The sequence below is a fragment of the Cavia porcellus genome, unplaced genomic scaffold (assembly GCF_034190915.1).
Source record: "Cavia porcellus strain 051 isolate PalLab524CR breed Dunkin Hartley unplaced genomic scaffold, mCavPor4.1 scaffold_17, whole genome shotgun sequence".
Lineage (NCBI taxonomy): Eukaryota > Metazoa > Chordata > Mammalia > Rodentia > Caviidae > Cavia > Cavia porcellus.
The window spans coordinates 45,559,947-45,828,259 of NW_026947500.1; the positions used below are offsets into that span (position 1 = coordinate 45,559,947).

The following is a 268,313-nucleotide window of genomic DNA, read 5'->3' on the forward strand; positions in this document are numbered from 1 at the left end:
GGCCGGGCCGCGCTATTGGGCTGGAAGGGAAGAGCCCTGCATGGGTTGGCCGAGGCCACAGGTGCCAGACAGGAGGGGAGCTCGGTAACCGGCTGGAGTCCAACGGTGAGGAGGTCCTGAGTTCCCTGAGCTGCCGTGAGCCTCAGCTTTCTCAGGAGGCACAGAATGAGGCTGGAGCTGGAACGGCCACTCACCTACCCCACCAAGGGTGTGGACAGTAGCCCGCTGGCTTGGCCCATTGACCAGTTAGTAAGGGGCATCGATCAGCTTGTGGGCATCCAGCTCTGGAGCCGAGGAGGGCGGGGCAGGAGTTAGGGTACATCACAGAGTCTGAAATGAACCAGGTCAGAGGCCGGGAGGCTGCTCTGTGGGGCTAGGGTGTGGGTTTGGGTTACACTGAGGTCTCCTCAGAGTCCCATTCTTTTTTTCCCCATTCTGAGCCTTCAAGATGATACGATTAGCACTGGAGATTTAGCTCAGGGATGTAAGTACCTACCTGGCAAACTCAAGGTCTTGAGCTTAATCCCTAGGTTTTTTTTTTTTTTTTTTTTTAAAGATAGGACTAGCCGGGCGTGGTGGCTCAGGCCTGTAATCCCAGCACTCGGAAGGCTGAGGCAGGAGGATCTCTGCGAGTTCAAGACCAACCTGGGCTACTTGTAGCTCAAGACCAACCTGAACTGCATAGCCAGACCCCGTCTCAAAAAGAAAAAAAAAAAAGATAGGACTTGGGAGCCAAGTGTGGTGAGGCACACATTTAATCTTTAACAGCCAGGAGGCTGAGGCAGGAGGATCACCTGGAGACCAGCCTGGCTATAAAGTGACTTAAATAAAACGGGGCTGGAGCCCCAAACAGGGAGTCCCTGGAAACCAAGAGCTGCCTTTGAGTAAATGCAGGTAAATCCACTAAAGCAAGTAGTCATCCTGGGTGCCCCTCCCCACCACCACATTGAACACTTGCCTTGGTTCATGGGTTCTGTCCAAAATGCCAGTAGGGACAGGCAAACTGTACTCTCTGCTGCGGGGGCCGCCGCTTTCCAGGGGAGCTTCCAGCAAGGACACAGGCAGTGCTCAGATGTGCATTTATTAAATTATAATGAGGCTGGGCGCTTGGTAGGCTGAGGTAGGAGGATCACTGTGAGCTCAGGACCAGCCTGAACTACACTTCAAGACCTCATCTCAAAAACAAAGCAGAAATAAAGTTACAATAAAGGCAGAGAGAAGAAAGCTACTCCTGCCAGCACCCTGTGGTGAGGGTGGGGTGCCTTTCAATCCTGAGGGTCTACATACCTCAGACACCCCAGCTCTCCTGGGTCACCCTCCCTCATGCCCACAGAGCCATGAGTGTGTATGTCATGTGTCCATGCTTCCCTGGCAGGTGGGGTGAAGCGCTCCAGGCCCTAGCCGGTTCCTCAGCTGCTGTGTCCCCCTGTACCCCAGTCTGGGTCACCATTGAGGCCCAGCTCTAAGCCTGGCACACAGTAGAACTTGGGCTCTGGGTGTCACGATGCCAGAGGACAGGCGAAAGCCAGCAGCAGCCCTGCGACATGGAAAGCGAGGTTGGGGGGCAATGTGGGGGCTCCTGGCCAGGTGGCGGCACCAGTGCTACCTATGGCTCTGGGCCGCTGCATTCATGTGGTCCCGGATATTGATGGCCTGCTTGAGCAGCCCCTCGATGCTGCGGAAGTAGACGCTGCTATCCACCAGGTTCTTCATGGCACTGTAGAGAGGGGTCATCAGTGCCCCGGGCCAGATGGGGTCCCCATATCCACCCACGGGAGCCCCAGCCTGAAGGGGGCACTCAGGCAGGTAGTAGAGGGCAGCGGCTAAGGCATTGGCTGCTTTGGCCTCCCCAGGGGCTCCAGGGGGCTTTCATGTTTGCAGAGGGCCTGGGGCCGGGACGTGACCTACCCTTACCACCGCCTGGGCATCGCAGTGATGTCCCCTGGCACTGCTGCACCTTGGCCCTCCACCCACTCATCTGTCTTGACTTTGAGACAGGGTCCCTCTCAATTTGCCCAAGCTGGCATGGAATCCGTAATCTTCCTGCCTCAGGAACCCACCCCGGGGCCTGGCTCACGGCTCCCTTTTCAGGCAGTCTCCCACTGACAGGGAAGGCAGGCACCACCTCTGGTAACAGTGGGCGAGGCGGGGCAGGTACCTGCAGGCATACTCCACAGTGTAGATGGCACCCTGGCTCTGCTCCTCCCAGCGCTGCATGTCCGCCTGAGGAATCAGCAGGGCTGGCTCAGCCAGGAGTAGAAGGATGGCTCTCAGGGCTCCTCCCAGCTCTCCCTGGTGGTGGTGGTGGTGTGTGTGGGGGGGCAGCTGCACCCCACTCACACGAAGCACTCAGGAAGGGGTCCAGTAAACAAGAGCCCCCACTCTGCCCCTTCACCCCATCTCCTCAGCAGAGGCAGTCCTGGGTAACGGGATCCCGGGGGCACGGCTGGCCTCACCTTGTGCTGGGCCAGCTCCGGCAGGGAGCGGCGCACATGCTCCTGCAGCCGGTACAGTGCCACAGACGGTTCGTTGGCCAGGACGTAGACGCTCTCGGTGAACTTGTCCGTCACTGGGTCCCCGGGTAGCAGGGATGGCATGGGGGACAAGGGGACAGAGCGTCAGACACCTAATCGCCCAAGTGGGGTGCCCAGTAGAGCAGAGAGGGGCCTCTTTTTGAGCTGCCACCAGCAGCTGGGCAGGCAGGAGGGGGAGATGGCTGGACTGAGAGAGAGGGGACACAGTGCAAACTGGGAACGCATGATCCATCTCCTTCCAAAGTCACCAGGAGTAGACACTGCTGCTAAGAGCCTCTCAAACCCCCCTCACCACAGGACACCCCCAAGAGCCCCTCAGAGAACTCCAGGGGACCCCAGTGTTCACAGCTCAGGGCTGACTGCCACTGTGGGGTGACAACTGTGCCCCTCATCACTGCAGGCTGTCCTCCCCCTTGGAGCCCAGCTGCCCTACGGTGCCATCCCTGCCCCACCTCCACCCCTGCTGCCTTACTGCCTGCCCTTCCCAGCCCACCCTGAGCAAATCCTGCTGCTGCCACCGCAGCAGCCCAGGCCTGACATCCCTGTCCCCTGACAGGTCCAGCTCCTCCAGCCCCCCCAGTGCCAGCAGTCCCACTTTGGGCAACTGCAGTGGGACACACCTCCGACTCCCTCCTTGCTTAAAAGCATCAAGGTAGCCAGGTGTGGTGCTACATGCGAATTTTCCCAGCCCTGTGGGAGTTTGAGGCAGGAGGATCACAGGTCAGGCCCAGCCTGGGCAATTTAGCAACTGAGCCAGACTGTTGGCTCAAAAAATGAAAGCTGTCGTGGGGGCACACACCTGTAATCCCAGCACTTAGGAGACTGTGGCAGGAGAATTGCCTTCAGTTTGGGGCCAGCCTAGGCTACACAGTGAGTCCAAGACCAACCTGAACTACATAGTAAGACCATATTGCAAGACAAATAAACCCAAAAACTAAAAAGGCTGAGGTGTAGCTCACTGCAAAGACCCTGGGTTCCATCTGCAGTATCACAAAAAACCAATGAATTACTCTCCCTGGGTTCCTACCAACCAGTAAATAAACTTACCCTTCCTTCCTTGCCAGCCTGTATTCCCAGCAACTCAGGAGGCTGAGGCAGGAGAATCATAAGTTTAACAACAGCCTGGACAATTTAACTATCTACCTCAAAATAAAAAAATGAAAGGGGATGGGGATGTAACTCAGGAGAAAGCTCTTGGCTTGCACATGTTAGACATGTGTGACTGAAGAACTCAACCTTTCAATTTTACTTCAATTTTAATGAATTCAGATTTAAAGATCCATATGTGACTAACAGCTACTCTATTACTGCACAGCTCCCCCAGGGCCTTTGCACCTGTGCTTTCCTCCTCCCAGAAACCCCTTTCACACCGGCTCCTCTTCATGCAATGTCATCTCCTGACTGAAATGCTCCCTGTACCAAGTCACCCAAATGCCCCTCCACTCTGCTCAGGACCTCAGTCCCCCTACACAGCTTCCTTGTGCCCATTCCAATTTATCAATGTCCAAGTTCATAGGAAAAACAAAACCTGGGTTCACAACGGCAGGGTTTCTGAGTTTCCTCAGCTGTAAAAGTGAAACTCTACTGCCAGGCTTGCTAGTGCACACCTGTAATCCCAGCACTTTGGGAGGATGAAGTTGTACTGAGAATTCTGCCCCTGCCTGGGCTTTTGAACAAGACCTTGTCTCAAAGTAAAAAGAGCTGGGGAAGCAGTTCAGTGCAAAGGGGTTCATGTTCACTACCACCACCAAAAAAATAGGAAGTGTTTTTTATGAAGAAATTAAATGTTCTTGTGCTTCTAAATAATTAGAAATATCATGGAGACTAAAAATATTCGTGCTTTTAAAAATATACGGCGAGGGGTGTAGCTCAGTGGGAGAACACCTGCCTAGCGCATATGAGGCTCTGGGTTTCATCCCAAGTACGGCAAAAACGAAAAAAATTAAAAGTAGCTTGTGGAGCTTTGTAACTATGTGACTGAAAATCATTCACTAAGTCAAGTCCAATATACAAATGTGTTTACACGTAAAGAAATAAAAAAGCACGGTGGCGCACGCCTGTGATCTCAGCACTCAGGAGGCTGAGGCAGGAGGACTGCCGCAAGATTAAAGCCAGACTTGCGTCAAAAAGCTAAAAAAGAAAGAACGAGCGAACACAAGGCGATGTCCACCGTCCACACGTTCCTCCAATACTTCCCAAATACCACAGTACTGAAGGCTCACAATGGGTAAAGGTGTGTACACACACTGGAAAACTACTCAGCCATAAAGGACACACTTGAACTCACTTTTACGAAAGTGGATGCACCCTGTATCCGTAATGTTGAGTGAAATAAATCAGACACACGCGCTTAACTATCGCGTAACTTCTCATACGCGAAATCAGAGTATGAATAATTTACAAAACAAAATAAAAGAAAGTCAACAGAAAACAGGGAGCCATCTTTTTGCAAAGAGGAAGGGGAGCGGGGGACGGCGGGCCGGGAGCAGCGCGTAAACAGCCAGGACGCGCGATGCCAGCGCTCCAGGCCCGCACGGTCCCCACGGGCCGCGTCGCACACGCGCGTTCGCAAACGACAGAAACGCTCGCCACAGCCCACCGAAAACACCGTCCTCTCCACCTGACGATGCCACACCGAAGCTCGGAGGCACGAAGGGTTTCAGAGGTACGCGGCGGCCGGCTAGGACGCCATCGTTGTTCCCACACGCTTCCTCCCGGCCCGGTTCGCGCTACCTTTCTTCCCCTTGAGCTGCATCTCGGGTTCCTCCATGGCGACCTCGGCCGGGAAACTGAGGAGAAACCGAAAGTCTCCAGGGTGGGCCCCGTGCCTAAGCCTTCCCTGCAGAAACCCGATCCCGCACGGCTCCAGTTCCGGAGCCAATCGGCCTGTCCGCCCCGTTCCTCCTACCCCCAGGAGAGGGGCTGGAAGTGAGGACGGACCGGAAGCGGGTAAATTGGGCAGGGGCAGCTAAGGAGCTGACAGAGACCCCTGCGGCCCCAAGAAGGAGGCTAGGCAGGGGAGGGGCAGGAACATGTTCCCTCCCTTTTTTCCAAGCGCAGATCAGTTAAAAGAGACTCCATCACTGCCCACTTTGGGCCCTACACCCGCTCTCTAGTTTTCTTTTGATATAAGGAATCGAACTCAAGACCTCGCGCTTGCCAGGCAAGCCCTACGCCGCTGAGCTACATCCCCGGAGACCCTGCGCGCTCTCTTTTGCCCCGCTGCGGCCAGTGAGTCCCTGCACAAGTTTATAAGCCGCTAGGAGCACAAAGGGAACACTTGCGGAGCAAGGAATTCAGGCCTACGTCGTCCCTTTAAAATTCCAGACCCTCTCGCCCTTTCCTCCGCCCTCCGCATGGGGAAAGCTCCGCCCAACCGCCCATAATCGAAGCCGATTGGTTCCCACTGGAACAACCTGGGGGCGGAGCTGCGGTTGAGGGTGCACAGGCGCAGTGGAGACCTCAGAGCGCTCTGAGACTCTCCCTCCCCCATCACTACCCCGGTAGAGAAGTAACGCGCAGGCGCAGTGGTGCTAATTAGATCCCGCGGAAGCCCCGCCCCTCCCCATGCCTTAAAGGGCCAGAAGTAGCTGCTGCTGCTAGAATCCTTTCCTACTTTTAGGGGGCGGGGGTGCGCAGGCGCGTTGGGGAATGCTGGGGTGTGGGTAGCGGTTGCGTATCAAGTTGCTCGCTGTCCCGGCCGAAAAAGCCAGAGTGCTGCGGGTCGAGTTTATAGTCTGATCCCCGCTATATCCATTGGAGGAGAAAAGTTTGTGAATTGGGCCCCCAACTTTTGGGGGACCCAGGCTTGCACCACAGGGTGACAGGGGAGGCTTGTGGGAGGTGAGTGGACCTCTTGGGTTGGTTGGGAAGGCTTGGGTGGGACTGGAACCAGTCGCATCTTTTGTTGCGATCTCACTCGTTTTGGGGGGATCATCCTACCAAATAACCACAGAGAACATTTATTACTCGCTGCCTCCATAGGAACTCCTGCTGTGGGGTTTTGACGCGATTTACTTTAGGCTTCATTTCCTCGTTTTCTTGAGGGACACCGAGGCTGGGAGGTTAAGTCACAGTCCCAAACTCCCAGTCCATGAGAGGATTCAAACTCAGACAGCGGCCCACAAGCTGGGCTTTGAAGTCGTGTTGCAGGTGCCTTGATGGTTGGTGGCAAAAATGGGCCTGGTTTTAATTGGCCAGCGCTGGCCATGAATCCGAGCCTCAGTTTACCCACCCTCGACGTTCAAGGCTGAGGACGGAGCTGGTGCCTGCTTTGTAAGAACTGTGGTAATCTCTTCCTCCATCCCCTGCCGCCTCTGCAGCCCCCATGGAGCCCACCCGGCCAGCAGAGGAGCTCCCAACTCAGCCACCCTCTGCCCCAGAACTCAGGGACCCCGAGGACCCCTGCGGTGAAGCCCAGGACGGCTCAGACACGGTGGTCCTCAATTTCTTACCCTGTACACCGGAGCCTGGGAACGCTAAGGCAGACACTGGCAACTCCTCCTTGCAAGGTAAGATCTGTCTTACCTGAGGAAACCTGTTTTCTAACCCTGACTTATGGCATGTCTTTACCCTCGAGGGACCGTTTTTCATTTGTTTGTTTGTTTGTTTTACAATTGTTTTTGGAGACGGTCTCACTTGGTAGTCCAACCTGATTTCACACTTGGGGCGACCCTCATGCCTCAGCCTCCTGTGATGACAGGTGTGTGCCAACACACTCAGCATGATTTTGTATACTTTTTTTTTTATTGTGGTGTAAGATTGACAATGGAACCACAATTGCAATACAATTTGGTGGTGTTTGGTACATTCACCATGTTGTGTGACTGTCACCTCTATCTAGTTTTAGGACTTTACATCACCTAGTAGGAAACCCTGACAGCCTGTTTGCCCCTGACAAGCACTACCTGCCTCCTGTCCCTGTGGACTTCCGGTTATGAATACTGTGTATCAGTGGAATTGTACAGCCTCAGGCTTTTGTCTCATTTGGTATTATGTTCTTCAGATTCCTATACTCTGTGTATGTCAGTACTTTGTACCTTTTCTTGGCTGAGTAATACTCCATTGAGTGGACGAGACCACATAGCAGATATGTCCAGTATGGAAAAAACTGGTCACTGTGGGAGGCTGGGGACCTGGGGAAAAGGGGTCATTAGTGACAGTCCCTCCCTGTTCTGGGGCAGCAAGGTGTGTCCTCATCCCATTCCTTCTACATCCTGGTAGCCAGGGGCACCACAGTACTCCCTGCCAGAAACGCTTCAGAGCCAGGTGCACCCCTGTAATTTTGGCTGAGAGGGAGGCTGAGGCAGGAGGATCACAAGTTTGAGGCCAGTGTGACCAGCTTAGTGAGACTGTCTCATTTTAAATCAAAAACCCGAGCATCTTGCACTCTGGTAATCCATCCCAACTACTCAGGAGGCTGAGACAGGAAGAGCACAGGTTTGAGGCCAACATGGGCAATTTAGTGTGACCCTGTCTCTGAATTTAAAAACTTTGTAATTCCAGCACCTCGAGGGCTGATGCAAAAGGATCCCACTGTCTCAAAAAAAAAAAAAAAAAAAAATGGTGTTTGCCATATGGAGAAAGGAGGGCTTCTCTTTGACTATGGTCCTCACGTGTGCAATCAGTCTCACTGTAGACACTGTCCGTGCCATTCCCTTCTGGAATGTTTTTCCATACCCTCCCCAGTGCCAGTCTCTTCAGCTTGACAAAATCTGAGTTTCCGACCCCTTGGAGCCACTACCCAGATGGCCTTGTCTCAGTTGTCCTTTCTTTCTGCACCTTATTCCTTTGGGACACATGTTTCACCTTGAGGCTTTGTCCTTGTTTTTTATTCTGTGGTGCTAGGTATTGATCCCAGGGCCTTTGCACTGAGCTACATCCTCAACCTTTTTTTTGTTTTGTTTTTGAGACAGTTTCCCCAAGTCACTAAGTTGTCCAGGCTGGGCTCAAATTTTGTCTTCCTGCCTCAGCCTCCCACGGCACTGAGACAGCAGGTGCACAGCTCTAGAGCCTGATTTTAGCTTCCGGTGGCGCCTTGGGTTCCTGGCCTCGGTCAGATCTCCAGGCGTAGGAAGCTAAGATGAGCCTGGGTAGGGGCGGAGGCTCAGAGGGAGGGGAAAAAAAAAAAAAAAAAAGATGAGCCTGGGTGACCCCAGGGTGGCATGAATGACTGATAGAGCTTCCAGGTTCTGTCAGGAAGCCCCCATGACATCTCAAGGGGTAACTGAGGCACACCTACCTTCCGCAGGCAGTTCACTGAAGCACTCCACAACCCTCACCAACCGGCAGCGGGGCAATGAGGTCTCAGCCCTGCCCGCCACACTGGACTGTGAGTAGCTGGGCAGGAGGTGCCAAAGGGAGCAGTTTGGGACTGGGTAAACTGAGGCACAAAGAAGTGATGGGATGGGTTAAGACCCTGTCCCTCTGTCCCCAGCGCTGTCCATCCACCAGCTCGCCGCCCAGGGGGAGCTCAGCCAGTTGAAGGAGCACTTGCGGAAAGGTACGTAAGTGCACCCTATGCACGTGTGTGTGGATGGGACTGATGGGACATGGGTGTGCCACCCTGCAGCCACCACCTGTGCCCCCATCTGACCCCAAGCCCTGCCCCCTCCCTGTTTCGGTGACCCTGGGACAGTGGGCAAGGCTGCAGCCCACCGATGCCTCTGCCTGCCAGGTGACAACCTTGTCAACAAGCCTGATGAGCGTGGCTTCACCCCGCTCATCTGGGCCTCAGCCTTCGGCGAAATCGAGACAGTCCGCTTCCTCCTGGACTGGGTGCGTGCTCTGGGACCCAGGCACGGGGGCGTGGCTCCTACTCATGCCTCATCTGAGACCCTGGGCATCCCAAGGGGTCCTGGTCATCACCACTCACTCTGCCCCCAGGGCGCTGACCCTCACGTCCTTGCCAAGGAGCGGGAGAGTGCCCTGTCTCTGGCCAGCATGGGTGGCTACACGGACATTGTGGGGCTGCTGCTGGAACGTGACGTGGACATCAACATCTATGACTGGGTGAGACAGGTGCCACCTGCCCCAGACCCCTCCTGGCCTCCAGGGCCACCCTCAGACACTGCTGGGCACCTGCTCAGGGTGCTGGGAGAACAGGTCAGACACGGTAGAGCTCCCAGTCAGGCAGCAGTGAAACAGTGAATAGTGCTGTGATGGCTGGCACACTGACAGCCCTGAGAGTGTGCAGGAAGCCAAGGGCTGCCAGCGAGCGTGTCCTGGAGGGTGAAGCATCTATGCTGAGACCCAAGGAGAAAGGTGGGCCCGGTGACAGGCAGGGAAAGGAGCCACATTCAACTGGGAGCCAGAGATCAAGGCACTGTGAGAACAGGAGTGAACATGGTTTCCCCGTCCCCATCCCACAGAATGGAGGTACCCCGCTGCTGTATGCCGTGCGCGGGAACCATGTGAAGTGTGTTGAGGCTTTGCTGGGTGAGTAGGGTCCCCGGATTTCTAGCTCACCCTGGAGGAGCCCCAAGTTCTTGGCCTGGGTCGTGGCTCACTACTTTGCTTGGGGACTGTGGGAAAAACCTGTGGTCAGATATGAGGCTCCCCACCCCAGGGGCACTGCTGAGTCCCCCAGCCCCACCCCAGCATCTGCTCTGCCTTGCAGCCCGCGGCGCAGATCTCACCACAGAGGCTGACTCTGGCTACACCCCAATGGACCTGGCTGTGGCCCTGGGATACCGGAAAGGTAGGTGGCCATGGGCACCATGGGAGGGAGACCAGAGGGGATGCAGATGCAGCACCACTCCCCTCATTGACCTGCTGGCAGTGAGCAATCCACTCCACTGTGTTTGGGCACTGAGAGCTGCAGGTGGCCCAAGTATGGCCCTGGATCCTTGTCCATCTCTGTTGTTACAAAGAGCACCCAATGAAAAGAGGTTTATTTTCATGGTTGTGGAGACTGGAAAGCCCGAGTTGGGAAAGACAGACGGGCCTTAGTAGAAAACACAAAACATAAGGAGCATCTTTGCTTTAAAACAACTGTTTTCATCCCAGTGTGGTGGCTCACACCAGTCATCCCAGCATTCAGGAAGCTGAGGCAGGAGGATTACTGTGAGTTTGAGACCAGTCTGGGCTACATAGTGAGTTTAAGGCCAGTCTGGATTGCATGAAACAAAGCAAAAACAAAAAAGCATTTGTGCAGACTTCCAGGAGGTGAGGTCAGTGGTACAGAAGTAGCTTTGTATGGGAGGAGTGTGGACCCAGGTCTAGAGTGGGTCCCTCCTCTGTCTCCTGGAGGGAGGGTGTGGCTCAGGCTGGACCACAGGCCTCGGTTTCCAGCCCCACTCACAGCCACCCTTCCCCTGCACCAGTGCAACAGGTGATGGAGAACCATATCCTGAAACTCTTCCAGAGCAGCCTGGGGCCTGAGGGTCCAGAGTGAAGACACCTGCAGGACTCACACACTCAGGGAACAGAACAGTCCGCCGGGCACTGGGGGGCCCAGACCTGGCTTCCAAGGCAGCTCCTGGACAGGCGAGGAGGGCAGCCTCCCGAGAGGAACCAATAAAGGCTTTCACTGAACTTGTGTGCTTCCCATGGGCTTGCTGGAAGAGGTGGCCAGTCAGGCCTCACACTGCCTTCCTCCCCAGGACCCGCAGGTGGTAGATGACCACTCGGCCAAATAAGTCTGTGGTGTCCTCAAACGTCACCTTCAGCTGGTCCACTTCAGTGGGGGGCACAGGAAAGGTGTGAACATGGACGGTCAAGGCAAACAGGCTCTGTGTTTTGGCCAGTCCCAGACCTAGGCTCCAGTCCTAGCTGGACACGACCAGTGTGCTGGGTGATCTAGGCACACTGGTCAGCACTGGCACTATTTTCTAGATGGAGGGCTACAGATCAGTTGTTCAAGAACATTTCCCAGGTTCCCAGTAGGGCTCAAATGGCCTAAAGCTTTTAGAGGGCTTTAGCTGGGCATGGTGCACACCTGTCATCCCAGCGCTAGGGAGGCTGAGGCAGGAGGATCGCCAAGAGTTTGAGGCCAGCCTGGGCCACACAGCAAGACTTTGTCTCAAACAAAACCAAAGCTTTTAGCGGCCCCCACGGCCCACCCCGCCCCACAGCCAGGGCAGGATATCTGGAGGGAGTTGTCGTCCTTGGGGTAGAAGACCACAATGTTGCGAAGCGCCTCACCCCGCTGGGAACCTGCAACGGAAAAGGGGTCCACAGTGCACCTCGCGGACCACCTCCCGGGGCCCCAGCTCCCAGGGCCTCCCAGTACCTTCCAGGTGCCCCTGCCGGCTGGAGAAACCGCCCTGGAACTGGATCTGCAGCTGGGAAACACAGACTCGCTGGGGAAACTGGAGCACCACCCACTGGGAGGGGCCCTGGAAGCAGACAGGGACATTGAAGCCCAGGATCACTGGATCGCACCCCATCAGATCACTGGACCTGCTGGGCACACGGTCCTCTCCCGACTGTCCGACGGTGCTCAGGCAGGCTGTGGCTCCCCAGGGTCCTCAAACTCCCGAATCTGACCCCCTCCGCCGTGAGGGGTCCCGGAAGTCGCTCACCTGGTCCGAGTTCCAGCACGTCTCCTCCTCTTGGTCAAATAGATGCTTCTTCCCGAACTGCCGGGTGTTGCGGTTAAGCACCGAACTCACCCTGCAGACACCGGGACCAGGATGGAGGCGCTGAGCTCGGCACCCCCACCTCGGGTCCGCACCCCACGCCGCAGGCCGCACCATCTCACGCCCACCCACCTGCTCACGGTTTCGGGGCAAACCAAAGAGTGGATCATCTCGGTTCCTAAAGTGCGGACCTAACCAGGCCAGGGTTCGAGTCCTGCCGCTACGGCCCAGGCCCGCACGCCCCCACCGGGAACCAAGGATCCGGAGGGTCGCCCCTGACTCTTGCGTGGCCGGATTACGGTCTGGCTGCAAAACTCGGGGTGGCCGGAAGCGCCCAGGGGAGAAGCACACTTTGCATAGCAGGTGCAGAAAGAGAAACGAGGCCCCCGCGCGCGTGCGCCGGCCGGTCCCGACCCGAGCCTCAGTTTCTCTACGGAGAACGCCGGGAGCTGAATACCGGGACCCGGAACCGCATGGGAAAGGCGCGTGCGCAATACGATCGGGCTCCGCCTAGGGGCGGGGCTTGCATGGCCCAGCCCCTTCGCGGCCGTTCCTTAAAGGGCCTGCGTCCTGTGATTTACTTCTTGGGGCTGTGTGAATGGGAGTTGCATGTCGCCAGGCACTGTCCTTTGGAGCTCAAGATTATAAGGCGTTAGATTCGAAGTCCCACAGATTTCTGTTATTACTGGGGGAAACTGATGACTCCTTTTCTTTGCTGCTAACCCAGCTGGAACCCTGCACCTGACTGTCTCACTGAGACCAAAGAAAGAGTTGAGGAAGAGGCCAGGATGTTGGATCATGAGTCCTCATTAACCCCGTGTGTCCTGGCTGGGACCCTGGAAACCTGGCCTTCATATCTGTCTTCTCAGCAAATGCTGGCTAGGACATTAGGGAAGGACTAAGTGAAGTGGGTTTTGAAGGATGAACAGGAGTTTGCTAAACCTTAAAGCCTCAAATACCCAACTAGACACTTATGCCTAGCCCTGTGCTGGTTGATACTAAGATGTGAGAGGCTTCATCTCAGGGCATCCCCAGTCTGGACCAGGGTCATGGGGCAGTTGTGAGGAACAGGGTCTCTGCCTGGGGTGTAAGGGCTTAAGGGTGGAGAATGAGTTCCAGGCGGGGGGTGGTATATGCAAAGGTCATGTTGTGTTGGGGCCTCCAAACCACAGCCACCACTGGTAGGAGCTGGCAGGGGATGCTTGGTCTTGGCTTTAGCTGAATGGCCTTGCACCACCCCCTTGCTCCAAGGACTCAGTGGTGCCACCCCCGGCCCCCGTGTCCCCCAGGGCCTCCACAAGCCCACCCCAGATGGGCTGGCAGGGAAACTGGGTCACCAGCGGAAGAGCTGCCCTGACGGCCCCTGCCTGCCAGGGCTCCATTGCCATCCAGACTGATCCTGGGCACAGGCCTGAATGGCAGGAAACTTCACAGCCAGTGGCCCCAGCTGGAAGCTGGTGCATCGAAACCCCACCCCCAGCCTCTTTCCTGCCTGGGAAGGGGAGGGCAAGTCAGGCTCTTTGCCTCCACCTGGCCCCTGCAGTGCCTGGCCTCCAGCTCACTAATCCTGGCCTGTGGCACCCCTATCGGGTCCCTGAGGATACTGGGACTTGGCTGAATCAACAGCCAGGGAATGCACATCCCAGGGTGCCCCATGTTACCCTGGCACTGGCCAAAGACCATGTGGCCCACTGGGATAAAGCCAGCTGCTTGCCGCCATCTTCCCACCTCCTCGGCCCACTGGCGCCTGGGAATGAAAGGGACCCTGTTTCTCCAGGGAATTAGCAGGGCCTGGCTCCGGAGAGGCAGCCAAGAGTGGCCCATTCATTCATTCATCAGCCAGAGGGAGGGGAGAGATGGCACCCTGCCCCTCCTCTGCCCCCCAGAGGAGCCAAGGAGAGCTCTGGATCAGCTAGGAGCAGCTCCCTGGTTCTCTAGGGAGACTGAGTCACCAAGAAACTAAATCATTTGCCTGAAGTGGGCACTGCAGTGCACACCTCTCATCCCAGCACTAGGCAGGCTGAGGCAGGAGGATCTCTGCAAAGTTTGAGGCCAGCCTGGGCTACAAAGTGAGAGCCTGTGTCAAAAAGGAAAAAAATCATTTTGCTGAGCTCCCCTGGGGAGACCAGCACGCAAACCCCAGTGTGACTGAGTACCCCCCCCCCCGCTTCTGGTCTGAGTTCTGCCTGTTTCAGGGGAGACAATCACAGCACAGAGAGGGTCGGAGATTTCTGGAAGTCACACAGCAAGTCTGGTTGTGCAGGGACAGTTTCCAGTAGGCAGTCCCAACCTCTAAGGATGGGAGCCCACTGTCCGTGAGCCCATCATCCTGGAGCAGCCCAGGGGGAGGGCCTCTGCCTGTGTCTCGATATGACCCCTGGGGAGGGAAGTGGAGTCTGACCTGGGTGGTCTCCCAGGTGTGTCCTGCCAGGCCAGCAGGGACATGCTAGAGTGATGAAGTGAGCTGGGGAGGCAGGGCATGGGGCACTTTGGGATGGTGCCTGGGAGGGCTGTGTGGAGTGTTGGGGTGCTGGTGACACATGGCCTATAGGCATGCCCGTGGGTGTAGACAGCATCAGGTGTGTGTGGGCCAAGTGTGAGGCTATCCAGGTGCACCCAGGCTCACAGCTGCAACTTGAGCATGGCAGGTTGCTGGGCACGGCTGCGTGTACTTGAGGTCATAGTAACATGACTCAACCTGGAGGCTGGTGGCTGGGAGTGTGACACCTCCCATGTGTCACCTTGGGCTTCTTTCTTTCTTTTTGAGGCAGGGTCTCACTATGCAGTGAAGACTGGCTTTGAGCTCATTTTGTAGCCCAGACTGGTCTTGAACTTGCAAACGATCCTCCTGCCTCAGCCTCCCCAGTGCTGGGATGACAGGTATGTGCAACCAACGGCTTTCCTTGGGTGGGTTCTGCAGCACTTTGAGGGACACCATCTGCTCTGGCCCGACTCCCCAGGCTCTCTTTGCCCCTCCTCCACTCCAGCTCCTGGCAGCAGCCCCTGGCCTGGGCCCCAGTACAGGGCACAGAGAAGGCACCAGGGCCAAGGGGTGGCCTGGTCCCAGGGCGGGCCTATAAATAGCTCTTTGAGCCCCGAAGATTCCCAGGCAAGGTTGCCATATTCAAGGTCCTGGCAACGGCCGCCCTGGGCCCCGGGCCAGTCCCTCCCAGACCAGCATTGGCATGGACTTGAGTCCTGGGGGTCAGGGATAGGTGGAGGAGTGGAAGGGGTGGGGTCCTCTGCAGCTCTGCAGCCATGACCTTGGCTCCCACCTGGTCCCCAGCCCAGCTGCGATCCTCAGGCAGGCAGGTGATCCCATCGATCCAGCCTCAGTTTCCCCAACAACCTCTAAAGCAGTCATGGGTGCCGTAGCCGAGCCCACATAAGAGTTTATTTTCTGTTCTCCTAGTGACTGGTGACGCAGAGAGCAGGAACTGGTGCCCTCCTCCGTGGGGAAATGGAGGCACAGGAAGACACAATGATGCACCAGGAGTAGAGAGGGGAGTGTAACACCCCCCCCCCATGGATGCTGAGCTGCGTTCCCATGCATGCGCATCACAGACGCAAGCTTCGCTACAACCCCCTGGTTCCCCGCCCCACTCCAGCACCCACTGGTGACACAGCACTCACTCCCAGACATTCACACCGGCCACAGCCATGACCTGGTGGGCAGTCGGCATGGATCCCCACGGTGATGCTGGCTCTCCTGGGCTCCTCCCCGGGGCCCACTCCATTCCCCTCCGCCTCCTTTCTGGAGTCTCACTGCTGAGCCCGGCTGGCCTGGCCCACAGTCCCTGCCTCAGCTCCCCAGTGCTGGGGTTGGAACTCAGGACCTTGCACTTGATTGACAAGCACTCTGCCCCTGAGCCACGCCCCCCTTTATTTAATTTGGAAACAGGGCCTCCCTGGGTCTCTAAATTGCCCGCCAAGGCTTAAACTTGTGATCCTCTTGCCTCAGCCTCCCATGTAGCTGGGATCACAAGCGCATGCCTCCCTTCTCTGATAACCTGGGAGAAATTGTTTTGCCTTTCCTGCCCTGCTTGTGTGTCTTCCCACCAAACTGAGACCCTCATAGGCTCAAAGAAAAAGGGAGTGATTTCGTTTTTCCTGTTGGTTCCGAGGGGTCGGGTGGGAGGTGGAGCCCAGGCTTTGCAAATGCTGACCATAGTCTCGTCATCTCCACCCATGGCCCCAAGCTTATCATTTTAAACTGTGCAGTTTACGGGGTTCGAGTACATTAACATCACTGTGCAGCCCCCATCTCTGTCCTGTTCAGCACAGTACCTTTATTCCTAAAGGACACCTGGGGCCCATGAGCTGTCCTTCCCCAGGCCCGCCCCAACCCCAGCAGCCACCCATTCTGCTTCCTTTCGCTGGCCTTGAACTCACTGTGTAGCCCAGGCTGGCTTGGAACTCACAGCCATCCTCCTGCCTCAGCCTCCTGTGTACTGGGAAAATAGGCTGCTACACCCAGGCTCATGGGTCAAGGTGGTGCAGGACTTTCATCCCAGCCATTCCGGAGACTGAGCCAGGAGGATCACAGATTTCAGTTCAGCCCAGATGATGTAGCAAGACCCTGTCTCAAAATAAAAACTAAAGAGACGGAGCTGGGGGTGCAGCAACCCTGGGGTTGATTCGCAGTGGCAACAACGACCACCACAAAAAGTGGGTCTCGGTCATTGACACACACGTCCCCCACCAAGCAAAACTAGCCCTGTGCTGACTCCAGTACCCAGCCTGCAAGGCCCTCCACAGATACCTTGAGGAATGAATGAATGAATGGTGAATGAATGGAGTCATCTGGACATCGCCCAACCCCACCCCGCTCTGACCTCACTGTGTGACCGAGGAGCCTTTCTGTCCTTTCGGCCTCAGCTTCCTCTATAACAGAACAGTAGCCGCGGCCACTGCTGCTTCTATGTTGAGCCTGGAGGGTCCGTCGGGCCCAGGTTCAAGTCCCAGCTCTTTCTTCTCCTCTGCGTGACCTTGGGAAGCAACCTTGCCTCTGCGGCCTCAGTTTCCCCATCTCTAAAATGGGGCAGGTTCTCTCGCGGGCCGCGCTCGGGAACGTTTAGCAGGGTCTCGGGCAAAGAGCAGGGGGAAACCTGGGAAGGAGCAGCGCCCTGTGGGAAGCGTGCAGTGGGGTTGGGGCGGGAGACCCTTCCTCACGCAGGGAGCGGCGGAGGGGCGCATGCGCAGAGCGGGCCAAGGCCCCTTTATAAGCGCGAGGCGGCGCCGGGCGAGCTGAGCGCGGGGCGCAGGCAGGATCTGCGCGAAGCAGTGGCCGCGTCGCGTCCTTTGTGCTGTGCCGCCGGGGATGCGCCCGAGCTAGGAGCCAGGTGTGGGGGGCTCCTTGTGGGTAGGGGCCGCACTCGGGGAGGCGATTTCGGGGTCACACGCAGGCTCTGGGTTTGGGGAGGGGGCCCGGGATGAAGACGAAGCCCCGGGATGGGAAGGGGCGTGGGGGAGGGGATCCCTGCTTTGGGGAGGGAGCGCAGATGTGGAGGGGGCGTGAGACTGTCGAGGGGAGACGCGGAGATGCACTGGGGGGAAGACACCTTCACAGCGGGGAGAGGTCGAGGCTGGCGGCGGGTCCCAGGATTAGGGAGGAGGCACGGGGAAGCAGGGCTAGGGGAGGGGCACCCTGAGTTTGGGGAGAAGAGGAGGACATCCAGGGGTGAGTAGGGGGAACTCTGGAGCAGAGAACCCCTTTGTCTTAGCTGAGGCACGCTGGGACTTTAAGTGGGGATTCCCAGTCTGCAGGCGAGGGAAGGTTCCAGGATGAGCTGCAGTGGGGAGGGGGTCCCCCAGATCATCCTAAGCCTGGTGGAAGTGGTGCTGTCCTAATAGTGGTAACCTCGGGGAAGGGGAGCTGGCCGGTCCCAGTCCTTCGGGGCTAGGTCTTGTCACCACATCCTTGCTCATGAGGAGGAGGTTCTGGGGGCCCCATCCCAAGGGGTGCCCCATGTTCCCCTCAGATCTGGAGTTGGGGTGCTTTGCCTTCACCCATGGGGCCATGCTATGCTAGGTGTCCCAGGAAAATGCCAGAGGGAGTCCTGCGAGCTCCCAGTTAGGGGTCCCCAGAACCTGAGAGGGATGCCAGCCCCAAGATGGCCCACCACCCTCCCAGTGCGACCCAGACCCCGGCCTCACCTCCATTCAGTTTGCATGGAGAGATGCATGTGGAGGCCCCGCGGGGCTTGGAGGAACAGGCACTGGAAGTAGGGTGCTGGGACCCCAGGCCCAGCCTGGGTGGGAGGGACCCCACTTCTGTGCTCAGGCTTTGTTCCTTTCAGCAGCGTCAATGGGAAATGGCCAGGCTGAGGAGAGTTGGCAGTGGCCCCAGCAGGGGACATGGGAATGGGATGGCAAGGAGGGCATGGGGAGGGGCAAGGAGGCTGGGTGCGCCTTGGGACCCCAGATCCCACAGCCTCAGAGGCTCCTGGGCTTTCCCAAAGAGAAGGTCTCCAGCCCCAGGAAGTGGGGCTTTGTGTGTCTGCAGGGAGGCCAGAGCAGGTTCCCCAGGCAGCTGGGGTCTCCAGGAATCCAGCGTCACTGTGCTCCATGTCTTTGTTGGAAAACTTGTGCCAGGAGGCCGAATTGCCAGATGGCCAGACGCCATGTGTGTGTGGGGGTGTCACGGAGGCCACGTGGCCCCACACCAGGCTGTGCCAGGTGGCAGCGTGGAAGTGGTGGGTTCCCCACAGGGGCTGGGGCAGGCAGACTTTGGGGGCTCCAGCCTTTGTGTGGAGGACGTGCCATGCTTCACTGATGCCCACGGCACTGCTCTTTGTTAGTGTCCCTGTGAGGCTGTCTCCTGGGTCTGTGTCCGGGTGTGTGGCTGCTGTGTGTGCACGCGTGCGCGTGTGTGTGGCAGCAGTGGTCTCCATGCGGCTGTCAGGTAGTGTGAACCTGCGCGTGGATAGGGGTGTGGGATGTGACCTGCGTGCAAAGTTGGGGAGCCCGCCATGGGCTGGGTCAAGGTCCGCACAGGGGTCTGGCTTCCCTTCTCCTCCAAGGACATCCACATTCATGCCCAGACTCTCACACGCACCTGGCTCCCATCCCAGAAGTGCACATGTGTGTGCGTGGCCTGTGCCAAGGGCTGCTTGGACCTGCACGTTCAGACCTCACACTGGGTCCCAGACATCTGCCTGACACTCACACACGACCCATGTCCACACACCCCAGCACCCTTTGGCACACACCACGCCTGGTCACAGACACATACACCTGCCTGGCGACCCACTCCCATATCAGGGTCTGCATACAGCCTCCCATGGAGCTAGTCCACCCCTCCCCCAACGCCCTACAGGACCCTGCTTGCATATGCATGAGGCTCATGCATCATTCATGAGGGGCCGGCCCCAGACAGCTGTGTAAATGCTCACCTCTGGCTCTGGGGAGGAGGTATTTTAAGAAGGGCGTGGGTGTGTGAGGGTTCAATTGGGAAGTGGGGAGGTGCATGGGGGGGTGGAGGGAGTGTGCACCTGAAGCTGTCACCATGTTAGGCCACCGTGATGTATTTTTAGTGTGCACATGAGGCTTTGTGTACAAAGAGCTGTTTTTAAATTTAGCATGTCTGGAGCTTTACAAGTCTTAGTTCACTGCATCCTCAGGGTACCTTTGTGAGGTGTGTGTTGGATGACCCTCCTTGTGCAGGTGGGTAAACTGAGCCAGCCTGTCTGGGCTCAGTGACCTGTAAGCGGTAGAGCCAGCCTGTCTGGGCTCAGTGACCTGTAAGCGGTAGAAACAAGGCTTGAGACCAGGGTATTCGGATGGCATCCAAGCACTTGAACCTGGGGTGTGTGTGTGTGTGTGTGTGTGTGTGTGTGTGTGTTGACAGAGACAGAGAGACACGGAGACAGAAGACACAGGAACAGAGAAACACAAAGAGACAGAGACAGAGGGAATCTGGCAATTTTCTGACCTTGCCAGGCCAGCACTGCCATCGGCACGCTGAACACCTGTTGGGACTCTGAGGAGGGAACCGTGGCGTCTGTGCTGTGTGTGCCCAGCCTCCACCTCTGCCCAGCTTGCCACCCAAAGCCAAGCACTTTTCTCTCTGAGCTCAGCGGCACCGGGAGCAGACAGGAGGCTGGGCCCGACCAGGCGGCCAGTGCTGGGCCTGGGCTGCCGCCCGGTTCAGCACCACGGACAGGGCCTGCCCCACCTCCCTGAAGGAGGCCCAGCCCCTACCCCCCAATCCTTCCCTCCCAGATTCCAGCCGCAGCCCGGTGTAGGGCTGCTGGGTGCATAGGGGCGTGGTGCAAGGGCGCGTTTGCGGGTGACACCCTACTTTCCCATCCGTGCCTGCCTCCTGAGTCCCGGCAGGCCGTGGGGGTCCAGGGGGGAAGGCTTCAGGGAGGGCGCCACCCTGAGAGCTGCGATGTACCTCCAGCGGGGCAGCGCTGCATCCCCCCAGTCTGCAGCAGCCGAGCCCACAGGGCGCGCTGGGTGCCGGCCACCTCATGCCTTCAGTCCACAGCCCTGAGGAGGCTGGACCCAGGACCGCGGGCAGGGCAAGCAGGGGAAGGGTATGGGAGGCCCTTTCCTCCGCGGGGACTTGGCAGCTCCTCAGATACCCCAGAAACCCAGAATAGAATCTTGGTGACGAGCCAATGCTGGAATTGTAGCTGAGAATCGTGTCAGGCAGCAAACTCAGATGAAAGGGCATCTCGGCGGCCCCTCTGCCGCCTAGACTGGGGACCCCTAGGGCAGGGGGAATGGAGGCTGGATGCTGCCTCTGTGAGCTCCCATCTGGCAGGGGAGGCTGACTCCCAGCATGGGGTTTCAGTCGTGCCCATTAAGCTCAGTGACAATAATGCTAGCAACAGCCGAAACCTGCTTCTTCTAGCACGCGGTTCCAGGCACCTTATGCATGCATAGGCGCAGCTGCCCCCTCCGAGCGTCACACGCTGTCCCCGTCTGAACCACCAAGGAAGGGAGGCCCAGAGAGGTTGAGTTAGTGGCTGGAGGTAGCACAGGAAGAGACAGACAGACACAGACAACCAGACAGCCAGCTAAGTCTGATTCTGATTCGATGCCTGGGTTCTGAAGGCAGGTGGCCCTGGGTTTGAATCCAGCCTTAGTGTTCTCTCACTCTCTCTCCCCACCCTCTCCCTGTCTGTCTGCCTGCCTGTCTGCCCCTCTTTCTGTCTCTATCTCTCTATGTCTGTCTCTGTCTGTCTCTCCCTCTCTGTCAAGCTATCTCTCTGTCAAAAAAAAAAAAAAAGCTATCTCTCTGTCTCTGTCTGTCTGTCTCTCTGAGATCTCGAGTGTCCAGTTGGCGGCTTGGCTCCAGTTTCGGAACTGCAGAGTGGAGAGATTCAGCCCTGAGACTCCGGGAGCCAGGAGGCTGCTGTGACTCATCCTCTCTCCCTCTGCCTGTTTTCCAGCTGCGGGATGGGGGCCACATCTGTCTGGGCCATGAGCCTCCTGATGCTGCTAACGCTGCTGCTGGTGGCTGGGGACCAGGGTGAGTTGACTGGGGGCACTGTGTGCTCTGAAGCCACACTGGGGGATTTTTCATTCCAAGGCTTCCTCCTGCCGGTCCTCCGCCTCAGTGTACAGAATGAAACAACAATAGATGAAAAGGTCTTTGAACAGTCAAACAAGAACAAGATACCGGAGAGGTTATTTTTGGGCATTACCGGCAGAAGCTGGAGGCTCCTGCTTCTCAGCGTTTTGTTGAAATGAACTAAAAAGAGAGAGAAAGGGGAACCGTGCGGAGATTGATTAATGATGCCTGCCATGGGTGGGGCAGTGGAAGTGCAGATCCTTGCACTTCTCAGGAGCTTGAGAAACACCTCTGGGTGACTGTAGACAAATACAGGTACCTCTCTGAGCCTCAGTTTCCTCTGTTCCTCTGTTCCCCCAAGAGAAGACAGACATTGCTACCTCCATAGATGGTTGTGAGCCTTGAATGCTCTGATTCCTATAAATTGACTGTTTGCTTTTGTTGTTTGTTTTTCTGGTACTGGGAATTAAACTTATGACTTTGCACTTGCCAGGCAGGCACTGTGCTGCTGAGCTAAGGCTCCAGCCCTAAAGTGCCTGTTATAAAAATAAGGGGTTCCGCATACACCTCTTCCCATGGTTACTTAACTCCTGAGGACACTCAGGCCCAGAGAAGGAAAGTGAAGTTCCCAGGGCCACACAGCTAATCGTCTATTCCTAGCTGGGTATACTGGTGCAGCCCTTCAATCCCAGCCTCACCTGGGGAGGCTGAGGCGGGAGGGTCACTGTGGCCCCTGTTGGTGCCTGCCTCTGAGTCGGACCTCTCTGCCTTCTCCATCCAGGGACATTGGATGCCACTGTGGCCAGCGCCAAGAAGGAGCTACACCTGCAGAAAGTGGGCTCAGGGGCAGTGCGGGCTGCACTGGCAGAGCTGGTGTCCCTGCCCTGTCTCTTTACCTTGCAGCCTCAGGCTGGGGTGGCCCAGGACAGTGCCCGGGTCAAGTGGACCAAGGTTCGGACTGCGTCGGGCCAGCGACAGGATGTGCCCATCTTGGTGGCCAAGGACAACGTGGTACGGGTGGCTAAGGGCTGGCAAGGACGCGTGTCACTTCCCGCCTACCCCCAACACCGGGCCAACGCCACGCTGCTGCTGGGGCCACTGAGGGCCAGCGACTCCGGGCTGTATCGCTGCCAGGTGGTGAGGGGCATTGAAGACGAGCAGGACCTGTTGCCTCTGGAAGTGACGGGTCAGTGGGGGACGGGGATGGCCATGGCTGGGAGGGGAAAGGGCTGAGCCCTCCACAGAGTGTCCCTTAGAGATCAGTCCCTTTAACCAGGACTGCAGGGTGCACCTCATGGCCTTGCACTCTTGGAGGCTGAGGCAGGAGGAGCGCCACAAGTTCAAGGTCAGCCTGGGCTACATAGTGAATTCAAAGCCAGCCTGAACTGTATAATGAGACCCTGTCTTGAAAAAAAAAAAATAGATTTAAAACTTTAGAAAAGGCTGGGGCTGGGGAATTTAGCTCAGCAGCATAAGCGCCTGCCTTGCAAGCAAGCAGGCAGTCGTGAGTTCGATCCCCGGTACTGATAAAAAGGAAAAAGACAAAAAAAAAAAAAAAGAAAAGAAAAGAAAAGAAAAGAAAGAAAGAAAGAAAAGGCTGGGGATTTAGCTCAGTGGCATAAGCACCTGCCTTGCAAGTGCAAGGTCATGAGTTGGATCCCCGGTACCGATAACAACAACAACAACAACAAAAAAAACAAAACACTTTAGAAAAGGTGGCCTATGTGTCCATCAACAGATGAATGGACAAAGAAAATGTGGCATTTACTCACAATGGAGTACACCTCAGCCTTAAAGAAGGATGCAGTTGAGTCACAGATAGAAAATGGATGCACCTGGCAAGCATGATGCTAAATGAAAAAAACAAACACAGAAAAAAACCAGATTAAATATTGCATGGCTTCTCTTGTAAGAGTAAGTCAGAGTGTAAATAAAGACCAAAGGAAAGGTTAGATAATACAAAACAGAGAGAAATCTTTTGCAAATGGAAATGGGCCCAAGAGATGGAGGAGTGGGTGAAGGGAGGGGAGGAGCTGTGAAGAGTCCCGTGTGTCCTACATGTTTGCCATATCACTAGTACGCGCTACAGACACAGAGTAATCACCATCAGCAGATTTTAAAAGCGCTGGGTGTCACTGAGTGTGAAGACCCTGGGTTCAGTCAGCCCCCCAGTTCTGCTAGAAGGTAAAAGGGGGCCCAGGCTTTAGTTCAGCAGCCTGGCAAGGGTGACGGAGTGAGTTCAATCTCCAGTACCAAAAAAGGAAGAAGAAAAGAAAAAAGAAGGCTTGTTTCTACAGCTCTCCCCTAGTCAGGAAGGGGTCTCCATGGCAACCATCCTGTCCTTAGCACCTTTCCTGGTGGGGGCGCTGCTAAGTCTCGTTGGGGTTTTGTGATCCAGTGTGTGTGTGTGTGTGTGTGTGTGTGCAGGGGTTGGAGACAGGGCCTTCCCATTCCCCTGAGCTGCACCCCCAGGTCCCTGGTCTTGCTTTGAGTTGCTTTCGTGGTTACCTAATTTTACACAAATTAAAGAATATCAGCTGTTGATACACAAATTCCTTTTTGTCTTTTTGAGACAGGGTCTCACTATGCAGTTCAGGCTGGCCTTGGGCTCACTTTATAGTCCAGGCTGGTCTTGAACTTGCAACAATCCACCTGCCTCAGCCCCCAAGTGCTGGAATTACAGGAGTGCGCCCCTACACCTGGCTTTTACAAATTACCTTTTAAAATACATTTATTTAAGCTTTTTAAAAGTGAGACTATTTTTAAAAAGTAAGTCAATTAAAATATATTGTTAGGTAAATAACAGTTCTCCAGTACCTATTTAAACAATGCCTTTAATAAGGTTTTTTTTTTAGGGGGGGGTTCCAGGGATCAATCTCACAACTGCATGCTTGCAAGGCAGGTGCTTATTCCACTGAGCTAAATCCCCAGCCCTTAAGTTCTTTCTGTTAAAATATCTGGGTAATTTTTGTTTTCCTAACTGGTTAAGGAGAGGAAAAAAAATTTTTTTTGAGAAAGCGTCTTGCTATGTAGTTCAGGATGGACTTGAATTCCCATGTAGCCCAGGCTGGCCTCCCACTCTGTGGTCCTCTTGGAATGACAGGTGTGTGCCACCATAAAGGAGGGAAAAAATTTAATGATTAAAGCAAACTCTAGAACAAGGCCTGGCATATACTAGGTGCTCAATACGAAGTGTATTTCTTTTGAGACAGTCTTGCTGTATAATTCACAGTGGCCTAGAACTTACTATTGTAGCCCAGGCTGGCCTCAAATTTGCAGTGATCCTCCTGCCTCAGCCTCTTGAGTACCAGGCTTACAAGCATGCACCACCACTTCCTGGTTTATTCTTAGAGTTGATTGACACATAGGGACTGTATGTATGTGTGGGACACAATGTATATTCTGATATCTGTATACATTTGTAATGATCCGTTCAGGGTAATTAGCCTGTCATGGAACATGTATTATTTTTTGTGGTGACAGCGTTCAAAATCCTCCCTTCTAGCTGGGCATGGTGGTACACATCTATGATCTCAGCACTTAGAAGGCTGAGACTGGAGGACTGTTGTGAGTTCAAACACAGCCTGAGCTACATAACAAGGCCTGATTTGTTTTTTAAAAAAGCATTTCTGCAAACTAATAACCTTGAGAAAGTTGATGAGAAGTGAAGGAAGGGAATCTGCCTCAAGTTTATTGAGCACCTACTGTGTGCCGGCCTGTTGCATAGGTCACAGCCTCTCCTGGGGCCCTGTTGTGACAAGGTGGGGCAAGGTGCATGCTTGATTCCTTTGTCCTGTTTAGCCACTTCCTTCATCTAAATGAGAATTTGAAGCTGAGTGTGGTAGTGCAGGCCTGTAAACCCGGCTACTTGGGAGGCTGAGGCAGGAGAATCCTAAATTGAAGGCCGGCCTGGGCAACTTAGTGAGACTCTGCCTCAGCCTCCAGAGCGCTGGGACAGCAGCACGTCTGTCATGGTCAGGTGGAGAGGTGTGTGCTCGGGAGCCATGTCTGTGTGTCACGGCTCCCCCTGTACCCTGCTGCCCCTGTACAGGTGTTGTGTTCCACTATCGGGCTGCCCGGGACCGCTACGCCCTGACCTTCGCAGAGGCCCAGGAGGCCTGCAGGGTCAGCTCGGCCACCATCGCAGCCCCGAGGCACCTGCAGGCTGCCTTTGAGGACGGCTTTGACAACTGTGATGCTGGCTGGCTGGCTGACCGCACTGTCCGGTGAGAAGGTTCCCGGGATGGAGAGACGAGCAACAGTCTTCGGGAGAGAGATTTTGGGGGGGTTTCAGGAACACCAATCTAAGGAGCTCTGTACCACCAGGTACCCCATCACCCAATCCAGGCCCGGTTGCTATGGAGACCGCAGCAGCCTTCCAGGGGTGCGCAGCTATGGAAGGCGGGACCCCCAGGAGCTTTACGATGTATACTGCTTTGCCAGAGAACTAGGGGGTAAGTCTGGGGCCAGCAGGACCAGGCCACCATCTTCCCCTGTCGCTGTCATACTCCTCATCCCATATGTTCCCAAGTTCCTTTTGGGTTCTTGTTTGCAGACAGGGTCTTGACATGTAGTATAGACTGGCCTAGTATTCACTATGTAGCCCACATTGGCCTTGAATTTACGGAGACCCTCCTGCCTCAGCCTCTGGAATGCTGGGATCATAGGCGAGAGCCGTCACACGGCCCCAAGTTCCTAAGCCTGGTCCCCAGCTGAGCTGCAACCCAGACCTGGGCCTGGCCCTCCCTGAGCTCCTGTGTCCACCCGGTCCCCTGTCCCCCTCTGAGTCTCAATTTGCCCAGGGCTTGTTTTGCTCTACCAGCTAATGCCATGCTGGGCAGCTGCAAGCACAGATGGCCTCTGCCACCCGGGCTGGGCTGTCCGAAAAGGGCCTCAGGCTCTGGGGACATCCCTGATCCCCGCCCACTCCTCCCCCGCAGGCGAGGTGTTCTATGTGGGCCCACCCCGACGCCTGACCCTGGCGGGCGCGCGTGCCCAATGTCGCCGCCAGGGCGCCAAGCTGGCCTCGGTGGGACAGCTGCACCTGGCCTGGCACGAGGGTCTGGACCAGTGCGACCCGGGCTGGCTGGCCGACGGCAGCGTGCGGTACCCGATCCAGACGCCGCGCCGGCGATGCGGGGGCCCTGCTCCGGGCGTGCGTACTGTGTACCGCTTCGCCAACCGCACCGGCTTCCCCGCGCCTGCGGCGCGCTTCGACGCCTACTGCTTCCGAGGTGTGTGCGGCCCCGCCCCGCCCCGCCCCAGGGCGTGTCCATTTCGGATCACGCCCCTGTGCGTCCACTGGGTGGGGTCCCGCTCCGGTTGGGCTCTTTGGCAGAGGCCACACCCCGGGATTTGTACTTTGTGCAGGCCCCGCCCCAGGGCACACCTGAAAACTCCTTCTGGGCGGTCTTACCTGGGCCACGCCCCCTCGTGGAAAAGCCTCGCCCCTGGGCTGCGCCCTCACCAGGCACCGTGCCCTGGGGGTAGACCAGCTCCTGAGGAAGTGTAGCTGGGGCGGGGGGAGTCTCTTTTAACTGCGGGGTCCCTTCCCTGAGGTTCTGAGGCTCAACAGACTAAACCCAGATCGCACCTGGAGCCGCTCCCTTAGCTGCACAACCTCCCCCCACCCCCCACCCCCGCCTTGGTTGGCCTCGCTTACCTGGGCTCGCAGGGCGCTGCAGGGAGGATCTGGGGTGACTTCTGCCTTTCGGGGCGCAGCCTTGGAAGGTGCAGACTGCAATCCCAAGAGCCAAATCCCAAGAGCGAACCGCCCAGTCTGCATGGATGAGAAGGACCTTTGGCGGGGATCGCGGCCGTGGGGTGCCTCCTGGCCCCAGGGACATGGATCTGTGGCTGGGTCCCCACAGACCCGCCAGGTTCCACAAGAGCCAGACCCGGTCAGCACCTTGACCCTTTCCTCAGCCTGACCCCGCCCCTCTGCACTGTCCCTAGCTCATCATCCCACACCACAGCTGGGAGACTCTGAGACCCCCTCCTCCGGGGACGAGGCTGAGATCCTGTCTGCAGAGGGCCCTCCAGGCCAGGAACAACCGGAGGTGGCTGCCCCTGACGCCCAGGAACCCCTGCTGTCCAGCGGGGACGAGGAGCCCCTTGTACTGGCAGAGGAGCAGGCGTCTAAGAAGACCCCTGGTGCCACCCCTAGCCGCCCCACTGAAGAAGCCTGGCTGGCCCCCAACCCCAGCAGCACGGCGCTGGCGACAGGGACAGGAACATCAGCAAACGTGTATGTGGAGGTGGCCTCCGCAGGGCTCCTGCCGCGCAGGAGGGGGCTGAACGGCCGCCACTTCCAGCAACTGGAGCCCTATGCCATAGGGCCAGAGGGGACCAGCACCCTTCCACTGCCCCCAGGCCCTGCTGGGAACCATGTGGAGCCCCCCTCCATCACAGAGCCCTTGGGGAGCGCCAGGAGCGGGGGACCCTGGGCCATTCTGACCAATGAGGTGGACGTCCTCGATGCAGGTGAGTGGGGGTGTGCTCTTGAGGGGTCTGGGCGTGGGGGGACAGGCGTAGCCCCAAGACCCAGCTGGCTTCCCAACCTCAGCCTCAGCCCATGGGCCAGAGAGTTGCTCAGCAGCTGCTGCTACCTACCTGACATCATCACATCAGTGTGTTGGTGCTGTTGCAGGTCCCCCTGGTGGCAGGAGCCCCCCAGAGCCCTGGCTGTGGCCTCCCACGGAGATCCCACCCACCACCTCAATGCCCAGTGGGATGCCTGGCTTGAGGCTGGAAGACACCGAGGCCCCCACTGCATGGCCAGTCACTTCCGACCTGGCCAGGGCCCCCTTGGAGTCCCCTGTCTCGGCCCCCAGTGACACTGAGGATCCCCATGCTGCCCCTTGGGAGCCACTGACTGTGGCCATATCCCCCGACTTCCCCATCGTGGCCATGCTTCGAGCGCCCAAAATGAGTCTCTTGCCACCCTCTCCACCTGTCCCCACTGAAGCTGTGTCCTCTGCCACCCCCTTGCCATCCTCGGAGAGTGGGGTGCACTCCCTGCCCCCCTCCCAGAGCCAAACAGAACAGAGCAGGGAGACCCCTGGGGTGATATTGAACCACCTGGGAACGGGGAGTCCCATGGTCCCCTCACAGGTAGCCATGGACACCCAAGCTGGAACCCATCCTAGTCCCCCAGGAGCAGACTTTGGAGGAATTGGGGTGACCAGCCCCCCTGAGCTCAGCACAGCTGAGTCCCCCAGCCCCAGTCAGTGGGCTTCCATGGACGAGAACATGGCGGAAGACCCTATCCCCACGGAGCACACAGGCATCAGTGGCACCTTGGGATCTGCATCTGGGGTCCCTGCCACAGCAGAAAACCCTGCTTCCAGCCTGCAGGCCACTGTGGTGCCGGGCACCTGGCCCTCACCGTACAGCGAAAGGCAGGATGTCAGCCTCCCGTCAGCACCTTTGGGGAACCCTGGCATCACCCCAAGTTTGGAGCCAAGGGCAGCTGCGGATGAAGGAGCTAGCATGGGTCCCAGGGAGTTCACGGCCATGCTGGTCCCCAGGGAGGCTGGCAGTGTCTGGGTGTCTACATCCCATGTGGCTGGAGAAGCCCAGAGCCCCACCTGGTACCCTCCAGTGACTTCGGACCCAAGCGTGGTGACAGCTGTTGCACCCCTGGACCAGGCGACCCTGGCCACATCTGAATTGTCCTCTTGGAGCTCTCGACCCCACCCACAGCCAGAGGGCCAGATGGTGGCTGAGGAGACATGGGACCCTTTGGCCCCTCCACCTCCTGGAAGCCCCCTGGGGAGGCCATCTCTCCCCCCTTGGACACCCACCACATCTGGGTTGGATGAGGCTGCCCCAGTTTCCTCTGGAGAGCCCAGAGCAGCGTGGGACGCCCCCAGCACCCTGCTGCCCGTCCCCCTGGGCACCCTGGAGCCTGAGCTGGAGGTGCTGGCTGGAAGCCCGGGCCTGGAGGGCTTTTGGGAGGAGGCAGCCAGTGGCGAGGAGCCAGCCCTATTCAGGACGACTGAGAACAACACTACAGAGGACGGTAGGTCCTGGTCCTGTGCTCCAGCCTCCGTGGCCAGGCCTTGTGGACCAGGGAGCAGCTGGGGTACCCCAGGGCAGAGAGGACAGGCCTTTGCACTGAGCTGCATCCCCCAACCCTTTAATTTTTATTTTGAGGCAAGATCTGGATAAATGGCCCAGGCTGGGCTTGGACTTGTGATTCTCCTGCCTCCACCTCCCAATACTAGGAATGATAGGTGTGCACCCAGAGCGTGACTAACCTACTTGTCTTTGGAAGGCAGAGTGTCTTGATGAGAGACAGCAGCTGTGTGCCATGCTGCTCTGGGCTGTATCTGGGACAAAATCCTCTTTTCTTTGATGCCAGGAGGCCGGCAGACCCAGGGCAGGGCCAACTCTGTGCACTGAAAGCTGCTGTTATCCGCTGTCGCCTGTATGGCTGCCTGGGTCCAAGAGCTGCACTAGAATGACCTTGGCAATCCTTAGCGTGTCCTTGTGAGGCAAGTTCTCACCATACACATGGGGAAACTGAGGCACAGTGAGGCAAAGGGTGTGGGCAGTGCTGTGCGACCAGGAGTAGAGGCCGGAGTTTGAGTCCAGGCTGTCTGAAGGCAGGGTCTGGGTCCCAGCTTTGGAGCTAGGCGAAGCCAAGGCTACAGGTGGGGTCGAGTTCAAGGGTGTAAGGTTCCTTCGTGGTGGCCCCGCAGAGCCAGCTGGAAGGCGCATGCGCAGTGGCGCAGGCGCACGAGGGCCAGAAAGGAGCCCCAGGGCTGAGCTCACCAGATTGGGTTGGGGACTTGCGCTGACAACTGGGCTCCAGACCAGTGGCATTGTGGAGGAGGCGGGCAGTGTCGGAGACACCTCTGCCTGAGCTAAAATGCTAATCAAGCCAAAAATAAACGCAGCCTCCATGGGTGACTGAGTCACCGCAAGCCCGTGGGCAGGTGTCGCGGCGCAGGGCATCTGCAGGCTCACGCATGCGCACACACGTGCCCGGGCCTGGCATTGGCCCGGCCCTCGATTGGGCTGCAGGCTCCGGGCTCGCTCTCGATTGGGCTGCTCACCTGCCGGGCACTCGGTGCCACAGGAGCTTCGTGTTTCCCTTTTATTTCCTTTTAATTAATTTTAAGCATGAATGGCTGTATGTGGGTGCCATATGGAACTCTACTGCCCAAGGAGAGAGGGAGAGGAAACACTAACCTTAGTTGTGAGGGACATTGTGCGGGGGCATGGTGGTGCACGCCTGTCATCCCAGCACTCGGGAGGCTGAGGCAGAAAGATCACAGGATTTACCTCAGCTGAGGCACTTTAGTGAGACCCTGACTCAAAATACAGAATAGGGGCTGGGGATTTAGCTCAGTGACATAAGCACCTGCCTTGCAAGCAGACAGTCGTGAGTTCGATCCCTGGTACCGGTAAGAAGGAAAAAAGACAAAAAAAAAAAAAAAAAGAGACCTTACAAAATACAGAATAAAAAAGAATTGGGATGTAGTTCAGTGGTGAGCGCTTGCCTAGCAAGTGTGAAGCCCTGGGTTGCATACTCAGGACTGCAAAAGACAAAAATTAAATACAGAACTATTAAAAACAACAGAAAGAAAAAACAACAGAAGAGAGCAAGAAACCATATGAAGGGGTGCAGATGGGTAGAAGCTTTGGAACAGGGTTGAGGAATCTAAATATGACCAAGACTGGGGAGGAAAGGTCAGAGACCTGTCGGGGGAGGGCTTTCCCACAACCAGTGCAAAGGACCTGCGGCAGGACTATGCTGGGTCAGTTGGAGAAGTGGAAGCCACTGTGGCTGGAGGAGTAAATAAGTGGAAGAAGAGGAGGTGGGGCAGGGAGATACTGGGGAGATCCCATATGGCCCCATAACTGCAGTGCAGACTTTGGCTTTTCTTCTTTGGGTACTAGGGAACCATAGGGGAATCTAGGCAGAGGCGGGAGTGACCTGACACAGGCTCATGTAGGCTCCCCCTGAGGGCTGTGGGAAGAACAGCCTCCTGAGGGGCGAGGCAGAGGCCAGGGCACCCAGGGGAAAGTGACAGCTTACATGGTCTGAATTTCCTTGAGGCCACAAGCCACAACAAAATGGAAGTAAATTCTGTGTGATCAGGGCCAGCCAGAGGCCCTTAAGCCGGTGCCCTGGAGGCCTGGTCCCTGTCCAGGGCTTGTGTCCTGTTTGCTATGCGATAAACCCTTGCCCTTCTCTGCCCCGATGTTTCCTGAATGGACAAAGGGCCCTGCCGAAGTCCACTGATGTGGATAGATCTAGACACGTCTTGGGGTCAGGCCTGTGGAGAGGCACATGATGGTTTTCATTCCATCTTATAGACAATGCAATTAAATTCAGGAAAGCCACCCGCCAAGGGTCCCCTAGTGAAGGCCGAGCTGGACAGAGGAGTCTGAACCAGACCGCGCAGACTCGGCTGCGATGCACTACTACTGCTAAAGTTGCTTCCAAAGGAATTGAGCCAACAGAAAGAAGGGGACGCCTTTATTTTTGGCAATTCTGTTCCTACCCCACCCAAACTTTGTGTCCCCAAATTTTGAGAGCAGTAATGCATAGGTCATGTCCAGAAGGGACCAAGTCACACAGGATTTGAAGGAGGGCATCTGAGGACAGAAGAAACCCACACTGTGGAATTGCAGAGGGTGTGCTCCTGAGAGAGTAGCTTGAGGAGAGGGGGGCTGGGAGGCTGGGGGGCTGAAGGCCTAATGCTGCACCTCCACCTGCAGTCCCCTCCGACCCCTGTGAGAACAACCCATGTCTGCACGGTGGGACCTGTAACACCAACGGTACCATGTACGGCTGCAGCTGCGAGCAGGGCTTTGCTGGGGAGAACTGTGAGATCGGTGAGTGTGCCGGGCTTAGACTTACTCAGTTCCAGCCCCTTAGGGTCTCTGCCCTGTAGCCCCTTCTTCAGGAATCATATCAAAAAAACACCTCCATCTCTGCCAAGTGGGGCTAGAGAAGGTACAGCCGAGGCCCTGAGGGGCTTGCTCTTCCCTGGCAGAGCCAGGACCCAGGTACCACCATGGCCACAACTGTTGCTGCTTGCTTCAGAGCCTAACAGAAGAACTACTACAAATTATGAAATTAAAACAATAAATATAAATGACATAATTTTCTGAGCTGCAAACATCATCTCTTTGACTTCATAATCACACTACTGATTCTAGAATGATCACCCTAAGTACAAGGACATAATGTCTTGAGCTCATTCCTTGCCTCTTCACTCACAATTACTTTTTTTTTTCCTTTTTCTTTTTTATCGGTACCAGGGATCGAACTCACGACTGCCTGCTTGCAAGGCAGGTGCTTATGCCGCTGAGCTAAATCCCCAGCCCCACAATTACTTTTTTTTTCTTTGTGCCAGGGATCAAACTCAGGACCTTGCACTATGCCAGGCAGGCACTTATGCCACTGAGCTAAATCCTCATCCAGAATTACTCTTCAGAAGGCACCATTATTGTTACTGCTTTGCAGAAAGAGAGCCTGAGTCTCAGAGAAGGGATGGACTTGTTCAGTGCGCTATGTACTTGAGTCACTATCTACACAAGGCTTGATGTGGGGTAAAATAGGCTTGGATTATTCTGGAGTCAGGAAAAACTTTCTGCCTGTTCTGCCTGACTCAGCGCCATGACCATGTTGCTTGTTAATGCTAATTTATATTAATTATGCAAGGCTCCACCCCTGGCTACAGGCATTGGGCCATAGGTGAAGGCTCCTGTCTGTCACGGATGACTGTTTCCTCCTAGTTCCCTGTGGGGGCTGGAGCCAAGGGGAGGCTGCCCTTTCACTTGTCCCCTCTATCCCCACCAGACATCGATGACTGCGTCTGCAGCCCCTGTGAGAATGGAGGCACCTGTATTGACGAGGTCAATAGCTTTGTCTGCCTCTGCCTGCCCAGCTACGGAGGTAACCTGTGTGAGAAAGGTGAGTCTCCACCGGGTCCTGGTGCTCTGCTGCTGCTTCCACTGCCATGAGTCCCACAGGAGGTGGAATTGTTTTTTTTTTTTTTTAAAGAAAAACCATATAACACATAATAAATCTTATTTTCCTCCTTTCCATAGGATCTCCTTAGGTTGCCCAGGCTTATTGAAAATTCCTAGGTTCAAGTGATCATCCTGCTTCAGCCTCCAGAATATCTGGAACCAGAGGCACACATCCCTATGCCCAGCACTGGCCATGTACAGATGTACAACTCTGTGGCTCTGAGCCAGTTCACAGTGTTGTGCAGGTGTCCTATCCCTGCAGCCCCTGGTCTGTTTTCTGTGTGTATGGATTTGCCTGTGCTGGATATTTCATGGAATTGGACTCATAATCAGTGTCCCACTGTGTATGGCTTGATTCACTTACCACGTTTCCAAATCTCATCCCGGTTGTGACATGAATCAGGTCTTCATTCTTTTTCTGGTTGTGTAATATTCTCCTGTATGCAGTAGTACATTCCCTGGTGGGTGGGTGGCTTGTGCCCCTCTTGTGGCCAATGTGAGTAATGCTGCTAGGAGCATTTGTGAGCCTATGTCTGGTGCCTCCTTCCTTTTTCCTCCTATTCTTGTTTAATCTCTGTGGCTGTTGGAACTGCCAAGCTGCGTTCCACAGTGGCCGCACTATTTTCTGTTCCCACCACTCAGGCACTACCAATTCACTTTTCCATATCTCACCAACAGTTATTTTCTTCTTCTGGGTTTCATTGTTCTAACATCCGAGCCATCTCTCATTGTGGTTTTGATCTGGATTTCCTAATGATCAATGGTGAGCACAGGAGAGTTTATGAAAAAAAAAAATGAGTGAAAAGTGGTACAAATCGGGCATGGTGACGCAAGCCTCTGATCCCAGCACTTGGGAGGCTGAGGCAGGAGAATCACTACTGAGTTCAAGGCCAGCCTGGGCTATAATAGTGAGACCTTGAATCAGAAAAATAAAATAAAAAACTAGAACATGTGTTCAAAGTAAGGGGGCCGGTTTTGAGGGGGATTCGTGGCAATGTGTCTTTTTTTCCCAAAGGTGTCTTTTTTACAAATAAAAGAACTTTAGGCCAGGTGTGATAGCCCACACCTGTAATCTGAGCCCTTTGGGAGGCTGAAGCAGGAGGATCACAGATTCAAGCCCAGCCCGGGCAATTTGGGGATTTAGCAAGACCCTGCCTCAAAATTAAAAGAGACCTGGGAAGTAGCTCCGTGTGAAGTCCCTGGATTTCATTCCCAGTACAAAAAAAAAAAAAAAAAGAGGGGCCGGGGTTTAGCTCAGCCGCACAAGCGCCAGCTTGGCAAGCTCGAAGTCTGAGTTTGATCCCCGGTACAAAAAAAAAGAATGCACTTGGGAAAGGGGAAGTGAGAGGGCGACGGGGCCAGTTCCTCAGCCCCTAAGTCACAGGGTGACCCACGCCACCCCCCACCCCAGACACAGAAGGCTGCGACCGCGGCTGGCACAAGTTCCAGGGCCACTGCTACCGCTACTTCGCCCACCGGCGGGCGTGGGAGGAGGCGGAGAGGGACTGTCGCCGCCGCGCCGGCCACCTGAGCAGCATCCACTCCCTGGAGGAGCAGCGCTTCCTCAACGGTAGGGGTCCTGGGGCCGGGGGCGCGCCCGTGCCTCCCTCCCCTCCCCCTCCCCTCCCCCACCTCTCCCTCCCCCTCCCCTCCTCTTCCCTCCCCCTCCCCTCCCCTCCTCCCTCCCCTCCCCCCTCCTGTGCCTGAACTTGCGCCCCGCCCCCGTGCCGGCTTCTGGCTGCCGTCCCCTCCCCGCCCCACCCCCGCAGACACAGCCCGCCGTTGCGGGGGCAGGGCCCGTGTCGTGTCTCGAGTCTCTCTACCCTGCAGATGTCGGGGGGGGGGGACGGGGAGTCCAGGCCCAAGGGAGGGGCTGCTGCAGCTCACGCCTCCCCCCCCCCCAGGCTTTGGGCACGAGAACACGTGGATCGGCCTGAACGACAGGATCGTGGAGCGCGACTTCCAGTGGACCGACAACACCGGGCTGGTGAGCAGCGGCCCCGTCCGCCTGCGCCTGGCCGCGAGGGGCCGGGTCCCCTGGCCTCAGTTTACCGTCTTGTTCAAAGCAGACGCAGGGGGCGGCAGAGGGCTCTTGGGGTTCCCTGAAGGCAGGGCTTTACCCGCGACCCCTCCCCCTCCCGCATCCGCCCCCGCCGCTGGGCTCCGGGAATCCGGGTCCTTTAGCTCGGGGGTCCCTTAGCTCGGGGTCGCTTGCTGCTTTCGGCCTCGGTTCCTGCGTGTCCGTGTGCGCGCGTGTGAGGTGCTGAGGCTGGAATCGAGGGCCTTGCGCATGCTGCCAAGTGCTCACCACTGATCCACTCCCCAGGCCCTTTTGTTTTCAGACGGGTCTTACTAAGTTGCCCAGGCAGGCTTCAAACTTGAAATCCTCCAGAAATCCTCCTCTTCAGCCTCCTGGGTGACTAGGATGATAAGGCGCAGCACCTGAACTAGATACAGATTTTTTTTTTTTTTTTGAGAGACAGGAAGATGTCACTTGATTACAACCGACTGCATACACTAAGGAAGTCTCACTATGTTGACCCAGCTTTTTTTCCACTCCTGAGCAAAGCAGCCCTCCTGCGTCAGCCTCCTGAGGGCTGGGCTACAGGCCACTTCATCAAATATGGCCAGGAGCTTTGCTTGCAAATAATGAGGTGAAATGTCACAAAACCTTTTTGTTTGTTGGTCTGAGATAGAGTCTCCATATGTGGTCCAGGCTGACTTTCAACTCACTATGTAGCCGAAGCTGGCCTCAAATTTGGAATGATTCTCCTGCCTCTGCCTCCCAGGTGCCACAGGGGATTGATTACAGGCGTGTGCCACCACATCTAGTTAAACTAACCATGTTTTTGTTCTTTTTTTTTTTTATTAGTACATGGCTGTAAATATATACTACTTTTTGGTTTGTTTTGAGATAGGGTCTTGCTGTGTAGTTCAGGCTGATCTCGAGCTCACTATGCAGTTGAAGCTGGCCTTGTACTCATGGCAATCCTCCTGCCTCAGCCTTCTGAGTGCTGGAATCACAGGTGTGTGCCACCCCAGCTGGCCAATGATGTACTACTTTAAAGAGTACAATTTATTAACGTTTTGTACATTTATAATATTCTGTGACCACCATCTCCATGGAGGTCCAGAACATTTTCATTACCCCAAAAGAAGATCCCCCATACCAAGGACCTTTTAAAAAATCACCCCTCAGGGTGGGTGTGCAGCTCAGTGGCAGAGCACTTGCCTAGTGTACATGAGGTCTTAGGTTCCACTCCCAGAACATAGAAAAATAAAAATGGAAAAGCAGATGTGAGCCAGGCATGGTGGTGTACTCCTGTAATCCCAGCACTCAGGAGGCTGAGGGAGGAGGATTGTTGCAAGTTCGAGACCAGCCTGGGCTACAAAATGAGCTTAAGGGAAGCCTGAACTGCATAGGGAGACCCTGTCTCAAAAAGACAAAAAAAAAAAAAAAAAAAAAAAGAAAGAAAGAAAGAAAAGAAAAGCAGATGTGTAAACAGATACTGTCCCCCAAGGCTCACAGCAGCCCGAGAGATGGGAGCCTGAATATCCTTCAAAGTCTGAACAACAGGTGGTTCATCCCCACAGTGGAATATTACACAGCCACAAAGAGCAGCTACTACATGGATAAATACAGGGACACACTCCTATGACTCTGGCATTTTGCGAGGCTGAGGCAGGAGGACCACAAGTTTAAGACCAGCTGGGCACCTTAGTGAGACCCTGCCTGTTTTCTTGTTGCTGGGACAAAATTCTGGATGCCAACAATAAAGGAAGGGAAGATTTATTTAGCTCACTGTCTGTGGAGTTCAGTCATCATCAGCTGACTTCAAGGCAGGGTGGAATGCAAGTGGGGCAACAGTTCGTGGTGGTGGAAGACAGTGAAAGTAGAAAGAGCAAAAGGGGAAGGAGAGGGAGCCTCTTTCCCCCCCCTTGGGTTGTATGTATGGCACCCACTGCAGGGTGGGTGTAGCACTCATACCCATAAAATCGCAGCACTGGACCATGAATCAATCACAAAGTCTAGAAGCTGCCCCCATGACTGCATGAGGCTTTGAAGGGACATCCAGACCTAAACCATAACACTGCCTCGAAATGAAAGTAAAAAAGACTGAGGATGTAGCTCAGTCGTAGCACACCCCGAGTTTGATTTCCACCACTGACAAGAATCAGTGCAACGTCAGGCACGAAAAGTGTGTCGCATATGGGGCCCTTTACATCAGACATCCGGGGAGGCAGATCTAGAGACACAGCGGAGATTGGTGTTTACCAGGGGCTGGAAGCTGGGCGAGTGGAGTGGAGAGTTCTTTTCCTTCATTGGTACAGAGTTTTGGTTTGTCGTGATAAAACAGTTTTGGAAATAGATAGTGGAGATGGTTATACAACACTGTGAAGATAGTGCCAATAAGCTGTGCCTGAAAGTGGTTTAAAATAGTAACTTTCATGGCATCTACACAATTTTAAAAAATCTCAGGCTGAACACAGTGGTTTATACCTGTCATCCCACTCACTCAGGAGGATGAGGCAGGAGGGTGGCAAGTTTGAGCCTAGGCAAGACTCTGTCTCAGAATTAAATTAGAAGGGCTGGAGTGTAGCTTGGTGAGAGAGCACACCCAGCATGTGCAAGGGCCCAGTACGTACATGTATGCATGCACAGGCACTATTCTTCTCCCCTAACACCAGACCTGGCCCTGCCCACTCCGACCACACCCACGGCTCCATCAGGCAGCCCTGCACCCCAGCCCTGACTTTTCTTGCCTCCTGGCCTTTGGTGTTTTGAGGCAGGGTGTCTCTATGTAGCTCAGGCTAGCCTTCAACTAACTGTGAGCTCGGACTGGCCTTGAACTCGCAGTGATCTTGCTTCAGCCTCCAGATTCTGGCATGACAGGCGGGTGTCACGAAGCCCATTTTCCCTTTCTGTGTGTGAGGTAGGAGGTGAGAAAAGCAGAGCAGAGGACCTGTGGCCTCCTGGAGGGAGGAGGGTTGCCAGGGTCACAGCACCCTCAGCAGAGGCGAGGGCCCCACCTTAGTGCAGGGACACTGAGTCCTAAGGGTCCAGCTGGGGGAGCCCAGGCTGGGCTCAGCGCCCCTTTTCCTGCAGCAATACGAGAACTGGCGCGAGAAGCAGCCGGACAACTTCTTCGCCGGCGGGGAAGACTGCGTGGTGATGGTGGCGCATGAGAGTGGGCATTGGAACGATGTCCCCTGCAACTACAACCTCCCCTACGTGTGTAAGAAAGGCACAGGTACCATGCGCCCCCTCCTGGCTGTCACAGGTACTGCTCCCCCTCGTGGCTCCTTTCAGCCTTGGAGTCCTGCTTCCCTGCTGGCTTGCTGGGCAGGCACCCGCCCCTGAACCTGATCTCGGCCCCTGTCACGGCTTTAAGGATGAAAATAATCGAGCGTCTTTATTTGAACCAACTGTTTCATCTCCTTGGGGGTGTTGCTGATTTTTTTTTCTTTTTGTCTTTTTGAGACAGGGTCTTGCTCTGTAGTTCAGGCTGGCCTTGAGCTCACTTTATAGCTCAGGCTAGTCTTAAACTCACAAGGATCCTCCTGCCTCAGCCTCCCAAGTGCTGGGATGACAGGCATGTGCACCATACCTGGCCCTCTTGTTGATTCTTAGCATCTCTTTACATATGAAGGACCCCACCCATGCACATTCTCCGGTCCACCCCACCCCTGTACTTTGCTTTGTTCTTGCTCCCATTTCCATCGTGTCCTGTGCTTGGCGTGGGAATTAAGAGTGGGCTGTGGGCAGCAGGGTCCTGCCCCTGTGGAGCTCCTGGTAGGTGGAAGAGAAAGACGCAGGTGCTTGGGACCCTGAGAGATGGGAGCTGGGCAGAGCGTGGGCGGGAGCTGCCCACCCAGGGACACCGCCCTCTTTCTGCCTCCCTGTGGCCCCTTTCCTGACCGGAGCTCCCCGTCCTCAGTGCTGTGCGGGCCACCTCCGGCTGTGGACAATGCCTTGCTTGTGGGCGCCCGCAAGGCCAAGTACAATGTGCATACCACCGTGCGCTACCAGTGTGAGGATGGCTTCTCACAGCGGCACGTGGCTACCATTCGGTGCCGGAGCAACGGCAGGTGGGACCGGCCGCAAATCGTCTGCACCAAATGTAAGCGGTTGCACCCCAAGGCCCTTCCCCAGCCTGCAGCTTCCTGGCATCCCACCCGCACCTACCTCAGCCCTGCAGATGTGCCAGTGACCCATACCCACCCCTCCTGTCCTCTTTCTCTTCCCTGCAGCCAGACGGTCCCACCGCATGCGGAGACACCGGCGGCACCACCAGCACCACCACCAGCGCCACCACCACAAACTGCACCAGGAGCATGGGAAACACAGGAGACACACTGTGGAGGACTGGGACAAGGACGAGGGCGACTTCTGCTGAGGGCCCAGGCGACAGAAAGCACAGCCCCTTCCCATGCCTGGGAGACGGAGCCTGGCGATGGAGAGGGCCCAGAAGCCCCCAGCCCCCCACCATGACCCTCACGTACCCCCCTGTAAAAATCTCCCTATCCTCCCTCCCACCCAAGGTCCTCTTGGCTAGTGTCACCGTGTGTCTGAAGAGTCCATTTCCGTCAAGGTGAAACTGGGGTCACCACCTGTCCAGGGCAGCCCTGTGCATCCCTGCAGGTCATTCTCCGTGTCGGGTTGACCTTCTTCTGGCTGGGCTGCCGGGCCTTTGCTGAAATCATACTCTGCTGAGGGCCTGAGGGTGTGTGTGTGGACGTGTGCTGAGGAATTGCTTTTCACACGGGGGATTCAGGCTCAGTACCCAGCTGGCTGTCCTAGGTGTGGCCTTTGCTTAGGGTCACAGCTTTGAGAGTAGAAGGCAGAACAGAAGCACACAGCACGAACTGGACGGCTGCTCTTCCTTTGCCTTGGACTCAGCCCCAGTTTGGTTTTTGGTCTTGGTGGATAGGCACTGAGGAGGCTGAGGTGAGAGGAGCTCCTTGAGTGGGCACTCAGATGCATTGAATTTTAGGAATGTTTTTGAAATGACCGCCCTCCCTGCTCTCAGTCGGGGCAGGAGTGGGGAGCCATGCGTTGGGATGCAAGGACAGTATACTGCTGACCTCGCGGATCTGCGGCAGCACTGGGACTCGGCTGGACCCGAGTGAGGGATCTCTGTCACATGTGCAGAAGAGGACATCTAGCGTCAGCTGAGCCCAACCTCTTACCCTTCCATCTCTCAGGGAGACAAAGAGCCTCCTTTCTGCACCAAGGAGGTGTCAAGTTTTTTAACCTAGGGCCCGTCTGTACCTGCTCCTCAGCCCTCTCCCCCACCCCTGTCTCCAGCCCTTGCCTGGTGGACGAGAAAGGGTTAACCCTCAGAGCAGTGACACCTCCCTGTGGCCATGTGGTAGAGAGATGCATGGTGTTCAAACCACAGTGCACACACTTCCACCAACACCTTTCATGGTGTAACAACTTTTTTAAGTGAGAAAGAACCTTGCCTTCCTCCCTCTAAATCTGCAGCCTGCAAAAATCCACCCCAGGCCAGAAATCAGGATCTACCCAGAAAGAGAGATGCGCAAATGTGTGGGCCCCCTGGCGGCAGAGTGAAGACTGAAATGTGCCAATTGGAGCAGAGTTTGTGGTGCACAGTACCCCCAGCACTCAGGAGGCTGAGGCAAGAGGATGGCTGTGAATTCGAGGTCAGCCTGGGCTACATAGAGAGACCTTGTCTGAAAAAGAGAGAGACATAAAGAAGAAAAGGGGAAAGGAATGGAACAAAAAGGAAAACTTAATGTCTTCCATACACGCAGCAGATTTAGGGGAGGGTGGCTGGACCCGCACCCTTAACAGGCTCCCATCTTCCCTGCCACAGACATCAGCCCGTCCCACTGTCCCACCCCGTGTTACTGTGGAGAAAACCAGCAACCTAGGTTTTGCCGTCTTACTTTCTAACACTTCCTGGTTTTAAAAAGGTAGCACCGAGAATAATGCACCTTTTGCAGCCCATGTCCTAGACCTGTCTCTCTCCAGGCGAGCTGGGGACACTCTTGTGGGGTTGCAGTGGATGCTGGCATGACAGGCCCTCAGCCCCGTCCTGCACCCGCCCTACTCCTGGGGCCAGGGCTCAGAGCTCTGGCTTTGGTCTTTCCCCCCAGGGCGCGCGCGTGTCTCTGTGTGAGTGTGTGTGGTGTGCCCGTGAACAGCTTGGGGGCTGCTGGGTGTGCAGGGAGCTGCAGTGTTTTGTGGGCCCATGATATCTGACACTGTGGACATTAATGTACTTCTTGGACATTTTAATAAAAAATTTTTTAACAGTTCAACCTGCCTGTCATCCCCTCATGGTTCTTTCATTTGTTCTGCAGGGATTTGGGGAGCCTGGTACCATGCTGGGTCCTGGTTGATAGTGGGATTGGGAAAGCGGTTGCTGGGTGGCTTCCTGGAGGACTGGTTGGAATCAGAACCAAAAAGAGAAGAGCAATAATTAGGCCAGCAGGGACCAGGGTAAGGAGCCCACACCTGCGATTCCAGCGCTCAGGAAACTGAGGCAGGAGGGTTGTAAACTGGAGCCCAGCCCACCCTGGATAACTAGTGGTTTATTTCAAACTATAAAATAAAAAAATAAAAAAGGGTAGGGGCTGGGGATTTAGCTCAGTGGCATAAGCGCCTGCCTTGCAAGCAGGAAACTGTGAGTTCGATCCCTAGTACAGATAAAAAAGAAAAAGACAAAAAAGAAGAAAAGGCTAGCGTGGTGGCTCACACCTGTAATACTAGCACTGAAGAGGCTGAGGTGGGAGTATCCTTGCGAGTTTGAGACCAGCCTGGGCTACAAAGTGAACTCAAGGCCAGCCTGAACTGCATATCGAGACCCCGACTCAAAAAAGACAGAAAAAGGGGCTGGGGGTTTAGCTCAGCGGCATAAGCGCCTGCCTGGCAAGCAGGCAGTCGTGAGTTCGATCCCTGGTACCGATAAAAAGGAAAAAGACAAAAAAAAATATTAAAAAAAAAAAAAGAAAGAAAGAAAGAAAGAAAGAAAGAAAGAAAGAAAGAAAGAAAAGACTGAGGATGTAGCTCAGTGTGAAGGCTCTGGGTTCAATCCGTAGAGGAAAAAGAAAGAAGGAAAGGAAGGAGGACAGAAAAGGAGACAGAAGCTGAAAAGGATGAAGAGTGGGGGTGGAGATGAACAGTGTGTCCCATGCATATAATAGGCCCAAAGGAAACTCACTTGTCGGTGTAACTAATATGGATTTTTAAAAATTAAAATAGGGGCTGGGGATTTAGCTCAGCGGCATAAGCACCTGCCTTGCAAGTGTGGGGTCGTGAGTTCAATCCCTCGTACCAAAAAAGACAAAAAAAAAAAAAAAAAATTTAAAAAGTAACCTAGAGATGACAAAGTACAAGGGGCCTGTGTACAGACTGATTCGAGCACATGGTTTTTCTAAGAGGACACGGACATTAGTGGGTACCGGGATCCTGGTCCTTGGGCGTCTTTAGGGTGGGCTTGGGTGCCCGAAGCAGGAGGAAGCATTTTCCTGGACTTCCGGCTTCAGGAACACTACTAGTGGGAATCTGCCTTGCGTAGCAATCTGGTTTGAAGGAAGGAATGGCTCCCCTATAGGAGGAGGTCAGTCAAAAAATCCCAGGGACGGCGTCTCATTGGTTTGCATTGCACGACGCTGCACCAATCAGAACCTCCCAAGGAATAATTCACAAGTACTCATTGGCTGAGCCCAAAGAGGGAGGACCCGGAAGGAAGGAAGGCCGCCATCCCCAGATTTGCGTGTATGCGTGTGCGTGTGCGTGTGCGTGTGTGTGTTTCTCGAAGCACAAAAAAATGTGCAGATTGGGCTGGGGATTTAGCTCAACGGCATAAGTGCCTGCCTTGCAAGCAGACAGTCGTGAGTTCGATCCCCGGTACCGATAAAGAGGAAAAAGACAAAAAAAAAAAAAAAAAAAAGTGCAGATTATCCCAGTTTTACAACCATATCAGGACTGTACCCTTTCCCCCATTCTGGGTTTGTCTTACATTCTAAAAACTTTCAGTGCCTCTCTGCACCACCCCAAACCCCTTCTTCCTATGCTAGGGAAAATTAGAAATCTTTGACTGCTTTCTTAGGACAGGAATCCCCAACATCCTGCCATGGGTATTCTCAAGGTCCAGTCAGGACAGAGCCAAACCAGGCGCAGCAGACCACTCCTCCCAGCACCCAGAGGATGAGGCAGGAGGGTTTTGAATCTGAGGCCAGGAGGATGGAAGGGCAGGCAGGTCCGCAGGGTGGAGCCTGAAGGATGGAAGCAGAGGTTTCCCACTGCGCTCAAAACCACGCCCCGCAGGCCGAAAACATTCTGTTCATCAAACTGCGTTGTTTTCTCATTTATTAAAAGAATCAAAGAATGGCCGGGGATTTAGCTCAGCAGCATAAGGGCCTGCCCTGCAAGCGCGCTGTCGTGAGTTCGATCCCCGGTACCAAAAAAAAAAAAAAAAAAAAAATCAAAGATTTATTGAACTCCTGCTGTATGCAATGCACTCGAGGGAACCGCAGACAACCCTGGACGCTGAGGGAAGCAGGCTCAGAGGGGATTTGTCGCCTGGTCACACAGTGAGCAAAGACAACAGGCCGGATCCAAACCCGTGCCCACCCGATGCCCAAGCTTGCAGGCGCGTTTCCTAGAGACGGGAACAGCAATGAGGAGCGCTCCAGACGGGCCCTCAGAACCGGGGTCTCCCGCCACCGGGCTACAGGAAGGGACTGTCAGCGGAAAGGTCGGCCTGGCGTCTGACCTCATTGCGCAAATCGCCGGCCTTGGGAGGAAGCTGTGGGCGGGGCCGGGAGAGATGGGTGTGGCCTGGGCGGTGGGCGTAGCCCCAGAACCCACACAGTTCATAGGACCGAGCACCCCACAGCCGGAGCCCGACCTGTAAGTGGGAATCTGAGTCTGGGTGGCGCATGCACAGCAGCTGCCCGGTGTATAGTTAGCGTGCATACCGAGCGTGACCGATGGCCCCAGAAGTCTAGCCTTGTCTGGAGCGCCGTCTGAGCCTGGGCCCATCGGGCCTCTGGTGAAAAGTTCCTGAGAACTGGGAGATCGGTTGTCATGGGAACGACGTTGACAGTCGACAGCTTGGTGGAGGAGGGAAAGCCTATGGGGACAGGTGTTGTGTCACCTCAGACACCAGAGTTTGGTTTCCTCGGCAACAAGGGGGTCTCCCAGCAGCCCAGGGGCCAAGCCAAGAGCCCGGGTGCGCCAGGAGAGGGCGGGGGAGGCACCCTGTTTCCATAGTGACAGCCGCGGAACCAAATGTTGGGTTGCCCTGGGGACAGTTTTGAGGAGTGGGGACAGCCCGAGTAGAAGTATATCCTCTGGAGTGAGGGCTGGTGAGATGGGAAACCTGTGGTATCCATGGTTACAGCGGAGGAGGGACTGGGCGTGACTGGTGAGGGGTGTCACTTTCTGTTGGTGACAGTAAGAAGCCAGGCTGCTGGTCTCCATGACAAGAATCTTACGGGTCGCTGGGACCGAAGGAATGATCTCTTTGGTGACAGCCCTGCAAGGAGCCTTGGGGGGACCGGTCTGCTCCCCATCCAGAGAAATCCCGAGGGGGAGCTGGAGCTCAGCTGCCACTGTCGCCAGCCACTTGGGGGCGTGTCGATCTACTGGTGACTTATAAATAAAAGTGCTCTTCCAAGAGACTGAGGTGGGACTGTCCTCACAGGGGCCGGGAATGCGCTAGTTACCCCGGAAACTTTAGGGCATTCTCAGGGCTCGTGGAAGAGCCCGGTCTGCAGGCCGTGGGGTGGGGGACCCGTGGTCAACTGGGAACCCTGAGGTTTCCGTTTTCTCTCCAGATAGTGGGAGGGGATTCGGTGTACAGCTGATCAAAGGGACACGTTTCCAGTCTCCAGGGAAATGCAGAGGGTGTGTGGCCAGTCGCCAGTCTCGGGGGTCCAGCCACCACGCGACCGAGGTAGCAGTCTGTCTCCAGGGGGCCGAACGAAGAGGGGTAGCCCGCCTTCAAGAAGGTGGTGGCCCTTCTGGAGAAACTGGGGAGAGGGAAATCCACTGTCCCGAAGAGATGGGCTGGGTCTGTATCGAGGGGGCGCCAGGCACCCCATGGGCGCCGTTACTTTCCAAAAGCCCAGAGGGCCTGTGGCCGGGCTTCCGGAGCCCTCGGGGTCGTGGACAGCGTCCAGGGCGCCTTGGGGGGCGTGGCCAGTCAAGGCCACCCCTCCTGCAGGTTCCTAGACGCGCAGCGGGGTCCAGGCCCCAGGGTCACGCGAACCCCCTGCCCAGCCGCCGCCGCCGGCCCAGCCCCAGCCCCAGCCGCCGGGCGCGGGGTCGGGCGCGCCGGGCGCGCGGTAGCAATAGACGCCAAAGAGGCGCCGCGACGCGTCTGGGAAGCCGAGGCTGCGCACGCCAGGCCGGAGACCCCCGCAGCGCGCGCGCGGGTTCACGATGGGGTAGCGCGCGCTGCCGTCGGCCAGCCAGCCCGCGGTGCAGCGGTCCAGCAGCTGCAACTTCCAGGCGGCGAACAGCTGGCCCACTTTGGCCACGTCCGCGCCGCGCGCTGCACAGGCGCGTGCCGCCCCCGCGAAGGGCACAGGCCGTAGAGGCTTCAGAAAGAACACGCGTCCTGCAGGAGACGTAGGAACCTCATGAGGCCCGATCCCCACCCCAGGGGCTCAGGACCCCACCCCTGGCAACCTAAGATTCTCGGGATCTGGGAGCGGCCCCTCCCCCCTGCTGCCTGGGACGCCCCGCCCCCCAGTTTTGGCTAGGGCCGTGTTGCGCCCTGGATCCTCAGGTCGTGGCAGTTGGGGAGTCTGGGTGGGGACGTTGGGGGGGGGCAGGACCTACGCACCCGGAAGGTTGGAGGTGAAGCAGAAGGCGTCGTAGCGCTCCCGGGCATTGTGGCGGTAACCATAGTTGCGCACGCCCCCTTGCGCGACGCCGCCTTCAGGCCCTGCGCTCCCGGGTCCGCCCAGGCCGCCGCAGGGCTCCCGTGGCCTGCTCACGGGGTACTGCACCGAGCCGTCGCGCAGCCAGCCCGCGTTGCACCAGTCCAGGCCGTCGCGCCAGGCCGCATGCAACTGCTCAGCTGACGCCAGAATGCCGTCCTGCTCCGCGCACGCGCGCTTTGCCTCCTCGAAAGTCAGTTTGTAGCGGCCTCCACGCGGGTGGTAGGGGAAGACCACGCCTGGCGGGGTTGCATGGGGTCAGTCATGGATTCACTTGACTCTCCCTTAACGTACTTAATCGTGGCTATCCCTCTTCCGCTGCTGAAAGCCTTTGCTTATGTTCTTTACCCTTTCCAACTCTCAAACTCCTATTCACCCTTCAAAACCCAAATCCCAAACCCCCTACTCCTATATGGTCGTGACATTCCATCAGCACTGAGCCCTCCCCGGGTCCACGGAGACTTGGAATGTCCATGTCCAGTGCAGGATTCCCCTGGACTGGGAGCCCTGGATTATTGTATCCCAGAGTGAAGGGCCCTTTGGCCTGACAGCACTGGCTAAGGAAGGACCCCTTGGTTTCCCTAACGCTTTAGTTTTTTTGTTTGGTACCGGGGATCAAACGACCGCGCACTTTCAAAGCAGGCGCTTATGCCACTCAGCTAAATCCTCAGCCCAACGCTTCAGTTTTATGCCTCTGAACTTCAGAGCGGAGCGTGGAGTCAGTGGAAGAGCTCAGCACACTCAGAAGGTGGCAGGGAGCCGGGAAGACAACTGGCCCGACAGCCAGGAGCTGAGCTCTGGGCGCATCATTAGCAGACGCCCCTCAAGCGCAAGGCTGCCCCTCCTTGTGCTCATCGCCACAGGCCGGTAATAGCTATCTCTCGTGGGGTTCTTGGAAAATTAAATGAGCGACTCCAGAGAGCTCTTCACCTTAAGTGGCTGGCACAGAAAACGCCTAATGAAGAAGTGCTCCTGCTATTACCGCCGCTATACCTCCTTTGCTGCCGCCACCCAGAGGCAAACCAGGTGGGAGGGAACCTTTCAGCCGGAGACCACGCCACCAAGCACCAGGCCGACCAATCACAGCAGCCCGACACCTAGCTACAATGATTGGCTCTGAGCTGAGCACGTGACCCAAACTAGCCCAATGCGAGACAACTCTGGGACTAGTCTTTGATCCTAGAAACTTAGGATCAAACTTAGCTAACTCGTGAGGGTGGCATTCTGGTGTTATGATCGGGAAGCTTTTGGGTTCCGGAAGGGGAAACCTGCCTGGGAAAAGCCATCCGGGAAGCAGAGGTGAGGAATGCATTCCGACATAATACGAATGCCTGGATCTTAACCTGCTCGGGGCTTCTCAACGTCTCCTTCCTTACTGCTGACACTGGATGCCTTGTTCTTCCTGTGGGGGCGGTGCTGTGTCTTGGAGAACGTTTAGCAGCACCCAAGGTCCCTCCCCGCTCCATGCCAGCGGACCACCTCCAAGTAGAGCACCTACAGTGTCTCCAGACCGTGCTGCAGTCTATGGGGGACAGCGTTACCCCCCTCATAACCATTGCCCTGCCTCACAAACTCTTTCATTTTTGTTTGCCTTTTATGAGACAGGTTCTCATTATGTAGTCCAGGCTGGCCTCACACTCACAGAAGTCTTCCTGCCTCAGCTTCCTGGGTGCAGGGATTACAGGTGTGTGCCACCATGCCTGGCTAAAATCTCTAAATTCCTTTAAGCCCATTTGATTTGGTTTCTGGTCCTTGTAGTCCCCTTCCCTGAGATGTAAGCCCCATTGTGCCCATGGGCTGGTCACCTTCCAGGTCTAGTTTGACCATGCCGGCGTCATCTTCCAGCTCGTTGGTGACCTCACACTCGTAGCGCCCGTAGTCCTGCAGGGTGACGTTTCGCAGAACCAGAGACGCGTCCCCAGGCCCATCGTTCTGCAGCTCAGCCCGCCCGCGGTAGCTGCCAAATGCCCGGTGCTGGGGCCCCAGCGCCACGAAGACATCGATGAAGGCCAACGGGTCCACCACCTTCGTCCACTTGAGGCGGACGCCGTCGTGTCCGTGGGCGGCCGCTTCGTAGTGGTAGCGACAGGGCAAGACGATGGTGCCACCCCGGTGGCTGACCACCTGCCCGGGGGCCGTCTGCACCACCACGGAGCCCGACTCCCCCTCTGCGGGGGACCAAGGTGGGGGTCAGAGGGGGGCCTGGGGCGGGCGAGGGAGCCAGAGAGGGGATATGGGGAGCTCAGGCGGGGTCCAATGGAGAGAGCCCGGGGACCTTAGCCATCAGCGATACCCTCCCCCCGTGCCCCTCTCCGCAGCTCACTGGCCACCTTGGGCCACCAAAACTCACCGAGCACGTGCACCACCTTCTTGCGGCCGCGCTGCGCCCCCACGGGTGCCGAGAGCAGCAGGAGGCCCCAGGCCGCGGCCCAGAGCACGCGGGCTCCGAGAGCCGCCGGAGCGCGCACCTGCGGGCGCACGGCGCTCAGTCCGCCGGCAGCCGCCCCTCGGTGCAGAGGACCGGCTCCCTGGCCTGTCAGACCCGTGGACGGGATGGGCGTACTTCCCGTGCAAGGCGCCCCCACGGCCAGGTTCCCGAGGTCTCCATCCCGGCCCCTTTCTAGGACTTCGTGCCCTCTCCATTCTGCGCTCTGCGCGCGCCCGGCCCGGCCTCCCCGACACCTGCGCCGTCCCCGTCGACCCGGTCCCCAGCGCGGTAGCTCCGAGCTCCGCCTTCCCCGCGCAACAGCCCGGCTCGGAGGGGGCGGGGAGCGGAGCTGGGGCGAGCGGCAGCAAGGTTATCCGTGCGCCAGGAGACTGCAGCAAACGGGCCGGAGCCGGGGGAACCGGGACAGAGAGCCAGAGAGGGACAGAGACTTAGACAGAGGGCAGCGCAAGGGCGAGGGAGACAAATGGGGGCGGAGGGACAGGGAAGTCCAGAGCCCACCCCACCCCACCCCCAAAACGGAGAGAAAATTAGGAGACCGAGAGGCAGCGCGCCAGAAAAAGAGCTGCAAGAGAGTGCGACAGGGAACAGACAAGGGGCTGAGCAGAGACACAGAAGCCCAGACCAGGCACCAGGCCCCTCCTGCGCTCACCATCCTGCCCGCGCCCGCAGCGGCCCCGCGTCCCGACCGCGCTCCCCGCCGCGCCCGAAGGACTGGGCAGCTGCCTGCGGGCGGCCGCGCAATCCTGGCGTCTGCCTGCAAGGGGAGGAGGGAGCAGGGGGGCGGGGTGTTAAAGGGGACGCAGAGGCTCGCGCTCCGCAGAGCGGCGGCGCGGGGGGGGGGGGCGGGGGGGGGGACTGGGCGCCCGGGCATCCGCAAGGAGGGAAAACCAGACCGCTCCGAACTCCGCGTGCACAGCCGCATCTGTGAGCTTGCTGGCTGACTTTGGGTCGCCGGAGGAAACTCCCTGGGCCCCAGTTTGGCCATTTTTAAATTGAAACAGGAGGGCCCAGGTTGTCTCTCAGCGGCACGGAATCTGCCTGACAAGCGCGAGGGTTGAGTTCCATTCCTGGTATGGAGAAAATAAATAAATAAATAAATAAATAAATAAATAAATAAATACAAGGAGGCTTGGCAGGGCCTGGAGTCTTGTATGTTGCATAACCTGTCCGGGCGAGGAGGACTCAGTGACTTCTTTATGGGACTTGAGTCCAGCAAGCCCCTGGAGGAGTGAGAGCCCCCAATAATCGCTCTGCGGCTTAGGGATCAGAGGAGGATGTGCCTCTCTGACTGTGGGATGGGGACACGTTTGTCTCCCTGGGAGGCAGAGCATTGCTAGCCCCCAACAGGTACCGGTTGGTTAGTGCTGGAAGGTGGCAAGGTGCAGAGAGAAGCCGGGGGCTGGCCCTGACCCCTTCGCCCAGTCCCACAGGTTGCAAACCTGTTCGGTGGCAGGGCATGGGATGTGCAAGGCCCTGGGTTTGATCCCTAGTGCTGAAGAAAGGAAAAAGGACTCTAGAATCACCACAAGGGGAATGGTTAGCACTTCTCTGAATCCCTGGGCTGTCTCCCTAGCTTCAGTTTCCCCTGAAATGGGCTCACATCAGCCACCAGCAGAAGCACTCGGGCTCTGCAGTGTGGCCAGCTGGGGCTTAGTCCCTAGCTAGGCTGAGCCCAGATGTGACCTTTGACCAGGCTCTTCATCCCTTGCAACCTCTGTTTCCCCATCTGGAATATGGGCTGCGACCCAGCCTGTAGTAATGGAGGTTAGTACTGAGCATGGTGCACTGTGCTTATTAATTTTGCCATACTATTAGTTATAGTGTAGTTGATAGGCCGAGTAATGACTCTTTTTTTTCCCCCAAGTACTGATGCTTGAAGCCAGAGCCTTCATATTAGGCTATACACCTCCAGCCCTTTTTCTGTTTCTTTTACCTGTTACCCAGGGTAAGCTGGAACTTGTGATCCTCCTGCCTCAGCCTCCCAGAGCATAGTATATGTGACCGTTTCCCCCCAGCATGGGGGATGGAACCCAGAGCCTCACTCATCCTAGGTATGTACTCCCCACTGAGCACCCCAGTCCTGCCCCCTTTTTGTCTTTTTGACACAGGATCTCACTATGTAATTCAGGCTGGCCTTGAACTTACTCTGTAGCCCAGGCTGGTCTCAAACTCCCAACAATCCTCCTGCCTCAGCCTCCCAAGTGCTGGTATGACAGGCATGCACCACCATACCCAGTTTTGATTTGATTTTGAGGCAGGGTTTTTGCTAGTACTGTGCAGGTTGTCCTCAAACTTGTGATTCTCTTGTCTTGGCCTGGCTGGTAGCTAGGTTATAGGCATGTGTCACCATCACCAGCACAGCAGTGACTTTCTTCTCCTGATTGTGACTCCAGGCAGGTCTCTTGTTTCTCTGAGCCTCAGTTTCCCCCAGCTGGAAGGCGGAGCTGTCCATACCAACCAGAAGCCAACTTCTGCTGCCTGGTACTCAGCCTTCCAATGGCGACCACACACTTTGTGTGGTTCAGGAAGAGTGGTCCTCGCCCTGGCACTCTGAACACTCAGGCAGTGACATTTTAGTCGCCAAAAGAGTTTTTATTAAAAGGCTCTTTGAGGGGGATGATAGGTAAATCCTAGGCCCTGTGGTCCTTGGGTTTGAACAAGACAAACCCCTTCCACGTTGGTATTTTGAGACATGTACTTTTCTTTAGGTGGCCCAGGCTGGCCTCAAACTCACAGAGATCCTCCTGCCTCAGCCTCCTGAGTGCTGGGAGCACAGGCATTTGCATCCATGCTGGACTTCAGTAAGGCTGTCTTTCCAAGATCCCTGGCTGTGGGTGTCCCATTCCACCCACCAGCCTGAAACCACCACAGCCAGAAGACCTCTGGCAAAGTTCATCCTGCTGCTAAAGTGCACCCTGGTTCTGGCACAGTGCCTGTGAACAGTGTCCTGGGCTGGTGAGGCCCTCACTGCTGCTTCTTGGCGCCTGGGGGCGTTGGTGGTGGCTGCAGGAAGAAGGTGGGTCGCAGCAGGCAGCGGTAGGCCAACAGGTGCGGGCCGAGGGCGTAGAACAGGTTGGAGAGGAAGACACAAGCCCAGGAATCTTCGGGCACGCGGTAAGTGAAGGGCGTGCGCAGGTGTGAGGACGCGCCCATGTGTGAGAACTGCGCCTGCACAGGCAGGGAGGCCAGTGTCTGGAAGGCGTAGGGGGACTGGGGTAGGACCCCCTTTCTCATCTTCCTGACTGAGGTGCTCACTGTGCTCTCTCCCTGGGGAGCTCAGGCCCTTCTTCTGACCCAGTTCAGGTCCTCCTCCCAAACTCGGGGACATGCATCCTGGCCCCTGACTCCCATAGGACTCTTCCCATCGGGAACCCAGCTCTGACTGGGTCCTCCACTGCCCTGAGCCTCCCATGGCCCCCATCCCAGCCCCTGCCCTCGGTCAAGGCCTCGGCTCCGATCTGCCCGTCACGCATGGCACTGCCTTTACCTGCTTTGGGGTCCTGCCAAGTCATCATCCTCCCTGTGCCTGTCCTGTGCTCCCCTACTCCCGAATGCCCTTTCTGACCTGGAGAACTCCTTTAGGTACAGCAGAACCCTAAAATTCACAGGGGTTGCTTTCCTAGCACACCTATGAATTATGAAAAAACTGCAGATCCCAATATGGTCAGAAAATGCCTACACAGGCCTATTTTTGTAGTTTAAACCCTAAATAATGCTGAGTCTCCTGTGGTTATGGAATTCAATTGGATAAAGTCCTGTGTTAACAAAACCTTAGGGAGTTGGGGATTTAGCCCAGCGGCATAAGCGCACGCCTTGCAAGCAGGCAGTTGTGAGTTTGATCCCCGGTACTGATAAAAAGGAAAAAGGCAAAAAAACCTTAGAAGGTGCATGGTGTTTTGGTGGCACTGTAGGGACCTCAAGGCTTTAGGAGGAATAAAATGGAGAACACTACAGATAGGTACATGCAGTGCAGTGCCCTGCAAGGATGCAGGATGCAGGGGCATCTGCCGAGATGGGCCACAGGGCAGCAACCAATCAGCAGCCAGGAGAACTGAACAACACTCTCAGATTGGCTGCTTGTAAACTTCCCGCCAAAAACACAATTGCATCGGATATTTGCAGTTTCTGCGAAATTTTGGAAGCTTCTGAAAACAGTTATTAGTGAGGTTCCAGGGAGAAACCTTCGAGTGCCTGAGAACTCTGAGTGGTGACTTTGAGGAGGTGTACTGTGCCTCAGGCCCTTGCTGCATGCAAGGGAACTGTGCACCTTCTGAGATGCCCTGCTGCCCCTGAACCCCTTCCTCTTGAGAGTTGGAGGGGGATTCTGGGGCACCAGGCCTGTGGCTGCCCAGGATGGGCACAATGCGTGCCCACATGGCACCTGTCTCCTTACCTGGCCAATGGCTCCAGCGAACACCAGGGCCCAGTCGGGCAGCCAGGAGCATCCCGGGAACAAGAGGGCATAGGTGGCCAGGCCGTAGAAAGGCAGGCCGTAGAACAGGTACATCAGCATCTGGTGGTTGGGACCATGGCCTGTGAGAGGAGCTGGGGCCCCTGGACCTCGCCCATTCACCCATGACCCTGGCCTGGCCAATCCAAATACTCCAGAGCCATGGCCCCTGCTTGGGCTGGGCCAAGCAGAGCTGGCTTTGGAGCCAGCCTCTGGGGTAATGATGAGGGTTCATTTTCTCTGTGGTGGTGGAGTGGGGTTTATGGAAAGCTTGAGCCGCCTCTGCCACTGCCGAAAGGAGCCAGGCAAAGACGATAGGGTCCGGATGTAACATTATGTTGGGGCACCTGGAGCCACCATACCTGAAGACTGCCTACTTCTGCGGTAAGACAACGCATTCCACACGTGCTGCTGCCTGTGTGACCTGACCTTCTGGCACCTGCTTCCAAAGACCTGGGCGGGACCTCGACTTTATCTGTCCAGCCGTGCTCTTACCTGCACCTTGGGGTAGGCCACAGGGTCCCGCAGGTATGGCTCGTACTGATAGATGTAGACAAAGCAGGAGTCTGTGGGGCAGTCAAGCACGACCTGGGGCGGGCAGATGGAACCCAAACACCTTCCTCAAGCACCCCTCTTCCGGCAAGCTGCCTTGCCCCCGCATCCCAGCCAGGCCATATTTTTTGGTCTGAGTATTCTAGTCTTAGCTGTCTATCTCTGTCTGGGGACCCTAGCTGTGTCCATCCGGCCACCCTCACCTTGTCCATCTGGGGATCCTAGCTGTGTCCATCCTGAGATTCACAGAGAAGGATGAGAGACAGCTACAGGAACAGGGCTTTGTTATGGGAGCCTCGGGTCAGACTGGATGGTGAACTTCCTTGGATGATGGGACGGGACGGTGGTCTTTTTCTATCCCAAAAGGGCAAGCGGGGAGGCTGCGGAGCAGACTCACCAGGCCTCGAAAGAGGGTGAAGGACACAGCCAGGATGAGGTAGACGACGAGCGCCAGGTCGGCCGGGCGCTGCAGGAGCCCCTTTCTCTGCTCCTCCTGCACCTGCTCCCCGGGAGAACCAGACACTGTGTGCACCATCCAGAGCCAGCAGGCCTGGGGAAAGTTCTTCCTCCCATGGATGAGGGGTCTTTGCTCCAACACGGCTCATGTACAGCCAGTGAGGGAGACATGGCACTCACCAGGTTGGCAGGAGAGTAGGATGGTGCCCGGGGCTGGCTGAAGATCCGCAGGCCAGCCCAGCATGGAAGCAGCATGTAGGGGATGACCAGGAGGAAGGCGGGCCTAATCTCGGAGCTGTATTTGCCTGTCATGGTGGAGAGACATCTTGATTCATACATGCCATCTTTGCTCCTGCTCTGTCACTTCTGTGGCTCCCCAGTGCCCACAAATGATGTCCATGCTCTGCGGCCTGGCCTGCCTCAGTTTACCTGCAGTTTACCTAGATCCTATACTCCAGGAGTGTCTTCCTTCCCATGAGCACACTTGTGTGCTTTCCTTGCTGAGCTCTGCCACGCTGTCCCCATGATCAGACTGTCGTCTCTGCCGTACCTCCCAATACTCACTTACATAGCTTCCTTCTGCTCTGCCCATCCTAAAATAGCCTCTTGGTGTCTGCATTCTGGGCGAGACCCTGGGAGGAGCTGGAATCACCCTGGGCGTCCCCCTGCCTCCAAGAGGCCACAGGGAGGCCACTGGCTGAAGACAGAAGGGACCTGTAGGTACTGGGGAGGTGTGTGGGGGTCCAGTGTGGGGGGTCTGGTGCAGGGATGGGGCTCCCCTTGGCTGGTCCTTACCAAGGACGTTTCCCGAGAGAAACACCAGGGTGCTCATGGTGAAGGAGCCCAGCCAGTAGAGCCCAAGGTTCCGGTACTGCTTCCTGGGCCAGGAAAGCAAGGGTGACTACGTGGTACCTGTCCCCCAGTGTCAGAGCCAGCCGAGACAGAGACTCCCCTGGCCCCCCAACTTCGGGCCCCTCTCAATCCTGTTCAGGGAGGCAAGGCCGACGGGGTGACAGCGGCTTCGCAGGGACAGCGTGGGTAGCAGCCACGCGGCCACCACCCTCACGCTTGCCCACAGCTGTCACCTGTGGCAGATGGCGCCTGCCATGGCCAGGTAGAGCAGATAGTGCACGGTGCCGTCCCAGTAGCAGATGAAGATCCCATGTGCGGTGCGCAGGTACGGCTCGGCCTGGGGCAGAGGCGAGGCTCAGACACCCAGGGCCACGGGGACAGCCCGGCTGCCCACCTGCCACCTACCTCCCTGGTGTAGAACTCTGTGAAGCCCTCCACGTAGCCGTCCTCTTCCAGGGCGATGACTAGGTCCACCACCGAGGTGAAGGCCAAGACCGCGAAGACTGCGGGAGAATGGGCGGGGCCTATGGTGGGCGGGGAAAACCGCGGGAGGGGCCTAGCCGCATGTGGGTGGGGCTGAGACCCCAGGGAGTTAAGGATGGAGCATGCGCAGCTCAGGTCGGGCGCGAAGGGGTGAGGCTTGAAATAGGAGATTTAGCAAGAGGTTCCCAGTGCAGTGGCTGTCCCCACCGCCAGTCCCATGGAGGAGGCACGGCTCCGGCTCTGAGGCTAATTGAGGCTCCTCGATCTCATGGAGGGGTGCCCGTCTCCCCAGTGTAACAGGAGCCCTTTGAGGCGCCCAGCAGATGCAGGAGCCGTGCCCCGGCCACAGGTCTGCGGGTGGAGGCCCTTGCCGGGGCAGCCGCCTCTCCACCTCTCCCGGGGCTCACCAGCGTAGAGTGGATCGTAGGTGATCTCGCCGCGGGACAAGCTGTAGATGGACACGAACAGCAGGCCCAGGATCAAGCCGCTCATCAGGGCCACCCACAGGGGGCTGGGGAGGGGGAGCCACATCAGGGAGGCCAGGCCTGCGCTGGGGCCTCCGCCTCTCTCCCTGCTGGAGATACAGACTCCATCTGTTCTCAGCAGTGCAGCTTTCTGGAGAGGTCCCCTTTCTCCATCTGTGCTCCCCCTCCTGCTTTGTTTCTTTTTAAGACGGGGTCTCCTTTTGTTGTCCTGGCTGGCCTCCAACTCGCAGCGATCCTCTTGCCTCAGCCTCCCCAGTGCTGGGATGACAGGCACGTGCCACCACACTGGATTTTCTTTCTCTTTTATTTGGTGGTGCTGAGGAATAAACCCAGGACCTTGCCGGCATTAAGCACATTTTCTACCACTGAGCTACATTCCTGGTCCCCACAAAATTTCTGTTTGGTAAACTACTCATGCTTCATGGCCCATCTACTTTGTTTCTTCTCCAGGAAGTCCTACTTGACTCCCTAGAAAGAACCGTTTCCCCTGGGACTAGGTATGGAGGGGCTCCCCAACACCTCTGCTGTACCTTGCTGCCCCAAGCCCCTGTGCAGCCCAGCTTTGGCCCCAGGCCTGAGGGTCTCCAGGGCTTGGCATTGTACATATCTCTGTTTGAGGCTCCCAGCTCCTCTTAGTGAAAGTCCAAATGGATTGCACCTGTGCCTGTGCACATCTGCTCCATCACCCTGATAAGACAGGTGAGTCTGGCACACAGGTGACAGCATCGGCGGGAGACCAAAGTCCAGAGAGGACAAGGGCCTGTCCATCAATCTTCTCATCTTCTCATAAACCCCTTTGTTTCCCCATCTCCATCCCAGGCCTTTCTGACCACCATCGACAACCACAGCCGTTAGATGGGAGAGTGGCTCCATTCCTGGCCTGCAACCCTAACCCGAAGTCCCGGGGTGAGACAAGGATGACGGCCACCACACAGATGGAAAAATCGAGGCGCCTGGGCAGCCTGGCTCACCCAGGTCCAGGTAACTGGCAGGAAGCAACACCCCGGGCCCAGACCCAGGGCAGACTACCCGGCATGAGGGCCTGGGAGTGACGGGGCTGTGATGGGAGTGACAGTGCCCGAGCGGTTAGGCCTGCATAGGGGAAACCAAGTCTAGGCCTGAGCTGGCCCTGAGCGGAAAGCCAGCCTCGGCCTGGCAGTCAGAGAGGAGACAATACTTTGACCCTGTGCGACTTTGGAACCTACAGAAGCTGGGGTGCATCCCTGGGAGACCCAAAACGTTCGGCAGCCCTGCTATGTGTTGCTCCTAACCTCCCCAAGTGTCTCCGCCCCCGACCCCGCCCGCGCCCCCTCCAGGCGCCAGGCCTCCCCGCACGTACTGCGACAGCGCTGAGATGAGGCTGAGCGCATAGGACAGCGGGAGAGCGCTGAGTGACAGCGCCGCGACCTTGCCGGCCAACAGCGGGAGCTCCATGGCAGCTGTACAGCGTTCAGCTCCCGGGGACAGTGCGGCCCGCCAGGGTGGCCGCGGATCCGCCCCGCGCAAAGGTCGCCCCACGCTTGGGCCCTGTGCCCAGCGCGTTCCTGGGGCACAGAAGAGGCCCCTCCCCGGCCCGGCCCGGCCCGCCCCGCGGCAGGACCTCAGTTTCCCACTCTATCAGAGGCCGGCGGGCGCTCGTACTCAGAGGTTGGGGCTGCACCCCAAGGTACCAGAATATGCACTCCGGGCTTCTTCCAGACTGTGGGTAGGATCAGAGTGCGCTTGTGCCTCCTTCGTGGTGACAAAGTGGCAACCCCAACCCCGACCTCCAAGGGGTTTTTGGGGAGTGCTGGGCTTTGGACCCAGAATTTCTTTTGTCTTTTTCATTTTTATTGGTACCAGGGATCGAACTCACGACTGCCTGCTTTGCAAGGCAGGCGATTATGCCGCTGACCTAAATCCCCAGCCCCAAGGGACCCAGAATTTCATGCGTGGGCCTTTCCATTTGTGCCACGTGCCAGGGTCCAGCGCTGGTGAGGGACTTGGTGTTTAGGCAGCGGTCTGCCCCCCCCACACACACACCGCGGCATGAGAGGGGCTGGACGGGGGCCTTGAGGATGGCAGGTCTGATGGAATCCGCAGGGGACCGGAAAGAGCGGCAGGCCTGGCCACGCGGGGGTTGTAAGATAGCAGTGTGCCCCAGGCAGGTGCTGGGGGCTGCGCAGGAAGCAGGGCCACTGTATTACTCCTCCAGCTTGCATCAAGTCTCTGCTTCCCACCCTTGGTCCCCTCTTCATGCCATTGCTGGCCAGGTCCAGGTCTGAGTTACACCAACAGGGTCTCGGACCCAGCAATGACTCTGTCCAGGCATCCAGGGGTGAAGCTCAGGTTCCCAGGGCCGAGCCCCACCCCCTGTTCCTCCTGGACAGGGCAGGCACTATAGGCAGCCACCCTGCCAGGGGTAAAGTCCAAGCTCTCTGGCAAGCTTCCAGGTGAGAGGTGGCCAGGGCGGAGTGCCTGGGGCCAGGCTGGGGCTCCAGAACTACACCTGTGACCCAGGTCTGCAGCTCTCCCCACACCTCCCACCACAGGGCCCAGGGTCCTGGATTTGACTGCCAGTTTAGCACTCATGGGGAAAATAGCTGCTCTGCTGCTGAGCCCTCACGTCCCTAGGCCTGCTGTGACATGTCCCAGGCCACCTCCACCCTGGCTGGCTCCTCCTGGCAGCTTTCACAGGCTGGGAAACCCAGGCTCCTGCTCTGTCCTCAGATGGGCAGCTTGGCAGAGCTTGTCTACCTGGCTCACAATCAGTGCCTGCTGAGTGACTGTAATTGCAGCTGGGTCCCCGTGAATTGGCGGATCTGGTCCTCACAGTAGTGGGTAGACTCTGGTGCTTGAGACCAAAGAGCTGGTGAGAGTGTACACCCAGTCCCCACCAGCCCTGGACAGCGCAACTGCTTGGAACAACCCCTATGGGGTTGGGCATCGCCCAAGTGACACACCTCAAGGACGTGTGTCTCCTCTACCAGTGGGACCAGGGGTAGGGCAGCCCGGGCCATGGCCCCTTTGTGCCAGACCCCATGAGTGCTGACTACCAGGGAGGTGAGGGATACAGTCTTGCCTATAGCCAGCAGCCCAGTACTCCCACAGTGGGGCCAGGCTGGGCATCCCCATCACACATCCCTCACACCTAGGGGTGCCCCTCTCCAGCCTCACTGTTGGGAGGGCAGCTGACTCTATGCCCTGGAGGCTGCATGGCTCAGCCCCCTTGATTGCTACCCAGGCCTGCTGGGGATGAAGACTCCCTGATGGCAAGGGCAGGCAGTGCCCCACATCCCTGGGGTGCAGGGGGCTGGGCCTGCCCTGCCCTGCCCAGCCCTACCCAGCCCAGCCCAGCCCCCACAAAGGCATTGGTGGCATTGAGGGACACCAGGCTGTAGGGCGGGTGAGCACTGGGGCTTTAATACACAGCACAGCACGGCACTTGAGGCACAGGAGGGCAGCAGACACGTGGGCCGGGAGCTTGGTCCGGGGCTGGCAGTGGGACACAGCAGTGCTCCTGTCAGTAGTATGGCCGCCGTGGGTTGTTCTGTGGGAGCCAAGAGGTTGTGGGGTGAAGGTGCAGGCCCCTTGGGGCCTGGGGTGCTGGCCCACTGCTGCACCCCTCCCCGGGGAACATGGGGACATGGGGCCTGGGTGGGGTGGGGGGCACACACCAGGGGGTTGGGCCGGAAGCGGTAGGCCAGCATCATCCTCTTGCGGAAGGCCTCATACTCGTCGTCCTCCTTGGAGAGCTCGGCTGGCCGGTCGATGCCAAAGCCCGCGCCATCTACTGCAGTGGTGCCTCTGCAGGCAGGAGGAGTGTGGGCAGGGGTCCCTTCTGGGGGAGGCCCCGCCCCACCAGCTCTGGGGTCTATGAATCCAGGAGGCCTGGGGTGTGGAGGGGTGGGGCCGTGCTCACTTGTTCACCGGGTTCTTGATGCCCTGGCCCTCGGTGCCCAGCCCCTCGCCCTCCTTCCAGCCCATCTTCATGAGCATCTGGTAGCCGATGTTCTCCACTGTCAGCTTGAACTCCTTGTACTCTGAATAGTCGGGCTCCCGGCCCTCCTGTGGGGGGGGGGGGCAGAGGAGCCATCACCTGTGCTGGCCCTGCTTCACCGCATGCAGGCCACCTGCCCCTGTGCCTTGCCCCTTCCACCAGACCAGACTCCACCCCAAACCATGGAAGTCTTCACAGTTCTTCCCAGGGCCTCAGGATGCTGAGTTCCCTGGCAGCCAGGTGAAAAGGGGCAAGGTGGCACTGCCATGGTTGTGCCCCGGGAGGAAGACTAGCACTCGAATGTTAGGAAAAGTGCGTCTGCAGACAGCAATTCATTTCTGCTGTTTTTTTTTTTTTTTTTTTCCTTTTTGGTACTGGGGATCGAACTCACAACCTTGCATTTAACAGGCAGGCACTTAAGCCACTGAGCTAAATCCCTAGCCCTGTGCTGTTTCTGAGACAGGGCCTTGCTATGGCTGTCTAGATGGTCTAGTCTGGTCTACTGACCCTCCAGCTCCAGTTTGCAAATGGTTGGGACATCCAGTTGTGGCAGTGCATGCCTACAACCCCAGCACTCTGGGAGGCTGAGACAGGAAGATCACAAGTTGAGGTCCATCCTGTGCAACTTAGCAAGAATCTGTTTCAAAATCAAGTTTAAAATGGGCCAAGGACACAGATCAGTGTAAAGGCCCTGGGTTCCACTCCCAGCATCACACAGAATAAATCACAGAGGCATGGGATGATGGGCGCCCACCTTGGGGATGACTTACACTGAGTGCTAAAGGGGCATGTGGGTCAGTGAGGCCACCACCACCTCCCTGGCTGAGGCCGTGGGATGCAGGCAGTTTCCTGAGAGGACCCACGCTGGCCGGCTCACCTTGAGGGCCTTGAAGGTCTCCATGAACTTCTCTAGCTCGTCGGGGGGCAGGAAGTCTCCGATGAAGTGCTTGCCCCGGCCCATCTTCGTCAGCTGTTCAGCCCACTCTGTGGAGGGAGAGGGCGTGAGCAGAGGGACCTGGGGGAGACTCATACGGAGGCTCCCTTCCCTGCGGCCTACGCACCTCGAGTCTTGTCCATCTCCATGCGCCGCAGCTGGTGCTCCCAAGTGCCCAGCTCACTGTCTACCTCCTCATCGCTGTCGTAGCCGTGCTGGTGCTGCTGCAGCGCTTTCTCCCACAGCAGCTGCATGTCCTGCATGGCGCGCTTGTGCTGCATGATCATGTCGTACATCTGCTGCATCTGTGGGGTGGCTCGAGGCTGGTCAGTGCCCTGCTCTCGGCTCCCTGGGCACCGCGGGCCTGCCTGTGAGGACTGTGGTACGCCCCACTGTTACGTACCTCCTGCTGCTCCTTCAGCTGCTTTTTCTGGGCATCTGATAACTCCGTGACGCCCACCAGGCCCACTGGCTTCCCCTTCTCATAGCCGAGCCCCTTGAGGTCCTGCACTGCAGACGGGAGACGAGGGTAATGGGCACAACACGCCATCTGGGACAGAGCTCACAGCCCTCAAGGGCCCTGGGGCCACCTGGTGCTGTGAGGATTGCCAGCCTTCCGTGGCTGGTGACGCTGTTTCACCTCAGTGCTGTGTCCAGCACCATGCCTGAGAGGCTTGGGCCTCAACATCGCAAGACTAATGGGCAGGGACTCTGCAAGGCCAGAGGTGGGGCTGGAGCACGATCCCATGTTCTTGTGTGTCACACGCCTGTGTACACTGCTGCTTGGAAGGCAGAGTGTGCTGGTCTCCTGGGAGGGAGCAGCTGTGTGCAGAGCACTGACGTGGATGTGGGCTGTGCTGGGGACTGGGCTTCAGCCAGCAAGGCCAAGCCACTGAGGACACCGTGGCACCCCATCTGGTGAGAAGCTAAGCAGGATGTGAGCAGAACCATGGAGGACTAAGCGAGCTGAGTCACCTGGTCTTGGGGGTGGGCTTGGCCCTATTAATCACGGATAGGGGGTATTGTTCTGGGAGCTTGGTGCCTTGGGTTCCCCCAGCTCCACAAATATGTGTACATGTGCAACCCCGGGCACGCACAAACACAAACAGAAGAATCACGTGCTCTCCCTAGCTCTTTCCTGAGAGCCTTGTGTGACACAGGAAGCCTTAGGGTCCTCTCCTCCTCAGGCCACTCCCCTAGCCAGCAAGTGGCTGAGGCCCTCCCCACCATGACAGGGACCAGGGGACACAAGGCTGAGTGCGCCTGGGGTCTGGTGTGCATGCTCTGTGTGTGAGCAGCCCATGAGGAGCTGGGTCCTGGCTGACGATGCTGGCCGGAGCCCTGCAAGTGCAGTGGGAGGATGAGGATGTCACCAGCAGCCTTGGTGAGCTAAAGTAGGAGAGACAGGAATGAGTAAATGAAACAGTACAAAACCGCGACTGAGGAAACCCAGACCAACAGGCGATTCTTTGAGAAGATTCAGCACACTCTGCCTTCTGAGCAGCAGTGTACACTCTTAAGAAAGAAGAGTCTTGATTAAACGGGGAAAATGAGCACACAAGGACTAAAATGGAACCTCACAGCTAACTGCCTAAGAATGCAGACAACCTAACAAGTACGTTGACCTACACCCAATTCTAAGGTTCTCGGTTGTCTCTAGCAACCTTTCCTGGTTTTGGTTTTTATTACTTATGTATTTCATTACTGTACAAATGAAAGCTGGCCTTGAACTCTCAGCAACCTTCCTGCCTCAGCCTCCCCCATGCTGTAGTAACAGGCATGTACCACCATGCCCGGGTCTAATGCTCTTTCTGGCTTCATGCCTAGCTTGTCAACTTAGATAACCTGCTGCAAAGTCCTAGAGACTCGGAAGCCACCAAAACCAACTCAAGAAACTAAGCACCTGCGTGGCTGAACACCTCCCCAAGAAGAAAGTGCAGAGCCAGAAGCCCACCAGACACTTCAGAGAGGCAGCGACACCAATCCTCCAACTTGTTCCAGAATCCTGGGAGGACTGTAGGGCTGCCCTCCTGCATGAGGCCACAAGCAGACAGAGTAGCTCGAGGACCCCAGACCAATGTCCCTTTCCACACAGTGCGGAAAGTCCACATGATCCTAGGAAGCAAGCCTGGCAGCCCCTCCACAGGAACACACGCCCACACCAAGCAAACGCATCCTGGGAGCAAGAGTGGTTTAACCAGGAAGCACAAGACATGATCAATGTGACAGACGCTGAGAGAAGGGAGGAGCAGCAATCATGACCACAGTCACTGTGCAGAAAAGCCGGAGACAAAGCTTCAGACCTTCCCATGAGCAAAGCACTCAACAACCTTGGAAGAGAAGGAATTTCCTCAAGAGCACAAAGGTGCTGCTGGCGGGGGGGGGGGGGGGGGGAGTGTCCACAGCAGTGTGGCATGTGCCTGGCACAGGGACGTAGGGCTCTGTAGCCCAGCTGGTATCACACCCAGTGTGGAGGCCTGACAGCCTTCCTGCTCACATAGGGGTGGCCAGAGACACCTACTTCGGGCACAGGATGTCCCCATGGTTCTGGGAATCCAGCCAGAGCAGTTAGGGGAGAAACAGCAGTAAGATGTATGCAGACTGGGAAAACAGAAGTCAGACTTCCTATGTGCAGATGACACAATCACCTACGGAGAAACACTGGAGCCTGCAGCCTAGGGTGGGGGAAATCTGCTACTCGGGCCTGGGGAGCAGCGCAGGTTCCAGGCTAGCCTGGGCACCTGAGCAACACCTGATTAAAAATAATCAGAAACAGAAAAATTCTGGAAAAAGCACACATACACACACCTGCTACAGTACATGTAGCAAAGCTGCAGGACACTAAATAAACACACAAAAAATCAATTATCTAGAAAGTCTGAAAGAAAATGGAAAAATCAGTGCCACAACAGCAGCAATAAGGACAAAAAAGATGCAAGACTTATATAGGGAAAACTACCAACTAAAAATTAAAGATGAAAGAAACAGATGGGGACTGAGGATTTAGCTCAGCAGCATAAGCACCTGCCTTGCAAGTGTTAGGTCATGAGTTTGATCCCTGGTATAAAAAAAAAAAGAAACAGATGGAACAGTATCTTGTGTCCATAGAGCCTCAAGATGTCAGGGTTGCCCGAGGTGACCCACAGACCCAGGCGTCCCTGCCGAGACTGAGACAGTACCTGCAGATGAAAAGGCCCATTTGAAATTCAACTGGTACATGGGTGTGGCTGGTGGCAGAGTGTTTGCCTAGATGAGCTGGGCCATGAGTTCCATCAAAGCAACAACAATCCACCCATCCATCCATCCAACCCATCCATTCATTCACTCACTCATCCATCAGTCCATTCATATATCCATCTACCCACCCATCCATCAATCCATTCAAATCATCCATCCGTTCTCCCAGCCATCCATCTACCCATCTGTCTAACGCATCCATCCAAACATCTACCCACCCATCCACCCATGCATCCATCCATCCATCCACCCGTCCATCTACCCATCTATCTGTCTACCCATTTCTCCATGCACCCACTCATTCATCTACTCATCCACCCACCTACCGACCCACACATCTATCTATCCATCAATGAGCAAATGGTCCAAAAAAAAGTCAGTCAGAAAACTGGCATCTCTCCTTTCAAGCTTATAACTAGTGTCACTGAACACCACTGGTGTAAGGATAGACAATGACACTGTAACAGGACAGACATCTTAGAAATAAGCCTGTGTCTGTGGCCACTGCTGCTTGGAAGGCAGAGTGTGCTGGTCTCCTGGGAGGGAGCAGCTGTGTGCAGAGCACTGACGTGGATGTGGGCTGTGCTGGGGACTGGGCTTAACTTAAAACATTCGTGGTCTCCAAGGACACTTTTTTTTTGCAGGGGGAGGAGACAGGTCTCGAGATATAGTTGGGGCCTTGAACTCAGAGTTGCTCCTGCCTCAGCCTACCTAATAGCTGGGATGATAGGAGTCTGCGAAACACATGGCTTGGACCTAAGCAACCTGTGCTTAGCATCTAACAGGGGGTCCTAGCGCCAACTCCTGAGGACACACACACACACACGCACACACGCACACTGAACCTGGCTGCAGATGGAGCACACTGCACAGTGCTAGGCTGTGATGGGCAGAGGCCAGGCCCACCTGACAGGGGCGTGGGAGAGGCGTCCACTTCCCTCTGCACCAGCTCAGCGGGAGGCAGCTCCACCTTGTCCTCTTCCGGACCCCACCGGCTCTTCCGCTTCCGTTTGGCAGTGGCTGTGGAGGCTGAGGTGGGCTTGTCAGGCATAGCCGGGGTCGGGGGCACAGTGGGCGTGGGGGCAGCTGAGGCAAGACAGGCGGTGGCTGTAGGCAAGGGCCCCGTAGTCGTTGTCGTCACTGGGGCATTGGGAGGGGACTTGTGCCTCAAGCTGAGGTCGGCTGCCGCAAGGGTGCCAGGGGAGCCCGCTTTGGCTCTCCGGAACTCTTCCAGCTTCTGCCGGTAGTATCGGTACCCTTGGCTGTTGGGTTCATACAGAAAGCTGCAAAAGACAGAGGTGGAACCAGGTCAGCGGCCCTGCGCCCCAGGGCCCCCCAGGCTGTGATCCCCACTGCCACCTCCCTTGGGCCGGGCTCAGAGTGGGGGAGGGGCGATGTGGGGAGCAATGTGATGCACAGTCTCTCTGGTGACCTGCGTGGCAGCCAGGGAACCAATGAATATACAGACTAAAAACTCCATAGTTTTCCAGAAGGGCAAAGAGCATGCAGCTAGAGAATCACCCAGCCTGCAGGGTGCTCCCGCTCTGCCCTGCCCTTCACCTCCTGCTGCCCCAGGAGCTGAGTGCCGCCCTCTGCCGCCTTCCCGGCACCCTCTGCCTAGGACCATGGACCAAACCCTCCAAGCCTGGGAGCCATTGACCTCTACTCAAGCTTGACTGTCAGGGTCACCCAGCACCAAACCGACAGACAGATGGACAGACGGAGCCACTGCCTCAGCCCAGCAAGTCTGCAGTCCAGCCAGGGTGGGCAGCAGGAAGAGCACGAGGCCTATCTGTGGGGGCACACGGTCCACCTGAGTACGGCCTCCGAGCCAGAGCACAGTCACCAGGGGCACTATGAGGACCTTCTGGTCAGTCTGCTTTGGGGTATAGGCTCATCTCAACTTGCACTACCACCCAATTTCACCTAATGGATTTGGGGTTTTTCAAAAAAAAAACTCAATTGACCCGACACGTGCCTTTCCCTTGTGCTGTGGTTTGAACAGACTCTGTCCCTGCCTGTCCCCAGAGGCGCTCAGAGAAGGCAGAGGGGCTGCCTGTGTGCTGAAAGCTGGCCCTGTGCTGGCACTGGCTCTGCACCCTGCCCATCCTCTGGGCTTCCCAGCCTCCCCACCCTGGCTCCTGGCCTCCAGTGTGCTGAGCTGGTGTTCGCCTCTTTCCTCTGTGAAATGCCAAAACCCCAGGCATCCTGGCATTCTGTTATAGCAACCGAAATTGACAGAGCTGTAAAGGTGCTTGCCACCAACCGCACAGCCTCCCCGCCTCTGGCTGTGCCCCTACCTGTGCACCGCAGCACCTGGCAGCTAGACCCTACGGGGTGAGACCTGGGCACCCAGCCCAAAAACACGCAAACAGCACCTTCCACCAGAAGCCGGACACTCAGTTTGCTAATAACTTCTTGTCTGTGTGGGTGGCACCATCTGGGATGGAGACTCTGGGGGTGTGCATAGCTAACAAGGTGACAACTCAGAGAGAGGTACCTCTAGCTTCCTGCTGTTATCACTGCTTCCCTAAATTCCTCCAGGGAGCCTGAGCCCCCATGAGCTCTTGGGAGCACCAGGGGCTGCTGGGATTGGGCACAGGAGATGTAGCAAAGCACATGTGCTCCCTGACCTTTCGGGGGTTCCTGGCTGCCTGGTGCCCATTCTTTTAGCTCTGGCCTAAGGGGTGAGCAGAAGACACCCCCACTGGTCACTGTGCCAGCTTCCACTGAGGCTTCAAGCTAGGCACCCACCATCACCACTCCCAAATACACAGAGGGCTGCACAGCAGGGCTTGGGGCCACCTGAGCCCACAGCGCTCTCAGCTGTGACACAGGGAGAGAGGCTGGGGGATGCCAGGGACCCCGCAGGACTCAGGCTGTGGATGGAACCCACTGCCTGACCTGCTTCCTCTGCCACTGACTTCCGGTCAGTGCCCAGGCTAGAGGATTGGAAATAAACTGAACTGCTTATTTAATTAAATGAGGCCGGTCAGCTAAACAAAGGCAAAATGCAATGCCTCAGTGGCAGTGGGCTTAGAGTATGGGCCGTGGTGGAATATTTGTCACCACTGATACTGAGCTATGAGCAGGGCAGGCTTGGCACACACGAAACCCCAGCACTCCGGGAGGCTGAGGCAGTAGGGTGATAAGTTTGAGTCCAGCCTGGCCAATTAGGGAGTTACTGAAATCTGTCTCAAAATAAAGAATAAAAGGGCTGTCCTATGCTCTGGGTGGTTGACTGGGAATGGCAACACACACCATACATGCCATTGTTGTCACCTGGTTGCTATGTTTTGGGATTTTGTTCCTCTTTAAAATAAAAGGGATTTGGGGAGGAAAAAAAACAACAGGGCTGGGAGTGAAGCGCAGGGCGAAGAGCCGAGTTCAATCCCCCGGGGAACCCCCAGCACTCACTGTTAACACTGGTGGCACGAACTATGCCCAGCACGTCCATGGTCCCTCACAGCACAAACCTGAGACTTGGGACATCTGGGTGAGGGCATGCTAGCTGCCGGGCACTAGACTTGGGAGTGGCCCCCTCAACCCCAAGTCAGAGTATCGGCCCTGGCCTTGTGTCCAGCCCTGGATGCCCTCAGGCCCACCTCCTGGCAGCTGCCCGCCTGATGTTTGACTGCAGCCAGGCTGTGTCTGATTGGCAGCTCTCCCACACTGGCCCAGCCCCTGGGCTCTGCCCCTATGTGCCTCCCCACTTAACCCTGCAGAGCACTCCTGCAGGCGCCCTCTGCTGGCAGTCACAGGCGGGGATGCCGGGGCGCAAGTGGGAAGCCTAGTGCCTTAGTGTCTGCCCCCACCCACTGAGTCTACATCAACCTGACTGACCCACCTTCTGCTGTGCATGTGGGACCCACATCACGAGATGCCACAGGGCCTTGAAGACGTGTCACCCTGCCAGCCTTACTCTGTAGCAGGGATAGTGATAGTCCCCAGGGGCCACAGGCCTTTCCAGAGCAAAGCAGGTGCTGAGCCTTGCAATGGATGAGCAAGGGGAGCTGGGCCTGTTTCCGGGCTGGGGTTGGTGTGGACTACCTCTTACCTGTCCCACATTGGGGCCTGCCCCTTAGGCAGAGTCCCACATTCCCTGCCAGTCCTCTTATGGAATACAGGAGACCCGGGGAGCACAGAGGCAACAGGGCTTAGGAGAGGCACCCCGGAGCCCAGACATACTGGCCAACACACGCAGCATTGCTCCTGAGCTCAGCCCATCCTAGCTGCAACACCATCTGACAAGGAGGCACCCCACAATGGGATGGCAACAGCTGCGAAGGACAGAGCCTTCTGTGGCAGGTCCCTGTGACACTGGGGGCACGGGGTCTGGGTGAGCACACCCTTTACCTGAAGGCCTGGTTCTCTCGGTTGTTCTGGAGGGCGATAGTTTCCACCTCAGGACCCCCATCGGCTATGAACCTGGCCAGCTTTTCTGCGAGGTTCTTGACCTCTTTGTCGTCTGGGGGTGAAACTTTAAGCAGGCTGTCAGTACTGAGCTCAACTCACCACACCCAACAGCCTAAGCCTGCTAAGAGCCCACGGGCAGTGCAGCCACGAGGGTTAGGAGCGATACAAAAAGAAACAGGCAAACGGAATCGGGTTACTGCACTGGGACCAAACCGGAGTCCGCGAAGACGGCGCCCGAGCCCAGCCCCAGTGCCCACCCTGTGTCAGCCTACCACGGGGCCCGCTCTTCAGTGGGCAGAGCGCAGCTCAAGGCCTGCTCCTGCCCTGCCACCCTGCAGCATTTGGCTGAGGTCACTCTCCAGGCTGGAGACTGACCAGCACCCCCGGCTTCCCGAAACTCACCCAGCAGTCTCCCAGTGGCCTCTGTCCCCCGCCCGCCTCCCTGGCAAGCCCAGGGATGTGCTCAGAGCCCTCACGCTGGTTCAAGTGACAGGCCAACCCACCTCCGGCCTGATGTGCAGAACCTGGCCCCCCAAGTGCCCTTGCCACTGCCCTGGCCACAAGGCTTTGTGCAGAGGCCTCCACTGTACCTTTGGGTGCTCCCAGGCCCTCCCGCCCCTCCTCCCACCTACCTTTCTGGGGGGCTGCCTGCGGCTTCTGTGCTGCCTTCTTCATCTCAGCCACCTTCTTTCTGTAGTAGAGGAATTCTCTGCTATTCTTATCGTGCAAAAACCTGTCAAGGAAGAGACCGGGCAGAGGTGAGCTCCAGGACTGGCAGCCCTGTGTGCAGGAGTAGCTTCTCCCATGCAGATACAGGCAGAGCCCTGGTGGCCTCGGGTGGGACCTGAGCACCCAGCCCAGTCACTGGGGCACATACAAACACCCTGACACTGCGCAGCCCCAGCTGGGATACTCACGTGAATGCGGGGTTATCCTTGTAGTCCTCCATAGCTACTTTCTCTAACTCGGGGCCTCCTTCCGCCACAAAGCGGGCCAGTTTCTCTATCACTTTCCGAGTTTCGGCTCCCTCTGGGGGTGAAACTTTAAGGAGGCTGTCAGTACTGGGGCTCCACTCCCACACCCCACAGTCAAGGCACATGCTTGCTACAGACCAATGACAGAGGGTCAGGGAGAAGAGGTGACAGGCCGAGGTCACCAAGTCCAGGTCCAGGCACAGTGTGTCGGCGAGGGGCGCGAGGGCCTTGGGTGGCCTGAGTCCGTCCCCAGGGTGCAGGGGGGTCGTGCGGAACCGTGGCTGGCCTCCGCTGCTTGTCTGGGTTTTGGGGGGTAGTGGTGAGGAGGGGAAATGCTTAACGCTTTGCTTTCTTTGCCAGTTTTCAGTCTAACACATCGCTGCCCTTCCATCCTTCCAAGGTGACACATGCTCCTTTATAATTAGCGTTACGAGTGCTGAGTGAGACCCTCAGGCTGGGGTTCAATCCACTGCCATCAACGTCCTCCCAGGAGCTCCTGGCCGGTGGAGCTTCTTCCGGGTGGCTCCCGAGAGCTCCGAGGTCACCTCACACACTTCCTGCCCATACCCAGAGCCAGTCAGCTCTGTAAGAGGTCCTGGCTTCCGTCAGTGAGAAACTGCTCCAGACCTTGGGGCACTAGGCTGCCGCGGTAACAGGCTTACCCATTATCTGGGGCCCTGGCGGGGATGCAGCTATAAAGATACATTTTCACACACGGATTAGCCTCCTAGCCTGAGCCATGTGGAACCTGCTTTCACATTTCTGGCAGGCCTACCTGAGGCCATCTGCCAGTTCCTCTATAGATCACATCCCTGTCCGGGAACTCGCGGGGAAAAATCTCTTGTCAGTTGGTTAGGATATCTGGCTACTGAACTAGCTGCTCCATCGGTAGTGACTTTTTTTTTTTTTTTGAGACAGGGCTCACCGTGCAGTCCATATGAACTCGTTATATAGCCCAGGCTGGGCCTGACCTCCCAGAAATCCTCCTGCCTTAGCCTCCCAAGTGCTGGGATCTCAGGTACAGGCCACCACACCTGCCTTGTGGCTTTCTGCAGCAAATCTTACTTGCTTTGTTGCTGAGGCTGCTGGGAAGCTCATGGGGAGTGGGGGGGGGCAGGGACATACATGGCCTGAGGGGGGCTCTGTGTGGCCCCAGGGCCGATCTGTGCCTGAGTTTCCTCCACCTAGCTCTCCTCCCATGCGCCCAGTAAGAACCCTGGACTCTCGCTGTTTCTAGCAACAGATGCAGCCACAGCAGCAGGTGACTGTAGCAGGCCTCACTATGCCCTTGTGTCCCTCAGAGCAGCTGCCAGCTCACAGGTGGCTGGGTCTGGCAGGCTTCTGCCAGTCTGCTTCACTGTTGAGGGACAGGATGGAACTGTGCTCCCAGGCCTCCATGTGCCTCATTGGGCATGCACACAGGCTGGGTCACCAGCAGTGCTGCACAGCTGCCCTCTGCAGTCCCCAAGGGCTATTCTTTCCTCAGGAAAAAACCGAGACCTCAGCCTGCACGCTGATTCCGCTGGCCTAGACTGGCAGGACAGACCATGTGTGCCAGGACAGTGGCCCCCATCTGTGTCAGATGAGGAGGGTTGCAAGGACACCCTCTCCAATGCTGCCTGCCCCAAGGTGGGCACATTAGTTCCTGCTGCCCGCCTCCACTCCACTATGCCCAGAGGGCCCCACCCCAGCCAGCTGCTCTGCCCAGTGGCCTGGGAACTGCAAATGGCATGGGGAAGTGGGTGGTGGCCTCCATTACCTTTGATCTCCAGCCACTGCTCATAATCCTCTTCCTCGTCCTCATCAGGGGCCTGGAAGACGCTGGGGCGCTGGGCCACGGGCAGCTGCTTGGCATGTGAGTAGTTCCTCACCTGGCCCGGGGGGCTGCCCAGCCCCAGTCCCGTGCGCTTGCTCAGCAGCAGGGGCCTCTTGGCACTAGTGGCAGGGGCACTAGGAGTGGCGCTGGTCAGGGTGCTGGGGAGCGGATCTGGGGAAAGAAGGAGGAAGGTGCCCTCAGGTCTGCAGCACGGTCTCCTACCTCGCCAGTGCTGTGGGGCCTGCTTCCTGCTGTTAAGATGGGAGGCTGTCTGGGTTTTCAGATGGGGGTCCTAAGGCTCAAAGTTGCCCAGACTGGGCTGTGTGGGGAGCAGACCCTGTGCCAGCCCTTCTGGATTGGCCCACACCCCCAGCTCCACTTGGGGCATCCCCAGACCGGCTGCAGAGATGGAGCTGGCCTGAGACCCTGAGGAAAAGGGCCTCAAACAACTTGTCCCTCTCCTCTGTGACTCATTTCAACCCCGATGGATGAACTCTCAGCTGGTCACTGGGAATCCTGGCAAAGCCCAAAGGCTGGCTGTTTCCCAAGTGAGGAGGTCTCAGACAGGCCAAGTGTACCTCATGGGGGAGGGGGCAGGGTACTCTCACACCAGGCACCTTGCTGTCCTGCAGGACACGTGTGGTGTCCCATTGCCTGTGGTGGAGCTACTGCTGTGCAGGGAGGTGGAGGGGTGCACTAGGGGACCTCTGGGGTGCTGTGCAGAAGGCAGGCCTGGAGAAGGCTCTTCTGACCCAAGCCCCCTGCTCAAGGACCCACGGCTGCAGGGATGGTCATGGGGAGGCAGGGCCAGGGTGTCCCAGAGTTCACTGGCTAGCATCATGAATAAGTGGCCGGTGCACATGCCCTCTGGCTGTAATTCAGGCTGACTCTGCCCCTGGGCCTAAGTGGCTGCAGCTCCCCTGGTGTAAAGTGGGGTGCAAGCTTGAGAGAGGTGTGTGGGTCCACACTACACAGCACAGAATCTCACAGGGTGAGAAAGAAAAGCAAGGAGCCAAACAACATTGCCACTAAGGTTCGAGTGACAGGATGCTAGGTCTGAGGAGCTGTTCACAGATTCCTGTCGGGAGCTGGGTGGGGGCGGAATTCTATTTCCAGGGGGCGGGGGAAGGGGAACACTATGGTGGCCTGAATTCCCAGGCATGCAGGAGGCTCTCAGTAAATGCCACAGCCCTGTGATAATCATCAGGGTTTTCTAGCCCCAGCCACCCCAAAGCCTCTGTCCTCAGTCACAGCCCAGGTACCTGAGGCCAGCCTGGTGCTGTCACTCCATCTGCAGGTGGCCCCTTGTGCCATCAGTGGCTGATGATTCCCCATTGTCCAGTGGCCCCCACTGGACTCTGGCTTCCTGTCTTTGCTTAGTATGACAGCTGCCCAGGCCAGACACGGTTAAGGGCAGGAGGGCACTGGATAAACTCAGGGGGAGCCCAGTGGCTCTGATGTGGAAACTGGCCCTTCCTGCGAGCTGTGTCTGGGGTTCGAGGTGGACTATACTCACCGGGGCGGGTCTGTGCCTTCTGTAACTTCAAAAACTGCTGCAAGAAGCTGCCGTCATTGGCAAACTTGTTGGAGATGCAGGAATTATGTGCGTTCACGACTCTGGAAGCCAGAGGACAGTGTGAGTGAGGAGTGGCTGGCACCTGAGCCCTGCATCCCTACCTTACAATACATTTTACTGTGCACGTACTCAAGTCATACCATGATAAAAACATTTTCTAAAAAAGTAGATGAAAAGCAGAATATAAAACTGACCCTTATTTCAACCCTAACTCTGTTTTCCAATACTGGGGATAGAACCCAGGACCTTTGTGCTGAGTTACAACTCTAGCCTAGCCCTTTTCTTTTTTGGTACTGGGAATCAAACTCAGGACCTTGTGCTTGCCAAGCAGGTGCTGTGCCGCTGAGCTATGTCCCTGGCAAAATAGATTTTTTTCAGTACCGGCAATCGAACTCAGGACCTTGCACTTGCCAGACAGGCACATATACCACTGAACACAACCTGGTCCCCTATTCTTTTTTTGAGGCAGGGTTTTGCTAAGTTGCTCAGGCAGGGATCAAATTTGGGATCTTCCTGCCTCAGCCTCCTAGAGCAACAAGATCACAGTTGTGTGCCACCACACCTGGTTTCTTCAGGTATAAATCCTAAATTTTGATGGTCTGGCTTTCACAGTGGGAAAACCACCTTATTTCCAAAGCTTTCTGTGCTGTACACCTACCCACCCAATGTGCTCACCGTTGCCCATCCTCAGACTGTGGTTCCCAGCCTCTCGGCAGCCTTCAGGCAGGTAACCCTGAAGAGCCTTTCCCAACTCTAGGTGTGCTGGCCAAGCAGTCACTCAACAGTCAGTGCAAATGTTGCCAAGCACCTCAGAGGTGTCAGGCCCTGTCCAATTCCCGCCCTCATGAGGAGCTGTGGCCTCTGGAAAAGGCAGAAGCTCAAACAGAACCGGGTAGATTAACACACCCCTCACTTCACACCCAAGAGGAAGGGGCCTGCCTTTCCAATCAGCGACTGGAAACCTGAAATTCTTAATGTCATTCCTCCACTCAAAATCCTTTAGCATGAGCTGGCTCCATGGCTCCATGGTGAGTGCCCACTTAGAACGTACCAGGCCACCAGGTTCCACCCCCTGGGACAGGCTGGGAGAAAAATCCTGCTCTGCAACAACCCCTATGGCACTTGCAGACTCTCACTTGTTCCTGGTTTGACCTAGGCCTCTTGGTGGCCCTATGGTGGCTGCTGTGTGTGGGGACAATGACTCATGCCACCCTCCAGCCTGAGGTACACTGCTACCCCTTTGCTAGAAGCCACACAGAGTGGAGATGGAGTCTACACTGCCCCATTTGCTTATCCTTGCATCGATGGGGATGGAGTCAGGGCCTCACCAAGCCCCACCACTGAGCCACACTCCAGCCCAGAGTCCAGTTTTTGCTGTGTGCTGCCTGCCTGTCTCCTACCCCACAGCTGGGGGGGCGGGAAATAAGTGCTGATGCAGGAGTAGGCAGGGCGTCCCCCACACCACCACACACCCGTCATTCTGTGCATCCTTGAGCTGAGGCCAGTTAAGGGCACGCAGAACTGGGAGGTACTCACTCGCCAGGGTGTGAGGACTGAGGGCTGGCCACCTGATTCTGCTTGGCTTTCTGCTCCATTTTGGCTTCAATTTCCCGTTTCTTCTGAGCAATGAGCTCTTCCTGGTGAAGGATGTTCATGTTCATCTTTCCAGATTTGGGAGGAGCAACCCCAAACCACCTGTTGGCCTTTCCTGGGGAGGAAAAAGCAGATCACAAATCACTTGGGCTCCACAAATACCCAGGACGAGCTACTGACATCTTTTCAGATTCTCCCACCCAGCTCTCCGCGCAGTCAAAAAATGCTGAGCAGCCACTACCGAGCTTGCCCTGTGGGTGCTGGGCAGGAGACAAGGGGTTCACCCATCCAGAGCTCGCCCCGGGCTTTGGGGACAACAGCCCCAGAAGAAACAAATAACTTCAAATGGTATTAAGAACTCTAGTGGATCAGAGTAATGGAAGAGGCCTTGACAGTTGGAAAACAGCCACCAGAAGGGGACGCTTAAGTTGGAATTGAAGGATAAGGGAGCCAGCATTGTGAAAACCCGAAGGAGGGATCTGGCAAAAGGACAGAGCAGATGCTGAAAGCCCAGGGCAAAAGAGGCCTTTTTGCTGCTTTTGGGGTTGGACAGGGGCACGGGATGGATAAAGCAGGTTGCTCCAGGGCTGTGGTAGGGGAAGAGTGAGCATCTGGATTTTACTTTGCATGTCGGGGAAGTGGCAGGTGAGCAATAAGCTTAGCAGCGAGAGCCAATGGGTCTTTTTATTTTCAAGTTTGCCCCAGTGAGGAGGTGGTTGGAGAGTAGTGGGCAGTGAGGAGACCAAGGAGGTCTGGCCTTCAAACAAAAGATGATGGTGTCTCTGGGCTGGCCACTGAGATGGAGAAGACTCCCAAAAATTTTGTTCCCAGTGGGACTGGGAATAAAATCCAAATTCTGGAAGATGTTTTTCCAAGCCTTGTTAGAACTGTTTATCTTCTTTACTCCTGTGCCACCCTTTAAGGGGGATAACACAGCCCACCCCAGGGTCTTTGCACTTGCTGGCTGCCCCGCCTCCGGGGAGGACTGCTCCACTGGACTTGCTGCTGGGATCACCTCATGTCAACTGTCTTCTGCTCACAGAGGTCTTTCCTGCCTAGTCTTGCCTCACATCAACACAAAGGTCTGTGTAATTAATCTGGTACCTGTGCACTGACACCCTAGTTTCTTGATGGGAGGGCCCTGCGTTGCACCCGCTGCATCCCTGGCGCCTACCACAGTGCCTGGTACACAACACCTACTAACTGGATGAATGCACCCTGTTCTGGGGGGTGGACAAACAGCAAGGCTTGGAGATAAGTGGGTTCAAAAGCCCTGACAATGTGTGTACCAAAAGCCCCAGAATGGCCCTAAAACGCATCCTGTCCAGGAGGCGGGCTCAAGACTGCTGCCCTATCTGGGGTCGTAGCTCAGAGCACCTCTGAAAGTGGCTTTTCGGCAAGTGACAGGGGCCGACCCGCGGGACAGCCTTGACGGAAAACGCGGCGCCTTCAGCGGACCAGGCGGGAGCGACTAGCAAGATGGGTCTGGTGTCTCAGAAGAAAGAGGTGCAAAAGTCGTCTCTATGTCCTGCCTGGAGGCCGAGGCGAGAAATCTGCGGGTCTGAGCAGGACCCACAGGAGACAAAAAACGCGTCATACAGCAAAAAATATCCAGGCAAGCGCCTGAGGGAATGCGGGGGCTGTTACCTGCAACATCCCGGTTGTCCATCTTTAGACGCATCCAATCCCACAATGCTTAAGGCACCACCTGGGGGAACCTGTTATAGTGCGCGTGGCCTCATGGGAGACGTAGTCCGTATCGTGCAGGCACGTTCCGCTGCTGCCAAATACCAGCGGTCTGAACCATAAAAAAAAGCAAGCCTCAGTCTGATAGAGATGTAAAGCCTCAGTTCCGATGATCCGGAGTGTGTTACCCTCTCTCCTACCTTTGTTTATCCACAGCCAACCCTAAATACTGACTACATATCCCAGGATGCCTTTTGCAGCATATCTCGCGAGAGCCCCGAGAGACGCCCGACCCCGCCCCGCACGCCTGCTTCCGCCTCCCTGTGGAAGCTGCTTCTTGTTGTGGAGGCCAAAATGGCGGCTCAAGCGGCGGCAGCGGCCCAAGCTGCTGCGGCCCAGGCAGCGCAGGCCGAGGCGGCCGAGTCGTGGTACCTGGCACTCCTGGGCTTTGCCGAGCACTTCCGCACTTCCAGTCCGCCCAAGATCCGCCTGTGTGTCCACTGCCTGCAGGCCGTATTCCCCTTCAAGCCGCCGCAGCGCATCGAGGCCCGCACGCACCTGCAGCTCGGCTCGGTGCTCTACCACCACACCAAGAACAGCGAGCAGGCTCGGAGCCACCTGGAGAAGGCGGTGAGCGCGGCTGGACCGCGGTGGCGTGGCGCAGGCGCCGTGCGGGATCCCGGGCGGGCGGGCGGGAGTCGGGGCGCGGCGTCCCGAGTGTGGCCGGAGCGGAGTCTTTCTCCCCAGGCCCCGCCGGCCGCGCCCTCCGTGTGTTTCCGTTTCTGGCGGCCGTCAGGGCTGCGGGACCTCCTCTTCCGCGGGGGACTCGGAAAGTCGCTGCTGCTTAGGGTCCGCAGGGTCCCTGGCTGCCCAGTTCTAGGAAGGGCTCCTCTCGTTGGTGGCGCTAGGCACTGGGGACTCGAGCGTCCGCGCGAACGCGTCCGCCCGCGGTGGCTCGGGCCGGGAGGGTCGAGGGCCTGGCGACTGGGGGCGCGGGGCCGCGGCTGCGGTGACTCTGGATGGAGGAGGGCGGGGTGACAGCGACTCTCTGGCAGCGACAGGGCCACAGTGACGGGCCTGGCGTGCCTGTGGCTGACGTCCGCTTCTCCGCAGACTCGGAGGGCGTCGCGGGCCCCGAGCCCCTTACCCCGGAAGTTAGGCAGGGAAGGCCAGGCCGGGGCGGGGTTTGAGGTTGGGCGTTTGCGGACGGTGAGGAGGTGGAATTGGGAATCCGGGTTTCTGGACCAGTTGCCCAGAGGGATTGGGCGGATCCCGCAGTGTCTGCTGTGTCCCTCTCTGGGAGTGATTTTTCCATTCTCTTGACGGGAGCCCCCACTTTCTGCCTAACTCGTAGCGTTTTGAGGCTTCAAAGACTGGGAAATTGATTGTCATTTTGCATTTCAGTAAACTTTTTGGCTGTAGAATTGTTTCTTCTGTCTGTGTGCCAGTGTATGTGCGTGTGCGTGCGTGCGTGCGTGCGTGTGTGTGTGTGTGTGTGTGTGTGTTATACTGCAGATCACAGCACAGCCTTTAGGCTGAGGTACATCCCCAGCCCAGCCCTCGTTTTATTCTTTTGAAACAGGGCCTTGGCTAAGTTCCCCCGACTGAGGTCGAACTTGTGATCCTCCTGCCTTAGCCTCTCAGAGTGTTGGGATGACAGGTGTGCCTGTCACAGGGCCCCTCTGCACCAAACCTTGGCTTTTTTCATCTTATAATGACACTGCTTAAGCATGGCTTACTCCTGTTATCTCAGCACTTGGGAGGCTGAGGCAGGAGGATCCTTGCGATTTTGACACCAACCTGGGCTATAAAGTGAGCCCAAGACCAGCACAAGCTGCATATGGAGACCTTATCGTAAAAAGAAAAAGAAAAACAACAACAAAGACCCAGTGCTGTGCTCCTGTCAGGCCCTACCTTCTTTTGCCTTTTTTTTTTTTTTTTTTTGAGACAGGGTCTTGTTATGTGGTGTAGGCTGGCCTTGAACTGAAGCGGTTGTCTTGCTTCAGCCTCCTGAGTGTTGGGATTACAGGTGTGTGCCATAACACCTAGCTCCAGCTTCAGTTCGATTAAAGAAACTTCTTGAAAAATATCAAGCATATAGTCCAGTGGTGGGCATTTGTCTAGCATGGTTCAATCTCTACTTTCACCAAGGGGAAGAAAAAAGAAAGAAGCGGGATGTGGTGGCACATGGCCATCATCCCAGCCTCAGTAGAGACTGAGGCAGGAGGATCTCTGTAAGTTTGAAGCCAGCCTGGACTACATAGTGAGTTCAAGGTCAGCAAGACCCTGTCTCAAACCAGTGCGAGTTGTGGTGGTGCACACCTGTCATCCCAAACCTCAGGAGGCTAAGGCAAGAGGACCTGCTTCAAGTTTGAGGCCAGCCTGGGCTACAAAGTGAATTAGAGGCCAACCTAAACTACATAGTGAAACCCTGTCTCAAAAAGAAAAAAAAAAAGAAAGAAAGATAAAAAGTTACAAGAGAGCTTTGGTCCTCAAAATCAACTTTCTTGTTTCAGGAGGGAGGTTGTCTGGGCCCTGAGAGATGAGGTGATTTACTGAAGGCCACACAGTGAGTTAGGAACAAATGTGACTCAGTCCCTGGCATTACTGTCACCTCATTCCCTTCCCAGGTTCTGAACTGTCCTGCTGGTGACGTTTCTTCCTTACTGGCACAGCAGATACTAATTCAGTTCCTGCCAGGGGCTGAGCCATGTGTTTCACGAGCCATGTGTGGGAAAAGACCTTGTGTGGCGCTCTCCTGCCCCGTGACTGTGGCGAGAGTCTATGTGTGCGGAAGCAACCTGGTGTGGGCCAGAATAGGCAGGCAGGGTCCCGGGCCCATGAAGGGCGTAGGTCAGTGGTCCAGAGACCCCAAGCTGGCAGGGGCCAGCAGTGTTGCCCAGCTTTCCAGGGCCCCAGTGGGCGTGGGACTCTAGAGACTACACCTCTCTGTACCAGATTCTCGAAAGTGACATCAGTACAGGCCACCCTGTGCTAGCTGAACTGTGCCTGATGCTTCCTGGTCACTGTGTGTCCTGTGCCGCCCACTCAGCCTTGTGTGGAGATGCGGTCAGCCCAGAAGTTGCCCTGTAATTTAACTCCTCATTCTTGTGAAGGACCTTTGCTCAGTGTCACAGCCCCTCTGCCCTGTCATGGCTCAGGCCACCCTGACACACGAAGAAGTTCTATCTCAGTCACATCCCTGTCTGGATTTCACCTAAAGCAATGTTTCTGATGCTGGTTGCAAGTTTAGCTGTTCATAGTTTTCTTTGGTGCAACCAGGCAGATTTTCTTTTCTTCTTTCTTTTGAGATAGGACTTTAGTATGTACCCCAGGATGGCCTTGGACTCCTGGTGGCCCTCCTTCCTCAGCCTCCTGAGTGCAGGGCTGACAGACATGCACCACCATGCTGCACCCCAAATCTGCATTTAAAAACAATTTTTTTTTTGATTCTTTCTTTTGTTTCTTGAACATGAACCTAGGGCCTGGGCCATGCTAAGTGCTTGCTCTAGCGCTGAACTACAGCCCCAGCGCTTCATTTTTTCTCTTTATTCTCAGTGTATTGCCCAAACCAGTGTCAAAATTGTGGACTCAAGTGATCCTCCCGTTTCAGCCTCCACCTGAGTAGCTAGTATTACAGCTGTGTACCACCATAGCCAACTTTTCGTTTTCTAACTGTTCATTTTCTTCAGAATGCAGCTACCAACTTTTGTTCTCTGCCAGAGCCACTCAAAAAAGAGTCACAGCTAGGCACAGTGATGTGTATGTCTCTGTAGTCCCAGCTACTCTGAAAGCTGAAACAGGAGAATTTTTCTTGAACCCAGGAGTTTGAAGCTACCCTGGACAGTGTAGTGAGACCTTTTCTTTAAAAAAAAAAAATCCAAGAGTAGCAGAGCCTGTCTTCAACCCTAGCATCCGACTTCGAGAGGCTGAGGCAGGAGAATGATAAGTTTGAGCCCAGCCTGAGCAACTTTGGGACCCAACAAGACCCTGCCTCAAAATAAAAGACAAAAATTGGGGTGGTGGGGCTGGGGATTTAGCTCAGCGGTATAAGCACCTGCCTTGCTAGCAGGCGGTCGTGAGTTCGATCCCTGGTACCGATAAAAATGAAAAAGACCAAAAAAAAAAAAAAATTGGGGTGGCATTCAACCCAAAGGCCCTAGGGTTGATGTCCACTATAGAGGGGGCATAAGGGCTTCTCTTAGAGTGGGTCTACTGGTTTCTAGCTCTGAAGAGCAAATAGCCAGAGTTTCTTGTTTCTTTTCAAGGTACCAAGAGTAATAACAGCGAAATATTTCTAAAAGATAAATGGCTTTCAAGGTTTTGTGACTGTTTTCTCCTTGATCATTCTCTACTGTTCTTTTTTTTGAGAGGGGGTAGTACCAGGGTTTGAACTCACGACCTCATGCTTGCTAGGTATTGTAAACCCAAATATCAGAGTTCAGTCATCCAAGTATTATAATCCTTTTTCTAGTTTTTCTTACAATCCAAAAGGTTATATTTGTAATCCCAGTGAGACGTCATTGGAATCCTAGCAAGTTAGTTCCAATCTACTTCCACCAATGCAATCCATGGTGAGAGTAAAAACATCAAGACATGTTCCAAGTTAAAGGCAGCCAAGGGATCCTAAGTCCAATCCTTGTGAGGACATGCGAACAAAGGCCCTTATCCTAGACCTCTCCCAGAATTTATTATCTTGTGAAGAAGGGGGATGGCTCAGAGATGAGTGACAATGAGGATGGGGGGATATTACCTGAGTAACTTGAGCTGGCTGGCCAGGTGCAAGATTGGCATCCCTGTAAATTGTAGAGATAAAGATATGCAGACGAATCAATTTACATAATTACGGTAGCAGTGGAATTGTTTTGGGGGCTATTGTTTCGGTTTCTGATATGCAGACTCTTGTGCCTTGGGAAGTCATAGCCTCTTATCTTGAGGCTCTTACCCAGTTGACATTCCTGGAGCTATTTGCTCTAACATCTCAAATGTTCAATCCTGTATTGTGGAGAAGACTATGCAAGGAAACAGGACTGTCTGATGGCTATAGATTTTGCTTATTGGCACCTCAGCTTATCCTTATTTGCAATGCTCAGAGCCAATTGAAGACAGAAGGAAATACCCTAGCCAGCCTTTCACATATCAGTATAAGGAAATGAGTCTCCAAGAAATCAAAGTCACAGTGATTGTTTTGGATTCAGTGGGAGTCAATGGAGTTGTCTCCCACACTAGGCAGGCACAAGTGCTAAGTAAGTAAAATTTGTATTAGGCTTTGAAATTAGCACTACAGTAGTCTCCCCTTTTCTGTGATTTTGCTAAAATTACCTGAAATTAATTTCTTTTTTTTTTGGCTTTTTCGTTTTTACCGGTACCAGGGATTGAACTCACGACTGCCTGCTTTCAAGGCAGGCGCTTATGCCGCTGAGCTAAATCCCCAGCCCCGACCTGAAATTAATTTCAATCTAAAAAAAATATTAAGTGGAAAATTCCAAAAATAAGCCATGGTTAAGTTTTGGGCTCTGCACATTTTGCTCCTTGCAGAGGGGCGTGAATCACCTTCTGTGCAACATATCCACACTGTGTACCCTGCCATTCACAGCATGTACTGCCTGTGCACAGTGACCTCCTTGAGACGAACTACGTGTGGCCACTGTGGTGTTCTGCTCACTGGCTTTGTCTCCTCATGGAGGCATCAGGTCAGCTCCTCACAGCGTGGTGCCAGATAACTGAGATTGGGCTTGTTCTGGAAACCTCTGTTACAGCGCAGTGTTACACCCATCCTGGGTGAGTGCTTAGTTAGTGTGTGTATAGGGAAAAGGACCTCTAGGGGTCCCTGCTGCCCCAGGCTTCAGATGCCAGGGAGGCCTGGCACATGCGCCCCATGGGGAAGAGGAGCCTCAAGTTTTAGTTCATTTGTTCTGTTTTCTTTGTATGTCAGTGTCCGCCCTCAGTGGCCTTGTAAGCGTAAGCTGCTTAGCAGGGACCATGATGTACTTTCCTGCAGATGTCACTGGTTCAGCCTAGGCGGAGTCACCCTTGAGGAATTCCGTCTGTGTCAGCCCTTTCCTCGCTGCCTTATGTCACCGTGTCCCCTACCGGCCTCTGTGGACCTGGCTGGGGAGCTGGCTGCCTCCCCTAAAAGCCTGCGTGTGTTTGTGTTATGTTGTATGTTATTAGCAGTGTTGGTAATCAAATCCAGGGCAATTGAGCTCCATCCCCAGCATGCTGTTAAATTTGAAAACAGAGCCTTGCTGAATTACCCGGGCTGGGCATGAACTTGTGGTCCTCTTGCCTCAGCCTCTTAAAGGGCTTCGGGGCCAAACATGGGGCCTTCTTGTGGAGCTACAGTCTTGGCTCCCCTCTGAAGTTCCAAGATGGGACTTTACTCAAGCTTCACTCAAACTGGCCACCCTCTCTCGGTCTCCCGGCGGGCTGGGGTCCCAAGTGCGCCTCCTGCCTAGCTGTGTGCTTTCCGGTTGCTCATGAGCAACCCTGAGGCCGTCCCTCCTGGGTGCCAGTGCTGGCAGAGGCATGGGTCAGGTGTCAGGATCCTTGGGTGCTCTGAGAGCCTTGGGCGAGCTGTCCATGGTAGGAAAGGGTCACTGTCCTCAGGACTCTCTGTGCCCTTTCTGCAGACCCTGCCAGACCTCATTCCGTGTTGCACTCCCCACCTCTTGCTCCCCTCGCTTCTTTTTCTTCTCCATGTGCTGTTCCCGTTCCTCTTGTCACACAGCACCCTGGCATCTGTCTCATCAAGCAGACACCTCCCTTTAGATGTGTGCATTTGCCATTGTACCCTTAGAACATGTGGGAATGTCAGGGCCTCCCGCCCTAAGTTCCCTCGCTGTGCTAGGGTGGGCCCCAGGCTGGCGTACCCTAGGGGCCTGCCCGGCCCAGAACCCCCAGCCCACCACGAGCACAGGGCCCTGTTTGTCTCTGGGCCTGGACAGTGGACCGTAGATTTTAGATGTTCTCAATCTGAAATCCAGATTGAACTGACTGCCAGTGCCTACACTGATATCCTCTGCATTTGGGGCAAAGCAGCTGGTTGGAGGTTTCGTGTTACTTATATTTCTTGTTTCCTTTTTTTGATTTTGGTTTTGTTTTTCTGAGCCAGAGCTGCACTTAGTAGTGCAGGCTGGCCTCCAGCCCTTGGCGATCCAGCCACCTTGGCCTGGGCTGCTTCTTGAGGATGGTCATGCTTCTTGGCTCAGAGAGCAAGGCCAATCTGCAGCAGGAAGGCCATTGCCTCTGCCCTCTGGTTCTGTGGCTGCCAGTGGTCAAGTGCCTGTCCTGCGAAGGCTGCAGGCTGGCTCTCAGTGTGGGACCCTGTGGAGGCCAGGTCTGCTCTGCATGGAGCCACTAGGCCCCCGAGTGGAGGAGTGCCCGGCCAGCCTGGAGTTGTGAGGTGGCCCTGGCCCTGGCCTGTGTCCTATGGGCACCAGGGATACAGAAGAGGGCCCTTCCACCTTGGTGGCACCCAATGGTCTAAGGTGACCCTCATGTCCCTAAGCTGCTTTTGTGGTCTGTTGTCAGCGTGCACATGACAGCTGTGCTCACTGGCAGGTGAGGAAGGGGCTGGTCTGCTCCAGGTTTTGGTCTCAAGTGTCACAGCTTGGCCTTTGCCTGAGGCTGTGATGAGGCCATACATCTTGCTGGGGGCTGGGCAGCAAGAAAGGGGCCCAGTGTCCCCTTCACAGCTCTGCCTCCAGTGACCTAACTTCCTTTCACAGGGCTACTGCCCTGAAAGCCTGCACTACCTCCCTAAGGGGCTGGGGACAGGCCATTATACACAGGCCTTTGGGGGCTGGTCCAAGGTGAGCTGCAGCAATTTGTGCGCACTCAGGCTGGCCTTCAATTCACAACAATCCTCCTGCTTTAGCTTACCAAGTGCTAGGATAGCAGGTGTGCACCAGCATACCCTCCGTGCTTACACTTTTTGGGTCTCGTTGAGACGGCACACCAAGACCCAAGCACAGGAGTGAAAAGGGACACAGGGGCCTTGTACCCTGTGCCCTGGCCTGCGGGGCCAACCCTCACTTCCTGCTCTCACCTTTTGGTGCTGTAGAGGCAGTTGGTACCACCCCACATCACCAGACCCAGACAGGAGTTCTGTGCTGTGGGTCCCTGGTCCCTGCTCCCCAAAATACAGCCTCTTGTTTTAGTCCCGTGCTTAGTGCCACTGTTCACCACCCTGAAGACCGTTGGGCAGTCGGGGCTCCAGGTCACCCCCTCCAGCCTCCCTATCTGTGTCCATTGGGGCCACAGCTGGGAGGGTCGAGGCCTGGTGCCACAGGCAGGTGCCGAGTGCCTGGAATTGAACTTCCTTCCCTTCTCTTTCAGTGGCTGATATCGCAGCAGGTATCCTTTCGTGGCTGAGAACCCTGCTTTTTGTTTGTTCCATGATGCAGAGGAGGTTGGGAGGTGGAGCCTGAGGCTGCACCATGCCCCAACCTGTGCCAGGTCTTTGGGGTGGAAGTGCGCACCCAGTGCAGCAGTCTCTTCTTCCTGTACCCTTGTGCCCAGCCTGCTGCAAAGAAGGGCTGTGGGGGCAGAGGACATGGGGTCAGGCGTGGACGGCCCTTTGAGCTACACCCCTCAGCTGACCACCTTGCAGTGTGTTCTTCCCTAACCTGATGCCCCCAGATCCCACAGTTTGAAGATGTCAAGTTTGAAGCGGCGAGCCTGCTGTCTGAACTCTACTGTCAGGAGGTAAGCACAGACCAGGGGTCCTGATTACAGGGCTTCTGCTGGTACAGTGGTGCACCTGTCATCCCAGCACTCAGAAGGCTGAGGCAGGAGGATTGCTGCAAATTTCAGGCCATCCTGGGCTACATAGTGAGTTCCAGGCCAGCCCAAACTGCATACCAAGACCCTGTCTCAAAGCCAAGAAGAAATCCTGGGCTTGCAAGGGCTGAAACACCACCTGTCTTTGGCTGGTCGGGGCCTGTGAGCTCAGCTTCTCTCTCTACCAGCCGCCTTCCCGCCCAGCCCTGAGTATTTCTGACCAAAGGGCTCCCTCTTTAGTCCTAAGAAATTCATCACAGAACTCCTTTTGGTTACCAAAGCCATTTTGTGAAATGCATGGGGTCACACGGGTACCTGCCTCTTGCCTCACTGTCACCGTTATTCATTATTTGCTGAATTTCTGCAGGGCTGGGTGTGTTGGATGCGCTGGGCTAGTGCTCTGCCCGTGCAGCTGCAGCTGCCTCTCTCGGTGACACAGTCAATGGTTTTACGCTCTGTTGTCTGGGCACTGGAGATGGAAAGAAAACAATACTTTCTGTTTTCTCTATGGCAGCGCTGGGGGTTGAACCCAGGCCTTGTACGTGTGAAGGCCCTCAGGTTATGGCCTGGCCCTCAGTAGGTTTGACCGTGGTCATCAACCACCCTGCGGGTGCAGAAGCCAAGGGCTTGAGGGGTTCTCATGGGTGTTCCTTGTCGGCAGGGCCGTTGAGCCCTTTTTCTGCACTGGGCTAAGAGCAGCATAGGATGTCTGTGCAAGTTTGCCCACTTCTGCTAGTTCTGCTGGTTCCAATCTCTGCTGCAGCTGAGCATTGTTTTCCCTGCTTTTGAATGGAAATCTGTGGCTGGGCACTGGGGTACATGCGTGTGTCCAGCTACTCAGCAAGAGGCTGAGGGAGGAGGGTCACAAGTTTGAGGGTAGCCTGGGCAAATTAGTGAGACCCTGTCTCAAATGAGGAAGGGCGTGATGGCACACACCTGTAATCCCAGCACTTGGGAGGCTGAGGCAGCTGAAGAAGACAAAATAAGGAAAGAAAAGAAAGAAAAAAGCAGCTCAGAGTATAACTCCGCAATGAAGCATGTGTGCCAGTGGGCTCCTGAGCACGTTCCAGCCTCCCTGCCACAGGAAAGGGCTCTCCAAGTGGCTGAGTGCCCATGGCCTGTGTTCTGCCCCTCGCTCTAGACAGCGGGTGCCAGCGTTCACAGGCCTGTGGGAGTCACAGCTGCAGCCGCTTTCAGTTCAGTGGAAAGAGGAGTTCTCTGCAGAGTGGTGCCCAACCTCTTGGCCCTTGGGCCTGGCAAAGTGCTTTTTTTTTTAATAAACGGGCAACCCCAAAATGCCCATGGTGGGCAAGGAGGCCCTGACTGTGGCACCCACCCCTGCGGGACCATTTCCTTCCAGAACTCCGTGGATACTGCGAAGCCATTGCTGCGGAAGGCCATCCAGATCTCACAGCAGACACCGTATTGGCACTGCCGCCTGCTCTTCCAGCTCGCGGTGAGGCCTGGGGGCAGCAGTGGCCATGTGGAGCGGGTGGGGACATGGGATCCTCCTTCAGCCTGCCAGCCGTCCCCAGCTTCACTCTCAGCCCAGCCTTGCTCTCAGAAGTGCCTCACGCAAGGCTGATGTGGGGGTGCTGGTCTCCTTGGGCACCTTAGGTCCCCCACCGTCCTAGTGATCCTTTGTCCCCTAAGCATTGGACTCAGTACATCCCTTCCAGAAGGCCCCCTGAGTTCCCGGAGAGCTGCAAAGGCTCCGGGGTGCCACCCACAAGACACAGCCAGACCGCATGGAGGTTCTCGGCCCTGAGCTGCAGGTCAGAGATTGGGCTGCGGTGTCTGCATGTCCCTCACTGGGGACGGACACCCTCACATCCCTTCTTTCTTTCTTTCTTTCTTTCTTTTTTTTTTTTTATTTTATCAGTACCGGGGATCGAACTCACAACCGCCTGCTTGCAAGGCAGGTGCTTATGCTGCTGAGCTAAATCCCCAGCTCCAGCTCCCTCACTTCCCTTCTTTAGCACATGTGCCTGGTCCTGGCCCAGCTTTCCTCTGACCACCTCGTGCACTCACAGCCTTGTCACCTGCCAGGGCCAGAAGTGCCCAGGGCAGTCCCTGTCCTGGGGGGGCCTCCAGGCCAGGCCCCACACGCATGCCTGCTGGCAGGGGCAGCAGCGGCCAGGCAGTCACAATCTGTACATCATGTGGTGCTTGGGGACCCTGAGATGGAGACTGAGGGCCTAGGAAGGTGTTCTCCCCCAGCTGCGCAGGCGCACATCTCTGTTCAGGCTTCCGGGTTTGAAATTCTACTATACGCTTAGCGGGAAGCCCTGCAGCACACCAGGGATGCCCCCCTAATTTGAAGGGCACCCCGCAGGTGACCCAGGAAGTACTTAGAGGAGCACTTCCCGGTGCTGTCACCAGGGGCCACGCACATTGGCTGCTGGGCTATGTGCTTGATTAGACGTGCCCAGCCCTGAGCCGGTTCATCTGGGCCTGTGCAAGGCATTTCTGGCGGCCAGTGGGGGACAGGTCCTGTGATTCAGCCTCAAGTGGCGGTAACAGCATCTGCTTCTCCTTTGCAGCAGCTGCACACACTCGAGAAGGACCTGGTGTCGGCCTGCGACCTCCTTGGCGTGGGGGCTGAGTACGCCAGGGTGGTGGGGTCCGAGTACACACGGTAGGTGCGCCTGCTGCAGCTCTTGAAGTGGGCAGGATGGGAGTATCTTCCCCTGCCCCCCCCCCACGGGAATGGCCTTGTCATATGCCAAAGTGCCCATGCTGTTGCCCCAGCCATGTAGGCTAAAGGCACGGTGAGGCCTGCCCTGCTGGCTCAGCTAGCTGAGCAATGCCAGCGTCTCTGCAGCTTGTCTCATGTCATGGAGGCACCTTTGGGGCTCGTCGGCTGCTACCCTCCTTGGTGGCATGTCACTCTGTCCCATGCAGGGCCACTAGGTGGGGAGCAGAAGACAGTGAGCTGGCATTGGTGTCCCAAGTGGGCACAGGCTGGTAGTACCTGGGGCTCAAGGTTAAAGGTGTGGTTGGGCATCTTCAGTGAAGGCCTGTCCCACTCTGTTCCCACTGAGAGCATCCCTCAGCAGAGCAGCATGCCTGGGCTCGGGATGGTCTCTATGGGGACTTCCTGGCCTCCAAAGCTCACCAGACTTTTGCCCTGCTGGGCTGCATTAAGGAAAGAGGAATTGTCCTGGCCCATGTGAAATATCACTGTAGTTTATATGTGTAAGGTATAAAGCTGCCTTTTTGGTGTTTTAAAAAAAAAAAAGCAGACCAGAGGTTGGACACCTCTGTGACTTCTAGGGCTGCTGGCCCCATGCAGCCCCACATGCTGTCCTGGCCCTGGGATGTCCCTTGGGTGGGCAGAGTGGGCCTTTGACCACCCCGTCCTAAGGTGATTGCTGTCACACTGTCAGCCCCATCCCTAGCCTGGCTTGCGACCAGTGCCGCCTGCTCTATGAGGACAGGCTAACAGCAGGGCAATGGGTACGATTACAAAGCCTGAAGGCTGGGCTTCCAGAAATGATCCCAGAGCGTGCATGCCCTCATGCATGTGGGCCGGTGTCCTGGGGCCCTGGCCTGTGACGTCTGTGGTCCCCAGGCTCAGAGCTGCCTCCCCACAGCATGGGGCCCCCTGAGATGAGGGTGTCTGTGGATGTGGCAGTCCGTGACATTGTGTGGCCCTGCTGCCTGGGCCTGCTTGGTGGGGAGCGGGGCTCAGCCTTAGTGGAGGATTGTGGGCCTCACAGTCACGGCTGGGGACCTGCTGTGAAGGGCTCCCCACGCCTCCCCTGTCAGGTCCCTGCCCAGACCACTGGCCCAGTGCCCACTGGGAAGCACAGAGGAAGAGCAGCCTCCTGAGGGCAGTCCAGGGTAGTATCCAGGGCCTTCCTGAGTTTATCCCCTCACCCTGAGGCAGCACTCAGTGTGCTCCCCTCTGCCCTGTGCAGAGGGCCAGGACAGCTGTTGTGTCTAAGCCATGCTGCAGGGGAAGAGCAGGCCGAATAGGGCAAGTGGTAGACCTGTAAAGGTGGTGTCCTCGCCAGGGCCTGTGGATCATCACCTGCCGGCTGTACCCCCTGCCCAGCAGGTCCCAGGTGCTAGGGTAGCCAGGTACCCCAGAGGCTGCCAGCCTGACTCTTGTCCATCTTTCCAGGGCACTGTTCCTGCTCAGCAAGGGCATGGTAAGTGACAGTGGGGAGATGGTGATGGGGATCCCTACCCCTTACACAGCAGGCACCTCCAGAGCATGCTGGGTAGGGGTGGGGCCCTGGCCCTTGGATGTGCTCAGTGGAGCCCCGTGCCCACCCGCCCAGCTGCTGCTTATGGAGCGCAAGCTGCAGGAGGTACACCCACTGCTGACGCTGTGTGGGCAGATCGTGGAGAATTGGCAGGGGAACCCCATCCAGAAGGAGTCCCTGCGTGTCTTCTTCCTGGTGCTCCAGGTCACGCACTATCTGGACGCCGGCCAGGTGCGTGGTGCCTAGTACGGGCAACAGGAGCAGAGGCGGGCCAGGTGCGGGTAGCATGGGGCTGTCCCCCTGCCATTGCAGGCCCGGCTTCCTCGTTCGACCACGCCCACCTCCCCAGCACACCATTGCCCTGCTTCAGAAGCATCTGGGTACGCACTAGACTGGGAGTGGGAGCCAAGATCCCCTCAGGCCCTCTGGCATGGGGGGGTGGGTCAGGGCCTGGGCCCCATCCTGGGGGCGAGTGGGCACTCAGGCAGGCCTGTGTGCAGGTGAAGAGTGTGAAGCCATGCCTAAAGCAGCTACAACAGTGCATCCAGACCATCTCCACGCTGCACGATGATGAGATCCTGCCCAGCAACCCGGCCGACCTTTTCCACTGGCTGCCCAAAGAGCACATGTGCGTGCTCGTCTACCTGGTGAGTCCCTGTGGCCGGGCCTGGGCGCCGAGTGGGCCATGCTGAGCTGACTCACCTGCTCTTTGCCAGGTGACCGTGATGCACTCCATGCAGGCGGGCTACCTGGAAAAGGCACAGAAGTACACGGACAAGGCCCTCATGCAGCTGGAGAAGCTCAAGAGTGAGTGTTCGTGCGCTCCCGGCACTCTCTAGTGGGTGGTGGCTGCTTGGATCCCTGTGAGAGCAGGGCAGGTGGGGGCCAATGGCCGGGACCTTCGACAGTGTATAACCAGTGGGTGGCTGCTTTTGCCAACTCTAACCAGTGTGCTGTGGATGCTCCCAGGGTGAGACTGGCAGCAGAACTCAGCTCTTAGCAAAGCTGGGGACTGTTGTACACCGCTTTATCTCAACACCTAGGAGGCTGAGCCAGGAAGAGCCCTGAGTTTGTGCCCAGCCTGAGCAACCTGCTAGGTCAAGTCTGAGAAAGAGGCCTCTTCCCTGGCTGCAGGGCAGGTTCTTTGGGGCCATGGGTGCTGAGAAAAGACTGCTGTCGTGGGTGGGCCTGCTCCGCATCCCTGGAGGTGTGTGTCTGCTCCCTGTACGCCCTGTGCTCCTGCAGGAGCTGTCAGCAGAGCCTTGGGGAGCTGTACCCCTGCTTTGGCCAGCATGCCTGCATCCTGCATGAGGACAGCTGTGTCCCCAGGCAGCTCTAGCACTTCTGGAGCTCCTGTGTGCACAACGCTCCTGGAACACTTTGGCAGGAAGTTGGCAAAAAATATGCCTTCAAAGAATTCTGTTTCTGATAGGGGCTGGGGATTTAGCTCAGCAGCATAAGCGCCTGCCTTGCAAACAGGCAGTCGTGAGTTCGATCCCTGGTACCGATAAAAAGAATTCTGTTTCTGCATGCCAGGATCTCTGTGTACCCCTGACCAGCCTAGATTCCTGAATTTAAGCAACTGTCCTATGTCAGCTCTCTGAGTCGCTGGGACTGCAGACTTACCCTGGCCACAAGCTGCCTCAGGGCACTGGGATGGTGGGAGCGGAAGTCAGACTCACTGTATGTGCTAAGCGCAGGCCTCTGCAGAGCCGCAGACCACCCCGGCCCTCCTCCCCTGCAAGCTCTGGCTGCCGGTGCCCTCACCTTGGGGCTGGTGGACAACAGCTGGCCATCAGGCTCCACATGTGTGCCTGCTCATGCCCACTCCTGCCCACAGTGCTGGACTGCAGCCCCATCCTGTCGTCCTTCCAAGTGATCCTGCTGGAGCACATCATCATGTGCCGGCTCGTCACAGGCCACAAGGCCACCGCACTGCAGGAGGTAGGCAGTTAGAAGGCCCTTGCTGCTGGCTGGAGGAGGTGGGTTCCAGAGCCTTAGACAAAGGCATCCTGTGGTGTCATCTTACTGTCATCTGGTGGCTCCTGATCCTGCCTGCTGTGACAGTTTGGGTCTGATGCAAAGACCCAGTGTCTGCCTGTCTATCCCAGCTGGTCACCCAGGAAGGACACATGACAGAGAGGGGGTAGCTCTGCCTCTTGGCTGGATGTGTCCCAGGATCTGGTCCTGCTCTGGGTAGCATTGTGAGAGCTCCACCATGGTGAGGCCCTCCAGAGTGGGTCCAGGTTCCCTGTCACCGGGCACTGCTCTCCCCACAGATCTCTCAGGTCTGCCAGCTGTGCCAGCAGTCCCCCCGGCTCTTCTCCAACCATGCCGCACAGCTGCATACCCTGCTGGTGAGCTCACCCTGGCCTTGAGGACCCTGTCACTCACCCCATAGGGCCAGAGCATCCTGGGAGGGCCCTGTCACCCGAGATCTAAGCGTTCCCTATGGGCTGGGGTCCCATGTCTCCTTAGGCCTGGGAGTCAGGAGTGAGTTAGTGCTCAGGTGTCATGGCCACTGGGTGTAGCTGCATGTGGCCCTGATTCGAGATCCCCAGGATGTTCTAATAGCTCCTCCCCACCAGGGCCTGTACTGCGTCTCTGTCAACTGCATGGACAATGCGGAAGCCCAGTTCACCACAGCTCTGCGGGTACGGCTCCGTCACCTCCTCCCAGGCACCGGCTGTGACAAGGATGGTGCTGAGTGAGCCGTGCAGAGCCAGGGTTGGCTGGGGCCAGGGCGTTCTGGCTGGTGTGCGCTCCTAGGGGCAGCTTCGGGGACCCCATGCCGTGCCTGGTGTCCTTGGTGCCTCCTGGCCTGGTGACAGCTAGGGTCACACCAGGTCCCAGGCTGCCTTGAAGCTGTGCCCTACGTATGGGCTAGTGGCTGGGCCCTGGGATGGGGCTGCTGGCCAGCATCGGCTCCATCCAGGTGGGTGGGCAGAGGAGGGTGCCTGGCTCTGGGGAAGCTGCATCTAAGGCTGTTGGCATCTTGCCTGGCACCACAAGGCACAGTGAGACCCAGGCCAGGCCCAGCCCCAGCTCTGCCCACTTCTGGCTGACATGGAGTGGTTGCCCACCTCTGCCCCAGTGCCCTCCCTGGAAGGAGTCTGTGACTGCTTCCCCCCAGGAGTGCTTGGTAGAAACCTTGGAGCTAGGGCTGGGTGCTGTACTCCTGCCACAGAAACCCTGCCTTGGCCCTGGCTGCTCCTGCTATGTGCTGAGGCCAAGGAGGGAGGCTCCCAATGGCCTTGCCCTGGGCCCTGTGGCTTGCCACGTGCGTGCCCAGTCCATAGCTGGGTGCCCTGTCCCCCACACTTTCCTCTGTGGCCCCACCCAGGTCCCCCGCACTTCCATCTAGCCGCACACACCCAGGGAGGCGGGAGTAGCCTTGGGCTGCACCTGGCAGGCATGAGGTTGACCTGGCTGGGAACACCCAGCCGGCCTGACGCCCAACTCCCTTGCAGCTCACCAACCATCAGGAGTTGTGGGCCTTCATCGTGACAAACCTGGCGAGTGTGTATATCCGGGAAGGAAATAGGCACCAAGAGGTAGTAGGTGACATGCTTCACGTTCGGTATCCTTTGTCCTCGGCTGGGCCTGGGCTGGGCTGGGTGCTGGGCGGTCCAGATGAGCTGTGTGCCAGGAGCAGCTGGCAGGGACCGGGGTCCCCCAGGAGCCCTGCACCACCTTGCCAACCGGGTCTGCTAAAGCCTGTGGGCACCCCATCCGGGTCCCCTGTGTCTGCACCCCTTGTAGGCAGGGTGCGGCCCTGACTGGCCTTCTCCCCGCAGCTATACAGCCTACTGGAACGGATCAACCCGGACCACAGCTTCCCTGTCAGGTGAGCTGTGCGGCCCATGCAGGCACCTTGCGTACAGGTCTGTCCTGCCAGTGAGGGTGACGCCCACTCTCCCGCTCTTCCCACAGCTCACACTGCCTGCGTGCCGCCGCCTTCTATGTGCGTGGCCTCTTCTCCTTCTTCCAGGGCCGATACAATGAGGCCAAGTGAGCCTGCAGGGGCATGGGTGGGTGGGTGGCTCCCAGGGAGGGCTCCCTCTCCCCTAGGTAGGGCTGTCCCATCCCTGTCCACAGCCTCGGGCCTCCATGTCTTGTCCCCATAGGCGGTTCCTGCGGGAGACGCTGAAGATGTCCAACGCAGAGGACCTGAACCGGCTCACTGCCTGCTCCCTTGTGCTCTTGGGCCACATCTTCTACGTGCTGGGCAACCACAGGGTGAGAGCCGGGCCGAAAGGCCTGGGCTCCAGGCCAGTGGGGTACCAAATTGGTGTAGTTTAAAAATCAGCTTTTTTAAAGATAATTTTCACCAGGCTTGGTGGTGCTTTCTATTCCCAGCAACACAGGAGGCTGAGGCAAGAGGATCACACATTCGAAGCCAACTAGCAAGACCTTATCACAAAATAGAGAAAGTGTTGGGGTGTGGCTCTGAGTTCGATCCCCAGGGCCACCAAAGGGAGAGTGGAAGGCTGCTTTCCAGGCCACAGTCCTTGCTGGCCCCTCAGAGGGCTTAGACCTGCGCTGCACCAGGAGCTCTTCGTTTCATTTTAATTGCAGTGCGTTGTTTTCCCCTGGGGTATTGTTTTTGCTGTGTTGAAATCTGGGCCATCATGGGCTTGAACTTGTACTCTTCCTGCCTCAGCTTCCAGGAGTTCTGAGCCTCAGGCAGATACCACTGCAGGTGGCACACAGTGTGCATCTTAAGTGCTTGGTAGTTGGTGATGGCCCTGAGGGCAGGATAGTTACCTGCTGTGCCACAGTCCCAGGCTGTGGTTTTCATGCTCAAGCCCCAAGAGGCCTGGCATGTCCCCCACCTGCACTGTGTGGCGAGGCTTCCCAGCTTGGCCCTGATGGTTGTCCCCACCTGGGGGACAGGAGGGTACTTTGCTCCTAGGATGCCCTCCCCGCCCTGGGCTTCTGCATGCGGCCATGTGGGGCCTCCGTGTCACCTGCACAGCTCTGGGGACTGGCTAGATGACCCTGCTCACTGGGGAGGGCTCTGGTCTCATAGTGCCAGAACCCGGCTCCCCCAGGTGGAGCCCCAGAGCTCAGGGGAGACCACTGCTGCCCACCACCTGCCTGCCTGTGGGGTCAGGGGCCTAGGGAGGAACCAGCCCAGTGGATTCTGGCAGAGGGCCAGCCAGCGTGGCCAGCAGGGACTACACTCATCTCACACCCATGAGACAGGTCTATAGACCTTCAGGGCTGCGGTCCCTCCTAGGCCATCAGGGGAGTTGGCCCATGGACCTGGGGGTCCTGTGTTGTCAGAAGCCTCATGGTGGAGCAGCCCTTCTGGCCTGCTGAGTGGCCTAAGCTTTAAGGCTCAAATGAAGCCTGGGACCCTTGGGGTCCCACCATGATGAAGCTGTATGCAGCTTGGCTGGGCAGGTACTGCCCTTGCCCCGTACCCTGGCTTGGTGTTTGAGGGTCTGTGGGTCTGAGTTACTTGGTGGTCCTGGCTGCAGGGAGCTGTGGCCTGGGCCCTCTCCTGGCCGAGCAGCAGTGGCACAACTGGTTGTCACTCACCGCAGCCCTAGCACAGAGCTGGCCCCAGGTCTGTAGCAGTTTGCAGGGTCCTCCAGAAAGCCAGCTTGCAGAGGTGGCCTCTTCCCACACCCTGCCCACTCAACCCATGTCCAAGATACAGTTTCTGACAGGCCCGAGGCTGGATTAGAGCCTGCAGCAGTGGAAAGCAGAGCCTTGCCTCACTGACTGTGCGGGCTGAGGTGGGGCATGTGTAGAACATCCCTTTGCCTTTTCCACTCGGACAGGCAGCACTTCGGGGAGGGCCTTTTGTGTGTGGTTGCTTGGTTAGAGGTTGTCATTTCTGTTTTGTTTTTGTTTGAGACAGGTTCTCCTCTATGGTACAGGCTGATCTTGACCTCACTTTGTAGCCAAGGCTAGCCTTGAGCTCACTTTGTAGCCCAAGCTAGCCAGGACTCACTGTGATCCTCCTGCCTCAGCCTCCCAAGTACAGCCAGGACAGGCATGTGTCTAGAGCAGACCCTCACAGCGGGTTGTGTGGTTGGGGAAGCTTGCTGGGCCACTTACCACCCTTCAGCGCCTGCCTCTCTGGCTTGCAGGAGAGTAACAACATGGTGGTCCCCGCCATGCAGCTGGCCAGCAAGATCCCTGACATGTCGGTGCAGCTCTGGTCGTCGGCCCTGCTCAGAGGTGTGTGCAGGCCACGTCCACCTGGAGCGGGGCTGCTGGCATGGCTAGCTTTATCTTCCTGGGCCTCTAGGACCGGGAAGGGCACAGTTCCAGGGACCTGTCCCATCGCCTGTGGCCCACAGTAGCCTGAAGGCTGAGGCTAGGCCCTGGGTCTCATCCTCAGCCACTTCCCCTTGGGACACAGTTGTCCCAGCTGGAGTGGACTAGCTGGGTGTCCTGGGGGCTGGCCAGTGTGGCAGCAGCCACTTCCAGTGCAGATGGTAAAACAGGCCAGTGGGGACAAGACCCTTCAGGGTGGGCATGGGGGCCGAGGGTTGGTGTGGATCGTGTTGTCCCCGTCCAGCCGTGACTACGTCCCACCCTCAGATCTGAACAAGGCCTGTGGCAATGCCATTGATGCACACGAGGCAGCCCAGATGCATCAGAACTTCTCGCAGCAGCTGCTCCAGGACCACATCGAGGCCTGCAGCCTCCCTGAGCACAACCTCATCACGGTGCGGCCTGGGGCGGGCGGTCCCCTGAACCCTGTCTCGTCTCCTGGTCCCCTGCCACGTGCTCACTGGTGTTCTCCCCGCAGTGGACGGACGGCCCGCCCCCCGTGCAGTTCCAGGCGCAGAATGGCCCCAACACCAGCCTGGCCAGCCTGCTCTGAGCCGCGGCCCAACCCTGCCAGACAGTTCTGCTGTCCCGTCCTCAAAAAGGACCTGGTCCCAGGCCATGGCCAGAGCCACCCTCTGAAGGACTGCAGCTGCCTGGCCATGGCCACATTGCCATCACACCGCTTGGTGGGCCTGGATGGCCTGACCACAGCTTCCAAATCCTTGGACTGGACTGGAGTCACCACCACCGTGTGGGCGCAAGCACTTAGCAAAAAGGTGCATGCCTGCCCATGCGTGGTGAGGATTCAAGGCGTGGGACCCAGGGTTCAGCAGCATAGCACAGCCACCTCAGGAGCAAGGTGGTGCTACCTGCATTCTCTAGGGACAGTGGCCCTGGACAACAGCGCTCAGGTTGGGCTGGTCTGGGACTCATCAGGAGGCACTGCCTGGTGACAGTGGCACTGCGTGGGGTGGCAGCCAGCTGCCCCCCTGTCTGGCTAGAGCCTCTCCAGCCCCCTCACAGTGCAGAGCAGTGGGGCTGGGTGCTGGTTCCCCAGCCAAGGCCCTGGTTCCGTCTTCCTGTGTCTCTGCGCCCCCGCTGCCTGTCCTTTCCGGCCCTGTGTTCTTGCTGTCACACTGTCTGGCATGTGTCCAGCCTATTTATTTCCACCTTTGCTTGTGAGCACTCTATGTAGAGCCGTGGGGACACCAGCCTGGGGCTCAGCTCTGTCTGCACCCCATGCGTGTGCCCTGCCCCGTGCTATGTGAGCGTGAGTGAGTATGCGTGTGCAGTTTAGGGGTCACCAGACAAGTGACATGCTTCCCCCAGCGACCTGGCCCGGCAGAGCAGACTTCTCCAAGAGATCGAGATCTGGAGCTCCAAGGCCCTGGGTGGCAGGCCTAGGTGGGCAACAGCCCTGAGCTGGGTGCAGAATCTTTTAATGGTTTGTACTATTTTATTAGCCTGCCACTCCAGGGGGGTGCTTTTAATCAGGAATGAATTGTAAATACAAAGCTGTTTCTGAGTAACCACGCTGTGCAGCTTCCCATTTGTATAGCTTCCCCTGTGTGCTCTAAAGCCATTTTCGGCACCCAGTGCTCCCGACTCTCTCTCTCCCCTGCCCCTCCTCTGCCTCTCAGCAGCGCCTGGTGGTGGCCTCCCCCCGCACAGCTGCGAGACCCTGTGTGGCAGCCCCAGTGTCCCAGCTGTTCAGGAGGCTGAGGCAGGAAGGTCTCAAGCCAAGACTGGCTTGGGCAATTGTGTGAGGCCCTCTCCAAATGAGAAGTAAGGGTAGGGTGGGCACAACCCTCCTTGTGCTCCATGCCTGCTGTCACCAGTGGAGGCCAACGGTCTCAGGTGGGGAGTTTCACTGTCTAAGCTGCACTTTAGGTGGAACTCACTTCCTGCCCAGGCGGAGGCTCAGCTCTTTGCTATCCTGTCAGGTTTGGCCCTCCCCAGGTACCTCTGGCCTCCGTTCCCAGAAAGCCTGGGCCAGCAGGTACTTCACGCCCTGACCCCTTCAAGCCCTTGGAAGAGCTGGGTGTGATGGCACATGCCTGTCATCCAGGAGGCTGACGCTGGAGAGTCAGGATGGCATCCCAGCCTGAGCAGCTTAGTGAGACCTTGTGTCGAAACAGAACCAGTTTCTGGGATGCAGGCTAGGCAAAGCCCTTTGGATCAGTGTCCAGCCATGGCGAGTGGTGGGCCAGGTCCTGTGCTTCTGCAGGCTGCTGGGCGGCCTCTGCATGCCTCTTGTCTTGAGACAGGGTCACACCACATAGCCCAGGCTGGCCTCAAATTTGAGCGCCTGTGATGACAGGCACCGCACCTGCCCATCTCAGGTGCTCCTCTCTGGGGCTCTGATGCCATCAGCTCAGCTATCCCCTCCATAGACCAGGGCTTGCCCTGGGCACGTTGGTGAGGCAAGCAGGGGTGTCCAGCGCCACGCGGTGCCACCTAGCCAGACACTGAGGGGCCTGCCATGTCCTGGGCCTTGGGACTCCTACCCAACCGGAGTGCCTCGACAGGGGCCGTGCCTTTCAGTTTCACGGTTGGACAGAGTTGAGTTGCATAGACCAGGCTGGCTTCTAACTCATTGTACCCCTCCTGCCTCAGCCTCTCGAGTGCTGGGATGATGGTGTGAGGCCCTGTTTTCTAGTTCCTGGACAGTATCTTCTCTGTCCTTGGAGTGGCAGAGGAGCGCAGAAGGCTGGCTCTGTGTCTGTGTGTCTTCCTGTTGGCCGCACTGGGGATGAAACCCAGGATGCTGTAGCACCGAACTCCTTCCCAGCCCTTTTTTGTTTTGTTTCTGTGGTTCTGGGGATTGAACCTGGGGTCTTTGCACACATCCCCAGCTTCCTTTGTTTTTGTTTTTTGGGGTTTTTTTTTTTGTCTTTTTTCTTTTTTATTGGTACTGGGGATTGAACCCACAACTGCCAGCTTGCAAGGCAGGTGCTTATGCCGCTGAGCTAAATCCCCAGCCCCGCTTCCTTTGTTTTTTAAGACAGGGTCTCTCTAAACTAGCCAGGTTGACCTCAGACTTGAGATCTTCCTGCTTCAGCCTCTCAAGGAGCTGAAATTTAGGAGTTGCCACCACACCTCACCTCGCCTCTTTTATAAAGGTCTCTGCCCTCTGGACTAGTCATTTCCTAAGGCCCACCCCAATATTAGAAATGAAATATATTTCTTTTTGGGGGGGATAAATTTCAACATAGAAATTGGAGGGGGGAGCCAGGCATTGTGGTGCTCACCTATGATCCCAGCACTCTGGGAAGCTGAGGCAGGAGGATCATCAGTCTGCACAGTGACATCCTGTTGCAAAGCCATTTTAGTGGAGGTAGGGGTCCTGCTCAGCCTTGACAGGTATGGTCTCCACCTACGCTCCCAAGACCTGGGAACTGGCCAGTGGTGGTCACAGTAACCTGGAGGCAGACTAACTAGGGCACCTTTCCCGAGCAGGGATGGGGCCTGAGGGCTGCAGACACCTTGAGGTCCCTCCTCCATGCAGTGTGGATCACTGGGATGGGGTCAAGGATTGTTCTCGGCTCGTGGTTTCTTTTTCCAGCCCAGACCTATGCCCGAGGTGTTAGTTGGGAAAGGAAAATGGACTTCACAGGGATTCAGTGCCCTCCTCCATCCCCTGGATGCTTTCCAAGGACCAAGAAATAGCTAAGCAGACTTGAGACACATGTGACACAAAGCACAACACTTCCAATGTCACAGTTGCTGTAAAGTTTTTCTTTGTGTGTGTGTGTGCTGGGGATGGAATATGTGACTATCACACTGAGCTGTGTTCCCAGTTCTTTTGATTTGGAGACAGGCTCTCACTTGCCCACAATGGGCTGGAACGCAATTAAAAAAAAAAAAGTTTTTTAAACAGGTTCTCACAATGTAGCCTATGCTGACCTTGAACTCTAGGGTGATCCTACTGTCTCAGCCTCCCAAGTGCTAGGATTGCAAGTGTGAGCCATCATACTCGGCAGATCTGGGGTTCTCAACCCTAAAGGGTTAAGCAGGGACAGCTGGAAGCCTTGACTGACCCATGACCTGGAAGTGCATCTCCCATGGCCTTCTGATGTCCTTAGTCATAGCCCCAGGGCCTGCACTGACCTTGGCCACCAGGGGGCATAGCAGTCCCAGAACTGTAGGCAGTGGGCACCAGGCACAGAAGGTGCCAGTTCCAGCCCAGGGGAAGGCTGGGCAGCAGACCATCGCCAGACTTAAGCATAACCAGGCTCTGTCTTCTGCAGTGACACAGGGTGACCTGCCTTGCCACTCCAGTCACAAGGCCCAGGGTCTCCAAGGGCGAGGGCAGAGTCCTCCCAAGACCTGGGCATCTTAGCTGCAGGTGGTGGCACATCCCTGTCATCTCAGCACTTGGGAGGCTGAGGCAGGAGGATCCCCTTGGTTTTGAGGCCATCTGGAGCTACGTAGTGAGTTCAGGGCTTCAAGCTCTAGTCCTTTCTTGTGCAGCCACTCTGGTGGAGGACACCAGGTGATGCTTCTGACTGTGGCATTTGGGGGCTGCCATGTGGGCCCTAGCACCTGCAGTGAGGATCACTGAGTCCCCTGCCCAGGGAGGCATGGAGTGTCCCATGGGTGCAGCCACCGTCCTTCTCTGTCCCTTCCACTCATATCTGCATCCCAGAACCCAGCTCAGGGATGGGGAAGTGTGTCCAGGGCCAAGCGCCTGCAGGTGCAGGGGAGGCTGAGGCAAGAGGATGGCAGACAAGGACACCAAACTGCGGCCTGGCCTGAGGAGGAAACAAGTGCCTGCTCCCAGTCTCTACCACAGTGGGTGGCATGGCCCGGCAAAGCATTTCCACTCGTATCGTGGGGGACCCTGTGGAGCTGGAAGTACACCCCTGCTCCGCAGCCTACAGCTCAAGGTCACAGCTTTTCCTCCTCCCCAGAAGATGACCCCATAACAGACTTCTCGGCCTTTTCATGGTGTGCTGCTTTCTGGGGGAAGGTTGGTTTGTTCTGAGGAGCATTCCAGAGGTTTCCAGAGAGTCCTGAGTCATGGGTGAGCTCGGTGCTCCACACCTACAATGAAATTTATCTGATGATTATCAAGTGTTAGAGAGGCAGTACAGGTCTGTAATTTCAGCACTCAGGAGACTGAGGCAGGAGGATCGCTGGAAGTTCAAGGTCAGCCCGGGCTACACAACGAGTTCAAGGCTAGACTCCAGTACATAGTAAGATTGGCTGAAAAATCCAAGACATGGGGGCTGGGGATTTAGCTCAGCGGCATAAGCACCTGCCTTGCAAACAGGCAGTCATGAGTTCGGTCCCCGGTACCGATAAGGAAAAAGACAAAAAAAAAAAAAAAAAAAAAAAAGAAAAGAAAAGAAAAATCCAAGACAGAGACAGAGACACAGACAGACCATTTTCCCTGTCTTTCAGCATAGCCTGTTGGTCTAAACGACTCCGGCAGAACTGTGTGCCTATCATACTTCTGTTTGTGTACAAAAAAATCAAAGTGAATCCCAAGGGGCTTGGGGTTTAGCTCAGTGGCATAAACACCTGCCTTGCAAACAGGCAGTCATGAGTTCGGTCCCCGGTACCGATAAGGAAAAAGACAAAAAAAAAAAAAAGAAAAGAAAAATCCAAGACAGAGACAGAGACACAGACAGACCATTTTCCCTGTCTTTCAGCATAGCCTGTTGGTCTAAACGACTCTGGCAGAACTGTGTGCCTATCACACTTCTGTTTGTGTACAAAAAAATCAAAGTGAATCCCAAGGGGCTTGGGGTTTAGCTCAGTGGCATAAGCGCCTGCCTGACAAATGTGAGGTTGAGTTGGATTCCCAGTACTCAGAGAAAAAAAAAATCAGAGTCTGGGCGCAGTGGTGATAGCATCTATCTGGCAACCTCAGCTACTTAGGAGGCTGAGGCAGGATGATCACAAATTCAAAACCAACCTGAAAGGCTGAGACCTTGCCTCAAAATAAAAGCTAAAAAGGCCTAGGGAGGCAGCTTAGGGGTGCAGTGGCCTTGGGTTTGATCCCCAGACCTCAAAGCAAACAACAATCAGTAGGAAGAGTTCCTGACCTCTGGCCCCAGGCATCCAGGAGGAAATCTGGCCCAGCTTTCTCATCTGTACTTTGGAAACCATCCAGGAGAAGGGCACAAGCACTTGGGAGGCTGAGGCAGGGGGACTCTGCAGTGAGTTCATGGCCAGCCTCAACTACAAAGCCAGCCCTATCTCAATAAAAAAGCAGCAAACCAGAGCCTTGGGAGCAGAGGGTGCGTCAGAGACTGCATGGCAGGAAGGACGAGGCTGGCTGGCCAGCCTGGGTCAGAGCCAGAGGCTGCTTCCTGCAGCCCAGCCCTGAGGAGGAAATGTTCCCCTGAGCCACCGCTCTGCTGTTTTTTTGTTTTTTTTTTTTAAAGCAACTTCAAGAGGGCAGTGAAGTCAGACAAGGTGGAGCATGCTTGTGACTCCGGCACTCAGGAGGCTGAAGCAGAGAGATCTCCAGTTTGAGGCCCAGCAAGGTCAAGGCCAGATGAACTGACTCAGAAAACAAAACAAAATGAACAAAAACCAAAAAGTCAGGCAAGAAAATAAGTCATTGCAGTTAGCAAGGAACTTTGAGCTTGAAGAACGATGGTAAAGGAATGTTTGAAAGAGCCAAGTATGGTGGCACTCGCCTCATGGTCCCTTGACCATGCTACTTGAGAGGCTGAGGCAGGAGGATTGTTTGACCCAGGAATTCAGGGCCCGATAATGTATTAAAATAGCAAGACCTTTCTCTTTTTTCTTTCTTTTTTTCTTTTTTCATATACTGGGACTCAAACTAGGGCCTCTGCACTGAACTGCGCACCAGGCTGTCACTATGCAGCTGTCACTATCCAGCTACTCTCACCATGGCGATCCTCCTGTTTCAGCACCGTTAGTGCTCAGATTCCAAGTGTGTGCCACCACACCCGGGTCTTCTAAGGAAAGACAGGGACAGGAAGTGTCCAGCTGGTCCAGCCTAGCCCTCACTTTGGAGCCAGCAAGGAGGCCCCACCTCCCTGGCCACCGTGGCGCAGCTTGGCCCTGCCCTATTTCCCCACTGGATGTGAATGTCACTCAGCCAGTTCCGCTGCATGATTTCCCAGACCAGGAAGGACACGCCTGGGCACAAAGATGTAATCGTGGCTCTTTGGAGGAGGAAGGCACATCCCGGATGGAGCCACCTCCCTGGTCCACCAGCCCTGCCTGCACTCGCAGGGATTAAACCTAGCCTGCCGGGGTCTTGGCAAAGATGCAGGGCCAGCTCTTTCCATTTCACTGAAGAGCTACGGGGCGGGGGTTCTCCTCCTTCTGCACTGGTTCATTCCCTCGGAGTCTGGGTTTCTGAAGGAGGGGGGTGGGCTGAATGAAGTCTTTGTAGTGTAGGCTGGCCTTGAACTCACTATGTAACTCAGGCTGGTTCCAACCGCTGGCGTCCTCCTGCCTCAGTCTCCTGAGTGCTAGGATTCTAGGTGTGTGCTACCACACCTGGCTTTTTTTTTTTTTTTAATGTTTATTTTTTTTATGGTGCTGGGAATTGAAGCCAGGACCTTATGCATGTTAACTGTGCTCTAGCATGGAGCCATCCCCAACCCTCCCCCATTCCTGTTAATGCTTCCGCCTCCAGACTACACAGATACCCTTTCATCTCACTAACCTTGCTGCTCTCAGGCAACCTTTTGCCCAGAAAGAAAATCAAAGAAATTCTCAGTGTCCTCTTGAAATAAAAAAAGTGAAATAGACTCATAGGTCCTGGCATCTACAGAGTCAGTCTGGAAACCACATGGCCGGGATAAGCTTGTTGGCTTTTCAAGCTGCCTGGACAAAGCTGTCTGGGTAGACTTGAGGGTCAAGGCTTCCCTCATCCTCTGCACTGGGGCCTGAGGCCTCTGTTAGGCCTGTATCCAGGCCTGGAGTGCATTCTACACTGTGCCAAAGAGAAAGCTTTACCTCCAGGTAGGATGTGATAGTCCATGCCCGTGATCCCAGCACTTGGGAAGCTGAGGCAGGAGGACCACCTCAAGTTCCAGGGCAGCCTGGGCCAAAATAGCAAGGCTCTGTCTCAAAAAAAAAAAAGGCTCTGAGGATTTTATTTTATTTTAGTCTTTTTGAGTCAGGTTCTCTATGCAATTCAGGCTGGCCTTAAACTCACTTTGTAGCCCAGGCTGTTCTCAAACTCAAAACGATCCTCCTGCCTCAGCCTCCCGAGTGCTGGGATTACAGGCGTGAGCCACCACGCTGGGCTATTCTGAGGATTTTATGACATTTCTTTATTTTATTGTTCTTTTTTTGTGGTGCCAGGAGGAATTGCACATAATTAGCAAGTGTTCTACCATTTAGCTACATTTCCATCCTTTTTTTCTTTTTATTGAGACAGGGTGTCACTATGTAGCCCAAGCTGGCCTTAAACCCCCAGAAACCCTCCTGCTTCAGCATCCCAGGTTGTTGGGATGATGGGTACATACTCCTACCTTTTTCTTCTTTTGTGATAGTAGGGATGAAACCCTGGGCCTTTGCACAGAGCATACCCCCTCCCCATTTTTAAGACAACTCCCTGCTAAATTGCTTAGGTTTAGCTGGACATGGTGGTGCACACCTGTTATCTCAGTGCTTGGAAGGCTGAGATGAAAGATCTTTCTCTCTCTCTTTTTTTAATTGGTACTAGGGATCGAACTCACAACTGCCTGCTTGCAAAGCAGGTGCTTATGCTGCTGAGCTAAATCCCCAGCCCGAGATGGAAGATCTCTGTAAGTTTGAAGTCAGCGTGGGCTACATAAGGAAGTAGGCCAGCTTGTACTATATAAGACCCCCACCTCAAAACAAACAAACCAATCAACCGGCAGAGGGTCTTTCTCAGCACTGCCTTCTCCTTTCCTTTTATTCTTGCATGTCAGGTTCCTTGCTAAGGAAAAGGCTAGGTCCTGGGGGGCAGAGATCAGGCAAGACTAGGAGAACCAACAGAGGCAGCTGCCTGCTGGCAAAGGAGCAGGGTTCATGGTGGGCAGAGATTCATCAGGGCCAGGCACAGGTGGGATGCTAGGATGTTTTGGGAAAATAGCAGTAGAAATTGTGGGGCTGAAAAGATTGCCTTAGGCCCAAATTAGGGAGAAAATGAGAATCTGGAGGGACTAAACTGTACACGGTGATGCATGCCTTTATCTCTGCACTGAGGGAGGCTGAGGCAGGAGCATTGTGAGTTGGAGCCCAGTCAGGGTGAATTTAGCAAGTTAGCAAGATTGCTTCAAAATAAGTCTGGGGATGTGTGAAAGCCCTGGGTTCAATCCTCAGTAACACACACACACACACACACACACACACACACACACACACAGAGTGAAAAGAGTGCACAACTGCAAGGAAAATTAGCCCTCCCTTCAAAAAATATTCCACAAACTAATAAAACATGTGGGAGCAAGGCATGGTGGTGGACATCTGTGATCCCAGTTCCTCAGGAGGCTGAGGCAGGAGGATAGGGGTTGGAGACCAGCCTGGCAACTTAGGGATACCCTATCTCAAAATAAAATTAATTACTTAATAACTTAGGGAGCTGGGGATTTAGCTCAGTGGCATAAGCACCTGCCTTGCAAGCATGCAGTTGCAAGTTCGATCCCTGGTACCGATAAAACAAAACAAAACAAAACCTGAGACAGGGTCTCCTCACTACATAGACTGGTCTCAAACTCAAAGCAATCCTTCTGCTTCAGCCTCCTGACTGCTGGGATTACAGGTGTACCCCGACAAAAAAGAACTGGGGTGTAGTTCAGTGTGAAGCAAAGAAAACCAAAAACCAAACCAAAACAAAACAAAACAAAACAAAACCACAAAAAGCCTTGGAAAGTAGGAAGTGGGGCTATGTTGTCAGCTTTTTCCAAAAAAGAGGTGTCACTCCCTATGCCAGGGTGTAGGAACCAGTTGAGGCAGGAAGCACATTTCCCAGACATTTCTGTCACTCCAGCACTCTGGAGGCTGAGGCAGGAGGATCTCTATGATTTTAGAGAACTGCCTGGGGCATATTGTGAAACCCTGTGTTAAACAAACAGGGCCAGGGGATACAGCTCAGCGACACAGCACCTGCCTGCCAAGCCTGAGGTTGTGAGTTCGACTCCTAGTACCAGGAAAACAAAATAAAACCAAACCCTGAGAAGGGCACCGATCTCCTATAATTCTTCTCTGGAGAAAGAAGCTGGGATGCTTGAAGACCCCATTTCTACTCTTGGGATGGGCTGGGTGGAAAATATGATCACCATAAACTATGGGGACCAACTGGCGACATAGCTCAGCAGCATAGGTTCCGGCCTGGCAAGCACAAGATCCTGAGTTCAAGTCCCAGCAGCAAACACACAAACAAAACACACAACAACAACAAAAGAAAACAAGATAAATGATGGGGACCTGAGCCAGGCCTTTGTGGTGCAAGCATGCAATCCCTGAATTTGGAAGCTGAGGTAGGAGGATCGCCATGCATTCCAGGCCAACCTGGACTATATAGTGAGACCCTGTTAACAAAACAAAATAAAACAAAACAAAACAAAACTCAAAATTAAAAACAAAACAGACAAGAAAGAGATGCTGCTGGGGACACGCGGCAAGGGAGGGCCAGGATGGTGGCCCCAGTGGCACTTCAGGTGGCCTCAGACGCTCCCCCAAATAGTTCCATGGCCTTCGAGTCCTTTGAATGCCCCCGATCGGGAGAAGAGGGCCTCTGAGTCCCAGCAGAGCGACGCCCGCAAGGCTCCCGCGATGTCTCCGCGGCCCGGGCCCCTAAAAGGTCGCAGCCGCCCAACAGGAGCCAGGCCCACTGCCCTCTCTGCGCGGCTGTCTCGCAGGCGCCTCCTGCAGCCACGCCCGCCAGCCGGCCGCTCCGGTGCATTGTGGGTGTGGCGCCCCTGCTGTGCACTGCGGGGAACCCCCTGCCCAGTGGCCGGGCGGCCCAGAGAAACGTCCTGCGGAGTCCAAGGGAGACCGTCAAGAACTGACGCGTCCACAAGGCCCCACCCTCATGCAGTTCCCGCCCCGAAGCCCGAGTCCCGCCTCTTCAGGCCCCTGACTGGTCCGTATGTCCGCTCCATTCTCCCATTGGCAGATATCCTGTCAGTCACTATGTCCCGCCCCCTTCGCCCACTCCAGCCAGCGGCGCGATCCCGAGGGCCAGCCGGCCCGCGCGCTCACTGGTTACCGGGCGCTGTCTGTCATGAGACTGACCCCACCCCCTGCGGGGTGCGGATCCTGGGATCCCCAATCGATCCTCATTGGTCTTCCGCGCCGCCACTCGGTGAGACGCGCCTCAACCCGGAAGTGTGAGAGACGAAATCTGCCTAGCAACCAGGGAAGCCGGGCTGCGAAGCGGGCAATTTCAGTGTGAGACGGAGCTGCGAGACCGAGCGGTGGCTCCCAGCGCGGCGCGGCAGCTCCTCCCGCCCGGGGTCAGCGCCCCGGCGCGCGCAAGCGCACCCCTGTCGTCCGCGTCGTCGGTCGGTCGGTCTTCGGTCGTCGTGTCGCCGCCGCCGCCGCCGCGGGCGCCACCTGAGGGAGCCTCCGCCGTGGGACGCGACCGGACCCGACCCGGCCGCGCCGCCGAGACCGGCCCGGGGCCCCGGGGGACGGCGACCGGGACGCCGCGCAACTTGGTGAGTGAGGGGCCGGCGCCGCGCGGGTGCCCGCTTCCGGTGCCCGGCTCCTGGAGCTTCCGCCGTCCGGCCGCGACCGGGTCTCTGTGGGGGCCCGCGAGTGAGGGGACCCCGAGGCTGAAGGGGCCCCAAGGCTGAGGGGACCTGCCCTGAGGGGACGTGCCCTGAGGGGACCTGCACTCCCTTTCCTGGGCACCTCTTTTCCTCCACTCCTCTGAGGGGCCCCCATTTCTAGCTGCAACCCTATTGAGAACCCCCGAGACCTCCTGGGTATCTGACGGGAGTTCCCCGTTCCTTTTTTTATTTTTGCGGGTTTCTAACTTGATTGATTGATTGGTTGCTTGACGGGGGGGGGGGAGTGGAGCCTGGGGCCTTTGCACTGAGCTGCATTCTCAGCACACCCCCCCCCCTTTTTTCTTGAATTTAACTTTTAATTTTGCGACAGAGTCTCGCAGGGTTTACCCGGTCAGGCTCGGACTTGCGACCCTTCTGCCTCAGCCTCCCCCGCAGTCGGAATCACAAGCATACGCCCAGGAGTTCCTCATTTCAGAGGCGCCCCTGCCCTCTGAGGGCCGGCCCCCTTCTCCGAGGGACTTCCTGTTTCTCTGGGGGACCTTGGCCCCTGTTCTGGGGTCCCCGGCCTCTTGCAGAGATGCTTTGCTACTCCCTCAAGGGGATTCCTGCTCTGAGGAGAGGACCCTTTGGTTTTTTATTTTTCTGTTTTGTTTTGGTTTGGTTTTGAACTCAGCGCCTTGGCACTGAGCTGCATCCCCTTTCTTTTGTAGTTTTATTTTCAGACAGGGTCTCACTAAGTTGCCCAGGCTGGGTTTGAACTTGAGCTCCTCCTGCCTCAGCCTCCTGAGTAGCTGGAATTTGCGGTCTAGCTAAGAGGGTACTTTTTGTCTGAGGGGCTCCCTCACATTTCCCTGCTTCTCTGGGAGTCCCCTACATTGAAGAGGGGGGCCCACTTCTCTCAGGAGATGCACCTGCTTTCTAAGGGGATCCCCTTACATCCAGCTTCTGGAGGAGTCTCTGACCTCTCAGAGACCACTCTGCCTCTCCCGGGTTCCCCCACTGAAGAGGTCCCCCTTTTCTGCTGGGCTCTTCAGTGCTTTTCCATCCCTGTTGGTATTCCTGGCCGCCTGCTCCCAAGTTCCTCTCCTGCTGTCAGAATCCTTTTGGAGGGAGGCCCCCCACCCACCCGGTCTTTGTCCCCAGTGTGATGGAACCCTTACTTTTTGCCAACTGCCTCCACATTTCTGGCGCGACTGTCTGAGGACCAGTCTTTCTCTGAGGGGTACTCCCACTTTTTCAATGTTTTTTTTGCGGCGGGGGTGGGGGGTGGGGGGTGGGGGGCGGGGGGCGGCGGTTCTGGGAATTCAACCCAGGGCCATCACACTGATCTTCAGCTTTTGAAATAAATTTCTTATCTTTTATTTTGAGACAGTGTCTGTTGTTCAGTTCAGGCTGAACAAGTCTTGATTTTCCTGCCTCAGCCTTCCAGAGTACTGGGGTAACAAATGTGCTGTCAATCCTACTTTAAGTGTTTCTGGGTCTTTGAAGTCCCCTGGGAATCAATTGTGCTGTAGTTTACTGAGGTGTTTTTGGTTTTCCAAGGTTGTTCCCTCATTTGAGGGATGCTCCTATGGTTGGACCCACACAGTTCTGCAATATGCCTCTGCTTTTCCAAGGGACCCCCCTTTTTAATTTTTTTTAATGTGAGACACTGCAGATCCTTTCCCTCCCATAAGGGGTCACCTGCATTTTGAGGGGTTTCCCTCCCTTATGCCTTAGGGTGTTCGCCCCCTTTGATGTTATTTGACAAGTTAGCCTTGAATTCATGATCCTTGTGTTTCAGCCTCCCTAGGAAGGGAATCATAGACATGAGCCACCATGTCCAGCTTATTTGCCCTTCCTTGAGACCTCCCTGCCCATTTCCCAAGGGAGAAGCTTTTCTTCTGTCCCTAGAGCCTGCAACTTCGGGGTCCCCCATCTCTCTAAGGGGTACTCACCTCTCTGTGTTGTGCAGGGAGAGATCAGAAGTGTTAAAGTGGGGATGTTGTGTCTGGGGGGAAGTTGGGGAACCTGCTGGGTTTGGAGGTATAGGGAAGCGGGGATGGTTGCCAGGTAAGCAGCCACCTGTTTCATGCCATGCTCGAGCCCTGGAGCTAGTGGAGGCATGAGGGATGGGATGGAAAGCTGGCTTGCCTGTTGTCAGTGTCACTGGGTATGACCCACTTCCTGTGCTGGCCCTCGGTCCTACTCTATAGTGTAACTCAGTTTCCCTTCCTCCTGAGAAGGAGAGGAGAGCACTCCTGTCTTCCTGCTGCGCTTCTCTCCCTGAGCCTTTGGGTTTCCCCTGGACCAGCAGAAGCCACCTAGCAGAGGCTCCCAAGCTGAGGCTCAGGACTGAGAGGCAGGGCGTGAGGTCACAGCGAGAGGAGGGGTCCCCAGGTGCACTCCTTGGAGTTCAGGTGCCTATAGCCTGGCCCCAGGAAGTTTCTGCATGGCCTGTGCACGTCTCCTGTGTGTGTGCAATGGCCCACCCTGGCCTCCAAGCCCACTCTGAGAGCTCATTTTATTTGCTTTGCTAAAGGCAGAACTCAGGGAGCCCGGTGATGAATGCTGTCATTGAGAGATAGTTCCAAGCATGGCAGTGAGCTCAGCTGGAAACCTGAGTAACCCATAGTCTCAGGCGAACCCCGAAGGGAGAAGGCCCCAAAGGCCTCATGAGCCACAGGCTGAGCTCTGTCCACTTAATGTCATCGCAGGTCCGGTTTACTTTCCGGTTTGACTTGGGACAGGCTCTCTCCTGCTTGCCTCCGTCTGGGTCTTGCTTAATTTGAGTCCTTTGTGAACACCCCTACAGAGGCTATAATTTGAGTGCTAAATCTGTCTGTGGACCATGTGGACACAAGTTCCAACTCGAGCTGTTTTCCCCTGTGGAGGACCGCTTGGAGGGTTTCCTGGGCCCTCTGCTCCTGGGACAGTCAAGTCTGGGCAGGAGGCCACTGCAGACCTGTCACCCTGTGCCCGCCCTTCCCACTCAGCTCTGGGCTCTGGCCCCAAGTGCACAGTTATGCACGTCCCATCCTGTGAGGAGGACCCCACTGCACCTGCACCTCTTAATTGAAATGCCGAGTGTCAGGCTGCTGGACAGGGAACTCTTATTCTGAAGTCAGAAGGACTGTAACAGTCTGTTTTGTGGTCCCTAAGGTGAAATACTGGAGGCAGGTTCTTTTATGAAGAACAGAGGTTTATTTTGGCTCATTTTGGAGATGCAAGGGCTCATGTCTTTCAGGTTTTTTTCTTTTTTCTTTTTTTTTTGTCTTTTTCGTTTTTATCGGTACCAGGGATCGAACCCACGACTGCCTGCTTTCAAGGCAGGCGTTTATGCCGCTGAGCTAAATCCCCAGCCCCCAGGTTTTTTTCTTTCTTTTTGTTTTTTCAGTTTCTTTTGGTATGGGAGGTGGAACCCAGGTCTTCACACTGAGCTCTGTCGCCATCCCTATTTGCTTATTTATTTATTTGTATTAAGAATTGAACTCAGGGCCTTGTGCTTGCCAGGCAGGTGCTGTGTTGCTGAGCTACAACCCTGACCCAGTTTATTTATTTTTGAGACAGTGTTTCACTGAGTTCTAAGTTGCCAAGGCCAGGCTTGACCTTGGGATCCTCCTGCCTCAGCCTCCCAGAGTGCTGGAGTGCAGGCTTGTGCTACGGGACTGGCAGGTCCACCTCTGTGGTGGCCTTGCTGGCAGAGCTGTGTGTGTGTGGGGGGGTGTCACATGGCAAGAGGCGGGGAGGCCAGTGAATGTTGTCTGCTCTCCTTTCTGTTCCTGATCACTTCCCGGAGCTGGGCGCCTTGCCACCCTTTAGTGTCTCACGGTGGGCTGAGGTGAGCTGGTGAAGCTGCGGGGCACGCCAGCCACATCTTAGTGGAGAGCCCAAGGGTCTCTGGGAGGCTCCCTTTCTTTCTCTTGCCCTCGAAGTACCCAACTTTCCTCTTGTCCTCGAAGTGCCCACTTTTTACTGAAGGCCAGGCCGGCCCTGACCTTGCTGTGTAGCCTGCCTAGCTTCAGATGTGCGGGCCTCCCACCTCAGCTTCCAGGGTTGTTAGGCCTGTGCCTCTGAACATCCACTCTGCTCTGTTCCCCAGGGAGCACCCGGCTGTGGTCAAGCCCTTCATGGTGTGCACCCTGGTAATTTAAGGCCTGGCCAGGTGGGCAGAATATCCTCTGAGGCCATATTTGTGGAGAGGCGAATGAATGGATGAGCGGATAACTGAATGAAACCAGTGAGAGGCTCAAGACCTGCCGCCGTGTTCGGGCCACTGGGCCCAGCCCAGTAACTGGTGCTTGAGACGGGCAGGTAGGGAGCTGCATAGCTGTGATCAGACCTCGGGCAAACACAGGGTGACCCTGAGACTATGGAGCTGGGGCAAGAAGAGAAGCAGGAAGAACTCCACAGTACTTGGAGATGCCTGGTGAGCTGGCCGCTCCTACTCTCCAGGACCTTCACAGATGATCATCCATTCATGGGAACAGATCCGACTTGGGGACAGAAGCCTGGGGAAGAGAAGCAGAGGTGGGGGCTGCTACATGGTATTGCTGCTTCTTTGATAGCACTGTGTACTTAGGGCCCCAAGGAGGCCAGAACTTGCAGGGTGCCCAGGGCTCAGCTGAGTGGGGCTGGGTAGGACTATGGGGCCAGGAGTCACCCGGCAGGGCACTTTGATTTCTTAGTGTTGGTGAGAACCCCAAAATTGCGGCAGGTGAATAGGCCCCAACATCTTCATTTACTGTTGTGGGAACAGAACTGGGGACTTGTGGCCTGACAGACAGAACAGGGTGAAAATCTGAACTAGACCCTAGGAGCTGAAGAACGTGTGAAGGAAAACTTTTTTACTGTTAATTTTTATTTCTGGCAGTGCTGGGGATTGAACTCAGGGCCTTGACCCACTTGACTCACTCCGTGCTTTTAAGGGAGGTTATTACATTTGATGAAGGAGGGGCGAGGCTTATTATTTTTTTAAAATATAAGAAACAAGGTCAGCAATTTTAAAGGGCTCCATCTCCCCTTTGCAATGGTGCTATCTCTGTGGCTGCAGACTTCGCTCTGGTGGACGGTGGCACCACGGCCATGGCTCTTCAACAGGAAGTTTTTTAAACTTTTCTTTTTTTAATTGAAGATCCTACAACCATAAGAAACCTGGGATAGTTAGAAATGCTACTGATGCAGGTCCATTCCCTGGATGTAATGTGAGGTGGCTGTCTGTGGGTGGGCAGCTCTAAAAGTCACGAGGGCTGAGCCCTGGCTGGCGTTTCATGCTGGATGGTGGACTGTTGGTTTATGTAACTGAAATAGCTGGGGAAGTCAGGGTTTCCTTCCTGCTGGAGACAGTACTGGGGTATTCAGTCCCTGTGGGATCTGGATGATAAGAAATGAGCCAACCTCTCTGGAACTGGGGAACAACTATTGCATGGAGCGGTTCCATTGAAATCAATGGGTGGTGTTATTTTATTTATTTATTTATTTATTTTGTCTTTTTTTGTTTTTATCGGTACCAGGGATCGAACTCACGACTGCCAGCTTTCAAGGCAGGCACTTATGCCACTGAGCTAAATCCCCAGCCCTGGTGGTGTTATTTTTAATTTCCAGTCTGAAGCCAACCACCTTTGCTTTACTGGTGTGTATGAACATGAGTGTATGCCCCTAAGGAGGTCTAGGAGGGAGGACGCACACTCAAGGAAGAGCCCAGCTTAAGGTAGACTGTCCTGTGTAGCCAGAAAATAGTATTTCTTCTTTTTTTCTTCAGTATAGTGACTGAACCTATAGTGAACTGAACCTGATTTCTTTAATTTGAGTCAGAGTCTTGTTAAGTTGTTAAATTGTTCAGGCTGGGTTGGAATTTACCATCCTTGCTTTAGCCTCCCAGAGTGCTGGGATTGCTGGCCCCTCACTGTGCTCAGTTTAGGGTTTTTTGTTTGTTTGTTCGTTTAAATTTTTTGAGACAGGGTATTGCCATGTAGTTCAGGTGTTGAACTTACTATATAGCCCAGGCTGGTCTTGAATTTGTGGTGAGCCTCCTGCCTCAGCCTCCTGAGTGCTGGAATTATAGGTGTGTGCCATCATACCCTGCTCAGTTTAGCTTTTTGGGACAGCATCTCACTGTGTAGACCTGGCTGGCCTTGTACTCCCAGTGTAACCCATGCTGGCCTTAAATTCTCCATCTTCCTGACTCAGATACCCAGCTGGGATTGCTGGTGTATGCCATCACAGCCAGCTCCAGGTTTTTTTTTTTTTCTTTTTGAGACAGTGTCTCGTTATGCAATTCAGGCTGGCCTCGGGCTCACATTGTAGCCCAGGTTGATCTCGAATTTGCAACAATCCTCCTTAGTGCTGGGATTACAGGAGTGTGCCACCATGCCTGACAGCCAGCTCAATTTTTAAGCTTTTAAAATTTTTGTGGTGCTGGGAATTGAACACAGGGCCTTGGGAATGTGTTTTGTGAAATGTAACTTAAATTGAGTTTTAGCTGACTGTGATTTCCTATGCCAGCAAATAATCTAGCAAGAAATATTTGCATACTGGGGGTCGTGCCTTGTGCTGTGAGGTCCACCAGGGAGCAGGACTGTTGCAGTGGCCCTGGAGGAGTTAGCATCCTTGTGCAGACAGTAAACAAGCTCATGAATGCAGGAACTCATGGGTTCTTGGGAGCAGCCCTGGCTGCAGCTTCATTGGAGGTGGGGGCGGATTTCTTGGAGATAGGGAAAGAAAACCTCACCACCTCTCTGATTTCCTCTTTGAGCTTATTTCCTTCGTCTGAAAGGAGGCAGAAATGATGGCACTTTCCCAGCCAAGTGTCTCCTCCTGGCAGTCGTTGATCCTCTGAAGATGCAATGGAGTCTGGTGTGGTCACCGTTGGAGGATTTTCAGTTTTGTTTTCTTGAAGTCAGGGGTCGTGTGGGATTTTGGAATCTTGTGGCATTTCTTCATGGTAGTACATATTATGAAAGAAGATAAACAGCTTTAAAGGTGCTTCCCTTGTTTGAAATGCTTCTCCCTGGTACTGGGGACTGAATGTAGGGGCTCAAAGCTGCCAGGCGAGCCCTTTACAGCTGAGTCACAGCCTCAGTGCTTTTTAATTCTTTTTATTTTGAAATGGGGCAGAGGTCCTTGAACTTGCTGTCCTCCTGTCTCAGTCTTCTGAGTAGCTGGGACTACAGGCTTAAGCCATCATGCCTGGTTTGCCTGATTGAAATTAAAAAAAAAAAAAAAAGCTAGGTGTGGTGGTGCACGCCTGTCACCCCTGCACTCAGGAGGCTTCAGCAGGAAGCCTCATTCACCAGGATCATTGAGTTTGAGGTCAGCCTGGGCTACAAAGTGAGCCCAAGTCCAGCCTGACTGGCATAGTAAGACCCTGTCTCAAAAAGACTTAAAACAAAAAAACCCAAAAAATTCAGATACACTCAGACCCATGTTGCTTTGATCACACAGGAAAAGTAAGCTAGGTATCAGTAGCTGCTCGGTTCTTGGGGTCCCCTCTGCCCAGCCCCCTTGTCCTCCTGGGTGTCATCCTGATTTTCCTATACTGGGCAGGGCTGCTGTGAACTCACAGAGGTCAGTTATTTACCAAGCACTTTTCTTAAGTGTGCTTATCTGTGAAGGGTGGAGCCAGCAAGTAGGGCTAGGTTTGGTTTAGGGCACAGTGGAGCCAGTGAGGGAGGCCCAAGGGCTTCTTGGTAGTGTGGTAGTGTGTCTGGTATGGAGTGCTTACCCTGGAGGTGGAGGGGCAGGGCAGGCCAGGCCGGAAGTGGGTGTGGCCCAGAAGGCAACTGTGCAAGGTGACTGGCTCCCACCTCTGGCTGCTGCTGCCCTTGGGAAGTGGGTGCTGCTCCCTCCTGACTTCCTGTTCTCTCCCTGTCCCTGCAGTGTGAGCTCACTGCCCAGTGTGAGCACAGAGAACACGCTTGAGGTCTTCCTCTTCCTTGACAGGCTGCTTCACCAGGGCCGGGAGCCCCCTGCACCCACACTTGGCACCTCTTGAGCTGAGCAGACACTCAGTGCAAATGCAGGGCCTGTGGGGCAGCATGGCCCCCAGATGCTCCTGTTGCTCACTGCTGTGCTGCTCTTGGGCACTTGCTGGCACCCAGGCTGCCTGGGAGGTGTGCATTGATCTCAGGACAGAAATCTCTTTTAAAAAAAGCAGAATCAAAGAGAGACCTAGGCCGAGATGGTGGTGCACACCTGTAACCCCAGCACTCTGCAGGCTGAGGCAAAAGAATCACTGTGAATTCAAACCTGGCTGGAGCTACGTAATGAGTTCAAGGCCAAGCTGAATTCCATAGTGATACCCTGTCTCAAACAAAGCAAAACCAGGGAAACAGGGTGAGCGGCTTTGTGGAGATGGGAAAGGGGCTTAGGAAGTGTGGCGCATGAAAATGACCAAGATGTGATTCGGATTTGTTACCAGTCCCCAAGATGAAGGTCACAGTCATGTCATGTATTGAGGACATATATTATAAATGAACTATGGCAGGTAGGCAGGTCTTCAGTGAGAGTGTGCTTGGGGAGCATGCTGCAGTGACTCAACATCTGCCCAGGCCCTTGTGAAAGGACCCTGGAGGCCTGTGTGCAGTGGGAATGTCAGAGCCAGGAAACCTTGGATTGGAGACCAGCTTCCACTTCCTGCTGGCCTCTGACCTCAGGCAAATGGCCTCACTGCAGGTGGCCTAATCCTCCTGAGTTTCAGTTACCTCCCAGGTGGTGTAGGCACCATAAGCATACAGCTAATGAGCAGGTTACCTGGTAGGTAGTTACCAAAGCTGTAGGTGCCTCTCAAGGTTGGGGCTCACCTGGAGACTGAGCCTGCACGGGAGTCAGTCAGCTCGTGGCAGGGCAGGATCAGAGGCAGGCACGTGCTGTCCTGAGCCTGTGATCCTGAGGGTGAGGGCAGGGGTCCTTCCTGGCCCCTGTGCTTGCTTTGGGGAGCCCAGGTGCTCCTGCAGCCCCCCGGGCAGCTGGTGGGCAAGCTTGCATTCAGACTGCTTGTGGGTGTTTAAGCTGAAGGCTGCCCTTGAAGGCAAGGGAAAGACTCATTTCATTGGCTCAGGGTCAGGTGCAGCCAAGCATGGAAGCTTGTAGCCTACTTGAAAAATGCCACAGCTGCCTGGAGGAAGGAGGATGGAAGTGTTTGTCAGGTGGCATCCTGGGGAGTGGAATCTTGTGGGAGATTCAGGAACTCCTGTGAAAGGCAGCCAAGTGTGTTCCCTTGACCCGAGGAGGTTATCTTCCTCTGAAAGCCGGAGTGGGAGCCCAACACTTTTTGGTAAGGAAAACCCAAAGTGATTATTATTATTTGTCTTTTGGCACTAAAATTTGAACTCAGGACTTTCTTAGCTACATCCTTTTTTTTTTTAAGTGGGGGTGTACTATTGTGTGTGTGTGTGTATATATATATATATATATATATATATATATTTTTTTTTTTTTTTTTTTTTGTCTTTTTCCTTTTTATTGGTACTGGGGATCAAACTCACGACTGCCTGCTTGCAAGGCAGGCGCTTATGCCGCTGAGCTAAATTCCCAGCCCCTACTATTGTATATTTTGAAGTGATTTGCCCACCCTGGGCTTGAATTTGGGATCCTCCTGCCACAGCCTCCTGTGTGATATGATTAGAGATGTGAGCCACCATGCCTGGCTTCCTGACTTTAAAATTCTTCACTGATCAAAAATAATTCAAAAAATTTTATAGTATTTTCAATATTTAAGCTTTATATTTAATCTCTATTGAAAGTCGACCTTTGGGGCTGGGGATTTAGCTCAGTGGCATAAGCACCTGCCTTGCCAGCAGGCAGTCGTGAGTTCAATCCCTGGTACCGATAAAAAGGAAAAAGACAAAAAAAAAAAAAAAAAAAAAAAAAAAAAAGAAAAGAAAAAGAAAGAAAGTTGACCTTTGACCTGAATTTAAATGAGGGTGTTCCATAGTCCCTGTACTTGGGAGGCTGAGACAGGAGGATCTTGGTACGTTTGAAGCCAGCTTGTGATATGTAGTGAGTTGAAGGCCAGCCTGAACTATATAGTGAGAACCTATTTTAAAAGGCAAAAAAAAAAAGAAGTGGGGTGAGGTATTGTTTTCCCCAACCTGGAGGTAGTAAGAGATCAGCTGCTTGGGAGAGGGATGACCAGTATCAAGCTGTGAAGGAGAAAGTAAACTAGAAAGGCACTCACCTGTGTGAGGGGAAGTGTTACCTGTTTTGTCAGGAAAAACAGAAAAGATTTTATTTATTTATTTATTTGTTTATTTAGAGACAGTCTATGGGGTCCACCCTGTCCTTGAACTTACTAGACAGCCTATGCTGGCCTTGAACTCTCCCTAGTTAATCCTCCTGCCTCTGCCAACCGAGTGCCAGGGTTATAGGTGTCTGCCACCACACCCAGTTTGAGAAGGGATATTTTTATTGACTTTTTTATTTTGGGGGAGGAATGTTTTTTTTTCTCTTTCACAATGTGTCAAGTTGGAAGATTTGCCATTTAACAAATGGGGAATAGGGTACCAGCTGGATGCCAAGTTTTTAAATACATTTTCCTTCAGGTCTGTGCCAAGGCTATTTGTTAGCAGCCAGGCAGAGGACATGGCTCACACTGTTTCTTCCCTGAGCAGGTTAAATAGGCTGATCACTAACATCTGACAGGAAGAGAGCTGGGTATCATGGTGCATGTCTGCAATCCAGCACTGTGGGAGGCTGAGGCAGGAGGGTAGCAAGTGTGAGCTCAGCCTGGCCAATTTAGTAATTTGGAGAGCCTGATATCCCACCACCACCAAGGGAAAAAAGTTAACGTAGACTGGGCTTAGTGAGAAGGCCCTGGGTTCCACCCCTAATCCCAAAGACAAAAAAACATTAAAAAAAAAAAAGGTCTCCCTGCCCCAAATAAAATGGCTGGCAGATAGGTTTTCTTCCAGTAGATTTAAATTTTTTCTTCTAATTCTCTAATTAATTAATAGAAAACATAGCTGACTCACTTTTCAATGACTTAACGTTTATGTGAATTAGGTGGGGACGTTTTTTTCTAAACCATATGTAGACACAAAAGACATATTCCTTGCCAGGGAATGACACAGGCAGATGGAGGCCCTGGGAGATGCACTTCCGGTTCACAAGACTTCTGAGCAGTTTGTGCTTAACCCTTTAGGGAATTGATGGTGCCCAGCCCTGGAACAGCAGGACGAGGTCAGGGCCACCCAGAGACTGGCTCTGAATGGAATGTGCCTGGCTGCAGGCAGGGCTGAGCCCCACATGCTAGTGCCTTGGCCTCAGGATTGTGGTTACTATTGACGTTTAAGACTAAACAGGCTGAGACAGTGGACCACATTAGAGGGGGTGTTTCAGGGACCTAGAGAGGGGTGTGTGTGTGCTTGTGCATGTGTGCAGTGCCTGGGCTTGAACCCCGGCCCGAAGCATGCTAGGCATAACGATCCCATACCTCAGGGGACAGTGGTTCTGATACTGTGTTTGCCATCCATAAACTCCTCCTTTAATATGAAAACACTGTGAATTAAAAGTTACACTTGTAGCGGCTGTAACAGGTTGACAGTATTATATCTTTCATAAAACATTGCTGTAAGCATCTTGCTAGCTATTTCCTGGTCCTTGAAAAAGAATCAGAGCTATCAAAGTATTAACGAAATAAAATTCACATCTAAGTTAATCTTTGCCTCTGGTTGCCCGATTAGTGCCCTGTAATCTCGCTGTGTGAGCTTGCATTTGGAGTGAAATATACCTTTAAAACAATACAGTCAGAGATTGCAGGTACATTGTGCCTAAATTCAGCGATAACAGTTTTAGACTTGAAAGGATTAAAAGCAGGCTAAATAGGGAAGCAGAGCAGCTTGGTGGTACAGGTTTGTAATCCCAGTGCTCTGGAGGCTAAGGTGCAAGATTTCGAGATTGAGGCCAGCAAGGGGCAATTCCCAAAACTCTGTCCCAAGACCTTAGAGCTGAGATCCCGCTTAATGGTGAGTGCTTGCCTGGCATGCCCAAGTCTAGGTTCAGTCCCCAGTACTGGGGGGAAATAATCAGGGTACTTGTTTGCCCTGGCACAGGGTATCAAGCCCAGGGCTTGTCTTGGACCAAGCTATGTCCTCAGCTTTTTAATTTATTTAGTTAGTTTTTGGTATTTGGTATTTGAACACAGGGCCTTCACACTAAACTAGACCCTCACCTTATTTTTATTATTTTTTTTTGAGACATGATTTAAGTTGCCTAGTGTGGGGTTTAAATGTGAGGTCCTACTGCTTCAGCCTTCTTGTGTGATGAGATTGGAGGCATATGGCATTGTGCCTAGCTATTGGGGGTGGTGGTTGAGACAGGACCTAACTTACTTTTTTTTTTTTTTTTTTTTGTCTTTTTCCTTTTTATCGGTACTGGGGATCGAACTCACAACTGCCTGCTTGCAAGGCAGGCGCTTATGCCGCTGAGCTAAACCTCCAGCCCCTGTACATGAACTGAGCTGAGGCTTACCTCAAACTACTGATCCTCCTGCCTTAGCTTCCTGAGCATTGGGACAGCAAGCGTGTGCCATCATCACACCTTTGGCTCTCAGCTCTTTTTAATGTAACTTTTATTTTGAGACAGGTTCTTGCCTTGTTACCCAAGCAGGCTAAAAAACTGGGACTCTCCTGTTTTCGCCTCCCTAGTAGCCAGGATTACAGGTATGTGCAACTGCACTGAGGTTTTTTTTTTTTTTTTTTTAATTCTTTATTAGTATATGTGTTTGATACATAGTAATTACATTCAGGGTGGTGGGGGAGGCATTTGTTCTTTTGGAGAGCCTCTTGGAACCCAAGTAGTAGCCTAGCATCCCTGATCGTAGTAATCTCAAATTTGGTGAAAGCCTACATGGTTAGGGCTGCTTTGCCTGTGAACTTGAGTAGGTGTTTGATTGCACATTTTGTGCTCTTTGAAGGAGAAAGAGCGCGAGTTTACAAGTTTTTGTTTACTTGCGCAGTGCTGGGGATATAACCTGGGGCCTGGCCCATGCTACACAGGCACTGCATCCCTGAGCTCACAGCAGCACCCGTGTCCCTGAGGTACGGGCATAGCGTGCCCTCTCTCAGCTGCTCTTCCAAATCCTGCACTTGGGTGTAGCTCCTCCAGCCTTTTCTCTGCTACCCTGGTTTCCGGGAGTCCAGAGCTGCCTAAGGGTGTAGCGGGGTGGGGCAGGCCCTGGGGATTTAGCTTAGTGCTAGAGTGCTCCCCCTTCAGTTCCCAACAGCCAAAAAGTCACCACTATAAAGGTGTCCTGGAAACTGCTCTAGAGAGGGGAGAGCCCTATCCTCCATGATTTCTCAGTATACCCCCACACTCATCCCACTACTGGGGAATCAAATTCAGAGGCGCTTTTTTTTTTTTTTTTTTTTTTTTGTCTTTTTTGGTACCCGGGATAGAATTCATGGCTGCCTGCTTGCAAGGCAGGCACTTATGCCACTGAGCTAAATCCTCAGCCCCTGAGGGGCTCTCCTCTACTGAGCTACATCCCTGGCCCCCTTTCATTTTTTTATTTTGAGACAGGGTCTTACTAAGTTGTCCAGGGGGGCTTGAGATTGTGATCCTCTTACCACAGTGTCCTGCAGTCATGGGCCTCTGTGCTGCTTCTGAATGAATTCTCTGCATTGCCATTATTCTTCCTGTGTCCCAGCCCAGCTGCTGGGGTGTGTGCCTGCAGGCTCCTGGGCCTGTGAAGCCCTTGGGGTATGTGTGTGATCTCAGACATTTCTGGTGAACTGATGTTTATCATGTGAGGGCACTTTACATTTTGTCCATCAGAAAATTCAAGGAAATTATCTTACTAAAAAATACGGAAAACTGGGCATGGTGGCCCACACCTGCTGTAATCCCAGCACCTGGGAGGCTGAGACAGGAGAATCACCAAGAGTTTTAGGCCAGCCTAGGCTACATAGTAAGACCCTCTCTCAAAAAAAAAAAAGTTTGGGGCTGGGGATTTAGCTCAGCGGCATAAGCGCCTGCCTTGCAAGCAGGCAGTCGTGAGTTCGATCCCTGGTACCGATAAAAATGAAAAAGACCAAAAAAAAGAAAAGAAAAAAAAAAGTTCAATACACTGAACATTCAGTAGGTGATGCTACTCCTTTTCCCTTTTACGGTAGAAGAGCATTTGACTCATCTGTTATAAAAGGAGACAAGGAGAAAAAAATAAAATAAAAGGAGACAAGAATGTGGCATTTGGTCCCATTCTTTTTTTTTCTTTTGGTGCCAGGAGTTGAACTCGGGACCTCAAAGTCCAGGCAGGTTCTATGCCACTGAGCTATTTCCCTGGCCCAGGACCAGTTCCTCCCTTAGGTCCCTTGGTTGTACAGGAAGAGGCTCAGATGCTATTTAAAAGTTTACTTGAGTTCATTGGAAAGAGATGTTGTTTTGTGGCTATTAGCAAGGATTTGCTCTAAGAATAATGTGAAGTTTAAAATGAATTTGGAAGAGAATTTTGTTTAAATAACAGAGATGCACGTGTGGATGTTTTTATTTCAGCTTGGAAACAAATCTAGGCCTGTGCTGGCTGGGCCAGTGCTTCACCGAGCTGCACCCAGCTTTACTGTTCACAGCTTGTTAGGGCACAAGGAAAAGCGAGAGACACATATGGTGCTGGCCTGGGTGGTCTCCTTCAGTGTAAGATGGCATCTGCAGGTGACTGTGTCCTGTTCATAATCAGCAGCTGAGCTGTTTCTGTGGCACTTAGCACTAAACATCCAGGTGGGAAGGGCTTTTTTTTCAAATGTCTTTGTGAGACAGGGTCTTGCTATGCAGTTTATGCTGGCCTTGAGCACACTGTGTAGTCCAGGCTGGTCTTCAACTTGCAACGATTTTCCTGCCTCAGCCTCCCATGTGCTGGGATGACAGACATGCGCCACTGAGCCCCGCTTAGGAAGGTGTTTTTAATCAAAGCCTCTAACCCTAAGCAGGGACCCCAGGTCTGGGTCCTCTGTCAGTGACCCTTCCACATACCCAGTCCTCTCTCCTGGCGCAGAAATAAACCTGGTAGCTATGCCCCCACACCCCGTGCCCCACAACAGGAGAAGTTGGCAGTGCTCCCCCCAGCAGCCCACCTGCCCAGTGCACACTTCAGTCACAGAGGTGTGGCACTGCTGTGTCACAGCTGATGCCTGGATTTGAGGCAGGGTGGGGCATTCCCTCCTTGACTCACACCCGGACTGGTGGCTTGGACTCAGAATTCTTGCGGATGTCAGGGCTCAATCTCCCATCTGCTATGCTGAGCTCTGTAGTGCATAGTGCACTCTCAGTTGCCATTAAGACGCAGTGAGGACCTTGAGGTCGTCTGTTGCTGATATCACTGTAACCTGCCAGGGATTTGCTGCCTTATCCTTACACAGGGCAGCGGGGAAGCCCCGGACTCCTGTACCAACCGGCTGATTTGAGAATCAGAATGTGTTTGTTTGGTGTTGGAATTTGAACATTTGAATTTCTTTGTAGCAAAGCGAGTTGTGATAAAACCCTGTCAAGAATGAGGCGTTTGTAGTTTTTATTTTGTATCATTTCTAGGTGGAGGGATGCTTGTCTTTCAGCCGCGCAGAGGCTGAGTCGATGTTGCCTTAGGAAGGGGGAGATTACAAGTGTAGGTGGTGGAATTATCGATAAAAAGTTACCAATGTCCTTTAGAGCTGACACAACTGAAAAAGGGCCGGGGAACAGAAAAGCATTTGTAAAACTTCCTTCACATGAACTGTCTTTCGGGTGTGGGGTGAGTACTCCCTCCGGAATTGGAATCACAGATTCTCCTTGACCAAACTACTGTATGAAACACGAGCGTGTGTTATGCATGGTAAAGTTTGGTTTGCTGAAACTTCTTCCTTTTGTAGAACTGGTGACAGGGGTCTTTGGATTAAACTGCATATCCACCCCTCCTTTTAAAACAAATGTTCCTTTGAGATAGGGTCTCGCTAAGCTGCCCGAAAGGTGCTGGAACTTTTGATCCTATTGCCTCAGCCTACCCAGCTGCAATTAAATAAAGGCGCGCATCATCATGCCCTGCTTGGGTGGGACGTTTATTTCGCTTGCATGTGTGCACACTGGCCTGTAATGAAAACTCGAGGCACGGGTCCTCCAAGTCCTGTGTCGCATAGTGCAGTCCATACCGCTGGGAGAACCGCAGCGAGCCCGCCGTGACTCCTTCTCTCGTGGCTGAGATCTTTCTGTGATCCCAGATTGTCCCTGCTGGAGCTCTTCCGCGGTTCTGGGTTTACCTTCGCTCCAAGGCCCGCGCCTGTAGGGTCGGACGTCCCGGTGCCCTGGCGGGAAGGGGCCCGCTGAGCTACTCAGAGAGCAGAGGGTGGGAGGGATGGAGAGAGGCCGGTGCCCCGCCCCGCTGCACCGCGCCCTGCAGGGCTCCAGGCTCAAGTTCCGGGCCATGGCACTGCGTGATGACCCCGCGGCGGCGGGAGTGGCTGCAGGGCCCCCCCCCCGGGCCCGCGAGGTCACCAGAGAGCGCGTGTCGTGGTTCACCCTGGGCGCGGTAGCCTGGTCCAGCGGCCAGGAGCCGGCGCCGACCCTTGGCCTGCGGAGGGAGCTGGACTGGGCCGGGAGGCGGCCCCCAGCCGCGTGGGGAGGCGGGCTGCGCGGCGCGTGGGAGGGCTGCGAGAGGGGCGGGGCCGACGGACCCAGCCCCGCCCCCGACCTCGCCTTCCGCGCCAGGAGCCCCGCCCACCTCCCCGCCCCTCTGAGTGGGCCCCGCCCAGCCGGGCGCGGGCGGGCGGCGTCGCCTTTAAGAGCTCCCCGGTGTTTTGGGGGCCGCGGGCCGGGCGCGCTGACCTGGTGCGCATGTCCCGGGCGGTGACGCCGGCGCCGGGCTCCATGTGTGCGGCCGAGGGGCGCATTATCTGGCCGGCGGCGCGGGCGGGCGGGCGGACCGGCGGAGCGAGCGCCGCGGGCCCGGGCGGCCCCACTGGCGGAGCGAGCGCGCGCGGCCCGGCGCCCCCGGCCCTCCCGCCCGGCCCCGCCGGCGCCCCCGGCCCCGGCCCCCGAGCGCGCGCGCAGCCCTAGGGCTCGGCGGCCCGGCCCGGTAAGTTCGCGACCAAACTTGGCGGGGCGCCGGCCCGGGGCGGGGACCCGCGCGAGCGCCGAAAAGTGCGAGCGAGCGAGTTCTACTCCAGGGTCCCGCGGCGCCTTCCCCTCGCTCCCTGGAAAGTTCCCCTCACCGCCGCCGGCGGGCACGTGGGGGCCTGGCGGGCGGGGGTCCCGGAAAGTCGCGGCGTTGCCCCGCTTTTTCCTGCGTTTCCTTCGGGGCTCGGAGGCGCCGGGCCGAGAGGCACCGCTTGCGAGCGCCGGGCGGGCGCACGTGGGCACGCGGGCCGGGGTCCCGCTCTGGGGGGTGCCCGGCGGGCGGGGCTTCGGCGCTGAACCCCGCGGCGGCAGTGGCGGCGGCGGCAGATCCCGTGTCAGAATAAGAGTCCCCGCGTGCCCACGCCTGCAGGGCTGGCCCTCCCCCAGCCCTTCCCCCACTCGCGCCCTTCCTGTTTGACCCCCGAAAGCCGCGGGACCCTTCCCCCTTTCTGGGCGCCAGCCTTTCCCCAAGGCCCTGCACTTTAAATTTGCCTCCTCATGTGGGAGGTGGCTCTATTGATTTCTTTTTCCCCCACCTCGAATGGGTTGGCATCAGTGACTAGACAGCAGCAGCTGGCCTTTTAAAGGGATTATTGCCAAGAATCGGAATTGATCACTTCAACAAGGACGGGCTTATGGGCAGGGCCTCCGCTGCAGCCGGACACTTGGGGATCTGGAAATGAATGGAAGGCTCTTCCTCAAGGGCTGCATGACAGCCCTTGGGTGCGTGTTTCTTCCCTGTCCTGAGAATTTTTGCCCGGCCTGCTTCACTTTGTGTAACTGGCTCAGCATCTTGTGTGTAGTTCATCCTTAAGCTCCGTGGATTCTTTAGAACAAAGTCTGGGTGAGTCACCTGAGCCTTGAATTTTCTCTTTTCCTCCCCTTTTGGCTTCTCTCAGTTTTCTTGGAGCACACAGCGCCCCTTGCATCTCTGTGTGCCCATCCGCACAGTGACACCCCCTGGCTTTAGTCGCCAGGGAGGGACAGACGTCCTCTGTGCAGCAGTCGCCTGGCCTGGGACTCATCCCCTGCCGTTAGTGGACTTTTCTTGTAGCGTTGCCAGTTTTCTCTGTGACATGAAGTCTTGTTTGATGGCCGCAGTTGGTTCGGGTACATTCAAGACAGCAGCTTGCTTTTCTTGCCCCAGAGTGGTGGAGAAGGCACATGGCTGGGACTGGGCTCAGGTCTGAGTGCGTACTGTGTGCCAGCACTCACTTCCATGCAGATTTGGTGTCTGTAATGATCCCATGGCATCAGAGTCCCACCCCACTTTACAGGTGGCCAGTGGGGGCTGTGGAGGACCTAGAGCCCAGTGCGCTGTTGGAATGTCAGCCTGTGAGGAGTTCGCTGGAGTGTTGAAGCTGGAGCAGTGTTCTTGTTCAGGCTTCCAGGTCCTCTGTGTGGAGCTAGGGGAACCATGGTCCAGTCCTGCCTGGTCTGCTTGAGAGCCCCATCACTGGCCGGCCTGTGAGGAGGGAGCCACAGGCTGGTTTCTTTGCATTTTGCCTCCTCAGCCTGGGACTTTAGAAAAGTTACAAGCGGTTTAGAGCATGAGAATGTTGGTTGAGCATGGCTTTCAATTCTCCCTTATCCTTTACTGATCACTCCTGCCTGTCGGGTGTCTTTCATTCTTCACTTATCCCACAGCTTCTGAAGCTGGTTTCATTTTGGAAGTGGTGAGAAAGGGAGTGTTGTATATTACTGATTTGGGTGCATTGTTATTGTTTTCACTTGGGTAACATCTGTTTTTTGTTGTTGTGATTGTCTTTAAGACAGGGTCTTCTTTGTAGGCCAGACTGGCCTTGAACTATGTAGCATAGGCTGGCCTTACAGGGATCCTCCTGCCTCAGCCTCCCAAATGTTGAGATTGCAGGATTGTACCACCATACCCAGTTACATATTTTTTAAAATGCCATCTGTGTGTTTGTGAGTTCGACCCTGGTACCGATAAAAAAAGAAAAAGACAAAACAAAACAAAACAAACCTTTGAATTAGTATTACCAGTTGCTTACCCCCTCCTACCCCTTTGAAAGGAAATTTTCTGGTATCTCTATTTTGTGAATTTTTTAAAAAAATTTTTTTAAAGCCAGTCAAATTTAGCAGTGGGGGGGGTGGTATACCAACTTTAGTGACACTAATGTTAATAAGTTCTGATAACCCATTGCCATCGGACCAGCCGTGAATTTTTATTTATTTATTTTTATTGGTACCGGGGATTGAACTCACGACCGTACGCTTGCAAAGCAGGTGCTTATGCTGCTGAGCTAAATCCCCAGCCCCTGTTTTGTGAATTTTTAAAAAAATGAGTATTTGAGTAACATCATTTTCAACCCTTAAGTAGCTCTTTGACTTGTTTTGCATCATTTGTTTTGTGAACTTCTGGCATTGCTAATAGTGATTTGTGGATTCATCTGTTCGATACATATCGGTGTACCGTACTGTGCCTCTGGCCCTGTGTTAGGGATCCCTGCCGGGTGGAGTTTACAGTGAGATTAGTGGGCAGAGAATAGTAATTAATCTTATAACGTGGCCAAACTGATGGCGGCCAAGTAGGGAAGGACAGCCCGGACAGCCCGACTAGACCCAGGGAGTCCATGGGGCCTATCCCCTGTTGGTCAGGGTGAGTGGGATGAGTCGAGCAAGAGAAGGTGTCTCTAGCTAGAGTGTGCACACTGGAGGGGATTGGCAAGCTGGGGGCAGAGCAGTGGCCTTTGGGGATATAGATGGGCAGGTGTGGGAGGGCCGGGGGCTTCCTCCTGAGAACAGTGGGAGCCCTTCCAAGGGGTGAAGGGAGGGACAGGGACTGAGGGTGGCCCAAAGAGCCAAAGCCAACCAGGACCTCTGGGTTTTAATTAGAAGAGAAGGTTGAAGTGTGCTTCTGAAGGATGTGAGTGGGAAGGCAGGGGAGCCTTTTGGAAATGTTGGCTTTTCTGGTGTTTGTTTCATGGGAGGACATTAGAGATGACCTGCACAGCTTTGAAAGTGGGTGTGTCAGATCTCCCAGGGACATAGGGACTGCCTCATCGTGAGTGCAGTCCAGGACCTCAGTGTGCATTAGCGCTGAGTGTGGACACCTGAGCTTGTCCAGGCTCTCAGAGAGAGACGGCAGCCTGGACACTGGGGTGGGGGGCCTCCGAACAAGCGGGGCTGCTGACCTGAATCCAAGGACGGTGGCAAGCCTTTTAGAGCTCTGGTGATAACAGCCTGCTGTGGCATGCGTGCTGTGGGTTTGCCACCACTGCCCTAGACGTTTCTCTCCCCTGCTAATTGAGTTAATTTATGCTCACTGTAGCAAACGAGGATTGTGAAACAGGCTGTAGGTGAAGCAGCTGGCCCAGGTAATTGAACATCACTGGGGTTCCCTCCCTGCCCGCCCAACAGGTCGGAAAGTGCTGCAGAGCTGGAAGAACCAGTCGTCAGTGTGGTTGATAGGGCTCCCTGAGCCATGCTGCCTCTGAAGTGCCGGCTGAGGGTTAGAGTGGATGCTCTGGTGTGACCGGAACTGTACCAAGTGTTGAGCCGGACAGTCCGGCCTCATGGCTGCGTTCTCAGGTGAGGAGACTTGTTCCACATGCTGACTGGGAAGCACCCTTTGAGTTGAATTCCACAGGCAGCCGGGTAAGGTCGACGTAAAAAAAGCAGGGGTCTTGATGTGATCACAGCGAGACAGAGGTGATTTTCTCAGCAGCAAAGTACCTTGCAGGACAGTCCCGCCTGCCTATGGGCTCCCGCCAGTGTGATTCAGGATTTTGTCGAGAGACTCGCCAGTCTGGGCTTGCCCCTCCCCCACCCTGTGCTTTCCAGGTTGTATCCGTGACCTCTTTTTGTCTGATGAAAATGTAGGTTAGTCTTTTAGGAGACAAAGGAACTTATTCCAGTAGAACACCTGAAAGCCTCAGGAAGTGAGGGAGAATCCTCCTGAACCCTCCAGGAGAGCGGGGCTCGGGGCTCGGGGCTCGGGGCTCGGAGAAAGTGGCTCAGGTAGGTGCAGCTGGGCCCCCTGCAGCTCTCCCCCCCAGCACCCTCCCTTCCCTCTTCTGCTCTATTCCCAGGTGAGTTTGGCAGGTACTTGGCTTCCTGCTGACTCTGGGCCTGGGGGCTGGGGGGGAGGCCCTAAGGGCTCTGGGCAGTACCAAGCTTCAGCTGAGACAGGACTTGCTGGCAGGAGGTGGGCAGTGCCTCAGAGGGGCTGGCAGGAGGTGGAGGGTGGGGACCTTGAGCTACTTGAGGCTGCTATCTCCCTTAAAGATAGCGTGGCTTCGGGGGAGGCAGGCCTGTGGAGGGAAAGAAAGTCTGTTCACGGGAAGCAGGTGTGAAGGAATGGCCCAGCCACTCTCCCTGGTCACTCTCCCTGCGGCTCCAATCAGGCCTGTCCTGTTGCTCAGTTCTTTTGGTTTGAACCTTGAAACTTAACTCAGCCTGAAGGAAGTAGCATCTTTGAACACATTTGAGAATACAGCTGGCTGGGCACAGTAGTGCGCGTTTGTAATCCCAGTACTCTGGGAAGCTGAGGCAGGAAGATCACAAGTTTGGGTTCAGCCTGGGTAACTTAGGGACTTTGAAACACTCTGCTTGTCTCAAAATAAGGGATATTTGGGGGTGTGGCTCTGTGGGAAGGTCTTGGGTTCAGTCCTTCAGACTGCAAAAAGAGAAACAGGAGAATACTCCTGCATTGTAGTGGCAGAACAGCTCCCCCTTTGTGGGGTTGTGGGAGGGACAAACAGACGGATGGACTCCTGAGTCTGGTGCTCCTTGCTGGTTGCCTAGGTTGACCTGAGTGGCGAATCAATTCTTGCAGTGGCATCTGTCTCTGTTGGCCTTGGCTTCGCCTCTACCTGGCTGTGAACACAAAGGTCACCTCCTAGTAGCTGGACTTGCTGGCCATGCCTTTCAGTTTCCATTTTTGTGAGTTGGTGGTGTTAGCTGTTCACTCTGAGAGGCTGTGGTGGGCATAGGGTAAGCAGTATGTACCCTGGTGCTAGATGAGAGTTTGTGGGTGCTGCAGTGCTTGTGTGGGGCACTTCCCTCTCATGGGATAGACCTACCCTGACTGCTCTGTGTCCTTGGCACCTTTTCTCTGCTTCGTGCCACAGCCTCCCTCTATGTCCCTGAGTTGCTGGTGCTGCAGGTGGGACCAGAGCCCATCCTTTCTGATTTCAGACTTTTGCCTCAGGGCTTCCTTGTTGACACTGATGCTGGGCTCATCATGCCCCCTGCCACCAGCTGGCCCTGTGCTTACAGAGCCCGCGTCCCAACTGAGGGAAGTGTCTCCCCTAGTGAGGTGGGAAGCTGTTTGCAAGCAGGTCTATCCTGGGTCTTGCCCTCTGGAGCAGGATGTGGGGGGTGCATGCAGTGGCTCCCATGAGAACCTATCTACTAGAAGGAGCTTAATAGCTGGCTTGGGTGTCAGACAAATTTGGCTGTGTCCTGGGTGCTCATTGATATCTCCATCCAGCCTGGGCCCTCAGCCCCAGCTTTCTCATCTGTTGCTGTGGATGGGTCTCTGGGCTCCCAGGCAGCTGTGGGTGTGGGGCACTGTTGGTCTCCAGCTGGGGCTCTTGGCCTGTGCTCCTGGTGCACCTTGGAACCAGCACCCCCCCCCCACCCGCATGGCCACACACCTTTGCTCCCACACCTCACCACCAGCCAGCCACAGGGAGGGCTCAGGACTCATGCTGGAGACTCTCACCCAAAAAGTCAGTCTGCTGTCCAGGAAGAGAGTTTGGGAAATGCCTGCTTCACATCCCGACTTGGCATCGTCTCCCCACCCAGCTGCTCTGTGCTCTGTGCTCTGTGCCCTGGACCTGGGCTATCGAATTGTGTTGGACCCATTCTTAGTACCCTAGAGGGTGCAGATTTCAGAACCTCGCTGTCCAGGTGTGGTTTTTTTGTGGTTGCTGACAACAGATTTTTGAGTTTTCTTATGTGTGTTGCCAGCAAGCTCTGAGGACCTCACTGCCACTGCCTCCATGCTCTGGGTGCCTGGGGGCTGATTGGGAGGGCCCAGTGGCAGACTGGAGGCCTGGTCTGGAGGCTGCAGTGGCCTTGGTGACATCCTCAGGGTTTGTGTTCTTTGATCGAATACCAGAACTCCATTTCCTGACTGGAGTTTCTATGGTCTCAGGTGGTATTTTTTGGGCTTTTAAAAACATTTTGCAAAAAAAACCCCAAAAAAACAAAAAAAATTTTGCTTTTCACTATATGTTTGTGATACATTAATAATTGTATTCACTATGGGATTTTTGTTTTCCTTCTTTTATAGTCCTAGGGATTGAACCCAGAAGTTTTGCACTGAGCTATGTCTGTAGCCCATTTTATTTTATTTGTTTGTTTATTCATTTTAAAATCAGATTTATTGGTATATTTTATTTTTATTTATTTACTTATTTATTTTTGGTACTGAGGATTGTACATGTGACCTTGTGCTTGCCAGGCAGGCACTTAGGCAAGGCCACTGAGCTAAATCCCTGGCCCTGTTGGTATATCTTAGGTACACATAATGATTATATTCATCATAATTTGTCCCTGTGCACGATATAACCTTTTTTTCCCATTCCCCTACCCTCCCTTTAACCTCTTCTTCCCTCATTTATAAAAGTTTTATTTCTACTTTTTTCTTCCTTTCTCACCTTACTTTTCCCTTCTTCCTCCCCCTCCTTGTTCCCCTCCCATTTGAACATTTTTTTCCTGTTTGACAATACTTGTTACACATTTATTTTGGTCCTTATTTACACTTCTGGTTTCTCACCAGAGAAACACTGTGGTATGTTACATACCTGTTCAATTTATTTCACTTCTGTGTGGTCTCAAGGTGCATCTGTTTACCTTGGGGTGTCTCAGGGTTATCCTTTTCTAATCTAGCACTTTTCATTTTGAGACCAAGTCTCTCAAGGTCACTAAATTGCCCAGGTGGAGGTTGAATGTTTGATCCTCCTGCTGTAGCTTCCCAGAGTGGTGGGATGACACTTGGGTGCCACCTCGCCTGGCATCTGGGCTTTTTCAGAGGGCCAGCTCCTCCTGGGGTTCTCTTCGATCTACTGCAGCCTGCAGCTGGGGAGAGCCTGCCAGTGTATTGATATTCCCCTGACTCCCGTGTTTGTGTGTGGGCCTTCTGTACCCTGCCTCCCCACCATGCAAATCTGTAGTAAAGTTTTGGATACAGGGTCTCACTGTGCAGTTCAGACCGGCCTTGGACTCCCTTTTATGTAGCCTAGGCTGTTCTCAAACTCATACGATCCTCCTGCCTCTGCTTTGTGAGTGCTGGGATGACAGGTGAGAGCCATCCATGACCGGCTGTAGTGAAGCTTTGTTGAATCTCCATCTGTACAGGAGACATAACCTGATGCTGAAGTCTGAGAAAGAGGGGGAGCCTCGGTGTCCCATAGTGTCCTTGGTGTTAATGGACCAAATATGATTGCAGCTGTGTGGTCAGTTTGTGCTTGTTAGGCTGTAACTCTTGCTGGTTGGGCTACAGGCAGTCTGGAGTTTACCTGGGACCTGCGCTCTGCCCTGCGCTCTGTACTGCTGAGCTTGGCCTCTGGCAGGTAGACTGCCCTGTGAGACTGAAAGCCTTTCTTGTCACAGACTGAAAACTGAGACACGAGTGGAAGTGGCCTGGTGGGTGCTGACCTCAGAAGCAATGAGAATGTGGCTGTCTTCCCTCTGGGGGCCTCCTCGTTTCTTCTGAAGTCCATCACTGTCACTGAAATCTCCTAGCTTCTTTAGGTTTGCTTCATTTCAGCTTCCTCATTGTGTGGCCCCATCTACCAGCCAGCTTCCTTCCTCAGGGCCTCATCCATGGAGCCCTGCAGTGGTGGTGGTGTTGCTCATATGAGGGTAGGCTAGGATACCCCAAGGAAGCCGTGGCTCAAGGCTGCCTTGAAAAAGTGGCTTTAGCTGTGTTTCCGTGGGCTGGGTGATGGTCTTAAATTTTAAGAGCATAAAACTGCTCTTCCCTGTCCATTATTTAAAAAGCAGCTTCACTTAACTTGGAAACGTCCTGAAGGTGATGAATTGATGACCATTTCAAGATGCAGAGGAGCAGCTGGTGGAAACTGGAGGAGTAGAGCCCACTTCAGATCCTACACTGGCTGGTCCAGGACTAGTCCTGCCTTTCCACACTTCCTTTGTATCTGGAAGTACATCTGCGTGGCGTCATGCGAATTGCTTTTGGGCTTGGATGGTCTTGGTTTAGAGGAAGGTGACTGGGGTCACAGCTGGTTTAAGGAGCCCTGCTGGGAAGCTAGGATCTCACACAGGATTGCTTGTACCCCTGGGGATGTGAGGGCATTTTTCTTTCCAGAAATCAGGCCTGGTGACCCTTCCAGGAAGGGCAGCAAAAGTGGACAGATAGTCACCTAGGAAGGGAGGTCAGTGAGAAGTGTAGTTGCACCTGCCTCGCCACATGATGTCTAAGATGATGAGAACTCATTGGCTCTCACCTTGTTTCATTGAAAAAGAGAAAAGGAAAATTAAGTTGCTCAGAAAAATGAGGGTGGAGCACTCACATAGCATGCTGGAGGGCCTGGGCTCAGCCCTGACACCCGAAAGGGAAAGTAGATCCTTAGCCTCGTGGGGCAAAGGGCCTCCCTCCCTTGGTGGGCCCTGTGGGAGTGCAAAGGTCCTGCCCTCTGCATTTCCACCCTGAAGGCCGGCATGGATGGCTACTGGCTGTGAGCTTCTCTCGGCAGAGAGTGAGTTGGTTCTTTCATTGCTGTTTGTTTGGAGACAGTCTTGTTGCATAGCTCAGGCTGATCTTGAGCTCGATGTGTATTTAGAGTGCCTCGGACTCAGCCACACACGTGGTTGTTCCCCCCCCCCCCCCGCGCTTCTGAGTGCTGGGAGGACAGGTTTGTGCCATCGTACCCAGCACAAGTAGTGTCTTAGCTGGTGGACGGGATGGTGACAAGGGTGCAGAGATGGCCTTGCAGCCCAGTGCCACCAGCCCCCAGCTCACTTCTCGAGCTACACGTAGCCTTGTTCCCTTCCAGTGTGGCCATCAGGTGGGATTTTCATGTGCTGTGCCATGCCATGAGGAAGATGAGTCTTGGGACAGGCAGGGCCAGGTAGATGTGGCACTCTCTCCACCCAACTCAGGATTTGGGGATGATGTGTGGGCCAGCACAGTGTTTGCTCACTGGTGCTGATGACCTCACATGGAGACTTTCCTTTTTTCTTTGTGTTTTTGAGGCAGGCTGACCTTGAACTCATGGTGATCCTCCTGTTTCAGTCTTCCAGGAGCTGAGACTGTTTCACCCTAGGTCTGGAGAGCCTGCAGAGCCTTCTGAGCAGGAGAGCGTAGATCAAAGTGTGCGGGAAGGCAGTGGGGAGGAGAGGCCACTGACAAAGACAGGCCTGAGCCTCACTCTGGCAGAGAGGAAGAAAAGTGAGGGACAGGTGCTGGAGGCACTGTAGGAGGACTGGCAGGATTAAGTGGACCCTGGGGGCTGAGGACAACTCCTTGGTTTGACAGCTGTTGAGCGCGCCTTCCCTGCTGGCCTTTGTGGAGCTCCTGTGCTGGGCCAGATGGGTCCTTCCTGCTGTAGTCTCAGGGTGCCAGGCGAAAGTGGATGGGCCACATTGAGGGGTGGGCATTGGGGCGACACCCCAGTAGGCCTTTTGGGTTAGAGGTGCTGAATGGGAAGGTCTTGGGCAGAGATGGCAACATGGAGTCCCGGTGGGACAGTTGGACCCTCACACCTGCGTGGGGCAGGTCTGCTGTGGTCCTGTTGAGCTCAGGGTGGAGGTGTAGGATTTGGTCTCTATTTGTGTGACTCTTCAGCAGGTTGTGGTGCCTAGGGTTAGGTGAAAGTGTGGTAAATTACAATTGAGCAAGTGCAATACATGAGGGACATCTCGTGTACATGGGAAAAGAAGTGGTGACGGACAGATGGAAGTTAGAGGGATGCAGCCTGGGCCTTAGCTTGAGCAAGAGCTTTCAAGTAACTCGAGGGTCTGGAAGAGACTCTCAGTGATTGCGGAGCTCTAGGAGCTGTTTGGAACCTGCATTTTCTAGATCCTGAGGACATTCCAGCTTGAAGTTTTAGACAGTTTTCCAGAAGGACTCTGGGTGATTACTTCTGGAGTAGTCACATGAATTATTCTAACAGCTGCTGCTTGCTGGTTTGGAGAAGTTTTGTTTCATGCATTGCTCAAATATTTTCAAATCCAGCTCTCTGGCCAATTTTGAGGGAAGACAGGTGGATGTCCCACAGCCATGGTGCTGGTTTTGGGAATGGGGGGGGCAAGGGTCACAGGAAAGGGGACCCTGGGGAGTTGGCAGTTGGATAGAGGCAACTTCAAATCTGGCTTTGACCGCCAAGCCCTTGCCAGCATCCTGGTGGGGGTTGAAAGAGTGCATCTGAGGATTCAGGTGTGAAGGGTGGGGCCTGGGCTGTCCTCTGCCTGCTGGTCTGTGCCAGGCCTGCTCACTGCCTCCCAGGGATGGGCGTCAGTGCTGTTGCCATGGAAGGAGAGGGTGTGCGCTCCTGCAGTGTCCTGAGTTGGTGGTTGCTGTGCATGCGTCTAGTTGGAAAGGAGGGTGGACATTAGTCCTGGTGGATGACACTAGCCCTTCCCTTGGCTTGTGGCTGACGGAGGGGCCTGGAAGTGAGTTCTGTCAGTAACCCAGGGGATTGGTTGTGTGCATGGCACTCATGCAGGCTTTTGGTGCCTTTCATGATAGAGAGACCTGCCCCCGGACCAGGACGGGTGCTGGGCATGTCCTCAGCCTGGGAAGTGTTGAGGCTGTGGGGACTGTGCTGGTCTAGTGCCTGAGGCGGATCTGGCTGTCAGAGTTTGCTTATTCCTGAGCCAGCGGCCCTGGGTCTGGGTGCCCTTGGAGTTTGTTCATTTTCTTTCTCTTTCTGCAGTGGTGGGGATGATATCCAGAGCCTTGCACATGGCAGCGAGTGCCCCACCACTGGGCTGTGCCCTGACCAGGTTGATTTATTAACTGTGTGGTCTGGCTGATGGCCTTGGCTCTCCTTAACTTGGCTGTCCTCTTTTTATTGTGACATGTGCATTAACAGCGATGAGTCTCACTGTGGCGGTTTCACACGTGCAGGTAATGTGCTTTGACCACGGTTTTCCTGTCAGGCTCCCCTGGCCCATGTGAGGGACTGTCCAGCTGACCTCACTTCCTGTGGTGGCCTCCTGTAGCTAGGTCCCTGTCTCCATGGCTGAGGCGGAGTCCATTGTGCGTGCAGTGTGTTTGCTTGGTTCATCTGTGATGGCCCGAGGCTACGTCCAGGCTTGGCCTTTTCGAGGAGTGCTATGACCTGCACCTGGACCAGTGCTGCCTCAGTGTTTTGGTTTCTGCTGGGCTATGCTAATTGCTGTAGCCACCAGTTTCTCCAGCATCCTTGCTGGGGTTCTCACCTGTTGGTGTTTCCGCGGTAATCCCTCCATGAAGTGGGTGTGACACGCGGTGATGGTGACTCTCCACCCAGAGCTGGACAGCGCCTCGAAAGCAGGGTGGGTGGTGGTGGCATGCTGGGCTCTGTGGTTGGGAAGGTAAATGAAACCAGGTGTGTGAAGCACTGGTGCTTCGCCTGGTGCCAAAGAAAGAACATGGTCATTGTTAGCCAGTTACTTCTTTCCCTGGTTTAGTAATCACCTGTCTATGCTAGAGATGATTGTTTTGACGTCTCCAGAGTTTGGTAAGTGGCTTTCAGACCGAACCATCTGGCTAGCTGCACCTTTCCCAGCAAAGGATGAAGCCTCCCGTTCCACCCCAGTAATGCTAATGAGGAGGGTCGCAGAGGAGTGGCCAGGATCTTGGGGACAGATAGGCAGAGCTGGGGGCTCAGGCTGATGACGTAGTGACTATGTAGAGCCTGGGTCTTGTGAGTTGGCAACCAGGGACTGCTGGGTGCAGGAGTCAAGGGGGAGAACCTGGAGAGTGGCTGACGTGGGAACATCCTGTCCTATGACCTGTCCCCACTTCCCACTGCTTTTGGATTTCTTGAGACAGTGTTATATAGTCCAAGCTGGCCTTGAACTCATGATCCTCCTGCCTCAGCCTTGTCTCTGGGATTACAGGTGTATACCACTGTGCCTTTGCCTAACCAGGTGGATTTCCAGAGGATGTGGTGGGGTGTCCAGCAGGGACTGTATCTACAGGACCTGGGGTAAGACTGACTGTGGTGACTAGGGAGCTGGTCACCCTCACCAGCTGTGCTTCTCAGGGATGCTCCATGTAAGGTCTCAGAGCTCTTAGGTATGTGGCAGACAGAGTTCTTCGTACATGTACGCCTGTGTTTGCTCATGTGTGTGGATGTGCATGTACGTGTGGGGTGACATGTATGCTCACACATAGGTGCTCTGGCTGCACCCTCTGGTGGGGAGCTGGTGGCTGCAACCCCCCAGAGTATGCAAGTAGAGGAAAGGCAGCTTGGGCCTTGCTGGATACGGGTTCCGGGTACAGAGCCCTTTTGTGGGTCCCTTGGCTTTTTCTGGGACTGAGTCTCTGATGCAAGCAAAGTAGTCCAGGGCACAGACCAGGGCTTTATGGCCTTTACATTTCTGAAGACTCGTTTTAAGGAGACATGTCGTTACTCATAACGTGACTGCTAATGCGGAGTCATGCCGTGCCGACAGTGCTGTGTCCTCGACCTCCTCTCTTCCCTCAGGGAGGTGCTGCTTTTTCCATTCCAGTCTCAGTTTACCCATTATGGGCTAGGGGTGGTGCTGGTGAGGAGAGTTGGGGGTTCTGTGAAACACCTATGGGGGTCCCTTGCTTCCTCTGTTCATACTGTTACATCTGGAGAACTGTGAAGAAGTTAGGGAGTCTGTTCACATCCTCACATTTTTGATTCTTGCTGATTTGTATGGACACAGCTGGAGCTGCCTGATGCCCATTGCCACAGTAGACTTTCCCAAGCCTGCTCTCCTAGGCTGAGGCCCTCTCCGGCCTCAGTGCTGTCGAGGGCTTGGCTGATTTGCATCTGAGAGTGAGAGGAATTGAGTTGTACTCTTTCCTAGCCAGAGAGGCATGATTGGCAGAAAGCTTGTAGGTTGTTGTATGCCGCAGAGGTGCTTCTCAGCTTGCTTACAGGTAACACCTGGGGTCAGACTGGTGTTTTAGAATTCTATGTTAGAGACTGCAGGTTATGTGGGCCAGGTAGGGGCACAAAGGGCAGGGACACTGCACTACGGAGATGCTCTATCGTCCTGAGCTGGACGTGCAAGTGCCTGGGGCATTGGTGGGTGGCTCCATGGTCTGCTCCTGTGCATGCCTTTGGTTAGAGTTCTGCTGTGGTACTTTTTCTGTCAATTGTGCAAAGTAATTAGTCTCAGACTGGGAGTCTGGTTCAGAGGTAAAGAATTGGTTAGAGGGCATAAGGCTGGATTCCATCTCCCATGCCAGGTGCAGAAAACCAAGCAGCTATGGCGGAGCGTGTCTATAATCCTAGTGTGCTGGGAGGCTGAGGCAGGAGGATTGCAAGTTCTAATCCAGTTTATTTTTTTTAACAAGACACTGTCTAAAAATAAACAGGCTGGGGATCTATCATCAAGCAAAACAAAAATGAAAAAGATAAGGTTGTCGATTTCATCTTGGATAGTATAAGAAGTTACTGTAATTAGGGGCTGGAGATTTAGCTCAGCGGCATAAGCACCTGCCTTGCAAGCAGGCAGTCGTGAGTTCGATCCCTGGTACCGATAAAAAAGAAAAAGACAAAAAAAAAAAAAGTTACTGTAATTTCGACTGTGGCTTTTGTTTGGGTATCAAGGACTTGAGGTTCTTTTCTCACAGGCCTAGGTCTCCATTCGTGTAGAGCGGGGCAGGCCTGGGACCTTCTGTCTGCTGACTCAAAGAGCAACAACTTTTCTTTTCTTCTTCTGAGGCGGAGTAGTACCCTGGGGTGAGATCCTGGTGCAGGCTGCCAGGTTGTTCCTCTAGTTAGTTAGTACCTTGTGCCAAGGTCTCATGCTTGGAGATGCTGGTGGGGCAGAGGCTGCGTGGGGATGTCGGCTCCATGGGTGGTATGGGCATTGAGGCTGCTGCTCTTGGGGCTTTGGGGTGAGCCAGTGGTCTGTGCCTGCTCCTCAGCATACAGATGAGCGTTGGTGCCATGGCATTGCAGGGGCACCCTCGTCCAGCTGGATGCGGCTCTCTCCATAATGGGAAGAAGGGGGTCCTACGGGGACATTGCCCCTGGCCCTGTGCCTGCCTGGTGGATGAATGCACAGCAAGGGCCCAGGACCTCTTAGTTGAGAAAGGCTCTTCCCCTGGTGAAGTGGCCTCTGTATCAGGTAAGGTACTGCTGCTTTGAAGACACCGCAGTAGGACATGTGGAGGTTTTTGTGTTAGCATGAAGTGAACAAAAACCAGAAAGTGCAGCAGGGCTGCTGTAGGTGGGAGGGAGATTGGCCAGCCACATGGTGGCCTCGTGGGAGGCACTGAGGTGGGGTTGGAGCAGGCAGCTGTGGGAACCCGCTTCTGGTCCTGTGGGCTGCCTATGTGCCTTCGCATTTGGAGATTTTGGTCCTCTTCCTTGCAGACTCACCTGGTTTCACCAGACCTGGCTGCTCAGCTGGCCTTTCTTCAGCTTCCCCTGCAAGCATCATCCCAGGAAGACCCTGCAGGCTTGGCAGTCACTGGTCACACTTGAGAGTGTCTTTCGGGGAGATGGTGACCCAGGGGGCACCCAGGCAGTCCTTCTTGTGGCTGCCCTCTTTTGGGAGCTTCACCTGGGGCTTGCAGTCTGAATCGGTTGGCAGGAAGCACAGGTCCTCGTGTGTGAGTGGGGTACCTCTTGCAGAGTCCGGTTGCATTGTTGGGGTGACTTGGCTGTGCCGGACTGGCGCCACCTCTGAGAGGATGGCATGGTGCTCGGGACTTGGAAGTGGTGGCAGCTGGCCCACAGTGGGGTTTTTTTGGTGGCGCTGATGCGCATGGGTGCTCCCTTTGGCTGGCTGTCAAGGATTCCCTTGTTTGAAATTGGACATGATGAACACTTGGGACCCTCTGCCCCGTCCCGTGTAGGGTGCTCAGGTTTGACTCGTGCTCGAGGCATAGGTCTAGAGTGGGCAGTGCTGCCTGCGGTCACCAACACCTGGCTCGGGGCTGTGAGGAGTGTGGTGAGCAAGTGTGTCCAGGAGGCCGATCTGGGGCGTCTTGGCCTGCTGCTGCTGTCTTGACCTGTGGAGCATTCAGTGCCTTTCACGCAGCTTAATTCCTGGAGCATATGGGGGTAGGGCTGGGTGGAGGGTGTTTGAGAGCGGTTTGGGATGGGTTAGGTGCTCAGGCAGGAGCAGCCTGGGGATTCCTGCTGTACAGACTTCAACCCCAGAGGGTGAGAGTGATGCTTGTGGCTCTGTTGCCCTGAAGTCCTGCTAAGTAATTAGAATAAGAGGTCACACAGTGTGGATCTTACCAACTGGTGGAGGCCGAGACAGGTATTAGAATAATTTGGGCAGCAGGGGCTGGGGCTGCGGAGGGAATAGAGAATGGGATGCTTCATGGAACAGACTTGTAGTTTCACACGGTCAGGTCTAGAGGTGGATGAGACAGTGCCTGCGCACTGAGGGTGAGTGTTTTGTTGTTGCGGACTGTACCCTTACATGTGGTGAAGTTGTAATTTTTCATTTTTGAGACAAGGTCTCACTGTGCAGTTCAGAACTGACTCTGTGCCCAGGCTGGCCTCAAACTCACAGCAATCCTCCTGCCACAGCCTCCCGACTGCTGGGATGACTGGTCTGAGCCAATTTGCCTGGCTAAGTTGTAAATTTTGTTATATATGTTTTACAATAGAACTGAACTTTTCTGGACTCAAAAGTACCCTGCATCCTTCTGAGAGCATCTCCTCTCCCTGTGTCTTTGCCAGGGAGGGGCAGAGGCCCTCGTGGCTGCCGCCCTCCGCCAGGTCCATAGGGTTAGAAACAGGCTCTTGGTTCCAGAAGGCTCATTGTAACATCAGCTGGGGGTGGAGTGCTGGGGTACTGAGGTTCTGAGGGCTTTTCAGAACCGGGGGTGGGGCCTAGGTATACCTCCTGCAGCTTGGGGGGTTGACCCTATGAGCCCCAAAATCTTCAGATGAGGCAGGAACTTTCGAGCTGTGTGGTGCGCTGCTTGGGGATCGCAGGTGTTCCTCCTTTCTGTAACGTAGTCAGGGAGTCAGTGCATCTGGCGTGGTCATCCTGAAAGAGTGGGGCCTGGGGATAGTCTGCGTTTCTTTAGTGCCCTCCAGCAGAGGCCGGTTGTTCTTCATAGCACACACCTGTGGGTGCCCATTGCCAGCCCTCCTCCACCCATGGCTTTTCTTCTGCTCACTGACTGGCTGCACATAGGAGCCCCTCCTGGGGTTTGGTTAGTTTGCAAGCATGGCACAGAGGACACAGATGGGGAGAAGCCTGGGGCGTGTTGAAGGGGCAAGAGCTTCCACGGGCTCCCTGGGCACTGTCCTCCAGGAATAGCCACATGGCCCCCAGCAGGGAGCTCTTTGACCCTTCCTTTTGGGTTTTGTGAGAGCTCATTAAGTAGTCCGGAGGGACACTGTCCTGCCCGCCGATCCCTGGAGGTTGGGGTGGGACTCAGAGTCCCCTCCCTCTTGTCCTGCCTTGGTTCTTTTCTGTGGCACAGCCCTTCTGAAGCTAGCTTGGGGCTGCCTCAGCGTGCGTAGGACCTGAACGCCCCCAAGACTCTCGAGATTCTAGGAGACAGGAGATGCAGTGCACAACATCACGAGGAAAAACCAGTTCCTAGATCCTCACTATAGCTAAAGAGTTACTTTCTTTTTGTGACGTTTCCTTTAGGTATCCTTTGGTATCATGGCACACTGAGCCTCCTTGTATTCGACCCTTAAAACACTCCTGAAGTCCCAGGGACGTTGGTTTGTGGACACTATAAGAACGGGCTTCTTCTCATCTGTGAACCACGGCTGTGTGGATGGGCTGGCAGCTGCGGTGAGTGAGGGTGGAGTTCTGGAAGGACTGTGGAGGTGGAATGGGACAGGCTTGAGAAGTAGCACGCTGATCCACAGGGGTGATGGTGAGGATCCATGGCGGCTTTGGGAGACCCTGCCTGGTTCTAGGCCTGTCACTTGCTCCTCAGGATAGTCTTGAGTCCCAAGGGGTTGCTGGGATGTCCAGGCAAGCAGGTCTCTGCCCCCCTGGGGTTGGCTTTCATCACCCTCTGGGAGAGCTGGGCACAGCTAGGCACAGGTACTTTAACCCAGGCTGAGGAGAGGGACTGTGGCAGTGGATGCTGAGCCTTGGAGTGAGCCGGGCTCCCTATTTGTGCTAGGACTGAAGCTGGGTGCCTGGGGGGACGAAGTGGAGCTCAGCAGTAGGAGAGGAGACAATGAGTGCAGGGCGTGGGTGCTGCTGGCCCTGGCTCCGTTCTTGTTCTCAGTGGCAGCTGGCGGGAGGAGGCCCTGCTAGACTCACACCCTCCAGGGCCTTGGAGCCTGCGGGGCAGTGTGCGCCCTGGGGGCTGTGGCCTGGCCTGTCTCCACGGAGCTGCTTCCTGGGGTTGATTTGTGCTTCTAATTAAGGATGATTTTATATTTATATCGTGTGTTTTTGTCTCAAGTTTGTGGTAGAAGCGTTGTGGCTGAGTATAGACAACACATAGCAGACACATTCTACCCTGTCTTCTTCATGCACAGCCAGGGACTAAGTGATGAGCATGGCCCTTTCTTTCATGAGCTTGTGACCTTCACAGAACAGAACCTAGTAGGGTATGGTGGATTCTGAAATTCATAGGGGTTGTGTCCCTAGAGCACCAGGGGATTCTGAAAATTCATGAATTTCTAATATGGTCAGGAAAAAAAATGCCTATTTTTGTAGTTTAAACCTAAATAATGCTGCGTCTCCCACAGTTATAGAATTTAATTGGATAAAGTCCTGTGTTAACAAAACCTTAAGAAGGTGCATGGTGTTTTGGCGGCACCGTAGGGACCTTAGGGCTTTAGGAGGAATAAAACAGAGAACATTAGAGACAGCTACATGTGGTACAGTGCCCTGCTAGGATGCGGGGTGCAGGGGCATCCACTGAGATGGGCCAGAGGGCAGCAGCCAATCGGCAGCCGGGAGAACTAAACAACACTCTTGGATTGGCTGCTTGCAACTACAAAAAAAAAAAAAAAAAAAAAAAAAAAAATTGCAGAAGCTATTCACAGTTTCTGTGAATTTGCAGGGAGTTTCTGCAAATTATTAGTGGGGTTCCAAGGAAAAGTCTGCAGATGACAAGCTTCGAACTCTGACTGTGCTGTGAACTCTGCTTTGAACTGTGACTTTGTATACATGTCAGCAAGTTCCAGCAAGTAAAAGTTTCTGAGTTCAGAGTGACAGGTGACCAGCCATGATGCTGGATAGGGAGGGTAGAAAGATCTTGTCTTGAGTCACAGGTCCTTGGATGGGAAGGATGGGGAGTGGGAAGGAAGCTGGGAAGCATCTTCTGGCATTGGTCCCAGCATGTGCAAAGGTCCAGTGGCAGAGGTAGGCAGGCAGCATTGTGGTCTGAGGAACTTAGAGGAGGCCTGGTGTCAGGAAGTGCAGCCTGGTATGTGTAGGTGGGAGTTAGATGTGTATGCACTCAGCCAGGAGTGTAGAGAGGCCTGAGAGCCACCATGTGAACTGGGGTTCAGGCGGCACAAGAATGTGGCCATGTTGGCTCTGTTCAGGTTAGATATGGGTTCTTCACCAAGGCTTTGGCTACCATGGTCAGGGGACCTGTCACTGAAGGCCTTGAGGCCCAGGCTGGTGTCTGGGCTTGAGCATGAAGGCTGGGACCCTTGGCTGTGCTGTGCTGGCTCTGGTTGCCATGTTTGGGCACCCGTCTCTGTGTTGGCTCCTGGGCCTCCTGAGGCTAGATGTCGACTCTCATCTGCCTCTCGCCGCGCTCTGCGCTGCTGCTGCTCCTCAGGGATGCAGGGTTAATGAGACTCTGCAGTGGGAGCACAGGCGCTTTGCATGTCCTGGGGGACCCCAGGTGGGCTCTGCCTGGAGGGCTGGGTCTCCCACCCCTGCAGGCACACCCACAGGGTGAGGGCTCTTCCAGACCCTGAGGGAGGCAGTGTTCTTGGCTGTCTGGCCTTACCGTCTCCATCACCACCACTCAGCTATGCAGTGCTCATAAAAGCAGCCACAGACGGTGTGTTCTGGACATGGCTGTTCCCTAGAAAAACTGTTTACCAAACAGGCAGCAGGGAAGTGCACATGGCTCCATGTTAGGAAACAAACTGCTGCTTGGTGCAGGGTGTATGCCTGGCTTTCTGAGGCTGGGGGTCTGTCCCCATGTGCCTGCCCAGAAAAATAGTTTTGGTTTTCTCAGTCAGGATTGCAGCAGCAATGATCCTCCTGCTTCAGCCTTGTAAGTACTGGGATTATAGGTGTGTGCCCCCACGCTTGCTCAGAAATCTGAGTTTGGCCCAAACGAATCCTTGGGGCAGGAAGAGCTCCAGTGGCACCTTGCAGTTATCCAGGTCGCCTGTCTCTGTTTGTCCCCACATGGGTTCCTGTTCTCCCTGGGTAGATTCCCCTTGACAGGCTCTGGAGTAGCTGGGTCAGGTGCCCATGAGTAGGGACTTCCAGTCTCTTCAGGCCACGTGGACTTTGGGCCTACCGGGGGCGGGGAGGGGGAGGCAAGCATTGTTATTGGGACTCATCTTGAACCAAGGCTGGCCTAGTATTGCCTTCCTCCCAAGCCTGGACGGGGGCCAAGGTGGTAAATATTTGGGTGCAGACATGATTGACACGTTTTAGTGGTGGCAGCAGCAGCAGCAGCAGCAGCAGTGCAGTGAGAGCAGATCTGCTTGGAAGCAGAGGTGTGCAGCAGCCTGTGTGGCCTGGCCCTTGCCTGACAGCCCCTGAGATGCCGTCCTGTACCCCTGCAGGGCTTCTATGTAGAGGAGGAGCTTTTGGGGTGTCTGGTGTCTGGCTGCGCAGTGAGAGTTTTTGTTTCTGAGACAGGCCCTCACTGTGTTATCCAGGCTGGCCTTAACCTCACTGTGTAGCTCAGGCCCACCTCCAACTCATGGTGACCCTCCTGCCCCAGCCTTCCCAGACCTGGGATGACAAGGGTGCACCTCCATGCCTGGCTGTTGTTTATTCCTCAGCCCCAGGGTAAAGAGAGTCTAATGCAGAGAGAGTAAAAGGGCAGTGAATGACTTGAGTTGCACAGAGCAGAGTGTCCTGATGTTGCACAGGGCGCCATGGCTGCTTCCTCATCAGGCTGTTGGTTCCTGGGATAAGGAGCAGCTTGTCCACCAGTCCATCTAGCGGGTGCTGCATTGTGTGGGTTGTTGAGTGCAGTACCCAGGTACAGGGTCAAAGCCAAACCATAATGATTTATCAGGGGACTTCGAGTGCTCTCCTGAGTGGGTAATTGTATACTTAAGGGTTACTTGATACTGTTTTAAATGTACGGATTGGAAATGAAAACAGTGAAAGCTCTGTGAACCCAGCTAATAGGGATGGATGGCAGACGATGCGTCAGTGGGAAGCCATCACAGTTCACTTTGAGGAAACACTGTTGCCCCTCCTCAGGGTGCTAAGTGGTCCTTCATGAGCTTCCCAAGGAGTACAGAGGGTTGCTACCCAGAGCTCCTCAGCTTGGGCCCTCATTAACTATGGCCCTTTCTGCCCCACCTTCCGATACATGCTGAGGGTCACTGGTCCGCAGGGCCTCAGGGTTCCAGGGGCCTAATGAAGGCGCAAGGCCCTGTCCTTGTGGTCTTTCCTGTAGTCCTGTGGAGGGAGGGCTGATGAAAGGGGCAGGGTGGGCTTTTGTTAGACTTGGAGCTATGGGCATGGCGTAGGGACAGTGATAGAGGTGGAGCCAGTGGCCAGTGTGTGCTGTCCCTCCCTCCTCTTCCTCTGTGGCAGCTTTTGAGGCCATGGACTGCATAAGGTTGGGTGCTTGTTGCCATTCAGGGCGACCTGATTTTTACATGTGGTTTTTTTGTTTGGGGTTCTTTCCCCTCTGCTTGGACCTTCACACCGAGCTGTATCCTTGGCTCTTCTTGTTTGAGACAGTCTCCCTAAGTCATGTCCAGACACCCAGGCTAGCTTGAACTTACAGTCCTTTCACCTCAGTCTCCTAAATAGCTGGGATTACAGGGTGCAGCCGTGCCTGGTGGTGGTTAATGTTTCTAAAGGTCCCTTTCAGTGTTAGATGGACTTCGTTTTTTTCTCCCCAGAGACAGAACCTTGCTCTGTTGCCTGCACTAGCCTTAACCCCAGGGCTCAGGTGTTCCTCCTGCCTCAGCCTCCCAAGTAGCAGTGACAACATGTGCCCATTCTGGCACCCAGCTCCTGGCATCATTGATTTCGAAATACCATAGTGCCTGGGACTTAAAAGGTAAGAGGCCTGTGGAGGTTATGCCTGCGGCGCATAGGAGATGTGGCCAAGGAGGCCAGCATGCCCAGCAGAGGGAGAAAGTTAGGGTCTGGAGAGTGCAGAGCTCAGTGCTGGGTGAGCTTTGGGCCAAGGGCTTCTGTCCCTGCAGGGAGGCTGCCTGGCCAGCAGCAGTGTGGGCAGCAGTCGGGGCTCAGGTGTTTGCCATGGGCAGATGCTGGGGTACTTCACCCCCTTCTTTCTGTTTTTTTTAGTTTTAATTTTATTTTTCAGTACTGAGTATTGAACTCAGGGTCTCACGCTTCCCAGGCAGACGCTGTGCTGAGCTATATCCTCAGCCCCTCCCATCTCTTTTTTGAGACAGAATTTCACTGTGTAGCTCTCACTAGCCTTGAACTCACAGCAATTCTCCTGCCTCAGCCTCTGCAGTGTGTATGCCACCATGCTGTGTTTATCGCTAATTAGTAACATTTCTGGTATGCACGTGCTAATTGGGGATGGAATCCACGGCCAGCATGCTGAACTTTTTTTACTGAGCTGTGGTCTTACTAAGTCCCACAGCTTGGGCTCCAGTTCACTAAACCGTTTCTTTTTCTTCTTTTTTTGAGAAAGGGCCTCACCACATAGGCCTTGAATTCAGAGTGATCCAGTTCCTGTCTCAGCCTCCCGAGTGCTGGGACAACAGGTGTGTGCCACTGTGCCCAGCCTGGTGCCGGGCAATGGTTTCAGTCTGAGTAATGGTAAAGATGGGTTTGTCACAAAGTGAGGAACGCTGAAGCGGAGCATGAGAACAGCCCGCTTTCTTGGGCCCATGTGTGGCAGGTTCTGCAGGAAGAGGAGCTTGTGTGTGTCCTGTGGGTGCACGGTCAGCGCCTGGCCTTGTTGGAAACAGCTACTGTACATGTGTATGGACGTGCGTGGACATGCTGTTCATTGAGCTACTTGTCTCGTGTCCGTGTCACACTGCCCTGGTTATTGCAGCTTACAGTCCAGAGGTCCTTCGGGTGTGTCCCTCAAGCGGGTCCCCCTTTTCCATGATCCTGGAGCTGAGCCTTTCCTGGCAGAGTTGAGGTCTGGGCTGTGCTTATGCCAAGTGTGCCCTGTAATACTGAGCTGTGCCCCTGCCTGGCCTCCCCAGAAATTTTGGAATCAGCTTATCATTTCTACAAAACTTGTCTGCTGGGCATTTTTGTTTGTTCATTTGGCTTCTTTGACACAGTGTCCTGCTACGTAGTTCAGAATGACCTTGAAGTTACTGTGTAGCCCTGGCTGGCCTCTAGCTCACTGATCCCCGCCCTGCCTCAGCCTCCCAAGGCCTGGGATGACGCATGCGCCACCATACCCAGCTGTGCTGACTTTTTCTTTTCTTTTGAGATAAAACAAGGGTTTATTATACTTGAGTATGGATGGGTGCTGAGACAGATGAGACCCATATGCTGAATGTTCTTGAATGGGATTGTATTAAACCTGTAGATCAGTTACAGTTTGTGTTTTTAGTAATGGGGATTGAACCCAGGGAGGGTTGGGTTCAATCTCCTGCCTTTTTTATTTTTTGAGATAATTCTCACTGGCTTGCTTAGGCTGGCCTTGAATTTGTAAGCCTCCTGCCTCAGCCTCTCACATAGCTGAGATTGTAGGCGTGGGCCTAGTGTAAAGGTTTGAGTTCTAGTTTGTCAATGCTGTGTAGACCTGCCGCTTCTGGTCCTTGACATAATGATGGAGCTACGTCCCTCTAGATCTGCGGCTGACAGCATGCATGGACTCCACTGCCCGGACAGTGTCATTAAGTAATCTCATGCTGTTTGGCATCAGTTACTTACCTTCATGGAGGTGCTGCTGCCCTGTCGTGAGGCCGGGCAGGACCACATACAGCTGCCGAATGAAGTCCCAGTTTAGAACTGGAAGGCTACATTCTGTGGACTGTGGTGGGCTCAGACACAAGTCAGGCCTCAGTCGGGGCTGTCCCGCTGAACTCTGAACTCTGAAGGCAGTCGGGCATGGCAGGCAGAGGGCCTGCTCCCAGTTCCCAGGCCCCAGGCCCCAGGCCCCAGGGCCTGCACAGTGCAGCCTGAGGAGCTGGACGTGCTGTGTCCCAGAGTGTGTGCCGCTGTCCTTGTTTCACAGGTTTTCCTGTGGGAGTGTTTCTCACCACCCATGAGCCGTGAATTGCTGCGAACCCAGTTTAAAAATAAAGGTTTCCTATCAGAGTGAGCTCCTGGTAGTCATGTGGGAGCAAAGAGTGACGGCAGAGCTGGTGTGGACGCTCTTCAGTCTGGGACCTGAAACCTGAAGGGGCAGTGGAATCTGGGGCCATCCCCACTCTGTGACCTTGAGGGCAGTGTTTACCACTTCTTCCTTTGCTGCTGGAGACTGCACTTGGGGCCTTGTGCATTCACTTCCTCCACCACAGGCTCTCCCCAGTCCGCCAAGTCACCCAGCCTAGTTCTTCTGTGTGGACAGTGGGTTGCCCCTCCTGCCTGGTGACTGTGTACCCTGTGACAACAAGGACCCCTCAGACCTGGGTGAAGTCTGCCACCCCCAGGCCGGGTGCCTTGTGTCACTGAAAGCCACAACTGCCTGGAGCTGGGGCAAGGGAGGTGGTGGGAGAGGAAACGGAGAGAAGGCCTGCATGAGCACTGGGTGCCGTCTTCGTGCTTGCTGATCGTGCAGAGTTCCCGACATCAGCACGTGTGACACTACAGGATCCTGTGACCCTTGAGCTTGTCCAGGCATTCAGATACACGGTGCTGTCTGCTGAGACAGGCGCATGGGATGCACCCTGTAGCTGCTGCTTGGAGCGGGGGCTGGGGCAGTGATTAGCACCAGTACAGTTGGAACAGCACTCGAATGAGGCAGCTCTGGTTTAGCCTTGAAGGCGGCAGGGCCCTGTCTCCAGCCTGATGTTGTGGTAGTGCCCTCTCATCTCTGGGACTGGCTGGCAGTGCGTGCCACTCATCCCTGTCTGGGCTGGTGCCTCACATTGCCGGACATCATTGGGGATCTCGGCAAAGGTGAACCTGGGGAAAACTGGAATCCGTTCCTGCAGGGGTAGGAGACTTGGAAACCGAAAGTATGCACTAGACCCTGCTTCCTCAGAGACTCAGCGTGTTTCTCTGTCCTTCAGTTTAGGTTGGTGTGTGCATTGCCTTTTGAGTAGCTGCAGCCACAGCCTGCTGCTAGGATCCACGGGTCCTGGATCCAGAGCAGGTGAGCGGAATGAAGAGCCCTGACTTAGCCTGGTACTACAGGCTGGGAGCCATGTGGACACCTCACTGAGTGCTGCTTCAGAAGCTGGCAGCCATCTTTGGAGAGGACAGGGAGGCAGGACCCTTTTGGGACCCATGCTGTCTGCTCAGATCACCTCTGAGGCCGAGGGCTCAGGCATCTTGTTGGCCTCCTGTTTGAAAGCTGGGGCAGAATATTGTGGGCCTGGTCTCTGTGGATCAGTGGGAGAAGGCCGGTGGCTGTGGCCCTTGTCTCCAGCTATACTGTGATTTCTCAGCGCCCCCTGAGAACTTTAAAGCTTTAGTTGCTTGCAGCCCAGGGCTCTGTGCTGCACTGGTGCTAGAAGTGGGTCCTGCTCTACTGGAGCAGGCTGAGCTGCCTGCTCCACACGGAGCTTGCGCTTGAGGACTCTGCCGGGAGCTGTGCCACCCAGGAAAGCCTATACGGCCTTGTCCTATTACCATCTCCCTAGAGAAGACTGTAGAGCAGGGAGATGTCTTGATTCCTTTTGGGGTCCCCCTCTGCTCTTGCATGCTGTGATGCACACGGCCTGGTCCAAGCACTTGTCCCTGCTCCGATGGTGTCCTCTGGACTGAGGCTGCTCTGCCTGCTATGCCGTGCACAGTGCTGACCAGGGGTGACTCCCTTCTGTGAGTGGAAGGCTTGGCCATGTGACCTACAGTCAGGAAGACGGTCCACTGTGTTCTACCAATAAAACCAAACTTTTCTACTGTTTAAAAAGTTTTTTGTGTGTGGGGGATTCAATTTGCATATTTTACAGTACACCCACTTTAAGGGTGTGTTTTCAGCAGTTGATTTGGAATGTTTGAGAGTTGTTACACCATTGCCACTGTAATTCCAGACAGTCTGACCACCCAAAGGAACTGCGTACTTGTCAGCACCCATCCCTGCCTGGCACCTGGTGACTGCTTGTCCACTCTCATCTCAGGGGCTGCCTCTCTGAACGGCTGGCATTGAGCTCATGGCCTCTTCTGTGCATTCGAAGTGTGACAGCATTAGTGCTGCGTTCTTCAGATTGAGTGGTAATTCCAGTGTGTGGCTGGGACCCAGTCTGCTCCCCGTTCTCTGGTGGATGCACATTTGGGCTGTGGCTGTTTTCTGGCTGGCATGAGTGGTGCAGCTGTAGTACCTACCCCCAAGATTTTGTCGGATACTTGTGTTCCGTTTTTCTGGGCATGTTCGAGAATGGATGTACTGGCTGTAGCTTAGCTCTGTGTTAAACATTTGCTTCACCCCTCAGATTGTTGTCCTTTGCAGTTGCACGATGGCATATTCCTGTGGCCTTGCACGACTCGACAGCTCTTCAGAGAAAGGACAGACTCATGGTCCCTCCAGTTTGCAAGAATCGGGAGTCTCTTCACTGTCATCCCAGGGCGCCAGGCATTGCCAACAGAGGAGCAGCCAGGGCTACTGGTGTCCACAAAGCCCAACCCTTGCGGAGTGGAAGCAGTCCTAGCCCTGGGAAGGAGTGACTGTCCCCCTTGTGCAGCCTGGGCAGGGGCTAGCACACGGCCCATGGCTGCAAAGCTGGCAGCAGTGCTTTGACAGCTTTCAAGTGCTCAGTCTGAGCCCCAAGTCCTGGCAGAGGGAGCGAGTGGAGCAGACAGTGACAGGGACAGCTGAAACAGCCACAGCACACAGGCAGAGCCGCCCGTGAGCAGTTATTTCTGCGGCTGTGTACGTGTGGCAGCTGTGTGCTTTCCGTGTTGTACAGGTCAGCCTAGCCCGTAAATCTGTTTTAGGTTTGCACCATAGAATTTGAGTAGACCCCTCTTGGGTGCATTACTCTAGTCCACATCCACCTTTGGTTGAGGCTCTGGCCTGTGGTCAGTGGGGTGTTCCTGTCCCTGCCCAGGATAGGGGCAGAGGGCTGACTTCCACCACCTGCAGCCCCGCCCTTTCCGGGGCACTCAGTGTCCACCCATGGGCACAGAGGTTGCAAATGCCCCCCCCCCCCCAGCTGCAGCTCACAGGCACTGTGCATGCCCATGGGTCTCACTGTTGGGGTTGTTTCCCTGCTGGGAACCCCAAGGGTGCTGAGTGTCGAGGGTTCAGTGGGCAGCGAGTGGTACAGGTGACTGTTGACCCCAGTGTTACCAATCCCCTCCCCCCCCCAGGCATGCAGCAGCAGGCATGCCAGGAGCTGAAGCATGGGGGTCACAAGTTTGATTCCAGCCTGGGCAACCTAGGGATTTAGTGAGACCCTGTCTCAAAGTGCAGAATGAAAAAGCGCAGAGGGTGTGGCTCAGCATGAAAGCTCCAGGCTGAACCCCAGGTCTATGAAACCACCAGCCAGTCAGAAAAACACAGCAAAAGACTGTGCACATCATAGTTCCCCAGCATGCTTTCTGGGGGTCTCAGAGAGGGGCTGTAAACCCCTTGCTCCAACAGTTCTTCTAGAAAGTGACTGCAGAGCTAGCCTGTCAAAAGTACGAAAAGATTGCGGCAGGGCTCTTCCTCCCCACATGCAGAACCAGCAAAGCTGATGGGCAGGGGCCGGGTGACAGGATCCCCAGATGAGGAACGTCGTGCTGCCCCTTGCCTAAGCTTGGTACTGTGTGTCTGCTACCTGCTTACCTGTAAACATGAGGAGTCACAGTTTTCACTTCAGGGCCACACTGCCAATATTATTGCCGTTGCATATTGCAAGAGAAAACAAATGAGAATGTCTTTAAAACGAAGTGGCACTGTCTGTAATCTCAGCACTGGGAAGGCTGAGGCAGGAGAATCTCCATGAGTTCGAGGCTAGCCTGGGTTATATAGTGGAACCCTGTCTCAAAAAAACCAAACAAAAAACCCTCAAAATTTTGATCACTAAAGGAAATGTAGAATAAAAGTCTTAGTACTTAAGTAAACCATAAGCTAAGTTAACTCTGATTCTGCATCAAGAGCATTGCCACTCTTTTCGGCACTGGCTGGATTGTATCAGAATGGCCCCCAGGCCAAAGGTGGGGACAAGCGATTGGGAACAGGAACAGTCCCTAAGTCAGGTGCAGCTACAGCCACTTCTGTGCCTGGTTTTGGGGTTCATCTACATTGTAACGAGACTGTGAGTTTGATCCCTTGTACAAAAAAGAAGTGCAGCTTTTTACAGGGCCGATATCTGAGGGTCATTGTAGTCCAGGAGCTTTAGGGCAGCCTGGGCAGCATGGTGAGATGCTGTATGTAAACATATAGAAGAGGCTTGGGCTTGTGCTTAAAGGGAAGGGGAAACTCATGGTCCCATTGAGAGGGTATCCGGAACCAACCTGTTTCAGAAGCTGATGCATCGAGGGTGAAGGAAGCATGTGCCCTGCCTCTTCTCTGCCCACTGGGGCCAAGGTCCTGTAGCCGAGACAGGTCACTTGGCACTGTCCCTTGGGACACCTGGCACCCAGGGTGTTCCCCGCATGCACAATCCAGTGCTCACCTGGCATGGTGTGATCCTGGAAGCAGCCTCAGGCATGGTGGGAGAATGCCCTCCTGCCAGGGCTATTCTCACTGAGATGAAACAGAAGCTTTGGGGACCTCGTGAAGTGAGGTTAGTCTCCTATGGCCAGTGACCCCAGGGAGGGCATCATGGGCTGCAGGGTGACGCATGCCTGCTGTGCTACTAAGACTTGTTTGTAGGAACTAGAGGGGGATACCTGTCACATAACAGGGATGCCATCGCAGCACCCAGTGGTGGGAAATGGGACAGATGACCTAATTCCTGAGCGTATGATTGTGGGAGGTGTGTGCATAGGCTAGAGTAGGCCAGGTTCAATCCTGGATTCCACAGGAAAGAGAGCAGAAGTAGCTGTCTGGTCCTTAGGGTGATGACTTTGTGTCCTGAGTCTCAGGTGCCCAGCTAACAGTATGGGCCGGACCTCAGCAATGCGACTCTGGGCCCTGTGCCATCTCCCACCCGAGCCCACTGGGCTGTGGGCTGCTTGTGCAGGAGAATACTGGTTGGGACCCAGGGGTGTCCCTGGGGGCTGGCTAACCCTGGTCCTTGGCAGGATGTAAGTGGGCATTTGTACAGGCAGACAGCGAAGCCCCTTGTGAGCCGCAGCACATGGTATTTCCTGGGTAGTGTGTTAGTATAAAGCCATGATGCATTGTATTTTAGGCACATGGGGCTGCTGTAAGTGCCACGTGGCTGTGGTGCTCTGTGCAATCCAGCTTCCGAGGCCCTCCTATGTCTGCCCTGGCCCCTCAGAGACTTGTCTGGTCACCCTCCCAGGCCTCAGGACCTTGCTGGAAGAAGGCCCTTTTCAAAGCATTTCTCCCTCAGTACTGGAGTTGAATACAGGCCTCACACTGAACTATAGCCCTAGCCCTGCCCTCACTTTATTTTATTTAGGTACAGGGGATTGTATTCCTGATTGTGCTTGCCAGGTAGGCATTCATGTTGCTGAGCTAAACCTCTGGCCCTGTTTTATTTTCCTGTGAAATAGGGTCTCACCATGAAGTCAGGGCGGGCCTTGAACTCACTTTGTAACACAGGCTAGCCTGGAACTTGCAGTGATCCTTCTGCCTCACCCTCCTTGTAGCTGAGATGACAGGTATGCACCACTGCCCAGCGAGTGCAAAGATTCTTACTATCATCTGTGTGGTGGGCTTGCTGAGTCCTCCTGCCTCCCTAAGGGGATTTGTGGTACCTGGCCTGAGAAAGGCATGTGGGTGGCATGGGGACTTTGCTGCGTGGCGTGGGGGGGGGGGGAAGCACCTGGTGTGCACTACCGGCCTGCAGAGCCTCATGTGCATGGTGGCTGGCTTCTGCAGTCCCATGGGTGGGAGCGGTATGGTGCTGGTTTTGACCTGCACTCTTTATAGCCGGCGGTGCTGCAGTTCTCTGTGTGCCTCCCGATCCATGCATGTGTGATGGCAAGTGTGCTCCAGTACTCTGTGCATTGTGCATTTCTTGTCGCTGTCATTGAGCTGTAGGAACTCTGTATTTTGGGGGGTGCTGAGGCTGCTGAGGCTGGACCCCAAGGCCTTGTGCATACTGGGTAGGTGCTTAGCACTGAGTGACAAGTGGTCTGAGAGCCCCAGCCATGTGTTCTCTGTAGATTCGAGGCCCAGCCGGGTATGGGACCTGCTGCCGTTTCCCACACCCTCCTCTGGCTGATGCGGTTCAAATGATGCTTTGCTGCTGTTGCTATTGATTTGCTTGCTTTCTTTTCTTTTCTTCTCTTCTCTTTTCTCTCTCTCTCTCTCTCTCTCTCTCTCTCTCTCTTTCTTTCTTTTTTGTGCTGGCACTGAGCTGTATCCCTGGCCTTATTCTTGTAATAGTATGTTTTTAGCACTGTACATTTTACAGGGTTAGGTCCTTGATCCATTTTGTGTAAATTTTCATATACAGTATTAGATAAGGGTTGTCTAAAATCTCAGTCTTATGTTCCTGGGATTTGGGCTTGAGTGGCCTTCTTGTCTCAGCCTCCCAGATGCTGGGACTCCTGCAGATTGTCCTGCCCTGCTGGCTTTGTATGTTTCTTGGTCTGGGCTGTTCTGACTTCCCTAAGCCCGAGGGCTGTGAGAGTTAGTATAAGTGGGAGTTCTCAGTCTTTCTGCAAATGTGTACCTAGTGGGTCTCCTGTGCCAGGTGTTATGGCCCTTGTTTTTTTTGTTTTTTGTTTTTTGTTTTTTGTTTTTTGATACCGGGGATTGAACTCACAACAGTCTGCTTGCAAGGCAGGCGCTTATGCCGCTGAGCTAAATCCCCAGCCCCGTGTTGTGGCCCTTGTGACCCTGAAACGGAGTGGGGGGCTGTACTCCTGATGTAGGAGCAGACTAGTGGAATCAGCAAGCAGGACCCTAGAGCTCAGATGCAGCACGGACCTGAAGGCTGAGGCCCCTGCCTGCGTAGGACTGCAGGCGCAGGCAGCTGAGGCAGCAGCAGAGACGAAGGCCGCGGGGCCTGGCGGCCTGGCCAGGGCTTTGCTTTTGCTTCAGAAGCACGTTTTCCTCCAGGAGGACTAATCAAGCCCTCCCTGTGTGCCAGCTTCATTTGGCCTCGAGACAGTGCAGCCGTTGGTGTCTGCAGAAGCCCCATGTGGGCAGGAGGCTGCTTCCAAGAGGAGGGTGGCAGTGGGATTTCTGCCCCAGCTCCTCAGGCCGTGCAGAAAGTACTGAGGGGAATGACTGTCAAGGCCTGTGGGCTGTAGAAACTTTATTTCTTTAGGAGTAGATTTCCCTGTCGGGCAAGGTGGTACATGTTTGTAATCCCAACACTTGGGAGGCTGAGGCAGGAGGGTCTCTGCAAGATAGAGGCCAGGCTGGGCTACATAGATCTTATCTCAAAAAACAAACAAAGTAAGTAGGTTTCCCTTCCGACCCTGCTCCTGTGGCACTCGGCGGCTGTGGAAGATTGCAGGGAGGCACTTGGTAGAGGGAACCTTGTGGGGCCCACAGCTGCAGGCCTTGTGGAGCTGCTGATCAGAACAGTGCTAGCTGGCCCCCTGAGCTGCGCTTTGAGGAGTGCGGCCCTGGAGGGGTTAAGGGCCCCGTTTTGTGCTGAGATCATCACAGATGGCATGGAAATGGCAGGCATAACCTAAGGAGGCAGCTGGGCACCACGGCTCAGCGGTCCTGGAGGTGCAGCCCCGTCCCAGATATCCATGGAGAGTTCACGATGCACCTTTGTGTGTGTCATGTGCTTTCTGGGCAGCATCTCTTCCTGTCCCTGGGGCTGGGGGACTGGGCTCAGGCACAGGCCCCAGCCCTTGGCAGCTCTGGTGTCAGCATGGGCTGCTTCTGGTTCGGCCTCAGGTGGATAGTGTAGGGTCCTCACTTTCTGAGTAGGGCCAGCACCGCAGCCTGGTGTCTGGGGCCTGCCTGTGCATTCAGAGGCCCGGCTGCTGTTGTCTCTCCCTGGAAACCCGCCAGCAGCTTGTGTGCCTTCTCCCACTGTCTGACCCGAAGTGGAGATGGAGACAGGTGCTCATCTCAGGTTGCAGTTCGGCCCTGCAGAGTGCAGATGTGGCTCCTCCTGCGGCTCCTGTGGCTGGCGCCCTGGATGCTCCTCTTTCCTTTGGGGAAGGTGACAGCGTAATCTCGCTGGCCAAGGAGTCTCCATTTGCTTTCTCCAGTGGTCATGGGTGGAAGCCGAGCACCAGGTGCAGCCTGAAAGACTCTCTTGGTGGTGACGGTGGTGAGACCCTCTGGGGAGTGCGAACTGGCTTTTCCCAGAGGTGACTTGTCCCTGCACCACCACAGAGCGGTGGTGTGCACTTGGGAATCTGAGATCATCAGAATTGAACTTGGCTTTTGGTGGTCCTGGGGCTCACCCTTTCTTGAGCTCTGCCGCCAGCCGGAAAACATCACTTTGTAGATGTAGGTGGCTGCTTACTTGACCAGATCATAAGTTTCAGATAATTTGGTCTCCAGGTTAATCTTACTAATATCCTCCCCCCCCAAAGAAAACATTTGGAGCCATTATTTGAATGTCCTACCTTTAAAAAGAAAAATAAAAGATTGTAAATGTGCATTTATTTATAAATACAAACCCTGGACTTGTTTTTTCTGTGCTCTGGGGGTGGAACCCAAGGCTCATGAATGCTAGGCATCCCAGCTCACCCACCCATCCATCTGTCTGTCTGTCTGCCGCCCCCCCCCCCGCCCCGTTTCATTATTGGGGGTGAAACCCAGGGCCTTCACTCTGACCTATATCCCCAGTCCTTGTTTTGAGACAAGGTATTGCTAAGTTGTCTAGGCTGGGCTCTAACTTTTTAAGACAGGGTCTCACTAGGCAGTTTAGCCTGGCTTAAGCTCACTATGTAGCCCAGGTTGGCCTTGAACTCGTGGTGATCCTCCTGCCCCAGAAAGCTGGATTGTAGGCATGTACCTCCACAGCTGATTATTTCATTTTTAATGGTCTACACCTGAGTAGCTCACTACTGAAAGTGATGGTGCAGCTTCTCTGATGTCCCCTTGGATTCCTCTACTATTGGGACAGGATAGAGCTTGTATTGGGTGGGTTGTTGGGGGGGAGCCGACCCTGTCCTTCACTCGGGTACAGGGGTGTGCCTGGGTTTCCCCTATGATGCAGCTGGTATTCCAAGGGGTTTGGTAGAGGTCACTGCGGGGGCTGCTGTCCCCTGCCTCACACCGGTTCACTTCTGTGGAGTGTATGCTCATGTTGCTGGGGTATTCTGTGCTTGTGTGCCGCCATCTCACTTTGTGTCCTGCCAGCCCTCTGGACCCCATCCAAGGCTCTGGCTCCTCACTGTCAGAGGTGGAGGGGCAGCAGGGCCTCGGCCTCACAGGTACAGCAAGCGGGTCCTCGCAGGCCTCTCTCAGACCTCTGGAGGGGACAGGTTTTCTGTCTAAGCGACCTCAGTGCGTTTAAAAGAGTGGCTGGGGGTGTTGCTGGGGGCAGAGCACTTGCCCCAAATGCTTAAGGCCATGGGCTCCATACCCAGCTCTTCCAAGAAGGAAGGATGGACAGGATGGCAGAAGGAAGAAGGGAAAGGAAACAGTCTGGGTGCAGGTGCTGTAGATGGAGCCTTCACACTGGGCCATATCTGCAGCCTTTCTCTACAGATTTTGTGACAGGGTCTGACTAAATTGTATACTTGGCCAGGCTTGTTTGAATTTGTAATCTTTCTGCCTCAGCCTCCCAGAGCACTGAGAATACAGGTGTGCACCACCATGCCCAGCTCATCTCCTGTTACTCAGTTTCTCTCTCTGTGTGAAGTACATTTTCATACTCTGTCTTGTCTGTGTCCTCAAGATGAGGTCTCACTATGGAGCCCTGGCTGGACCCCGAGTCACAGCCCTCTTTCTGCCCCAGCCATGAAGGGCAGGGAGAGCACCCCATCTCTCTACCCCCATTGGGCTTCTAGACCTCCACCGTGGAGACTCAGGGCTGTGAGAAAGTGTGTGTCTTCCTGAGGAAAGGTTGTCCCCTGCCCTAAGGAACACGTCAAGGTCCTGCCCCACCATGGCCAGTGTTCGGGCAGTTCCTTAGCTTTGGCCTTGGTGCCAGGGTGCTGCCGTGCTGTGTGGCTGTTGTCTTCGTCCGTGTCATGGCCAGTGGCATCTATAGGCCTGTTCCCTTGGCCCCAGGATTCCCAGAAGCTTTGGGTTTCATTGCCTGACTTTGAGGTCCACAGTGGTTTACAGGGACCTGGTGTCAGGCCACAGCAGAATAATTTACTTTCTTTGGGAGCAAATAGCTTCGAGCAGCGGGCCGACTCCTGCTCCTTACGCTCAGTAAAGTCAGGGTCTGCCCCAGCCCTGCTGCCTGCTTGGGTGCTGCCCCCCAGTGCTGTTCCCTGCCCTAACCATGCCTCACTTTCTCCGCCTGTGAAGCTGGAGCGCGTCATCTGGTGTGCCTGTGTGGTCAGTGCTTGGGCTGGGCACCGAGTGCCCAGGTTGGTTGGGAGGTGGGGGCTGGGAGGCCCGGCTTGGCTGTGCTCGCTGGAAAGTGCCCTTCGAGGCCTGCACATGCGTCTGCCAGCCCTCTCTGGGCTGGGCACCAGCCAGATGTGGGCAGTGCTGCTGCTGCTGCTACTGTCCTAGGCTGGTTCCTGGGGGACAGAGGATGCCCAGGTACCCAGCCTGGGGGCAGTGCTGGCATCTTCCTGAGAGGTCATCCCTGACCAGCTTCCTGGACAGGCCCAGTCTCAACTGTGTCCCAGTGGCTGTTGCACAGGTGCCTGTGGATGGCTGCTTATGCTCTCCGCTTCCTCGCCGGGCCTGTGTTCTGTGCGCCCAGAGCTTCAGCCCAGAAATGGGTGCAGGGGTGAGCGGAGAGCTTTGCTTGTTGGCTGTGCCGTGGAGCCGCTCCAGAACCGCATGCACTGCAAGTCTCATGTCAGAGGTGTGGGCTAAACTCAGTCGTGCCCCTGCAGGAAGTGAGGGTACAGGAAGGCTTGCAGTGATGGGTGCATAGGTAGAGGTGCCTTGGGTCCGGCTGCCTGGCCCCTCGGATGTGCACAGGGCAGTTTTCTAGTACAGACTGGAGATGGCCCCTGGCAGTGACCCTCTCCTCATGTCCTTCCTTCCTTGGTCCTGCCTCCCATTCCCCCTGTCCTGCTTGAAGTCCTGGCACCGAGGAGTCCTGTCCCTCCCTGGGTACCACTGGGCCCACCCCTGGTTCACTGAAACTTGTCACAGGTTGGGAATGTTGCTCTGTCTAGTTTTTCCTCTGCTCATCTCCTCCCTTCTCATAGCCCTGGGGCTGAACCCAGGGCCTGTGCATCAAGCTGTATCCTATGTCCTGTGTATATATGACAGAGTCCCTGTGAAATAGCCTAGGTTGGGTTTGAATTTGGAGTCCTCCTGTCTCAGCCTCCCAGGTATGCACTACCATACCTGCTGGCTTTTGCCTCCCTCCCTCCCTCCCCGTTGTCCCCACGACCCTCCTCCCGTGCTGGCTGCTGTGGTACTCCTGAGCCACATCCCTGTCTCTTCCATTAATACTGAATTTCTTGTATACAAGACTGGTAGTCACTTAGGGGCTGTGGATGGCACAGAAATGTCCACACAGAAATCGAGTTTCCTGATCTGCCCTCTTCACGGGCAGCTCCTGCTGACTTTAGTCTGGTTTCTTTCAGTTTTGTTTTGAGTAAAATTTCTCTTCAGCATTTTCCTCTTGCAGATGCTGTGTGTTAGAGACTGGGTGATGGAACCCCTCTGCGCTGGAGAGTAGAGCTGGTTCTGGGTGTAGGCTCCTCCCGGGAGGGGTCTGCCCCCCAGGGAGATGTGGGCATCCCAGAAAGGCATGGACAGGTGTTGTGGGACCTCAGGGTGCAGAGGGCTGGACTGTGACTGTAGCCCTGACCCAGCACTGGCCACTTTTGGCAGGTCCATCTGTCCATCCTCCTCCCTTCTTCCTTCCAGGATGAAAAGGTGCCCCCCGCCCGCTGGAGGACAGTGGCTCCCCCAGGTGTAGGGCCTATGCTGCCCCATCCAGGTGCCTGCTCTCCTTCCCCTCTCTAAATCCGCACCCCTTCTGAGGTCAGTCCTGAGAAGTCAGTCCTCGTCCCACCCCCATCCCCAACCCCACGGAGGCTGTGGTGAGACCGGTTCCCCTTGTGTCCCATGGCGCCTCCTGGGAGCATTCGGCATCATGGAGTTTGTCCCCAGGGCTCTGTCCCTTTCTAGGTCTGGCACACCCCGCACTCCTGTGCCCTGCTCTGTCTTCAGGCGGCTGATACCCCCAAGGTGCAGAGGTCTAGCAGGTGGCCTGTGACAAGGCTGTGGGAGAAAGCATAGGTCTCCCTTCCTCTCCTTTCTGTCTCTTCTCAGTGTTGACCCAAGCACTCGGCTGTACCCCTGAGCCTGCCCCTCCAAGGTTGCTGCTCCTGCCAAGCACTTGATCCCCAAGCTGTACAGCCCTGCCCTCTTCCCTGTCCAAAGTGTGAGGTCTGCCAGCAGTGTCAGTGAAGTCAGTGTCCCCGATCAGATATGTTCCAGAATCCACAGATGTTTGCATGCCAGACTCATGAAGGCAATTTGGGTGTTTGGAGCCTTACAGATTTTGGGTTTTCTTATTAAAGGTGCTCAGCTGGGAACATCTGTGAACGTTGTTCCACAGTCTGAAAAACTCCGGGATCTGAACCACTGTGGTCTGGGCCTTGGAATGAAGGCTGCGGGCCCTGTGGTGTGTTTGGGTTGGTACAGTGGCATTTCGTGGCATAGATGGTGTTGGTTAATGAGACAACCTCAGAGATCTAGCTCTAGTTTGTGACTCATTATCATGATGATGATGATGATGATGATGATGGAGATAGGATTTCTCTCACTATGTAGTCCAGGCTGGCTGTGAACTCACTGTGTAGCTCAGACTGGACTCAAACTCAAGCTCTCAGTGATCCTCTGCCTCAGCCTGCCAAGTGCTGGGATTACAGGAATGTACCACCACGTTTGCTGACCTGGTGTGCCTGATCTGGCCAGGGGCTGTGGTCTCAAGTCCTCTTTGAAAACCTGGACCTTGCCATAGCATCCTGATCTTTGGCAGTGTTTGTGGACTGAGGCTCCTGGGCCAGTTGGCAGTGATGTTTATAACTCTCAGCAGTGTTGGGGTGGAGGGTCCTGGAGTTGGTACTGCCTCAAAGCTCCACATCACTGCTCCCCATCCTGGGACTCAGTGGCCTGCAAGGTGGTACTGGGGGGCCTTCACCTTCGCCTCCTACTGGGAGGATCTGCACGGTATTCCACTTGGCTGCCACCCAGGGGCTGATAGGACCAGACCTTGGACCCCATCGCAATGGCCCTGTTGTTTAGCTGTGCAGCCTGAGGCCTGGCCTGTACCAAAACAGGGTGCTGAGGCCACCTGGCTCCTGGCCCTCTGCCCTGTCTGGCAGTCCTGTAGCCCATAGTGGCTGGGCTTTCCTCTTGGGGTGCTTTATCCTGGGATAGAAGGGGTCCTAAAGAGCTAGAAGGGCGATCCAGGCCCCCACCCATTCTAGGGTCCTGTGTCATTCCTTCCTCAAGGCTGGTTTCTCCCTGTCCTGAGCTCTGTGCTCAAAGTACTCTGGTGTGCTGGGAAGCTGGTCCTGCTGACCTTGGGGAAGAGAGGCCACTCCCAGCCTTGCATCCTCCCCAGGACCAGGGGTGTGGCTGCCAAGGAGGCCCTGGGCTGCAGAGGGGAAGACAGCACCCACCCAGACACCGCCCCCCACTGAACAGCTGCACTTGTCCTTCCTTGGGTAGGGGAGGGGTCACCCCACCCCAGTGCTGTGCAGTGAGGTACAGGACTTCACGTGGGTTTGGGCCAGGCTGGCTGAGCACTGGGCTGGGCTTCGTGGCCCTCGCCCTGGCACCATACACCCTCTGCTGGGTCTCACCCTGCTCCCACAGCTAGGCTATAACCCTGTGGGCTAGAGAGGACCACCCTGTAGGCCCTGAGGCCTGCTCTCTTGGCCCCTCTGGTAGCCATGAGGTCTGGTGTAGCTCAAGTCACGGGGGTGGGGGAGGTTCCAGCAGGGTCATGGGTTCATAGGAGTTTTCAGAGCAGAAGTGCTGTGGGGGGCCTGCCCAGTACGGGCAAGGACGTCAGCACCCTCTCCCTGTCTGTCTGCCACCTTGTCTACAGTCTGGTCCCCTCTTCCATGAGGGCAGGCCGCTCCCTGTCTGGACCCAGCAGTACATGTCCTAGCTGGGGGGCGGGGGAGGTTCCAGCAGGGTCATGGGTTCATAGGAGTTTTCAGAGCAGAAGTGCTGTGCGGGGCCTGCCCAGTACGGGCAAGGACGTCAGCACCCTCTCCCTGTCTGTCTGCCACCTTGTCTACAGTCTGGTCCCCTCTTCCATGAGGGCAGGCTGCTCCCTGTCTGGACCCAGCAGTGCATGTGCTGGCTGCCCACGGCCATTGCAGGACCTCTGCTCTCCCTGCCGTGCAGCACCCAGGAGCCCTGGTGTGGGCAGCGCCCAGAGGAGGAGAGGAGTGGCTGACACCGAGGGCAGTAACACGTCCGAAGTCCCCTCCGGGGACAGGGCAGATCATCAGTGAGCTGACCGACAGGGATGGAGAGGAAGAAGTAGCACAGAGCTTGGAGCCAAAAGGGTGTGAGAGTTCCAGGCCTGCTGAGGCTCAGCCGGTGGGATGCACGGACAGCAGCTGTAGGCTGGAAGCCCAGGATAGGTGGGGGCAGCTGGTGCCCAAGTCTGGGAGCCTGTTCATCCAAGATTGGGAACCACCACCAGCTTAGTCACAGCGTGGTCAACCCATGGCACCTAGTGGTGCCAGGAGAGAAGGCCTTGTCTTGCCTTCCGGGGCAGCACAGAGTCTCCCCAGGTACCTGTGGCGGCGTATGGGAGGCCTGCTCTGTTCGGCCCCCTTGGTGGGCTTTGCAGGGTAGCTGGCAGCCTATTCCCTCCGGCTCCAGGCCCACCAAAGCACGTGTTCTGGCAAGGCCTATGCCAGGGCCTGTCTGGGAAGCCGGTTCCTGAGAAAGGTTGCAGGCAAGTTCTGTCTCTGGCAATGATGATGGACACTTTGGTTGCCAGGCTGCCACAAGCCCTGTAGGTCAGGGACTGACTCTAGGCCTCCCAGAGTTTTCCAGTGCCAAAAGTGGCTGGGTGGGGTCTGGGCCTCAGCAGCGGTCAAACTATGGGTGTGAACTGGGCTTTGAGTAGCCACTTGAGGCGTGTGTGGACCATTCAGGTAACTGACACAGAAACTTTTCCTTCTGTTTTTTTGAGACAGAGACTCATTGTGTGTTTCAGGCTGGCCTTGAACTCACTGTGTAGCTCAATCTGGCCTCAATCTCATGGCGATCCTCCTGCCTCAGCCTCCTGAGTACTAGGATTTCAGGTGTGCACTGTCACTCCTGGCTGGAAATTTTGTCAGAACTCGAGCTCATTCCTCCACTTGTCACTTGGTGAACTCCAGGGTGGATTTTCTTTAAGACTGTGGCTCTCCAGCGCCTTATTTCCCTGGTCAGTCGGGATGTCGAGGCCTGGGCTCTAGTGGCCGCCTCAGAGTCCTGTGCAGGGCCTGCTGTGCAGTACCAGCCACTTCCCGCAGACAGACCTGTGGTGCTGTCCTCCCTCGCCTCCTGTCTCCCATCTCCCTCGTCTCTGTCTCAGTGAGGGTTAACAGCACTTGAGCTTGTTGTCTGGAACCGGTTTAGACTGGTTTTCTGGAAAGTGCTTTGTCTCGCAGACTGCATCCTGGGAAGGGTCATGTGGAGCCCAGTGATGTCATGGGATCAAAAACTGACTCAGCTGTTTTGTCCTTCTTTTCTTTCTTCTTTAAATCAAGATATGTGTGTGCTTGCAGGTACAGGGTGGTGGCTCGGTGACAAGCCAGGCCCCAGGCTACTCCCAGTACACCTTGATGGTACCAAAAGGGTTAAATGTGACCCTCACCCTCACCTTTCCCAGAGCAGCAGCATGGGCAACTGAGTCAGTGCAGTGACTCGTAGGACAGCAGGGTTGTCATCCCCTCCCGTCTGGGTCCCTCACATCTCAGTGCTGTGTAGGTCAGCAGTCCACTGGGAGGGCTGGTTTCTGCATGCTTACAGGCCAAACATCCGGAGCTTCTTTCTTTCTGATGTGTGGCCCTGCCGTTGCGCCTGGCCAGCCCCTGATCCCTGGACCCTGTCCAGATTCTTGGGTACCTCAGACACCGGGCACCCTCCTTCCCAGCATCCCATGGGGCTGTGAAGAGTGTCCAGGTGTGCCTCTCAGGCCCATGTTTGTTGTGCCCACTCAGCTGCCCCCATACACGAGGCCACACCCTGACAAGTTCTGGTGGGTGGCCCTGGGCCATGGTCCATTCCAACACTGTCTTCTCCCCTCAAGTCCAGAATGACCGAGGAAGCATGCCAGACCCGGAGCCAGAAGCGAGCCCTTGAGCCCAACCTGCCGGAAGATGATGCGGAGAGCAAGAGAGTAAAGATGGAGCGAGGACTGTCGGCTTCAGACCTCAGCCCCGAGGGTGACGCAAGGGTGACTCCAGAGCCGGGTGCAGGCCCAGCCCAAGGACTGCTGAGGGCAGCGGAGGCCCCCACGGCAGCTGTGGGCAGAGGTGACGGGCTGCTAGGCGATGGGCCCGTGGACATGCGCACCTCCCACAGGTGAGCAGGGCGGCGGTGGGTAGGCCAGCTGTGCTGGGCTGTTGTGAGTGTGGCCGTGGGCCCTGGCCCTGCTGTCACTCTGCCAGCCAGCTGCCCCAGACAAGCAAGGTCCCTCTTGGGGCCCTGCGGCCTGATTGGAGTGGCTAGAGGTGTGATCTCTGTCACCTCACTGCTGCTAGTGAGCAGGGCTCCACTTTGCTCAGCTAAATGCGCCTGCCACCTGCCAGTCAGCTGCTGCCTTTGGTGTACAGGAAAGAGGAGTCTTTCGTCCAGCTGTGCTTTCTGCTTTTCAGATCTGAATGCAGCTCAGGAGGCCAGGGATGCTATGCCCTGCCGGTGCACAGCATTGGTGTTGCCATGCAGAAAGGGCCTCTGGTGGTCTAGGTCACCACCCTCAGCAGAGCCCCTGTAGACTGCCGTGCTGTTTCTTGTCAGTTCAGGGTGACTCTGCCCATCCTCTGCTGCTGTGGGGCTCAGCTAGGTGCATACCTGTCAGCCCAGCACTCTGGGCGCCTGAGGCAAGAGGATGGACAATTTGCACCCAGCCTGGACAGTTGAGTGACTCAGTAAGAGCTTAGGAGTGAAAGATGAAAGGAGTGTCAGACAGAGCTTGATGGGAAGGCCTTGGGTTCCATCCTGTGTGCTGAAGGGAATGGGGAGGAGGGACTGTCTTCACCCCATTTCTTCATTCAGTTTTCTTTCTCCCCATAAAGAGACATTCAGACCGGACCCAGCTTTACATGTTGCTGGGATTGCTCCAGAGTATCTCATAGCTCCTTAGGGCACAGGGTTCCTGCTGTCCACTGGACACCCCTAAACACTATCCAGGCTAGACATTCAGAGACAGGTGGCCCTCGCCTTCTCTGTCAGTGTCCACTGACCCTGAGCGCCGATCTCTATCCTCAGTCCACTTTAGAGCCAAGAGGAGGGGTGGTGGGGCTCCCACTGGGTGCCTAGTGTTTCCTAGCACCTGGACTCGTACCTCCTCCCTTGGACCCTGCTGCCCAGAGCCCTTCCTCTGCCTTGCTTCCTGCATGCTGTCTGGACCCCAGCCTGTGCTTACATGCAGGCTCAGGGCTCTTCCTTCTTCAGCAGGGAGAGGGTCTGTGACACCCCAGTGAGGTGTCTTTGGCAGCCAGGTGAGCAGAGGTTAGGGGTGTCTTTGAGGACTCTCCTAGGTGCCTCTGTGTTCTGGCCTTCTGCTTGGTGTTTTCTCCCCTAGTCACTGAGTGGCCTTCGGGGTGGGTCTGGGTGACAGGCAGAGAGAGGTTGGATGTTGACGGAGTTCATAGCTGGGACTCAAATCCAGAGCTCTCCGTTGCCAAAGTCCAGGGTCCCCTCCAGGCCTTGTGGTCATTTTCTGCACTGGGCCATCAGCTTCCAGAACTGAGACGACTTAGAAGGTGCAACATTTACTCACTGAAGTCTATTGGGATGCTTTTCTTAGGACTTACGTAATATGCCCTTGGTTATCCAAGGGACAGGGATCTGTGTGGTGGCAGAGCAGCCCAGCCTTGCAGGCTGGTGGGCAGGTTGGGGTCGAGTTGGCCAGGCAGGGGACTGTGGCCTGTGTACCTCACTGGTAAAGCAGGCAGCAGTCTCCGCCTTGCAGCTTGACGTGGTGTGACATGGGGTGCGTGCTGGGTCTCAGAGGCCCCTGCACCAGTGTTGGTGACTGTTCCCCTCTGCTGTCCCTGGCTGTGAAGTGAGCTGTCCCCTCCTCCAGGGGAGGGGACAGCTTGGATCTGCGGGAGCTGGGCTTGGATCTGCGGGAGCTGCAGAGCCCTTCTGGGCCTTTGCTAGCCACAGGCTGCCTGAGGTCCTCACTGAGAGGCTGACGGGCACTTGGGGGCAGCTTGGTGTGTTTCACAGGCTTGAGTCCACTCACCCCAGGAACAGCTGTGTCCAGCCACAGTGCAGGTTGCTAAGGCTTCCAGCTCTGGGCTCAGCATGTCATTTGAAACTTGTGCCAGGAGAATTTAATTTTCATTCTTTAACTCCTTATCAAAACACAGCAGACGTAATGAAAAGATACGTGCTGCAAGGTACATTTCCACAGCGACGCATCCTAGGAGTCCAGAGCGAGAGAGGAATACGCAGCCTGGTGGCTCAAAGGTGCTGTCCTCCACGGCCAGCCCACCTGACCTCCAATGCCAACAGCTTGCCTGTGTTGTAGGGACGAGGTTGCCTTCACTCTCTCCTCGTGTTCAGAATCCTCTTCATGTGACTGCTCCCTTCCCCTGCACTCTGGGTGACCAGCCCCCTTGGCTGCCAGTTCTGATCCATGGATCAGAGATGCCTGGGATGGTAGGGTGTAGCTCAGGCGTGGCACCCACCTGGTATGTACTCCAGAGGATGACATCTGCGCAACACTTACTGTGAAGTTCTTAGTCCTTGAGGTCATTTAAACCCCGCCTGTGCCTTTTACAAAGGTCTTCAGCATTCTGCTGGACGCCTTGGAGCCTGGGCCCCTCCTATACCAAGAGTCGTGACTGTATTTTGTTCCTAGAATTTCTGTTCAGCTTTTTCTGAATCACTTCATTTTCTGTGATGCTATTGCCTGTCTTATGGGCTATCTTGGGTATTTGGAAGGGCAGAGGTGATTTTTAGTGGTTTCTAGGAGAAGGAAGTTCCTACTTCTTGAAGAGAGTGGCAAAGGGCTGGAGATGTAGTTCAGGGGCACAGTGCCAGCCTGGCAAATGAGAGGTCCTGAGTTCAATTCCTGGTACCTAAATAAATTAATAATAATGAAAACTTTAACATATGAGCCAGGCATGGTGCATGCCTATAATCCTAGTACTTGGGAGGCTCCCAAGGTAGGAGGATCCCTGTTAGTTCGAGGCCAGCCTGGGCTATATAGTGAGACCCTGTCTCAAAAAAAAAAAAAGTGGCTATGGCTTGATATCACCAAGGTAGATATACTTATAGACCCACTGGCACATGCTCTGTTGTGGGTGACTTGGAACAATCTTGAGGGGAGGAAGTGACAGGACCCTGCCCCTGGAACTTGTTGCAGGTACTGTTTCTGATTTAGTCTCTGTAGCTCGTATTCTGTAGCTGAAGTTGGAGGGCAGCTTCCCATTAGGATTGAGACATTGGTTACTTCTCAGAATGCAGCAAGGGAGGCATAGTGACTTAAAAATGGCTGGGCTCGCGCTCAGCATGGAGGCCCCAAGTGTCACAACAGAAAAGCCAAAACCAAAGCAGCAGCAAAAACCAAATGCCTATAATCCAGTGCTTGGGAGGCCAAGGTGAGGGCAGCCTGAGGGCATGTGGAGACCCTGTCTCAGCACCTCCCCTCACCCCTCAGCAATGACAGTGAAAGCCAAGTGGCGGAAAACACTCTGAAAATCAGCTCCAGGCATGTGGCAGTTGAAGGTTTTGTGCTGAAGAGTTGGCACTCTCAAGTGAGCGAGTGGGGAGGCAGCACTGGTGGGATTGCTCCTGGGTTGAGGACCAGCAGCGCCCGTGAGGGTGTGGAGCCTAGAAGGACTGTTTGAAGTGATGGCCAAGGACACCCTTACCTAGGACCTCAGCCATTGCCTGGTGTCCCCACGCAGGGGTGCGCATTCCGAGGCACAGCACAGGGAAGGTGGAGGAGGTTCGGGAGGAGCTCTGACTGCAGCAAGAAGCTGGGGGCGTGAGCGTTAGCTGACTGCTCACTGAGGCACAGGGACAGGAGTCAATGTGGCATTGGAGGTATCAGGAGGGAGGACACTGTGGACCCAGGGCTCTCCCTTTAGCAGATGCCCTGCGAAGGTGAAGGTGGGTAGGGGAGGGTCTGCTGAGCAGATGGAGAGGCTGCTGGTGGTGTACCCAGCCCCTTCTTGAGGTTGGGGTGACCCTGGTCGTGGCAGGAAAGTGGGCTGGCAGGTGAAGTTGTTACCTCAGCTCACTGAAAGCTGCCCAGTGGCCGGTCGGGCTCACGGTATACTGGATGCACCATCAGCCTGGTGCAGAAGCAGAGAGGGAAATTGCATAGTGCGGCAGTTTGTATTTCCCTAAGTCACATTAGTGTTATTCCCAGGTGAGCACACACCTGTAATACCAGCACCTTCGAGGCTGAGGCAGGAGGATCACAAGTTCAAGGTCACCCTGAGCTATGTAACCAGGTCCCATGTCAAAAAAGAATGATCATGATTAATTAAGATGCTCATTGCAATCACTAGAACAACTATTAAGAAAATAAAAGATGGGGCTGGGGATTTAGCTCAGCGGCATGAGCGCTTGCCTTGCAAGCAGGCAGTCTTGAGTTCGATCATCCCTGGTACCGTTAAAAAGGAAAAAGACAAAAAAAAAAAAAAAAGATAAAGCCAGTACATTGTGCATACCTGTGATCTCAGCCCTCAGGAGGCTGAGGCAAGAGGATCACTGTGAGGCTCAGGCCAGCCTGAATTATAAAAAATAAAAAGAAACAAACAGAACTCCAATGATACAGTTGTTTAGTGTGCGCTACTGACAAAAAAAATTAAAAAGACAGTAAAAGAAAATTGGCAGAGCACAAAGAATCAGAGTGACCCATTGACAGCATTCACATGGAGGAAGGAGGTGACTGAGGGATAGAGGCACAAAGGAAGACGTGTAGGAAACCAGCGGCAGAATGGCAGATGTGAGCCTGGCCATGGCAGTGCTGCAGTAGGGACCAGTGATTCTAGTACCTCAGCCAGAAACTGGTATAAGCTTTGTCGGCCCAGTGCTCAGGAGGCTGAGGCTGGAGATGTCTCCCTGAGTCCCAGGCCAGTCAGGACTACACAGTGAGATCCTTGCTCGAGGAGAGGAAGGTAAGGGCAGGGGCTGTCCAGTGTTGGATAAAAGACATGCTCCAGCTCAGTACTTGGTCGTTGAGGAGGGTCACCCTTAGATTGAAGGCAGATGTGAGGGGATGTGGGAAGGTACACCCCAGTACCATCTCATTGTGCAGGTAAGAGATAAAGTAGACCTCAGGACAGCAGCTGCTGGAATTGGAGGCGCACTTGGTGATGCCTCTGGAGTCCACAGCACTTGTGAGGATATGTGTCTGTCCAGCCACAGAGCCTCACGTAAATGCCTGAGGCGGAGGGGGCCATGATGGGGGATGGGCAGAGCACACCTGGCCTGCTTGCCTAGCCTGTGCACCAGATTGTGTGCAAGGTTGCCAGGGTGCCATGAGGCTGTACTAATTGTGAATTGTGACATTACACAGTTATCTATGTTTAGTAGAACACACGTTCTGGTGATGGACTCAGTGGGGAGCCCCATCCGGCATGTGCAAGTTCCATCACTAGCACCACAAAAATACACAGTGCAAGCCTATAATCCCAACATTTTCGAGGCTGAAGCAGGAGGATCATTGAGAGTTTGAGGCCAGCCTGGCTTACAAAGTGAGCTCAAGGCTGGCCTGAACCCTGTAGTGAAACCCTGTCTCATGTTGGGGCTTCCTCTGTGGCATGATAACATGCTCAGGGCAGAAGCTGCACAGGGAGCTGGTCAGGCTTGTGTAAGTAGTGCTGCCCTCCTGATGTATCCTGTGGAGGTCAGCAGGAAGAATGGACTACACCTAGGAGATAACTGGAGGCCCCCCTCCCCGCATACCTCTGAATGCTGGTCTCTGTGCTTCTTTGTGTGGTACCACCCTCCTGGTGGTGGTGCAGGCAGCGGTCTGTCTGCAGGGGACACCGTGGGGGGCAGGTAGCCCCAGTCTACTTGGTGCATCTCCAAGGCTGACGAGGGGTGGTGTGTGAGGCTGCTTTTGACACTGCATCGGGGAGCGGTTGGCTCCCGCTGCCCTTTGCCCTGGGTGGCAGTTGCTGAGCCACACTCCAGTCTCCCAGGCTGCTACTGCTGACTGCAGCCTCGGCTCCTAGCCCCTTAAGCCTTTCACAGACTGGGAGGCACCTTCAGTGCTGCTTGCATGCTGGGCCCGTGGCGTCCTGGGTGACCATCAGGCTCCATCAGGTTGCTCAGTACCAGCCGCCAACCTGGCTACAGGCTGGAGACCTGTATGTGATGCCTACTTCCCTTAGATCCTTGGGATGCGCGGATCTGCGTCATTTGTTCCTAGGAGTTGGATGCCCAATCATGGGGTGTGTGTATACTCAGTTTACACCCGCGTTTATACTCGGTCCTGTTCCAAGAGTAGAAATTTGAAAGGGAAGGGATGCTGTTGCCCAGTCCCTGGAGTGAAGCGTGTTGGGGTGGCCCACTGCTGGGGCTATGCTGAGGCAGGCATTGTGTGCAGGAGTGGGAACAGGAGACTACAGTCCTGCTGACCCTGTGAGGTCACTGCCTCCTTACTGAGAGCTCCCTGTGTGGCAGGGTGGGGCTGTGTGGAGGTCACCTGGTGTCCTGCCAGCCAGCACATGGGGTGCCCTGCAGGAGGAGCCCCTTATTTGAACTGGATGCATGGGCTCTGGGTTTTGGGGGGTGGCAGCATTGTGCCTTCCCGTGTCTACATGGCCTCCACGCCATGGGTGGGTGCCATTCTCAGAACACCCAGCAACTGGGCTTCCAGGACAACGTGTGTTTGGGTGTCAGTGAGACCCCCTGGCTTTGTCTCAGTGCCCATGCTATGTTACATTTGCGGCCGTGGGGTGCAGCTGCACCCGCCTTGGTCTTGCCTGTCTTTGTGATCCAGCCACCAGGTCCCCGGGGGAGCCAGGGTGCAGGCCCGTCCTCCACGAGTCAGTGCGTCCTGGGCTGGATCATTCATTCTTGCCTCTTGGGATGGAGGCACAGGGCCAGGCTCGGGAAGTAAAGCAGCATCTGGCTTCCTGCAGTGCTCCTCACAGAGTGGGTGCTGCCATAGTCACAGCCGATTGCAGGAGTGGGACCGAGTGGGATCACTCGGGACTGCAGACCTGGCCTCCCGTCTTATGCTCTGCCCACCACAGCTGTGCAGCTGTCTACTGGAATCCACCTCCAGTGAGGCGGGTGACAGTGCCCCAGCTGTCGGGTGCTGGCTCTGGTAGGCTTCTCAGCAGTAGGGGCCTCTGGCCCTGCACCCCAGTTCTGAAGCCTGACTCCAAGTGTAGGAACCTGGAAAGCTCTGCAGCCAGAGGCCCGCCCCCCAGCTGGTCCGCCTTCTGCTGCAGGGTGGGACTTTGCTCTGGGAGCCCCCTCCTCACTGCTCCAGCCCCTCCCCAGCACCTGTTGGGGGCTGGCGGCTGCCTTCCACTTCAGATTCTGCTTGCTGCTCCCCACTGTTGGGCAATTTTCAATAGAGGCTGGGTAGCTCCGGCCTCGGGAGCAGTGTCTTCAGTTCCAGCCAGCAGCCCATGCCTCACGTGAGCTCAGAGGCTGAAAGGTGCGTCCCTCCGTCCCACACTGTGTCCTGCCTCCCCCCTTCCAAAGTGTGTTCTGGGTTGTGGGCCCCTCCTTTCCCCAGTGTTAATCTGCAGATCTCTGTGGTTGATCATCCCATTCTGTCTTTCTGTCCAGCTGCCTTTATTCCATACCTGTACCTAATTAAGACTTGAAGTCGTTGTTATTTGAAGAATTTACCGTATTTCTAAAAATAATTAGGTTTCTGGGGCACTAGGATGACAGGCTCTAGGTACTCTGTTTCTGACGACCCTGAACGATCCATGTCACCTATGGCCCATAATGTGCACCGGCCTGGTGGCAGATCAGAGACCTTCATCTCTCCTGAACCCTGGAATTCCTCTGTGATGTCCCTTCCAAGGTCCTGCTGTGGTCAAGGAGGCAACTGGAAGCTCTAGGCAGTTTGTCCCTGATGGAAAAGCAGAGGCCACTGTGCAGTCCTGGCAGGGAGCCCCTGTGTGTGCCTGTGCTGCTGTCAAGAAGGCTTCACCTGAGCAAGGGGGCAGCATCGCCAGCTGTGTGGAGATACAGCCCGAAATCTCAGCTCTCTGGGAGCCTGAGGTGGGCAGGTACCAAGTCTGAGCCCAGCCCAGGCAACTTAGCAGCTTAATGAGACTGTCTCAAAAATAAGGGGGCCAGGCATATAGCTCAGCAGCACAGTGTCTGCCTGGCAAGCACAAGGACCTTAGTTCAATTCCTGGTGCCCAAAGAAGAAAGACTGAAGATGTGGGTTAGTGCTGTGAAGGCCCCAACCAGGTTCAGTTCCAATGTCTGGAAAGGAAAGAATGGCTCCCAACATATGCTCCTGTAGTGGTCAGTTGCATGCCAGCTTCCTGTAACTGGCGCCTGGGCTGCTGCGGCAGGTAAATTAAAAGTCCGGCCTGCAGCCATCGAGGAGGGAAGACCAGGACTAGCAAGATCTGGGCACAGAGCAGGCATCTGGCGCTCAGGGACCTGCAGGACCCCGGGGTGGGGCAGTGTTGGCAGGAAGTACTCTGGAAAAGAAGGGATGGCTGACTAGTTGAAAGTGATTTCTGTTTTGCTTTCTTTCAGGAAGGGGAGTCTGTGACTTGCAGATCGCTGTGAGTGGTTGCTAGTGGCAGGGGAGTAGCAGCAGGGGAAGGACAGTGTGTCCGAGGCCCTGATCTGAGGTCTGCATATGCCCTTTGGATCTCTGCTGTCTCCCAGGAGGACTTGGGCTCAGTGCTGCTGGAGCTCAGGAGCGCCTCTAAGAGGGAGGCAAGGAAGTGGCGTGAGGCCTGGTGATTTTCCCGAGATATGAGGCTTGAGCAGGTGCCCTGGGACCCAGCCTGTCCTCCCTGTGGAGTGGGATGGAGACATACCAGACATTGCTGTGTCCTCTTCTTTGGGTCCCGAGCCATACAGCTGCTTAATTTAGAACCTAAATCTCAAAAATAGGCTGTAACCTAACTATAAGGCTCCCGGTCTCAGTGGGACTGAGACCCTGTGACACGCAGGGTCGTGGCACTCCAAAAGCTTCTGTAGAGGCCCATCAGCTTAGCACCGCCTTCCTCAGCAGGACTGGAGTGTTCTTGGACTGTGTTGGGGGTGTTGTCCAGGGTTCAGTGTTAGGAGACTCATGGTGCAAGTGGTGCCCAGAGGGCAGGTGGAGCAGCTGGAGCCCAAAGGTGCTGCCCTGAGCACCTAGCTGAGAGCATGGCTGTGGGTGCTGCAGAGAAGAGGTCAGGGGCCCAAGCTTGGCTGTGGGGCAGGAGCCTCGAGGTATGAGACAGGGACCTAGCAGTGGAGAGCCAGGCTCGGGTATACCGGTCAACTAATGTGCCAGGTTCCTTGTGAGTCAGCTCCAGGAGGGACTGCACCGTGGTTTTAATGCGGTGAGGATCTTGCAGCTGCCAGCTGTTGTGGCCTTTGGTGAGTAAGTCTCGCACCTCTGAGGGCCATGGGATGCTTCATGTGGCCTGCCTCTGGGCGCAGAACTGGGAGGTGTCAGGAGGGCGAGGCTGGGGAGCCCTTCATCTGAGGCCCTGGCTGCTGCTGCTCACTCTGAATCCCAGAGAGCGTGTGGGTGTCCTCTGCCATGTGCTATGTTAGGAAATTGGGTGTGTGCCTGTCACCCCAGGTGGGGAAGCTGGGGCAGGGCAAGTCATGTCCAAGGCCAGCCTGGACTACAAGTGAGACTCTCAAAAACCAAGAAGAAAACAAAACAAAAAAGAAAAAAAATTCACACTGACAAAGGTGACAGTCACGAGGGCCTGGGGATTTAGCTCAGTGGCAAAAGCACCTGCCTGACAAGTGTGCGCCTGTGAGTTCGATCCTTGGCACCAAAAAATGGTGACAGTCACAAAAAGAAAAAAGAGATAATCATCAAGTGTGAGAAATACCAGCGTAGTATTTATCATGATGCTCTACAGCCTATGGGCAGTACCCCAGTAGACTCGAAATAAGTTGGCAACAGCAGAAGTCTTGGTCGTCTTCTACAGTGGCCTAGAGTGTCCATCTGCATGTGGCCAGCCCAGCACAGGCTGGGTCACAGTTCCAGGGACAGTTTCTACTAAGTGGACCCACTGCATAGTCGGTGTCTGCTTCCCGCCGAGGTCTTTGTGAGACATTTTCACTCCGCAGTTCAGGCTAGCTTTGAACTCACATTGTAGCGCAGTCTGGCCTCCAACTCGCAGCCATCCTTGATCTGTGCATTCTTTGCATGTCTCTGAAAACTGGGCTTAATCTGAAGACCAGCTGTTCAGCCTCTCGCTAAGGCTGAAGCCCTGGGAAAACCCTGTGCAAGAGAGGCAGTCAGGTGCCCAAGGAGCTTTCTAGGTTTGATAGATATGTAGAGAGAGAGAGAGATAGACAGAGGCAGAGACAGAATTGTGTTTCCTCCTTAGAGTGAAACCAGCACAGGGCCAGAGATTTAGTTCAGTAGCTTAAGCGCCTGCCTGGCAAGCATGAAGTCATGAGATCAATCCCTGGTACCAAAAAAAGCAAAACCAGTACACAACAATAGCCTTCCTCAGACTCGGATGCCTCATCAGTGAGAGTTCGTACTCTTAAAATCTCTTTGGCTCTTTTGCCACTTGCACAGCAGAAACAGAAAAGTTGCATGGTGAATTAACATGGCGGCCCTCGAGAGGGAGCTCAGGACCTGCTCCTGAGTTCAGTGCCCACACTGTGTTTCTTTGAAGCAGGGAGATGCCCGGGAGGGAGTCTGCTGGCCTTCTACTTAAGCGCCACCTGACATCCCTGATCTCGAAGGACCCCACAGTGTGTTTGATCTGGCCCCGATGGTCTCTCAGACTTGGCATTTTGATGACTGTTTACAGGTTGGAGGATCTGTTGTGGGCCTCGGTTACGCTGGGGAGTTATGCTGGGGAGAGGTTTGGTAGGTGACCTCCTAGGCGAGGTCCCCGGGCTGCAGACCTTCCTTCCTGGCCTGGCTATTCCCGTCAGGTTTCCCTCCATGCTGTGCCCTCCCAGGGCAGAAGGGTAGAGGTTGCATCTGTCTGATGCTCCTGTGTCCCCCAGGGTTCTTGGCCATAATTAGAGTTCGAGCTGTGGGCTCAAACTGCCCCATGGGTGTCTGGAAATCAGGCCTCTTCCTGTCCCCCACGATCTGTTAGGGAGCTGGGAAGCCCACAGCGAGGCGCAGATTCGATTCCCAAAATCGCAGGCATGGCCCCTTGGAAGTTTGAACCCAATCTCTGGCCAAGTGGCAGGCACCATGTGGGCCGTCCTGAGATGTGGTGCCACTGAAGACACTGCCCTGCCTTTGTGGCATCGGGACCCTGAAAGATCGGCACTGGGGTTTAATCCTGGTCCATGGCAGGCCAGGCACCCATACAGCTGCAGAAGTATCCCCCCCCCCCCCCCCGCCGTGATCCTCTGGGTGTCTGGATTGGACATGGGAGGATCCAAGCTGGGGGCCCGGGGCCTGTACCTATCGCTCATAATTGAGCGTGCACCCTATACCGGGAGACGCTGCCCATCCTGTGGGCCCCTAGATGCGGATGCGAGGCTCTCTGCGCTGGGTGGTTGGAGGATGGCTGCTCCCTGTTTGTGGTTTGTAGGTACCCTGGTGGGCAAGTCTGCCCCTGGGGGTGTGGTGTGGTGTGGCTTATGCATGGCAGGAGTCTCTGCTCTCCCTACTCCCCAGAGGAAGGTCAGCAAGACATGTGCAGGCGCCAGAGGTAGGGGATGTAGGCGCCGGCGCCATGGTCAGGTTTCCTATCTGGCTCAGCCCTGAGTGCCTCTGCCCCACACCCTGGCCAGCCTTGGGCACCACTGGGGACAGCCTAGGAGCTTAACTCATCCCTGTCTTCACCTGGTTCCCTCGGGACTCAGTGCACAGATGCTACCAGTTCCTTCAAATAGAATTAAAGATTTGCTCTAACCTTTTCCAAAAATGGTACTTATGGGCTGGGGATTTAGCTTAGCGGCATAAGCGCCTGCCTGGCAAGCGCGAGGTCGTGAGTTCAATCCCCGGTACCACAAAAAAACAAAAATGGTACTTATAACCCAGAATAATGGCTGGCAGATGGTGGTCATGTGGATCCAGTCCTCTCCAGCCCTGGCCTCTGAGGCCCACCCAGTGCAGGGTACACACAGCAGCCTGACCCTGGGATGGGCCCCAGCTGTGTGTGACCCCAACCCTGTGACCTTGTGCCATCCCACACCCACACATTGGGGTCGCAGAAGCTGAGGAAGATGGCAGGGAGGGGTGCGGTGGTGGTGGCACGGGGCTGACACTGGTGAGGGTTCACAGGTGTTGCGGGTGGTTTTATGGACATGCCAGGCTGGCCTTTCTGTTTGTGAATATGGTTGTTTGTCCCTGGTTTCCGAGCAGTTTGCTCTGGTTTTGGTGCCCCTCCCCAGCAGATGGCTGGCCTGCGAGTGGCCACCATGGTCTCCTCTGCTCCTTAGTGCTCCTCTGTGTGGCCCTATCCATTGAGCTGCTCTGGGTTTCCCTGGTGAGCACTTTGATATGGAGAGCCGCTGCATTCCTGGATAACATCACCAGCACGAGCTGGATGCCAAGAGTAGGCACTGCATGGGGCGTGAGGGGGTCTCTGGCTGCCCCAGGGAGCCTCCCATGCCACCCTCTGCCAAGTGAGGTGTGCAGGCGTCACTGGGGCTGCATGGTAATGGAGTCCCAGAGCCCCAGATCGGCTGGAGGCCTGATGGCTGCATTTCAGCAGTGCCATGCCAGCTGCCCCTCGGCCCCTGCTGAGGGGAGCAAAGTGCATGCTGACTCCCAGCCCCCCCCCCTTTCGCCCCCCAGAGTAGGTGCTTGGGCTTTTCTCTTGCTATCTAAGGCAAGAGGAGCTCAGGTTACCTCGGGGACTGGTGATGGATATGGAGAATCGGGAAGAGGGTCGCCTGGGGCTGGCAAGGAACAGCAAGTGGGTTCTGAGCCTCGGGACAGGTGCCATCCCCTGACTCTTGGCTGTGGATACCAGGGAGCCATCCTGCATCCAGAACGCAGAGCCTGCTAGATAGTTGCTGCCTGTCCGATTGTTTCGCTTTTAGACCCTGTCTCTGTCTCTGTCTCTAATACTTTTCTAAAAAGTGCTTCTCAAACTGAGCATGGGTGGGGCAATGCAGCCAAGGAAGCCTGGGTAAATTGCTGTTGGGTTTTGACCCACACTGGGAGGCTGGGGTCCTCCCAGCCACACAGTCCCTCTCTGGCCCTCCCAGCCCCTTCCCTTGCAGCCCTGCTCTCCTGTATGGCTTCTTCCTCAGCTCCTCCCTTCCCAGCCGGCAGCCCAGAAGCATGGTCACTTGTGTAGAAACCCGTTTCCTGTCTCCTGCATTCCCTGCCTGGCCCAGATTGGCCCAGGGTGGTGTCTGGAGCCAGTGGCATGGGGGCAGTCTGAGGGAGAAAGCAGCAGCCAGCCGTACAGGCAAGCTCCCCAAGCTGGGCCTGGCTGAGGCTCCATCAGCCTTGTGGTTTATGGCGAGACTGCACTGATATACCTGCATACTGCCTGCTGGTCCTTGTGTCTGTCAACTGTGCAGGTGTCCCTGGTGCCCCTTCACTCAAAAGCAGCGGCTACATGGCTGGGAGCAGCCCAGCCCAGCCTGGCCCGGCCCGGCTGTGCCCATCTCAGTATGTTCCCCTCCCTGCCTTGGGTGTCCTGCATTCTGAAGGCTTGGGCTGCAATTGCAGGGCTGCCATGACCTTGTCTTGGAAACCTGCGAGGTTGCTTCCCTCAACTCTGTAGTTGTGAGTTGGGGTGGGGGTTGGGGCTGGGGGAGTCACCACCCCCTCAGCCTCTGGCTCTGCAGAAGCAGGCAGTGGGCTTCAACCTGGTCCTGCACCACTCTTTCACCCCTTAGGATTTTGTGGCAATTCTGAGTACTGGGGCTCCTTGGAAGTACTCAGGCAGGGACCTCAGGGTCTGTCCTTTGTTAGGAAGATGCAGAACAGCACATTTGGAAATCCTTTCAAGTGGATCTGCATTGCCTTTAGCTGGGCAGCTCAGTGTCTGTGACTGTGGACAGTAGCTGCCCTTGAGGGTAGGGATCCCAGTTTTGAAGGATTCCTCCGAGCTCCAGCCCTACCCTGGAGCCCAGTGCAAGGCCACACTAGGCCCTGGGCCATCTGCTCTGGTCGCCCCAGTCAGAGGGTCAGTAGGTTTCTGGCTCCCACCCAGGAGCCTCCAGGCATGGCCACAGGAGGCTTCTTATGCATCCGCTGGGATGGGTAAGGGGTACCCATCCACCCTGATGAACTCCCCTCCCCAGGTGGCCCCTGGAGATGAGACCTCTCTTCCTCTGGGGACCAGGGTGGGAAGCTAGGGAGACCCTTACGTCTTTTTGGTGAGGTCAGCTGGCTCTCTGTAGCTGGAGTCCTTTGGGGAGCTTCAGGCCTGTACCTCTAGGGGGACAGCTCCAGGAGCCAGCAGGGCCTGGGCTTGGCATGGAAGGCGCTGGAGGGGCTCAGTCTTTTTCGGGGCTGCTGTGTCATTGCAGGTCCCTGACACACCACACCACACACACACACACACACACACACACACACACTTTGGCGCTGTTTGGGAGTGGAGGCTGTACCATGGAGTGGAGCCCCGGTCTTCAGCTGCTGTGTCTGTGCCATGCCTAGGTGAGGGGTGGTCCTCCTGGAGGATGGGGAAGGAGGACTCCTGGTAGGGGCCACCACGAAGGTATCTTGGGAGCAGTAGCACTTGGCTCCTGGGGAAGAACGGAGACTCTCTGGTCGCCCCTTGGGAAGATGCAGGCTGTGCCCAGTGGAGCCCTGGGGAGGGAGATGGGGCTGTGACGGCTTCCTGAGTATGAGTAGGGTGTGCACTGCTGGGGCCCCCATTGTCACTGGGCCACTGCACACTGCACTCCAGGGCCCAGGTGTGGGCAGGCAGGGGTGATTGGAGCTGCATGGTGCGGGGAGGGTGATTGGGACTCACTGGGGACTGGGCTATGTGGTGGCGGGGTGCTTCATGTGATACCATGTGGGTAGGTAGAAGGGCCCAGGCTGGTCGTTGGGGTCCAGGGTAGTTAGTGCAGGGGTGGGGGTGCTGGGGACAGGTCTGAGGGAGCCTAGCAGGGAGTGATATGTGGTACAGGATGCAGGTAGCCCTGCTGGCTTGCCAAGCTGGTCCTGAGCAGGACCTATTGTCCCAAGGCTTGCGTATGTAGGGGCTTTGGCTTGCGCACTCGGGAAAGGCTATCTATCAGTGGCCCGGGTAACTGTCAGGGTGTTCAGTCTTTGACTTTCTGCACCCCGAGGTGTCAGGTACGAGGTGCACCTGAGCTTTGTTGTGCTCCCTGATGAGTCCCCCAGGTGTGTTTTTGGCCCTTCTCTCTCGAGCACTTTCTGTCTGGTCCCATGATGCCCATAGCAGCTCCTGCTATGGACTTGCCTCCTGGGCTTTGTTTGCACTATGCATTTTAGCAGCCAAAGCAGCTCCCACAGCATAGATGGGCTCTTCGGTGGGCAAGTGAAAGGATGAGGGTGGGGTCAGGTGAGCCCTCTGCCCCGGGCCAGCTTCATGAGATCCCTAACCCCAGCAGGGGCCAGGGATGCTCAGTGTGAATCCTGGGGTGAGTAGCTTGGCTGTCAGCTACACAAGTGACACAGTGGGGCAATGACGTTACATCCCGCCTCTCTCCAGAAGCTCCAGCAGTCACTGAACTTCTGGCGCCCCGAGAGACTGAGAGACCCATTGATGCTGGCAACAGCCTGGTCTGCTTCTGGGCATCTTTGTACGTCACATAAAAATCTCTTTTGATCACTGTTTACAGTAAGGGCTTCCAGAGATGGGCAGGTGGGATTAGTGTATTGGATTTGCCCTGAAATACTTGTAGCTGCCAAATAAAATTGGTGCCAAGCTTGCTGTCCTCAGTGGAAGGCCTGCAGCTGGCTTGCTGGACTGTGACCCTCCCACCGTATGGGCTACACTGCCTCTGTGCGTGTGCTCCTGGCCCTAAGTGTTTTTAATAATTTTTTTTAAAGTCCTCCTAAAATTATCCCTGGAATCATTCTGAACCACCTTTTTCACCCTGAATTAACAACTCTCCAGTAAAGTACAGTACTAAGAATCTTGAAGTCCCCCTGACCCCCCCCACACACACAAAAAAAAAAAAAGAAATTGAGGTTAGGAAAAGTTTTTCATTTGGAAACTAGGCAGGCCGGTGGCCTCCTCTAGGCTCCAGAGAGGTGACCCAGCCTGGTGTCACACAGGAAATGCTGCAGCCCTGGGGAGCCTGGTGCCTCCATTTTCTGACAGCACCTGAACCCTTACCTCCCTTTTTCAAAATGAAGGCTGTGTGTCACAAACCGGTTAGAACTGCCCGTTGCCATGGTTTTCACGTTGGAAGGCACAGTTAAAGGGTCACATGACCAAGAGGGAAATGCCTTTGTCACATGACTTTTTGGTGGCCTGATTAGCATACAGGAAGTTCACTCCCTGCTGGCTGCTGGGATGCTGAGGGATCATTGATGGGTGGTGACATCATCCCTTAGATGAGTTATTGATCAGTTTCAGGCCGAGCGGGGGCAGGCAGCTCCCAGGTCAGGGTGACCCTCCCAGAAAGCTCAGTGCAGGACATCTCTGGCCCTGACCTGCCCTTTGCCCCCAGGCAGACCTGATTTCCTTGGGCCGCTCACCTCCATGAGTGGCCCGTGCCCTGCCATCAGAAAGACAGGGAAGCTGTCACTTCTGCTGGGCCCCCCTGCATGGCCAGGAAGCAGGCCTGTTGCATGTGACTGTTGAAGGTGCCCCCGCCCTGCTCTCAGCTTGCCTGCCCAGGAGCTACCTGGGGAGCAGCAGCTGTGGCCCGGTACCAGACCTGTGGGTTCCATCCCTCTCAGACTGACATCCGCCTGCCTCCAGAGAACCTGGAACCAGAGCTGCCGGGTTACCTTGAAAGTCGATCTCTGGGCAGTGTGGAGCCTTCAGTGGCTACGCAGACCTGTCAGAGCACAGGGAACCTCAGGAGCGATGTCTTAGTGACTGTAAATGCCCCTCGGTCTTAGCTCCGCCCTCTGTGCCTTGTCCCCTTATTTGGCCACCCAGTTGGCAGCTGCACCAGGCTGTGAAGTCCAGCACAGGCTGGAAGGAGCACTCTGGGGACCAGGCTGAGGAGTTGAGGCTGCAGCTGGGCTCATGGTCCCCTGGCCCCCTCTGATACCCAGCTGCCTCTCACTGTGAGACAGCCAGGCCCAGTGACAGTGTCACATTCTGCGGAGTAGAAAAACAGAGGCACTTTGAACTGTGACTTCAGCCAACTCCATCCAAGTTTGTGCTGTGGGTCACAGTGCCACCTAGTGGGCCCACTGTGTGTTCAGCTGCTTTTCTTATTTATTTATTTATTTTTTTGGTCTTTTTCCTTTTTATCAGTACCGGGGATCGAACTCACGACTGCCTGCTTGCAAGGCAGGTGCTTTTGCCGCTGAGCTAAATCCCCAGCCCCACAGCTGATTTTCTTTTACTAGGACCTGGTTCCTTCAGAAGCCAAGTCGGCAACGGTCCTTAGGGAAGGGAGCGGTGTCCTCCCCAAGGAGACCTCATAGCTGGGTGCAGAAGCCCACAGGAACCAGTGCCACACCAGTGCCCTGTGTCAGGTGGCATTGTTGGGGCTGTGCTCTTGGGCATATGTATGCATATGTCCTAGTGTTTGCGCATGCATTAGCATGTGTTTCACGAGATGGGGAGCTGGGCGCCTGCTGTGCTGCCCAGGTATGCAGGATCTTCACAAAGTGGACATACCCTGTTGCTGGGGTCAGAGGCACAGACCTCCGTCCCCAACTCCTGGCAGAGACTGAGAGAGCCATGGGGCTTCCTGGGCCCTGGCACTGCTTGGCCCATCATGGTAAGAGAGGACAGGCCTGCGCCTGGGACCAGTGAGCTCTCACAACACAGCTACACACAGAGGCATCGACAGTGGGGGACAGGCTGTGCTGGGGGTCTGGCAGGGCAGCCCACAGCATTAGGTGTGTGGGCTGAGGGTGCTGAGCAGGGGAGGGGCAGTGAGCCTCGTGTGCAGTGATGCTGCCCTGCTCCATGCGTCCTGAGTCTGCGGGGGCCACTGCCCATCAGGTGATGTTAGCCCGGAACTGCACAGCCTCTGGTTTCGGGATGTATAGTCCTATCCCACTCAGCACACGAGCCTGGGATCGCCATGGAGTGTGTCTACCAAGCCGTTTGGTAGAGGACGGCCGGGCCCATGCAGGACATGTCCTCCAATGGCCTGGTTCTGGGACTGGGGTGGCTCCGATCACAGCCTGCTGTCTCTGCCCACAGCGACATGAAGTCTGAGAGGAGGCCGCCATCGCCTGACGTGATCGTGCTCTCTGACAATGAGCAGCCCTGCAGTCCACGTGTGAATGGGCTGACCAAGGTGGCCCTGAAGGAGACCAGCACTGAAGCCCTCATGGTGAGCCGCACGGGAGGCCGAGTTGGGCCAGGCCAGGCCCCTGCCAAACGCACCACCAGCCTTGGGGTCTTGTCTCTGCAGAAGAGCAGCCCTGAGGAGCGGGAACGGATGATCAAGCAGCTGAAAGAGGAGCTAAGGCTAGAAGAGGCAAAGCTAGTCTTGTTGAAGAAGCTACGGCAGAGTCAGATACAAAAGGAAGCCACCACCCAAAAGGTGCGTGCTGCCCCTCGCAGCCCAGGCTGAGCAAGCCCGTGGTGGGAGTGCCTGGCCTTGGGCGTTGCTAGGGTCCTATGGGGGGGGGGTTCTGACTGAGCTGCAGTCACCGCCTCAGGACCAGGAGGTGAGCACACTGACCACATGGGTTGGACAGAGGCTGCTGAGGACTCCCCTTGAACCACCTGTCCTTGTCTTCCTGGGAAGGGTTCGACTTTAAATCAGGTCCTGAGGTCCTGAAGGGGCTGGGGATTTAGCTCAGCTGCATAAGCGCCTGCCTTGCAAGCAGGCGGTACCAATAAAAAAGAAAACGACAAAAACAAAAAAACAAAAAAAAAAACAATCCGATCCTGAGGGGCTCAGGTGCTCGAGGCTCTGGATTTCACCTGCAGCACTGAAAGCAGAACCCAGGGTGGGTGTGGGCGCCTGGGCTAGGGTGCTGAGGATGGGCTTGCTGGAGAGCCATGCAGGGACTGTGGCCAGGCTGGTGGGGGCCTCCTCACGCCTGGGTCACCCTCTCTCTCCCAGCCCACGGGCTCTACTGGGAGCGCTGTGACCACTCCTCCTCCACTTGTGCGGGGCACCCAGAACCTTCCTGCTGGCAAGACGTCACTTCAGGTTAGTGTCTCCTCTGTGTGCAGGCCCTAGGACCCTGCCCAAAGACAAAGGCAGCAGAGTGGAGAGAAAACCATGCATGGCTCCCCGAGATGAGCCACTGCTTGATGTGGGGAGGGGGTGTTGGGTCTCCGGTTGACACCTTTGTCCAACCGAGACTGTGGTCTGCAGGGCCTTCCTTGTCCCTGACGGGGGTTTCCTGCTTCCACCTTGTCCTAATTCACCCTGAGTGGGGCCAGGTTGCCAGTTTACCCCATCTGTTCAGAGCTAGTGTCTTGCTTTTCTAAGACTGAAACGGCCAGGTACACGTGGGCATTGGTGTCATTGACAGAACTCCTCCCGGATGCCGGGCGGCACCATCCCACCACCTCTGGTCCGCGGCGGACAGCAGGTGCCCTCCAGGCTGGGGCCGCAGGCCAGCTCACAGGTCGTCATGCCCCCGCTTGTCAGGGGAGCCCAGGTATGCAGGCCTGGCCAACACACTCGCACACAGAGGGCTCGGAGGGCGGCAGGGATGCCGCACTCCCTCTGCAGCCTCAGCTCTCCTTCCCACTCCACAGCAGATCCACAACATCAGACAACATTCCAGCTCTGGGCCCCCCCCGCTGCTCCTGGCGCCCCGTGCCTCCGTACCTAGTGTGCAGATCCAGGGACAGAGAATCATCCAGCAGGGACTCATTCGCGTCGCCAATGTCCCCAACACCAGTCTGCTCGTCAACATCCCACAGGTAGAGTCCACATGGCACAGGGTGGGGGTGGGGTGCTGAGGAGGTGGGAGACAGGCCTGTGTGCACCTTGGGTGTCCCCAGGAAGTGGCACCCTAGCCCTGTGGCCTGGGGCAGCCAGAGCCCCTGGAACTCTTCTCGCATCTCTGTTGGTACGCTCCTCAGGCAGGGTGGGTCTCTGCCTACTCCGGGAAGCAGCAAGGAAAAGGAGCAGGGCCGAGGTTGGCGGGCTGACTGGGTCTGCAGGTCCTCCTGCTGACAGGGCTCTGTTTATCACCACCCTCAGACAGGAGGGTGCCAGGCTGTCTGGGCAGGACCCAGCTCTGTCCTGAGGCTGCAGCCTTGAGAGCAAGTTTGGCTGCCCCCTTGGCAGGTTTCAGTATGCCACTTTCCCCAGGGGTACACATGGCTTATGTCACATTTGCAGCAGGACAGGTTTGGACCCAGACAGTGGTGCCCGCTGGGCAGGCCAGGGGACCACAGTGGAACAGCGAGGTTGGGGAGTGGAGTGGACTGGGCTGTCCCTGCCTTCCTCAGAGCTCTGAGGTTGCTCGTGGGGCAGAGTATCAGCCAGGCACTGGGGTGTACAGGGGCCGCCCAGGATGGCATCATGGGTGCCCCAGCCTGACCAGGTGGTTGTTGCTCTGAAGGCTACCCCAGCATCTCTGAAGGGGACAACAGCCACCTCCACTCAGGCCAACTCCACACCCACCAGCGTGGCCTCTGTGGTTGCTTCTGCTGAGTCTCCAGCCAGCCGGCAGGCAGCCGCCAAGCTTGCCCTGCGTAAGCAACTGGAGAAGACGTTGCTGGAGATCCCCCCACCCAAGCCCCCTGCACCGGAGATGAGCTTCCTGCCCAGCGCCGCCAACAATGAGTTCATCTACCTGGTTGGCCTGGAGGAGGTGGTGCAGAACCTGCTGGAGACGCAAGGTGGGTGCTGGTCCTGGGAGCCACCAGGGAGGGCTGTGATCACTCCTGCTGAGCCAGCTCCCTTACTTGCCTTCTTGGGGTATAGCAGAAGGGAGAGCTTGGGTCACCACCAACAGCAGTGCCAGAAACTGTGGGGGTGGGCGGCTGAGTCGGCCCCAGGGGAGCTGCTCCTTGGATGCAGAGGCTGAGCCCCTTAGTGCCTCAGCCTGAGTTTGAGGTGAGGTTCTCGGACCAATCACACCCCAGTGACCCCTTCCTGAAGGATCACCCCAGGGGCTTAAGACTGGAGGTGGCAGGGGCCACACAGGCTGCAAGCTCCCCCAACCCCCTACCCCATTCCTCAGCTCAGGCCTGAGCAGCCCCTCTCAGCCAGGCAGAGCGAGGGCCCTGAGCCTCCCCAGCCTTAGTGTCCTACGGGGCCCAACTACCTGATGCATGTCCCCAGGTGTCATGCCGTGTACCTTGGTGCCATGCAAGTACCCTAGGGAAGTGAGGCCCTGATGAACCTGGCCTGTCTGGAGTCCTTACTGCCAGGCCACGTGGGCAGGGGCCCGCTGCAGGAGGCCTGGTATACAGTGCTTGGGTGGGGCCACTGTAGACCACCCCTGCTGCCTCTGTCGTCATGCCTCACATGGCACAGACGGGCCTGAGGGAGGCCCCTGGAGGACTGGCCATGTATGGAAAGAGGACGCAGGCTCCGTGGGATGAGGGCCCTTCCCTGTGGCCACCTGCAGGCCTGCAGAAGGTGGGCGAAGGAGGTGTGGGTGCTTGGCACCTGGCCCAGTTGTGCCCCATAACCACCACAAGGAAGTTGAGGCCCTGGGTATGCAACCCCAGGAAGGAGGATAGAAATGCCAGGGCAGGACTAAGCGCCCCCTCTGGATCCCAAAAGGCCTGCTGCTCTCCCTATCCGCACTGCTCTGCTCTGTAGGTTGCCGTGTCTGCACCACCTGGCTCTGCGGTGTGCAGCTGTTGGCTTGTGTAGCCCACTGGGTCCCTGTCTTCACTGGCACAGGCTGTTGGCCTCTCTGTTGTGGGTAGGGCAGGACGGCAGCTGCAGCACCAGGGTCTTTGGAGCAGTGGTCCAGAGCCATACTGTCCTGGTGTCCTCCTCTGCCACAGACCTGGTGGCCAGTACCTGCGCCAACCCCATCGCAGTTTTGGGTCCTGTGCACTGCCAGGTGTCCAGGCCGGGCTGTGCTCCTGCTCTGTCCCTTGCTGCAGCTGGGCCTGATGCTGGCACCGTCTCTTTGCAGCGGGCAGGATGTCAGCAGCTGCTGCCGCCGCCGCCGCTGCCGCCATGTTAGCCCGGGAGCCCTATATGTGTGCGCAGTGCAAGACGGACTTCACCTGCCGCTGGCGTGAGGAGAAGGGCGGTGCCATCATGTGTGAGAACTGTATGACTTCCAACCAGAAGAAGGCACTCAAGGTGGAGCACACCAGCCGCCTAAAGGCCGCCTTCGTGAAGGCGCTGCAGCAGGAACAGGAGATTGAGCAGCGCCTGCTGCAGCAGGGCCCGGCGCCTGCCGTGGCCAAGGCTGAGCCTGCAGCCGCCCCACACCCCGCACTGAAGCAGGTGAGCGCCTACACTGTGCAGTGCCAGCTCCCCGGGAGGAAGACGGGCCTGGTGGCTCAGCCTGGTCCAGTGCTCCCTCGGCCACCTGATTGCTGATTGTGCGGCTCAGTGCACTTCATGGGGTATTGGGTGACAAAAGCACTAATTTGCAGTCTCTTGAGCTTCCTAGCCTCCCAGCAGCATCTTGCCTGGAAAGACCAGAAGCCGTGCTGATGGCAGGGCGTTCAGTAGAACGCGCCCTTGACTAGACAGAGGAGAGAGGCCAGTTTCAAGTCAAGGTTTTTTGTGGATTCTTTTTTATTTTTGTAAGTTGTTTTGTGGTGCTTCTCCTTCCTACTCTCTGTAGCCTGGAAGCTGTGATTTTTGGTCATTTTGTCTCCTCAGAAGGCACTAAACATGTTTTCACATCTCAGGCTGCAGGCGAGCACACTGCTGTCCGCACTGGGCCTGCCCTGAGGGTCCCCTGCACCCACCAGCTTGGCAGCCCCACTGACCCCTTTTGCCCGTCCATGCAGGTCCTAAAGCCCCGGCGCAAGCTGGCGTTCCGCTCGGGAGAGGCACGCGGCTGGAGTAACGGGGCTGTGCTACAGGTCAGAACGCCCCACGCAGGTGCCGCCCGGCGGCCCGGCAGCTGGGAGCTGCCCGTGTCTGTCTGTCTCCGTTTCTCTCTCCCTCGTTCTGTGCCCTGGTGTAATTCACCTAGTCTCCTGATTTTGGACTCTAGGGACCTTGTGCGAGAGTGGGTGGGCAGAGGTCGGCCAGAGCGAGGAGAGGCTGCGCTGAGCAGGCGTCTCGCCGTGCAACCCTTCCCCACCCCGTGAACTGGTGCCCTCTCCCTCTCAGGCCTCCAGCCAGCTGTCCCGGGGCTCGGCTACGACGCCCCGTGGTGTCCTGCACACGTTCAGCCAGTCGCCCAAACTGCAGAACGCAGCCTCGGCCACGGCACTGGTCAGCAGGACTGGCAGACATTCCGAGCGTACCCCAGGCAGCGCCAAGGGCAGCACCGCCACCAACTGGAAGAAGACACCCCTGAGTGCAGGTGAGTGCCTGTGGGCCAAGGGGCCAAACCCTCAGACTGAGAGCAGCACCTTGGCATCCTCTGCACCCCACACTTACACACACCCCCACAGTGGCCCATAGGCCCTGTCAGCCCTGGCCCCAGGCCACTGATCCCAGGAGGGCCCAGTGCATAGCTGGGCAGGAAGGGGTGTAGCAGAGGCTCCCGTGTTCCTTCTGCATGGATAGGACCCAACCCCACATTTCTGCAGTCTGCGGAGCCACTTCCCTGCTTTGGGGTGATGTGGAATGTGTTAGATGCTGCCTGTACACATCCACCAGAAGTGAGAGTGCAGGAGTCAGAGGCTGGGGCTGTGGGCCAAGGCTTTACATCAGTGCTGGGGGCCATGGATATGCCCCGCTGCAGCCTCCCCAAGCGTATGTGGGAGTTGGCCTGATGCAGAGGAGTCTGGGCTGGAGAGCAGAGCCCTCATAGCAGCCAGGCACCAGATTAAGGAGAATTGGGTAGAGAGCCAGCACGGTGATGCATGCTGCTTGGGAGGCTGAGGCTGAGGCAGGGGGTTAAGCTCAGAGGTTCAGCAGGGGTTAATGTAGGAAGTAGGAAGGCACTATACCCAAAAACAGGATCAGGAAAATACAAAGCAGATGTGTAGCTGTGGGTGCCAGCTGTCACCAAACACAGCTCTGGTGGATGTGGGTAGCACGAGGCAGTTTGCTGTGCCCTTCTTGGCTGCAGAGAGAGCACCCCTCTGTCCCTGAGCTGTCACCACAGTAGACAGACTGCACAGAGGCTTCCTGGGGAGACGCAGAATCGCAGGGCCTGGGGTGCTACAGAGTGGGGGTGAAAGCCATTTCCTCATCTCCCAGTCAGAAGGGTGGCATTGGCAGGGCCTGTTGAGTGCACCCTGGGAGGCTGAGACGAGAGGATCCCAAGTCGCAGCCCACCCTGGTCAAGTCAGCAAGACTTTGTCTCAAAAGATCAATCGGGGCTGGACTGAAGCATGGTGAAGACCCTGGGTTCCTCCCGAAGCACAGCAAGGCAAACCAGCCTTTCTGGATGACATTGTTTACAGTGACTTCTGATGTCCATGGTGCCCTCATCCCTCACATGCAGTTCTGTGCCCCGTGTACCCTTGTCCCTCACATGCAGTTCCGTGCCCAGCAGTGCCTTCTTCAAGAGCACCCTAAGGCTGCTGACCCTCTGGTCTGACCTGAGGTGCAGGTACTGGGGGCCTCAGCCTGTGCTCTGAGCCCTACTGGCCGCTGCAGCCCATCCCGCTGTGTTGCAGGTGGGACCCTTGCATTCGTTGGCCCCAGCCTGGCTGTGCACAAGTCATCCTCGGCCGTGGACCGCCAGCGCGAATACCTCCTGGACATGATCCCACCGCGCTCCATCCCCCAGTCCGCCACGTGGAAATAGTGCAAGCTGGCCCGGTGGAGGACTGGCGACCTCTTCTCCGCCCGCACTGGCCTGCAGGCCCGGCCGCCAGCCCAGGCAGCTGAGCTCCGTCCCGTCCTCCGCCTGGTCTGGTCCCGGTGGGGCAAGGGGCCACTCCCCGGCAACGAGGGTCAGAACTGAGGGGCCTTCCCCTGGGCTTTCTTCCTTCCTCTCTTTGCCTTTAGTTTGCCCGACACCAGCAGAAATGTGGACCTCAGGGCCGGCTCTGGCCCCAGCCTGGCCCGGGCCCGCCACTCCCTGGACACTGGCGCCTGCAAAGCTGGGCTGGGGCTCGGAGGCCGAGCGGGGTGCCGTGTTTCTTTATGCTTCTCCCCGTCTTAGGCCCCCGACCTTCTCTTCCCTTCATGCCAATCTATAGGTTGAAAGTTGTGTTTGTTTTGTTTTGTTCTGATCACCTCACGATGATGGAGTTGAGAGTAGAGCTCAGGGCCGCGCTGCCCGGGCAGCTGTGGACAGAGGGATGGAAGCCTCACTGCTGCTCTTTCAGGGCCCTGGGGTCCCCACACCCACACTGGGCAGAAGAACACACTGCAGCCAGCTCCGGTGGCCCAGGCCCTGGGCAGGGCCAGAAGAGGAAGGGCCACAGCCGGGGAGGCATAGGTGGGCTGTGTGGTGGTGGATTATTTTATTAAATTTTCCTTTCTACTTGTTTTGATGGACACAATCTCAAGCCGCCCCACTGAGGCATGGTGCAGGGGTGGGGCGGCCCGGCCGGGCTTGCTCAGCCTCAGCGTATCTAGGACCCGGCCCTTGGGTGGAGCTGCTGTCAGGGTTTGCTCCCCATTTCTTTTCTCCCCTGTAGTCTGCAGAGGCGTTTTTAAAGGATCAGGTCTGCTTTCAGTTTGGTTTCTGGCCCCTCCCGCTCTGCACACGGGTTTGCCAGGAAAGGCAGAGCCGCTGGTCTGCGGCCGCCCACCCATTCCCCTGCTCATGCAATTAGGGACTTTAATTTAAGCCTCGTTCTGTAGGACGTCCTCAGACACCTGCGGCAGCCAGCGTTCTAATAAAGGCTCATTTAACCCTCGCTCCCTCGAGGCGTGTGAGTGTCGTCAGTCTTGGGAAGCCGCTTGCCATCCAGCAAAGGACCTTGTGTGGAAATGGTCTTGGGCACGTGCTGCACCAGCCCGAGTCTCATGGACTTCCACTGCAGTGTGTAACTTCCCTGGGCTGCAGGTGCGGGCACAGAAGGGCAGCTTCACCCGAGAGCTGGGGACCTGGGCAGGAGGCAGTAGGCTCTGATTGAAGGGGAAGGTGTGTTCTACACCAAATAAAAGTGTGCAAGCGCCTGCTCCTCAGTTTTGCTCTGTGCCTGGCAAACAGCACGGGCTTCTCCCGCCCTGAGCCCACTCCTTCACTATGCAGTTACCTGGCCAGGTTGCCTGCCCATCCGGCCAGGCCTCTGTCCCCTTGGGGACTCAGGTTGGAGGCGGGGCGGCCAGGCTGGGAATACCCACTCCCACAAGGGCCAACACTGTGACGTGATACAGCTTTTTTAAAAGTACAGGGGATAAGAACGTGAAGATGCCTTAATCATTCACTCTTGCGTCTGCAGAGCCCTGCTCTCCCTGTCTCAGTGTGACTGGGACAGTGCACCCCAGTGGGTGACCCAGGACGTTTCTACCCTGCTGGCAGCCTGGCCCAGCATTCCCATGGGCTGCAGTGGGGCCGTCTCAGGAAAGTGGGTTATCAGCATGAATTCAGGGGTGTCCCACCAGCCACAGGATGCACCCCTCAAAACCCAGCTGTTGTCTCCAAAGTTCTGGGGTCTGGCAGTGACCCTGGAGCCTGTGGAGACCCAGCTCTGGTCTCGAGGCAGACAGCAGCCATTATAAGGGTCATTGACAACACAAAACCCAGGTGACGGTGCTGCTTCTGAGTTGCTGTTCTGTTGGGGGTGTGGGACAGGTCACTGGAAGCCCCCCAAGGGGATCAGTCTGACATGGCAAGTGGGTGTGTCCCTGTGGTGGTGACCTCTTGGGTAGACGCAGCTGCCTGTTGGGATTCTCTGGTGCCATGGTGCTGCCCAGGATGTGGCTGGGAACCCAGACTGAGCTCTCCCCCAACTTCCTAACCGGTTTGGCAGGTGGCCCTGCTAGTGCAGGGTATGGGGGCGCTGAGGGGAGGTCATCACCTGTGTGTACTGTGACTATAAACCTGATGATAAATGTAAAAGATGTTGGCCGCCGATTTGGAACAGAACTACCCACAAACTGGCAGCCAGCGTCAGCGGCCCTGCACTGTATGGTGAGGGCCCTGGGACCTGGGGTTAGGACAATAAAGGACTGGATGAGTCCCGAATCTCTGTGTCTCCTCCTCTCTCTCGGCCCTGGTCTCTTGGGTGCTCAGGTCTGAGCCTGGCTTTGGCGGGGACTCGGGTCCCGGGGTCGGTGGGAGGGCCCTGCCTTGGTCCAGGCCAGATAGCCACGTAGCCCATGTGGGCACAGGGTGAGCCCTGGTGTGTCTGCTCCCAGGTGGCCTGGACCCCTGCAGCCTCACACTGGGGTGTGGGCTTCTCTGCATGAAGTGGCTTTTTTCCTGGGTGCCCTGGAGCGAGGTTATGTTGTTTTACAGCCTGTTTCTTTCCCCTCAGCACCGGGAATTGAGCCCAATGCCTGGTCACACCAGGAAAGTGCTTTGACACTGACCTACAGCCTGCTGGGCCCCCACCACACCTCTGAACTAATCCATGCCTGTTCAGCACTGGCCTGGGACTTGAAGTTCTTTAGTGTTTAGGCCCGACACTGGCCCATCCATGGGTCAATCAGGTGCAGGTGCGGGGTGCAGGGGGCACAGGCTCTGGTCCCTGCAGGCACAGATGGGAGGAGCCCTGAGCTCTACCAGCTCCTGTGCTGCTGCTAGCATTGTGGTCACCAGTGCTGGGGGGGCAATGCTGGCCCACTCCTTTTTATATGTTTACTGCACAGGTGAGGACTGAACTCAAAACTATACTCCCAGCCTTAGACTCTTGAGACAGGGTCTCCACTGAGTTGCTAAGCTAAGCTCAAAACCGAGATGCTCCTGCATAGCTGGGATGACATGTGTGAGCCAACCATGAGAGCAGAGGTGATGCCAGGAGGGTAAACATTCTGTGCAAAGGGCCCAGAGGCGAGACCAAGCAGGGAAGACTAGGAGCAAAGAGCACTTTGTGAGGTTGCTCCCCGGGGAGACAGGGAGGCTGTGGGCCACTTTCTCCCCTTTGTTTTGCTTGGGAGAGGGTCTCAGGCCGCCCTGGCTGCTCTCCAGCGCTCCTGTGGCCTCTGCCTCCCAAGCGCTGGATCGCAGGCGAGCTCCCTACACCCAGTCTGGACTGGCCCCCCACATATGCACTTCCCCACTCCCGAGACAAGGGCCCCTTAACAGAGGATGGTGTTTTGTGCACAGCCCTGACCTCATCCAGCACCACCTGCAAATGGGGAGGGTTTGTGTGTGCTGGGAGCTGGCCCTCCCGCCGGGGAGTTCATGAATGGGGGGGGGGGTGAAGGTAGGGATGGGGGGAAGAGGCTGGCACTGCAGACACCCACGTTGGGAGTGCTGTGCACGCAGATGAACAAGATGAGGCCAGGAGGGATGACAGCTGCGGTCGCCAAGCCCAGTCACCGCCCCGGCGCTCCCTCCTAAGCGCACCTCCAGCCCCCAACCCCCCTCCTACCAGGCTGCGAAGGGTGCGGACCCTACCCAGGCTTCCTCCCTTTCCGGAAGTTGGATGCCATCCCGGAAGTCGCCCCTCTACCTCCACCCCCTTGGGGTTTGCTCAGCTTCCAGTCTTCCTCCCCTGCGGTCTTTGACCTGTCACCTGCTTCTCCTGAGACAGGCATGGACCCCCTGGGCCAGGCGCACAGCAGGAGCTCGGAAAGCCCCGGGGACGGGGGGGGGGGGGGCTGTTCCAGGATGGGGCTCCCACCCCTACTCCCACCAGCTGCCCTGGGCGGGGCCCTCACCAAGCGAGGTTTTTCCCATCTCCCCCACTTAAGTATGGTCGGGCGATCAAATCCCAGCTGTCCTTGGGCACATGCCGCCTTGTGGGCCTCAGTTTCCCCATCTGTAAGTGATCGAAATAAGCAATTCCCACTGGGGCCGCGCCTCGGTCCCACTGCTTCCTAGCCCAGTGCCACTGCGGCCCTAGGGACAACAAACTCCTTTGGGTTCGCCCAGGGTGGGGTGCAGGGAGGATCCGAGTCAGCCCTCCCAACAGGCTTGACAGGCCTGAACACACACTCTCCATCTCACTTTCTCTGAAATGGGGGTGCTGCGCCCACTCTCCTTGGGGAGCGGCCCTGCCTCCCTGCTACGTAAACAGGTGCGGCGGCGCGTGCGAGGAAGAGCGAGTTTATTGCAGGCTCCAACAGGAAACCTGGCGCCAGCTGCTGGCTCGGGAGGGCGGCCTCTGAGTGGCCGCCACTTCACGCAGCCACCACCGCGGGCGGTCGCATAGTCACCGCCCATTCCTCACAGGCCAACGCTCCCGGCTCCTCCTCTCCTGTCCCTCGGGGCGCCTTTGCCCGGGGAATCGAGGATGCACTCGCGCTTTCGGCTCGCTCTCGGGGTCAGGGAGAAGGAACTAGGAGTCACGGGCTGGGGTGGGGGAAGGGGAAAGGTGCGCGTGTGTGCTCAGTGGCGCGCTGAGGCATAGCGAGGGCGTTGCTGCCTGTCCCAGGCGGCGCCCCGCTTCTGCCCGCGCGCGGGCCCGCCAGCTCGGTGCGGCCCTGGAACCCCGGCTCCTAGCCGGAGTCCCCCGAGCGCAGCCAGCTGTGGCGCACGACGTGACCCGCCGAGGGCCTGGCGGAGGGGCTGAACTGGAGCAGCTCGGCGATCAGCGCCTTGCAGCGCTCTGACAGCTCGAGGCCCTCCGGGTAGAGCACGCCGCGCTTTTGGCGCCGGGGCAGGCCGGCGATGTCCGAGTCGTCAAAAGGCATGCACCCGGTGACCATGACGTAGAGTACGACGCCCATACTCCACACGTCGTACTTTTTGGGGTCGTAAGGGATGCCCAGCAGCACCTCGGGAGACGCGTAGGCGGCCGAACCACAGTAGGTGGTGCTCAGGTCCGGGTAACCGTGCGCCTGCCGGCCGAAGCTGAAGTCGGTGAGCTTGACGCGGCGCTCGTCGGGACTCAGCAGCACGTTCTCGCACTTGAGGTCGCGGTGCACCAGGTGGTGATCGTGCAGGTAGCGCACAGCACCCGCGATCTGCGCGAAGAGGTCGCGCGCCTGCGCCCCGGGGATGCGACCGTTGCGCTGCACCGCTTGCAGCAGATCGGTTGCTGCCGCCTCCATGACGATGTACAGCTTCCCGTTGCACACCTCGATGAACTCGAAGACGTGCACGATGTGCGGGTGTCGTACGCCCCGCAGGATGGACAGCTCCCGCGGCAGGAACTTGTTGACGAAGTCTGCCGGCGCGCGCCGCCTGTCCACCACCTTGATGGCCACCGTACCCTTGTACTTCTTGGAGGTGGCCACCTTCACCTTGGAGTAGCTGCCCTCACCGATCGTGCGACCCAGTTTATAGCCGAGTTCGCTCAGGAGTTTGTCGCCCGACATGGTGGCGCCCGGGGGCGCGCGGGGAGCAGGAGGCGGCTGCTGTCGGGGGGCGGCCGGACTCCGATTTCGGGCCTAACCCATGGCGCTCCGCACCTGCACCCCCGCGCCCCCATGCGCCCACTCCACGGACCCCGCCGGCGCCGAAGCTTGTATCGCCTGGGTAACAATTTCTGCCTTGTGAAGTGACCGCGGGCGTCACTCTCGCGGACCCCACCCCAGGGCTCCTCCCTAAGGCCTCGCGCTTTGTGACTCAGTGGCCCCACGGTCAGTTCCGACAAGGCGCCAGCGGAGGGCACCAGCCAACCCTGGGGAGCGGAGTCTGCTCCTGGGATTGGGGCGCTGTCTCCAGAGTTCCCCAAACTCTATGTGCCCATCTGGTGACCACGTGGAGCCCTCAGGTGACCGCAGAGACCCCGAGGGGGGAAACGGGGGCTGGGGTTACAGGGGGCCCTGGCTCCTGGGAAGTTCCAGGTTTGCCTGCTCTGCGCAATTCCTGAGGTAAGGTCCAGAGCGCCTGGCACACTATGGGTGCCAATCATGACTGAGTCTCGCTGGTTCAGGAGGAACAGCAGGTGGAGCCAAGCCCCGCCGCCTGATCTCTTCAGAGGCAAGGCAGAAGTGGGACCCGAACTTTAGGCCCGCAGGCTCGCAGAACACCTTCACTGCAGCTTCCGCCACACTCAGCATGGCGGAGGGTTGTGCGTCATTTCCTTCCGGGATCGGAAGTGCGGGGTCCTGCAATAATGGCGGCGGCGAAGGTGAAGCAGGACATGCCCCCACCTGGGGGCTACGGCCCCATCGACTACAAGCGGAACCTACCGCGCCGAGGACTGTCGGGTCAGTGAGTGTCGCCATGCGCAACTGTCTCAGGGTCTGGACCCTTTGGCGTGCTATCGCAGGGGCGGGAGCCGGCGATACGAGCGGGCCTCAGTCGACCCGAAGTTGTGAGCTGAGATAGAGCCGCGGGTCCTTGGTGGCTTTAGTAAAAAGATGATAAAAAGATGATAGCCGCTGAGTAATTACATGTTAGGTCTCAGCTTCCTTCCTCCCTTCAGCCCGGGAGATTGGTTCCCCTTTTACAGTGAATTAAACTGAGGCTGCGACAGCCCCAGGGTCACCTAAGGCATGCTGGGACCCGAACCCAGGGAGACTTTCTAAATTCTGTGCCAGGGTCTCCCTCACAGCCCCTCCCCCGGTTATTGCCCCAGGAAACAGTATGAATTTTTGAAACATTTTAGTTGACGTTTAAATTCCATTATTGGGTTTATCACAGGTAATTATAAAAGAGAATATGAAAGGCACCTACACTGAGCCCTCAGAATTAATGGAAATTCGAAAATTTAAAGGCAGTTTAAGATGAGTGTAGTGGTCCATGCCTGTGACCCCAGCATTCCAGAAGCTGAAGCAGGAGGATTACCACAAGTTGCATGTATATGTACCACAAGTTCTATTATATGTAGCCCGGGCTACATATATAATGGAAAGCTAAGCTAAACTACATAGTGAAACTATTTTGAAAAAAAGAGTAATTTAAGATTGAGTATACTGTAATTTATTGAACTTTACAGTTAAAAACCTGTGCCTTAAAAAGCCAGGCATGAGGGCTGGGGATTTAGCTCAGCAGCATAAGCGCCTGCCTTGCAAGCAGTCAGTCGTGAGTTCGATCCCCGGTTCCGATAAAAAAAGAAAAAGACAAAAAATAAAAAATAAATAAAAAAGCCAGGCATGAACCAGGCGTGGTGGCTCACGCCTGTAATCCCAGCACTCGAGAGGCTGAAGTGGGAGGATTGTTGCGAGTTCGAGACTAGCCTGGGCTACAAAGTGAGCTCGAGGCCAGCCTGAACTACATAGCGAGAGCCTGTTTCAAAAAAGACAAAAAAAAAAAAAAAAAAGTCAGGCATGGTGGCTCACACCAGTAATGCCAGAACTCGGGAGGCTGGAGCAGAAGAATCCTTGCAAGTTCAAGACCAGCCTGGGCTACAAAGCGAGCTCAAGGGCAGTCTGAATTGCATAGTGAGACCCTGTCTCAAAAAAAACAAAACAAAAACTGTGCTTTGCTGATCCTGGTGGTTCATGCCTGATGGTTGCAAGTTCAAGGCCAGCCTGGATTACACAGGGAGACCCTGTCTCAAACAAAACAAAATAACCAAAAAAAATCCTGTGTGTGTTACACATACTATGTTTCAGTTAAAAGACAAATTCAAGACAAATGTAAGAGCTGGGCATGGTGGAGCTATGCCTGTTATCCTAGCACTTGGGAGGCTGAGGCAGGAAGCTTGCTGTAAATTAGAGGCCACAGACCACTGAACAGCCAGTTACTGAACCCAGGGGATCAAACAAAGACTGAGCCACTGCAGGGATGACTTCCTCTGTCGTCCTCAGTACCTTAAGAATGTGTGATTAGGAGGCTGCTGAGGAGGGCAGCACCTGGTACAACAGGAGGCCCCCATATTAAGAACCAAAAGAAGATAGGGTAAAAGGTGTGTGTTAAAAATAGAGCCCTAGGAGCTGGGGATTTAGCTCAGCGGCATAAGCGCCTGCCTTGCAAGCAGGCAGTCGTGAGTTCGATCCCTGGTACCGATAAAAAGCAAAAAAAGACAAAAAAAAAAAAAAATATATATATATATATATATAGAGAGAGAGAGAGAGCCCTAATTGGATGTGGTGGGGCACACCTGTAATCCTAGCAAGGTGGCAGACTGAAGCAAAAGGACCGCAAGGGAGTCCAGCTGGGCAATATAAAAGGCCCTGTCTCCAAAATAAATAAAAACAAAAAGCCCAACAGGGTGGTGCATGCCTGTGATCCCAGCACTCAGGAGGCTGAGGCAGGAGGATGTCAGAAGTCAAAGCAGCATCTGCTACACAGTGAGTTCAGAGACCTAGCCTGAATAAGCTAGTGAGATCCTGAGAAAAATTAGAGGAAAAAGTCTTTGAAGAGCCTGCTTCCACACCCAGCCTTCAAATCACACTGTATTCCTTCAGTCCCAAACCCACCACGCAGGCTGTTGCATGGCCCCACACTGAGAGCATTTTACTTGCTGGGTGTGGTGGTGCATGCCTATGAAAAATCTCAGCACTTAGGAGGCTGAGGAGGGGGATTGCCATGAATTTGAGGCCAGTCTCAGCTACCTAGTGAGTTTCAGGTCATCCTGAACTGCATTACAAGACCCTCTCCCAAACTCCCTCCCCCCCAGTTTTTTTTTTATGTTTGGAAAAGGTTGTCCTGGTAGCTGATCTCTATGGCCTTGAAGTCGCTGAGATGTTTTTGGTTTGCTTTTTGTAGTATGGTGGTTGGAACCCAGGGCTTGTGTAGACAAAGGCAAGGGCTGCCTCATTCATTCCCCCCCCCCCCCCCCCGCCTTTTTGGTACTGGGAATCAAACTTATGACCTCTGGCTTGCCAGGCGGACCCTTATGCCACTGAGCTAAATCCCCAGCCTGTCCCACTCATCTATACCTTCATTCCTGTCTACTTTTCTTATTTATTTATTTAGTTGTTTTCATTTTTGTTTTATTTTTTGCAACAGGGTCTTGCCATGGAATGCAGGGTGGCCTCACCACCGCATTCAGAGATCCTCCTGCCTCAGCCTCCCACGTGCTGGGATGACAGGCCTGTGCATCACCATGCCTGGCTACTTTTTTGTTTTGCTTTGTTTTGTTTTTTGAGACGGGGTCTCAATGAGTTACTCAGGCTGGACTTAAACTTGCCAGTTTTCTGCCCCCTGGCCTGGGTCCATCCTAGGTTTCCTTCTAAGACAGTGGGTTTCAGCTCTCACATTCAGACCTGTGATCCAGTGTGAGTTAATTTCTCTGTATGACATAAGGACACAGCCTGTCCCTGCTCTGCACGTGGCTGTCCAGTTGTCCCATTTAGTGAAAAGCTTGTTCTTTCCCATTGAATTGCCTTGGCAGCCTTGTCCAGAATCAATTGACCATAAATATGAGGGTTTATTTCTGGACTCAGTTCTGTCCTGACACTGAACGTGTCCTTGTGTGCCAGGACCACACTGTCCTGTACACACAGCTGCATGGTGTGTGGGGGACTAGGAAAGTGGGGGTTCTGCCACTTTGTCCCACTTCTTCAGAGTCATTTTGGCTGTTCTGGTCTCAGCATTTCTACCTGAGCCCTGTGGGAAGGGAAATACATATTCAACATTGCATCGATCTAGGGAATGTTACCAGCTGCTCAAGGCTGCATGTTCTCATCTCATCTATGAACTTATTGAATTTATTTTTTTCTTGTTGTTTTGTTTTTTGGTACTGGGGATGGAACCCAGGGCCTTCTCATTGAGCTACATTCTCAGCTCCTCCTTTCTTTTTTTGAGGCAGAGTTTCACTAAGTCACCTGGGCTGTGTTCAAGTTTGCAATCCTCCTGCATCAGCCTCTAAGAGTGCTGGGATAACACGTGTCCACCCAACACTACCCTGAGCAGGCTGAATTATGCCATAGAAATCAGAACTACTTTCTCATTCACTTCTGGATCTAGCAGAGGGGTCTGGAAAGAGAACAGTGACATTGGCCACCCTCAGGACACCCTGAGTGGGGACCCCTGAGCCACCCCAAGTCCTGGGTGGGTCTTACGCAACATCACACTGTCAGTCAGTGGTCACCTACTGGATGTGAACTGGAGCAGTGGGTCTCTCCTAGTAGCCAGCAGGCCCTAAAGAAGGAGACTGGGCTGGAAATTAGGTTCTGGCCTCAGGAAGTCAGCCCCATAGCCACCCTCAGGAATGGAATCAGGATTAGTTAGGATTAGAGCCAGCCTCCTGCTGGCCCTCCATAGATATTTATGGCACCTCTGTCCCTCCCCTGGAGTGCCCAGGCCTGACCCCCTGGGCCAGGAAGTCACAGTGCCACCATGGGGCTCTGTCTTTCTCTCGTGGCTACATTGTGTCCTTGTGTACAGCATACAGGGTAGTGGCCCAGAGTGCAGAGCAGGTGGCCACAGATGAGGTCCCTGCCATGTCCTAAGGATCTATCTTGCCTCCAGTCACTCTGGCCAGGATGTGCCAGAGTGGCCCGGGAGTAACTGTACCCTTCATCTGACTGTCCCTGCAGGATACAGCATGTTTGCCCTGGGCATCGGGACCTTGCTGTATGGGTACTGGAGCATGACAAGGTGGAATCGTGAGCGCAGGTAGTGCCTGGCTGAGGGGGTGTGTGGGTCTCCTTGGTGTGGGCGTGAGTCTCCTGGAAGAGTCCTGTCACTGGGGCTGGTGATGCTGGGCACAGGCAGCCTTGGCCTTAGCCATGCAGCCCAGGCCCCACAATGGTCCAAGCCTGGTGTGTGTTTCTAAGCTTCAGAAAGGCCCAGCAAGCAGGGAGCTGGTGGCCAGGTGTCCACAGCCCGCTTTGGGCTGCCAAGGCCTGGAGTGTCCTGTGGGCAAGTGGGCGACATGGCCATTTGGCAGGCTTCTTTTGGGGTCACTGGTCAAGCCCAATCATCAGGACATGAAAACCAGGCCACACTGGTGGGGGCTGCAGAGGCCAGAGGATCAAGGCTATAACTCTGCTCTGGGCTGCCAGGCTGCCCCCTGTCAGTGGGCATCTTGGAAACTGCTGAGTGCGGCAGAAGAGAGGACCGTGCTCTGGTTATTTTGAGACAAGGGGACATGGTTCAGTGAGTCCCAGAACCCCGTGATCACTGTGTTCCCCCTCATTCATGAAGGTCACCAGGAAGGGCAATTTCTAGAGGGAAAAACTTTTTAATTGCAAAGGAAGTGAAGAAAGTTGGAAGCCAACAGTCCTGTGTGCCTGCCTGTGCCAGTGCCCGCCCCCACCCACCCTGGCCTCACCCCTCTCACCACCACACTGCTTGTGACTCCCTGTCGCCTTTGCTGTTGACAGGCGCCTGCAGATCGAGGAACTGGAGGCCCGCATCGCCTTGATGCCACTGTTCCAGGCCGAGCGGGACCGCAGGTAGGGTTGCCTGGCACAGGGCATCTGTCAGCTGCATCCCTTGGGAGCAGGCCAGAGACTTGATCTACAGGAGACCTTAGAGAGGAGGACAGGAAGGCTTCCTGGAGGAAGAGGCACCAGGGCAGGGACAGGAGACAGGATAGAAGTTTGCCAGAGAGAAGGACAGGGATACTCGAGCTTAGCATGATTGCCAACCTTTCCTCCCACCTCCTCAGGAGGCCGAGGCAGGATGATTGCAAGTTTTAGGTCAGCCTGGGTAACTTGGTTAGACCGAGTCTCAAAATACAATGTTAAAACAGGGCTGGGGTGATGGCATAGTGGTGAGTGCCTGCCTAACATGCATCAGGCCCTGGGTTCCATTCCCAGCATGGGAAAAGAAAAAAAGGAAAGGGAGGGCCAAGGAGGGGCAGTGGGGCCCCCGGGGTGCTCACCCCACCCCTCCCTATCCTTCCCCAGGGTCCTGCAGATGCTGCGGGAGAACCTGGAGGAGGAGGCCATCATCATGAAGGACGTGCCGGGCTGGAAGGTGTGTAGCCCGCCCCCCAACCCCCCCCCCACGTCCCCCCGCCCCCTCCCCCAGAGTGGGGTGAGGGGGGCAGGGCCGGCGAGGGAGCCTCCTCCTTGAGTCCTTCGTCCTTGTCCCCAGGTGGGCGAGTCCACATTCCACACCACGCGCTGGGTGCCCCCGCTTATCGGTGATCTGTACGGACTGCGCCCAGCCGAGGAGGTCTTCAACGCCAGCTTCGGATTCATGTATTTCTCATCATAGGGGAGTAAATGCTTGTGCCCTGCCAGCTGTCTGTCTGTCTTTAGACACCCACAAGTGTGCACCCCCGACCCCTGGGGGATCACCATCAGTTGGGTCCCTCCTACCGACACCGGCCTGAAGGGAGCTGTGGGTGGCCCCAGGGCAGGATCCCCCTGCCTTGAGTTGTCACTCAGTACTTTCCCAGACCTAGTTTCCTGCCTCTGTCCCTACTGTGTGCTTCTCTGGGCCTAGCAGACTGCTCCGTTTCTAGGATCAGGGGGTTAAATTGGCCCGCACGCATTGCCCAATGGGCACGTGCAGCGCCTTCGCGGCGCCTCCTAATTGGCAGATGCCCGGAATGGGCGGGGGAGAGTGGGGTCGCCCCGCCTACCGGGCTTCACTTAAAAAGGCCCTGGTGCCAGAGGCCGGCGCATCCGCTCTCCCGCACCATGAGTCGCGCGGAGCCCGCGGAGGCGTCTGAAGAGCGCAGTTTCCTCAGGTCAGCGGGCAGAGGGGCGGGCTGGGAGGGCCCTGGGTCTGAGGCGGGCGGGCAAAGCTGGGCCGGGGTAGCTGTGCCTCTGATGGAGAGAACCCGCAGTGCCTCCCAAGCCGCGTTGCCGTTGGGGGGCGGGGGGAGACGCATCCGTCCCACCGGCCCTTCATGAATATTCATCAGCACCTGCACCGAGCCTCACCACCGCTATCCACTATCCGGGATGCGCGGGTCCCCCTAGGGATTTTTCCTGCTTATAAAACATGCAGAGGAGGAAACAGGCCCGGGGAGAGTTCTGTCTGAGCCACAGCCAGGGCTGATTTGAGCAGCGGGCTACAATTGTTAGGTTGGCAGCTCCCGGGCACGTGGGAGGGGTGGGCAGTGTCGCAGGTGCATTGAGGTCTTGAGTTGTGGTCTGGTCTTAAGGGCGCCTGAGCAGCCTGAGGAATCCTGTTTCCCCGGGAAGTGGCCCAGTTCCCTTGGACCCAGGCAGCCTCAGGGTGGGGGCTGAAGTCAGAGGGGGAAAGAGGCACCCAGAGAACGAAGCCTCCAGCGGCCCACAGCATCAAACGGCCCTGCCCCGTCTGCCCCATTTACCTTGGCTCAGAGCTGCTGCCGCCACCAGCCAGGCCTCCCCACTAACAGCAAAATGCCCACTTTGAAGAAGATAAAAGTTCCAGGTGTCCAGGAGGGGCAGCAACGAGAAAGGGCAATGGCGTCCCAATTTGTGGGTCCCTCAGCCTGAGCCCGAGTGTACCTCCTAGCACGTGCACGTGCTTTCCCCGATTGAGGCCAGCGGCACCCCAGGCACCCCCTCCATTTGCCTCCATTCTCACCTTCCTCCTCCAGCAGCCACAGATGCAGACCCAGCATCCTGAGCTCCCCAGGCAGCTGCCTTCTCCACCTCCTGAGCCCTCCTGGTGGCGTTTCTCCCAGGTCACAATCCCCGGGAAGTGTTCAGTTATCCCCGCACACCCATGCTGAGCAGGGGAGGAGTCCACTTGGGGGGCCAGCACCAGCAGGCCTCACCCCTCTCTGGCGTTCCCATTTCTGCTAATTGTCCCCCTGCTGGCCCATAGCCCGGGGCTGCTTTAGCATCCCGCTGTCTCACAGGCCCCAATGGCTTCTGAGCAAGGGTCCAGTTTTCACCATGCCAGGCCCTCCTGCTCAGAGAGGTGGACATGAACCCTGGCTGTTGAACAGCAAGCAAGTGGCATGACAGCTTCACCTCAAGCCATGTGACCACAAATATGTTAACTTTCTCGCTGCACCTGAAGAGGTCACAGGCACCATGTCCACTTCTGAGCCGTCAGAACTGCAGCTGAGCGTGGTGGCAGCCGCCTGTGACCCTAGTGCTCAGAAGGCCGAGGCAGAAGACAGCAAGTTCAGACCAGCCTGGACCCCACAGCGAGACCCAGACTCCGATACCCGCCCTGCCCAGACCGTGCAGCTTGCCCACCCCTGCGCTCCCTGGACCTGGTCCCACCGCCCCATGCAAATCCTTCGAACTTCTCTGTGCGGGCCTCCAGCGAGGGGCCTGGAAGCACTTTCAGCCGCCATGCGCAATTTTGGCCACCAGAGGGTGCTCGCGTCCCGGTCTTCGGCTCCAACTTCCCACGGGCTGTTGTCACCCGGGTGCTGAGGAGGAGGAGGATCCCCAACGCTGGGGTAGCGGGTGAGGGGTTGGCTCTGCACCATGGAGTCCAAGCTGGTCTGTCGGGACCGCGGGGGGCTCCGCGTATCCATCCCCTCCCCTCTGTCCCCAGCGCGGCGGAGGCGGCCGCCCTGGAGCGGGAGCTGCTCGAGGATTACCGCTTCGGGCGGCAGCAGCTGGTGGAGCTATGCGGACACGCTAGTGCGGTGGCCGTGACCAAGGTAACCAACCCCAGCCTTAGGATGGTGGGCTCAGAGACAGAGAGGCGGCGCTGCGGTGAGGGCTGGGGGGAGGGTAGGGGTGCAGCTGGTGCTGGGGGAGGCCCTTGCCTTGCGGGCTTGAGGGCGGTCGCGGTGTCTGGAGGCTGGGCCAGCACCCGCGGTGAAGTCGCTCCCTCCCCGAGGCTTGCTGTGGGGTCATCCGCTGGCCGTGGGGTCCCTGGGAGAGAGGGCAAAAAATCCGTGCACAACCACCACCACCTGCACTGGCCGGGCGCCTTTCCTTCCTTCTCCTGCCTTCTCCTTTCTCCCCCCACCCCCCAACTCCTGTGGCTCTTTAACAGCAGCTGGGTGTCTTTCTCCACCTAGACCCGAACTTTTCCTTTCTCACTCAAGTGCGTTCCCGAGCAAAATGCGGCCTGGGCAAGGCAGCAGCCCGACATCTCCCTGGGTTCCGCTCCCTGGCGTCGGCTTCTCCCTGATGTGGGCTAGGCCGGGTGTGGCTGAGTCAGGCTTGCTCCGCCCGGGCCCTCGTGGGGAGACAGCTCCCTGGTATTTGGTCGCTTGGGTTTGGTGAAGGCAAAAGTGAGGCTGAGGCGGGGAGGCTGGGCCCGGAAACCTGAATTTAAGCTAAGAAGGCAGTGATGTTTCACGCCTGTCTCCCGTACCCAGGAGGCTGAAGTAGGAGGTCACGAGTTCGAGGCCAGTCTGGAGCAATTTACTAAGACCCTGCTTCAAAATAAAAAGGGCTGGGACGTAGCTGAGCGCTCACACGGCCATGGAGGCGCGGAGTAACTGAGACAGATGGTCTGGGTGGATGGGGCTGCCTCCCTCTTCCAGCTCCGCACACCCCTGGCCGGGAAACTCGGGCAGAGCGGGGCGGCCACCGCTGGAAAAAGTGGACAGAAGTGCTGTCTGCGGCTCTGGCAAGGCCCCGCAGACTGCGTGGGTCGGGGCGAGGGCCTGGAGGTGCACTCCTCTCCCGCCTTTGAGCCGGGATACCTCTCTTCTGGCCCTGTCCTGTGACCCCCTCCAGGCCCAGGTCCCTCCCCCAGGCCCCCTTCCAGGCCTGTTTGCCCTCGTGGCCGGGAAGGACGCCCCCTCACCAGCCTGCGCCCTTGCTGCCCTCAGGTGTTCCCTTTGCCCGCGCCCTCCCGGAAGCAGAGGACCGTGCTGGTCGTATGCGGGCCCGAGCACAACGGGGCAGTGGGGCTGGTCTGTGCCCGGCACCTGAGGGTGTTTGTGAGTAGCGGGGAGCCCCAGACTCACCCTGACTCCGTCCCTGTGGAAAGCACTTCCTCCCCCTGCTAGAGCCTCAGGGGACCAGGACAGGGATAGTCGGGATGGGGATGCTGCCAGATCCCCGACAGAACCCTCCCCCCTGCCTCTTCCTGCCCAGGACTATGAGCCCACCATCTTCTACCCAACGCGCTCGCAGGACCCGTTGCACCGCGACCTGACCACACAGTGCGAAAAGATGGACATCCCCTTCCTGTCCTACTTGCCCGCCGAGGTGGGCAGTGGTCCTCGCAGGGGCGGGGGACAAGGGCTGGGCCTGTCACCACCTGTCACCACCTTGACCGCACCGCCCTGCAGGTGCAGCTCATCAACGACGCCTATGGGCTAGTGGTGGACGCCGTGCTGGGCCCCGGCGTGGAGCCCGCTGCGGTCGGGGGGCCCTGCACCCGTGCGCTGGAGACGCTGAAGCTGCTGTCCATCCCCCTCGTGAGCCTGGACATCCCCTCAGGCACGAGGGCAGGGGTGCGGGTGGGCGCTGGTGCTGGGGGAGGCTTTTGCCTGTCTGCCTGCTCGTAGCCTCAGTTTCCCCAGCCGGGCTGGAGCACGCTGTCCGGCTGAGTACCGGTCCACAGAATGGGAGGCTGTCCCGCTCCCAAGGCCCCACCCTGGAGGCCGCTGCCTACCCCCTGGCCCCCTGGCCTGGGAAGACGTGAGCTCACTTGGCAGAGGCCGCGCTGCCCTGGCCGCCGCCCTGTGCCTGCTGGAGCCATTAGGGAGGGAGGACGGGATAAACAGCGGCTGGCAGGACCCTCCGCGGGTGGCTGCGCTCTGGGGGTGTCCCCCTGCGGTCAGAATCCCGGCCGCCCCTGCGGGTGCCGCAGGGTGGAGTCAGCAAGTGGTCTTGCAGCTGGGATGTGAGGCGCTGGCGTCCAGGGTGGGGGCTGGGCTGGGGGAAGAGCTGGTGGCTCGTGACACGAGGCTCTAGCTTCAGGTGAGGCTGAGGGGGTTCATTCACGAGGGGACAGAGGTTGCGATCTGTTGATGGGGGGGCCCTGAGGCCAGTCAGAGGGACTGCAGTCTGGCCACGAGGGAAGAGGCTGCCACGGAGCGACAGGGGCGGGAGGCAGGGCTGGGGCGCCCCTTCGGAGGCCAAGGGTGGGAGAGACCTGGTCAGAGGGCGGGAGTGGGCGCAGTCAGGACCCCACGACAGTGTCGAGGCTGGGTCCGGAGGGGAAGAAGGATGCGGGGGGGCGCAGTTCCCATCTCCGATTCCCGGTCCTCAGGCTGGGATGCCGAGACGGGCGGCGGGGAAGCCGAGGACGGGCTGCAGCCAGACGTGCTGGTGTCGCTGGCGGCCCCTAAGCCCTGCGCGGGTCGCTTCTCCGGGCGCCACCACTTCGTGGCGGGCAGGTTCGTGCCTGACGACGTACGCCGCAAGTTTGCGCTGCGCCTGCCGGGCTACACGGGCACCGACTGTGTCGCGGCGCTGTGATCATCACTAATAAACGGATGCCACTCGCGCCACCTCGGGTCCTGTTTTGTGCCAGCGGCTGCATGGGAGCCAGGGACACGAGGGCCAGGGCGGGAGGGGGGCTCTGCGCAGGTCGCTGGGGGCGGGGTCAATAGTAGGCGGGGCCTTTTGGGCGGGGTCGCTGTCCGACATCCCAGTCATCATCCCCCGGGCACCAAAGCCACGGGTCCGGAGTCGGATCCGAGCGCAGCGCAGCCCGCACACCCTCGGCCGCTGAGACCCGACCCACCATGGCATCACGGCTGCCACTGCTCTGTCTCTACTTTGCCGCCGCACACCTGGCAGAGGCCCGAGGTGAGGCCTGAGGCAAGCCTGGCCTGGGACCCCCAGGCCAGGAAGAGGACCGAGGGACCACATGCTTCTCGGGACCTGGGGCCCCTCCGGCGACCCAGGGCGCAGAGGTCGAGCCACGGAACTTGGGGAGTCCCGGGCCGGGCAGGGACTGCGTCCGTTCTTACCATCCGGGAGGACACTGCAGGGGCAGGGGCAGGGGTAGCGGGGATGGTCGGGAACCTGAGGTTTCTCCGGCCCCGGGGCATCTGACCCAGCTCCTTTCGGAGACCTCGAATCTCCAGGTTTCCCGCCCAGGGGTCAGACCCATCCACTCCTCCCCCGCACGCGATGCCCGGGGAAGTAGGGCCGTGGGCTGTTGAGGTCCAGTACCTCGGGGGAGACACCGATGCGAGGCGGAGGGTGCTGGCCCGACGTCGACGCCCTGCCCAGGCTCTGGGCCGGTCCGGCTGGACACCAGGACTTCTTTCGGGCAACCTAGCCGGGAGTGGGGTGGGGTGGGGTGGGATGGGGTGGCGTGGGATGGGGTGGGGTGGGGCGGAGCAGAGCAGGGAGGGGTGAGTGCGGGAGGACTTCCAGCGAGAGGTGGATGGAGCAGATGTGGAGCCCAAAGAATTCGATAAACTAGCCAGACATCCCAAAAAGGAGACACGAGCCTGCGGACAGAGGGAACACGGGCTCCCTCCCCCCCACCCCCCGCCCCCAGCCCGTGCCATTGGGTCTGAACAAGAGAAGGGATCTCAGAGCCTCGGATGCCTTCTTGGCAAGTGGGGATGACCTTAGCCTCCTGCTTGCACCGGGCGGGGGGGGGGTCACAGCGGCCCCTCTCATCCCACTTCTGTCCCCCCACTTCCCACTCCTGCAGATGTTCAGGAGCCCACAGCAGCTGCCTGGGGCCTGCAGAGACACATGCTGCACCCCAGCCAGCCCTCGCCAGCCCTGGAGGACTGGGAAGGTTGGTCAGACAGCGGGGACGGGGGTGGGGGGAAGAGTTCTCTCTCCAGTGTGGGTTTGCAGCACCCAGACTGGGGGGGTCAGGAGAAGAAAGTTAGAGTTGGAGGCGGGGCTGGCCTGTGGGGGGCGGGCAAGGCCAGCTCTCCTCTCAGATGCGGGGCTGGATCAGGGCGACCCGTGGACTCGAGGCCCCCAGGCTGGCCCCTGGTCTCAGCGTGCGGTGCCCACAGAGCCCAGCGAGTGGACATCCTGGTTCAATGTGGACCACCCGGGCGGCGACGGCGACTTCGAGACCCTGGCCGCCATCCGCTTCTATTACGGGCCCGCGCGCGTGTGCCCGAGGCCCCTGGCGCTCGAGGCGCGCACCACAGACTGGGCGCTGCCGTCGGCGGTGGGCGAGCGCGTTCATCTGAACCCCACGCGTGGCTTCTGGTGTCTCAACCGCGAGCAGCCACGCGGCCGCCGCTGTTCCAACTACCACGTGCGCTTCCGCTGTCCGCTCGGTGAGGGGCGGTGGGCGTGGTGAGGGAGGGCGTGTGCCTCGAGAGGACCAATGGCGGGACAGTGTTTGGGGCGGGGCTTTTTTTGGTGGGCGGGGCCTTGGGCTTATAGGTGGGCTGGGGCTTTCAGGACAAAGGGTTGGTGGGTTTAGGAGGGGCACAGCCTGCACTGTGGCTGGGTATTCAGGCCACGCAGTGCCTGTGGAGGGCAGCAGCCTCTGTTATCCTTTGCAGAGGTCGTGTGGACTGCGTGGGGGCCGTGGGGTCCCTGCTCCGGAAGCTGCGGACCAGGCCGTCGCTTGCGTCGCCGCAGCTGCCCAGGCCCGGGTGAGGACGCGTGTCCAGGGCGGGGTGTGGAGGCCCAGAAGTGCGTGAGGCCTCGGTGCCCAGGTATGAAGGGAAGGACCTGGGCGGGGCGTAGAGAGGAGGCGTGATCGACTCCGGGAGTGGCCTCCAAAGGAGTGGGGCGGAGCCTGGGAAGGCATCTCCCTAAGGTGGGGTACAGAGGCTGGTGGAGCCCGGGTCGCAAAGGACTGGTGAAAAGATGGGCTTGGAAGTGGAGAGCCATGGAGCCCCAGCTCGGGACTGGGTGGAGCCCTCCTTTTTCTCCCGGCCCACTGTTGCTGCAAGCACATCTGGATGGCCTGGGACTGGCACGAAGCCAGGCAGATGTTAGGGCCACTTTTCCAGGGGGCGCGCAAGCAGAATGGAAGTCGGTCCTGCCCTCCCCTCCTGGTGCCCCATGCCCACGCAGTCACGTTCACACCCTGGCAGTCCTGGTGCCCAGGCCTCCAGGACAGACACCAGGCCAGCCAGCAGGATTGGAAACTCCGCCCTGCTCAGGCTCCATAAACACGGCCTTCAGACCTTGCTGTGGGGGAGGGGGGGCGCCCCTGGCCAGTGAGGGGACCCCACCCCCAGCTCTGCCCTCCCAGCACCTCTGCTGCAAGTTTCCAGTGGAAGTTTCCATCTTCTGCAGAGGCTACAAGATCGGGAGGGGAGAGAGCTGCAGTCAGCCGCATGGCTTCTCCTGGATCCCCACTGTTCCCAGTTTAGTCTCCATCCTTTGAGACACCACCCCTGTCTCCTCGCCCAGGGTATCTCCCCTCTTTCTGGACTCCAGTTCTTTCCCACTGGCCCAGCCCTGCTCACTTACTCCATCTCCTCCACACAGTCATTGCTGAGGTCTCAGAGGGGCACAACATGGGGGGTGGAGTATGCTCCAGGTGTATTTGTTGAGTGACTAACTGATGGAAAAGCCTTCTGAGGCAGGAAACAGAGGCCTCTCTCCCTCTATGTCCCTCCAGGATGCAGCCCTGACACCTGTGGGTGCCCTGACCACATCCTCCTGGGGTCTGTGGTAACCTCATCTGGGCGACCACTGTCAGGCGCCAGGGTTTCCCTGTGGGGTCGGCCTGGCACTGTGGCCACCAGCGATGAACATGGAGCCTTCCAGGTGCCAGGGGTCTGTGCCAGTAGCCAGGCCAACATGAGTGCCCGGGTGGACGGCTTCTCTGTGGGTGTGGCCCAGACTCGAGCCAACAGCTCCAGCTCCTCAGTGGCCACCATTGTCCTGGATAAGTTGAGTGAGTGCTCAGGGTAGTGGGGCTGGGGGAGGCTACAGCGGAAGAAGCCGCCTCAGAGGCTGAGGTGGGTCTGGCCAAGCAGCCGGAAGAGGGGCTTTGCTCTGGGGAGGGGTGCCGGGTAGCACAGGATCCCAGCCCTGTCACTGTTGCCATTAGGGAAACCCTACCTGGTGAAGCACCCTGAGTCCCGAGTGCGAGAAGCTGGACATAATGTGACTTTCTGCTGCAAAGCCACAGGGAACCCTGTTCCTAAGAGATACTCATGGTGAGCGTTGGCCCAGCTCTGGAAAGGGCTGCTGCTCTCTGGCCTTTAATTGGATCGAGTTTCTTGTGATTATTTGGCACTTCTACCTCAGCTGGGCATGGTGGTACACACCTGTAATGCCAGCACCTGGGAGGCTGAGACAGGACAATCTCAAATTCGAGGTCAACCTAAACAGCTCAGTGAGACTCTGTTTCAAAAAAATTTAAAAATAAAAAGACCTTCTAAAAGCAGGTGCTGGCCTCGATTTTCCCTCTGACATGTGGGAGAACTTCACCAAGGGAGCAGGTGGGCACCTGAGGGACCCACCTCCCCAGGAAGAGGCCCCCTGGCAATGCTGCCACACTGTGTCCCCGCCTGTCCCCACACCTAGGTTCCACAATGGGAGGATGCTGGCCAGGCGGGAGCTTGGGTCTGGTGCCCACTTGGAGCTCAGTGGGCTCAGTGCTGAACAGGCGGGTGTCTACCACTGCCAGGCGTGGAGCCAGGCGGGCACTGTGCGCTCTGGCACTGCACAGCTCACCGTGCTAGGTGAGCTCCCTGACCCAACCCTGAGCCCCAGCCGAGCCTCCACCCCGATACCCATGGCGCCCCATTGAACCCCTCAGCCTGACTGCTGTCCTCTACCTCCCCAGCCCCGGGCCAGCCAGCGTGCGACCCCCGCCCCCAAGAGCATCTCATCAGACTCCCCAACTACTGTGCCCGGCCAGGCAGCAATGGCTCCGCCTACCTGGATGTGGGCCTCTGCCCCGCCAGCACCTGCCCGGGGCCTGTGGGCACCGGCACCCGCTGCGGGGATGCGGGCTCACGCTGCTGCACTGTGCGCCGTCTGGAGAGCCGGGAGATTCGCTGCACCGGTGTCATCCTGCCCGTGAAGGTGGTGACCCAGTGCGGCTGTCAGAAGTGCCTGCCCCGGCGGGGGCTCCTCCGGGGCCGAGTGGTGGCTGCTGACTCAGGAGAGCCCTTGAGCTTTGCCAGGATCCTCCTGGGCCCTGAGGCCATCGGCTTCACCTCCTACCAGGGCGACTTCACCATCGAGGTGCCCCCCACTACCGAGCGGCTGGTGGTGACCTTTGTGGACCCCCGCGGCGAGTTTGTGGACACTGTACGGGTGTTGCCTTTTGACCCTAGGGGGGCAGGCGTGTACCATGAGGTCCGGGCCCTGCGGAAGAAGGCAGCTGTCCTGCTGGACGCCAGCCAGAGCAACATGATCCCTCTGGGGGACCTGGAGGATGAAGGTCCCATTGCTGAGCTGGTGCTGCCCCCTGGCTCCATCCGGGCCTCCGACGGCAGCCCCTACACAGGGACCGTGGAGGCCAGGGTGACCTTCGTGGACCCCAGAGACCTGGCCTCAGCAGCAGCTGCCCCCAGTGACCTACGCTTTGTGGATGGAAATGGCGAGCTGGCCCCGCTGCGCACCTACGGGATGTTCTCGGTGGACCTGCGTGCACCAGGCTCCGCGGAGCAGCTACACGCAAGCCCTGTGACCGTGCACGTGGCTGCAGACCAGATCCGCATGGCCGGCCATGCTGAGGCCCTCCGGCTGTGGTCACTGGAGCCCGAGACTGGCCTGTGGGAGGAGGAGAGTGGCTTTGAGCCCCAGGTCACCCCGGGCCTCCGTGTGCGCCGTGAGGAGCGCGTGTTCCTGGCGGGCAACATGGAGATCCGCGAACGGCGTCTCTTCAACCTGGACGTGCCTGAGCACCGCCGCTGCTTCGTGAAGGTCCGGGCCTACGCCAATGACAAGTTTGTGGCCAGTGAGCAGGTGGAGGGCGTGGTGGTGACGCTGGTGAACCTGGAGCCCGCACCCGGCTACTCCGCCAACCCCCGCGCCTGGGGCCGCTTCGACAGTGCTGTCACTGGGCCCAATGGCACCTGCCTCCCAGCCTTCTGTGACCAGGACCAGCCCGATGCCTACACAGCGCTGGTTACTGCCACCATGGGGGGCGAGGAGCTGGAGGCTGCGCCCTCCAAGCCCCAGCCTCTGCCGGCCACCGTGGGTGTCACACAGCCCTACCTGGACCGGCTGGGCTACCAGCGCACGGACCATGACGACCCAGCCTTCAAGCGTACTGGCTTCCGCATCAACCTGGCCAAGCCCCGGCCTGGGGAACCCAGCGAGGCCCATGGACCGGTGTACCCATGGCGCAGCCTGCGCCAGTGCCAGGATGCCCCGGTCACTGCCAGCCACTTCCGCTTCTTCCGCGTGGAGTCAGACAAGTACGAGTACAACGTGGTCCCCTTCCAGGAGGGTGCGCCCGCCTCCTGGACCAGCGATCTCCTGTCCTGGTGGCCCAACCCGCAGGAGTTCCGAGCCTGCTACCTCAAGGTGAAGGTGCAGGGCCCCCAGGAGATGGTGGTGCGCTCCCACAATGCGGGGGGCAGCCACCCCCGCACCCAGGGCCAGCTCTATGGCCTCCGGGATGCCCGCAGCGTGCGCGACCCCCTGCGCCCCAACACCTCGGCCGCCTGCGTGGAGTTCAAGTGTGGCGGGATGCTCTTCGACCAGCAGCAGGTAGACAGGACGCTGGTGACTGTCACCCCCCAGGGCAGCTGCCGCCGAGTAGCTACCAACAGGCTCCTGCAGGATTACCTAGCTCGGCACCCGCCGCCTGCGCCTGTAGAAGACCCAGCCACCTTTGCCATGCTGGCGCCCCTGGACCCTCTGGGTCACAACTACGGCATCTACACGGTCACAGACCAGAGCCCCAGGCTGGCCAAGGAGATCGCCATTGGCCGCTGCTTTGATGGCTCCTCCGACGGCTTCTCTAGGGAGATGAAGGCTGATGTAGGCACCGCTGTCACCTTCCAGTGCCGTGAGCCGCCGGCCAGGCCCAGCCTCTTCCAGCGGCTGCTGGAGGTGCCTGCATCTGAGGTGCTGAGCGACCTCCGCAGGGAGATGGGTCGGGTGATGGCTCGGTCCCCGAGTGCCCCCCAAACACTCCAGGGCCAGTGACAGGGGCTGAGCTCCCCCACAGTCTGGCCCCATTCCTCCGAAGAGGTCCCCTGCCCGGTCTATGGGGACCCTTGAGAGTCAAGGAGGGAGGAGGGTGCACGCTGAGGCCCTGTGAGCAGAGCATCCTTCAGGTTTGCCTGGAGCAGGGGGAGATGCACAGCCCATGCAGGGCTGCGCCCTTGGCCTGTTCACCACCAGGGTGGCCTGAGCTTTGTTCTGGGGTTATTTATTAAAATAAAATGGGGGGCTGCTTGTGGGGTACATGAGGGCCAGGCTGGGCCCTGCAGGAGAGGAGGGATTTCTGGGGGTCCTCATGCCAGGGCAGCTCTGTGGCTGGGCATCCTGTGTTTGGTGTTGGAGGCCCTAGGGTATCAGGGTGGGGCGGGGTGCTCAATTAAAGATGCTTTGTGTCCACTCTGTAGTGTCTGGAGTGAGGCTGAGGGGTGGGGCAGGGCTGTCCATCCTGGGGCAGAAACACACCTTGTTGTGTTCATTCTGAAGAGTTTTGTTTTGTTTTCTGAGGCAGAGTCTCGCTATGCAGCCCTGGCTGGCCTCATACTCCTGGCAGTCCTCCTGCCTCAGCCTCCCAAATGCTGGGCTTCTAGGCATGCACCACTGCATCCCCACAGATAGAAACACACCTGCACCCCACAGGACCGTGTGTGTGCAAGCGCATGGAGACCTTAGTGGGACCTCAATGCGAGGTGCTCAGTGCTGGGCACTGTGGCTGTGGGGGGCCCAGCAGGGGGCTGGGGACGCTGCCCTGGGGTTCTGAACAGGGTTTTCACTGCCCCAGTGGTTGCCCAGCTGCCTGATGCCCAAGGCACAGGCTCCAGTGCCTGGCCTGACTTGGGGCTTGGAGGTGACAGAGTAGCCAGGCAACACCAGTCACCGATGAGGGGGGCTCCCTGGGGAACCCCATTAGCACCTGTGTAGCCTGACAGCAGCAGTGTGGCACGGCCACCCCAGGAGGTACAGGCTGTGTGTGCTGCTGGGCTCTGGCTCTGGCAGCCCGGGGGGTTCCTGTCGGGGAGTGGGGGCCCCTGCAGCTGGGTTGTTGTGGCTGCAGCTCCAGACTGGGTAATGAGGTGTCAGCCTGTGCCGCCAGAGCCTGCATGGGGCCTCGGCCAAGGCCGAGCTGGGGCCGCTGGCCGGCCTCGGGGTGGACGCAGGCCTTGGCAGGTGCAGCCTCCTGCACCCCCCTCTCTGGCCATCAAAGTGGCTGTCATCCCAGTGCTGTGGGAGGCTGAGGCAGGAGGACTGCAAGTTCCAGCCCAGCCCTGGCAACTTAATGAGACCTTGTCACAGAAATAAAATAAGAAGATCTGGGGGTGTGGTAGGGTTCGGAGGCCCTGGGTTCCATCCCTAGCACTGCAAAACAGAAGAAAACAAAAAGAAGGAGCCACAGCTCCTACCTTCCAGAGGGAGAAACTGAGGCTCACAGAGGATGTTCTGCCTGAGCTTCCGGACAGCAGCCTCCCTCCTGGAACGCGGCTGCAGCTTCTGGAAAATCCATTCCCCAGCCGTCTGCACTGCCAGCACACACCCCACTGCTGGGAGGTGTGCGGCCAAGACCCCCCCCAGAGACCCTGGCCACAGCCGCCTGGGGTCAGCTCAGGGCACAGGAGGCCCCGGGTCCCACCCACAGCATTTTTGACTTTTATAAATTTAGAACTAGGGGTTTTTAATATTCCTAGCAGGGAGCTGAAGGAGGAATTTTGGAACAAGAAAGTAGTTCAAACAAGTCTGCAGAGGCCAAGGGGAAAAAGGGAAAAACAGACACACATGGGGCACCGGCTGGATGCAGGCCTGCCCTGCCCCACACTGAGCTCACCTGAGGGTGTTTAATGTCTGTTTATTGCCTCAGACCCCAAAATGAGCTTTCAGGGAGACTGAGTTCACTCCCACTCCCCAGCCTAAGGTCACAAGCACATGTGGGTACCACAGGCTGGGGGAGAAGTTTCCTGGAAGAGGAGACAGAGGCACTGGATTCTGAAGGATGTGTAGGAGTTTGTGGATGAGGCAAGAAGGGCATTCCGGGCTGCTGGAGGTGACAGATTTTGCAAGCAGCAGGAGGAGGTCCTGGAGCAAGAGAGGTTCTGCCGTTTCTCAGGAGGATGAGTGCCCTGGCTGGCTCCTTAGCAGCCAGCCCCTCCCCCGTGAGCGCCCCTCAAAGGTCCCACTCCTCAGCCTGGCACCTCCTGTCCTGGCTGGACACCCCTGGCTCCTCCACTCCCCTCCCACCACTTCCCCGCCTCCCATCTCACTGGTCAGTTGGCAGAGTGGGGTTGCCTGAACCTCAGACCCTGAGCCCCAGCCAGCCTGGCCCAGCCCTGGGGTGGGGGGTGGGCGGCTGGGGACTCACACCCCAGGTGAGTGTGAGGTCCCCACTCCTGACCCTCAGGGTTCAGGGGGACCAGGTGGGACACATGCTGCCAAGTCACATGTCCCAGAGCCGGCGCCCTCCTCAGTCCAGGTCTCGCCCGGCCCTGGCCCTGTGTGGGGAGGTCTCCTGTCATGGTGTCACCATGCGCCACTCTGAGTTCGGTTCCACTTGTGCGGTACACAGTGCAGATGGCACCCGCCCCCCCACCGCGACACCCTGGGTCTGCACTGGCCGGGTGGTGGGGTCAGGGCAGGTTTTGATGGAAACCCTGAGAGCTGGGGAGCCTGCGCTCTTCTCGGGCCGCCCAACCCGCTTCCCGCTGACGCAGCCTCTGCACTGCCAAACCTCAGGTATGTCCTGCAGCAGTGCCCCGGCCAGCCTCCGTGGGGCCAGGCAGGGGCTTCCCGCCGACTCAGACGCCGTATCCCCAGCCAGAGCTGTCTCCGTGCTGCCCAGGTAGGAACCAGGTGGCAGAGGCCCCAGCTGTCATGTCCAGGACCCTTCTACTCCACGCAGAGCCAGTCAGCCCCTCCGAGGCTCTCTGGAGTAAGGTCAGGACTCCAGCCCTTTTCCTGGTGCCCAGAGATGCTGCTGTCTGTTTGGCTGTCCTGGGGTCTGGTGCAGGGACACATAGGGGTGCACAGAGGCCCCTGGATGCCTTTCTGCTGAGCTCTGGATACAGATTTGCTTACAGGTGCACAAACCCAGCCCCAAGCCTGGCTCTAGAGTGGTCAGAAAGGCAAGACAGAGCCAGCAGTGGCCACTCCAGCCTGTGGGATCAACGTCAGGTCAGCAATGAGCCCAGATGCAGAAGACACCCAGGGCATAGTTCTGAAGAAGGTTTACTGGAGGAGAGGGCATTTTAAACAGGGTTTTGAAACATGAGCAGGAGCCTTCCATATCAGGCTCAGCTGTTCCAAAGCTTTGACATGATCTTAGAATTCTCCTTTTGCTTTTGAGAATTTCCAGCAGTGGAGGGAGACAGATAAAGCTCAATCCATTACTTCCTCTTGAAGACACAGCAAGGGGTCCTTGGGGAACATTCAGTCAACCAGGGAGATAAAGGCAGCCTCAGCCCTAGGCTGAGAGTTACAGACCTAAGGTTTGGGGAATCCCTGATACGGATTACGTGGGTTCTGTGAGCAGCCCTTTTAGGCAGGTTCTCTTATCCCTTTTTCTGAGGCAGGGTCTGGTTGTGTAACTCAGGCTGACCTTGATTTCCCCTGGGAGACCCTCCTGCCTCAGCCTCCTGACAGCTAGGCTTACAGATGTGCGCCATCACACCAGGCTTGGCTGGGGAAACCAAGGCTGAGGGGGAACAGGGCCCCCGGGGACCCCTGGAGAGGCAGGACGGTCGGGGTCTCCCGCAGCCTGGTGGCCTAGGTGGCATGTGGGCTGCGTGGCCTGCTGGGCAGGGAGGAGCAGCAAGCACGCGTTGTGTTGGGCCAGGCCGCGTGCAGTTTGCCAGCAGGAGTGGCTGCTGGGCCGAGGAATGTCCGAGCTCGTGCGTCCCCTGGAGCCTGCTGTCTGGGTTGGTGGCCAGCCCTGGGCAGTGCCCCAGTGCTATGGCCAGGCGGCGGGAGTCCAGCCCTGGGCCCCACGACCCGGGCCTCTCCATGACTTGTATACGCCTGTGATGGGGAGCTCACCTCCTTACTGTGACCACCCGGCCCTCTGGGAAGTCCTGGCTGCCAGGCTGCGTGGAGGGGATGTAGGTGCAGCCTCTCCCCAGGGTCCTGCCTGCCCTGAGCCGCCAAGTGGCCCCGGGGCTCGGCTTGGCCCCCAAGGACCCGAGGGTGTCAACCCGAGGTGAGAAGGTGCATGCATGAAGCACCCCCTGAACGCTGCACGTGTGCCTCGCTTCTTGCTGGCCTCGTCGGACCCATTATCGTTCCATTTTACAGCTGGGGAAACCGAGGCTCGAGTGCCCTAGCTCTCCAGAGGCTGCAGGGGATGCATTCTGGAAATAGCGGGGTCTCTGCTGGTGTGCCAAGGACCACAGCCCTGCAGGACTTGGTTTCAGCGGGGTGCGGCCCCTGGTGGCTACAGGACGCGCTGCAGGCCCCAGGGTCCGAGAGGCCCCAGGCTGAACCTCCGGGTCTCCCCGTGGTGTCTCCGCTCCAGCCTCGTTTACCCAGCTGAGGACGCAGGTCTGGGGAACACAAGGCTGGCACGCAATGGGTGCCCAATAACTGTGATTCCTGCTCGGGTGCGGGCTGGGGAGGGGCTGGGGCCCTCCAGGCTTCCCCAGACTATGCACACCGCTGGAGTCTTTGGGGAACAGGAATGTTTACTGGGGTCTGCCGAGTACGACAGCACGGGCTGCATCCCAACACGGAAGAAATGAAAATGATAGTCATTTACTGGGATTGGGCCTAGGGCCCCTTGAACTTCCACCTTGAGACCTGTTGTGGACGATCTTGAAACTGTATGGGGGGGGAGGACCTTGTAACTGCTTCAGCCCCTGTCTTGGGGCTGAATATACCTCCGATCACTGCATCGGGGGTGTCTCCAGATCTTCCCGAGCGTGTGTCAGAGGGAGGATCTGGAAATTTTTACTAGGGCTCAGGCATGGAGAGTTGAAATTCCTATGTGGGGGGCCTCGAAACGCCCATCAAGGTTCGCCTGCTGGAGGCCCTAAGGAAGGAGTGGTTGGGGCATTCATCAAGCCCGAAGAAGGCTAGACAGGTCCTGAAGCCAGCACCTGGGACGGTGTCTGGGGACCAGGGACGGCAGCCACCTCCGCCCTTCCACTGCATAGCTCGGTATCTGAACCTCCACTGTGTCCCCCTAGGTGACCTCCAAGGTTTCTAGACTTGGGCAGGGTGGGAAGGGGCGGGGCGGAACCCTGGGGCGGGGTCAAATGAGTAGTGGGCGTGGCCAGACGAGGGCGGAGCCGACGAACAAGAAAATAGAATTGGGTTGGGTAAGGCGATGGGCGGGGCCAATAGACCTAGAGGTCCACAGGGAGCTTGGCTAAGAATCCCGCCAGGCGGGGGCGGAGCCAGGTAATAGGCGGGGCATGGCCCGAATAGGCTGGGCAAGACGAGGGGCAGGGCGAGGTGCTGGGCGGAACTAGCCAGGGACGGGGCCATGTGGTGGACATGGTCAGCCCAGGGTGTCTAAGATGGGCGGGATAAAGCGAGGGTAGAGGCGGGGCCACCGGGGGCGAGGACGGAACCGGCAGAGGGGCGGAGCCCGGTGGTGTGGAACCTTTTCCTTGGCAGTTTGGGTCTCAGGAAGGATAGGAACATTTCGTCAACGGCCCCAAGTGAGTGACCGCGGCTGGGACCACAGCTCGCTGCACCCCTTGACCTCCCCATGGCGCCGCTTTAATCCAGGAAACCCCCCTGACCAATCAGGTGTAGGACTGAGTCCTCACAGCACAGCGGCGCAAAGGCCCTGTGGCCAGGGCGTGCTACTGGGGCACAGCCAGGCGCTCGGTGCAGCCAGGGACTGCGGATGGGACTGGTCACGGAGGGGGCGGCCTGCGGTCTCCACGCTCTGGTGCGCTCACACCGCGGCGGCGCCCCCTGGTGGCCAGCAAAGCCAGACGCCTGGACCACTACTCCGAGCTCCGTGGTTCCCAGCATTCAGCAATGCTTAAGGTGTGACCTCACCAAGCCTTCCCAAGCCCGGCAGGCAGGTGGCACTGCCATCCCCAGCGCACACGGGGGAAACTAAGGCTCAGACGCGGGATGCGAGGCGGGCCCGAGCCTAGGAGCTTGTGTTGGGCTCCTGGTGGCTGTCCACATCCCCCACCGAGTCCCTACTGGTTTCAGGGCCCCTAGGGGCCCGGACAGTGTGGGTACTGGGGAGGGGAGCTGCACCCCAGGGCTCCCTTGCCCCTTGGTCTCCGGAGTGGCTTCCTCAGACTCTCATTTGTTGGGTTTTGGTGACTGCTGTGGGAATCCATATCATCACCTGGCAGCCTCTACTTACCTTTTATTTATATGAATTTACTGCTGGGGCTGGAACCCAGGGCCTCAACATTGAGCTACATCTTTTTTTTTTTTTTTTTTTTTTTTTTGTCTTTTTCGTTTTTATCAGTACCAGGGATCGAACTCACGACTGCCTGCTTGCAAGGCAGGCGCTTATGCCGCTGAGCTAAATCCCCAGCCCCTTGAGCTACATCTTCACCCTATTTTATTTATTTGCTTTTTTGGTCAGGGTCTTGCTAAGCTGCTACACTGTGACTGGGGAAAACATGAACTTAAAATCCTCTTGCCTCAGCCTTCCAGAATGCTGGATTAGTACACCATGCCCAGCGCCAATGCCCCTATTTGAAATGCACGCCTCCCAGCTCCTGAACTTTTTTTTGGAAACAGAATCTCACTAGGGTTGGCCTTAAACTAGCAGCAATCCTCTGGCTTCAGCTTCCCAAGTGTTAGGATAACAGATGTGGGCCACTAGGCCTGGCACAGCTCCTGAATTTTTACAGTTGGATGTGGGTTTTTAGGCAGAAATGTATCCTCTACTTTCCAGTTTCTTGCTATTCCAAGATAAGGAAGCTGGGTGTGATGGTACATGCTTGTTATCCTGGCATTTGGGAGGCTGAGGCAGGAGGATCTCTGCAAGTTCAAGGCCCAGCTGGACTACAGAGCAAGTTCAAGGCAAGCCTGAACTGCATAGGAAGACCTTGTCTCAGAAAAAGGTAAAAAAAAGGAAACCTAAGGGGTCTGATAGCCCAGAGCCCCTTCCCTGAGGACCCTTCTGACAGAGACTGGTGTGTGGTCTTCACCCTGGCCTGGGTATCACCTGTGAAATGAAGCAACCATAACTCCTTGGTCTCAAATCGACCATGTTGCTCTGTGCCAGTCACCCAGGGACAGGAGGGGGTGGTCCTCTGTGTCCCCACCCTGTCCTCTGTGTCCCAGCCTACCTGGGTCCCAGTGGCTTTTGTGGAGTGAAGCCTTGATTTCTTGGAACTGGGTTGGAGGTGGTGCAGCCTCCACCAAAGCCTCCAGGAGGATCCAGAGGTCTGGGTCACTGTCCCTCAGCAAACCCATACACAGGAGCAAGGCAAAGCAGAGAAAAGGCATACACACAACACGCGAATCTGACCCAAATGAACCAGGCAGGCAAATCGTATGCAAACAAATGTAAATATCACAGGAAGTGGCCACCTCCAGAGTCACTGCATCTGCAGGGGTGGTGGTTATTGTGGACGCTGCACCCTTTCTACAGATCCTGGGAGGCCAGTCACGGGTCCCCAGGCTTCCGGTTCTGCTCTCAGCAGGTCCTGCGGGCTAGGGAGGTCCCTAGTGGCCAGAAGTGGCATTGCTGTCAGCTTTTCCCATCCCCTGGTCAGTCACCCCCTCTCTGCCCCAGATGGTGAGGGGATGAGGAGCAGGATGGGCTGACAGGTGTGGGTAGGAAACCTTTGGTCTTTTTTTTTTTTTTTTTTTTTTTTTTTTTTTTTTTTTTTTGTCTTTTTCGTTTTTACCGGTACCGGGGATCGAACTCACGACTGCCTGCTTGCAAGGCAGGCGCTTATGCCGCTGAGCTAAATCCCCAGCCCCTTCCTTTGGTCTTTTTTGTTTTTTATTTTTCGAGACAAGGCCTCATTCTGTAGCCCAAGTGGACTCCAAACTCGCAGTGATTCTCCTGCATCAGCCTCCCAGAGCACATCGATGACAGGTATGCACCACCAAGCTGGGTGTTGAATTGTACATTTTTCTGACGGAAACTTATGAAGAGAGCAAAAGTCACAAAAGTAAGCTACCAGGGGAAGACCCGGTCAGCCCTGTCACCTTGGCCTGGCAGCACTGGGAAACAGCTGGCCGTGGCTGTGTGTCTGCCCACCACTCCCTCGAGGCGTGAAGCTCCCTCGGCTCCCTATGTTTGTCCTCCCCGGTGCCACATTGGCCTCATTAGACATTTGTCCCATCTCTCACCTCTGGCTCATCCCCAGGGCTGGTCCCTCAGGTGACCTTCAGCTGCTCCAGTGTGGTCGCCTGGCAGCCAGGAGGCCCTGGGGACCAGGGCCAGCTCAGCTGTGTGCCATGTGGGAAGTGGATGAGGCCTCTGTGTCATTTGATTTATTTCTTAAGCTGTATAACCAATTTAATTGAAAATTTATTTTGGGAGGGAGTACAGGATCTCACTATGCAATTCAGGCTGGCCTGACACTCACAATGATCCCCCTGCCTCAGCCTCCTGAGTGCTGGGATTACAGGCCTGTACCACCAGGTCAGGTGCTGGCAACAATCTTTCTTATTCAAAGAAACGCTCCTGCCGCGCCTGAGCCAGAAGTGACGGGAAGAAGGTGTGGCTGCTTAGGCACAGCTGGAGTCATCAGAATATGGTCTTAGGGGCCTGGCTGGGTCCTGAGGTGACTGCATCCTGTCTGTCCCCTGCCTGTGCATCTGAGATTTCCAGGCTGGCCAATTTGGGCTAAGGAAACTGTCCTGGCACCCGGAGTCAGGGTGTTCATGCTGAGCACGCAGAGGGGAGCAACCTCTGGGTGCATCGACACATGTGACCTTAGGGGATCTGTGTGTACTCGGAGCTTGCAACTGGGCCACACCTCTGGAGGTCAGACTCTGCCACCCTCAGGAGCTGAGGACAGGTTTACTGGGGATGAGGCCCCACGCCTGAGGCTGCGATCGCTTGGCCTGGGGAATCCAGAAGCGCTTGGTTTACCAAGTTGTGCAGCCACCACCTGATATTTTCACCATCCCAAATAGAATCTGTCCCCACCACGAGTCACCTCCCACTTCACCTGTCCCCAGCAACAGCAGCCATTGATTTCACTTTCTGGATTAGGTTTTAATGGTGCAAATGCAATCAGCCCTGGCCAGGTGTGCGGACACATATCGGTAATCCCAGCACTCAGGAGGCTGAGGCAGGAGGATCTCCTCGAGTTAGAGGCCAGTCTAGGTTACATAGAGAGATATCCTGCAGCTGTGACAGGCCTACCCCGTCCGGGAGGCGTCCTGGAGCTGACTGTGCTAGTAGCCGAGGGGTGCGCTGACCTAGTGAGTGGGTTGCAGCTTCTCCAAAGGGACTCCCCCGGCTGCCCAGCTCCACCCCTGGATCCTCCTACCTCGGAGATACAGAACTGCTCTTTTTGTTTGTTTGTTTTGTTTTTGTGTGTTTGGGAAAGATCTCATTATGCGGTTCAGGCTAACCTTGAACACACTTTGTTACCTAAGTTGGCCTCGAACTCGCGACGATACTTCTGCCTCAGCTTCCCGAGTGCCGGGATGGCAGGTGTGCAGTCTCAGACTGGGAAGGGAGCAGGCTCAGCTCTCCCGGTTCTCCGCCACAGAGCTCCGCCCCGCCCCGCGGCAAAGGACGTCGTGGTTTATCCGCGCACTCGGGCTCCGCCTTCCCCCCCGCAGGCCAGGCCCACTCGCCTGACCGGGGGTTGCCGGGATGCGGGAATTGCCAGGGGAGGGGGTACCCTGTACCAGCTCAGAACACCACTGTGACCGACGACGTCTGCAAATCTCGCCTCGCCCTGCTCCGCCACACGCCCAGCCCCAAGGTTCAGCGAAGGGCCTGTGGCTGCCTTCGGGACCCTCCAGCCACCTCAAAAAGTCTCGGCGGAGCCCACGTAGTGGTGCACGCGTGTCAACCCAGCAACGGGAGGCTGAGGCAGGAGGATCGATGCAAGTTCGGGCAGCCTGCACTGCACAGCGGGACACTGTCTGAAAAACAAAACAAAACAGCCCACCCCCAAAAAAACTTCCCCCAAAGGGCAGTGCTAGGTGGGTGGTCCAGGTGTGGGGCGCGCGTGGGCCCCGCAGATCTTCATCCCGAGCTGCTCCGAGCAGCGGCGATTTCCGTCCTCAGCGATCTGTCCCTGGGCCTCTAGCCGAGCCGTCCTCGCAGGGAGTCCCGTAGCGTGACCGTGGTCGTGGCCATGCGTGGGACTCTGACGCTCATCCTCACTCACCCTTCCTGGGGTGCACCCCGTCCCCAGGGAGCTCGCAGCGCGAGGGGCCTGGGGTCCACTACGAGGGGCCCGGGGCGCGGAAGTGTCTGGGAGTCTCCGCTGTCGCCGCGCCCGCAGTCGGGCTCTAGGTGGCGGACATCCCTGTCTGCGGAGCACGGAGCAGCAACCACGCCCGCGCTGAGACGCTTCCTGCTTCCGGGCAGGACACAGGTCATCAGAGCCACCGCTTCCTGAGCGGGCAGCAGAGCGCAACACCGCGCAGAAGGCATTGCCAAAGCAGCAAAGAACAAAGAAAAAAAGAGACCGCACTGGGGTCACTCCTGGGGTCCAGGAGGCGGTGCTGCCTTGCTTAGCGCCCTGCTGAGGCCAGGGGTCACCCTCTGCACCCCGGGGTGGGGGTGGGGTGCAGATTGTGCTTCTGCTGTGGATGGGGCGGTGCGGTTGTGCTTCTGGCACGCAGCACAGGCCCTGGCAGAAGTCTTATAATTAGAAATAAAAAAAACAGAGCAGAGATAGCGTGGCCGTGCAACGCAGGCATCAGAGTGCTCAGGAGGCTGAGGCAGGAGGATTGCTGAAGTTCAAGGCCAATATGGGCTCCGAGGTGAGACCCTGCTTTGGAAAAAAAAAAACTAAAGATAATGTGTGTTTGTATTTTTCTTTGGGGATGGAACCCAGGCTCTGTCTTGCAGGAGCCCTGCCGCAGACGCGGAGGAATTTGCAGGTGTCACTGCCCACTCTGGGCACCGCCTGTTTACCCTCTGGCCTGCGTCCCTCCCCTTCCCGTGGAGTGCAGCTTTCTCACTGGGGTGAAATCAGGTTTGTCAGCTTTCCCTTCGTTGCCTGGGCTGTGGCTTCTGAGAAACCATCAGCTCACTGGACGGGAGGACCTGATTCCCGGCGGAACACCCCCCCTCCCCAGCCCCTCAAGGGTCACAGGCTTTGCTCTCACTGGGAGGAAGCCAGGGCCTTGAACCCGCAGACTGCACTCACCACCGAGCCACACCTCAGGCCGGTGTTTCACTTAATTTTTTACTTCTAGACGCATTGAACTACTCTTGTTTCTTCCTGTGTGTAGCAGTGTGCAGTGATCACCGCCATCATGGGCAGATCACCTCTGGACAGATTTTTTTTGTCCCTGCCCTCCCCTCCCTGCTCCTTCCACCTCATGGTCCTTTCCTGTGCACAAAAGCGCTATTTCTGTTTATTTCTTTTTTCCTCTCTTCCCTATGCCCGCTCTCCATCTCATGACCGTCTAATCATTTGCAAAAGGTCTCCCTACATCCTGTTACCTGTCTTTTATTTTGCTCTTTACATTTTTGGTTCTCACACAAGGGAAGCCTTGCAATATTTAAGCTCGTGTGTCTAATTTGTTTCACTTGATACTATAGGCTCAGGCTGGCCAAGAGTTTCTCCTGTCTCAGCCTCCTGAGTAGTTGAACTACAGATATACAGCACGGAGCCCAGGAGGAATACATGTTAAAAAGACCTTCGCAACTGCTCTTCGGGGAGTGAACTTTGGGAGTCCAGGAGAGGGGTCTGGAGACTGCCGAGGCCTCCACAGGACTGCTGTACTCTTGGCCTTGGGTTATCATAGGTGACATGAAAATGGGCCCACGTCTGATTTCTCGAGGGGAGTTGACAGATCTTCCATTCCTTGGTATGGGGTTTCAGGAAACGGACCCAAGGATCCTGGCCACACTTAGGTGTGCAGAGCCGGCTGGGCAGACAGACCTTGCAGCTGGGGTGGGGAGGTTGGGGAAGGGTTTCAAAGAAGAGCTATGTTTCCATCAGGTTACGCTGAAAATCTTCACATTCCTCAAGAGGCGGCGCCACACAGGCAGCTGGGTTTGGGGAACTGGACTCCCAGCTTCTTGGGAGGCTGAGGCAGGAGGATTGCAAGTTTGTGCCCAATGTGGGCAACTTAGCAAGACCTTGCTTTGAGTTTTTTAAAAAAGGAGGCCAGGTTTGGTGCTCAGTAGTGCACCCCTGCTTTGATCCCCAGAATGAGGAGCCACAAAACAGTTCCAGGAGAGAAATGTGCGAAACACAGAGGGGATAAGGGTAGCCCAGGCTGGGGTGGGGAGAGAAGGGACAGGATGTAGAAATAGTCACTGAAAACCCTTCTGTGCTTTATTGTGGAGGAGAGCGAGAAAGTGTAGGTGCATTCATCATGGGTGGCTTCAGACTCGAAGTGATCCTCCTGCCTTAGCCTCCCGAGTGCTGTGTGTCACCCTACCTTGCACCAGAAATATTGACTTCTAAATGCAATGAAAAGTCTGGGAATAGGTCATTTCAGTGTCCATATTTCCCAACCTCTCCATTGACCAGACCAACCAAAATGACTGTATTTCTTTCTCAAACCACAGCTGGTCACCTCACTGTGGTCAGATCACCTCACATGTGCCTCAAAAATCCAACCCCTAGCTAGGCATGATGGCTCACGCCTATAACCCCAGCATTGGGGAGTCTGAGGCAGGAGGATTATTGCAAATTTGAGACCAGCCTGGGCTACAAAGTGGGCTCAAGGCCAGCCTGAACTACATAGTGAGATCCTCTCAAAAAGACAAAAACCAAACAAAACTCACCCCCCCCCCCCAAACCCAACCCATGCCCCTCTTCCCTGAGGTGCGGGGAAGCCCTGTTCCTCTCAGGGCCAAGGTGCCCCTCAGGGGCCGCCTCACCTTTAACCCCTGCATCTTCCCTAAGAGGCGCCTGGTAGGACCTGAGTGCTGTGGGCAGGGTCTTCATGCTTTGCAACCACTCTGGCCAGCCTCTTCTACACACCCTGGCAGGCGCAGGCACAGCTACAGAGGTCAGACTGGCAGAAGGGAGCCGGTATGATGGCGCATCCCTGTCATCCCAGCACTCTGGAGGCTGAGGCAGGAGGATCACTGAGTCTGAAGCCAACCGGGGGTACATGGTGAGACCGTCTCAAAAACAAAAAAACGAGGGCTGGGGATTTAGCTCAGCGGCAAAACCACCACACATACTGGGTTGTTTTCCTTAAGCACATTTTTGAGAGAACCTAACCTAATGTAACGTTTGAAATGAAAATTTCCCTCTTGAGGGACAGCAGAACTCAACTGCCTCAAGGTTATGAAGGGGCCACAGGCAGAGTGAGCGCAGCCAGGTGAGAGCCGTGCGAGGGTCTTGGCCAGGGCCGCCACCTGTCCTCCTTCCTGGCGGTTACTCCGGCCGGATAGGGAGCAGGGAGGCGCCACCAGTGCCGGTGCCATGGTGCTCGGGGCATCGTACCCAGGACCCCTTCCCGCCTTGGATGCTGCATGGGGGGAGGGGTGCTCCGCGTGGGGCAGCATTTGGGGATTATGTCCCAGGGTCTTGCCCTGCAGGCTGGCCTCGAACTCGTGGCGACGACGGGCCATAATCCTGAAAGCAAGAGCGTGAAAGCCGGTCAGAGCCTGGTTTGTGGCTCTGAACCTAAGCAATATCTTATTTTTCAAATTTGTAGCACGAATCAGACAGAACGGGTCTCCAGCCCGGGATGAGCGCCGAGATCCAGTACCGTCCAGCCCCGACCCGGATCTCTCAACGCCCCCTCAGGCGTTGCAGCGGCATACTGCAGTCTTGAGCCCACCCCCTCCGCGGCGGCCAGCCAATCGTCGCTATGCTCCGCCTACGGGCGCGCCTCCAAATCGTTCTGATCCAATAAGCGTCCTGCATCGTCTTCGAGGCACGCCTCAAAGGCCCAGACTCTTTGGAAGTTGCTAAGGCAACGGCGCCGGCCTTCTCCACCTTCCTCCTAGGGGAAAGCGGGTCTGAAGCCGGCTGGGTCTGAGTCCCTCCAACACTTAACTAGCCCTCGGTCTACCTGGGTCCCCTACAGCTGCCTCATCCTCCTTAGGCGAGTATCACTAGGGCTCCCTGTTCCTCCTTTGGCCCAGGTCCAGCTGTTCCTGATGGTGAACGGGAGGCACTGAATTGTTCCCTCTAATGCAGAAGTATCGCTCACCACTGCAGAGGGGTGGAGGGATTCAGTTGACCTCGCCGGATTGTCTTAAGATGCCAGGATTGGGTGCGTGTGGTGGCGCATGCCTGTGAACTCAGCATGCAGGAAGGAGGCTGAAGCAGGAGAATCCCTGGGGCTTCTAGGTCAGCCTGAATTACATAACCAGGTTTTGTCAGAAAATGCAAGGCGGCCTGGGAAACTCAACCCTCGGTTTTACCAAAAAAAAAAAAGCCAGTGGTTGTCAACTGAACAAAGGGTGTTAGCTGATTGCCCTGAAGTGCACCTAGTTAGAACTGGTGGGGGACTCTACAGGGGACGGCAGGGGCTGGAAACCAGCGGTGCTAGGCTTGGTCTTTAGCTGGAGTGACAGGAAGTCACAGAACAAGTGCTGGCCACAAGTGCTGGTCACAATCAGGGGTGGCTGGGTAGCAGCTTTCAGAGAACTTGCAGGGGGGCTCACTGAAGGCTTTGAGGCCCAGCAGAGACAAAACCTGATGGTACCAGCAGAGGAGAACCAGACAGAAAAGTGGATTGGACAAGATCCCAAAGGAGAAGCCAGGAGGCTGAGGCAGGAGGACTGCCAGTAGGGAGGCCAGCCTGGACTGCATAGTGACACCCTGTCTCAAAAATACAAACAAAACAAAAAGATTCTAAAGGAAAACCTGGAGGGGCTGATGTTAGAGCGCTCAAAGCAGCAGGGGACACAGGGCTGACTTTTGGAGCCCCCAGGGATCGGCTGGCTGCCAGAGAACCCAGGGTGCTATGTTCACCCACTGGCCATGGAGGCCTGCGTTCTGGGATGTGTTCGGGAGGGTATGGGCATCACCTCTGGACACCCAGGCCTAGGCAGCGGTTCAGATGTGTGCTGATTTTCATCAAGGACCTCTGAGGCTAAGGCATGGCCCTGTGTGTCCACAGGGAGCTCCTGACCCTGAAGTGCCTGGCAGGATGCCACCCCATACTGCCAGGGGGTGCACAAGGAGCCTCGCCCATGTGATGCTCTGGGGGCGCTGTGGGCTGAGAGCTGCTGTGCCCAGGTTGTGTAACCAGGGCAGATCTTGGCCTCCCTGATCGACTTCCCTCCTAGGAAAAGCAGAACACATGGGCCACAAGAGGTGGGGGAGAGGGGTGCTGACTGCTCAGCAGTGCGTGGGTCACATCAGAGGGGCTCGAGGCAGCTGTCAAATCCTACACTCTGCTTCCTGTGCTGACCTGCGTGTAACTGTGATATGGATGGTGGGGTGTGTGGTGACACAGAGACGGCTAGATCCAGGACCTTGAGCAATCTGGACTCAGCAGGGTCTGGTGGTGCGCACCTGTCAACCCAGCATGCAGGAGGCTGAGGCAAGAGGATCACTGTGAATTCAAGGTCAGCCTGGACAGTATGACAAGACACTTACCTCAAAGAACCAAACAGATACAATGAGCACATGCAAAAAATGACGCACAGGAGCCAGAGGGAGTGAGACTGGGGTTCACTCCAGGTTCCAAAGGAGGGAAGGGAGGAAAGAGATGTCGTGGCAGTGACAGCCAGCCGTACCCGGGGGAGGACCAACAACAGGCCCTGCTGCAGGTGACAAATCCAGGACACTGTGGGCAGAGGAGTCTGAGCTGGTGACAAACGCATGCTTTGGAGACTCAGAGTGGAAACATTTTCTTCCAGTATCACATCTTCCCAGGGGATCCCAGGCCACCCTGCAGGCTGAAAAGAGGAGCGCCCAGTCCCCCTGCCCCCCTGCAGCTCAGATTCAGCACCCCTGAATGTATCAGCAGGGGTGTCAGTCTCAGGACACAGTGCTCCCATGGGCCGCCCTGTCTTCTGTCACAGAGGGCAGATGGACCGAAAGAGCCCGCATCTGTCTCCTTCTCTCTCTTTCCTGTTTTTTGTGGCAAGGTCTCCCTTTGTAGCCCAGGCTGGCCTTGAAATCACTTTGATCCCCTTCCCTCCACCTCTTGAGAGCCTGAATGACAGATGTGCACCACCGTGCCTGGCTGGCGCTCACATCTTATACCTCTAGCAGCCACTGTACCACATGAGGACCTGGTCCACAGTGGTTACCAGGATGTACTGTAAAAAACCGAACATCCTTGAAAAGAGCCTGAAACCTGAGATGAGCAAGAAATAGCCAAATGTGGGGCTGGAGATTTAGCTCAGCGGCATAAGTGCCTGCCTTGCAAGCAGGCGGTCGTGAGTTCAATCCCCGGTACCGATAAAAAGGAAAAAGGCCAAAAAAAAAAAAGAGAAATAGCCAAATGCCCACCCCTGCCTGACTCTCCCAGGTGCTGCCAATTGCCTATGTCATGGGACTGGGCCGAGCAGGGTGCCCTCCACCTCGGAGTGGCCAAGGCTACAGGGTGGAGTCCATGAGGGCATGGCCATTCTCGGGAAGCTCCAGGCGTGTGCTGGCCCCGGTGCGGATGGAGGCCCGGGCCCGGGCGGCCTCCCGGGCCGAGCGGCGCAGGCACAGGCAGCAGAGCAGGCGGCGGAAGGTGCGGCGCATCTCGGCGTCCCGACAGGAGTACACGGCAGCGTTGACCAGTGAGTTGGATTCAGCCAACAGCAAGAAGTACTTCTCCACGGCCAGGACGTTGCAGGACTTGCAGTCCAGGCCGTCCAGGAGCAGCACCACCTGGCCTGGTGTCCAGCAGACCACGAAGGCCCCTGGAGGAGGGAGGCAGCGGTGAGCAGGGGCCAGCAGGCCGAGGTGGTCCGGGAGCCCCGCAATGGGCAGTGGCTGCCATCCCTGCTGCCCCCAGTGAGGTAGGCAGAACCTCTAGGGGGGCAGAGCTTTCTTACTGCTACGGGGTGGCAGGGCCCCTGCTGCTTCACTGTGGAGATTTGTCAGCACGGAAGGAATGGTTACTGTGGGAGGTTGGGTACCTGGGGGACAGGGATCATTAGTGACAGTCCCTCCCTGTTCTGGGGCAACAGGGTGTCCTCATCCCGTTCCTTCTACATCCTGGTAGCCAGGGACACCACAGTACTCCCTGCCAGAAACTCTTAGGAGCTAGGCGCACCCCTGTAATCTCAGCTGAGAGGGAGGCTGAGACAGGAGGACCACAAGTTTGAGGCCAGTGTGAGCAACTTAGTGAGACTTCATCTCAAATTAAAAAAAGAAAAGAAAAAAAAAGCTGGGCACGGTTGTACATTCTCATAATTCCAACTACCTAGGAGGCCGAGACAGGAACTTTGCAAATTTGAGGCCAACATGGGCAATTCAGTGAGACCCTGTCTCAAAATAGAAAACCTGTAATCTCAGCACTCTGGGAGGCTGAGGCAGGGGGACTGCATGCTCAAGCCAAGCCTGGCCTACTTAGAGAGATCCTGTTTCAAAGAAAATAAGGAGTGGTGGCACACGTGTAGTCACAGCACTCTGGAGACTGAGGTAGGAGGTATTTCATGAGTTTGAGGTTAGTCTAGGTTATGTAGTAAGTTCAAGACTACCCTAAACTACATAGTGAGGCCTTGTCTCAAAAAACAACTATAAAAAAAACCAAAACCAAAACCAAAGCTGAAAATAGTTGAATGTGGTGGAATATACCCATCATACTTGAGTACTGGGGAGGCTGAGGCTGGAGGACCATCCTGAGTTCAAGGCCAATCTGGGCTACACAGTGAGCTCAAGGTCAGCCTGAACTGCATTACCGACACCTTGTCTCTAAATATATAAATAAAAAATAAATAAGCAAACAAATAAAAAGAACTGGTGATATAGCTCAGTCCCAAGCTGCAAAGCTTTGTCACCAGTACTGCAAGACATGAAATACAAAAAGGGAACCGGGAGTGGGAATATAGCTGGGAATATAGCTCAAGGGAAATGAAAGCTCCCCTGGGCTTAATCCTCAGTATCAAAAAGTTAAAAAAGGTTCAAGGCCAGTCTGAACTGCATACTGAAACTCTGTCTCAAAAAGATACCTCCCTCAAAACAAAACAAAAAAAATGCTGGGTGCAGCTCAGTTCAGCTCAGAGCATTCCTGTATTCAGTGCTGCAAAACCAACGCAACACAATGCAACACCTTGTGACCTTCAAGGCCTGTCCAACCGTCAGCTCCAGGCTACCACACAGCCCCGTTTCCTCCTTGGAGATTCAGGCCCAGCCTGGCCTCGGGGTGTCCACTCTGCCCCCTCTGCTTGGGACGCTTCCTCCTCTCCATGGGGCTGGTCACCCTGCCCTTCCTGCTGTGCCAATGACCCTTTGTCCCACTCACTGATCCCAGAGCACCTGGAGGTCCCTGTGACCTGGGCAGATGAGTGTCCTGCTTACCCAAGATGATGACCACGGTCTTGACCAGGCTAAGAGTGGTCTCCCGGTAGCGGGGGTGGCAGCTGACATGCTCAGCCATGCGCTGCACTCGTCTCCGCACATAGAAGAAGATGCGGGTATAGACAGCAACCATGAGTAGGAAGACCAGCAGGCTGGACAGGGCCCACACGGCCAGATAGGAGCGGCTGAGCAGGGGCGCCATGCGTGAGCAGCGGTCCAGGGAGCACAGGCAGTGCCAGGAGTGGGCAGGCAGCAGCCCCAGCCCCAGGGCAGCTGCCCACACACCGGTGATGAGCAAGACCACCCGACCGTGGGGCAGGCGGCTGTGTAGCTGCACGGCCATCACACTTCGGTGCCGCTCAACTGCAATGGCCAGCAGGGTGGCCACGGATGCTGTCAGGCTGGTGTCTAGCAGACCCTGCCGCAGGAACCAGCCCCGCAGGGACAGCCGGGCCGTGCGCGGGCCGGTGTGGAACATGAGGAAGAGGTAGGCCACGCCGGCGAAGAGGTCCGCTGCGGCCAGGTTGCCCAGCAGGTAGTAGATGGGCTGGTGGAAGCGGCGGTTGGAGGCAATGGCTGTGATGACCAGCAGGTTAGTCAGAAGGACAAGCACGCTGACAGTCAGCCCCAGGGCCACCACGACCACATCCTTGGGGCGCCAGTGGGAGCTGAGCTCCTTGCCGCTGTTGTTATAGAAGAAGCCAATGGTCTCGTTGTAGTGGCACTGTCCCATGGTGGCAGTCTGGGGACGCGGGAGAAAGAGAGGTCATGGTGCAGGCGGCCCCTTGAAGGACACAGGGTTGCAGGGGGACAGGGAGAGCCCGGGCTGCAGAGCCTCACGGCTCTGAATGAGGTGGGGACAACGGTGACCTAGAAAAAGCAAGTTTACGGGGCGTGGGTGTGGGGAGCTGCTGCTCTTATCTGTTAAGGAGACTTATGAATGAGCTCTCAGATCAATGGCTCCGTTTAGCTTTTAGCCTGGAGAACCTAAACCAAACGTGTCCGCGGTCCCACTCTGGCCTCCCCGACGCCCCAATCGCTGGGCACTTGCGGCTGGGGAGATCTGGTCCTGCAAGGAGCAGAGCCCGGTGGCCAAGTGCGCACGCGAGCCCTCGGGGGCGGTGGGCGCAGGGCCGGACCAGGGAGCCCGAGGTGCCTGGCGGTCTCGGGGACAAAGAGGGCGGCGGGAGAGAGGGGGATGGCAGGGCCTCCGGACGCCCGATGGGGAGGGGCCGGGAGCAGGAGGGGGCGCGGCCGCTGCTGGGCTCCGCGCCGCGGCGCTAGCCTTACCTGGGCCACCTGTCAGGCCGCAGGCCAGGCGGGCTCGCGGGGCTTTGCGGCGGGCCAGAGGGCCATGGCCCAGCAACCTCGCCGTAGGGGCTGGCTACGTTCAGGGGTGCCGAGCCCGCGCCCGAGAGGTGGGGCGGGGCCACAACGCCCCGCCCATTAGTCCCGCCCCCGCCCATGGAAGAACCAATGATCTCGTCCTGCGGAGAAGCCCCGCCCCTAGAGTCCCCGCCCCAGAGGGAGCCGGGATGCCCCGCCCGCTGGGAGTCTCCCAGCCCATGCACCTGAAGCCCCGCCCTTGCCCCGCCCCCCGGGGCAGTCCCCGCGCCTAGCCGCGTAGGAGGGAGGAGGTGGGATCGCAGGCGTCCCCGGGCCCCATTTCCTCCTACCCCTTCCTCGGTTAGCTCCTCTTCACTTCCGGCTTGGACCCTCACCCCAGTCTGGGTTCGCCTCAGGTGCACACGGCCTTGGTCTTTCGGGGCTGAGTCCTCGGCGAGGCCACCCGAGGATCTCCACCGAGACCCCGGCCGGCCCGCAGTGTCCCCGGATCCGCGCAGCCCCGGCCCCACCCCCTCTCGCCCGCCTAATCGGCTGCTGAGCTGCAAGCCACCCGGGCGAGATCTGGCTGCCTCGGCCTCGTGACCCCGGCCTCCACCCTGGGTGAGCGAACGGCTCCCACACGCGTGGCACACAGCCCCATTGTGCAGCTATCTGCGCCTGGTTACATCGGTGATTACACAGGACCAGATAGGGACACGCAGTCCCTGACTGGGTGACTCAGCTTCGTGTCCAGGCCCTACCCTACCCGCCTGCCGGCTTTCAGGGTGCCTGTGTCAGAAGGGGACCTTGGTTTCCCAAGTGGATAAAAGTGGGGTGAGGGGTGCTGCTCTGGCGAATGGCCTCTTCCCTGTCACCCTCCCCTGGCTAGGACAGACACATGAGGATATGCAAGACAGTTTATTCAGGAATCACCCGCCCTGGGCACCAGCAGGAAGTGAGGTCTGGGTTGCCCATGTTCTCCTCCATTTGGTCAGTTGGGCTCAGCGAGGGGGCAGGGGTACGATGATCACTACTGACCTAGCAAGAGGCTTCCATGTCCCCGAGTCTGAGACCTGAGTAGACCCCAAAGATCTCGTGACGTGCGAGGACCCTGAGTATGACCCCAAGTGACCTCTGACCCCAAGTGGCTCTGCTACTTGAAACTGAGAGTCTAGTGGCAAGTTACTGGGACACTGAAATTGCCCCTAAAAGTGCTTTAGGCTTCTCCAGGCTGTGCAGTCTTTCATTGAGCTTCTGCCTTCGCCTGATGTTGGAAAGCTGCCCGGAGGAGAGGGCCCTGGGTCCATCCTCCCAGTCCTGGAGTGGTCAGAGGTGGTCCTCAGCCTCCTCAGGCTGGGGGTCTGGGCAGCAGGGGGCCCTGGGCACAGCCTTGCTGTCCAGTTTGGAGAGCAGCCGGGCTGTCTCCTGGGTGATCTCGAAATGCTTGGGGATCGGGGTGCGGCGCAGAGGGCTGCCCTCGCGGGAGGTGGCAGCACGCAGACTCCCCCCGGGCATTGCAGGGATGGGAGCCTCCTCACACAGCTTGGAAGCCACCAGGGCCAAGCCTGAGAGCTGCTGGGTGACAGGCCGCACCCCACCACGGGGATACTTCACTGGCTGGCGGCTGAAGTGACCACGGGACTGTGTCCCCAGGAGCAAGTCCTCGGGGCCTTGGCTGGGTACTGTGGGGTGAGAAAGCTGAGTATCCTGAGCCATCCCAGGGCAGGGCACCTCCCAGACTCCTGACTGTACCCCAACGCACCTTCCCCTCCTCCGTCTCTGGGGCCTTCAGTCTCTTCTTCCCTTTTGTCCCTCTGCATAGCAGCAGTCTGCAAGGAGAAGCTCAATGGTGAGACCTTCACAGGGAAATCTCAGGGCCTCGAGCCACCTAGAGACCCACGCCTTTGCTCCTGGACACACGGAAGTCCCTTGCAGTTTAACCTCTGAGGGTAAACAAATCCCTGACAAGTACATTGGTGGCTCAAGCCTGTCATCCTGGCGTTCTGAGAGGCCGAGGCCAGAGGATTGCAAGTTCCAGCTCAGTCTAAGCAACTTAGCATACTGAGTTTCAAAAAGAAAATATTCAACTGTCCTTTTCCTATCACCATGGTGACCCTCGTGGCCACCTCTTATCCTAGCCTTTCCACCCTCCATTGTAACTCATCCTTGGCACCTCGGAACACCCTACATAACTGATCTGTGTTGTCTGTTTCTTGGTACCAGGGATCGAACTCATGACCTAGCACTCGTCAAGCAGGTGCTTGTGCCACTGAGCTAAACCCCTGGCCCGTGAATGGTGTCTTCCCTCCCTCCCTCCCTCCCTCTCTCTCTTCTTCCTTCCCTTCCTGCCTGCCGCCTGCGGGGTATTATTGCCTTCCCCAAGCTGGTCTTGAATTGCTGACTCATGTGATCTTCCTATCTCAGCCTACTGGACCCTGGGGTCACAGGCACACATTGCTGTCCCTAGCTTGTATTATTTGTTTTGTCTAGGACAGGCAAGCGAGAGTTTAATAAATGTCCTGCCAGGGAATCGCCCATACCAGACCACTGTCCTGGTTCTTGTGCCACTGTCCTGGTTCTTGCTCCGTTATTCCCACCTCTCCCTCCTCAAACAGGTAGGGAAGGGAAGGGTGGCAGCAATCTGCAAAGGGAAGGAGCTGGAGCCCTGCCCACATCCAGAAGCCCAGCAGGCACTTACCTCGGGGGGTGTGGCCTCGGCAAGGGTGGCCTCTGGGAGCATAGTCTCGGAGTGCTTCTCTGGGGTGCTCTGGCTCTTGGCGTCCTGTCCCAGGTCTTTGGTCTGGGCTGGGGGTTGGGGGGCCAGTGTAGGAACAGGGGGACCGGGCAGGGTGCTGGTTATGAGAGGCCCGGGGGCTGGGCTGGGGTCCTGGGGCAGGACCTCGGCTGCTGTGGGGAGCTCATCCATCCCGAAGATCTGCTCATAGTGCTCGATGAGGAACTCGACAAGCTGGGCTTGATGCCCAGAGTCTAGCAGGCAGGCGACAGGGCTGGCACCAGGGGCCCGCAGGCCATCTGGTGGCCGCAGCAGCGTCGGGCCGAACACGATTCCCAAATTATTGGCAGACATCTTGTTCTCCTCAAACTGCGTGGCCACCCTGGGGACAGTGTGAGAGGGCTCAGGGGTGGGGTGCAAGGTCATTGGGCCAGGGTTGGGAGGGGGACCTGCGGGGTAGCCCAGGTGACCCGTTCTTGACATGGGTCTGGCCACCCTTTAAGGCCAGCAGACAGAGGTCCAGAGTTGGCTCCAGGCCACGGCACTAGGGTTTGGGGTCTGGATCCAAAGTTACAGATTGGAAGATAGATTAGAGGTCAGTGGTCAGAAGTGAGTGTCAGCCATAGAGGGCAGCAGTGGCATGTCCAGGGGAGAGGGTCCCCTTTGAAGGCTTAGGGACCCGTGCGTACCTGAACAGATGGGCCACCAGGTGCCGCAGGGTGTTGTAGTTAGAGTCGGGCAGCTGTGCCAAGAGCGTCTTCAGAGATCGGATTACCTCAGGGCTGGGGCTGGCAGTCCCCGGGTCGTCCCTGGGGTCTGCATGCAAGGTCTTAGCCAGAGAGATGAATGCATCGTAGAAGTGGAAGGGAACCACGGGGTCGGTGAGCTGGGGGTGGAGGGGGTCGGGAATACAAGTGTGGGCAGGTGCCCAGGTCCCAAAACCGAAGTCCTGTGCCCCAGCCCTCCCACCCGGGGCACCCACCTCCTGCAGAAACCGCTTAAGGACCCCTGTGACGTCGTGAGGTGAGTTTCCTGACAGCTCCACCAGCGCACGGCCATTTTCGAAGGCCTGGCACAGCCGTTCTACTCGGATTCGGGACCCGCTGACCCGGTAAATGCCCTGCAGGCCGAGGGTGGAAAGGGCTCTGGGCTTGTGATCTGGCTGCTCCCCAGGGTGGCTCACTTGCAGGGACAGTGGAGGCTCAAGGCGGCACCTGTACACCCAAGGCGCGGAGCTCTATCTCGGCTGTGCACCTGGTCACCACAAAGGGCACCTCCTCCGGGAAGTCCCTGGGGAGCTGTAGGAAGTTGACACCAAAGAGGGGCGTCCGGCCTTGGAGCCGCCGGTGTCCGCAGAGGATCAGCAGGGTCTCCAGACAGCGCTTGTGGCAGGTCAGAAAGCACTGGGTGGGGGAATAGGTCACAGGGTCATGAGGTTAGGGGTCAGACAGGGGTGGGTCCTGGGGGCAAGGAGGGTGCAAGGATCTTAGGAACTGGGCAGATCAGCAGGCCGCACCTCCTCACACTCCGTCCCGCTGACCATGAAGGCATCACACTCTCGGCACTTGGCTGGGCCCCGCAGGCGCCGCAGCCGGTGGGTCTGGGCTGCGATGGACAGCGTCCACTTCCGGAAGGGGCTGCCCAACCCGTTCTCCAGCCCGTCGCCCAGGTCTGCAGGGACACAGGGTCAGGGGTGCCCGGCCCACCTCCCTGCCTCCCTGCCCTACCTGCCGCCAGCCTCACCGGGGTCTCGCTCCTCGAAGTCATCTGAGGACTCGGTGCCGGTGGACGCCACCTTCATCAGCCGCCGTGTGACAGAACCTGGGTCAGAGGGCCACAGGGGTTGGGGCAGGTCCCAGGGCTCACGGGGAGGTGCCGTGATCCCTTGGAGGAAGGGGTCAGAGGTTAGGAGGAGTCAGAGAGGTTAGAGGGTAAGGGCAGGAGAATGGGTCAGGGGTGGGGGCTACAGGTCAGGACACAGGATGGTCAGCATATGGACTAGAGCCCCAAGCAAGGTTGAGAGGGTGCTTAGGCCAGGCCTGTCTTACCCGGGCTGGAAGTTGGGGAGTCCAGGGACCGAGACTCACTGCCGCCGCCCACACTATCGGCATCGCTGCCCAGAGGGGGCCCCAGAGTCCCTGATGGGGGGGATGGGTCAGGAAGGAGGACCTTGGCCTGCGCTACGCCCCCCAGCTGCCTGCAGTCACCTGGCCAGCTGGTGCCCACGTCATCCCAAGCGCCTGGCTCCGCGGAGCTCTCCTCCAGCCGTTGAGGCAGTGGTCCCGAGAGCTTCTTTCTGGGGTCCAGAGGGAAACTGTGGGGCGAGGATGATGAGGTTCCCATCCCAGGAAACTGAACAGGTCCCAACTCAAAGGCTTGGGTACCAATGCCCATGAATGTGGTAGTCCCAAAGTTCTGACCCTCCTAGCACTGGGACGCCCCCAAAGAATGGTCCCTGAGAGTCGTGTGGACTAAACTCCTTTGAGGCTCTGAGTTCTAGGCTCACAATACCAACAGCCTGCCACCGACCCGAGCTCGCTCCCCATGGGGCACCGGGGCGCACCTGTGTCCCGCTGGCGCAAACTCCTGGAAGGAGAAGGCGGGTGGTGGAGGTGGCGGAGCCTCGGGCTGCAGGTTCCGCACGAACTCCTGGTAGCGCTGGCCCGGCTCGAAAGGTGCGCAGCACTCGGCCAGGGCGGCAAAGGAGCGGGGGCCCCGTTCTGCTTGTTTCCTGTGCAGCCCAAAGAGGACCAGGGTCACCTGAGGGAGACAGACAGTCACCGGGCAGGGCCTCACTGGGACAGGAGCCAGCCAGGGCAGGGCATGGGGCTGAGCCATAGCCAGATCAGGGCGGGGCCTGGACCTGGGGGAGGAGCCAGTCTGGGGCTTAGGGAGGAGCCAAGTGGGGGCGGAGCCAGCTTGGGGCAGGACCTGGGGAGGAACCATAGTAAAGGTAGAGCCTGGACCTGGGGGCAAAGCCAGCTCGGGTGACACCTAGATGGAGGGAGTCAGGGCAGGGCCTAGGGAGGAGCCAAGTGGGGGCGGAGCCTAAACATGGGGGCGGGGCCTGATGCTTAGAAGCCTTGGGGCAGGGCTTGGGGGCGGGACCAGTGACAGGGTGGCTACTTAAAGGGCTAGGGAGGCCTCTGTCCAGGGTGACTTCCTGGCTGCTGGGTGAATCAGGGTGGGGCCTGGGGTTCTAGGGGGCTGAGGGCCAGGGTCGCACCCGTCTCAGCACTTCGTCGCCCTGCAGCACCAGTTTGCGCACGTGCGACACAATACGCTGCTTGGCGGCCTCCAGGTCCTGCTGTCGCGCGTTGGCCTCCCTGACGCAGGCCTGGTACAGAGCCTCGGCCTCCTGCACCTGGGGAGATCCAGGCCAGGAGAAGAGGATGAGGGGGCAGGCAGAGGACATGATGCAAACGCTAGGGGACACGGCTAAGGGTCCCCACCTTGGCCTGAGCCTCCTCTCGTGAGCGCCGTCTCCGCTCCTGCTGCTTGCTGGGCCCGGGGGACGCCTGGGGGCCTGGGTCCTCGGGAGACCCCTGCAAGCGCGTCCGTAAATCCTCGCAGCGCTGCGTGTACTGCAGCTGGGCCCGCCTTAGTGCCTGCAGCGCCTCGTTCTGGGGGTCAGAGGGCGTCAGCACCCGGCATCTCCTCCCCTGGTGCGGGGGCCGCCACCTATGCAGGACCTCACCATCCGCTTCTGCTCCTTTAGCCATTGCTCCTTGAATTCTTTCCTCCACTTCTCCACCTCCGTTCGCTTGGCAGCCAGGGGCTGGCAAAGGTAGGGAGCAGGTGGCGATGAGACCACCACAGGATAGGCGTCCTCAACCTGTCCTGGAGCCCTGGCACATTTCCCTGGAGATCCTTTCTGCTTTTTTGACAGTCTTGTTATGTAGTTCATGCTGACCTTGAAGTTGCTAAACTGCTCATCTTGGGTTTGAACTTGTGATCCCCCTGACTCAGCCTCCCAGGTGCTGGATTATAGGCATGCACTACATACCTGGCTTGGATCTTTTTTGTTGTTCTTTTTTTTTTTTTGAAACCAAGTCTCGGTATGTAGCCCAGTTTGGAGCTGAACTCAAAGGGCTCCTCCTGCTTCAGCTTCCCAGTGCTGGGATTACAGGTGGGTATCACCACACCCTATTCTTTTGTGGTGACAGAGGAGATCAGACTGGAGGCCTTGCACACTACCAGAGCTATGCCCTTTTTTGAGGCCCCGGGCTCCTCACCCAGGCCTGTTCTCTTGAATCCTGGTGTTCACACAAAAAGCCTCAGGGGTCACCCGAACCTTTCTGCAGGCCCCACATGCAACACCCACTCCCCTCTTCACAAACAAGACCCGGTTTTGCAACTGCACAGGAAGCCAGGTCTGAGTCTCTGCTGGGGAGCCTTGGGCAAGTCCCAGAGTGTCTCTGGGTCCTGGCTTCCTCATAAGCAAAACGGTGCTGACAGTGGCAACTTCCTCCTGGGGCTGCAGGCGTCCTTCCCCTCACCTGGTAGTAGTCTCTCTTCTGCTGGGCCAGGGTCTCAAGGGCTTGGGCTCCCAGGTTGTAGTCATGCTCCAGAAACAGTGTGTAGATGTACTGCAGCGGCATGTAGTTCTGTGGGGAGCAGGGTGCAGGGCACTGAGGGTCTGGGGGACGGCAGGGGGCCTGGGCGTCCTCCTCTGGGCAGTCCCTACCTGTTGATGGATGGATGTCTTGCCGGCTTCAGCCATCTTCATGATGCTCTTGGTGAACTCCAGCTCTGGAAAGGGAGGCACAGTGGACATCTGCTCGAGGGGGTTCGGACCCCACTGGGGCCTGGTGGGCAGAAGGGGCCTCACCGTAGTTAGCTCTCTTCTCCGTCCAGGCCAGCAGCTCCTTGGCATAGCGGCTCCACATCTTGGCATATTCCAGGGCAGCGTCCACACCTCCCTTGGTCCGGATGAGCCGCAGGTCCAGTTCCTCCCCTGGGTAGATGGGTGACCTCTGACCTTGCCCCATATGAGCTCCCTGAAACCTTCTTTGGGGACCACTGTCCTGCCTGCCTTTGTATAATCCTTACTCAGACTGGGATCTGTGGTGCTGTTGCCCCTGACAGTGCCCGGAGTGAATAGGCTCAGTGATGACTGGTGTCCCTCTCTGTCCCCAGCTTCTTGGCCTCAAAGCCCTCTCCCTACCTGTCAGGGGCGCAGGACCTTCTGAGGATGGACAGCTCCAGTGGCTGGCATCGCTGGTAGGGGACTGGAAGAAGACGGCATTCAGGGGCCTTTCCGTCAGGGGAGTGCCCCCACCTCTACCCAAGATCCCTGGCCCCCGTTCTCCCACACTCTGCTCACCACAGTGGCTGTGGTGACCTTGCCAGGCTCGGAGTTTTCGGTGAGTGTGGCATCCGAGGCCAACACCTCGAAGTTCCTGGAGTGGAAGTGTGAGGGTCTCAGCCCCACCCACTGTCCTGTCAGGGCCAGGCAGGTGGGGATGCTGGGACCCTGAGATGGTTTGGGAGACAGCCCTGATGTCTTCTGTGTGGCATTTGTTACATTTAAAGGTAACAGGTCCAGGATGCAACAAAACTCAAGGTTTTTTTTGTTGTTATTGGGGCTGGGAATCAAACTCAGGACCTTGCGATCGCTGTGCTGCTGAGCTACATACCCGGCCCTAATTCAGATTTTTTTTTTGTCTTTTTCCTTTTTATTGGTACCGGGGGATCAAACTCACGACTGCCTGCTTTCAAGGCAGGCGCTTATGCCGCTGAGCTAAATCCCCAGCCCCCCCCCCTTAATTCAGATGTTTTAAGGAGGGCTAAGTGCAAGCTTTAGGACCATTTTGAGGTTATATCTCAAACACCCCAGGTGCCACCTCGGACTTCCCAGGTTATTAGAAAAGTGAGTCCAGATGCTGCGGAGACAAGGTGTGTATATATGTGTGTTTCAGGCCACTGAAATGGGTAGGGTCTGGGCCAGGGTTTGGGGGATTCTGGCAGTGACCCGAGCTCAGACTCACACGTTCCCCAGGGAGATCTCGAGGTTGTCCAGGCTCCGGAAGATATCGCTGTATCTCTTCCTGCCCTCGGGAGCCGGGAGGTGCCCTAGGGAGGGCGTGATCATGGCCGACCCCGGACTGCCTGCCTCCTTCCCTCCCTCTGAACACCCTCCCCCCCGCCAGATCCGCCTCTGCACCGGGGTCGTTAGAGGGACGCGGTCCCGCAGAGCTGGGAGGCGGGCACGCGGGGAAGCGGGGACGGATAGGGCGGGCCGGCAGCGGGATCGCACACGGCAGAGCAAAGGAGCAGATGCTCACGCGGGCAAGCGCGCGGGCGCAATGCAGCTCCGGCCGCCCCCAGGAGTGAGGCAGCCGTGACAATCAACCTCAGGGACTCGGGCCAGACAGACGGACACGCACGTGCGACACCGGGCACAGAGCCTATAGCGTAAACATAGGCAGGCAGCGGCCACGAGGCGAACTAGCGGAGACGCAGAGCAAATGGCACAAAGAGCGCCGGCTCCCAACCCTGCGCCGGGCCGCGGGGCTCGGGCTGAGGCCCCCGCTGTCACCACGGCGGCGACACCCTGCCCCCACGCGGGGACAAGAAGCAGAAGCGGTCGCTTCCCCTTCCTGGGCCCCCTCCCGGCGTCCGGAGTGCGCGCTTGGCCGGAGACCGGACGCCGCGGGCTGGGGAGCCGGGCCCCTTCCGATCCGGGGTCCGAAATGAGGTTCCCCGCGCACTCCCATGCAGGCGCGCACTTCCCATGCAGGCGCGCACTTCCCAGCTTTGGGACCAGAGCGGCAGGCGGGACTCCTCAGTTTAGGAAGTGGGGGATGGCATGGGCTCCCCGGGTCCCTGGCCTCAGACTCCCTACCTGGCTCCGGGGTGTCCATGGCCAGGCGCGGGGATCGCTCGGCGGGGGCGACCCGCACGGGACAGCTAGGGGCGCGCGGGGACCGCCCCGGCTTCCTGCCGCCGCTGCTGCCCCGCCTCGCCGGCCCCGCCCCGCCGGCCCCGCCCCGCAGCCCGGAAGCGCGCAGCCCAGTCACCCGTCTGCACCCCTGAAGTCCGCGGCCCCGGTGTCCGTCTCAGCCTCCCTTACTCCGCGACCTGCTGACCTCCTTGCCCCGAAGCCTGCTGGGTCCTGAACTTACGCCGACTTAACGGGGCCCTTGGTGAATCCGAGGCTCCCGGAGGGTGGGGCTAGCTTCAACGCAGCACGGACCACCCCCCAAGTGGTACTGGGTGTCCAGATCAAGGCCTTTGTACTACACTGCACCCGGCTTTTATTTATTCTTATGTATTCTTTTGAGAAAGGGTCTTGTTAAATTACTAAACTGCCCACTTGGGTTTGAAGTTAGGGCGCTGCTGCCTTAGCCTCCCAGAGGCCCCCCTCTCAGGGGCGAACACAAGACTGCTTGTTCTGAGATCTCCAGGGGTCACTCCGGGGCAGGGGACTGAAGCTGGCACTAGTCTGCGTGTGCTGTCTCCCAGTGTCACCTTCCACTCCCAGTGCTGTGCCCTAAAGCAGGTGGGTATAGGAGGCACAGGGCCCTCTGCCTGGCCAGGAAGCTGGCCGCTGTTTGGAGCACCAGAGCCCAGCTGGCCGGCCCAGCCTGTGCCAGTTTCCTTCCTCTTCCCTCTTCTTCCTTCCTTTTTACGTTTTTTTTGCCATATTGCGAATTGAACCCAGGGCATTCACACTGACCTACAACCCTAGCCCTTTTTTTGGTCTTCAGAGCTTGGGTCTTGCTGGATTGCTGAATTGTCAGGGCTGGTCTCTTTCTGCTTCAGCCTTCCTGAGTGCCAGGATGCAGCTGTAATCCTACCTACTCAGGAGGCTGAGGCAGAAGACTGCATTTAGGGCCAGCCTGGGCAGCTCAGTGAGATCTGGGCTGGGGGTCCAGCTCGGTGGTAATGCTCCTGCTGAGCCAGGACCCAACCCCATCATTAGGAAGAGATCATGCCAAAGTTGCTGGCAATCTGAAGGGTCATATCTGGTATGAGCTGCTGCCACGTTGGGACTCGAGGAGCCTGGCCCAGGTGGGTGTCCAGGATACCCAGGGCCTCACTGCTTTCTCGTGTCCCAGAGAAGAGGTCAACACCAACTTTGAGGCTCCACCAGGTGCCTGAGCTGTCAGGACCTGGGGTTACGGATGCCAGGGTGCCTGGCCTTGGCTGGCGCTATGGAAGGGGGTGCAGAGCAGGTGGAGACGGCTTCATAAAATCTCAGTGCTGCTTTATTTACCAAAGGAGCCGGCCTGGGGCTGGACCCGCTAGCAGGGCTGGCAGGGCCTGGCTCAGTCTTCCACTCCGTGGGGGTGGAGGAAGCGTTCCCTCCCCAGGCCCTGGCGGAGCTCCTGCCTGGTGGGCCAGCAGTCTGGGTGAGCGGTGGGTACCAGCACCGCTGGCTCAGGAAGGCACTTTCAGCTTCGGGGTCCCCAGGAAGAACTGCAGGACACGGTCAGCCAGGAGCGCCAGGCAGAAGTCTAGGAGCAGCACCTGGGCGATGACCAGCTTGAACTGCCAGGCATGTGGGAGGCAGGTGAGTATGGAGCAGTGGCTGGAGGGCCAGCTCAGCCCCAGGGCCCCACCACGCCCCGCACCTCCACAGGGATGTCCACGAGGCCGAACTGGCTGTTGAAGTCAGGGGAGGAGCCGAGCAGCAGGCCCACGATGGCCAGCAGGGACACGGCCAGGCTCCACAGCAGTGGCTTGTTCTCAGGCAGACTCTCCATGAACGGTGGGCCCTGAGGGAGGGGACCCAGGGTGAGGGTGTTGTGCAAGGGCTTGGGTGGGGCGGGGCAGGAGGGACAGCCTTACCTTGTAGTTGATGGCAAAGGTGGCCATCTGCATGGCCATGGCCATGATGTACACTGTGCTGTTCACCAGGCTGGGCTCAAACTCCTTGTCCAGGTCTACGAACTGCTCCTGCCTGCGGGCATGCTTGGGTCAGCCCCACCCCCACCCCGGCCTCTCACTTCTGCTCATGCCGGGGAAGCCGGTGACTCTTACCACATGCCCTCAGGTCTAGCTGTCCACCTCTGCCCCCCTAGGGGTGCCAGTGACTGGGAACACTCACTTATTGGGGCTTCGGGCCTGGGCCTCCCGGTACAGGAAGACGAGGCTCAGGAAGTGCACGGTGAACTGCAGCAGCACCGTGAGGATGGTATACAGGTTGAAGATGTTGGGCAGGGGCCGCTCCCGGGACAGGGTCTTGAGGGGCTGTGGGGGTTAGGCATGGGTCAGGCCTGCTTGCCCACGGCCACCGGGCCTTCCTGGGAGGACTTCAGCACTGCTGTTACCCAACTCGGAGCTGGACGGGGTCTGCTACCTTGCACTGCCTGCAGCAGCTAGGCTCTGCTTTGGTTTTTTGGGGTACCAGGAATCCAACTCAGGACCTTGTGCCTGCTGGGAAGGCATCATACTGCCGACCTCTATCCCCAGCTGCTTTCTTTTTTCTTTTTGTATTACTGGGGATTGAACTTACGACCTCACCCTTGTCAGGCAGGCACTTATGCCTGCTGAGCTAAATTCCTAGCCCAGCTGCTTTGTTTTCTTCATGGGGATGAACTCGGGGACTCTCCCTGAGTTATACTGGGTCCCACTAACTCGCCCAGGCTGGCCTTGAACTCCTGACCCTTCTGTTTCAGCCTCCTGAGTGAGCACGCAGAACCAAGTGGTGCAACATTGATCTCCCCGGCTGCCTGTGACTGCTTGGCATTGTCCATGGCACTGCAGGCCCTGAGCGATCTTGGGGACTTGTTCCTTTCTGTCCCCTCCTTGCCTGGAGGGTTGTCAGGCCACCTCAAAAGTGTGCCAACCAAGGCTTGTGACCCCACATCCGGGTTCTGCACCCCACCCGTCACTTGTGGGTGATGATTCCCACCCACAGAGGACATGTGGCAGGCCCGAACTGCCCACCCTCCCGCCCTGCGGCCACCTTGGAGCGGGAGATGAAGAGGAAGCAGCCGGCCAGCAGCAGCCCCTGCAGTGTGGCCTGGAAGTCGCTGAACTTGACCCCCTCCAGGTAGAGGACGCTCTGGCTGTAGGCCAGGATGAGTGCGTTCAGTGCCAGGATCTTGAACATCTGCAGCGTGGTCACCAGTGTGCAGCGGCCCTGCTTGATCACGTGGCAGACTGGGGCGACAGGTGGGGCATGAGGGGGTGCTGCACAGTGCTAGGCTGGGTGAGGGGCAGGTTTGGGTGTGGGGACTCACTGCACTGGATGGAGGAGAGCTTGGAGGTGAAGGGTGCGGCGATGCTGGCGTCGCCCAGCTTCACGATGGGCGCGCTCTCGTCCTCCAGGTCCCGCAGCACTTGGCTCAGGCGGTCCTGTGGGCAGAGGGTGGGATCACTGGATGCTACCACCTGGCACTGCTCACCACCCCGAGCCCGCCTGACTCACTCTCTGCGAGGCCGGCTGCTCCTCGGGGGGTGGGAGCCCCGACCGATGCCTGGCGGCCCTGGAGGTGGTCCTGCCACTGCTGCTGCTCAAGACTGGGCTGTCCCGGGGCCTCCGCCGCCTTTCTACAACACGCTCGGGGGCGTTGGCTAGGAGTGCCACCCCTGCAGGGACGGGACGGGCAGGATACGGGTTCACCCTGGGACCCTGAGCTCCAGACACCCCCATGCACCAACTTCCCCAGGGAACCCTACTGTCTATGAGCTAAGTAGGAAAACCAAGAAGCAACAATCCTGCAAAACCAGTAAATGCCGTGCTGCGGGAGGGTCCAGGCCCCCAGCCTTCATGGCTGTCCCTGCACTGCCTGCACACAGCATGGGAGCCCACGAAAATCCTCAAGTGTTTCTCTTGGTGTGGGACCAGTGGGACCAACTTAGGGGTGCTCTATCACAGAGCACAGCCCCAGGTCTTTTAAGTTTTGATTAGACACTGTGCACCTTTTGCATGGAAAAAACCATGCTCTGGTGGGGCAGCATCCCCAGAGCCACTCACCCACGTCCGCATGCTTGAGCGCGCCCACGTCATTGGTACCGTCCCCACACATGAGCGTCACATAGCCCAGCTCCTTGAGGCTGGTGACCACGAACTCCTGTGGGCAACATGAGCTAAGCAGGGGTCCAGTGCGCCCCAGGCCCAGCCCTGCCCGGCCATGCACGCACCTTTTGCTTGGGGGCCACACGGGCGAACACCTGTACGTGGGGGATAAGGCGCAGCAGCTGCTGGGGGGCGGTGGCCTGCAGGTGGGCCAGGCCATCGCCTGTGAGGCATAGGGCGTACTCCTGTGCCAGTGGCTTGGGGGAACTGGGGGCCAGGGGGAGTCTGATGCTACCGTCGATGGAACGCCATGTGCACTGGCCACCTGGGGATAACATGGGCAGTCACTGTCCTATGTGACATCTGCTCAGGGATACCCTGCCCATGTGGCCTGCACGCTCGTAAGCCCCTGCTTAGGACTCCTCTGCCACGTCCCAAGGGGAGCAGACCCCCGGCCACCGCAACATCCAGTACCCCTGGCCACCTACAGAGCAGGCGCCTCACAGCTGACTAGGGGCTCCTGGCCCAGTGTAGGGAAACAGGCTGTCCAAGGCCTGCAGAGTGGGTACCAGGGTGCTGCCATGGTACCACACAGCGTGCTGGGGGAGGGGACCGATGGGCCTGTGACCTTGGCATCCTCATAGACAACCACCACAGGTCAGGACTCAGCAACCTGGTAACAACCGAGTCCCCAATGAGGGGCCACAGGTTGTGAGGGTTGGACCCGGGGGTGGAAGGTAGGAGCTGTTTGTTGCCGGACCCGGCACTCTGGCCACCCAGGGCTCACCCTTTTCCGAGGGGGGCTGTAGGATAAGTGTGTGGGCCTTCTCGATGAAGCGCAGCTCCTGTGCCACGTGGCAGGCAGTGAGTGGGTTGTCTCCCGTGATCATGACCACCTGGGGACGGGGTGGGGCTCAGTGGGGAGACCACATCCTCCTGTGGAGGGGGCCCCAAGCCCCCCCAGGGTGCTGGATGGGAATGATGGGTGCCTTCCCTCGGCCTAGCCTTGCTTCCTTCTCTGGTAGTTGGGGTCCCCTGTATGTGTGTGTACAGTATATGTCAGTGTGAGTGTGGTGTGTGCATGTTGATGCATGCCTGAGGACCTGGGGTGAAGCCTGTGCCTCCCGGATGTGGGGGTGGGGTGGGGGGAGGACTGTAGAGGTGATATGGGAGGAGCTGGCTCAGCCCCCAGCATTTCCTGCTGGGGCAGCCAGCACTTCCGCTGCCACTGCACCCAGCTGTGACCTGCAGTTGAGACGTCAAGGCTGGTGCTGTCCCCTGGCGCCCTTCCCTCCCTGCCCCACTGCTTACCCGATGGGATGCGTTCTGAATCTCTCGGATCACGGCCTTGGAGTCGGCCTTGAGCGGGCAGGAGACCACGATGAAGCCCACAAACTTGAGGCTGCACTCCAGGGCCTCCCGCTTGACCTCCCTGGCCTGTAGGCAGACACGGCGCCTTACCATGCATCCTTCTCCCCTGGGTGGGGAGAGGACCAGCACCTGGCACCCAGAGACTGGGGACGGTCCTTGGTGTGGCCAATGGCCCTTTCTTATCTCCCGCCACATGGCAGCAGGAATGATGGGGCAAAACACTTGCCCCCAGGAGCTTGTGTGGTAGCAGTGGACAGACAGGACAGCAGTGGGGTCAGGGCCAGGACATGTGGAGAGGAAGCCCTCGACAAGGCCCGAGGAGGGCAGGGCTGGCACCCTGGGAGCGGGGGCTCTGGGCGCAGGACTAGGCCAAGCTGAGGGTGGGGACTGAGGCTTGGGCTTGGACTCTGCACAGAGCTGTGACCTCCCTCGAGTTCTAGAAGAATCTGTGGCCGTAGGGGGAAGAGACTGAATGGGGGCCAAGGTGGAGGTGGGGGGAGGGGACCTGGGGACGAGAGGACACTGGGCGAGGGCTGAGAATGCCACTGAGGTCTTTGCTGGTGACTGAAACAGGGCTGGGGCCTTACCTGCTGGTGGGTAAGGTGGCCTAGCTCCTTGTACCCCAGGGCCAGCACGCGGGCACCCTCCCGGGAGATCTCAGTGTGGATGTGGTGGTAGTCAGGCGGGCACTGCGCAAACTATAGGGAAGGCAGGGAAGGTGGGAACATCAGCGGGTGCCCTGTGCCCCACCCTGCCCCTGGGCTAGCCGGCTCACCATGGAGTGGAGGGTTTCGGGGGCCCCCTTCACAGCTGCGATGTAGCAGAGGTCGGTGGAGCCCAGCTTCTCGTAGGAGGCCAGCACGGACATTCGCTTTAGGGCACTGGCAAAATGAAAGCGCTGGTGAATTTTCAGCCCCTGAGTTTTAATACTTCGGGGGAATACTTTCTCATCTGGAAACAAATAAGCAGGAGTCCTGAGCGCTTGGCTCCAGCAGCAGCCAGGCCCCCGCCTCGCTCTCCACCTGGGCCCCTGGCTCCTCCCACCTCCCTGGGGCCTGGAGGTGGTCCAGGGGGTCGGGGACCCTGGTACTGTGGCTTTGGCAGGGTGGGACACTGAGGACGAGGCTGGTTCTGGGTCCTCACTGTGAGACCCCTGCCAGGAGGAGCTGGCCCAGCCCCTCACCTTTGGTCAGTGTCCAGTCCACGGCTGTTAGCATGGCCTTCTCCAGGGGGTCACCCACCAGGGTGCCATCGTCCAGCTGCATGAGGGAGTGGCAGGAGGCCAGAGCTCGGTGCGTTTCCACAGGGATGCTGGACACTGGGGTCACCTCCTTTCCGTCCCTGCAAGGATGCGGAGCAGCTGTGGGCACGAGTGTGGCATGGTAGTTGGGTGGCAATGCACCTCCCCCTGGGCAGCGCCGAGCACGGCTGGAGGGAAACTGGGGTCCCTGAGTCCCGCACTGGCTTCCCGGGGGACCCCAGAGGCTACACACAGTACGTGGGTCCATAGCTGGTACGGATTGGAGGTGAGGGCAGAAATGAAGGATGTCCCAGGGGGAGGGCCTCTGACCAGTCTTCACCTGCAGGCCCAGGCTGGGCTCGATTCCCAGGATCCCCTCTGCTGGGCACCTCCGAGGCCCAGGGTCCCTGCCGCTCACCTCAGCCCAGCCACGCCACGCACCACCAGGCTGTCGCTGGTCAAGGTCCCCGTCTTGTCGAAGCAGCACACCTCGACCTTGCCGGCGAAGGGGATCCGGAAGGGCTCCGTGCAGTACATATCTGCGGGTGGGCACCGCAATTAGGGGTCTGCTGGGATCCTCGAACTGGGTACCCCTGCCCCACCGGTCCCACTCACAGAGCTTGGCCAAGGCGATGAGAGAGGTGTTGACGGCCAGGGACAGCTCGATGGGCAGCTCAGGAGGCACAACTGAGGTGAGGATTAGAGTGCACTCCAGGAAGAGCTTGTAGCGGTTCCGGCTGGGGTCCTTGGTGCCTGCGGAGGCAGGGCCTGCCAGGCACAGGGCTGAGGGGCTGAGGCAGGGGTGTGGGGTGCAGGCCACAGTGCTTACCCTCGATCCACACGTAGGCCGCAGCTGCGATGGCGAAAACCAGGAGGAAGAGGATGAAGATGAAGGTTTCCAGGTTGTTGGCTGTCACCCGCTTGACCCCAAAGAGGATAGTGCGCAGCAGCCTGCCCTAGAGGGAAGAGACGGAGGCCTTTCCTGGGCACAGGCCTGGGCGAGGAGCCTCTCTTCTCAGATCACCAATGCAGGACATGAAGTCCTTTCATGGACTGCATGAAACATGGAAACAAGCAGTGCCTGCCTCGTCTGGTTAAGGAGCCACTCGGACACTGCAAAGGCAGGCAACAGCCCTAGGAGGCCTGGCATTGCCCTGCTGGGCAAAGCCCACACTTTGCCAAAACATCACTTACTGGGGTTCACTCCACACATGTGGGTGAACAGTGAGCTTGCCAGCCAAGCGCTCCCCAAACCTCAGGTCAGAGGGACCTGGACCCTGGGCTCCCTGCTTTACCCTGGCCATGGCAGAGTCCAGGGCCGAATGCTTGGGAAACTGAGACACCTACCACTCAGGTGCCTACCAGCCAGCCCACCCACCCACCCACTGGAAGGTGCACCTGGGAGGTGTTGAATCCAGTCCGCAGGACGTAGGCCACGCATCCATTGTCGACCGCTGGGGAAAGAAAGGGCCTGGTCACCCAAGTGCCCTCCTTCTAGTGCACTGGGTAAAGAGGGCGAGAAGGCGGGGTGGGGAGGCAGGGCATCCCCAGGCGGCCCTGAGGCACCTACGCTTCAGGCCTGTGGTGGCCTTCTGTGGGGGGATGTGCTGCACCACCTTGGTGCCCCCAAAGACCACGTGCAACCGGGAATCAGCCTGCAGGTCCAGCATGCGGTCAGGGCTGAGGTCCTCAATGGGCTCCTGTGGGGGAGGGGACTGGATTGGGATGGTGGCTTCCAGGTGGGACCTGGGGCTCTGTCCCTTTCTCCTCAGTCTCCAGGCATCCCAGGATGCTGGATGCAGCTGAGGTGTACCCCGATCACACACCTTCATCTGTGGCACTGACTCCCCGGTGAGCATGGCCTCATCCACGATGCAGCGGCCACGCAGCAGCAGCACGTCACATGGTACCAGGTTCTCCTGTGGGGAGCGGCCTGCAGGCATGGCAGCAGGATTGGCCAGGGGCCCTGGGGCTGGGAAGGCTCCCACCACCCGAGCAGAGCTGGCCTCACCGATGGACACGATGTCCCCGGGCACCACTTCATCGCTGGCAAGGGGCCTCCACTTGCGGCTCCGGTAGACCTGGGGGCAAGGCAGCATCAGCGTAGCTGCCCTGGCCGTGCCTGCCCTGAGTCCACACTTATACCACGCCTGCCTCTTGCCCACCCTGGAGCCGGCAGTGCCCAGCCGCACCTGGATGAGGTGGGGCTTGTTGCCCATCTTTCGGATCTCAGACATGTTCCGCATCTGCTGCTGCACCAGGGATGCCTCAAAGGCCACTAGCATGGACAGCGTGAAGACACTGTAGTACCAGTACTCATCCAGGCACCAGAGCCCCACACAGAACACCTGTGGGGCAGGGAGGCAACGGGACAGGCAGCTCTGTGCTTGCTCCTCGTCGGCTCCAGAGCCCTGTGCATGAAGCCCAGGGACCTGAGTGGCATGGCTGTCTTGCCCAGGGGCTCTGGCTTCTCAGGTGACAGACAGGCTTTCTAGGCTGTGACAGAGGCAGGGGATGAGGGACCCGGCCGCTGCTGTACCTGAAACACGAAGAAGGGAGCCGTGGCCCTCTCCTTGAAAAGCTCGGAGAAGTCGGGCACCACCATCTCGGCCCTGCAAGAGAGCACGGCACACCTGTCCCCAGAGCTGGGGGCCATCCACCCAGGGAAACCACACGGGGGTCGAAAGCTTGGAGAGCTTCCCCACCAAGGCTCCATGCAACCACGGCTGCACTGGCCTCCTTCTGAGGCCTTCGGAGCTGCAATGCAAGCAAACGGAGTGGGCAGGTACAGAGCTGAGCTCCACTGGGAACAGTGTCCTGGTGAAAAGCCCCAGAGCTGGGCCCAGGGCACCTCCAGGGCCTGAGCTTGTGTGTGGTGGCCCAGTCCAAGAGGTTAGCCAACGAGGGCTGTGCTTGCAGTGCCCTTTGACTGGTAGACACCTTGGGCTGGGACAGAAGGGCACAGTGATGCCACGCCATGGGAGCCATGGACCACACAGCCCCCACCCCTGCCATGGGCTTGGCCATGAGTGAGGGAGGCAGTGAAGAGATGGCCATCCATGAGGCTGACCTTGGGGTGGGGGAGCCTCCCTTGCGGCCCTGTGTTTCAGCAACAGAGTCAGGACGGTCTCTTGGGAGCTCTATGGGTTTCCAGGTCGAGAGCCACAGCCTCAGGGGCTACCACAGGGTTGAGGCTGGACGTTCTGCTGCCCCCTCAGCCTCCCGATAAGTTTCCCAGACTGGTTTTTGGCTTCAGATCATCCTGCCTGTGTCTCTGTGTGGCTAGGATTGCACACAGTTAATATCTTCCTATCACTTACTTAAGTTACTTACTTTCTTTTTTTTTTGAGGCAGTGTCTCGCTATGCAGTCCAGGCTGGCCTGGAACTCAGTAATACTACTGCCTCAGCCTCCTGAGTGTTGGGATGATGGGCATGTGCCACTACACCTGGCCTCCACTGCTATTTCTAAAGGACTGAGATAGACGTTTGAAAGTAACAGAGGGTGGAATTTTAAACACAGAATTTAAAATGAAGCAGGGAACTGGAAGAGACGAGGAGGAAGAGCTGACTGTTGTGAGCAGGGTTGGGGTTCATCTCTGGGCCGGCAGGTGTGGGGACAGCAGCACAGGCTCCTCCACTGGGACCCTGATGGAGGAGTACCCCAGGATGAAGGAAGGCTCCGCCCGCTCCCTAGATACTCTGGAGCAGGAGCAGAGCAAGAACGGGACACAGGTTGCCGGCCATGAAGGACTCACTTGTTGCTCCCGAATTTCTTCTCGGCGGCCCGGATCTCTGAGTCTTCCTGGAACCCCCTGTGGCTCTGGTAGAAGGAGAACATGTTCGCCACGGGGAAGGCTACTGGGAGGAACTGCTTCTTTTCCAGGGCGTCGTAGGAGTACTTGATCTTCTGGAACTCGAAGGACAGCACCTCGAGCCCGTCTTCACCCTGTGGGGGTGAGGTACGCCATAGCAGTGCCTGGGAGTCTCTCCTAAGTCCCTGCCCCTGGGTCCCCCGGCAGGCAATCCCTACCTTGTCACGATGCAGAGCCACGAGCTCGGTGGAGCCATTGTTGGGGGTTGGCACCACCTTCACAAAGGTTGCCTTGCTGGGGTCGTACTCCTGCCAGACAAGCAGAGCACTGTCACTGAGCCAGCGCAGCTCACAGGCCCATGAGCCCATAGCCCCACGGGGAAGGAGGGAACAGTGGTCCCATGGGCAAGTTTTGAACATGCCACTGGGCTCCAGTGCTGGCTTGCCCACGCCCCAGACTGTTGCTGGGACAAGATACCACCTCTGGTCTGTATTATAAAGCTGGGGTTTCGGAGAGCACCTGACACCCAGGGATCTGGTAATGCCAACTCTCAAACGAGAAGTGTGACACCAGGCATCTAGCGTGTGCTGGCTACGAGGTCACGGCCCACCTGCACTCACAGTGCCTGCCTCTCCCCTTTCTGGTGGTCTGCCCGGAATATGCTTTCATAGAGCAGGGTCCCCTGATACTGCTGGCCTCTGCTTAAATGTCACCTTCTCATGAACCCTTCTGCAGTTATCCCATCTAAAGGTCCCTGGGCTCTCTGTTACTGCTCTTTAGCAACAATTGCTGAGTGGCAATTTTCTCTCCTGCTAACGTCATAAAGGCGGCAGACTTTGTCCACTGTCCACTGCTGTTACCTAAGACACAGGAAGTGTTCTCTTTCTGTGAACTGTATCCATCCCTGGCTGCTCTGTTAGATCCTGGGATGAGTGGAGGGAAAGAGGGGGGCCTGGGAGCAGCAGGGGGATGACCCTAACCATGTGCCATGCCTGAGGAAATGCGTGGGCCAGTGAGGTAGGCAGAAAATAGCAATAAACACTGAACTACGGACTGCAGGGAAGGCATGGTTTAGCTCAGGACCTACAGCAAGTGCTTGTTGGATGCCACCTCAGCTTCTCTCGGCAACACCAGGAGGCCAGGTGTTAGGGCTCTCACTTTTTTTTTTTTTTTTTTTTTTGTCTTTTTCGTTTTTATCGGTACCGGGGATCGAACTCATGACTGCCTGCTTGCAAGGCAGGCGCTTATGCCGCTGAGCTAAATCCCCAGCCCCATAGGGCTCTCACTTTACAGGGGTCAGAAACTGAAACCAACCAGTAGGAGCAGTGGCCTGAGATGAGGTGCAGGCCCAGATCTGCCTCTAACTTGGCTTAGTTCCCCGCACTCCTCCATCCCTGGAGAGGAAGTCTAGCATTACATTATTTCGCTGCAGACCAGCAGGCAGCTGGAGTCTTGGGGGACCACCTGCAAGACTCTCCAACTTCCTTTTTTTCACTTGTCCCTTGCTAAGTCTTTCACTGTACCAGTCAGAGCCACCAAGCCTGGAAGCACCAGTCCTTCCAAGGGACAAATCTAACTGGGGAAGGAATGAAGACTCAATGCACACTGACAGTGGGGAAAGGGGACAGTCTCTCTGTCCTTCCTGTAGCCCTAATGCGGTCCCGTCCCTCTTGAGGCCAGTCCATGCCTGGGATTAGGCCAGAGGGTCGCTGGAGATATACCTCAATGCCTTGGGTTCCAAACCTGAAGTCATCTGAGTCAAATGGCACAGCTACTACTTGTCAACTGGAGGCTCACTTCCGCTCTGTATCACAGCTACCGCGTTTTGGGGTAGCACTCATTCACTGAGAACCTCAACTGTGGCTCTCACAGGCGCTGTCTGGTGTTGCACCCCAGTCTCCCCATCGCCGCGCTTATCTCACAGAAGGGTGGCAGGAGACGCCAAGTCACTTACTCCACAAACAGCGCATTTTAAACAGTGTCACCTGCATCGCATGCCCCTTTTGGTCTAGCACGGAAAGGAGCTGTGCCCTGGACAGCAGGACTTGTTTCGAGGTGGGGGATCCCATCCCACAGGGCTGCGGTCACTTTGCAAACCAAGGTGGGAGACACTGGGGCGGAGGATAGGACCAGGAAACGGCAGAATACCCGTCGGAAAGGAGTTAGAATAACCGCGTCCTATCAGACAGCAACCCATGCTGGGCTCCGCGCTCAGTCTTTGCAGACATCAGCTTAGTGATCCTGAATGACTACACCAGTAGGGATTCCAGAGATAGGAAGCGCAGTAACCCATATCACGTCAGGACTGAACCTCGGCCCGATGACACAGGGGACCGCTGAGGGCCCGGGCCTAGCGGAGAGGAGGATCCGGACGGTGCCAGGGGTCGGGCTCGAGCGCGCGCTTACCGGAGTGCAGGTGAGCGCGCAGTGCGCGTGCACGGACCAGTGCCCCGAGAGAACGGTGAGTGCATGAGCCAGGCAGATGGTGGCGAGTATCAGTAGCGCGGCCTCCGGGATCTGAACCCAGCTGCTGCCCCAGCCCCAGCAGCCGGCGGCCGCAGCGCCCAGCCAGGCTGGGTAGAGGAGCCCCGCGAACGGTAACACAGTGAGGCGCCGCAGAAGCGCGAGCCGCCGGTATGGCCACACGGCCGCCACCAGCTCGTCACCGCTCGCTATGAGGGCCGGCCCGGCGGCAAAGAGCGCACGCGGCTGCGGCCCGGACTTGGGCTGCCCACGGAGCCAGGACCCGTAAGACCGGGCCCCACAGGGCACCGCGTTGCCCACCGCCGCCATCTTTCCCCAAGACCGGTGCTCGCTTCCGGGCGGAGGCCCCGCCCCATTTCCGCCAGGCTACTTCCGGAGAGTGCTGGGCGCCGCCATGATAGCCTCAGTGTTGGAAAGCCCCCAAGGCAACAGAGGCGGAGTGGTTAGTTTGGGCGTTGCCATGACAGTCTGAGGCCGGAAAGAGCGATAGGATGCCGCCATGACGGAGAGGGCTTTAGAGCAGCTTGCCCGTGCTGCCACGCCGGATTATGGCCGGAAAAGACGAGCACCGCCATGACAACCTGGGCCGGAAGAGGCGAACCCTTCTAGGGAAAAAAGAGCCAATCAGGGAAAGGTTTTCTAGGATGGGTCTTAGCATGGAGGCGGGGCTCGTGGGAGTAGGTCTTTGTGGGGCGTGGTTTTCGGGGTGGGAGCTGTCGTTGGGCGGGGCTTGTGTGGACGGACACTTATTGTAGGGACGGAATTTGTGAGGACTGCCTGGTACCTGGTATAGTCTCGGGTGAGGTCTCCTGGGCAGCCACGCCAAAGCTCCCAAAGATGATGGCTGCAGGGACCCAAACATACGCGGCTCCACTTCTGGAAGCTAAGAGAATATGGGGTGCTGAAGGTGACTCCCCTCCATTCCACCAAGCCACCAGCTGTCCTCTGCCCAGCCCAGCCCAGCCCAGCCCCTGTCAGTGTTCTGCAGCTATGCTCTCATGGGGCAGCTGGCGGCGTCCCACTCCTGTTGACCCACCCTGCTTGTGTTGGGGTAGGTATGGGGAGTGGCCAAGGCTGGAGATTGACCACACTTGCGGGACTAAAAGCAGTGTCAGCCCTGAGAACAGACACACCCCAGGTGAGACAGATGAACCAACTGGTGGGCAGAGGGCTGTCACAAGACATTGACCTGCCTGCTGTATAATACATAGGCTGCAGTCACTGAGCAGTTCTTTTCTCCCATCTGCAGAGAGAGCTCCACCTGGTCGTAGCTTTCTGCATTCTGACCCTGGTCTTCCTTTCTTGCCCCCTGGGAAGTTTGAGCTGCTCTATAGACGCAGAAGTAGGGGTGAGGGTGGGTACTTGGTGTGAGGGGTGGAGGTTGGAGGGCTTTGGGGCTGGGGGATTGGGCCCGGACCCCTCCTGCTGTTGCCCAACGTATGGGCTTCCTCCCATGCCTTCCTACACTTAAGAGGGGACCCTGAGAGTCGGCGCATGCGCTCCCACTGGTCCATACCAGGGACTGCCAGCCCCAGCGTAAGCCAGCTTCTCTCTCTCTTTTTTTTAATTTTAATTTTTTTTGTAGTAAGAATCGAACTCAGGTCCTCATGTTTGCCAAGCAGGCACAGTACAGCTGAGCTATATGCCCAGCCTTAATTTAATGTTTATCAGTACATGTTTGGAGTGCATCTGATTACACACATCAGGAGAAGCTGGTACTGGGACATAATGCATCTTCATTCTTTTTACACCCTTCTCATCCCCTCCCTTTATCTTCTCTCCATCCCTTGATCCCCTTCCCATTTGCAAAAGATCTTATCTATTTCCTGTTAGTTTTTATTTTCCTTGTGTGTAGAGAAACCATGCAGTATTAAAGCTTGTGTGTCTGTTTTAGTTTATGGTCCCAGGAAGTACATCTGTTTTTCTTCAGATGTCTTACATTTATCTTTCTTCAAGGCAGAAGGTTAGAAGCTTAACGAAGTGACTCTGCAGGGCGCACTTTGTAAATGTCCTGAGCTTGTGCAGGAGGAGTGTATGGAGTGGTGTGAATGCTATACCCCACCTGGGCAGGGGAGCCCTCCCAGCGTAAGGGAGGAAAGAGGCTTGCTCCCCGCACTTTTGCTCTTGTGGCTTTGCTATCTTCTGCTGCCTTGAAGTGTTGCCCCTGTGCCACTTCACCCTGCCCTGGAGCCAGCTGATTATGGTCCGAAATCTCTGTACACTGTGAGCTAAATAAACCTTTCCTTCCCTTCATTTTGGATGTCTGATATTTTGCCTCAGCAACAAGAGAAGAGTAACCAAAACATCCAGTTTTCTTCAAATGTCTCACGTTTATTCTTTTTCATAGCACAGTAGTACTCAATTGTGTATCAATGCTACATATTCTTTATTCATTTTTCCGGTGATAGACACATGGGATGCTCCCAAGATTTAGCTATTGTGAATGGTGCTGATAGAAACATGTGTGTATGTGTTTATTGTATGATTATCTTGACAGGTGAAGAAAAAGACTTGGACAAAATTCAATGTCCATTCATTATAAAAATACTTTTTTTTTGGTCATTTTCCTTTTTATTGGTACCAGGGATCGAACTCATGACTGCCCGCTTGCAAGGCAGGCCCTTATGCCGCTGAGCTAAATCCCCAGCCCCCATTATAAAAATACTTAAGAAAATAGTTAATAATTGACCTTATCTCAACCTGAAAAAAGCCATTTATGATTAGCCTACTATCATGTGACAAACACCATAGTAAAAGGGGGAAACACAGAAAGCTTTCCTTTTAAAATCAGAAATAAGGCAGGGCTGTCCACTATTAGTACTCTCTAGTACTCAAGACACGAGCCAGATATATCAGGCAAGAGAAATAAAAGGGAAAGGCACAGAAAGGAGGATCCTAAATTGTCATTATTTGCCGATGACACAATCCCTTACATAAAACACCCAAAAATCCTACCAAAATTATCCTAGACCTGATAATTAAATTCAGCCATGCAGCAGGGCACAAAATCAACACAGAAATCAATAGTGTTCTTGTACTTCTAATGAGCTCACCAAGAAAGAAAAGAGGAAAATGATACCTTTCACAATAGCATCAAGAAAAATTAAATGCTTAGGAATTAACCTAACCATGGAAGTGAAAGACCTCTACAATGAAAAATACAGTACTTGGAGAAAGGAGACTGAAGAGGACATCAGAAAATGGAAAGACATCTGCTGCTGGATGGGCAGAACCAATACTGTCAAAATGACCACAATACCAAAAATCATATATGGATTTAATGCAATACCAATGAAAATAACAAAAGCATTCCTCATAGCACTAGAGAAGACAGTCCTAAAATTTATATGGAACCTGAAGGAACCCAGAATAGCAAAAGCAATCCTAGGCAACAAGAGCAAAGCAGGAGGCATCACAATCTACAATCTACAATTTCAAGTTGTAGCACAACACTTTCAGGGCTGTTGGGGCCGGGGATTTGGCTCAGCCATTGGTATGAGCCCCTGCCTGATAAGTACATGGTGATGAGTTTGAGTCCCAGTACCAAAAACAAACACACAAAACTACAGTGGTAAAAGCATCATTGTGCTCTCATTAAAAGTCATACAGATAAGTGGAACAGAACAGGGGGTGGGCAGACAACCCCGCACACATTTAGGTATCCGTCATTTAATGAAGTGGCCAAAGACAATTACTGGAGGAAAGATAGACACTTTAGCAAAGGATGCTGGGAAAACTGGTTTTCCACCTTGTGGTCTTGACTCTAGATCCACGTCGGTCACCATGTACTAAGCTAAAGTCAAAATAGATCAAAAATCTAAATATTAGAGCAGAGGTACTCTTCTGGGATATATGATAGGGAAAATTCTTAAAGACAGAGGCACAGGTAAGGACTTTCTAAACAGAACTCTGGTTGCACAAAAAGGAACCTCAATCAGCAAATGGAGGACAAATCAGGAATCATTAATGCATGGATCCACTGATAATTGTAACATCCATTGAGCCAATCGCTTTCCATGCACCTGAGAGTTTTGTAGAACAGCTTAGATATAAACCATAGCAGGTGGTATGATTTACTAGATATTGTAATATTTACAGGTATATTTTAAAGTGATTTACAGAACCAAGTCTTAATCAGACAAGTGTCAATGTTCTAGGCACATGTTTTGTCAGATGCGGCCATAAGATAGTCAGACTTGGAGAGTCACTAGGCTCGGGTCCCTAATTAGCAGATGTGGTGAAACATAACGGGGAGATGAGAAGATATGATCTGGTATACATGTGGTTTTATGAATAGCTAGATTTGAAGAGGGCAGTAAAAATAACAGGCTGGACCTGATATGTGGGAAATACCAAGCACCCCAGTTGAGGGAGGAAAGGCTTGTTGAGCTCACCACCTGCAGAGGTTTCAGGCCACAGTAAGGCTGCTCTGAGGCAGGTTGGAGCAGCAGAGGGGAAGCAGGTCAGGTGGGTGGGGGGCAGCAAAGCTGGGGCACAGCGAAGAAGCAGCAGCGAATCTTCCTTCTGTGCCTTTGTATTCATCCAGGCTCCCTGCTTTTTGGGTGGTGCCACCCACACTCAAGGTGGCCTTTTCCAGATCCAGAGCAAGGCCAAGCCAGTGGACTTGTTCATTAATGTACACCCTTATTCCCAGCATCATACCTTTCCACGCTTTAGGTCGAGCTGCCTCTCAAGATCTCTGCTTGGACCACAGGAAGGTTTGGGTGTTTTGGGAGCCATGGAAGCTGGAGATTGACCACATGTGTGGGGCTAAAGGAAGGTCAGCCCAGAAAAAAGAGAGACCAAAACAAGCTATGTAAACAAGGTGTTCCAGCATCAAGAAGGCCAGGGGCCCAGGCCTGCCAAGCAGTGGATTGCTGGGCAGAGGGGCTGAAATTGACATCATCTTTCCCAGTGTATAAATACAGGCGCTGCAGGGGTTGAGCAGTTTCTTTCCTCCCATCAGGAGGATAAGGGCTCCACCCGACCCCATCCTCTCACTGGTCCTTAACCCCAAGAACCTCAGGAACCACATTGGGTCGAGGCATATGGTGCCAGAACGTGGACAGGGTAAGAGATTGCATGCAACTAGGGGGAGCAGTGCAATGGTACAGGTCAGTAGTCATCACCGGAGTGTACTGATACTTCATCAGGTGTGGAGTGGGACATTGAAACCCCCTTATTCTCTAGGCCCAGTTATAAACAGGCCTGTGAGAAACCCCTTCCCTGACAAGAAAAAAAAAAGAGGCATATTGATTATCTTAGCTGTCTAACTATGGGACAAACTTATCCAAAAGAACCACAAATATAAGAAACTGTTTGTTGCATGTGTGATCCCAGTATTCATATCCTTCTGTGGATCTGGAGTAGAAAGTGTCTTAACAACCTTAAGCTTCTTGAGACAGTTACAAGGGAACTGGCTCCAGGCACTGTTTCAGAATCAGGTGTCGAGCAGGGAAAGATGGCAGCAGGACCCCTACCCTGATAATCTTTTTTTTTTTTTTTTTTTTGTCTTTTTCCTTTTTATCGGTACAGGGGATCAAACCCATGACTGCCTGCTTGCAAGGCAGGTGCTTATGCCGCTGAGCTAAATCCCTAGTCCCCTACCCTGATAATCTTAACTGAGCCACTAAGTGTCCACCAACAAAACCTTCCACCATCTGTCTGAAGTGTAGAGGACGGGATCATCTGGCCACTCCATGTAAATTCAAAACTTCCTGCAGGGCCTGTGGCATCCCTGCCAAAGAGTAGGGTGTGGCGGCTCAGGCGGCTCCTGGGATGCCTGGCCCTGCTTCCCTGGCAGGCGCCTAATGGTTGGGGGTAACATGGTCCTGATCCGTGGTTTGCTGATTTCTGTTTACAAAATGCTCTTACAAAAGACAATTTCAAAAAACCAATATGACAACAACTAACCTTTAAAACTTCTAAAAAGTTAACATTTGGCTTTCATAGCTGGTAACAGGCTGCTCCAGCATATCACAGTCTCACTGTGGCTCTGTAGTGGGTCTTAGTAGCTGGTAATGGAAATTCTCAAACTCCATTGTTTTTCAAAATTGTTTACTACAGAGGTACTTGTTTCAAATTCAAGATTAATGGAACTCTACATTTATTTAGGTCCCTTCTGCTTTCTTAAGTCAATTTTAGTTGTCAATAAACTGACGCTACACAGCTTGCTAAATTTCTTGAGTTTGTCTCCAGAAGAAGAAATTGTAAATTTACACACTTGGGGGGAAACTGAGCTTAGAGCAAGACTAGAGAAAAAACAAACCAACACAAATCTAGCTGGCCCTCTACAGATTTCAAAGGTTATTTAATAAAACTGCAGCTTTCTGTTCCTCTCACTACTTCTCACAGGCCGGGGCAGTGGAGGGCACCAAAGCCTCCACTGAGCCTGGAGTTTGGCCCAGACAAGAAGGGTGAAGAAACAATGTTGCTTATTTCAGCTGCAAGGAGAAATCAGGGTTATGGTTCCATCTACTCAAAACACAGTCAAATGTCCCTAGATCATTGTATTGCTCAACTGGTTATTCTTCCCTTGACAAAAATTGGAAAATCTATAAATAAAGGAAGGGTACCTAAGGACCCTTTCTTTCTGACACTTATTAGAGAGGTGGGACATGGCTTGGCCACCTTAAGCCACCCTGATTTTTCCTATCACCTGTGCACATGCTTTATGAATTAAAAGTTTACACTGCACTGGTGCTCTGATCCCCAACAACAGCGGGGCCTCTACCACAGAGCAGGAGCACCACCTGCATGTCACAGGACAGCCTAAGGTACCTAAGTACAAAATGCAGTTTCCATTTTCTTTATGCTTTACCACAAAAAGTCTTTATAACCATTAGGTCTAAAAGTAAGCTAAATGTACTCACAATTTAAACTAAAAAAAAAAGCAAACAAAAGGGAGAGTTCACCTCATACTAGATTTCACTTGGCAGTATATACGATTTAAAATATTTAAATTCTAATAAGGATGTAACTACCACAGCAATCAAATAAAGGCTAAAAAGTCCATTGGAAAGATCTTCATACTGGACTATAAAAACGCACAGTTCAATGCTAATGTGGGGTCAAGGGTATGCCTCATGTTTTTTCGAGGAAAAGCTAACTGGCCTATCTGGGTGCCAGTGTGTGCTGTTTCGCTATATCATGGGCCCAAACCCAGGAAAGGAATTGATTCTACCTCCCAAGCAGCTGATGCTCAGTTCTATGATTGTGATGTCTTGGACACCATGCCACAACCCATTAAAAAGGATGAAGTTAGAACCAACCTTAATTGACTCAGGATGGCCAGGAGATGGTAACCAAAAATAAAGAAGGTCCAAATAGATGATAGAAGTTCATGCTAGGTCCTATGACAAAATATGTTAATTATAGATAAGATTTTGTCTTTTTCAAATTCTTTGATAAGAGATCTCTACTAACTAACCTACAACAAATCTGACTAATCTATTTAAAATTACAACTTCTACAATTGTAAAAAAATTTGTGTAATTCAATTTGGCTAAAATATATTTGAATGCACTCTGATTGTGTAAGATGTTCGTTAGTCTGCTGTGAATCTGTCTGTTTGTCTAGTCTGTTAAGCTGTTGTGGAAGTCACTGAGCTAGTGATCACTCACACATGTGGAGCCAATAGCACAAGTAACCGTACAGGGAGTGCCCAAGTGGCACAGGGTGCCTGAGAAACGCCCTGAGGGCATGGGGTGCTGGAGATGACAGGTGTTCCAACCCCAAGGGCACCGGTATAAGAAGTGAGCTAGTTCAGCCAGCAAAGTGGTGTGAAATAGCCCCCAGGAACTTGGAGAGTTCTTGCGGACACTGACAACTCTGTGTTTGTTTCTGCGTCTTTTTGAATCTGTACAGATTGTCTGTCCATGTTTGTCCATGTGTGCATTTGTCTGTGAACAGCTGTTCTTTTTATTTTGAGCTTAACAATTTTCCTTTTCCTTTTGCATTTATAGTTCATTTAATCAAGTTTTATGTGAGTTATAGAATTATAAAACATGCTTCCACTTGGATTCCCAGTCAAAATGATGCTAAAGTCAGTTGTGTAAATGTAATGTACATTGTTGCTTATCATAATTTGAGAGTCTCTTGTTGTTCAAAAATAATATGTTAAATGTTATGATTGGAGTTTTCTTAAGAAAAAATTATTATAAAAATAATGAAACAAATCCCTTGGGGTTGGAATTATTGGACAGGATTTCAATTGATGAATAAGAAAGTGGCTACCTGGTAACATTTACCAGTTCTTGTTCATTGATTGGAGGCCCCAGTGATCTCCATAGCCTTAGGGGAGACATCCCCAACTAAAGTTATATAAACATTATTGTAATATGTTCACATTGGTCATCATCAAAAGAAATAATACAATAAGGTTTTTAATTTTAAAATGCCCAGACAAAGGTTCACATATGGTTTTCACAAATGATTGTTATTAGCCTCATCATATATTTATGTATTCATGCCTCCAGAAGTACAGATATACAAAACATAAAATAGAGATTATTTATGGTGATAAAATTTTGGTTCAGATTCAGACCTTTGCCTTCAACGAATGCTTAGGAGATCTACATCACACTAAATGGCAAGAAGTTAGGTAAAATATTTTATGTATTAGATAAGGATGATTAACCAAAGAGGAGAAATTTGACGTCACAATGAAAATTCAAGTGTGTTATGAAATATCATCATTGGTTTTAAGCTACAACATTGTATATGGTTTGATTTATAATTTTTCTATGTAAAATATATAACTGTTAATATTCTACAGGTATTCAAATGTTAAAACATCCATGGCTGTTGAAAAATAATGGTTCTATTTTATGTTGTAAGATGTTTGATATTTAGATAAGATGATAATGCCTCTAACTACATTGTACTGTTATTAATCTTTTCTTCTGGATGTTCAACAACTGAGGTTTGGAGACCAACAATTAGAGAGACAGATGGGCTAAGAGGACAGCCAATATTTTGGCTCTAGCCCTCCAAGGTCAATGAGGACCCAGGACATAAGAGAACCTCTGCTGTGTCATCTTATACTTGGTGGGTCCCTGGTCTTCTGATCAAGAAGACTGTGAGACCACTGATGAGACTGATCATTGGTGTGTGGTGTGCCTAAGGGAATCTCCCAAGCTTTCACAGAAAGTGACTTGGTCAAGCAATGGCCATGACTCATCTGCACAGTTGACACTGACATAAGAACTAAGAGGAGCTGTAGCTGGCTCCAAGGTTCCTGAGGAGACTAAAGTGACCTCAATGGATAAAAAAAATTGATTGTGTTTAAAACAGGTCTCACCTTAACTTGGTCTGAACATCCTGCAGAAAATGTACAACTACTAGAGGATATAAAACAATGCTAAAGTAGTATGTTATAAAATAAAACTCAAATCACTAATACCTTTTGGCAGTTGCCAGCTATGCTGGAGGCTGACTACTGTCACAGGTTAATGGACTCCACAGGGTTTCAGTTGCAGAATGCAGGTACTTAAAACTGTTGGACTGCACTTAAAATAAAAAGATCTGTAGAGCTCTCCAACACAGCTCCTCCAGCTTTAACTGATCACTCATCCTGGACAACAACAAAACAAATAAGAGGGATATATTGGGAGCCATGGAAGCTGGAGATTGACCACATGTGTGGGGCTAAAGCAAGGTCAGTCCAGAGAAAACAGAGGGACCAAAACAAGCTGTGTAAACAAGTTGTTCCAGCACTGAGAAGGCAGGTGTCCCAGGCCTGCCAGGCAAACAAGTTGCTAACAGTGGGTAGGCACTGACATTCTTCTCTGGAGGATATAAATATACATGGTGCACTGGTTGAGCAGTTCCTTTACTCCCATCAGGAGGATAAGGGCTCCACATGACCCCAGCTTTGTCTTGTCTTTATTTTTCTCATCCTCTTGCTGGTCCTTAACCCAAGAACCTCAGGTGCCACATTGGGTTGCAGCATTTGGGGAGACACCCTTTCTCAGCTTGGCCTGCTGGTGCACGAGGATCTCTGTGTGACAATGCAGGGGAACAGAGCAGGCTGGGGAGTTCTTGAAAATGCTTCACGCAGAAGTGGGAAGTGATTATTTCCTTCAAAACATCTTTTGCCCCAAAGTGTTGAGTGTATCCATTGGCTTCCATGAATGTGAGATCCTGGCTCTCCAGATTTCTCTGTCCTTAATGGGTCATGATGAGCAGGAAATCGACTGGTTCATGCTTCATTAAAACCAGTGGGAAAGACAAATGGATACCCTTTGTATTTTCTCCTTTAGACCAGGTTTGGCTGGAGAGAAATATGAAATTTAGTGACTTCGGTGACCTTAAATGTGTGAAAAATGGAAAAATAAGAGACCAAGAGAGGAAGCTGAAAGACGAGTTGAGGATTTGTTTTGGCAGGTGACTCAGTGATAGGAGGAGCTGGCCTGGGGGCTCCACAGGGTTAAGGGAAGTACAAGGAGACCAGCCGTACTTATGGGCGTTTGGTTCAGACAGGGAGATGACGGATGATCTGGCTTAATTTTAAATGTGTGGACGTTTTGATGGGATATGTTTGAAACATTTGAAGAGAACAACAAAACCCCCAAATTCTCTATCTTTCCATTTCAGTTTTGTGCTCATTCTTTTCCTGTCAGGGACCCTTTCCACGGTGCCAGTTATTGGGGACCTCTGCTGTGAGTCCCCATTCTCCTGCACGCAATTACAAAGCAAAAGAGCCAGAGATGAATGGGACTGTGAGGAAATAGAGCTCTGGGATGATCGAGGTTCTCTGCAAACAAAGACCCAAAATATCCAGCTCACCACTGTTCTGTTAGACCGTGCAGGAGTGGTGGCCGAATGGACAAGTTTAACATCATGAAAGAAATGAGTCAATGTTCATTCTCACACTGGGTATTAGTTTTCCCTGTCTTATCTGAAGCAAACTTCATTCTGCTCTTTGAGTTTCATAGTCTCATTGACTGTCAAAATCTCAGCGGTGACTGCCAGGAAGCGGATCTCCACATTCCAAAACTGGACCACGAGACCGGTCAAGGGGGGCCTCAGACAGATTCTAGATCAACTTATGATTCATGGTCCCCAATGCTTTCCCTCTAGAGCTCATGGATCTATGCACTATGTTTCATGGATCTATGCACTATGTTTGTCTGAGTTACTTTCCTCATTGCTGAAACAAAACACCTGACATTCACAGGTTAAAGGAGGAGATGTTCATTTTTAGGAGATGTTTATTTTTATTCATAGTTTGTTGAGGTTTCAGCTCCTACATGGCTGACTCCAGGGCAGGGCAGCTTGGCAGAGGGGCATCACAGAGGAGAAACAGATCTTCTATCCCCAGGCCACTCCCATAGTGACCACTTCCTTCCACCAGGCGTCTCCTCCCAGCATCACACATAGCTGTAAACTCATCGCGGGACTCACCAAGTATCACATCCATGATTGCCACCTCCCCACAGCCCAGCCTATGCGCAGATGAAGTTTGAAGGGGATATCTAAGTATAAGCCATGGCAATACTCATCCTTCTCTGGCTTTAACACGCTCTCTCCCATCCACTCACCTATGCATCCATGCTTCTGTTCAGCCATCCCTGTGTTCATTTTCTCCATCTCTTTGTTAATACTTTTTTTTTTTTTTTTGGTGCCGGGGATCGAACTCACAACCTCACGTTTGCCAAGCAGGTATTTACGCCACTGAGCTAAACCCTTGGCCTAATAAATACTTTTTATTCTATATGCACACTTAAAAATCCAATAAGGATGGCACTGTAAAAGTCCAAATTCATTTCAAACAAATGCCACATAGAATTTAATTCAAAACTTTTAATAGTCTCATAAACGTTCAGCACACTATGAACAATTAGGGCTTTACCCACTAATAAGCAGGCAACATTATTAATGAAATTCCTAAATTTAATAGGTGGAGAGGGGCTGGGGATTTAGCTCAGCGGCATAAGTGCCTGCCTTGCAAGCAGGCAGTCGTGAGTTTGATCCCTGGTACCGGTAAAAAGGAAAAAGACAAAAAAAAAAAAAAAAAAAAAAAAAAAAAAAAAAAGAGCTATTTTTCAGCTCAGGTGCTTCTCGGCAGCCAGTCCAGTCCTCTGGTGTCCACTACTCACCTCCACTGCTGTGTCTCTCTGAAGAGGCCTCCAGGGCGGCCAACCATCACTGTCACCAGGACAGTGTGTCCCCAAGTTCCAACAGCTCCTCTCATACTGTGAGTCCTGCCTCAGTGTGAATGTGCTGCCAGGCACCACCTTCTTCCTCAAAGATTTGTAAAACTCTCGGGGGGGCTTCGATTTGCACTTCAGATTTTTCCTGGGTCCCGGGGACCCACTTCCTTCCTTCCTGTCTTCCTCATAATGCTGTATTCCAGGGTCTGGACTGTTTCTCTCAGAGAGGCTGTTTTCTCTGCTGCTTACTGCTCTGCCATCTTCCCAGAAGATTTCTTTGTTTCTTTTCTTTTCTTTTCTTTTCTTTTCTTTTTTTTTTTTTTTTTTTGTCTTTTCCCTTTTTATCGGTACCGGGGATTGAACTCACGACTGCGTACTTGCAAGGCAGGCGCTTATGCCGCTGAGCTAAATCCCCAGCCCCTTTTTTTTGTTCCTTCCTTCCTTCCTTCCTTCCTTCCTTCCTTCCTTCCTTCCTTCCTTCCTTCCTTCCTTCTTTCCTTTCTTTCTTCCTTTCT

The 268,313-nt window shown here is 56.1% G+C and overlaps 17 protein-coding genes and 1 long non-coding RNA gene across 49 annotated transcripts; 9 read left to right on the forward strand and 9 right to left on the reverse strand.

The window, feature by feature from the left end:
• Window positions 1–1,065: 1,065 nt before the first annotated feature.
• On the reverse strand, window positions 1,066–5,875 carry Borcs8 (BLOC-1 related complex subunit 8). Of its 2 annotated transcripts, none has more exons than XM_013147535.3 (4): window positions 5,268–5,875; window positions 2,457–2,569; window positions 2,159–2,292; window positions 1,066–1,717 (listed from the first exon to the last, which is right to left on the reverse strand). In XM_013147535.3, the coding sequence occupies exons 1-4, from the start codon at window positions 5,302–5,304 to the stop codon at window positions 1,603–1,605; spliced, it is 399 nt and encodes a 132-aa protein (XP_013002989.1). In that variant the 5' UTR covers window positions 5,305–5,875; the 3' UTR covers window positions 1,066–1,602. The 2 variants fall into 2 exon arrangements, with proteins under 2 accessions (XP_013002989.1, XP_003465162.1); XM_003465114.5 differs by having other exon boundaries at window positions 2,159–2,223; window positions 5,268–5,869.
• Rfxank (regulatory factor X associated ankyrin containing protein) lies at window positions 4,823–11,069 on the forward strand. Of its 3 annotated transcripts, none has more exons than XM_063228035.1 (9): window positions 4,823–5,199; window positions 6,857–7,045; window positions 8,785–8,865; window positions 8,971–9,036; window positions 9,172–9,311; window positions 9,420–9,545; window positions 9,905–9,971; window positions 10,153–10,233; window positions 10,859–11,069. In XM_063228035.1, the coding sequence occupies exons 2-9, from the start codon at window positions 6,862–6,864 to the stop codon at window positions 10,927–10,929; spliced, it is 816 nt and encodes a 271-aa protein (XP_063084105.1). In that variant the 5' UTR covers window positions 4,823–5,199; window positions 6,857–6,861; the 3' UTR covers window positions 10,930–11,069. The 3 variants fall into 3 exon arrangements, with proteins under 3 accessions (XP_063084105.1, XP_013002990.1, XP_003465163.1); XM_013147536.3 differs by lacking the exon at window positions 4,823–5,199 and adding an exon at window positions 6,155–6,377; XM_003465115.5 differs by lacking the exon at window positions 4,823–5,199 and adding an exon at window positions 6,158–6,377 and having other exon boundaries at window positions 9,211–9,311.
• On the reverse strand, window positions 10,410–12,585 carry Nr2c2ap (nuclear receptor 2C2 associated protein). Of its 2 annotated transcripts, none has more exons than XM_063228037.1 (5): window positions 12,248–12,585; window positions 12,059–12,149; window positions 11,767–11,818; window positions 11,622–11,690; window positions 10,410–11,235 (listed from the first exon to the last, which is right to left on the reverse strand). In XM_063228037.1, the coding sequence occupies exons 1-5, from the start codon at window positions 12,283–12,285 to the stop codon at window positions 11,117–11,119; spliced, it is 369 nt and encodes a 122-aa protein (XP_063084107.1). In that variant the 5' UTR covers window positions 12,286–12,585; the 3' UTR covers window positions 10,410–11,116. The 2 variants fall into 2 exon arrangements, with proteins under 2 accessions (XP_063084107.1, XP_063084106.1); XM_063228036.1 differs by having other exon boundaries at window positions 11,767–11,872; window positions 12,248–12,578.
• Window positions 12,586–17,305: 4,720 nt separating this feature from the next.
• On the forward strand, window positions 17,306–41,921 carry Ncan (neurocan). 2 transcript variants are annotated; one of them, XM_063228032.1, is made up of 15 exons: window positions 17,307–17,457; window positions 21,517–21,596; window positions 22,420–22,824; window positions 25,690–25,864; window positions 25,965–26,092; window positions 26,579–26,872; window positions 27,594–28,121; window positions 28,288–29,661; window positions 32,373–32,489; window positions 33,460–33,573; window positions 35,044–35,202; window positions 35,537–35,619; window positions 38,740–38,884; window positions 39,572–39,754; window positions 39,885–41,921. In XM_063228032.1, the coding sequence occupies exons 2-15, from the start codon at window positions 21,524–21,526 to the stop codon at window positions 40,028–40,030; spliced, it is 3,924 nt and encodes a 1,307-aa protein (XP_063084102.1). In that variant the 5' UTR covers window positions 17,307–17,457; window positions 21,517–21,523; the 3' UTR covers window positions 40,031–41,921. The 2 variants fall into 2 exon arrangements, with proteins under 2 accessions (XP_063084103.1, XP_063084102.1); XM_063228033.1 differs by lacking the exons at window positions 35,044–35,202; window positions 35,537–35,619; window positions 38,740–38,884; window positions 39,572–39,754; window positions 39,885–41,921 and adding an exon at window positions 33,711–34,307 and having other exon boundaries at window positions 17,306–17,457.
• A 2,036-nt stretch (window positions 41,922–43,957) lies between these two features.
• Window positions 43,958–50,120, reverse strand: Hapln4 (hyaluronan and proteoglycan link protein 4). Its single transcript, XM_063228034.1, has 5 exons — window positions 49,655–50,120; window positions 48,907–49,024; window positions 48,362–48,724; window positions 46,460–46,795; window positions 43,958–46,231 (listed from the first exon to the last, which is right to left on the reverse strand). Exons 1-5 carry the CDS (start codon window positions 49,988–49,990, stop codon window positions 45,840–45,842), a joined length of 1,545 nt encoding a protein of 514 aa, XP_063084104.1. The 5' UTR covers window positions 49,991–50,120; the 3' UTR covers window positions 43,958–45,839.
• Window positions 50,121–51,576: 1,456 nt separating this feature from the next.
• Window positions 51,577–57,781, reverse strand: Tm6sf2 (transmembrane 6 superfamily member 2). 4 transcript variants are annotated; one of them, XM_023563064.2, is made up of 10 exons: window positions 57,623–57,781; window positions 56,206–56,309; window positions 55,721–55,818; window positions 55,549–55,652; window positions 55,259–55,341; window positions 54,644–54,768; window positions 54,405–54,509; window positions 53,951–54,043; window positions 53,399–53,518; window positions 51,577–52,173 (listed from the first exon to the last, which is right to left on the reverse strand). In XM_023563064.2, the coding sequence occupies exons 1-10, from the start codon at window positions 57,715–57,717 to the stop codon at window positions 51,970–51,972; spliced, it is 1,131 nt and encodes a 376-aa protein (XP_023418832.1). In that variant the 5' UTR covers window positions 57,718–57,781; the 3' UTR covers window positions 51,577–51,969. The 4 variants fall into 4 exon arrangements, with proteins under 4 accessions (XP_023418832.1, XP_003465252.1, XP_063084119.1 ...); XM_003465204.3 differs by having other exon boundaries at window positions 54,405–54,506; window positions 57,623–57,780; XM_063228049.1 differs by having other exon boundaries at window positions 56,206–56,372; window positions 57,623–57,771.
• A 1,883-nt stretch (window positions 57,782–59,664) lies between these two features.
• Window positions 59,665–77,108, reverse strand: Sugp1 (SURP and G-patch domain containing 1). Of its 2 annotated transcripts, none has more exons than XM_013147539.3 (15): window positions 76,927–77,108; window positions 76,456–76,606; window positions 74,752–74,923; window positions 73,156–73,256; window positions 71,583–71,810; window positions 69,767–69,878; window positions 69,482–69,582; window positions 68,790–68,913; window positions 65,340–65,716; window positions 61,600–61,706; window positions 61,324–61,501; window positions 61,140–61,246; window positions 60,185–60,330; window positions 59,940–60,069; window positions 59,665–59,812 (listed from the first exon to the last, which is right to left on the reverse strand). In XM_013147539.3, the coding sequence occupies exons 2-15, from the start codon at window positions 76,487–76,489 to the stop codon at window positions 59,786–59,788; spliced, it is 1,944 nt and encodes a 647-aa protein (XP_013002993.1). In that variant the 5' UTR covers window positions 76,490–76,606; window positions 76,927–77,108; the 3' UTR covers window positions 59,665–59,785. The 2 variants fall into 2 exon arrangements, with proteins under 2 accessions (XP_013002993.1, XP_003465169.1); XM_003465121.5 differs by having other exon boundaries at window positions 69,767–69,890.
• Mau2 (MAU2 sister chromatid cohesion factor) lies at window positions 76,808–97,315 on the forward strand. Of its 3 annotated transcripts, none has more exons than XM_003465122.5 (19): window positions 76,808–77,124; window positions 84,835–84,852; window positions 85,138–85,203; window positions 86,639–86,734; window positions 87,822–87,916; window positions 89,408–89,435; window positions 89,568–89,723; window positions 89,993–90,139; window positions 90,209–90,299; window positions 91,333–91,436; window positions 91,772–91,849; window positions 92,081–92,146; window positions 92,963–93,049; window positions 93,290–93,339; window positions 93,426–93,503; window positions 93,620–93,731; window positions 95,597–95,687; window positions 96,054–96,181; window positions 96,265–97,315. In XM_003465122.5, exons 1-19 carry the CDS (start codon window positions 76,849–76,851, stop codon window positions 96,337–96,339), a joined length of 1,842 nt encoding a protein of 613 aa, XP_003465170.1. In that variant the 5' UTR covers window positions 76,808–76,848; the 3' UTR covers window positions 96,340–97,315. The 3 variants fall into 3 exon arrangements, with proteins under 3 accessions (XP_003465170.1, XP_005001687.1, XP_063084118.1); XM_005001630.4 differs by having other exon boundaries at window positions 92,963–93,046; XM_063228048.1 differs by lacking the exons at window positions 76,808–77,124; window positions 84,835–84,852 and adding an exon at window positions 84,901–85,001.
• A 9,211-nt stretch (window positions 97,316–106,526) lies between these two features.
• LOC106026549 (uncharacterized protein DKFZp434B061-like) lies at window positions 106,527–107,551 on the forward strand. The gene is made up of 3 exons (XM_013147410.1): window positions 106,527–106,661; window positions 106,870–107,058; window positions 107,144–107,551. The coding sequence occupies exons 1-3, from the start codon at window positions 106,527–106,529 to the stop codon at window positions 107,549–107,551; spliced, it is 732 nt and encodes a 243-aa protein (XP_013002864.1).
• Window positions 107,271–190,315, forward strand: Gatad2a (GATA zinc finger domain containing 2A). Of its 16 annotated transcripts, none has more exons than XM_013147543.3 (14): window positions 107,278–107,413; window positions 141,302–141,451; window positions 145,690–145,850; window positions 164,311–164,585; window positions 182,624–182,756; window positions 182,838–182,969; window positions 183,498–183,587; window positions 183,916–184,044; window positions 184,145–184,312; window positions 184,960–185,239; window positions 186,496–186,815; window positions 187,331–187,405; window positions 187,659–187,854; window positions 189,122–190,315. In XM_013147543.3, the coding sequence occupies exons 4-14, from the start codon at window positions 164,317–164,319 to the stop codon at window positions 189,250–189,252; spliced, it is 1,923 nt and encodes a 640-aa protein (XP_013002997.2). In that variant the 5' UTR covers window positions 107,278–107,413; window positions 141,302–141,451; window positions 145,690–145,850; window positions 164,311–164,316; the 3' UTR covers window positions 189,253–190,315. The 16 variants fall into 16 exon arrangements, with proteins under 16 accessions (XP_013002999.2, XP_063084117.1, XP_013002997.2 ...); XM_063228042.1 differs by lacking the exon at window positions 107,278–107,413 and adding an exon at window positions 124,357–124,502; XM_005001631.4 differs by lacking the exon at window positions 145,690–145,850.
• A 3,286-nt stretch (window positions 190,316–193,601) lies between these two features.
• Tssk6 (testis specific serine kinase 6) lies at window positions 193,602–195,309 on the reverse strand. The gene has a single exon (XM_003465124.5). It carries the CDS (start codon window positions 194,829–194,831, stop codon window positions 194,010–194,012), a length of 822 nt encoding a protein of 273 aa, XP_003465172.1. The 5' UTR covers window positions 194,832–195,309; the 3' UTR covers window positions 193,602–194,009.
• Window positions 195,310–195,464: 155 nt separating this feature from the next.
• Ndufa13 (NADH:ubiquinone oxidoreductase subunit A13) lies at window positions 195,465–201,544 on the forward strand. Its single transcript, XM_003465125.5, has 5 exons — window positions 195,465–195,668; window positions 199,890–199,968; window positions 200,679–200,750; window positions 201,207–201,276; window positions 201,397–201,544. Exons 1-5 carry the CDS (start codon window positions 195,575–195,577, stop codon window positions 201,517–201,519), a joined length of 438 nt encoding a protein of 145 aa, XP_003465173.1. The 5' UTR covers window positions 195,465–195,574; the 3' UTR covers window positions 201,520–201,544.
• Window positions 201,545–201,549: 5 nt separating this feature from the next.
• Window positions 201,550–206,626, forward strand: Yjefn3 (YjeF N-terminal domain containing 3). Of its 2 annotated transcripts, XM_003465205.5 has the most exons (6): window positions 201,558–201,997; window positions 203,758–203,866; window positions 204,995–205,105; window positions 205,263–205,376; window positions 205,460–205,610; window positions 206,386–206,626. In XM_003465205.5, exons 1-6 carry the CDS (start codon window positions 201,948–201,950, stop codon window positions 206,592–206,594), a joined length of 744 nt encoding a protein of 247 aa, XP_003465253.1. In that variant the 5' UTR covers window positions 201,558–201,947; the 3' UTR covers window positions 206,595–206,626. The 2 variants fall into 2 exon arrangements, with proteins under 2 accessions (XP_005001694.1, XP_003465253.1); XM_005001637.3 differs by lacking the exon at window positions 204,995–205,105 and having other exon boundaries at window positions 201,550–201,997.
• Window positions 206,627–206,757: 131 nt separating this feature from the next.
• Window positions 206,758–213,596, forward strand: Cilp2 (cartilage intermediate layer protein 2). The gene is made up of 8 exons (XM_013147548.2): window positions 206,758–206,927; window positions 207,790–207,879; window positions 208,109–208,381; window positions 208,613–208,768; window positions 209,686–209,964; window positions 210,121–210,229; window positions 210,600–210,757; window positions 210,862–213,596. The coding sequence occupies exons 1-8, from the start codon at window positions 206,864–206,866 to the stop codon at window positions 213,180–213,182; spliced, it is 3,450 nt and encodes a 1,149-aa protein (XP_013003002.1). The 5' UTR covers window positions 206,758–206,863; the 3' UTR covers window positions 213,183–213,596.
• A 15,243-nt stretch (window positions 213,597–228,839) lies between these two features.
• Lpar2 (lysophosphatidic acid receptor 2) lies at window positions 228,840–233,778 on the reverse strand. Of its 2 annotated transcripts, none has more exons than XM_013147552.2 (3): window positions 233,380–233,778; window positions 231,704–232,445; window positions 228,840–230,100 (listed from the first exon to the last, which is right to left on the reverse strand). In XM_013147552.2, exons 2-3 carry the CDS (start codon window positions 232,434–232,436, stop codon window positions 229,787–229,789), a joined length of 1,047 nt encoding a protein of 348 aa, XP_013003006.1. In that variant the 5' UTR covers window positions 232,437–232,445; window positions 233,380–233,778; the 3' UTR covers window positions 228,840–229,786. The 2 variants fall into 2 exon arrangements, with proteins under 2 accessions (XP_013003006.1, XP_003465174.1); XM_003465126.5 differs by lacking the exon at window positions 233,380–233,778 and adding an exon at window positions 232,994–233,151.
• Window positions 233,779–233,932: 154 nt separating this feature from the next.
• Window positions 233,933–242,789, reverse strand: Gmip (GEM interacting protein). 3 transcript variants are annotated; one of them, XM_013147550.3, is made up of 21 exons: window positions 242,611–242,789; window positions 241,754–241,838; window positions 241,090–241,165; window positions 240,931–240,994; window positions 240,595–240,720; window positions 240,451–240,515; window positions 240,263–240,370; window positions 239,461–239,541; window positions 239,216–239,386; window positions 238,990–239,127; window positions 238,327–238,523; window positions 237,971–238,077; window positions 237,812–237,901; window positions 237,507–237,584; window positions 237,280–237,434; window positions 236,978–237,166; window positions 236,746–236,883; window positions 236,453–236,649; window positions 235,728–236,145; window positions 234,792–234,858; window positions 233,933–234,711 (listed from the first exon to the last, which is right to left on the reverse strand). In XM_013147550.3, the coding sequence occupies exons 1-21, from the start codon at window positions 242,627–242,629 to the stop codon at window positions 234,356–234,358; spliced, it is 2,925 nt and encodes a 974-aa protein (XP_013003004.2). In that variant the 5' UTR covers window positions 242,630–242,789; the 3' UTR covers window positions 233,933–234,355. The 3 variants fall into 3 exon arrangements, with proteins under 3 accessions (XP_013003004.2, XP_063084121.1, XP_063084122.1); XM_063228051.1 differs by having other exon boundaries at window positions 239,216–239,308; window positions 242,611–242,766; XM_063228052.1 differs by lacking the exons at window positions 241,090–241,165; window positions 241,754–241,838; window positions 242,611–242,789 and having other exon boundaries at window positions 240,816–240,940.
• Window positions 242,790–243,958: 1,169 nt separating this feature from the next.
• Window positions 243,959–255,952, reverse strand: Atp13a1 (ATPase 13A1). 2 transcript variants are annotated; one of them, XM_013147553.3, is made up of 26 exons: window positions 255,566–255,952; window positions 253,378–253,467; window positions 253,103–253,293; window positions 251,886–251,958; window positions 251,539–251,694; window positions 251,358–251,427; window positions 251,173–251,279; window positions 250,917–251,046; window positions 250,745–250,800; window positions 250,176–250,302; window positions 249,962–250,099; window positions 249,765–249,885; window positions 249,290–249,447; window positions 248,882–249,057; window positions 248,694–248,804; window positions 248,047–248,172; window positions 247,523–247,631; window positions 246,861–247,060; window positions 246,694–246,790; window positions 246,145–246,305; window positions 245,957–246,071; window positions 245,680–245,876; window positions 244,819–244,961; window positions 244,560–244,671; window positions 244,343–244,486; window positions 243,959–244,259 (listed from the first exon to the last, which is right to left on the reverse strand). In XM_013147553.3, the coding sequence occupies exons 1-26, from the start codon at window positions 255,950–255,952 to the stop codon at window positions 244,149–244,151; spliced, it is 3,606 nt and encodes a 1,201-aa protein (XP_013003007.1). In that variant the 3' UTR covers window positions 243,959–244,148. The 2 variants fall into 2 exon arrangements, 1 of the variants encoding a protein (XP_013003007.1); XR_010040251.1 differs by lacking the exons at window positions 243,959–244,259; window positions 246,145–246,305 and having other exon boundaries at window positions 244,408–244,486.
• Window positions 244,146–257,546, forward strand: LOC134470962 (uncharacterized). The gene is made up of 2 exons (XR_010040252.1): window positions 244,146–244,281; window positions 245,390–257,546. It is a non-coding gene; the product is annotated as an uncharacterized LOC134470962 (long non-coding RNA).
• Window positions 257,547–268,313: the final 10,767 nt, after the last annotated feature.

What these genes read in the sequence shown, in the direction of transcription:
- Borcs8 (XM_013147535.3), bottom strand. Translation starts at nt 5,304, where the DNA reads ATGGAGGAACCCGAGATGCAGCTCAAGGGGAAGAAAG. An exon ending in CGGAGCTGGCCCAGCACAAG is followed by an intron (nt 2,293 to 2,456) that starts GTGAGGCCAGCC and finishes CACCACCACCAG; the next exon opens with GGAGAGCTGGGAGGAGCCCT. An exon ending in ACTGTGGAGTATGCCTGCAG is followed by an intron (nt 1,718 to 2,158) that starts GTACCTGCCCCG and finishes CCCTCTCTACAG; the next exon opens with TGCCATGAAGAACCTGGTGG.
- Rfxank (XM_063228035.1), top strand. Translation starts at nt 6,862, where the DNA reads ATGGAGCCCACCCGGCCAGCAGAGGAGCTCCCAACTCAGCCACCCTCT. An exon ending in CCTGCCCGCCACACTGGACT is followed by an intron (nt 8,866 to 8,970) that starts GTGAGTAGCTGG and finishes CTCTGTCCCCAG; the next exon opens with CGCTGTCCATCCACCAGCTC. An exon ending in GAAGGAGCACTTGCGGAAAG is followed by an intron (nt 9,037 to 9,171) that starts GTACGTAAGTGC and finishes ACCCTGGGACAG; the next exon opens with TGGGCAAGGCTGCAGCCCAC.
- Nr2c2ap (XM_063228036.1), bottom strand. Translation starts at nt 12,285, where the DNA reads ATGATCCACTCTTTGGTTTGCCCCGAAACCGTGAGCAG. An exon ending in CGTGCTGGAACTCGGACCAG is followed by an intron (nt 11,873 to 12,058) that starts GTGAGCGACTTC and finishes GTCTGCTTCCAG; the next exon opens with GGCCCCTCCCAGTGGGTGGT. An exon ending in CCGGCAGGGGCACCTGGAAG is followed by an intron (nt 11,691 to 11,766) that starts GTACTGGGAGGC and finishes TTTCCGTTGCAG; the next exon opens with GTTCCCAGCGGGGTGAGGCG.
- Ncan (XM_063228032.1), top strand. Translation starts at nt 21,524, where the DNA reads ATGGGGGCCACATCTGTCTGGGCCATGAGCCTCCTGATGCTGCTAACG. An exon ending in GGAGCAGCGCTTCCTCAACG is followed by an intron (nt 35,203 to 35,536) that starts GTAGGGGTCCTG and finishes CCCCCCCCCCAG; the next exon opens with GCTTTGGGCACGAGAACACG. An exon ending in GCAAATCGTCTGCACCAAAT is followed by an intron (nt 39,755 to 39,884) that starts GTAAGCGGTTGC and finishes TCTTCCCTGCAG; the next exon opens with CCAGACGGTCCCACCGCATG.
- Hapln4 (XM_063228034.1), bottom strand. Translation starts at nt 49,990, where the DNA reads ATGGCCAAACTGGGGCCCAGGGAGTTTCCTCCGGCGACCCAAAGTCAG. An exon ending in GGTCAAACTAGACCTGGAAG is followed by an intron (nt 46,796 to 48,361) that starts GTGACCAGCCCA and finishes CAACCCCGCCAG; the next exon opens with GCGTGGTCTTCCCCTACCAC. An exon ending in CTTCACCTCCAACCTTCCGG is followed by an intron (nt 46,232 to 46,459) that starts GTGCGTAGGTCC and finishes CGTCTCCTGCAG; the next exon opens with GACGCGTGTTCTTTCTGAAG.
- Tm6sf2 (XM_063228049.1), bottom strand. Translation starts at nt 57,717, where the DNA reads ATGGAGCTCCCGCTGTTGGCCGGCAAGGTCGCGGCGCTGTCACTCAGC. An exon ending in CAGAGTTCTACACCAGGGAG is followed by an intron (nt 55,653 to 55,720) that starts GTAGGTGGCAGG and finishes CCTCTGCCCCAG; the next exon opens with GCCGAGCCGTACCTGCGCAC. An exon ending in TCACCCTCTTTCGAGGCCTG is followed by an intron (nt 54,044 to 54,404) that starts GTGAGTCTGCTC and finishes TGCCCGCCCCAG; the next exon opens with GTCGTGCTTGACTGCCCCAC.
- Sugp1 (XM_003465121.5), bottom strand. Translation starts at nt 76,489, where the DNA reads ATGCGTCTAAAGATGGACAACCGGGATGTTGCAG. An exon ending in GAAGGCACAGACCCGCCCCG is followed by an intron (nt 71,811 to 73,155) that starts GTGAGTATAGTC and finishes TTCTTTCCCCAG; the next exon opens with ATCCGCTCCCCAGCACCCTG. An exon ending in GCAGTGGCTGGAGATCAAAG is followed by an intron (nt 69,891 to 71,582) that starts GTAATGGAGGCC and finishes GCCTCCTTAAAG; the next exon opens with TTTCACCCCCAGAGGGAGCC.
- Mau2 (XM_003465122.5), top strand. Translation starts at nt 76,849, where the DNA reads ATGGCGGCTCAAGCGGCGGCAGCGGCCCAAGCTGCTGCGGCCCAGGCA. An exon ending in TCCTGCTCAGCAAGGGCATG is followed by an intron (nt 89,436 to 89,567) that starts GTAAGTGACAGT and finishes CCACCCGCCCAG; the next exon opens with CTGCTGCTTATGGAGCGCAA. An exon ending in ACGTGCTGGGCAACCACAGG is followed by an intron (nt 93,732 to 95,596) that starts GTGAGAGCCGGG and finishes TCTGGCTTGCAG; the next exon opens with GAGAGTAACAACATGGTGGT.
- LOC106026549 (XM_013147410.1), top strand. Translation starts at nt 106,527, where the DNA reads ATGTCTCCGCGGCCCGGGCCCCTAAAAGGTCGCAGCCGCCCAACAGGA. An exon ending in GCCGCTCCGGTGCATTGTGG is followed by an intron (nt 106,662 to 106,869) that starts GTGTGGCGCCCC and finishes TCCCATTGGCAG; the next exon opens with ATATCCTGTCAGTCACTATG. An exon ending in GTCTTCCGCGCCGCCACTCG is followed by an intron (nt 107,059 to 107,143) that starts GTGAGACGCGCC and finishes GGGCAATTTCAG; the next exon opens with TGTGAGACGGAGCTGCGAGA.
- Gatad2a (XM_013147540.3), top strand. An exon ending in GACATGCGCACCTCCCACAG is followed by an intron (nt 164,586 to 182,623) that starts GTGAGCAGGGCG and finishes CTCTGCCCACAG; the next exon opens with CGACATGAAGTCTGAGAGGA. An exon ending in GAAGACACCCCTGAGTGCAG is followed by an intron (nt 187,855 to 189,121) that starts GTGAGTGCCTGT and finishes GCTGTGTTGCAG; the next exon opens with GTGGGACCCTTGCATTCGTT.
- Tssk6 (XM_003465124.5), bottom strand. Translation starts at nt 194,831, where the DNA reads ATGTCGGGCGACAAACTCCTGAGCGAACTCGGCTATAAACTGGGTCGC.
- Ndufa13 (XM_003465125.5), top strand. Translation starts at nt 195,575, where the DNA reads ATGGCGGCGGCGAAGGTGAAGCAGGACATGCCCCCACCTGGGGGCTAC. An exon ending in AGGTGGAATCGTGAGCGCAG is followed by an intron (nt 199,969 to 200,678) that starts GTAGTGCCTGGC and finishes TGCTGTTGACAG; the next exon opens with GCGCCTGCAGATCGAGGAAC. An exon ending in AGGACGTGCCGGGCTGGAAG is followed by an intron (nt 201,277 to 201,396) that starts GTGTGTAGCCCG and finishes CCTTGTCCCCAG; the next exon opens with GTGGGCGAGTCCACATTCCA.
- Yjefn3 (XM_003465205.5), top strand. Translation starts at nt 201,948, where the DNA reads ATGAGTCGCGCGGAGCCCGCGGAGGCGTCTGAAGAGCGCAGTTTCCTC. An exon ending in GAAGAGCGCAGTTTCCTCAG is followed by an intron (nt 201,998 to 203,757) that starts GTCAGCGGGCAG and finishes CTCTGTCCCCAG; the next exon opens with CGCGGCGGAGGCGGCCGCCC. An exon ending in TGTCCTACTTGCCCGCCGAG is followed by an intron (nt 205,377 to 205,459) that starts GTGGGCAGTGGT and finishes ACCGCCCTGCAG; the next exon opens with GTGCAGCTCATCAACGACGC.
- Cilp2 (XM_013147548.2), top strand. Translation starts at nt 206,864, where the DNA reads ATGGCATCACGGCTGCCACTGCTCTGTCTCTACTTTGCCGCCGCACAC. An exon ending in CGTGAGGCCTCGGTGCCCAG is followed by an intron (nt 208,769 to 209,685) that starts GTATGAAGGGAA and finishes ATGTCCCTCCAG; the next exon opens with GATGCAGCCCTGACACCTGT. An exon ending in GTTCCTAAGAGATACTCATG is followed by an intron (nt 210,230 to 210,599) that starts GTGAGCGTTGGC and finishes CCCCACACCTAG; the next exon opens with GTTCCACAATGGGAGGATGC.
- Lpar2 (XM_013147552.2), bottom strand. Translation starts at nt 232,436, where the DNA reads ATGGGACAGTGCCACTACAACGAGACCATTGGCTTCTTCTATAACAAC. An exon ending in GACCGTGGTCATCATCTTGG is followed by an intron (nt 230,101 to 231,703) that starts GTAAGCAGGACA and finishes TCCCTCCTCCAG; the next exon opens with GGGCCTTCGTGGTCTGCTGG.
- Gmip (XM_013147550.3), bottom strand. An exon ending in AGAAGAGAGACTACTACCAG is followed by an intron (nt 239,542 to 240,262) that starts GTGAGGGGAAGG and finishes TACCTTTGCCAG; the next exon opens with CCCCTGGCTGCCAAGCGAAC. An exon ending in CGTGGGCACCAGCTGGCCAG is followed by an intron (nt 237,902 to 237,970) that starts GTGACTGCAGGC and finishes CCCCCCCATCAG; the next exon opens with GGACTCTGGGGCCCCCTCTG.
- Atp13a1 (XM_013147553.3), bottom strand. Translation starts at nt 255,952, where the DNA reads ATGGCGGCGGTGGGCAACGCGGTGCCCTGTGGGGCCCGGTCTTACGGG. An exon ending in CATCGCCTTGGCCAAGCTCT is followed by an intron (nt 249,886 to 249,961) that starts GTGAGTGGGACC and finishes GCCCACCCGCAG; the next exon opens with ATATGTACTGCACGGAGCCC. An exon ending in GGACTGGACACTGACCAAAG is followed by an intron (nt 249,058 to 249,289) that starts GTGAGGGGCTGG and finishes ATTTGTTTCCAG; the next exon opens with ATGAGAAAGTATTCCCCCGA.